We start from the raw sequence: 278,835 nt of genomic DNA, 5'->3' as shown, positions 1-278,835 counted from the left end.
CTTAAAGACAAGTTTATTTATTTTTAGAACACAAAGAAGCTAAATAACCTCCTGAGTGAGTCCAGTTCTCAGTATATGTGGTAAACCCCCTATTTATGCTCATTATCTTCCCTTTTGTTGATCTTTAAAACAAAAGCGCTGAATCTTTGCTTTGCCAAGCCACCCTAACATCTCCTCCTGCAATTATCTTTGTGGGTTTGAGTCATAAGTAGATAAACTTAAACCAAACGGTAATGCCTTCATGAATTTTTATCAACCTTTTTTTTGGGGGGGGGTACAGACCATTTAAAAATGCAATCAAGTCTGAATGAACTACAGATAAATGGATCAGCAACGTAGACAATGAATCAGGAGCGGTTTTCAAGACTAGTGAAGAGAGTCAATCCACCAATCTTTCTATGGTGAAAGTATAAGGAAAGGGTATGGGAATAGGAGGGAAAACCTGGGTTTGGGAACAAGGCCCCAGACCTGGGTTTTAGTCTCCGTTAACCTTTCTGAGTGTCAATTTCCTTGCCTAAAAAAAGGAGGGTAGTGAGGTCTTTTATATGTGTGTAAACCCCCTATGCTATCATAATGACAAGTAAGTGATAGGCATTTTAAAATAGTGGCTAATATTATTAATAAGGAAAAATAGTAAATAACTCAAAGTGCTTTCATAGGGCAACTAGAGCCAATTATTTTAGTTTCAAATCCATATAACCTATGCTTTCTAGGCCATAGCCGCCTGGCAAGGGACAATCAAGGGACAAATGTTCAGCGATAACAGAGGCAGCCTCTATTATGGTTTTCAGTTCCTCACTGAGCCGCTCTCTCCTCTGACAGCATCCCTGAGTGCTCCCGTCGCCTCTTGGCAGCCATGTCCTGCTGTCTCCACATCAACCTGGCCTGCCTGCTGCCACTCATTGTTCCTGTCTGTGGATATGGGCTGTGTTTCCCCCATTTGCTGGGTTCTCTGGTCACTGCCGGCCTCTGTACCCCCACTATTTCTAGCTGCTGACAGTGACAATCTCACGCAGTTTTGCCAGGCTCCCCTATCAGTGATAAGACATCGCAGTTTTTCCAGAGGGCTATCCGCCCTCAGTTTCCACAGTGCTCCTTCTGTTTCAGCTCCATCTTTTAGGTGTTCAGTTCTCTTGCAAGCCCATCCTTTGTGTTCAAAGGATTAAGCAAGGACCCTGTCCCACGTCTCTCCTTGCTCACCATGAACAGGTGTCCCAGGGTACCACCAAAGGCCACCAGTGTCCCAGTTTCAGGGTGAGGCAAGTGTCTGTGTTTTGGGGAAGGAGGACTGCAGCTTCTGAGCATACGGCCTGAGGGTTATGAGGAGACAGGGGACAGGCTTGGGGCCAGTCCCACAGCTGAGGGCATGTGGAGTGCTGAGATTCTCCCAGCAGAGGCCAAAGTTCAGGGCCCCGTGCTTTTTGCTTTCTTTTTTTTTTTTTTTTTCTGGCTCTATGCCTCCCTACTACCCCACGAACTTCTCCAGCATAGTCAGTCTATTGGATATGCTACATATACTTAATACTGCTCTATGAAAGGGAATTTGGGAGTAGAATTTGCAGATGATTAAGGAATTTCACAGGTGGAGTTTCTATCGCTTGGTTTTCTTTGCCCAGGATTAAATTCCAAGATGACACAGCAGTCTCCACCTCTCGTGCTCTCCTGAAGTCCCTCAGATGTTTAAGTGTTAGCAGCCCCTTCCAGATACAACTATTCCGAAAATGCTTTACCTTCCTGGTCTACACTACCTCCACCCACTATTCCTTGTTTAAGCCACTGTTTTTTTAAGTCTCTTTTCCAATATTTGGGAAAATGAGACTCTTTCCTGTTTTTTAGTCCCCGTTCCAAACATTGGTCTCCTGGTTCCAGGTCCCCTGACAGTGGATTACATCCACCACATATGCTAGTCCACTAACACTATTCCAGGCTCAGCTCCACTTTTGTTCCTGATTTGGGCAGAAAGTACAACGATCCTCAAATAGGCACTAGTATGAACCCCTTTCCTGGACTGACTGGGAAGCAGTGCCCCATTCTTCAGCCTCTAAATTGGTGTCCTTTGTCCCGTCCTGGTAATTGGACTCCTCACTAAAGTTCCAGCTCCCGAGTCCATTCCCTTATCTGGCCTGGCTGGGGAAATTAGAAATCTGCCTCGGTCCCTGCTACGGTTACTTCAGAACATACTAGATTCCTACTGGAAATTAACTGGGTCCCACCCAATGCTGGGTCCCTGAGCTCAACAGCCAGGTCTGGCAGGAGTCTTGGACACCCACCTATGGCAGGATTCACCAGGCTGTGCCCTGTGTACCTGCCTCCCCGAGATCTGCACTGAGCCTCAGCATGATTGAAGAACACTCTCATGCTTGCTCTCTGTGCTTTCTGTCACTCTAAGTAATCTCTGAGGTCAGCTGCTATAGCCAAGCGCAAAGCATTTGTATAACCAACCACATGGAAGAGAACAGGGCTACTCCAGCCCCAGCCCCACCTTTTGGAAGCCAGTCAGCTATGTCTCATCAATTAACCCTGTGATGGTCTCCTCTCCTTGCTCAGGCATCATGCCAGTCCCCCCACTGTCTGTATGCTTCCATAAAACTCATCGGCATTTTAAAATTAATTCTTATCAAGTTCTATAGTATGTTAGAAATGTTTGACCTCATATGTTATCGTTCCTAGATTTACATTCATATTTCAGAATATGGAACCCCAGAAAAACTTGCTTTCTGGGATCTGTGACAAAGAATAGACTCAACCCCCAGCCTCATATAGAATTTTAGTGCTGAGGAAGTATGACACTGTGTTGTATTTGCAACTCATATGTGTGTACTCCAGTACCCTTCATGCTATTGTCTTTTCTTTTTTTGTTCTTCATCTTACTGAGCTGCCCTGTGATATATGTCTACATTCATGTTATCCATTTTAGAATATAAACTCTCACAGATGAGGTTTATGTTCAAGATGTATTATTCTGTAAAGTACTTATGACAAATGACATCTGTACTTGGATTTTTTTAAACTATTGCATTTTCATAATAATGATTACCCTAAAATTAAAGTGGGAAGGTATTATAGCCATTTGTGGATCAGTATTGTACTTTATATAAAACTGTAAAGATAATAGCTTTGTAAAATATTATTCAAGTTATTATTGCAGTTATTCTTATATTATTACATTTTCATAAGTATGCCAGTTAAAATAAAAAGTATATTTTCCTTTGCATTATAATTATGCTTTTAACCAGAAATAAGCCACTCTTAGCTTTGCTTCCATTGTTTCCTTTACAATTATTTATTTTCTTTATCTAGAAATAGCTGTGAATTTCTAGAATGATAGTCATGGAATTGTATACCTAAAAGAGACTATGAAACTCTTGTCCATTTCTCTGCCTTTAGACAGAGTTGTTCTTAAACCTATTCAGACAGATAAAGACATACGCAACTGAAAAAAAATAGTGTTCTCTTGATTATAAATATAAGGCATACATTTTTAAAAAGAAGTTCTGTGTCATCCCTTCACTCAATATCAAGTATTTCTGGTTTAACAATATAAATAATGATCAAGGCCAAAATAAAACAAACAAAACTATATTTTCTTTGCTAGTAGTTAGCATAAAAAGCATCAAATGGGGTTTGCTATTATTGTTTTTAACAATGGGTTTTCTGTCCTTTTTCGCCCTAGTTGCTTCTGCCTACAACCATGACATTTAGAAAATAATACCATTAGAATGTGTTCAAAACAACAAAACCAGAATTGTAAAGAAAAAAAAGCCCAAGCCAATACAATGACCATTTCTTACATTTTTCTCCTATAGTTACTAATACATACAGTGATTTTTTTAAAATTATGATCACATACTCAATTTTTTTTTCATGTAACATTACATCATAAATATTTCCAAATTCTGACATGGTGCTGATATTTTTTATTTTAATTAATTTATGTCATTAAGTAAATGTACTATTATTAATTATTTTCTATTATTATATAATGAGAGGGTGTCAAAAAGCAGAGGGTGTCAAAAATGTATATACATTTTAAGAAAGGAAAAATCTGTATTAAAATTGTAATACTCAATATATACTGCTAACGAAAGATGAGTACCAGTCATGCATTTACATTTCTTTTGGCACCCTGGTATGTTTGATTACACAGTTTTCTTGAACTGAAATAGTGTCTTAATCTAAACTTCCAAAAATTAACATTTTCAGGACTTGCTCTCTTATTTCAAATTCTTTCTCCAAATGATCCTCCTAATTTCTCTACCATCAGCCATGCGTGAGTGCTCTAGCTTTGAATGTTTCGGCAATTTTCATTTGCACTAAGTTTGGAATAGGTGTCTTGGATAGAATTAATGTTTTGGGGAACAAATAAAAAGAATAAAACATCAGCTCAGCTGGTGCACACATCAGATTACAAAAAAAAACACACTAATATTAATTTCCGATTATTAGAGAATGACCCAGAATTGTGTATCAGATTATAGGTTACCAGACACATTAAAAGGGCAGTCAGGAAATGAGAACTACTGCTCCTTTTCTGCTAACTACCCCATCTGGACCCCTGCTCTGAGGCCCTTTCATGAGAGTAAGAAGTGAGCATATTAAAGATGATTCTCTTTTCTGAGATGACTGTATTTCTTCCTGGCTGAAAAAAATCTTCAGTGGCTCCAACTGTCCATAAATATACTCCAAATCTCAAGTCCTGCCTCTGAGGCAAGAGAAAGGACATATGGACAGCGAGCAGTACCCTGGATGGAGCACAGACCACAGACTCAGAAGTCCCAGGTTCAAGCCCCACTCCTGTTCTAATACTCAACCTTCTGGTTTGCTTACCTGTGCAGTGAGAATAATAGTATCTACTTTAGATGCTGTTTAGATTAGGTGAGAGCTCATTTGAAAGGGTCCAGAATGAAGAGCCTCCTTAAATGAATTCCTTTCTTTCATTCCTCTTCAGTCTGGGTTCTACCCCACATGCCGTGGATCCTCAGCCCCACCCCCACCCCCATTGCTTTTCCGTGTCTATACCTCTGCTTATTCTAGTTCTCCATCAAATGCTTGCTCCTCACATCTCCAAAATCCTATCTAAGACCCAAGTAGGAAGCCTTTCCAGATTGGTCTCCCCAACTGAAATGAACTTCTCTGGTGCCACCATCTCCCTCTTAGCATTTACCCTACTTTGTTGCATGATAACTGTATATGGGGTATCACTTGTCTTGTGGCAATGGAACCCGGGTCTCAGTGCTCTTTGTAGCCCTAGCACAATGCCTGGCACAAGAGAAATACCTGTTTGTTGTTGGTTTCATTTCATTCTATCCTATTATACTCCATGCTTTTTTCTCTGGCTCTCCCTTCTCTGCCTTTATTCTTTATATTTCATACGCAGTGACATTCCACACTGAACACATCCATCGTGAACAATAGAGATGGAAGGCTATGAACTTCCCCTAACCTCCAAACAGGCACACAAAAATCCCAGTAAGTAAATGAAATGACAGTTTTAAGAAAGGAGGGAAGGGGAGAGGGGAAAACCTAGCCTGTCAGAGAAGCAGCTTTTGCACGTCTAAATCTGTCTGTCTTGGGATATAAGCCAAAGTCAGGGGTCTAAGACTTTTCCAATTCTACTGCATTCCATTTATTATTTATATAGTGCACATTGCTGTAGTCTCGAAGCACTTTAAAATGAAATACAACATACCTCTGGGAGTGAGAAAGGAAATGAGGAACGGGGAAGAGGGGGAGGTGTTGGAACATTGGTTATCATTGTAAGCCTGGTGAGGTCTAAGCTGAGACAAGCGCTCCTCCCCTGTCTGACACAGGTGTGAATAACGTATTGTCCAATGTCGGTGGCATAAATTTACAATGGGAGCTGGAAGCCAACCTTTGCAAAAAGAAAAAAAAAAGCTTCCTTTATCCTTTATCCTTTGCTGGAAAAACACATAGTCCTCAGGGGGGAAGGACTCCCTGCTTCTCTATTATTCATCCGGAAATTCAGAACCTGATCAGACCATAATTGATATCTATGCTCACATAAAAACATCACCCTTCAAGGTATTTTTAATTCCTTGTGGCAACAGAGACTACAAATGCTAAAGCTTCTGGATGCTGCCTGTGTTTTACTCACATAGCTCAGTCTCCTATGGCATTTGGAAAGTCTCAACAGGGAGAAGAAAAGGAAGGGGTCAGGTAGTGTCATCAGAGCACCATGGAGCATCCCATGTTCTGCCATGTGTCCCACAGGCAAAGCCACAGATACATGTACAACAGTGGGGCCAGTGCTTGCTTTTCTTCTAACTGAACTCTTGCACTGTTTCCTGACAATGTGCCCTCCATTAAGGAGATCTGAGGAAGCCTCAGGATGTCTCCTGAAATAGAAAAGTGTCCTAAGGCTTTGACCTCAGACCTCAACATTTCTGATGGCTTTAAATACGGTCTTTAGGCAAACTCAAACTTTATGGGGCGGGGGGTAGGGGGGGAGAGCAGGGGCTTCGATAAGCCTTTTTAGGCATGCAGAGTTGCTTGCGGGAGCCTGGGACCAGGGGAATACATTTAATAGAGATGCCTTAGCCTGGGGTGTTCAATATTCTCTTTAATGATTAAAAATGCTCATTCCAGTGGGAGCAGAGTACATGCTGTAGAGATTATGACGGTTTGAAGCATGTTTTGTAGGAGTGGTGCAGGCAGCGTGGGAGGGGCTAGGCAATAAGACCCTGAAAGACATCAGTTCCAGCAGCAGGAATGCCCAGAGTCTCCGTGATGTAGCCACACAGCTGGAGAAGGACAGAGGCAGGCAGGAGTGGGCAGAGAAGGGGGTGGCCACCGTCCTTTACAAACACGGTTTGGAAAACTTAAGTCTCAAATGGTTTTCCATTATGCGTGAAACATCCCTCTGTAACTGCCTACCCTCCGGTAAAGATTGTTACCGGACAAACCGGTAAAGACACAACAGTTTTCTGTTAGCCCTGCGCTAAGGAAGAACAGGGAAGCATGTGTCTGTATTTTGGGAGGGAAGTGTGGATTGGAGAGAGGTGCTAGCAAAAGAGGCAACTGAGGGAAAGTTTGAGTGTGGTGTGGACAGGGCGACACTGGTGGCCTGGCGGGCTTGTAGGACATGGAAACAGGATCCCTAGCTTCTTGGACTTAGGAGTCAGGGCTGCATTTCCTGTATCCATGTAAGACGGGGGATGGATAGAAATGGGCAGGAAGATCATTTTTATATCAATTTTAAAGAGAGACTTGAGCTAGAATGATGATAAACTGCAGTAAGAACTGCTAAAGTATGAATTCATTTTTAACCGAAGAAAAGAAAGAAAAAAGGAGGGAAAGAAGAAAGGCAGGGAAGGAGGAAGGGAGAAAGGAAGAGGGGAAAAGGAGATCTGCTGGTCTGTCCTGTACCACCTATGGTTTCAATCTGCTGAGAGTGGATCCTGAGGAAGGGAGCAACGTGCTCCATATTTTCCAGGAATGGCTTTAAATGATGGGGAGTGGAGAGGAACCCAGAAACAGAACACACTCCAAGCTTTCGGGAACCACACTAGACTCTTGGAGGTGACAGAAAGATGGGAGCTAGGGGAACTCAAGATTGTGAGGTGCTGGGTCCCGTGCCTAAGGGCCGCCAACCAGTCCCCAGCCATATTTGTGTTCTCCCAGGTGTAATTATGCATTCTTAAATCAACATATTACTCATCCATATCTATTTGTATTTAAAAAGATTTCACATGGCGTAGAAAACATAACCCAGAAGAATGACCAACAAAAACTAGCCGCCATGCAATTTAGTGTGTACTCGGTACTACCATTCAAATCAGTCTTTAAAGAAAGCCGATCCTCACGACAACCTGGTGAGGACAGAGAGCAGCACCCACAGAAGAGAAGGGTGCGGCTCATCTCTAGAAGCTGACGACACAGTTAGTAAGTGGAGGAGGCGAGTTCTAAATCCAAAACTTTTCACCTTTTTCAGTTTGCTTTACCCTGCACAACGGGTTAGTTTCAGTCTGGGTAGATAAATCTTTTATTGTGCACAAGAGTTGTATGTGTGTATGTGGTGGTGGGGGGGTGGTTTCAGGGTCTCCTTAAATCATGGGGTGTGGGAAGCTCTGCTCAGCTCTCGCTCTTTACTGCCATTCAGGAAGGTGGGCCCAGGTCTTCCAATTTTTCAAGAGTAGCTGGACATGAAGTCTACTTTTTAATGTTGGTGCATTTGAAAAGGAAAATAAATCAACACATTGTGCGAATTAAGCACACTGGTAACCACTGTGAGACTTCTGCTTTAAATCTGCGCACCTGGCTCCCTCCCAGGGTTATTTGAGGAGAGTATAAATGTGGTATCCCTGCTGTCTGCACTCCCTTCCTACTCCTCTCTCTCCAACAGACTCTCCTGGTCTGAATATTTGCCCCTGGATTCCTCATCTCTTTGGTCTATTTCCCCTCATCTGGGTCATTTTCACTTTTCTTTTGTGACCCTTGGAAATCAAGTGGTGGCCAGGGAAACTTATTTGTTTGTTTGTTTTTTAGCATCCTGAAGTGGCATCTGCTAGAAAGTACTAGCTGGAGGGCACAGGGCAGGAAATGGAGAGCAAGGAAGGATGGGGAAACGCCATGCATAGCTCCAGGAGAGGAAATGAAAAGGTGGAGCTGATGGCACGCTTGGTAAATATTACATAGTAATGAAATAGAGAGTACTAGGCCGCAAAGAAACTGCAATGAGCACGTCAGTGGTCTACTGTATTTCGGCACACAGCTGGATTCTAGAGCTTAACACATCTCTTCTGACATTGCAGACAGTTTTACTGTGCAGGGAGAAAAACCTGAGTAAGGAACGCAAGGCAAATGTGTTTGTTATTATGGAAACAAGTAAATGGTGGAAGAGGAATGACACAATAAAAGAAAGATATTCTATTTCGATCGTTCTCAATAGATGTTACCTCTCGTGGCAGATAAGATTTCATTAATTAGCAGCAAGAGATTTGGGAAATAACCATAGTGTAAAAGGTCTCTGCTCTGCATTTGGTAATGAAAGTGCTTTTGACTGTTATGCTTTAGTAATTCGGGCAACAATATTTCTTAGCTCCTATTGCGTACAAAGTAGCAGGCACTGTTGGGGGAGGCAGGGAAATGGTGGATGTGGTCTTTTCTTTTGAGCAGCTTATAGTCTAGTGGTATTCGATTTGCAGGAAAGACGAAGCTCCCCTAGCCCACATCAAACCTTAAGCTGTTTTAAGCAATAAAAGAAATCTACGACTAGACACTTCTCCCAGAAAACATAGCACTTTGTATTCATCTGAACATAATTCAAACCACATTTACTACAACTCTGTTACTCTGTTATATGGTCACTTTGTTTTTATGATTCTGTAAGAAAATACAAAGAAAGAATAGCATTTTCTTAGAAGCATCTTTAAGATTTGAAACAATAAAACAATGTTTATATTTATCTAATCTTAAACCTATCTGAGTCTAGGCTGGAGGATTCAATCACTGATCCTTTCTTCTAACTCCCACTCTTTTTCCCCTCCTCCCCCCCCTTCTTTTTGATTAGTACACTCATACGGCCATGCATTTCATACATATTTATTAAAAATACTATCACTTCTCTCTCCCATTCAAATCAGCAGGCCAACACCAAAGTTAGGTACTCACACCTGTCTTCCCACGTCTCAAGCCTGGTGGGATTATCAGTACCCGCAGTCAACAAGTAAAACAGAACAGTCGCAGTGGCACCCAGTAAGAAGAAAGAAATCCAGATGCTGTCAAAATTGAGAGAGGTTTGATTAATGCCACCATTAGCTTTATTTTCACTGCTTCCCAACTAAGTCAACAAAAGCAGTAGAAGGCCAGAGAAATGTGCTGATTCTGAGGGGTCTCTTTTAACAAGCCACAGTTCTGAAAAAAATGTCCAATTTATTTGATGGGTTATCAAAAGAGCACCTTATATCTCTCAAGAAGCTTTAATTCTAGGAGTCAAAAGTAGCCCTCAGTGCCCAGTTCCAGCAAGACTTCTCCAATATCAACTGTACTTTTGTCTCTTCTGTGACAGCTAAACATCAGCCATGTAATACAGTGTATATTTGGGATCCCTATGACATCTGTGGAAGTTGAACCCTATTTTCCAGACAGACACAAAATTCATGTGGCTTTTGACTCATTTTTAAGTAGATCCTGCTCTAATATTAAAAAAAGAAAAGAAATTGAGAGCGGGTGACCAATACTCCCAAAAGAATCACAAAAATTCGAAACGTTCTTAAGAACAAATGCCTTCAAGAAAAAGTTGACTGAAAATCCTACATTGAGATCAAACAAGTGACTGTGTTTAAAATCACTTGGTTGGCATTCCATCCTTTAATCAATCTCTGAGAACCTTGATATCATCTATACATTTCAAGCTTCTTTCTGACATCTTCTCAACAGTTGTCAAAGCTATTTATTATGCTGCTTTCAGGAAATCAATAAAAATGTCTTAGATTTTTTGTGCATAGTGAAAAACAGAAAAACAAAACCCTTAATTGGTTCAGCTGTGCCTTCTTTCTTATTTAAACAAACACACAAAAAATAAGCCAATCTATGTTGAATGCAGAATCCGTTGAAATGTGACAAAACAGTGTCACTTTATTTTTCTTGACAGTGATTTTTCAGAAATCCCTATCATTTTTGTAAATTTACAGTAGTTAGAAAGCTCTTATTGTCTTTCTGTGAACATCAGTGATCGGTAATTATAAGTATAATGAACGAATCTGCTATAACTGTACACAGTTGACATCTATATTTTAAGTAATTCAAATAATATATTTCAACCCAAACGCTTATGTTTTATATTCTGATGTTAAATAAGTGTTCGAACTTTTTATCATTTGGTAAATTATCTCAGTTTTTAAAAATCAGTATACAAAATTTCTTTGACAATATCTTCAAAAGCAAACTGGTAAGCATTTTCCATTCAGGGCCCTTTGTATGTTGAATGTGGGCGTGGGGGATTGTGAAGTGTCCCCTCCCCCTGCTTTTCTCTTCCATGGCCCAGTGGCTGTGGCTCACGTCTGTGTGGCTCTGTGCCAACAGAAATGCCTATGGAAAGGAGAGCCTGTTCCGTGCAGAGGGCTGCCTGCCTTTGTGAAAGACGAGAAGACAAAGCCTAATACAGTGAAACTTCTTTAGAACATTTTCCAGGGAACTGAACATTGTGAATGTTGTACGTGGGAGAACATGCGCTGGGAGAGCAGCACAATGACACGTTTCACTAACACTTGCCAAACATTCCAGCACACCCTGCATAGGAGGCTAATAAACCGGCTTAACCAGGAGATGGCCATAGGCTCAGGAAAGCTTGCCTCCTGCCCCCTTTGTGGTTACACAAAACAGTCAATTACTTCCCTCCGAAACAGAGGCCAGGTCTGTTCTCAAATCCCGTGCTCTGGAGGAAGCATAAGAATATTCCACGGTGACTTGAGCTAGTTCAGGTGCCTTAGAGAAGGGCAAAACAGAACCTTTATAGACTACAAAAATCACTTTCAGAATGAGCAAACATCTCTGAGGGAAGGTAAGCACAGCGGCATGTTAGGTTTCCCCTTCTCTAAATGGTGGGAGTTGGAGCCGGTTTCTTTTACTTCTGTGCTTTTCTCTGTTAAGTGTGATTCTATTGCATGCTGTCATATCATGGTTACCATGTTTGGAACCCTCTCTTCTTGTACATTTACATTTCTTCCAGCTCGTACATCACCTCAGAAACCTGAGGACAAAATGACAGCACCCCAGGGAGCAGGACAGGCCACATTGTGCTTTGATACTGTACTCATCGGGTTCCAGCCTTGTTTTTTTCCTGCTGAGCTTATTTGGTGGATGCAGGAAATTCGACTCGCTGGTTTCTTTGGTTATCTAGGAGCATTTTGGTATTTTTCAGATTACCAAGACTCTGTTGTAAAGTGACTTCATGACAGAAAGGATAAAGAGATCAAGACAGATGGCTGATGGAGGCTGTGTTTCCTACGAAGGGATGATAAGCATTAACAGATAAAAAAAACGTAATCAATCAAGGAATGGGACAAAGCAGGCATGAGAAGAATGCTTTTGAATTTAAAATCTAGTGTAAATTTGCCCGGAACAAAATCAGAGAAATTTAAAATCAGAGGGAATTTTTTAAAAATACACAATTAAGAAAAAAAAGCATTGCTTAATTACATGAGTCAATGGTTTTAGACATTAAAAATATATGTATGTACATGTGTGGTTTTCCTTTCCTGTTAGGATTAAGTAACTTTTAGACTAAATTTATTTAGGAGTTGATCATTCGGTGTGTAAATAAAAACGAACTTTTTATAGCTCTTTTAAAAATAACATTTAAAAATGTACAAGAATGGATGTTTGTTTTAGAAAACCATGAGTAATATTTTTAACTTTTTCAAATGCTAGATTCCAGAATACTAGCCGTCTAACAGAACTGATAGAGTCAGGGTCACTAACCGTGGAATGCTCCAAAAGGACTCACAAAATGCAAGAAGGAAAGAATGAGACAACCAAATATCAACGTCTGGATAATATCCAACTCTCTGTCTCCCAAACCCACCCCACCTGTTTATAATGGGTCAACCTCCCGACAATTGATGGATGGTACAAGAGTCAGTTTTGATACCTAAGAGCCTGAAGCAGCTCTATAAACAACTGAAAGTTTAATAGTCACTATTCCAGCTCTTAAATTACCCCCAGGTCCACAAGCACCGAGGATTTCTCATTGGCTACCAGCGATAGACAGCCTCTAACGAGCCCCCAATGATCCCTACCTCCTCGTGCTCCTGTCCTTGTAGGATGCCCTACCCTTCAGTGTAGACTGGGTTGAGGGACTCATTTCTAGAAAACAGAATTTGGCAGAGGTGATGGGATGTCACAAGAGTAGGTTACATGGTGGCTGTGGCTTCTGTCTCGGGTACTCTCTTACTTGCTCCCTGCGAAGAAAGCCAGATGTTGTGAGCTACCCTATGTTGTGAGAGGCACACAGCACAACCCAATAACCCCCAAGAGCCAAATGCTGCCAGCAACTGTGAGTGAGCTTAGAGTCAGGTCTCCCCCCACTGAATCTTCACATAAGACCTCAGCCCCGGCTGACACATGGACAGAAACTAATGAGAGACCATCAGCTCGGTTGGTAAGCCGTACCCAGATTCCTGACCCACAGAAACCATGAGATAATAAATGTTGTTGTTTTAAGCCACTGAGTTTTGGGGTAATTTGTTCTACAGCAATAGATTAACTAATGTACTATTTTTGTTCACTTCCATCCTTCCATCTTCTTCAGCTCACCTTCTCATTTTCTACTTCCTGCCTTCTTTCTCTCATTCCCCACCTCCACTGTCCTCTTCCTTTTTGTGTGTGTGGAACAATTAAAAACTATCTCTGTTTCTGTTTCACAAGCTCCTTTAGGCCAGGGCTTCTCCATCTTCACCTTAAATAACCTAAAAATAGTAAAGCAAGTTGTCAACCTAAGAGAAACTCTAGTGCTAGCTGCTACAAGAACAATTTTCAGTTTATATTAAGAAACTGTGAGTCATCCAAAATAATGTATCTATGATTTCATCAAACTTAAAAATACTCCAGCTTGGAGCAGCCAGGTGGCTCAGCTGGTTAGAGCAGGAGCTCTGAACAACATGGTTGCCTGTTCAGTTCCCTGATGGGATGGTGGGCTGTGACTCCTGCAACTAAAGATTGAAAACGGCGAATGGACTTGGAGCTCGAAAATTAATATAAGACTCGGTATCATATCATATCATATCATATCATATCATATCATATCATATCATATCATATCATATACCTGGTCTTATATTATAGTAAAATAAGACTGGGTCTTATATTAATTTTTGCTCCAAAAGATGCATTAGAGCTGACTGTCCAGCTAGGTCTCCGGAGAAACAGGGCAGATTGAAGGACAATGACTTGGAGCTGATGGGCCCTCGAGAGGCACACTGGTCCCCAATATTCCCCAATAAAATTTATTTAAAAAAAAATACTCTACCTTAGGTACATTTTATAAAGCTGAAATTAAAAGTCTTGATGTTCCCAATTGCTTAAACTTTTTATAATATTATAACACATTAGTTTCAAATATTTTAGATTTTTTTGGCCTACCATTTTATTTGGATCATTGCTACATGTTAGTGTGAGATGTTCGCACCTGAAATCCTCCGATTTTTCAGGCTTCGGGACCCAGCTGTTACGTCAATACCCTAAAGGAAATGCCTTGTGCCATCCCTTTCCCCCAGATTATGGAAATTCCTCTCTCTTCCAAAATTTTTGGAGGCTTACACTCCTCCCATTTGTTGCCATTCTCTCTGGAGTCACACCCCACCTTCCTGGCCCCTTTGCTGGCTGAGGGGCTCTTCCTCCTGAGTTTTGTTCTGCACTTGGCCCTGCCCTGCTGTCTTCAACTTTCCCCAAATGCCAACAAAACAAAGCTGCCAAAAGGAATGACAGCAAAGCACAAGAGAGCAAACAACTTAAAATTAAAATGAGACATTTCCTGAAATTAGATTGCTTAGTTTCTTGGATAACCACAGCATAGGGAAGTGGTTATGACCCCATCTTCCTCAGGGCTCTGTGCGCCCCTCCCAGTCTACCTAACCCTTCTCTTCCATCTTGCTGTTTTTCCTTCAACGCATTCCCCACCACAACTTTAATTTTCCTTAATACAGGGTGTTTTGCCTTGGTTGGGTTGAAACTTCTCTCAGGTAGGTTGTGTGGTAGTGGGACCTGGCGAGGGGTCTCGACTTCTCCCACCGAGGAGGTTTCGGACCCACTCATGTGTTCTTTCCTAGAGGGTGTCATCCTCCTCAGTTCAAATTGCTCCTAGCCAGTGAAAATAACATTTCAAAATGTTACATTCGAGTTCAGTAAAGAGATTAAGGTAAAAAAAAAATCCTAATAAAATATATAAGAAGTTGTTTTTCCCTTGAATGTTTGCTGAATTTGCTTACAAAAATAAATATTTTCAAGAAGTGGAATTTTTTCGTAAGACTAGACCAAACACCCATATTATAAACCCAGGTATAATCCATTTCAAGTAAAAGGTAAGAGCTCTTTTTATGATTGTTTGTAATTATAAAGCCCTCTTTGAGGGTCAGCTTCCATGTATTCAAATGCTCATTCTACGGCATGGCAAATGATTGGCAAATATGAAGAAGCTCTACCACCTCTCTCCATATCAGGGGCTGGATATTGAAACGAAACATTTCAACATAGAACTGCTGTAAATTATGCTTCGTTTCAGAAAGGTGAAAATAAGATACTGAGCCTCAGACATTGGTTCTAAGGAGAAATTTTAAAAGAACTCGTGCATATCATTCTAGGCGACATTTAATATTCCCCCTAGTGAGTGTACGTATTTAAATTCCATTACGAAAATACATGTCCTCAGAAAAGAAGGGTTGGTTCCTGGGTGTGCACGGGGAAAAATGTTGCTGCTCTGCTTCTCTCCTGCTGGCTAACTGATCCAATGTTTTCACAGGGAGCTGGGAGTTTCTAAAGAAAATAACTTGAAGCGTGTCTGGTGAACTGCATGAGGGATAAGAAAAAGGGCGTTGGGTAGAGGGAGGGTGCTGATGGAAGAAATTTTCCACAGGTAGATTTTTCCAGGCAGGAGAAAGAAGTCGTTAGGAGCGCAGATTAAATACAACCCGATGCACTGGAGGCCACTAAAGACCTGAGGGTTGAAGTAGAAGGGTTTCCAAATCTGAAATACCGGCCGTGACCTCACCCAGTCAGTAGTAGGCTCGACAAATAATCGAAAGAATGGTTACACAAAATGGTGCTGCCCTTCGGGGCCCAAGGATCTCTAAGAGATCCTCTCTTACAGGAAGGGAACTGTCTCCCTTCCTGTAGCGTCATCTGAGTCAGAATGGTGGGACAGGGAATGGAATGGCAGCCAGGAGCCCAGTGGCAGTCGGGGAACAGAGGTTCGCAGAATTTCACTTTGGCCAGTGGCCAACGTGGAGAGGCACTCCACCGGCTTAAGCAAAATGTGTTTGAGCAACAGCCAAGTTAGAACTTCAAAAGCAGCAGCCTAGGGGGCAGCAGAGAAGGAAGTACAGGCACGTGGGGACCTCCCAAGATTCACGCTGGTGGAGGGAAAAGATGAGAAATTCAGAAGAAGACTGATGACAAAGGTGATGATTACGAAGGTGATTACAGAGGTGGTGGGGTATTAAGCTAGGAAAACTCGGGACAGCATGTCACTGTCACAGACCCCCATTTGCATTCACAGGCTGGGAAGTTGCAACAGCATACAGAAAATCATTTCTCTGGTCGATCATTTTTTCATAGGGGAGAATTTCACTCATATTCAAAGTACTATTTTGACAAATGTCTTTGTTGACAAGCAAACTTAGATTACAGCTCTAACAACTCAGAAATAATTAACCAGATTTGGGATTGCACATTCTCTGTCCTGGATGGACAGTAAGACGAAACAATGACACTAAACTCTCTGGAACTCACTGACCTCGTCAATAAATGGGGGAGAATAAGTTTGTGTCATAGCATTATTGTGAAGAGAATGAGAAAACTTTTGGGAATGGGTTTAGCACAATCTCTGGCACATAGTAAGCATCCAATTATATCTGTTCATTGCTCAGTGAAGAAGATTTCACCAGAAAATTAAACTGGTGGCAGAGAAAGACCACATAAACCATTAGAGCAAACTCCAAGCACTTTTGATATCCACAGCACCAAGCCTGAGGAAAAGAGATCACAAATTCTTTTCTAAGGTGCAATAGGGAGAAAAGCACTCTGAAGTGAGGAAAAGAGGGTGGGGTTTCTGTCCTGATTCTCCTTCCTGCTCCCATGCACCTTTAGGCGGCTCCTTAGCTAACCTCTCCCAGATTGCTTGACGGAAAACTGAGGGGCTCAGTTTCACTAATAGCTAAGGTCCCTTTTAACAATAACAATTCACACGTTTGTAAGCTATGACCATTATTTTTGCTGAAACACTTGCTTTAATTATTTGTTGTTCCTTAATGTATAGTATAGCAATTAGGGGATAGCAATCATAATGTTTTGTGGTTTTAATTTCTTTAAATTGTGTTTTTATGGAAAAAGCATACATATGTTAGAATCCCCGGTTAAATTAACTACAACTGTGGGAAGATGGGCTGATGGGATGGGCAGGGAATAGCACCACTGCACTTCTGGTACCAGCTTATCCAAATTCCAGCTAAGTGAGTAAGAGGAAGAATACAGATCCTTTTGTGAGCTGGCCTTGCAAACCCAACTGTAAACAGTAAGATAATGGTGTCACACTGTACATTTACATGAGTTGTGTGTGTTTTCCAAGGGAAGATTGAGGATGGCAGAGGTGCAGGGGAGGAGTGATGAGAGTAACATGACAGCAAATATTTATTGAGTACATACTATGTGTCAGGTACCATGACAAGCATTTTACGTATATTATGTCCTTTGCCCTGTAGGCAGGCACAGTACTTCTCATCGTACAGAAAATCAACTTGCCAGTGTCATACAGAAGAGCTGTTGGGATCTGAAGCCAAGTCTGTGTCTCCATTCCCCCCCGTGTTTTCCAGATTGTTGCCTGAAAACAGGACTATAAGGAAAGGACATAAAAATATTTGGTGTTCAAAGAAATAAAGATTTACTGGTACAGGGGTGGCAAAGCTCCCCAGTTTGCAAAGTGTGCTTAGCAATAGTATATTTGCACATTAGTACTATGTAATTTTAACGAATTCTGACCTATGTTCACCTGGAGATATATACCACTGCTGCATTATAAGAGTTTCCAGTTTGTATTACTTCTACATCCCTAAAATGGGTACAGCTTGATGCTTTCCCAAATGTGAGAACGAGATGTCTTTCCACGGCCACTGCAAGGTCTCCATAGTTGTGCTGCTGAAGTGGTTGTCAGCTCTGAGCAGCTGTTAAATTAGCGAAGCCAGACAATAGCCAAAATGGCATTTGTGCCGAGCAGCAAACCCTGAGCCCCATCAGAGAAGGTTGATTCATGAACAAGAGGGATTCTCTCTAACAGAAATGGATCTGGTGGTCATGGGAGATCATCCTCAATCCCCTATAATGAGTTCGGAACCTGTCACAACCTTTTATGATAATTTGGGTTCAGCTGGAAAACTGGGCTCACCCTGACTCCTCACAACCCCTACTCAGGGGATTTCCCAGATGTGTCTCTTCTCCATTCTTGTCACTTCCTGCCTTAGTTCTGGCCCTTAACTTCATTGTCTTAGACCACTTCAACAACTGCCCCAGGCTTTTCTCCTCAAGCTCCTTCTCCACAGTCAAACATCTTCTATTTAAACCCAAGGCTGGTGAGTCTCTGCCTGTTTAACACCATGCATGGGGTCCTCATTGTCTACAGAATAAAGTCCAAACTCCTTGTATGGCTTTGGGAGCCATCTCGCCCTCTTCTCCATGACCATGACCTCCAGTACTGCCGAACTTCTCCTATTTTCGCTATGCATAGTTCTGTTGGCTGTTTCTTCCCGCTGAGCCTTTTGCTCAAGCTGTCCCTTGCCTCCAAATGCCCTCCAGGCCCACCCCAACCTCCAGCCCCTCATTCCTTGTCGAGATCCTCATAATTCTTTGAGACACAGTTTAGATGGCACTTCTTCCAGGAAACCCTGCCTCACCAACCACATTGGGAGCCCTCCCTCTCCAGGCTGCAGCAGGGACTCCTCTCTGTTCCCATGTCTCTGGAAACAAATTCAGTATTTTTAAAATGCATTACTGTAACCATCATTGGTCTTACTACATTGTATTGCAATTCTCCAGTTGGACTATAAGGCTGGGAAGAAATCTATATACAATTCTCTTATTCATGTATTAATATAAATTTTATTGTATTTTATCTACCCTATGTTTCTTCAATGTATTTGACCCTGGTTTGTAGTTTTTGTTTGTTTTTTTGCCCCTCCGCAGAACATTCTTTGAGAAATATTGACAGTGTTGTTTGAGCCTACCAGCTCATCGGTGACATAAGCCTGTTCTAGGTCTAGTACCTGAACGCGTCTGTTCTGACTTGCTATAGACAGATAAGGAAAAGATATTATTGGATGCCATTGGTAGGAATGCTACAGCTTTATCCATCTGTTCTTGGAGATTGGAATACTGAACTCTGCAGGAAGGAACACTCTTACCTCTTTGTCATAGAGTCCTTAGCAACCACCAGCTTTGGGCCACAGACGAAGAGTCAAGACTCTTTCCGGTACAGATAAACAGGTCTGAGGCAGCAAGTCCAGTGACACAGCTGAGACCTTAGCCATGGCATGTGTAACACATCCAGAGCCAATACCGCCTCTGGTGGGAAAGCGCATGATTTTTACAGGTAAAGAGATTTTCCGTATGCTTTCACAAGGAGACCTGAACTTTCTTTTACTCACCCATATTATGCTCATCTATGATCCTCGCATAATGGATATAAGAAGGAAATAAGCACGTATGTTTATTTTATATGATACCACTACTCTTATTAGGCATACCCAGTCTGGGTATCAACATCTTGTGCCATCCGCAGATTTGTGACACCCCAGATCTCACGATATCTGAGTTCACTTTCACAAAAGAACGTTTTAATATCATAAAGGTTACGTTTTGTGTAAAGGGAACTACCTTGAGGTTAATAAAAGGTATACTTTGATCTAATTTTAATTTTTACTGATTGAACTTTCTTGTACTTTTATAAACTTGACATGTTTGATGGATAAAACTTGAGTAGGATGCAATGTGCGTTAATCCTAGTAAAATTGTTGGCTTCCATTTTGCTCCTTTGACTTGTAAATGATTTGGGTGGTATGTGTGTATAGAATTATAATAAAATGTAATTAAATAGAGTCTGACTAATTGTAATAAGTCTATAAGGAAAAAACTAATTCATCTTGTTTCCTTTATATTTTAAAATAATGAACATATTTTATAAGCATATCCCCTGGCTTATCTGTAAATCAGTCATGAGAAATCTGACCCCAACTATTTGCCACCTATTAACTTGTTTAAGTATACATGTATACAAGTATCAGAATTGTTAACTTGTACCCCATGGGGGAAAAAAAAAAAGCTTTATCCACTGGAGAACAGTGCCTCTTTGCAGTGTCTTTTGCTTTACGTACAGACTACATATTTCCAAAGTTACTTCGGTCAGCTCCTTTTCCCTCACTCCCTTCAGCGGGGTTGTTTCATACGTTTGTAACGCAGTTAGATTCTCTCGTCACAGTCTGAATTTCTTTCTGGAGTCTCCTACATGGTTTCTTTTTTAATTTGAAACACATCAAGGTTTGCTGTTTGTGCTGTAAAGTTTATAAGTTTTGACAAATTCATAAGGCTAATTGTAATTATATCCACTACTATAGTATCATACAGAATAATTCCACCACGTTAAACATCCTCTGCGCTTCATCTCCTTGTTTCCCGCTTTTCTGTCCCTAAGCTCCTCGCGATCATTGATCTTTTCACTGTCTCTATAGTTTTGCCTGAATGTCATAGAACTGGAATCACACATTATGTAGCCTTTTCAGATTGGCTTCTTTCATTCGACAACACGCATTTAAGTTTCCTCCACGTCTTCTCGTGGCTTCATAGATCATTTCTCATTATCACTAATATTCCATTATATGGCTATACCACAATTTGTTTATCTGTTCACCTATTGAAGGACATTGTGGTTGCTTGCAGTTTTTGGCAATTTTGAAGAAAAGCTTCTAAAAACATTCCTGTGCTGACTTTTGTGTGGATATGTTTTCAAATCAATCTGGTAAATCTGAATGTGATTGCTGGGTCATATGTATGGTAAGACTATGTTTAGCTTTGTAAGAAAATGCCAGGCTGTCTTCCAACGCTGCTACACCATTGTGTATTCCCACCAGTAATGAGGGAGGGTCCTTGTTGCTTTGCATCCCTGACCGCATTTGGTAGTGTCTGTTTCTTTTCTTTTTCTTTTCTTTTTTTTCACTTTTAGTCATTCTAATAGGTATGTAGTTACATCTCATTGTTGTCTTAATCCACAATTCCTTAACGAACAATAATCCTATACTCATTTGTCACCTGTATATCTTCTTTGGTGAGATCTTATAATGTCTATTTTCTAATTGGGTTTTTTGTTTTCTTATTGGGTTTGAAGAGTTCTGGGTGTATTTTAGATACAAGTCCTTTATCAGATAAGTGTTTTGCAAATATTTTCTCCCAGTCTGTGACTTGTCTTTTCATTCTCTTGACAGAGTCTTTCATAGAGCAGAAGTTTTTAGTTTTAATAAAGTGCAACTAATCAATTTTTTCTTCCATAAATCATGCTTTTGATGTTGCATCTAAAAACTCAGTACGAAACCCAAGGTCACCTAGATTTTTCTCTTATGTTTTCTTCTAGAAGTTTTATAGTGTTGTGTTTTCATTTAGGCCTATGATCCATTTTGAGGTGAGTTTTGTGTCTCAAACTTTTCATTTCCATCAGGCAATAAATTTCTTTTTTTCCTGAAGCAGTTTTCTGTCACTACAAATGTGTGTCTAAATTGATACTTAAAATTGTTTCTAATTTATGTCAGTGTATTCTTAGTTTCGTGTGTTTACATAGTACAAATTCTTGTTACCTTTGATAGATTTATGGTCTTTCATTATATTGATATATAATAATCATATCATATTATATTGATTATGTTATATAGTAAGCATTTTATTGATGTAGTAATAATACATTGATTTTTTATATATTAATTGTATTCTATTGATATATATAATAAACTTCACATTCTATATTTTATGTTTAATTTCCACATTTTCACTATAATAATAAAGCTACATGAATATTTTTTGCACAAACTATTTTTCTCTTTCTTTTACTTTTTTGGGGTATATTTACAGAGCAGGTGAAAAAAACAGACTTTTATTAATGCCACGAACTTTGGAGGATTGTGTAAACTACTTTGAACAATGTATTTAAAGCCTGCCAATATTTTTTAAATCACTTTTATTTATTTTTAATAGAGAGGTATGGATTAATAGTTTTTGGATGTAACTTTTAAATTTTTATTATGAATATTTTTAAACATATGCCAATAAACTCCTACTTACCTATCAAGCATACTCGACAATTACCAAAATTTTTCCGCATTTGATTTACATCTTTTTTCTTTTTCTTTTGCTGAAATAATTCTAAAGTGAATCCCAGATAGCATATTATCTCACGCCTATATATTTCAATGTGCATCTCTAAAAAATATGAACATATTCTTACATAACCAAATTGCCATTATCACACCTAACAAAATTAACAAATTTCCTTTGGTATCACGTAGTAACTAGTTCACAATAAAATTTCCCTGATTGTCTCTAAAATGTATTTTTAGAGTTGACTGTGAGATAAGGATTCAAACAAGGGCCATACATTGCATTTGGTTGTGTTGTCTGTTTCAGTGCCTTTTAAGCTGGTTTGGTCTTTCTTCTTTTTTTTCCTTGCCATTTACTTATAGCAGAAATTAGCTCAGTTATCCAATAGAAAGGCCCAATGATCTGAATTTGTCTATGGCTTGCTTGTTGTGTCATTGCTGTATCCTTTGTATTTCCTGTATTGAGTTTGGCTCAAGAGCCTTGATTACCATCAGATTCAACGCTTTAGGAAAGCTTGTGTCTTGGATGCTGGTATGGTCAATACAGGATATACTAACTCTTAAGCATATAACATAACAAATTCAATTCCTATAAGCCCATCACTTAGTACCTTTCTAACTTATTCGGTCTCAGACGCCTTTCCTCTCTATTTGGAACTGTTTTTAATGGAAAGCTCATGTTCTTATAAAAACATTGGCAGAAATGGTTATGCACTCTCGTTAGGCAAACAAAAAATTGATTTGATCCATAGCATACATTAAATGTTGTATAGTTGCAATAAAAACAGAAGATACTTTGTTACTATTAATAATGAATGTAAAACAACAAAATATAATGAAAATCATTTAAAAAAAATTGTCTTGAATGCTGATATATACGGAAAAACTAGCCAGATAGTAGGCTAGGAAAATGGCTGAGAAATTTTGTGGCAATTTTGAGGATGATTTCAGAGCATTTTAAGGAGTTTTGTAGGATTTTTATTGATGTCTGATTTAATTTTAAAATTAAAAAAAGTCTTTCCTTTGCTATAAGTGTGACATTACTCATACTTGATAGCTAGAGTTGTTTTAATTTTCATTTCTTTGATTTCTAGTGAGATTGCATTATTCTATGAGACAATTCACAGTGTGTATTAGTATATCTTGACTACTTCACTAATTTGACCACTCATCAAGTTTTATTTTTCTATCAAACTTTAATAGTTTTCCTTTAAAAGTGTATTTTTGATACTACATTTTTTATCAAATAGATTTGAAATACAATTTAACAACTATAAACCAAATCCCTATTGAATACTAAAAATTTGGCCATGCGCTTTGGAGAATACAAGAAGGAACATAAGACCTTTCTTCTAGAAGTTTATAATCTATTGTTCTGGTTAGAACATGATAGGTTATCTTGATATCCTACTTGTTTAATCTAAATATCCATCACAGCGAAGTGTGGCATTGAAAGAAATCATAGATCTAATACTCAAGGCCTTGAGAAAGCACATAAAAGAAGTGGAAAGGAGGAAAATTACCTCATCTTACACTCCACAAGCTTCAGCCATATGTTTTGGCTTGTTTCGTTTGTCCTACTCATTTCTTTTCTTTTTGAATATTGTAATTAGAGCCTCCTACATTATAGATGGATCCTAGGGTTTATTTAATTTGCAATTAATAGAAGGATAGAGATTCTTTTTGAAAAAAATGTTAGTGAGTCCCACTTTAAGACTTTTTGAAAAGTTGATATTTAGCATGTACTCTATTAAGTACATTAATCTAGTGTTCAGCTTGATAACATTTCACATAGTGAACACACCTATGTGTCTACTTTTTAGAGCAAGGTAGTGAACATTTTCATCACCCTAAAAAGTTTCTTTATGTCCTTTCCCAGTCAATCCCCTCCAATTCAACCACTGTTTTGATTTCTATAATCCATATGTTTTTGATAACGGTAAGTTTAATCTGATAGGGTAAATTATTGTTTGTATTTTTTAAAAAGTTTATTTACTGGCTTATTCTTCCACAAAAGTTTTACTATCAATGTGCTAAGTTTTATTATAGTGAGGAAATTTTATAATGTTATTTTTGTGTTACAAAGATCTTACTATAAAAACTAATATCATAAACATAATCATGAAAAGGTTTTAAAAGTATTTTAGAACATGGTTATGTATTTTTAAAATATTTGTTTACATATACATGATATAATTTGTTTACCCAGTTCCAGATCCTATGCTGTTGTTTTAAAGTTACATAATTACGTTTTTTAAAAATACATTTTTACATTCAGATTTTTTTCATGAATTCTCACTTGGTCCAAACCAAAGAGATTTATGGACTACTTAATATGAGATGTTAAATGAAAAAGGCATCATAACAGATAATCTAATTTAACCTATCATTTTACTGAAGTTCAGAGAGCTAAGTCAATTCTTTAAGGTCACACAGTCTTGATCAGAAGAATGTAAGCCTCGGCCTGTTCCCTTTTTATAAGATGTATTTATGTGCATTACCTCCAGGTATCTAACTAAATAAAAATGTTAATGTAATTTAGTCGGCCATCATATATCTACTAGAAAATCCACTCATGTAAATCAGGAATATTGCAGAATTCCATCTTATAAAGGAGTGATCACAACATGGGATTTCTGTTAGGAATACATTAGAACTGGAAATACTCTCTAGAAAATGGCCAAAAACGATATGATGAATGAAACTGTAAGTGGTAGGAGAAGTACATAAATGTGCATGTAATTTTGAAAAGCATTGCTCCATTAGCCTGGGTTTCAGACCCATTTATTCATCTCATTTTTTGCCCTGTGAAATTGTCACACTAATAGTTATGTCTCAAATTCAATTATTTTAAAAATAGAAAATGACTTCACACTGAACTGCCAGTGGTTTCCTATTTGAAGAAAGAATAAAATAGTCCTAACTACAAACTCAGCTGAAGTCTCACCACTACAAGTCATGAAGCAAATATTTTAGATTTTAAAAAACTAAATCATGACAAAAGCTTACATATTTTAATAGTAGTGACACATTTGGTCGGCTAATCTGCATTTTATTCTATAAGCATATAGTGTCATTTGCCTGAATCAAAATTTATCTATAAATGACAGCAGTCCCAAATCAATCCTACCTTAAATTGTTGGTCATCACCAACGTGATATGCAGGAAAACAAACAAACAAACTTGAGTTGCTCCCACCACTTTGAATGCATCTAAACCAAACTCTTAGAAGAGAACTTCTAAGGACACGCTTTATCTTATACTCTAGTTTTTCTGTTTTTGTTTTTTGGAACAATAAACACCTTTATTACATGAACTAAGATGGGAAGGAGAAGGATTTGTTTGCCTTTCCAGGTCTTGATTTAATTTTCCAAAGTTGATACCTTGTAGGTTATATTAATATTGCTTCTTCATATCAGCGAGAATTGCTCAGGATTAAACAAAAAGAGTTTTTTGCTGTTGAAACAGGGTTTGAAAAAATTCTGTCAAAGATTCGTTGATTGTTTACTGTGCAATCTTCTAGGAAACAGAGATAAAACATGAAGATTCTGCTTCAGCAAACATGGGCATCAATCTTGGCTTTTCCTGTCAACCTTTTTTACCTCAGTTTTCTCATCTGTAATTTGGGGGTAATAGTACCTATTTCATAAGGTTTTCTATGATGATTTAATGAAAGTGCCTGCATACAATATGAATTTAATAACTTTTTTTGCAGTTTCTTTTTTTTTAAGGAGTTGTACTATGTTTTTCTTGAGAAGCTGATTATCTGGAGGAGGAAGGTACTGGGAAAGGACACAAAAATCATCCTAAAATCCTAGTTTTTCATAATAAACCAACCAAGCACACTTTATTCCCCAAAGTCTGAAGCCATAAGCAGATTTTCAAAGGGTACAGAGAAGTAATCTAAAATTACCTAAACCAGTGGTTTTTAAATTGTAATGTGCATATTAACCACCCGGGAACCTTGTTAAAATGCAGATGCTGATTCCATTGGTCTGGGGGGGTGGGGAGCCTGAGAATCTGCATTTTCACTAAATTCCCAGGTGATGCTATGCTGTGGTCTTGTGACCACACTTTTGAGTAACAAGGGTCTAAACTCTTCTGGCTGCACCACTTACCTACTGTTGGGACCTTGGACAAGATATTTACCTCTCTGTACCTCAGTTATACCATCTGTAAAACAGCAATAATATTCACTTCAGAGGATTTCTGGGTGTTTCAATTGAGTTAATGTACTCAGAGTACTTAGAACAGTGCCTGGCGCGTGGTAAGCTCCACAGACGTGTTAACCCTTGTCATCTAATATAGATCACTAACAATATAGGAAAAGTGCTGGCCACTGGGCCCAGAAGATGAAGTCATTTGTGACCCTAATAATTAGAACCCACAACACAAAAGATACGTTTTTACCTGCTAACTATTGGCGTTTCGGATTTTCCTATAAACTTGATCTAAATAACACGAAAGAAAACAAGTGCCATTTTAAAAGATATTAAGGTAGAAAGGCAGATTTTGAAATATTACCTATAAACCTCATTAATTTGCATAATCTTGGTTGATAAAATCATATGTCATTCTATAGTCAGGAAGAATAGAATAGAATAGAATAGATAAAATAGAATTTGCGTAGGGAGCCCTGGGTAGAAAGTCTTTCACTACAGATCATGTTTGTTTACCGTGAGGCTGTTTCCCACTCCTTTCCTGCCTCTCCTGTGAGAGGAGGGGTAGCACTCGCTGACCTCCAGCAAGGAAGCATTTACCCTTGACACCTGCTGTGTATCCTCCTAGCCAATTTCACTCACAGCAAGTGATAAAAAATAAAGTGCCTCGCTGTCTTGCTAACCCCAGTTGCCAGCAATTATCTCAGAAAAGGGTGAACCTTTCACAGAGACGATTAAAAGGTCCTTTTGGCCACAGATACCATCTTTTAGAAAAATGCATTCCAGTAAAAGTCTGAGGCAGATAGAAGATTATCCACGTCTTTAAGGATAACGGCACTGAAAGAGACCTCGAATCATTTAGTGGTCAAATCATTTATTTGGGGCAGCACTTTTTTAAAACAAAGGAGATCATTTCGGGAAACTACAGAATTGCAGGAGAGGCAGTCATTTAAAGGAAAGAGGTAAGTAGACTGATTGCTCCTGTTCTGTAATAGGGTTGATGTAGACAGAAATCACAAAGAGACCTACCATCTCATTTCCAAGCACAGTCTGAGCAGGATGGAGTTTCTCTGACAAGGACATAGAACAGCCTTAGGAAATCTGGGGGAGGAAACGGGTGGTTTTGTTTATTTCTAAGCCTCATCCTTGGCAGTCAAGTGAACTGCCCTGGGAATGGAGGTGGCAGCGCCAGAGGGTAGAGCCAGGAACCCTCAGTGGCTGGAATAAAAGCAGCAGCTCCCAAGTTTACTAAACCATAATCGAAACTCACCAATGCATAATTGGGGGAGGCAGGAGCCTACTGAGAAGAAAAGAGACATAGTGTGCCATGAAATGTGAACCAAACCCATTTGGTGGTTCTTTGTCACATCCTACTGTCAGTGATGATAATATCTCCCTGAAGGGGTGTATGAGCTAACCACAGTCCCAAATCTTGGGCACTGATTCTCGAAATTTAATATGCATGAAAATCACTTATGGAGACGTTGGAGAATGCAGGATGCCCAAAATTCTGAGGGAGATTTTCTGGGGCCCTAGGAACTGCAGATTAAGGAGACTCTGATACCAACAGTCCATGTGCCACACGGGAAAACACAGAACTCAGGGCAATAGGAACTGGACTCATTCTGCTCCTGGAAGCTCACACGTGCCCCAAGTCCGTTACTCTGTCAGGTCTAACTTGCCTGTAGTCAGAAGATCAGAAGTCTCAAGCTCACAACCATTGATTTTTAAAAGCAATTTAAAAGTCCACAATTAAAAAAAAAAAAAAGAATAAGAGTATTGTATAATTCAAATTCACATGTGTTATATCATTCTGTAAATGACTGAATAAAACTGAAATATGCTTTTCAGCCCAATGAATTACATGTCACTGATGATAGGATAATTAGACATCAAAGTAGTCAAAACTTATGCAAACAAAGCTATCTGAAGTTAAAGGAAGATTCGTGAATAAACCCTGGCAGCATTTAGGTTAGTTACATTCTTTGTTCATAGCAAGGAAATAATACCTCCCACACATCTTTCTATTAGAGATTTCTAGATTCTCTTAAACTTCAATTTACAAGCTAAGTAGTGATCACCACCCTCTTTCACAAAATAGAAGCAGAAAAAAGTAGCCATGCTAGTCATGTGGGCTAAATAAATTTTTTTTAAAAGTTTGATTTTACAAACCATTTCCTTTTCTGAGGCTTGTGTAGCCACTTAGAATATGAGATCCACCTCTGAGCTACACTTGCTTCCCTATCATCACCCCTCACGGGGTGTGCATGTACCTATGTGTGCACACACATCTTCTAACATGTGGAAATGCCCTGAGGAATGTCAGGTCCTCTTATCTGCAGGGATGCAGAAACAAACAAACAAATAAAAACACACCAAGAAAACCAAACAACCCAAAAACTGTCAGTTCTAGATCTCAGAAATTTTTCTTTTTTTTCTTTTCTTTCCTTTCTTTTCTTTCCTTTCCTTTCTTTGCCTTTTCTTTTCCCCTTATCATTGACCTGGGTGGGCATATACTTACTCAGAAGATAAAGACTGAAATGAGAGTTTGCAGTGAATCCCCAACTCTGTGGTAACTCTAACTCTGCTTCCGAGGGAGGGGAGGTACTGTGCAAGTATTGTCTATGGTGTAGGGGCTGTTTTCTGGGAGGACTGCAATGTAGGAAGTTCTTTACATTAGTCTACACATTGGTCAGGAACCCCACCCACCCCTGTTACGTCAGCACCGCCCTGCTGCCCCTCTCCCAGGGCTCTCTGAGGCATGAGCGGCAGCCAGGAGAAGCGGTCATTCACCGTCAGTGTGGGAGACCAGAGCCTCAGCCTTTGGGATTTGGGGTTTGAGGACCACGTCGCCCTGGCCCATCGCATCTTCATCTGACTTTCTCCGATTGGCAGTCGCAGTGTTAATGGCCTTGGGGGATGACTTTGGAAGAGTGTGATACTGATTTGCAACATCCAGCCCTGAAGTCAGACTGTCTCAAACATTATCTCCAAATTTGGATAAGAGTTTGTCCAGCCATTTTTGTGTGATGATGTAATGAACACAGACAGAAACTATACATGTAAACGTTCACCTCGCCACTGTGAATCACCTAATATAATGACAGAGTGCCTTCACTTAAAATGTTTTGAAGATGAAACATACATTTGGGGCTAAGATTGTGCCCAGGGGATAATTATGTGTTATGCAAAATGTTAGGACCATCTATTAAAACAGAGCTCACAGAGGGTGGGATAGGGTGGCCCCACAGATAAACGGAAAGGGAATGACATCCCACCCCTGCCTGTCCCAAAAGGCAGAGGGTCCCAAGTCAGGGATACTTCAATTTTCTGGCACTCATTTTCTCATATCTCAACTAGACACAATTGGGTAGATAAAATTTTGAGCAAGTAACTCCTACATAAGGCAGCTTCAAAGACATAATGGTTATTCCTGTAGCCCGTTCATCAAAAGGAAATCACAAGTGTTTGGGTCTTCTACTACCTCCTACCTTCACCAAATGACTGGTATAGGCTAATCTCCACGTCTATCCCCCATCCCCTTCTATTCTCTTCTCTTTCATAGTTACAAAAAAGGCTGTGCATAGATAATCACAAACCCTAGTTGGTCTCTGTTTACATTTTTTTTTAAAAAATTGCTACCAAAGGACGTTTAGGGAATCTTGATTAGAGCTTTGAAATTCAGCTCCAACACATTGCCAATTGACTGTCCCTCCACCCCCAACAAGCAGCTCCAACAGGCCAGATGGCTGGCGCGATCTCCTTATACATGTACTCTACCCTCTCTTCTGTTTTAGTTTCTCCTGTTGTCCAGGTTGAGATCTACTTGTTCCAGCCACACCTTCGTTCTGTCTGAAGATGACAGACTATCCCAGTTTACCCAGGATGAGGCGTGTCCTGGGACACAGAATTTTCAGTGTTAAAACCAGAATGACTGGTCACCCTAACTCTGACCTTTAGTTGCTGCCCTGGCTAGGCCATCCTCCACAACCCCAACACATCCAATTTCAGGTGGAGGTGGAGTTCATTATCTGAATTCTGCACAAAGCAGGATGGGGGAAGTGTTCACAGCGTCAGGGCACTAGGCAAGAATTCCCTCATCTATACGCCATTTCTAACTTCCTTCCCTGCAATCAATCAGAGAAAGAAGAAAAGGTCCAAGGCTATTCCACAAATATCACTAGGAAGATATCTACCTACCTCTACTCTGAGGACATCTTGCCCAATTATAAACAGGTGATAATCACTGGCCTATTTACCTCTGTCTGATTTGGGATTCCTCTCGACTAAAGACCACTTGTATCAGACCATCTATTGGGTTGATTGTAAACCCAAGGAGAAAACCCTGAATCTATCTCAGATTGTTTCCAGCAACTCAAGATGGCCTCAAATTTTGCAAGGAGGGTAAGACTAGCATTCTGGGCCATTATACTTGCTTAGGGGCAAAACATAAAAAAAATCTTTTCCTTATTATGTTTTTGACTTTTGTTTGTCCTGTTTAATGATCAGCTGTCCATGTATTCGTCCAGTTTCTACCATTAATTGGTATGTATTGCCTAATATTAGTTAAATAAATAATGTCAGGTACAAATGACAGGCCAGTCTTAACATGTGTTAGCTAGACTGAACCCGCTGCCACAACCTAAATATGGTGAGTTTGTACTGTGTCAACTTAGTTGAGCTGGAACTACATTGTCCAGAATTCCTTTCTCTGCATAGTTTCGGGTTAGTCTGGACCACAAGAGACATTTTGTGTGCAATTTGGAAGGCAGAAGTGAAGCAATAGACAAATTACTTCTATGCTCAGAAGGCTGATATGGGCCACCAGGTGATATTGTAGATCACGCCTTGTGTTGCCGATACGCTGGCTGTCCTTGTTGGTAAGGGGCAGCTCCTAGCCTTCCAAGCCTCCCTCTTTAGCTCATTGACTTCTAGGCCAACTATTTAACCCTGTGACAAAAGCTACCAAGTTTTACTTCAAGTCATCCGAATCATCAAATGTGGAGGCTTGGAGGCCATGAGAGACCAACTTGGGTCCAGTTAATCCTTGTAGGCTCCAGTTGATCCTACAACCATAAAGCCCTCTCTAAGTCTGTCAGGACCATTTCCAAACCACACATGGGACAGAAACGATAGCCAGCATCCTGGATTCACGTGATTCATTCTTATTCTAAACCTACACCTCTCTCTCTGTCTTGCCTCCCTGTATGTCTTGTTGCCCCAAGATTCTCTACCATTTTCAAACCCACGTTGGCATGACCCATTGCCTCTGATCTATTGTTTCAATCTATTACAGTGATTCCCTGAATCACTTTTCTGACCTGGTGGTGGTGATGGACTGTCGTTCCATGGTGGGTATGTCATAGCCAGAGTCTTTCTTATGAAGCTGTGAATTTGGGCAGCTCTGGCTGGGGGACCAAGACTTCGGGACTCACCTTCTTTCTGGTTCCAGCTTCAGAGGATAGGGAGACAGCACAAAGGGTGGCCTAATGCAGAGTGCACTCAAAAATGTTTGTAGAAGGAAGGGGTGAATGATCTGAAGAACTGACAATTATTTGAGAAGTTTGCAATCTAAGGCAAACTTTCCTTTACCATACTATTCATAGGCACTAACTTACGTGTTTGACCAATTAATTATTCTTCTATTCAGAGAGTCATTCTGTGTATCTGTTTATCTCTAAACTAGGTCAATAATTATCTCCGCATAAAAGGACAATGCGGAAGGAACACATCATTGTTCACTGTTTTGCTTACTTCTTTGCCTAGAACAGATGTGTGTTGGTGGAAAGGAGTCCCCAGGAGTACCTACTTCCTCTCTCATCCAGACTTTCTCTAACATTACTTTCTCAATGATTTATGATTTGTTAACTAATAGAGCAACATCCAGAAACAGATTTCAGACAAGCTTCCACCTACTCCCTGCAATCTGTACTCAACTCACCCAGTCCATTCCTGTCCCACCCATCCCTACAGAGCTTTCCAGGGCGCTGGTTACTTTGGTTCATGCTCCTGAGACAGAGATTTACTTTTGAGTAGACATAGAAAAGTGAAGATTTTGCAGATGCCTTGTGGGAAGCAAAGGGAGGGACTCTTATAAGTTCAAAGCGAATGCATTTAACTCCCTCCTTTTCCCAGGTGCCCAGCAGCTGCTCACCCAGTGTCTCCTGGTGGGGGGCAGTCTGCTATAAGAAAATAAGAAATTGAGAGCACAGTAGGATTCCCCATGTTAGCCTTTTAACTGACAAAAGGCGTGAAGTAACTAGGCTGCAACCACATGGGGTTACCAAAGAAAAGGTAGGAAAATAGAACATAAAAGATGAAAGTCTAGAAAGCATCCCTAAGAGAGAAGGAAAAAGAAAAAATATATATATAGCAGAATTAATTCTCTCCACTTTTTTGTTAACTAGACAGTGAGAAACTAGAAAAACTCTTGTCATTTTTAACTTGTTGCATTTTTCCCATTAATAATTAGCACCTGATGGAGCAAAGGTACTGTTAGTTTGCAATTTCTGAACTTTGCAGGATTGAGTGGGCTAAAGAGAGTTCAGCTAATTGGTCCCTGTTTATCGCTTTCATTTCTGCATCTGCTATAAGGAATAGCCAGCGTTGGAAGAGGGTGAAAACCTATCAGGTGTTTTATATGAACCTATGCATGTCGCAGTGGTCTGCTTGATGGACTTGGCAGTGATGGTGGAAATAGGCTTTACATTCCATTTCTCTTATACAGACAGCAGGAAGACTGAACACATTCCCTTCTCCACATTTCACATGTATTTGATTGTCTATATTTCTTAAAATTACAAATTCTAATTTTTCAAACGTGTGTGTGGACCTCATCTATCTGTCCAAGACCTGATCAAGACCCACATTTTCCAAGAATACGTCTCACTCACCATGCCTTCCCTGAATTTCTTTTTCAGTGAAAGGCAGCCCCACCCAGGTTTACTTTAGCTGTTCAGTGTGTAAAACTGCTTTTCTTACCTAGATTACAAGCTCTCTAAGGCTGGACCACGCCTTATCCTTTTGCCATCTCCTCATTCATCAACATACCATTGCACATGTAGTAAGCACTTAATGTAATTTTTAAACAGCTATAATCATTATTCTGTCTACACAAAAGCCTAGGTTTTTATCTTTTGCCAGCATTTTCATATACATTATTTCTATTTCTGTGTAAATTACAATGCAAAGCCTTACAAAAAGCGGAATTTCTTTGTTCCAGTTCTCTCCCTTTCTAATTAACTATTTTGCTTCACTTTGCTTTGTCTAACAAATCTAGAAACTTTTGTGTTACAGTACTTGCAAAGGCATTATTAAGACAGATGCCCAGAAGTCATACCATTGTCCCTGGTTTTGCTTTACAAAAGGGACTAAGTGATACTGAATTAAATTTCATTTCTAAATGCTTTGCTACACTTGAAAAAGAAATTCTTCCTAAATGGAAAATCATGAGCTGTATTTCAAAAATTGAATTATTCCTGTAACAGTGTAACACTACTTCAAAATGTGTTGCTTAGAGGTCTGTACCTGACTGATTCACGAGACATTGGATTTCTCTCTTCCTTGCATAAGGACATTCTTTCTATCACATGCATATCACACATTTATTCATTTATTCCACAAATATGTATCATGCGTCAGTCCCCAGGCATTCCCTGTATATTGGTTGAGGAAGGGAAAAGAGACCAAAGCCAGAACAAATCTGGGACTTTCCAATTCTGCCCTTTTAGAGTCAATTAACACCTAACAATATTGTTAAATTATTTACATTCTTATAGGGCTTGGAAGTCCCCGATCTGATTTTCCCATAATTCAGAAAGTATGTGGTTTTATTACCATCACTCTGAGGACAACACTTGAGAAAAATTAAGTTGCAGTTCATACAGAAAATTTTGGGGATTGTAGAGAAAAGTGGACGATGAAATACCCAACTTATACATTTGAAAAGACAATGTAGGAAAAGGCATTAAATAAAGAATTAGACTACTGGTTGATAGACTGATGGTCATTGTAGCAACGTAGTGTGTGTGTTTGGATGTGTTTTGGGAGGAATAGAACCACCAAGAGTGAGTGCCATGAGGTCACATACGAAAGCATGAATGGTTTAATCTAAGAGAGCTTTTCTAATTTTTTTCTTCTTAAAAAATATGGTAAAATAAGATGATAAATTTAAATTTTTTAAATCATAAAATGGTAGATACTTAAAAAAGACACAGTTCTGTAGCACTAAGTACATTTACACGGTTGTGCAACCATCGCCACTACCCGTCTTCAGAACTTTTCCGTCTTGTAAAATTGAAACTCTGTACCCATTAAATACTATCTCTCTGTTTCCCCATCCCCAGCCCCTGGCAACCGCCACTCTACTTTCTGTCTCTATGAATTTGACTATGTTAGTAATCTCATATAAGGGGAGTCAGACAGTATTTATCTTTTTATGAAAGGCTTATTTCACTTAGCATAATGTCCTCAAGATTCACCCATATTATAGCTTGTGTAGAATTTCCTATCTTCCTAAGGCTGACTAATAATTCATTATATACAGCTTTGGATGAAATTGTACCCCTCACACCCCACCAAATTTATATGTTGAAGCCTCAAATACCCAATGTGACTATTTGGAGACAGGTTCTTTTTGGTGGTAATTCAGGTTAAATAATGTCATAGGGTTGAGCTCTAATCCCATAGAGCTGGTGTCTTATAAGAGGAAAAGCCATGTGAGGACACAGAGAGAAGGGGTTCATCTGCAAACCAAGGAGAGTATGTCGTCTCAGAACCTGACCCTGAAGTCACCTCATCTTGGACTTTCAGCCTATAGAACTGTGAGAAAATTAATTTCTGTTGTTTAAGCCACTTCGTCTGTGGAATTTTGTTATGGCAGCCCTAGCAGACTGACACATCATGTATTTACCACATTTTGTTTATTCATTTTTCCATCAATGCATGCTTGGGTTGCTTTACCTTTTGGCTATTATAAATAATGCTGCTATGAACGTGGGTGTGCAGACACTTGTTCCAGTGCCAGCTTTCACTTCTTTTCGATATATACCCAAAGGCGGAGTTGCTGGATCTTATGGTTATACTGTGTTTAATTTTTTGAGGAATCATCACACCATTTTCTACAGCAGCTGCACCATTTTACATTCCCACCAGCAACACGAAAGAGTTCCGATTTCTCTGTATTTCACTTTTAAAATGTTTAAACGTAATCTTTGGTTATTGTGAAGAACCGGTGACCACTCAGTAATAACTTTAGGTTTGGGACTATTGACCCCCTATTCAAATGTGTAAAGTTAATTTGCTTTTCTGTAAGCAGTAAGGCAATAGTAGACAATATTATATATAGGGGGGATTCAAAATAAGCAGGGTCGTTGGGTGCCATTTTGTATCAGCATCACTTCATAAAAATTATTTCAAAATTCTGCGGTGCTAGGTTAGCCAGGGTTCTTCATGTTAAAAATGACAAAGTTACTTTCCCTTACCCCACACTGCCTTCACTGGTGTCAACTAAAACATACATTCTAATTTTGCCTCTCTGGATGGTCTAAAGGTATCAGATCAGATAGCATTTCAGAGAACACCCCCTGAATTGAATTATGGTATTTGTGATCATGTTATTTACTTTCAGCTCCACATTTTACATAATCATGTAGCCCATAAATGGAGCTTAGGAATATGTTTCTTCACCTAGCCTGTAAACTCTGTCAATACTCTGTGTTAAGTTGATATTTTAAATTTTTTCTTTATAATTATTTTCTGTTTTTATAGTTTTAAGGAGCCACTTGAGGTATAATTTTCATAAACATAAAAATAATTCAAAGAAAATTGCAAAAAAAACCCCACAGTTTTGTACAGTATCCCACAAATTTTTCAGTATAGTATCAATACTCTCCAAATACTTCAACTAACCCATAATCATGATGAAACCTTTTAATTAGCCTATACTATTCTTAAACTGTCTTCTTCTGCACACATCAAAGAATGGAGATAGATATTTCAATTATTTAAGATCTGTTAGGTAGTCTAAATGTTCCTTTGGAATTATTAACAGTGATTGCAGCATTTTCATTTTTCAGACTACTTCAGCTGAAAGACAGACTTAAGTAAAATTGGCAAGTGAAAGTCAATATTTAACTGGTACTTCACTTGGACATTTTATTCTAGTTTCAAGCTTTGGTGTTTAATAATTGATTGAGAAGGGGAGCAGGAGTTAGCTTTGTTTTGTTCTTAGTGATTGGAATAGAGGAAGAGAAAGCTTGCTGTTAGCTTTGCAGAAGGCATAAACCTAGGGGGGCAGGAGGGAGCAAGGGAGAGGGAGAGGGAGAGAGAGGGAGAAAAAGGGTGAGAGAGGGAGAGAGAACCATTTGGATTGCAAAAGATAGTATTTTAGAATTAGAGAGTGAAACTACCAAGATTATAATTTAACAGGAATAAATATGAACCTTGACTTAGTGTTAAAAATCAACAGAACAAGTAAAGGATAGTAAGACATTGTGTAATCGGTTGGGGAAGAAGTTGTGCGCGAGCCCAGAGGTCAGCCTGGCTGCTGACAAAGCTGACATCGTCACTGAGCTCTGTGTTCCATAAACAAGCCAACTCTGCTGACTGGACCACAAGGCATTATTTTTGGTTCTGAGTGACACATTTTAAGGGAGATGTTAATAAACTAAAGAGCATCAAGAGGCAGGATGGTAAAGAGCCTGAGAGTCATGTTACATGATACCAACATGGGCAATGCTTTTGGGGAAAAAAAGAACTTCATTGAATCAGTTTGCACAATATTGGTTATTTAGAACATTTTACTATCTGTATCTTCAACTTGATTTTTTTATGATAAATATTTGCTAAAACTTAAAGATTATGTGTCAAAATTTGTATTGTCTTTTGTCAGATCTGCCCAACATAATCTGAGATCGAAGGGTCATTATCCTGCATCCCCAAACCCTAAATTCTCACCCTGTAATTTATGGAAACTGAATCAGTGAGTCTTTGGAAATGATGGTTGCTAAGTGTGTGCATTTAATTAATATAGCAATGCTACATGTAAAATTTGTTAAAAATATTTCTCAGTTTAAAAAAAAAAAGAGCGCCTGAAAGAAGTGGGGAAGCCTCCTTGACAAAAGCACCCAGTGTCAGCCTTTTTCAGTATCTGACAGGCTGACCAATGAGCGAGGGACGATGAACTAGGATCCAGAATTCAGACTAATGTGTGACTGTTGCAGCAAAGCCGATTTCAGTTCAGCATATGGAAGAATAATTAGACTTGTCCAAAAATAGAATGTGCTTCTGTGGCTGGAATTATTTTGGCAGTTGGGTGAACACCAGCCAAGGTAGGGAACACTACCCAGGGTACAAAGCTGTGCCTGCTGACCGTTACAAGCCACATGAGTCCAAACTCCGCAGAACACACTGCCAATCCTGTGCGTAGTGGAACTGGATTTAGGACTGCATTAATGGGATTTCCAAACAACCAACTGACAACCTAAGTGATTGATATGTCCACTAGGACAACAGGGCATCTATTTATTTCAGCACAGGAATTTTGCCCATGGTCTGTACTGCAGAAGCCAGCAGAAATCACAACAGTAGCATTTAATTACCCATTCTCAGAGACTCTCAACAACAGGTGAAACATGGAAATATTTGAAGATGAAAGTACCTTCCTACCTTCCCATAAGAGTAGCAGCTTGATATCCTTTCTTGATTACAGGAATATGGACGTTACAATTTCAGAAGCCATAACTAGATGCTTTTAAGAATCGAAACGCCACCATGATTAGTCTTGATAAACTAATGAACATATGTCACAAGCTACGTGACACTAATGTTTCTTCCGAAGCAGTAGCAATGGTACAAGGCAGTGGTTCTCAAACTTGATCATGTGTCAAAATCACGCGGAGGGATTGTGAAGACGCGGATTGCTAGGCTCTACCTCCAGAGTTTGTGTTTCAGGCGATAGGAGATGGGGCCTGAGATTTTGCATTTTGAATAAGTTCTCAGGTGATGCTTACACTGGTTGGTCAGAGGAGCACACTTTGAGAACCACTGATATAATGAATGAGTGAATGAACACTGTATAAGAAGCCACGTTATAATGAGCAAGTGTCTATGAGAGTGGTGTGCACGAGCTGGCTTGTACCTGCCGACTGTTAGCAACCCTTTCCAATTCTGTGTTCAGTGACATCAGCTTGGTAGTTTGAAATTGGCCGTGGTGGGAATAGTTATACTACAGAAACTGGCAAATGCTAAAACCATCATTTTTTCCCTCTGAGAGCCAGTTGTTAAATATTTACTAGTAAACCACTGCTATAGACTGACTCGGAGCAAAAAGAAAATATTGGATGATCTAATGTCTAATGCAATATTGCTCAAATTTACTTCACTTGTGGATTTAATGCGTACTTCTTGAATCCTGGCTACATAAGCACAGTGATATTTTTTCAATTATAATGTGTTGAAAGGATTTAATAAGGATGGAGTTCATGAAATAAAGTATACTGTTCGATGAAAGCAGACAATGAAATATGGTTTCATATATTAGTCATTTGCTGTAAGAAATGTTCAACTTTTGATCCATTTCATAAATGTGTATTAAAGTTATAACATGAAAATGCACATAGACCAGTGATTATTAAAAGTATGTATCAGTGTGCTGTACACCTGAAACTAATACAAAACATTTGTTTCAAAAGTATGTATCAGATTTTCATCAGCAATGAATGAATTTTCATTCATTTTGTCATCATCATCACCATCATCATTTAAAATTTACTGCTTAGAATGTGCCAGGCACTGTTCTATGTTCTTTACGTGAATTATCTCATTTAATTCTTATAAAAATCTGTCACTTAGATATTGGTATCTCCACTTTACAAATAAAAACACTGAAACACAGTAATAGGCATATGATACTTATGTATCAATGTGTGTCTGGAATACCAGGCAGCCATATATCAGGTGATCTTCCATGTGATGTACTGGAAATCTCAAATACAGCATTTCTTAAAGACGGTTTACTGAAAACAACCACATTATTATATAGTCACTATCTTCTTAAATATATTTGTAATGATTGTTAGAAGAAAATACTGCTGGCATCAATATTTTCACAAAACAATACTAGAACAACACTGGCATTCCAGGAAAAACCGTGTCAACCTTCAGCTTAGTGGCATTAAGCCATAATAGTTTGACCATCCTAACTCTCCTCTCTTGAGCTACACGTCTCAAGAGGAGACCCCTCAGCCGTTTTCACGGTGGGCGGACACTATTAACGTTTCCCATTCTGATTCCCCAGTTTCTGTTTCCATGAGGCTTACCTACCTACACTAGACATTTTTTTTCTATCTACACATCATTATTAATATCAGTTTATCAGTATATCTCGTTCTATGATTGCACTGACTTAAAAACCTTCTGTGTTTAAGGTTTTTTTGGTGTCTATTTCATCACAACTAGCATCGATCCTGGGGATTTCTACTTGTCACCACTTAGTATTGCCTACATTCATCTTTCATGCTCCATGTTTTGTTCCAAGCCACAATATGACCTAAAATGAGCATTACGTGGAGTGAAAACTCAGAAATTCTCGAGATGTCAGCATGTGCAACATATCCTGTAGGGAGTGTAATCTCACATTAAAAGGAATCCTACTGTGAGCAATTAGCTATAGAAACCTGGGGCTCAGGTTTCAGGGATGAGTTGTTACTCATCAACTTGTTAGTTGAACATTACATTGCAGTGACAGGGCATGGTACACTTAGCCACACGTTAAAGCCACTAGCTTTCCCCCTGCCTAAACACAGGTGTCAAATCAGTTTCCTTTGGATCCACTGAATGGACCCTTGCAGACTGCTTCTGACTCTTCAGCGAGTTATGTGTACCAAAGACTTCGCCCTCTCTAACAAACCTCGCAACAAGTTTTCCCACTTTTAATAAGCCACAGTTAGAATTATCTACCAGCTTAATCATCGCAGAATTTCACAAGTTTCCAAACTCTAGGCTAGCATTGCTCAATAGAAATATAACACAAACCACATATGGAATTCAAAATTTCCTAGTAGCCACATTTCAAAAATTAAAACAGTTGAAAATAACTTTAGAAATATATTTTCTTTAATCCAACATCTCTAAATTATTGTCATGTCAATATCAAAAGTTATTGAAGAATGGTTTGCATTCTTTCTTTTGTACTTAGACTTTAAAATCTAGTATGTGTTTTCAACTTACAGCACATTTCAGTGTGGACTAGCCACTTAGAAGTACTCAGTAGCCACATGTAGCTGGTGACTACTGTATGGAAAGTGCAGCTCGAGACTTGTGAAATCTCAGATTAATATTCTCTTGGAACATCCAATATCCAAACACCCCCATTGATAGGTTTCTAATTAAGTTTCTAGAATGAAGTATCAATTAAACACTCTTGATCTATAGCTTCTATACGAGGTCATTGTTTATAATTAGGATTAATAATAATGAATGAATTATGGTGAAGAACAGCAAGAAGCTTACTGTATATAAATAAAAACAAGTAAAATTATTAAAGTTGCAATATAGTGCAAAAAATAGAACAACCATACTGGCTGCTAGAATTTCAATTATTTATGATCAGGTAGCGTCTACTGAGGCTGGCAATCTAGGAATGCACAAAGTGGCTCCTTGATTATTTTTAATAATTCATGAAGAAAACAAAACAAATACAGAGGCGGTTCAGACAGCCTCCCTTTCCTCTTCACAAAAAAGTAAATAGGCGATAACTCTTAGACAGTGGTTCAGTCTGAATCTCTTTCTAGTGCCCCACATTTTCCTACCTGGTATAAGTTAGAATATCCTTGCCCCCATCAGCAGTCACAGAGCATTCTTATTTTTGGGTTGTAGGTTCTGAGGACTGGGAGTTGAAGCTACAAATCCGGCCGTCTTAGCTGAATGGATAGCATTTCTAGCGGCTGTGTTCTCTTTAGAGAGGAGCACATCTCTGTCTACCTTGAAAATGGGAGGGAGATTTTTAAAGTCTCTTGTGTGGAAGAAAAATCTTTCTTTTTCCGAGTAAAAAGAAATCTGATCCCCATCTTTTTGGCACCATCATACTCCCTGCGTAATATTATTAAACATTTCTCACTACAGTTTCTCAGGGCATGACCTTTAATCATTGGAGGCCTAATGTTGTATAGGATACAATAGCGTTAGCATAAAAGAAGGTATGGGCATGAGGGAAGGTGATGGAAATAACAGAAATGGTTCAAAGTTACATAATATGCTAATAACTCTCATTAGGCGTCTGTTCTGTGCCAGCTTCATGTGCAGACATACCATAAGTATGCTACATACTCTTAATTCTTACCACAATTGTATGAGGCTGTTAGATATTTTATTTTTCAGATAAAGAAACTGAGTCTGAGCAACAGTAAGCATTTTGAAAAGGGTTCCAAGGCTATTATGAAATAGAATTCAGGTGAAGTACAGTCCACTTCTTCTCCACACCATGATGCCTCCCAATAAAGAAAAACAAATGAAAAAGGACATGGTTTGCTGCAAACCAATTGCAAACCACAAGAAATATTGAATGAAAGGGCAGAGTGTGAATTACACAGAGTGATATAAACTTGGTGGGGAGAAATACAACATTTCATCGTTTCCCTGTATAGTAGAGAGAAGAGAGGGAAATTGAAGAAGCAGTGAAAACAGTGGTTTCCTGAAGTGATCGTAAATATGCTTCCACAGAAAGTGAAGTTTTAGAGGAATATTGGAAATTGAAGAAGTAGAAAGGACTGAATGCATAGAAGTGATAAACATGATTAAGAGACTAAAGCAGAAAGAAAAAAGTAATTCGGATAACCATTATATCAGTGGCTTTCAAACTTTTCTGACTGCATCCCACAATAAGAAATACGTTTTATACAGGGATTCAGTAAACTGTGTGTGTGTGTGTGTGTGTGTGTGTGTTTAGTGACATATTTAGTGCTATATATATATTTAGTGATATATATTTAGTGGTAAATATATATATATAGTTATATTTGTATATCACTAAAACAAGTGCAAAGGCCATTCAGTGAAGAAAGAATAGCCCTTTTAACAAATGGTGCTAGAAAAATTGGATATCCATACACACAAAAATTGAACTTTAATCCATATCTCTCATCATACAAAAATTAACTTGAAACGGACCATAGACTGAAATGAAAAAACCGAAAACTATAAAACTTCTAAAAGAAAACATAGGAGAAAATCTTTATGACCTTGGGTTAGGCAAAGATTTTTTAGAGTCAACACGTAGAGTATGATCCATAAAAGAACAAATTTATAAATTGATCTTTATCAAAATTAAAAACTTCTACTCTCCATGAGACACTGTTAAGAGGATAAAAACACAAGAACAGACAAGAAGAAAATATTTGTAAAGTACATATTGGCAAAAGACTTGTACGCAGAACATACTCATATAAATAACTCTCAAAATTCTCAATAAGAAAACAAAGCAATTTAAAAAATGGGGAAAAGATTTCGATGCTTCATCAAAAAAGGTAGGCAGATGGCAAATAAGCACAAGATGCTCAACATTATTGGTCATTAGAGAAGTGCCAATTAAAACCACAATGAGATACCACCATACACCTATTAGAATGGCAAAGGTTACGAAGACCAACTCTACCAAGTATTGGCATGGATGTGGAGAAAGTAGACATTGCCGGTGGCAACGGAAAAGGATACAACCACTTTGAAAAGCAATTTGGCCGTTTCTTAAAAAAGTTGATACACCTGCCCTATGATGCAGCCATTCCACTCCTAGGTATTTACCTCAGAGAAGTGAAAGCATCTGTCCATAGAAATACGTGTACAGAAATGTTCATAGTGGCTTTATTTGTAACAGCCCCAAACTGAAAATAAGCCAGAAGTCCATCAACAGGTAAATGGATAAACAAACTGTTGCATATCCAAACAATAAGAGACTCCTCAGCAATAAAAAGGAATAAACTATTGGCATGTTATAATAAGGGTGATCTCTTATATATACTATATAATGTCATTTATATAAAATTCTAGACAATGTAAATTAATCAAATAGTGACAGAAAGCAGATAAGTGGCTGCCTGGGTATGAGAAAAGGGCAGGGAGAGGAAAAAGAGAGGACCTACAAAGGGGCATGAAGAAACTTTCAGGGGGTGATGGGTATATTCTTTACCCTGATGGTGGTGACAGTTCATGGATAGGATTGCCAGATTTAGCAAGTAAAAATATGGGACTCTTAATTAAATTTGAATTTCACATAAGAATTTTTTTTTAGTGTAAGTATGTACCATGAAATGTTTGGAATATACTTATACTAAAAAAATTATTCACTGTTTATCTGAAACTCAAATTTAACTGAGTTTCCTATATTTATCTGGTCATCTTGTTCATGTATATACACATATGTAAATCTGAAGAAATTATACACTTTCAAAATATACAGTTTACTGTATGTCAGTTATACCTCAATAAAGTTATTGGAAAAAAAGAAGAAATTGAAGTTAACTGAGGAAGGCGAAATGACTTTCCCAAGTCTCAGACAATGGCAGCAAGGCCGAGACCAAAATCCCAGTGACCATTCTCGCCATCCAAGTGCTCTTTCTGTGATACCAAGTTGATTCTCGAAGAAAATATTTGCTCACAGGGATGGAAAACAAATCCCTTAAGCAAGGATATTCACACATGGACTCATCAGGACATTTAAATTAATTTATAATTTATAAATCTCTGCTGTCATGTGGCTTTGTGAGTCTAATATTTCACCCTGTTCACAAATCCATTTTTAAAATCAGAGTGCTGCTGCATAGTGAAATCTATTCTTGGAAGAAATGAGTCGTTTTATTTCAATCCTCTTAATTATCTGGGAGCACAACCAGCACCCTACCTGTATAAGTAGAGAAGGGTAAAGGTGGAATGAAAGATACAAAAATGTAGAGAGTAACTATCTGCTGATTACTGCTTCCTTGCTTTTTACAATGAAGTAGTTCTCAATAACCCAAATAGCAGGTTCACCTGTTTTTCTGACACATACTTTTAGTCATTTTTTTCTTGATTATTATATAATTTACAAAGTTGAGAAATATCCTTTCCTAGTCTAAATTGCCCCAGTCTACACTGATGTCTCTTCCTGCCGTCCAGAAAGACACAATCCTTTCCTGATTTACTGTTTATCCAGGGAATAGAGAAGGAAATTGACATATTTCATCTAGGCTAAAAAGTGTTATTTTAATAAATTACATTTTCACAGGTCTGTAATTGTGATGTGCCTTACCATCAATGCCTACATTTGAAGTAAATTTCTTTTCTCTTTTTAAAGGAAAGCTGGTATGAAGTGAATAGCACATTTTACAACCCGTCCATAGCACCATAGCTCGGGTAGCTGTGTTAGTTATGCTCTTCTTTCCGTGTTGGTTATGTTCTTCTCTGGATTAGGCAGTAACAACCATCATTATTCAGGGCACCAATGGAGCAAGGCATTCCCTCTGAGCTCTTTCCAGTGGGGGTAAAAACAGTGCAATTTTTTACCTGATGTTATTATTTCTGAGCTATCTGTATAATTTAGTATCCCACCCCAGTTTTCTATTTTTCATTTGCACTGGCAGTGTAACTATGTTTGCATCTCCTCACTGGTCACTTATGCAATTCTAAATAAGGAAATCAACGATCACAGGGTCAAAAATGAGATGGGGCCAAATTAACACAGCTAAGTAGAATAAAGCAATATTCTCTACTGGGACCTATTGTGCAAATAAAAAGTGAACTCTCTCTCATGCGATATAGTATATAAATGCATATTTATTTTTGTGGTGATGCTATCAACTCTTGGACTCTAACAGATAGGGAAGCTTCCTATCTAAAATATGCGTGGAGTAGGTATAAGATCACAGGCCAATTTGAGACATACTGGAGATCTGGGGTTGGAAACTGTGGCCCGTGGGTCAAATCTGGCTTGACACAGGGTCTCACGCAGCTGTGGTCTCCACCTTTGTAAATGGTTGAAACAATTAAGAGAAGAATATCTGGTGATACGTGAAATTATATCAAATTCTAATTTCATTGTTCATAAATAAAGTTTCATTGGAACATAGGCACGCAATAGTTTACATATAGTCAGTGGCTCCTTTTGCACTGTCCTGGCAGGCTTGAGGAGCTGTGAGGGCAACGACTGGGCCTGCAAGCCTAAAACATTTACTCTCTGGCCCTTGACAGAAAAAGTTGCCGACTTCTGCTCTGATCAAAGGGTGTGAATAGAGAGGAAAGCCAACAAATGCTCTGTCCTCCTTGCATTTTGTAAAGATGAGTTCTCAAAGAGATACTGGCTTGCCTCTACTCCTTTGTACTGTTTCAGTATAAAGCCATATATCCTCGAGCACAAGAGCATAAACACCACATGAATTATAATTTATAGCACGTGACAAAGAAACACAGGAGAGCCAAGTAGTGACTTTAAATAATTTCGTGTCATCGTGAAAGTAGATTCCGTGTGTGTGGGTGAGAGAGGGTGAGAGAGAGAGAGAGAGAGAGAGAGAGAGAGAGAGAGAGAGAGAGAGAGAGAGAGAGAGATTTCTTTTTATTTCAAAGAGATGTTTCAAACCATAAGGGAAACGTGTGTGAGAAGTGTTGCTCTTTATGCTTTGCAGCAGATAATTCAGGCCAGTATATTCTCCTTCCTTTCTAGAGAGCTTGCGTTTTGTTTGGGTGTCTACTCTGGCCTCACATGACTCAGGATTAAACCCTGTTTCACCCGAGCCAGTCATTGAAATCCCAATGCTCTCACCAGTACTTAGTTTTAGAGAGAGATGAATGACTCAGTCCTTCAAGGGAACGAGAGAGGAATTCACCTGGGGTTTTCTAGGAAAAGCTTCTGCACTGATGAAACACAGACACCCCCTCATGGGCGTACGGGTCTGCACAGGACACCTGAAACTGTGACAGACTCCTGGGGACCTCGAGGGAAGCTTCCCGAAGGATGCAGAGCGCAGAGATGGAAGAAAACTATGTTTCTGAAGACATCATTGACTTACTGAATTCAAGGGCCCTGAATTCCTCCTCCCTCAGAAGATCTTTTTATATGACATAATAATTTTCCTTATTATTTAATCCACTCTGTGACAGATTTCCTGTTACTTGTAGTACTCTGATGGGTTTTTATCAGTTCTATGTAGAACTAATAGGATATTAACATACATGGTTAATATCCTTTGTCATAGGAACGTCTAGAGCCCATCTCCATGAATGATAAAAGAGTTTCTTATATGAAATTGACTACTTCACACATATTTATACTATCAAAATTCCAAGCCAAGAAACCCCCAAACGCTGAAACCTACTTATTATTATGTACTTAGATTTCTCCTTCCAGTGGGATGAACATATGGAGAATCACACGGATGCAAAGTTTTGTCAAGATGAGTGTGTCAGTGTTATTTTCCCAGTAAAAGTCTAGAGATGTTTAAAAAAACGTCTGAGTCTGCCTTCTTTCTCTACACACCAGGAAAAACACAGAATTTTATATTTTTGGATTATGTCAGCAACTTTAAATGACAAAGTAGTTGTTCTTTCAACAAATATTACCAAGCATTTGCTTGCAGTATTGCACTGCTCCAGAATGCTATGGAATTTACAAAGCAAATAGAGCGATAAGACCCACTCTCATGAAACAGCTAGGAAACTTAAGCATGCATATGAAATACAGATCAAATTGTACTTAAAAGTTTCAATGAATAATAATGTCTGTCTTGAGAGTGGACAATGTTTCCTCAAGGAGGTGCACGTGGTGTTATTTAGATTGTATGGTGTGTTAGTCCACTCGGGGTTGCTATAATAAAATACCATAGTCTGGGGACTTATAAAGAGAAATTTATTCCTCAGTTCTGGAGACTGAGAAGTCCAAAATCAAGGGGTCTGGTGAGGGGCAGATTCTGTGTGTGGTGAAAGACAGCTTTCTGGTTCATAGATGACCGTCTCCCCCTATAACGTCACATGGCGGAAGGGTCTCTTTTATAAGGCACTAAACTCATTCACGAGGCCTCCACTTTCGTGACCTAATTATCTCCCAAAGTCTGTACCTCCAAATACCATCCCATTGGACCTGAGGAGTTAACATAGGAACGTGGAGGGAACACAAACATTCAGTCAACTGTATACGAGAAACCAGAAAAACAGAGGCCAACTCATATTAATTTTTGTTTGCACGGAGCCAGTGCTGGGTACAGAGTAGGGTGCCGTCAGTATTAGTAGAACCATTGGCTGAACTATGCATAAGTACCAAATGAATTCTCTAATTATTTGTAACTCTGAATTCCAATTAGTAATTATGCTGTAAATTACCCTACTGACACAATAATCCCATGAGTTTGTTGGAGACAGTTTGAGTTTATTGGAAGCTGCCCCTAATGTTTTCAGATTGTCCACAGGAGGTTTATCGTTTGAAAGAGGAACAGATGTACATAGCAAGGATGTTTTTGCCTGGTGTCTATTTAACTCTTTAAGAAATTTGATAAACAGAATCTTTCAGTTTCTTCAGTGGTTAGACTCCTTGCATAATTGTACCAACTGGATTGAAATGCAGTATTTAGAAATATTCCAGTCCACGAGTCCATTTTGTGGTCACTGTCAGAATTGGGGAGTCCTATTCATTTTAGCAGTTGTAGTCATTACTCTCTGACATCATCTCCTCTCTCCTTGCCCCCACAAGCATCTGTGACATGTGTCCATTAGAGGTCATTTCACAGCTTTATATCCCCACTACCACCACCTTCTGACCTGGGCCACGCCTCAATTCTCCTGACAAGCCCAGCTGTTCTGCACAGCACATCTGCAATGGCCAATTGATGCCCATACTGTCAACAGATTTCCAAATATACTTAGTAAAACACTCCTTTCCATGTTCCACTTGATTCCTTTTGATTTATTTCCTTGCTATGTTTTGTTTCGGTCACTGAGGTGGAGCACTGGCCTCATGAGGCAATATGATCGAATGAAGTAATATTGCTATGCACTCTCACCCTTCTCTCAGCCTCTAGCTATTAAGTATAAAGGCTGTGAAAATGCAGTTGTCCCACTGACCTCATTCTTAAGAGTTGTATCATAAAGTCCAGAATAGGAGAATTTAAGGCAGTTCTGTAAGTTAGATTGCTCTTTAGATATTTAAAGAAGTGCTTGTTTCTCATTCAGTATGACTTTATGTACTTCCAGTCTTATGATGGAATTCTTTATTTAATTCATTCATGCAAAAAACAATTCACTTCAGCATTCAACACATATTTCACGAGGACCTTCTATGATTAAAGGACTGTGCTGGCAACTAAGAGTTTACAAAGATTATATATAATATATAATACATATATATTATATATGTACTATATATATTGGAATATTATATTGGAATATATACAAATTGGAATATTATTCAGCCATGAGAAAGAAGGACACTCTGCCATTTGCGACAATATGGGTGGACCTTGAGGATGGTATGCCACGTGAGATAAGTCAGACAGAGAAAGACAAATGGTGTATGATATCACTTGCATGCAGAACCTAAAAAAGCCATACTTGTAAAAACTGAGAGTAAAACGGTAGTAACTAGGGACTGGAGGGTGGGAAATAGGAGAGATTTTGTTGAAGGGTACAAACTTGCAATGAGTAGTAAATAAGTCTTAAAGATCTAATGCACAGTATAGTGAACACAGACAAAACTAAACTTAAGAAACTTCATATGAATTATCCTGCTACTAAAAAGAAATGATAATTATGTGATAAACTAGAGGTTCTAATTTTCACAACAATGACAATCAAATTACAACATATAAATGCATCAATTCAACGTGTACACCTTACATTTACACAATGTTATATGTCCAACATTTTTCAATTTAAAAAAATTGCTTTAAATTTACAGAGATAAATAAGACACAGCCTTTACCCTCTAGGACCTTACAAATAGAAAAGGTCCAATAAGTATAACACAAAAAAGAAACTGAAGTGAAAAGAAACCCCTGTGAAGGCAGCATATTGAATGTCTAATTTCGAGTTGGAGGATTGAGGGACGTTTTCCAGAAAAGGCAGCACTCACAATAAGTCTTGACAGATAAATTTTGATAATGAGAAAAGGTGATGGAAGCTAAGAATCAATAAGCAGGTTGGGGCAGAAGATGAAGACACAAGCCAGCAATCCTAAGAAATCTGGATGAAAAAATGTTTAGGCCCGAGAGGAAATCATTTCACGGTTTTTAGAAGAGGACATACTTTATCTGAGTTTTAGATCACTCTTGGCAGCTATGTGGAGGATGGATTGGAAAGGAGAAAAACTAGAACCAAGGTTAATTAGGAGGGTAGGTGGCAATCCAGGTGAAACGTAATGAAGGACTGTTTATTTTAATTGCCTGTCTCTTAATTAAAACGTAAGCTCTATGAAGGCAAGGTCTGTGCTTTGTAGACTGCTGGACCCCCAGCACTCAGAACAGTGCCTAAGTTCACTAACAGTTCAGTAACAGTGGCATATAGTTCACTAAGTATTAGTTGAATAAATGAATAAATAAACCAGCGAAAGAATAAATGAATGAATGAATGAAATGAAACAATGCAAGTGCAGAGCAGAGGTCAGGAAAGATGTTTGCCTCCGAGATGAATTCTCTTTTCCTATTGATGCATGCCATAGCCGGGTCCTTTTCGAGTGTTGGCAACAGATGCCGTTTGTTGGAAAACCTCCCAGATTTGCCTGCCTGTGCTCTTTCCAGCGTCTGTGGCATCTGCTCCCTGAGCGCCCACCATCTTCCTATGATCTAGAGCAGAGGCTGGCAAACTATGGCTCTGGATCAAATTGGTCCTGCCACCTGTTTTTGTGGGGGCTTGTGAACAAATAATGGTTTTTACATTTTCAAATGGTTGGGGGGAAAGCAAAAGAAGTCAAATGTTTTGTAAAATACATGAAAACTATATGAAATTACAATTTCAGTGTCCATAAATAAAGTTTTATTGGAGCACAGCCATGCTATGTTTATATATGGTCAGTGGCTGCTTTGGCCTTACAAGGGCAGTTAAGTAGTTGAGACAGAGACTGTAGGGCCTGCAAAGCCAAAAATATTTACTCTCTGGTCCTTTACAGGAATAGTTTGCCAATTTCTGTTCTAGAAGAGCTCTCAGAAAAGGATTTGAAGTTTACTCTCAATCAGGAATAAATTGTTCATCAGTGAAATCTGAAATATATATTTTAAAATGTAATAGGTAAGACAAGGCATCAAATTAAAGCAAAAAAAAAGGGGAAAAGATACTACTAATAGTATTAGCTGTATATCATGTGCCGGGTTGTAAAGACAAACACTTCTTTACATAAAATTATCTCCTTTCCTTCCAACAAAGGTGCAAGACAGGCACCACTTTTCTATAGATGAAGAAGCTAAAATTCAGAGGCTGGATCATTTTTCCCTGGGTCACAAAAGCAACACAAGACAAAGCCAGTATTTAAACCCACACTAGTTTAGCTGCAAAACCACATCCCTACCTGTACTTAACTTTAGAATTTCAGATACAAAGGAGCAACTAATGTTAGGCGCGCACACCGGGGAGCGGGGGAGTGGGCTCTACCTTCTGTCCTTGAAATTGCAGTTCCGGGGCAGGAAGATGGAGAACTGTGGAACCATGAAGCCGGGTGGCTGTTTTACTGGAAGAGCATCATCTCCTTTCCCAGCATAATGCAGCTATTGTGGCAGGAGAGGAGTTAGGGCTGATTGAGCAAGGCTGGGCTGCGCAAGTTAAACGTTACAGCTGCAGAGCATCCCACTAGATTAGGCCCTAGGACATGAATGAGAACGCCAGAACACATGGGCAGGTGAGGCTTTTATGAACCCAGAAGGTACCAGCTTCATTATTGGCAATGAGGGCTGGACTTTTTGGGAAAAAGATGGAAGGGCCAAGAAAAGATGCCATAGGATGAAAACCAAAAGCCAAACAAAACGAGAAACTGTTTTTAACTGTTAAGCAGGGAATCAGATCCAGTGTAGAGTTCGGGTCTCTGGAGGATGAGGTGTGGGAGAGGGAAACATGGGTCATTTAAAGCCAAACACCTGTGACACATTTCTACGTGTTGTTGGTTGGGTAGTGATGTGTGAACCTTTTGGTCAGGTAACACTGGGCTGGCGACAGGAGGTCCGCCGTGAACGGGGCCCCCCTCAGGCGATGGCCTCCAGTGGCCTCTGCTTCACAGGCAGGTGCCTGAGTCAGCTGTGTGGCCTGCACAGGATCTTCCCAGAAATCTCCTCTGCCGTGCGCATTGCATCACTCTATTTCTAAAGCAGGATGAGGAAATGGGGGTTTAGAAAAGTCCAGAGATTTGATGAAACCACGGAGAACACTGATGGGACCCCCGCGCCCCCAACACACACACTTTTGTGTCCTTTCCACCACACTGTCTAAAACTAGGTGCTTTTTTTTTTTTAATTGGGGAACATTGGGGAACAGTGTGTTTTTCCAGGGCCCATCAGCTCAAAGTCAAGTTGTTGTCCTTCAATCTAGTTGTGGAGGGCACAGCTCAGCTCCAAGTCCAGTCGCTGTTTTCAATCTTAGTTGCAGGGGGTGCAGCCCACCAGCCCATGGGGGAATAGAACCAGCAACCTTGTTGTTAAGAGCTCATGCTCTAACCAACTGAGCCATCTGGCCGCCCCCTAAAACTAGGTGTTTTGATTTATCTGTCAAGTGATGGCTCTCTTTAAAAATGTATTGCAGTCCACAGAGTGGAATTACTAAGGTGGTGATGGTAAAATTTTAACCATAACAGAAATCATGACACACAGGACCAATATTTCCCCAAATCTGTTGGTGAGTGCAGGATTCGTATACGTGACCCCGTGACCCAGTGGGGAAAAATGTTCCATGTTTGAATAAGTTTGCCAAATGCTGGGTTACATAATTGTAAACAGGTTTATTTACCATGAGACTTCTCAGAACTTTTAATATGCTTTCTTTCATATGCTGTGTCTTCAATGTAGCAAGCAGTGTTCCCAAATGTATTTGACTAGGAAGCACCCCCCTACCCCACCCCCACCCCCACGTGTCTTCATGGTGCACTCATGGGAACAGCATTTAATGAAACATTTGGAAAAATACTGGGCTAGACATACACTGAAATTCCAGCAAGACTAACACAGTTTTTCTATATGTCATCTTGTTTAGAAGAGGTTGCAAAAATTTCCTTATGACAGGAGTTTTGTAGGTGAGACCTCAATACCTGTCATCTTGGGAGAGAAAACAGATTTTCATGCTCTGGTCATTCTATCCTTTACCAAAATAGTTAAATACCTAAGTGAAAACTGGAAGCGCATAAAACTGAAGCCATAATGTATTCATCTCGGGAAATGAGCCACAGTGAATACTCAACGGGCAGCCATGACAATTGGGAAGCTATGAAAACATCGGCCAAAATCATGTGTCAGAAGGGCGATTTCTCATGTTTTCAACTTTCCTGGGAAGCTTCGATTGCTTTTCTGAGCAAAGACTCAGAAAAGAATGGTCGCCACATTCACCATTCCACCAGAGTAGCTGGTCAAAGCACTTGCCTATCTGTGCTCTCTGCAAATACTGAGCTCCCTGATCCAACAGTAAAATGAAAGGAGCCACAGGGTCAGAAGGGCCCCTGGGGACGTTGTGACCACAGATGGTTTGTGCCTCCAAGGTCTCTGGTCAACTTTTGGTAACAGGAATAAAGTTTCTTGTTTGAGTCCCAAATCTGTCCATACAATCCTGCACCCATTTTGATCCTGGGACTTCTGAATCTCTTCCTGGGCCAGCATCTCATTGTCTATTTTCAGTAACTACCATTCTTCCCCAAAATCTTAGCTCCCCTTTACATCAGGTTGGTGCAAAAGTAATTGCGGTTTTTGCTATTATTTTTAACCTTTGAAACTGCAATGAGTTTTGCACCAATCTAATACTGCCACACCATCAACTTTCAATACCAAGTTTACTTCAGTAATCGGTACCCAGACCTCCTCAGTTTTGCTTGTTTCATCCACTTTCACAATCTATTGATGTCTTCTTGTTCATTGTCTTCCATTCAAAACACCAATATGTATTAAATACCCATGCCTTTGGCATCATCTCTTGTAAGCTGTCCTTCTTACCTGACAGTTGTCTCCATTTTCCAATTGCTTCTGATACATTTGGAGAATTTTCTAATTCTCATTTCAGATTGTATGTATCTAGATAAAACACCCCAACGTCGGAAGGCCCACATCCTGCAAATGTGGCATAAGTGAGGATTTTTAATGTATACAACATGTCTGTATTAAGCTGATTATCAACAAAGCAGTTTAGCGGGGGAAATTAAAGGCCCAACCTGTGAGACAGGCTGTTGAGGAATAAACAGCTTGCCAGCTGTGACCCTGGACAAGTAACCGATCTTTCTGTGCCTCGTTTTCCCCCCCTGCAAACTGGGGAAGATATACTACCTTTCTCATTTGGTTATTATAAGGATTAATTGAATTAGCATATGTAAATGGCTTATAACAGCAACCAGAACATAATAAATGCCACATAATTATTAGCTATTATTATGTCTACCACTAAAAATAACAAAAGCATCTCAGAATAAAGTGTGGAGATTTTTAAAGTGTTTTTTTAATTTCTTTCTAAGGCCCAGATTATAAAAAGGACCACCTACCTAAAGTTCACCTGCACACTTACTATGTTGGAGAAAAGCGTCCGGCATTAGAAAAAACTGGAGATCTTAGATACTTATGGCGGCCTGCTTCAAACAGAAGCTTACCAGCAAAATACAAACACGAGTATGTGGGTGAAATTGGCTGGGGAATACGAGAGTATGATTTTCTGAACAAAACAAGGCTGGAGAGTGGCTTTCACATTAAGGTATTGCTCTTAAATTTATGTTCTTCATAGCATACTGTTTTCTGATTTGAATTCTTTCCGAGGTTGCTTCCGTAGGAAACACCATGCTCTTAGTCTGTCATAGAGAAATAACATTGTGGGGATTTGAGTTTTGCAGAAAAGCAAATGTGTGAATAAATGTACTTGCTACCATCTTTCCTGTGTAGTCCCCTTAATACATGCGAGGAGAGGTGTGAAATAAATGAGGCCGTCGGTAATCCGCAAGCATCGGTGTTTGGCTTGCGGAGGAATTCGGATTCACATGTATGCTGTGCCATTCACACACGTCCCTCTGCCAGCCCGGCCTTATGAGTGGGTGGTGTGATGGAAGAAGGCTGTGCTGGACGCATCGCAAGCGAACACATGAGTCCCGGATCTCTCAGACCCTCTGTGTTGATGATGCATTTGAATCAGGTAGCCCAGAGAATGCATAGGGACCTGGTCTTCTTTCCCCTTGGTATGTGGGTGCCAGCGTGAGCCCAGACAGTCTCCACTGAAACAGGAGATAGCACAGGGGATTTTAGAAGTAATATCTGAGAATCCAGACTTTTTCCCAGGCAGGCCTTTGCATTATCTGAAAATGGAACATGTATCAATTATGCCATAACTGGATTTCCTCAAATGCTCAAGGCAATCTAGTAGTACAGCCTCATAAGGTAAAGGTGAAAAAAGAAAGAACCTTTTTCTGGCCCAACCTGCACAGTAGTACTGGAAAGTGGTCGGGAGCTCAGTCTTTGACGTCAGACAGACCTGGGTTCAAATCCTCACTCTGAGGTTGGTCTGGCTCTGTGACCTTGAGCTGGTGAGTTCACCATCACCGCTCTCCTCGTCTTCCCCATGAGTGTGTAGAGTGCCCACTTCATAGAACCGCTGGATTCCTATCTTCTTCTGCCACCTACTACCTGTGAGTCGCCTTAGGCAAGGACCTTCACCTCTGTGCGTCAGTTTCTTCATTATGAATCTTAGTGTTTACTTTACCCGACTGTTGTAAACATTTAAACAAGTTCATATTTGCAAAGCGCTGGGAACAGTGCCTGGCATATATCAAGCACTCTATGCATTTAATATGATTATTGTTATGTTGTGAGGATTAAGTGTGAGAATACGAGGCAGGCACCAAGCTGGATGTGTCGCATGTGGGCTGACATCCAAACTTCAGCTCTTAGCACCATCGTGGTTGTTCTGCATGTTCTCAGTGCCCGTGAAACGCAGTGAATGCTCAGATTCTTAAACTGAGTCCTGTTCCACTTAGGCAATAAAGATGATCAGAAATTTGGTTAACTATCAAAACTGGCTACCAGCAAAAAGAGTACAGTCCCAGAACAAGGCAGCTGGTTGGAGAGCGTCCAGAGCTTTCCTTGCCTTGTTGCTTGTCTTTGGGCGATGTCCTGCTTTGGTACGCAGCCCTCAATCTGTGTGCCCATCTTGAGTGTGTATAGCTTCTCTTCCTTCTTCGTCTTTAACTTCAGAACACATTTGTCTGCTCGAATGAAGCTCATTCAAGCATTCCTTGGGCTTTGAAGCAAGCTGGAAATCCAAAAGAGACATCAACCACGACTTAGCATTCCGGGAAGGTATTTATTCCATTTCCTTCGTTCGTATTTCACCAGTGGTTTTAAGTCACCGCTCTCCTTGGCAGCGCTGTCTTAACCCCTGTGGGATCAAGTGTCAGCCATACAATGATTCTTTCCCCCAACTCGTGGCACACTCAGGAGTTGGGCTGGTTTGACACAAGCTGTACGGGCCATTGATTCTCACGTGTGCAGTCGCTTGGCCCTGGCATTTTGACAGTAATTGTTTTCAAGGATTTGCCTATCTCAGGTAACAATCTTAAACAATATCTGAAAGGATTCCTTGGACTTAGAACTTCATAATGAGAGCAGAAAGATTCTCTGAGCGTGACTATACACATGAGCAAAGAATCAAATATAATTTTCCCATCAGTTAAGGCCGAGGCTTGGTCATCAAGGCTGCCAGTCTTCCCCTCAGCACCCAAGGCAAATGGCAATATTCTGTTTTGAGTTTTGCCTCAGACTTGGATTCCTTATCAACCCCGTTACTTCCGGTCAATAAGACTTGGTATGAATTGATGTTTGAGCTGACACACACACACACACACACACACACACTCTATGCATTCAAGCAAGCCCCTAGTTACAAATAATACGTGAGCGTCTGTGGCATTAACCCACAACCCTCCTCACTAGAGAGCTGGTCAACTCCCTGGCGTGAGGTCACGTAGGGAAACGTCTAAATCTGTGTCCTGGTCTTTCTCCGGTTCCTTGTCATTAGTGGACCTCTATCACATCCCTCTGCCATCCTTGTCCAGAATAGTTCCAACCAAGGTGGCACGTTGTTTCAGTCTAACTTCAGAGGCTCCTCAGTGTCTCTGACTGTAATTCCTCAGAACTTTCACTTTAAACACAAACCTTCATCTAGTGGATTTTTATAGCCTGAACAGCTGCTTTTCCTAATGTATTGCCCCCCGGTCCTATAGGCTGGCAGCTAAGGAAGCTCAGGCACCTCCAGGAGACTTCGGAAAATGCCAGAGCTAGCTGGTTCCTACCTGGGAATGGTCTCTCCTGTTTCTGGGCAATGGGAGGGGTTCTGCAGATCATCTGGATTTTGGTAGAAAGATAATAACTTCCAGGCTGAGTGACATGTGAAAAATTTTCTCACATTGCAGAGGTCAATAAAAATCACAATATCGAGTTTCTCTTCTGGATCTTTTTTGTGTTTAGCTATTTCCTACTCACTCGTATGTGGGTTACAATGCCATAATAATACATGTGGATATAAGCCAGTAAAGATCACTGCTTTTGTTATTATCTCAGATTTAAGAGCAGTACATTCCTTTTTTTTTTTTTTTTTTAATGGATTTGGTCTCTGCCAAACAATATGTGTTGTTTCTGGAAGAATATGTGGAGACCATTGAAACAATTCCTTTGGTTTCAACGTCATGCTAAACTGAGGACAATTTTGACTGCTTCTTAGCTCGGCATGTCTCCGCTCCCCTGGCTTTTCTTTAATCCAAACCTCAACAGTATCTGCTGGCTTCCTGATGTCCATTTTCCGCTCCTCCACTCTGACCTCATGACCAAATGATTCAAGTCATTTGATTTCCCCCCAGAAACAATGTTATACTGGAATTGATGACTAACTCTTCATAGGTGTGGACCCAAAGACAATATTGCGTCAATTAATCATAAGATATATTACAACCAATATACCATACAGTATAACAACTTGAAAAATCTATAGAAGGTAATAAGGAGAACTGTGGGAACCCATTAATATATTTATATGTGATACAGTATAAGATACAGTATAAGATAATAAAAAGTAAACTCTCCAAGGCTTTAAAACTTCTGCCCCACTTTTAACTGCTGCAAATTCCAGCGTTATGAAATACAGAGGGCTTCTTTGTGACAGTTTTATGGACATTTGAACAGATTTCTGATGAGATGTTGAGTTTCTTGACGGTTGTTGAATAAACCGACCCCAAGTTGGTTGTTCCGTTAGACATTTTTCTCATCGTGATTTATTTAGAGAAAAACAAACATAAAAAGAGCTACACTTGACTTAGTATTTACTATGTGAGGAAGGTACTGCAATTATTTCCATTTTACAAATAAGCAAATGGTGGTATTGACAGGAGAGGTTACTTGTCTGAGGCCCACAGCTAGTAAATGGTGGAGCTGGGATTTCAACCCAGGCCATGAATTTAAGGACTTAGTGGGGAGCAGAGTGTATATGAGACGAAGTGACAGAAAAGGAAGTCAGAACATTAGACTGAAGCCACTGTGCAAAGGGTGTGTTTTTGTTATCACTTTTCTTGAATGCAAGGTCTGGCTGGGGTCAATTCCAATCGCCTTCTCTTATAAAGTAGGTGCCCTTTCTTCGTGGCTCTCTCAATTTTCTCCCAGCGTCCCATTCTGTGTTATTTGCAGCGCAGCATACTTCATTTATCATACTAAAATGAATTACTAGTAGATATCGCCCACTCGTTTGATATAATATGAGGTAGCTTAGTAATAGTTATTTTTGAATTTTTATTTAATAAGCACTGTATAGTGTTTCAAAACATACCAGCAGATAAGAAAAGACAGACAAGACAGGTAGGTACTATCAAACCACACCCTTTCGTGGTCCCAGCCTGGCCCCATGCATTCTTCCAAACTGTCCATCTTCACACCACAGTGCCCAGGAAAAATTTCAACTTCACCTGGAAGAAAGCATTGCCAGTGTGGAGCTGATCAGCATGTAGACCACCAATCACATGTTTCAGAATTTCTGGGTGTCTTTCCCCCAAATTTCTCATTTACTTTTGGGTTCCTTCGGGCAAGTCCCAGTCACCAGTGTTGGGTCTCACACTCTTAATTTCCAGATGTTGTAATCAGTACAGAAGATTTTTAAAAAGACAATAAAGCTTCCTTTTCCAACCACGTTATACAAGCAAAATAGAAAATAGCTTTTCTAAAATTAGGCTCGTCTGTGGATTGTGGCTGTTCCTCCCCAGATGGGAAGTTCTCACTTTATACTTCTTAGTTATTTGCATCCTAATTGTTTGTGGTTTAATATAAAAATAATGCCATTAGCACCTTTTATCCTGAAGTGCTATATAAGTGATGCATTTTCTGATACCACAGGAAGCTTTCAGTGAGGGAGTGCCACATGCTGACCATCTGTGAGGGAGGAGAAACATCGGCTAAAGAGGCCCTCCTTTTTCTTGAAAAAATATATATTAACTCCATTAACCTCCTTGTACACAGATGTTATATTTTCCCCATTTTACAAAACTTGGCTTCATAAGATTCCTCAGATAAATGGAAGGAAGTAATGTCCTTTAAAATTTTTACTTGTTTCTGAACTTAGGGAAATAAATTTTATGTTTGATGCATCCTTTTTCTAATAGACCATGAAAACAACAGGGAGGCATGTATCGCTCCCTGTACTGTGTCCACAGCAGCTGCGTGAAAAATAATGTGTTTGAAATGGAAGCACCTCAGTCTCCAGGGACACGCCACCTCCACATTCTCCTGGGCACCCCAGCCCCAGTGGCCTTGCTCCTCAGCAAAACACAGGGCTTTCTCTCTCTTGTAGAGATGACGTTAAAGATAATTATTGGAGAACTGGAAAAAATACATACTGTGTTTCCCCCAAAATAAGACCTACCCCAAAAAATAAGCCCCAGTTAAGATCTCGGCCAGACGGATGCATTTAGGACATTATGAAGATGTTCCAGAAGAAGATGACATGACTGTAATTGAATAAATGTAGATTGTTGTACATGAAAAAAATAAGACATCCCCTGAAAATAAAACCTAATGGAGCAAAAATGAATATAAGATCTGGTCTTATTTTCGGGGAAACACGATACTAATTTTCACATCTTTTGTTAGGATGTGGAAAAAGAAAGAAAAGGAACTCAGTGTAATTTAGAGTCTAGTGGGTGATCTTATTCCTTAGTTAAGGAGCATTAAAAATATGCCATGGTGGTTAAAAACTTTTGAAGGGCTTGACATAACAAAATCCCTTTACAGCAGTACCTTGATCAGTATTTGGTTGAATATCTGGGAGAAGGTGTGTAGACTAAGGGGTGAGAATCTTGGGGGTCATCTCAAAATTCTGCTTACCACCAGGATCATGATAATACTTTGGAAGATTGTTAAATGGATTAAGTGAGATGTGTGTGCACAGCACCTAGTATAGTCTCTAGTGTAATAAGTCAATAAGTGGGATCTAGTATTATTAATGTCTATATACACTGTATTTTCTTGCCTACATAGATTCTTGAATTGCATTTTTATAAGTACATTAGAAACATGATGGCATATGTTGTTCATTATTTGGATACTCCACAGAAAACAGAGATACTGGGGCATTAACTGGCAACAAACTCATAAAACCCAATGTTTAGTCTACTTGCTGAAAGGAGATGTACATTTTCAAATTATTTAAAACCACTGGAGTTAAAAAAAACAACAACAAAACGACCAGGACATAATTCATACTGGTACTCCAGCCCATATACAATGTGGCAGGAGAAGTATGGGTCTCTCTGCATTGTTCTTTTTCTTTTTTCTTTTTTCTTTTTTTTTGTTTTTTAATAAGAAAATTGCATCACAGGACCCATGCCTTAAACACTGACATTTTTCAGAAAGAATTGTTTTGTTTCTACTCATGCTCTGAATATAAAATGAATACTTCAAATGCTTGAGTCACACAAAGCCCTTTATGCCCCTTGCTCCCTTCAATAGTTCCAGACTAGAATAGGCAACATTATGCAATTTGGTGATCCTGCTACAACAATGAGAACACTTCTCACTGGCTGTGGGAAGAAAGACACCGAAGGGGTTAACAGTAATATTTTGCAAATTGAGGCAAGTAAAGAAAAAAAATCCATTAGCATAAGAAAAGGCAGCCTTAGGGGATTTTCCACTCAAATGTGTGGTACTGAGAGCTCTGTGTTACCAAGGAGAGGATGGAGAAGAGAAACCCTAGTGTCTGTGCGTTCTTAAAGCACATCTCATTGTATTCATTCTATTGGAGAGAAAGACCTCATGGTTATAGGGGTGGAAAGGGGTTCTATCTAGTAAGGAAAGTCAAAATTGGATATGTTAAGAAAAGCATCTGGAGTCACGTACAGCAACAAAGCAAAAGGATTCCTTAGTAATCAATCCCCAAGAGATTTCCTAAGTGTGTCAGGACGAGACTAGAGGGGTTTTGAGATTTCAAGTGAAAGTATTAAGCAATGATTGTATTTGTTAACTAGAAGGGGTGCCAAAGGTCTGCAGTTGATTTAAGTCAAATTGAACAGTTTTTAAACTCATTGAGAAATTGTGTCTAATTCCCAGTATTTGAATGTTGTTAGCAGATATTTCCCTTTTATTAATACCTACATTTTTTGAAAGTTTGCTTAATAGGAAATATCCAATTTTGAGTTATGATTTTTTTGGTAGATGAAAAAATTCAAAATAATTTTAAGAGATTTTCACTGATTTCCTTCATATAAAGAATATACTAATTAGTTGTTATCTGTTTCTACGAATAAGTTTTTGAATCAGTTGTTTTCCTTTACTCTTATGAACAACTACCAATGAAAAATGGCATTTTTGATTCTGAATTTCACTACATTTAACACGACAGTGAGCATGATTGTCCAAATAAATCATGATGGATTTCATTAATGAATTACAATAGAGAAGGGCCAGCTTATTTTAAATAACAAAATTTTTATGATGTTATACACGGATATCTATGGAAGCAATAGTGGGGAGGGAAGAATCTGTCATTTTGTTTCTAAGTCTTTCCAGAGTAAGAAAATGCAATTTGGGGTTATAGAAAATGGGAATGAATATAAAAGAAGATTGCCCATATCCTGGAAAATGTGTCCAGAAGCTGATAATAAAATTATTTATAAGTCAATTGATAAGGTCAATTTTCAGTGAATCAATGTGTCAGAAATCAACTGAAGACACAAAACTACACGGTGATGTTTCCATTATATACAGTTGACTATGTTTCAGATTATCTGTGGAATAGTGGGGCAACCTTACATTAACATCTTGCTTATCTTGTCACTTTCTTTGTTTATTGGTCTGAAGCACTTGATCATGAAAGTCATTCTAAACTAAAACTTGTGGGAAAAGAAAGAAAAAAAGAGAAGTTTTTTTTCTTTTTAAAGTCGTAGGTAATTCCTCTAATGCTGAAATTAGCATAATATGATTTTGCTATTTTTTGTGACTATAGCATCACATATCAATGTAAGCAAAAATGCATTTCAAAACTGAAGGGACATTCTTTTAGTAATCCATATCAGTGTTTCCCAACCCTTGTATAGAAAACTGAGAAATGATCATAGACTGAAACCCTTGTCAGTATGAATCTGACAACCCCATTCTCCATACTTATTCACAAGATGTGGCATCCATTTACTATTTTTGGAAAAGGAGCCAGTATTTATATAGAGGTCACTTACTGAGTGATAACAGATCATTTCAGTGTACATGAGAGGATGTGGTGATGTTTCTTTTCTTAATGTGGGAACTGGTTCTAAGCTGCTAAATATTTTATCAATATTCTGAATTATACTTTCTGAAAGGAGTTATCAGATCTGCACGTTACCGCAGCTATCTATAATCCAGCTCTTTCCTACGTTATAACCACCACATTTTCTAATTCTGTGAAGGTAAAGTGAAAAGACCTAAACTGTTTGAGTCTAAATGGTAAGACGTAGTCTAGAATGCCTCTTTATTTAGACATGGAATCATAAAGCCAGAAAGGAGCTCAGAGGTTACAGACTACACTCTTCTTGCTACCCAACACCTGTCCTTTTACAGAAAAAGGAAAGGACATAGGGTCCTATTTATTGCACTTCTTGTACTTTTTTTCTCTCAGTTTGAGAATCAAAAGACCATCTTCTTTTGACTGAACGTAACATTTCCTGTTTGATTTCCCACCCTGACTTCATTTTGTCTAGAAACATAGACCCTTAGACATGTTGGTGCCTATTTACCTTGGAAGGAGGGTACATTAATTTTCTTCCTTTTACAGTGTAAAGAAATAAATCAAGCTGCTATTGATGAATTAAGCCACAGATACCAAAACCCATGGTAAGCACATATGTATACATTTCTAATTAATTAATTAGTTTTCTTACTAAATTAGTAAAAGGATTAATTTAAAAAAACCTTTTAAGTATATTAGCATCTTACTTCCTTTTATTTCAGGTAGGTTTCTTTGTAAAATTATGAATTTTTATTCCTAATAAACACACAGCATTTTCACTATCTGTAAGAGGAAAAAAGCAAGCATAGAGTAAGCAACTGTCAGAATATAGTGGAGAAAAAGAGAACCAGCCTCTGGCAATTAAGAATAGCAACTGGATGAATAGGATAGCTTTATATAAATAATTCTTTATGTGGAAAAACAACAATCTGATTGTTTTTGGTTGAAAAAAAAGAAAGCTCATTTCATGCTGTTGGCCTTGAAACCATCATAATGGGTAATCTTGGTTAATAAATGTAATCCTACTGAAGTCACTCACACAATAGCTTGAATTCATGAATTCATGCTATTTTAAGGCAGCCTTTAACTTAAATTAAACATGTCTAGCTCAAGGTATGTTAAATTACAGGAAAAGAACATATCTAGGCTTGTCATCTAGATGTAACATATAATTCAGATTCCTAAGAGGGGAAGGATCAATCAGCATTGCTCTTATAAGACTGCAGATTCAATAATGCCTTTGTTATCCTTAGAGGTTTGGAGGTGAGGGTTTCTGGAGGCTATTTCACGTCATTTTTAATTGTTGAAGGATACAGCATTTGCATGTGCAAAATCAATGGATTTTAGCCTCTTTCTGCTACGCCACAACTATATAAACTGCACCCAAAAGAGACGAGCCCTCAACCGCTATGTCAGAAGTCTATTAGTTACTACAACACAATCCCAGGAGAACAAAAGATCACACTGGGTAATTCCTATAACTTATATATAAAGCATACCTTATGTTTATAGCCATAGAGAAATCGTTATACTTTATTGCATGCAAAGCACACGTTTTCATGAAAATACACCACTTCATTTGTTCAGATAACATTGCAGACATCTATCTACAAACGTCCTATCAAATATTTCCAAGCAAAAAACGAAACAAAAAACATTAAAGGCCATTGAAAATCAAAGAAACTTCAACAAGCATCGGTGACATAATTGTGAGAATTTGCTGCCTTTATTTAAATGTAAAAAAAAACTTATTAGAAAGTATCTGAGAAATACTGAAGCTTGGAACATTTCCCTTGGATGAAAGAATGTTGGCTGCATTCATTTCTAGGGAATATGTTACGGATTGTACCAGGTCATGAAGATGCAGGAAAAAACACCTTGCACTTAGGGGGCTGTGGATTCAATTGGAAGACTGGATATATATGAGAAGAAAAATAAACCCAATTCGCATAGGTCGAGTGACAATAATGAAGACAACTATAAATAGAAAAGTTAAATTTTTTTAGTATATTGGCGAGCCGCTGGCCTCATCTCTAGCCTCGCTAGTCAGAAGTCCATAACCTAAATGCGGCCTGCCTCTAGAGCAGGGCTGTCCAAACTGCGGCCCGCGGCCCAACTGCGGCCCGCAATCCATTGTTAATTGGCCCGCAGCAAATTCCAAAAATATATTTAGTTTACTTAAACCAGGTGAGGCAATACGTACTTCACCTCGAGTGAGGGGCCCGGCTGTTTGTGTATTTTTCCACATATGGCCCTTGGTATAAAACGTCGAAAAAAGTTTGGACACCCCTGCCCTAGAGGCTTGAAGCACATCCAACTGCCCAGAAGCCTTCCTTCCCATTCTTAGGCTGGGAAGATGCCCTTGAATAGGATGAAGACTAGTTCAGGCCGAGGTGTGCCCACTCCCTTGCATTTTCTACAAGTAAGTGCGACTGAGGGCCCCTCTTGCCTGGGCAAGATTAGTGCTTAGCCTCCCAATTAATTTTCATGTTCTGTCCTTCTCGGTCAATAGCATTTACTCGATAAATGCAGCACTTCCTGAGGTGGGAAACAGTATGTCATATTAGGTACAGTGCAGCTGGACTGCAGAAAGCAACGGGAGGAGAGCAAGATGAGGGTTAGATTTTTGTAGAACCTGGTGGCTAGGTTAGAGCATTTGGAATTTAATCCAGGAACAAAGAGAATTCATTCAAAGATTTAAAATAGGCTGCAACATGATCCAAATTTTTTTGTAAGCTCAGTCTGGAATGTTGGAGTGGTGTGTGGAGAATGGATTGAAAGGTGACAAGAATAGTGGTAGGAAGATCAGCTAGGAGACGATTTCATTTTTAACAGTCCCATCTTGAGTTTTCAGTGCGCTTTGCAAATGAGCCAAAATAAATTGTGATTCTGGAGGGCTGTGGGAAGGAGGAAGGATTTGACTTAAACTTTCAAAGGAAAGTAGGCTTTAAATAAATGGAAAAAAAGAGGAGACGCTATTTGCTGTAAGGATGGGAAGTAAGAATGTATTCAGCGAGGCAGTGAAGCCGATTTTAACATTATCTTAATTTTACAGGTGAAGAAATTGAATTTCAGAGGCCAAGTTACATGACCAAGGGCACAGAGCTAACATGTCCGTCCGAGTTGACTGATTCCATTGCCCTGGGTTGGGAGCTGGGCTTGGACATTTTTAAAGGGACCACTTTCCAAGTGATTGTGCTGTGCAGGCGGGGATGAGTACCGCCAGTGAGGACTGAGAAAAGATGGGGGCTTGTGCCCACATTAAGGACAAAAAGAATGAGAGCTTCTATAGGGGGAAAGGAGCCGGAAGTCAGGGCCCTTACGACAACAGAAAGCTATTAAAAGTCATTGACTACTTTCAAACAGGAGGGTGTAATACAAGGAAATGGAAATCCAAGAAAACAATAACAGACACATCTTGGAAGTTATGAGTGGCCTTAGAAAAAGCATTCTAGGAAGAGGAGGGTGATTTGAGTCAATACAACCAATGCTCAAGAATTTTTGTCTGTTGACATAGTGGAGGCAGGAGTCCGCTGTGTTTTTGAGATTAGAAATCCAGTAAAGAACAATGACAGGATTTCCTCCATTCTGAGGAATACGTTTTAAAACTTAACTTTCTTGAAATCAGGATATGTTTTATAATAGTTGTTTACAAATGTTGTGTACAAATGTGGTACCTCATTTTTTTCTCCCATGTAAAGCTGTTATTAAGTCAGAGGTGTGTTATACAATTTATTGAACCATAAAGACCAATCAAGATATACTTCAACAAACATGAAATGAAGACCTGCTGTATGCCAAGTGCTGAGAATCTTACAAATTAATAAGCAGAGTCCTTATAGTCAACTAGCTCACAGACTTTCAGGACAGATAGACATAAGTAGAAGATTTCAATACAATGTGCATTGATAAAGAATGATTGCAGTAACCGGGTGTGGGTTACCTTTTTTTTCCTTCTGAATTGAAACATTCTCTTGTTTTAAATATCTTAAGTTTCTCTAGATATGTGTCCTGCTGATTAACTCATTCTCATATAGTCTCCTCTGTTTGCAATTGTTTTCCAATATACACATACCATATTTCTAATTTCAACAAGAAGAATAAAGAACACAAATAGGAAATGGAAGAACAGTTTACGGTCAAATTAAACAGTCATAGCAGAACACACTGCAAACAGTGAATCGACATGGCTTTTTGTTTCGTTTTAAGGAGTGAATTCTCTAGAAGCTACACACCATTACTGAAAATTGTCGGGGAGGGGGCATGGAAGTATCTTGTTTTGTTTTTCTTTTCCTTATATTAAACACAGTGCTTGGCATATATGGGGCATTTGATACACATTAGCGCTCAACACATATTTGCAACTCCTACTTCGTGTGGTCATAACAGCACAAACTGTTATCGTTCAGGCTGGAGAAGCTGGAGGAGTTCAAGTCATGAGGACTTGCTGAGAAAGATAAAATTTCAGCTGGTTTTAGAAAGAACATTTTAGGAAAATCTCTGGCTGCCTACTTGGATAAATGTTTTATCCATGCAAGTGAAAGGGTTGCTGAGATTATAAAATCAACAGAATTATTCACAGGCAAACATCATTCTGTAAAGGAGCTGCTGACATGCCTCTGACCTGATGTCACGACAAAGCTGCCTCTTTGCCAACTGGGGGTTTGAGATATTTCCCACCTATTTGCCAATGTATAGATTTGTCTTAAGAATAATACCCGATGCAACACTTCAAGTTTCTGTCATCTGTCGTTGTCAGTAGATGGGGGGAGGGGTTGTCCAGAAGGCTGTAAACTCCGGGGTAAGGACAATCACACTGGATGTCAACCATGGAAGAGAAGAGCAATGTGAGTTTCAAAGGATCAGAATTCATACAAACTCCCCCGACTTTTCATTTACTCGAGAGTCACAGAAACACAGCTCTTTTCAGAGCATCGGGCTCTCCCAGTCTGCTCTCTCGTTTGCCTTTTCATAATCACAGGATTTGTTAATAAGCACCCATCCTCAAGACATGCACAGCCTGCACAGTTGGAAGAGTGCTGAATCAGGAAAGCTGGTTTCCCTGGGAATTTCTCTTTCCCAAGGAAATCATACATGAGATGCACAAAGGTTTAGCTAAAAGGAAGCCCAACAGGGTTCACAGTAATACAAAGTCAGAAATAACCGAAGAGTCGCCCAAATAGGGGATTGTAAGCAGTTATAAAGCAGTATGAGTACAGTGATTAAGAGCAAGGGCTCTGAGGACAGACTTCCTGAGTTCAAGTCCCAGCTTCTATTAACTGTCATACCTTGGGCAAGTTATTTATGCCTCAGTTTCCCAATCTGTAACATGATCTACTCCACTAGGTTGTTGTATAGATGTGCTGTTACATATATAGCACTTAGAACAGCACTTGGTACATATTAAGTACTCAGTTGTAAATTGTATTACCATATGATTTATGACGCAAAACAGGGCACTTTTGAGAATGAAACAGGAAGATGATTGAAATGGTCTCAAGAACAACAGACTAAGCTTAAACTCTCCTGAACAAATCGGGGCATCCTATTAATAAATGTTATCTATTAGTTAAATAAATGAGGTGTATTGAAATAATATAGCAAAATGCATCTATTAAAAGTCATATTATTAGCTAAAAACAATCAGCATGGAGATTCAATACAGGTTAGAAATTTCATACTATGTAGCTGAATTAATCTCCCAAAAGTAGAACAAAAAGTTCAAGAGCTAGAAAAGAATAATGAGAAAAATATAAAAATTAAAAAAATCAAAATTATATCTAACTAGTAGGAAATCAGAGAAAACAGAAGAAAATCAGTAATACAAGCACGTTTCTCAGAAGGGAATAATATGAATTTCCATATTGAAAGTCTCCATCAAATTAAATTAGAAAAAAAACCACGTCACACATCAAAAACACATCAAAAAAAAAAAAAACCCGCATGTCACTGTGAAACTTCATTCTACTGGCATAAAGAGACAATGCTAAAGGCTTCTAGAGAAAAACTGGGATATTTTTAAAGGATCAGGAATCAGTGAGGTACCATACTTCTTGACAGCAATACCGGACTCTAAAAGACAACGGGGCAAGGAGTTCCATGTCAGACAGAAACTGACTTTCAACCTAGAATTCTATACCCACACAAACAATCAAGTGGGACAGTAGAAATTTTTCAGACATGTATGTGTTCAAAAACATGCACCTCAAAGCCTCATTTCCTGGGAAGCAACTGGAGAATGTTATCTAGCAAGACAAGAGGGATAAACCAAAGAAAGAGAAAGGAATGTGATTCAAGAAACAAGTGACCCAACAAAGGTGACAGGCATAGGGAATTCCCAAGATGGCATTAAAGAGAATGCCATGTGGCCATGCAGGGGCTTAGAGAACTATTAATTTATACAGGAGCAGGACAAATGGGGGATCCAGAGGGAGCCTTTACTATATACCAATTTGGGTTAAGTTCCAGAAGAACCAAATAAGCTAAAAAGTGGCTGCATTTGGAGAAAAGAAAGTGGAGGCAGGGAGCAGGGGGAGGAGGAGCGTTCTTTTCTTTCTTTTTTTATAAGTGCTTTAGCACTATTTACATGTATTATACACATGGACCTAAATTATTTCATTAAAATTGAAAAAATTAGTACATTATGTGCTATGTACAAGGTTTTTTGTTTTGATAAACCTAATAAGTACATTATGTACTATGTACAAGCTTTCTTGTTTTGATAAACCTAATAAGTAATTATAAAATGGGACAAATAACAGTCAACTATAATTTTAGTAGTTAAGGGCTCCGAAGTTGAAAAACTTTCTGTTTGAAACCAAGACTCTTAGTACTAAAGAAATAGTCCTTGACCTGAATAAACAGGGTTTTCTGTTGATGCAGAAAGGAATAAGGTTTGCCTGTATTTGGCATTGGTTAGGTGCGTGCAGAAAACTGCCTGTTTCATTTCATAATGAAATACTACTGCCAAAACCAGTTGTCACACTCTCACAGACTTAATGACAGCCACTATTTAAAATATATTGGTACCTACATACACGATTTTTACTTGGAGTTGTTTTCCTCAAAACATCCACAAACCTTGACAGCTTTCTATTTTTAAGGTTGTAGTTCCTGGCACATTAGAGTGATTTCCGCAAACATTAAGCAGCAAAGTTCTGCAGTGTTTGAGATCATCAGACCCATTCCCACTTTGGGCCTTCAGGACTGTTACTTAAAAACTCACTTCACATTTCCTTTTCCCCAGGGCACAAGGGGTCTCAGGAAGCTGCAGGTGTAGTCAGGTCAGCACAGAGCTCCCATGTCACTGCTGCAATGCCACATAGAGAGCTGGTGCCCATTTATCCATTCAATAAATACCCAGCTGCCAACTATGTGCCAAGCACCATGCTAGGTCTGTGGTTTCAGGAGTGAACAAGACAGATACAAAGCCTGCTTTTTATATCCTATCAGGGGAGGCATGGCAGAAACAGCCTGATGCACGATGGATAATTTCATTGCAGGAGGTACCATAAAGGAGAAATGCAGGGTGCACATAAATGTTTGTTGTTGAATGAATACTGCTCATCTCAGGATGAAACACTCCTAGTGAAAGGGTAAGATGCAATTATTTTAGAAAAGCTATTGTTTTTGAGAGAAAAACTAGTTGAAGAATAGACAGTGCTGGTAATAGGAAGAAGAAAACTTACTGGGTAGGCTATCACTTGTTGCCCAGGTAGGGGAAAGTTCAGTTCATTTCAGAATGTGGTCCTTCACTGCAAATTACTCTCCGTGCGATGTATTAAATGAACTGACTTCTAAAGTGTGTTAGAAACAGGCACTGTCGATCCATTGGCCTATCATTTCTATAATTTCTCAGCATTTCAGACACCAGGACTGTAGCTATTGCAGCCTGTTTCAGGACACCAGGGTAACGGACAGAGCAGATGCTGGACCCAACAAAATGGTTTACGGCAGTGAAATTCAAGCATGGACTGCAAACTGAAAATAAACAGATGAGCTAAAACTTTAGGCTCAGGCAAATAAATAGAGTTCATGCACTGAAAAGAATACCAAAAAAGAAAAAAAAAAGTATTTGGATTATTTTTATTTCACTATTGTCTATTCAATTTTATAAAGCCACAAACATGTAATCGTGGTAATTTCAAACATTATATACCAACATTTATGTAAGTGGTTCACAAAAGATCAATAATATCATTTAGCTTAGATCTGGATTACCAGATAAAACAACAAAATAATAATCATCCATTCCATTTAATGTGTGTTACTTACTATCATTTCTGCTTTTCCTTACTTCTTTTTCTTTTTCTTTTAAGACTGCTGATAATTTCAGGTTTCCATAAGTGGAAGATCCTATAAGCAAGACTTTGGAATAGGACAGAGTTGGGTTAATTCCTTTATCTTATGAAATGTGGACGCTTTCTGAACCTCAGTTTCAAGGGTACAAAGGGGAGCGATAATAGCTACCACATGGGGTTGTCTTGAGAATGAAAAGTCAATGTATGGAAAGTACCAAGCATGGATCTGACACAGAGAAGGTCAAGGGGACAGGGTTTAGGCTGTAGCAGTGAGTCACAGTTGAGAGTATGTCATTACTTACTTTATCTTTAAATGTTGTCTCATACTTATAATATGATTCTCAAAAGCATCCTGTGTTTTTCCTGTATAATTCTAAATCAGTTTTCAATGGTATCACTTGTTCTTTATTCCTTCCAAACTATGGACAAGTGTAGAACTAAGGCACGAAGACACAGTTCCTGCCTCAAAGAGCTTATTATATAGTGGGGGGAAGGGAAAAAACATAAATAGATACTTACACTGGCATGTATTAGGATGCAGTGATATGTTCGGTCAACCAATATTTATAGGTTACCTATTTGTGCCTGGCACTATGCTTGGTGCTGAGTTTAGATAGCTAACAAAGCATAACCACTAAATGCCTGTTACAATACGAAGTATTTTAGAGGGGGCAATGGAAACATATATGTGGGCATCTAAACACTGAAGGTGGATCAGGAAAGCTCCATAATGTCACCCAAGCTCGAAGGACCAGTAGGAGTTAGCTTCTAGAATTCTAAATTTAGATTCCGAGATGCTGTCATTTTAGAGATGGGACTTCATATGTTTGGACAAATTACCGTGGAGAACAATTACCACATACTTGACTTTTCATTTCTAGCCTCTACAGCAATGCATAAAGATAGCAGGGTTTCTACAGAGTGCTGCAGCTTATTTTCTGCCTAGCAGCGTACAGGCTAACTCATTACAATTCAAAGATGAATTACATGGCGGGTGGCAGAACAAATGTTTTCTTCATTGAGCAGAGCTAAGGCCCTCAAGGCAGTTTCTCCCAGAATCGAAGTCACCCTTTGCCGCTGTTCAGGAAGACATGATTCAGGCATCACCTTCTTCAAATCTACTGGGACACCACCCAACCCTATCTCTGGGCTAGACACACATGGTAATGACAGCAAGAAAAGAATAGGAATACAATACTGGTTCTACACCAAGTTTGACATATCTTACCCATAAGATATACCTTATGTCTTACTTCTTATGTGTAAAACAAATACAAAGTGAAAAAAAATACTAACTGTACATCCCATCGATGACTTAACCCACAGAGAGGAATTATTCCAAGGGATTTTAAAGCACAGAAATTTGAGGATAAATCTCTAGTAGGGTATATTCTAAGAACAAAAAGTACCGCAAAAAGCTTGGTGGGAGCATTGGTTGTGTTACTGTCACTCTGCTGTGGGTATATTGTGGGGTAAAGCAAATGGCCAATGAAGTGATTATTCAGTCAGTCCTGTTTTGGCTGAGTACCCAGGATTCTTGGAGTAGGAGGAAGAAAATACAGAGGTTAAGATAAAGGAGCTGAAAAAACTCATCCTTGATTAGAAGATATGTATGTATACATAGGCTTGATTATGTGCGTTTACATATATTTTTTCATAGCTCTATTCTCTATAAAGGTCTAGACATAGGAAACAACTCAGTATCTGTGAGCTCCTCTAGTTACTCAGATTCTACTCTTCAAATACCTTTTCTGCTAAAAGGAGTCAGGGCTTCTTGGAGAAATGGTTGATTCTGGATTTGGAAAAGGAAAATGGAAAACGTGAGCCTAGCACATCCTGCCATACCAAACAAGCAAGCTATCTAAGACTACTACCGTCCTGTCTCAGGGACTTGGGAGCCAGCCTTGATGAGACTCGCACTGGCCAAAAATAGGGCAACTTGCAGAAGAGGGTGGAAACTACAATAGATTAATAGACATCTACCTAAATATACATATGCATAAACATTCCTGAGTTTATAATGTCACTTAAAAATACCACAGCAAACTGGTTACATTGGAGGATTCCAATGAATCAACTTATTACTTTGAAAATGAGTAAGTAAAAGGAAAGAATGAAATATTAATTCTGCCTTTCTGATACAACTATACCACTACAAACCAAATAGATGACGAGGTGACTTTAAAAAAAAAAAAAAATCAAAGTAATCCAGCTAATACAGACAGAAGGAATAAAGGAATTAGGATATCACCATCTTGCAAATTCTAATTAATTAAGGAATCGAGGCACTAATCATCAATGGCTGCCAAAACCAGAAAAAAGAGAAACGATCAGATGTTATGTACCTCTTGATAAAAGAGTACACCACCCCCTGGAAAGTAGTTATGGACTGAATTTTGTCCGCCCCAAATTCCTATGTCGAAGTACTAACCCCCAGTGCCTCAGAAAGTGACTGTATTGAAAGATATGTTCTTCAAAGCAGTAATTATTAGGTTGGTGCAAAAGTAATTGTGGTTTAAAAGGTTAAAAATAATTGCAAACACCGCAGTACTTTCGCACCAACCTAATACACTAAAATGAGGTCATCAGGGTGGGCCCTAATCCAATATGACTGGTGTCCTTTTAAAGAGAGCAGATTTGAACACAGATGCCCACAGAGGAAGGACCTTATGAAGACACAGGGAGAAGATGGCCATCTACAAGCCAAGGAGAGAGATCTGAGAAGAAAGCAACACTGCTGACACTTTGATCTTGAACTCTGGCCTCCAGAATTGTGAGGAAGTACCTTTCTGTTGTGTAAGCCACCCAGTCTGTGGTACGGAGTTATGGCAGCCATAGCAAACTAATACAGCAGTCTTGCACAACAAACCCAACCCAACTTAGATCAAGCCTCGAACTCCAACTGACCATGTATAGGCAATAAAATGGCAACAGGAACTGTTTAATGACAACATGGAGATGTCAGGAAAATGTACCGTGGGAAATTTTATAGGACACATGGAAGCAAAATATTTATGAAACAAAATTTGTGTCTTCAACAAATAGTGAAAAAGAGAAGGATGAGGAGGAAAAAGAGGAGGAGGAGGAGCGGGGAAGAGAAGAAGAAAAGAGGTGAAAGGGAACCTATGAATTAAAAGAAACTTCAAAGACTTATCAACCAGTTGCGAGATGTGGAAACTTATTTGGATTCTGTTTCTACTACACTGCTAAAAACCCATAACATTTATGAGACAATTAGAATAGAATTTTGAAGGTTGAATATTAGGTGAAGTTATCACATTTTTAGGAGAAAAACATGGCATTGTGATTATGTTAAGGAAAAAAAGTTTTTATATGTTTTTAGAGCTTTATCAGAAAGATAGGAAGTCTTGGCAGGGGGCGGATTAGTAAGTAGGATAAAAATGAAATAAGATTGGCTATAAATTGACAATGTTTGAATTCGGGTGATGAGTCCTTGGAGATATTTAAATTATTTTGTCCATTTTTGTGTATATAACATTTCCAAAGTAACAAAAAATAAATTGTATGAACTTTATCCTTAGTTAATGGAGGTCAAGATTTACCATCTGGATAGGTAAACTTGTCCTCAAACTAAATTGAATCAATACTGTTAATGTCTCCCAACTAACCTTCACCAGCACTGCTGCCAAGCAGCTGAAATACATGTAGCTCTCCTTTCTTCCCTTTGTTGTTTTCTGATTCACAAATAAGCAAGTGATGCCCAGGAAGTGCCTGCATGCACAGAAGCCTTGGACTTGGTGTTTCAGGAGCGCCTGAGCTGCTGAAATTGGCACAACTTCTCGGATAGAAGGACTTATACAAAGTCTCCCCTATCTCTGGCAACATCAGGAATTCTATTCAACATTCCTAATAGGTGACCCCAGACAATCTAATACGCTGCATTTCTGGTAAGATTTCGGACAGCTGCCCCTGAGCTTATGTGTACGACAGTCACTTCATATAAATCATTTAATAATACTGAATGAAAGTAAGTACCTCTGTGTATTTCCACATCGTGGACAAACTCTTGGCAACAGGAACTTTTTGGAGTATGTTATGCTGCACAGGAAGACATGTTTGATTTAGATTACATAGCCCCGGTGACTGGAAGCCCAGCTGGCGCCCATTAGGGCAACCGGCAACGTGCTGATGACCTCACTGTGGCAAGGACAGCATTTTTCACGTTCTGGAGCCGGGGAAGACAATCTGGCCAAGTAACAAAAGAAGTGTTCACTTAGGGTAATGTGAGATCGCGCTTGCTTCAATTAATTCTTTACTTCAACGCTGTGGTAGAGTATTTAACGAGCCTTTCAAATAAAAGCAATAAGTCAAACCCCAAATAATCACAAACCGAGGTCTGAAGCATATGGTGTGTGCAATTTTACAGAACTGCACAAGCCTTCCATGCTCTCCTTCCTTCTAGAAGAAAGCCCAACAAAACAGGCAACAGGCTTTTTCTACTTAAAGGCAAAATAGTCTTACAGTTAGTTATCTCTTTCTGTCTTTTAAAAAGAACATTCAAGCAACGTTCTTATGTCTATGGTAGTTACACTGGCAATTTGGGAAGACTTCGCTTATGTTTTCCCAAACACTTCTTTGGGGAGCGATTTCATTTTTATCCTTGAAACAGTAGTGTTTCCTACTAATGTAAATTTCAGTTTTGTTGATACATTTAAATAATCTTATCTACTTCTGCAAAATAGTTTGTGCCTACAGATAATCCAGACCCATTTAATATATTTTACTGAATTGTTAATGACAGAAAACCGATCATTTCTCGCTCTTTTGGGAAGAAGGGAACTACTGAACAAGAATGAAAGATTCAAGCAGATATAAAATTGTATCTTCCACATTTTATCACGAATGATTAACCTGGGAGGTTTATTGCAATCAAACAACCTCTTAGTAGCCATGTCCCTTATATATAGTACATCAGTAACGGAGCAATTGTTTATTCACATACGAATATCTTGGTCCTCTGCCCTGGGACTATCTTATAGACTATTGGCTTTCTGTGTGGTCTCCCAGCAGACTTGAGACACACTGCTCGATCCACCCTGGCTAAGACGCTTGCTGTCGAAAGACGAGATGAACGATACAGGTGCCTCCTAGACCGTTGAGGCCATCAATTACCTCAAATATTGTCCTAATCTTTCAGTTGAACATTACTTGAGACCTTTACCTTAAACAGGTTAAGTTACAACACAGAGGCAGAACCTCAATTTTCCCAGCATCCTGAACACTGAAAATTAAACAAGCAAGCACAACACATGCCCTCTAGATAAATCCCTATAAACTCCTTTGGATAGGAATTACGAAAAATTAGCTTCTTTTGTAAGCCTCTCTTTCCACTCACCAAGAATCTCCTGGGCAAAACTAACCAAGAATTAATTCCATTAGCATTAAAATTTTTCTCTACTGATAATTGCTACATTTAGTCGTGTACTCATCTTGTTGGTCCGAATATGAACTATCAAGATAATTGCATGTTTTACTCATCTCCTGGACAGCTGTTGATTCAGCATCAAGTAAATGTTATCCTACAGGATTAAGATGAAATCTTTTGGAAACAAGACACATCATCATGACATAAGATTCTATCAGGGCAGGGAGGGAAGGAAGATCAATGTGTGAGACGTAAAGTTGGATTTAACTACATGACGATATGGCTAAAACCGACGCGCAGCACCCCAATTTCCTCAGGTCTTCCTTTGTGGCACTAGCCCTTCAAGATATGTTCTCTAGAGAAGGGCCAGGTAATAATTCTTTCTAGTACTTCTCCCTGGCTGTGGGCACTAGAAGCCCGGTCTCTGGTTGTAGAATAAAAGGTAGCAGCAAGGGAGGGGTAGCAGGCAGTATTTTCTTGGGCAGCTGGTGTCTCTGAAGTCATACCACATGTGTGGCTGCCTGTGTCACACTCCATCTATGTAGAAGGTCCATTCAGAAAACAAAAAGTTGATGAAATCATCTTTAAAGCCCTAACTGGGGTTTCAATTCCTTGGCAGGTTCTGACTTTAGGTGTAGACTTCACCATAAATGCAGAAAGATCTTTAAAAAACAGGGGACTTGTTTTCCTCCACATGTTCCAAAGAGAAAATAACAGGGAGAGAAGGGCTGTTCTCTCAGAAAGCACAGATCCTGCCAAATGGTTTCTAAATGTGTTTCTCAAAAATTTCCATGTGCCATCAATGGCTTTTGAGTACTTCCGGAAATGGAAGTACTCAGATGGAAGTACTCATGTTTGAGAAAGCAAACATTGAAAAGAACTGGCTCGCTGAGAAAACAGGTAGTCATGCTTTTAAGTCACAATGTAGATAAGGTGCCACTCGTCGTCAGAAGCTAGAAGTACACAGTTACCTCACTTCACGATGCTGCAAAGAAAATGCTGAAGCTCTACAGAAAGTCAAGTGAATAACTAACTGTTTCTGGGGTACATATCAGGAAACCAGACTGACTCACTGGAACTTACACAGTTAGAAATTTGTTTTCTTTAACTTTGGAATAAAAAAAAAAAAAAAAGAAAAACACCCAGTAATTTTACCACTTATTAGAACTATTTTTAGTCAACCAGAGGGAACCCAGGAGACCTCCAAACAGTAGAAAAAGGTTTGCTCGTGGGCGAGACTGATGCTGGGTGGTCAATCTCCAGAATACTTTGATCGATTTAAGTAAACACATTAATTCAAGCTGGCTGTTTCATCAATTTACTGAGAGTTCATTGAACTGTTTGGTCATAAATCCAAGTGGCTGCCCCAGAGTCTCCCGTGGGCCCAGCTCGAGTCACAAAAAGACGGGAACCCAGAAGACCAAGCAGAGCACCACCCCCGAGCAGGGCCCCTCTTCAGCTGTCCAGAATATTTTCTCTGGCACAAGTGTCAAAATGAAAGTCAAGTTCATCCCATTGGTTTTAGACAGTTATATAAGCAAGGTCCAGCCAGTCATTTCCTAACTCAGTGCTGAAGTCAGTTTTATCTTCTTACCCCATTTCTCTACTGTCCAGGCTGCTAGGAAAATTTTGGTCATTTCCCAAATAACCAACCGTTTTTAAGGAAACTTTAGACATGTTTTATTATAAAAATAATACATGCTCACCATTTTAAAGACTCAAATAGCAAAAGAGTGCAAGTTAAAAATCAATTCCACCTCACTGCAAACCCGCTAACATATACAGTCACAATCTCTCATGCTGGAGATAACTACAAAACATTGTTTTATATCTTTATAGACGCAAGCCAAATGGACTGACCATGTGCTCTATATTCAGGAACTCTGCTAGATACTGGAAAAAGTAGGGAATGGATCCTTCCCTTTACTCACAGAATTACTGAGGGGAAGTGTCAGTATGACACCGCCATGTGTAAAACACATGAACAATGTACTATGGGGGACACCCGAGGTCATGATTGTGGCCCACTGTTGAAGGTTGGGTAGCCATTCAGGAATGCTTTGTAGGAGGAGTAACATGAGTTGCATTTTTTAAGTCTGAGTGGGGAAATCCAAAAGAGAGCTTGGAGGTGAAGCCAGCCACAAGGAAGGAGTTCCAGCCATAAGGAATCGCATAAGCAAAGGCATGAAGAAGTGAAGCTTCATGAGGTGCTGAGGAAATGAGTGGTTGTGTGATGTGGCTAAAGTATCGGATATTGGTGTGGGGCGTATGATGGAAATTGCAGTAAAGGGGCCAGATTGTGTAATGCTTTAAATTCCATACTAAAGACTTTGTGCTTCATTCTATAGGCAACGAACAGTTGTTTTTAAAAATTGTAAGGAAGGAAGTGATATAATCAAACCTATGTATTAAATAGAATACCTGGCATGCAATACGTGTAGAACACTGTTTGCTGAATGGATAGAACAGAGAAAGGAGAAATTGAAGGAAGGAAGACAAGTTAACTGACGTTGCAATAACGGCAATGAAGGGAGACTAACTTAGAGAGGCAGGGATGATGAGACAGTTTAGAGAAAGACACAGTGAGACCTGGCAAGCCACTCTATGTGGAGGGATGGCGGAGATGTAAAAGGCGCTGGCCATTCTGATATATTTCTTGAGTGGCGGGGTATATGGTTATGTCACCGGCTAAAATAGGGAATCCAGGAAGGAGAGGGTATTTGGGGGAAGTGGGGGAGGAAGTGGGGAGATGGGGAGATGAGTGGAGAGGCAGCATCCTATAATGATAATATAAATAGCCAACATTTATTGCATTTTTACTATGCGCCAGACACTGTTTTAAGGGCTTCATAAGTATTACGTCATTTAATCCTCATGAAGATTAGGTATTATAGTGTATTGTCCCCATTTTACAGATGAGGTCATTGCATAAGTTTAGAACCAGACAACTGAGTTCAAATCCCAGCTCTACTGTTTTTTTAACTGACCTTGGATACATGACTTAATTGATTTAACCTCATGTGAAAAGTAGGAAATGATACCTATTATATGGCATTATTATGAAGATGAGAGATAATATGTGTGAAGCAACTAGCATAGTGTCTGGAACCTCATCTAGCTCAATAAATGCTAAAATTATTATTATTATTATAACCTATGAGATATTCTGGCACTCTGTTCACTAAGAAGCTGGAAAGTTATGTTTAGATTTTAGGGCTGAAAGTAAACATTTTAAACATTAGTATGTTGATAGTGGTTGAATGCTTGGATATAAAAGCTCTCTCGGCCTGGTTTGGAGGTGGGTGGTAGTGCATTAAGAGATGCGAACCAAGGGCGGAATTCTAGGGAATACCAATGGTAAAGAAGCAAAAATAAAAAATAAAAAAGATCCTTAAAAAGAAATGTAGATGAAGTGATATGAGAAATAAGAGAGGGTGGTGGTAGCCATGGGAGACTGGTTATAGACAGGAAGGCTGGTTAAATAGGTAAATACTTAAAGAGAATGGGAGCCAGGCTTCCCACTGTAGAAAAGAGTTACTAATATGAAAAGGGAGAAAATGAGAATGGCCCCTCTGATGAATCCTGTGTAACGATGGCTGAGATGGCTGTGTGACAGTGACAGAAACAAGCCGTAGCACCCAGGTCTCGGTTCTAACTACCATTTTCCACTAAAAGGAACTAGAACTAGGGTTCCTTCAAGAAATGGATTATTCCAGAGCTGGGGAAGGGAAAGATGAACCTGGGGCATCTTTTGTGTTAAAAAGTAAGGAAATGCTCAAAGAATGACAGAGACATGTCCAAAGGACACAGAAGCCAGATTGAAAGGGCCCCCAACAACCAAATTTGGGAGAACCTGAGCATGAAAATGAATGGTATACATGGATTACAACCCACAGAATAAAGTAGGAAACCACGAGTCCCTGCTGATATAAATGAATAAATTGAGAGTTAGACGTGAGATAAGATTTTTACATAATTTCAAAGTAGTTTCTCACAAAATACTAACAACAAAAGGGAAAAGTAATCTTACAAAGGAGAGGCCTGGCAGATACCACTGTAATCAAGTGACCGAAGTGAACCTCACCAGAAATGGGACGAGTGACACCATTGCCATTCAGTATTATTCTTGCTCAAAGATGCATAACCTGAATCTAAAGGAACAAAATAAACCCAAAATCAGGGGCATTGACAAATAAATGGCCCATGTTCTTCAAAAGTATCAAGGCTATGTGAAGGTCACGGGAAGACTGAGCAACGGTTCCAAGATGGAAGGAGATGGAAGGAGACGGAAGAGATGACAAAACTAAACGCAATGTGGGACTCGGAACGGGATCCTTCTGCAGAACAGACATTACTGGGATGACTGGCAACAACCTGAATGGTGTCTGAGGATTAGATGATGGATATACAGATGTGCATTTTCCGAGTATCTCTGCTTTTGATGGTTATATTGAGGTTTTGTCCTTGTTTGTAGGAATGACACATTGCAGTATTTGGGGATGATGGATAGCACATCAAGAACGTACCTCGCAATGGTTCAGGGAAAAAAAAGGTTTTCTACTGTGCTTCCACGTTTCTATAAGCTTGAGATGATCTCAGGAGGAGATCATCTCTTTATCTCCTACTATTAACTCTTCCTATTAACTAGTTAATAGTAAGAATGTTATACTAAGAATGTTTGCTTGCTGTATTTGTTTTGGGGTGTGTGCCTGCATGTGTGCACGTGTGCATTTCTGATGTGCTTCCTGATGTGCATTTGTCACTAACAGGGCACCATTATTGATGGCCCACATTCACCTCCAAATAGAGTCCAACCTTCTGCTTCTTGGGTTAGGAGCTCTTTTGATTTTTGTGACTCATTTGTAAGTTCAAAATAGTGTGTGAAATTCCCCATAGTTTACGTAGCTAATATTTCTACATGATCCTTAAAATCATTGAGCTACAATTAATTTTTAACTTTCCATTGCTTCTTCTGGTGAGTTAAGATTCAGGGACATAGGACATTCTGATTTGAAAACATGTTAGCACTGAAATGAAGACTACAGGCAAGGGTATTTCTAAGCTATTCAGTGTAATTACTTCTATAACACATTATTTAAAAAACTGTGACACATTTGCCTGAAACGGTTTTCTTGTGAACCATTTATCAAGCTAATATGAACAAAACAATGCCTGCCCCATCCATTCTAGCCATAAGCTATCTTGCCCTTTATACCGTTTTGAAATTATTCCCAGCTACTACTCTGTACTTATAAATAACAAAACTCAGACAATCCAGACTGTGGCGATGCATTCCTGCGTGCCTGCCATTGGCAGGCGGGGACGAGGAGCCTGCAGAAGCAGGTGAGCGGAGGGGAGGGGGTAGGAAAGTAAATAGCCTTGAAAGCAATTCAGTTCTCATCTTCTCCCTCCCTTTCTCCTTCCTCCATCCGTCCCAGATTAGTTGAGTGTCAACCAGGTGTCAGGCAGGGTAATGGGTACTGGGGGAGCTGAGGATGAATGAGACATACGCTGGGCTGTAGAAGGGGGAGAGAGCCTGCTGTACTAGAACTGTAAGTATATTCTAATAGTTCCGACAAAAGAATTCACATATAATGTGCTGTGTGTGGAAGGAGAAAATTTGCTGTTTGACAGGAACAAGGGGAGTCTTCATAAAAATGCTGACATTTAAAGCCTTGGCTGCAGTTTGTCAGGAAAGGAGGAGGGAGGGCGTTCCAAGCAGAAGGAAAAGTTGCAGCACAAGGCTGAAGGTCTGAAAGTGTGGTTCCTTCAGAGCTCACAGAAGGAGGCTGAGTGCACCATGAAGCGGTGTGTGTGTGTGTGTGTGTGTGTGTGTGTGTGTGTGTGTGTGTGTGTGTGTGTGTCTGAGAGCAGTGACGGGCTGGAGAACAGGCCAGAAAGACCCATGTGGGCAGCCCATTTAAAAAAAGAAAACCGACAAAAAGCAAACAGCAGCAACAAACAACCCTGTGTGCTAAGCTAAGGAGTTTGAACTTTATTCTAAAGGCCACCGGGGTGTCCGGGGCGGGTTTGCTGGGGAGTGATGTGGTCAGCTCCCTCCCCACGCGGGGATTCTGCGATTGCGGGAGTGGGAAGGGATGTCTGACCCTGTGCTGCTCAAAGGTTACCTCCTCCTCTCCTGCCTCCTCTCACAAAAACAGCATGCCTGGCATTTTCTGTTCTTATCTGGATTGGTTTTTCTTCATGGTACTTCCCATCCATTTGATTTGTTTATCTGTTTGTTGTCTGTCTCTACCACTGGCATATAAACTCTGTGATAACTAGGAATTTGTCCCATTATTGCTGTCTCCCGGCCCCTAGTATTGTGTGGTATATAGTACATGTATGTATGTTACTGAAAGAGTGAAGAGCGATGCAGGCCTGCCACAATTCTTGGTCCAAAGAGCTTGGGAACCCGTAACACTCAGATACTAGGAAGGGAACTTTGCAGTGGCCAAAGGGCTCTGAGCCCCCAGCTGGACGATGGTGAGGACAGAAGCCCCAGGAGGCTCTCTAGAGCAACACCTGCCTTCCAAATGACACTGCAAACCCTTATCCTACGGTCCTTTTCGTCTTTTCCCCAGAGCTGGCCCTTTACGATGGGAAGGCAGTACTCAGACAATATTCTAATTTAGGGGTCTTGAAACCCAGACAAGGATGTCACCGGGGAAAAGAGAATGAAGCCTAGTTCTTTCCTCTAAAACGCAATGTCCAAAACCAGAGCCTGGAAGCTGGTGTTCCCTGAATTCCCCTGAGATCTCAAAACGGCAGACCACGTGCTGCCATGTGTGGGTCTCCTGGAGCCTCAGCCTGAACGCCTCACCTTTCAGTCCCCAGCATCGTGCATGCTTTGGCCTGTAGGGCCCGGGGGTGGGGGGGCAGTCATGATATAGGGGTGACTTCATCAGCAGGGTTCTTAGATAAGTGTCCATCTGGGAAGGAAGGTCGTTCCCCATCTCCTGCAGCTGATGCCCAGGGAAGCGGAGTGGACAGTCTGGAAAGTTTTCAGAACACAGGCTGATGGCTCAGGTCATTAGCTTTCCCACGTCGGGGAAGCCACGTGGATAGAAACCACCTTGAATCACAAGCGAAACAGGCAAATGTCAACTATCTAAAAACTGGTGGCCTTGCTTCTCGGTCCTTCTAATTTGAGAACCAACCAATTTGTTCCTATTTCAGGCAACCCAAACCCTGTATTATGGACATGCTAGGAAGGTTCAGTCGTGGTTCCATCGCCTGGCACATGGGTGATTATGAGGACATCAATCAAAGAAATTCCAAAGCGGCCGCCCTCATTAGGCAGAACAAGGCAGCACTTCCGGGAGCTTCCAGGCCACCTAAGCTGCCACCGAAAAAGGAGGAGGTATGATCATTTGCTTTTCTGAATCATCGTAGATAACATCAAGCTCTTTCAACACATAAGTTAGGGACTGCTATTTAACAGTACTACTACTACTACTGTTTGATGACTCTTTGTAACCTGTCAAAACATGTTTGTAATTTATATGGGATTTCCACAGAAATGCCTAGGCTGTGGGTAGGGGGGTATTAGTCCCATTTTATAGCTAAAGAAAATGAGGGGTTGTGGCATTCGGTCTTGACGACTGCTTATAGATCAGATGGTTTAACCAGGAGACAATGGCCATGGCCTTGATTTCCCAGCAAGCTCTCAGCCTGTAAAATGGAGGTCAATCTTTAACCCCTCTGCAAGCCCTTACAGACTGGCTGGCAGAGTGGGACTACGAGTATACCAGTTCAAATGCAAGTTTTTTTTCCCATTACAATCTATGAAATCTTGAGCAAGTTGTGTAATTTCCCTATATGGGGTTTTTATAAGTAGAATGGGGATATGAGTATCTGTCCTGAATACTTTGTCGAGTTATCACGAGAATCAAGTAAAGAATGTATAAGCATATATTCAAATCAATGACTATTTCCTGAGGTCTTCTTGCATAATCCCACAGCTAAATGCACTTTGTAGTCATCCAGTATTTCGAGGATGACAACAAATGTCCACGAGACAAAAGGAAATAGAATAGCTGGAAATAGAATAGAGCCTCCTGGTCCTTACATGAAGACAGTCTCCTTGTTCCACTGAAGAATCTGATCCAACTTCCTAGACTATGGCTTTCCCTTTGTGGCCAGAAATCCAATTCTTTAGCAATTAATTCCATCTTCGGAAACATTCTGTGACGGAGCTGTATAAGTCCTCCTTAGTAGGTCCTGACCCCGGGGTACTTTGTATTGAAAAAGGCAGCAGTTCAGCTGCTAACATTCCTATGTGGTCTGACTGTTGGGCTGGGTCCAAATGAGATGATTTACTGCAGTGTGTGTGGAGGAGGCTTGGATTAGTTCCTTTCCATCCCTGAGCTAATTTTCTGTAGGATTAAAGCGATCATGGGTTTAAATGATCCCGAATGCCTCCTTCTATCATCCACTAGATCCAACTGAAATATTTTTGTGCATTAAAAAAAAAAAACTGTTAAAAGACTTTTCATTTTGAAATGATTTCAAACATGCAGAAGAGTTGCAAGAACAGTAGAAGGTGAACTCCTGATACATTCTTCACTCCAAGCAATCAGTTGTTAATTTGCTTTAATGCTTTCTTTCTCTATGTGTGTGTGTATTATACACACAGGCACACACACACTTTGTTTTTTTCCAAACCTTCTGAGGCTATGTTGCAGACATGATGCTCCTTTACCCCTAAATATTTCAGGGAGTATAACCTAAGAACAAGGAGTTCTCTCACATAGCCACAGTGCAGTTATGATTCAGGACATTTAGAACTGATGCAGTATTATCATCGAATCTATAGCTCATAATCCAATGTGATTAAATGACCCAATGATATTCTTTGTACTGTCTGTGATCCAAGATCGCATCTAGGGTAATGTACGTATATTACATGTAGTCCTCATGTCTCTTTAGCCTCCTTCAATTTGGAACAGTTTCTCACTTGTGGACTTTTAGTAACACTGACACATTTTGAAGAATATAGACCAGTTGTGTAGAATCTCTCTTAATCTGGGTCTACCTGAGGTATCCTCATGAGTAAATTCAGGTTATGAATTGTTGGCAGGAATCCCCGGTAAGTGACGTCATGGCATTCTCAGTGCCGTCCATCAAAGAGGCATCTGACATTGGTTTCACTCACTGTTGGTGACGGTAGTTGATCACTTGGACACAACTCCTCCCTCCCAGAGATAAACAAAACAAAATACTGCATCATTCAAAATCACCTCTTTTTATCAACTAGGCTTTCTTCTAAAATTTCAGAGATGCTTTAGAAACTTGTTCCCCAAGTCCAGTTTTTGCACCACCTCACGTGGTTCTTGTGGATGATACCTCAATAAGTGCTCAAGCCCCCACCCCTTTAATATAAATCCTCTTCAGTGACAATAACTCGAAGCAAGTGTCCTTATCAATTCAAAAGCAAATAATGAATACAATGTGTGTAAAGCCTCCAACATAATGTCTCACACTAGCCACCAAATGAGTGGCTACCACTACTATCCGCATCAGGAATGCCAGTACATTTTCCATTCTTATGCTAGAAGACTGAGAACCAGGCACACTGAAAGAAGCCTCCAAAAAAGGAATTATCTGTTAATAGCATTGGATGATTTGGGAGAAATCCTAAAAGCATAAACCTACACACAATGTCATGTTTTCTCATCAAGACAGACGGTTGACGATGGGAATATTTTATATATTCAGGTGCGTGAGTTTGGATTTTTACCGATAAACGGAAGTTTGGAGCTTAATTGCAATGTTTCTAAAATGCAATTTATGATATTTAACAGTATGTATTATTCTTGTATACATTTACCCAATTGAGCAAATTTCTAAACTGTTTCTTCTACTGTATTTCCCTAAATTTCTTTTTTTTAAATCACAAATTGTCTCCCAAGTTCTATCTTCCAGTACATTTGCTATTTTTCCCTTCTCGATTTTTGGCTAATGTGTTTTTATCCACTTAAATAATACCCACTTAAGTGTTATCAAATATATGTGTACGCAACAGATGCTTTCAACAACATCATCCATTTCTATTTCATTTCTTTGTTTATAAATATTCTCATTGCCCCCGTTCATTCCATACATGGACATAATCTCAGTAATTGATATTCTTTTTCTCACATTGAGTGCAAAAGCAGTAATTCTTAAATTTTAATGTGCGTGTGAATCACCTGGGGATCACGTTCAGACGCAGATTCTGATCCGAAGGTCCAAGACGGGGCTTGAGATTCTGCATTTCTCTCAGCTCCCAAGCAATGCATCTGTTACCAGCCCGGGGACCTTGAGTAGCAAGCGCTAGAGAATGATTTCAAGGATTGCATTTCAAGCTAGGAATAGGAAGGACGTGATGGAACAAGGTGGGGAGGGAGACTAGGAAGAACGGATTGTCAGGGCGAAGATCACCTAGCCCTTTGGGGGAAGTGCGTGTGGCGCAGTGTGGCTGGATAAGAGTGTGCAAAGAGGGGTGTCTGGCAATGAGGATGGGGCAGAGGGACCAGCAGCGCCATCTGAGTGCATGGTGCTAAGGAACTCGGATTTTACTGGATTTTTAAACAGAAATGACAGGATTAAACTTTATTTTGGAGACATTACTTAGATACCACTTGGAAGAAGATTGATTAGAACTGTTTGATATGAAAAGGAGATGAGTTCGGAGGATATTTTGGTAACTCAATTGAGAAATGAGAAGGGACTAAAAGAAGGTGGAGAAAAGGAGAAAAGATGATGCATTCGAGACCCAAAGAAAGTACTAGATTCAACAGCTCTTTGGGTGCTGACTGGATGTGGGGAAAGCCTTCAGTTACCATGGGGAAGGGAGAGTGTGGGTGCTGAACCTCAGACCTTGTAATCGGGGTGAGAGGTGAGGGGAGCCAGGTGGCAGTTCATAGAAAATGAATAGGAAGTGAAGAAGTGAATGCCAAGTAAACCTTTCTCAAATATGCTTAGTTGTCAAAGGAAGGAGAAATTTAGTATAAGGGGGCGGGGGAGAGGAACTTAGGAGAAAAGGTTAATATCGGTGAAAATTTATACATTGAGTAGAAAAAGTCAGTAGATTGAGAACTTGAAAATGAAAGAAAAGGATGATAACTGCTGACTTGAGATGCCAAGAAAGCAGAAGGAAGTGCACAGCTACAGCAATTAACACACAATGTCAGGATTCACTTTATAGGAAGGAGGCTTATTCCTTCCACTGTGAATGGTTACCTCCTTCCTTGCCATTTCAGGTAGTTGTTTATAACTTACATGTTTCCTGTTCTCCAGCTCCTCCTTTACAGCACATATTCCGAGACTCTGACTTGTATCTCCACCCTTAAGGGATATCTGTGAAGTCGGTACTGTTCACTGGGTTCAGTATCTTTGCTTCCCACTCTACTTCCTGTAACTCCGTATGACGAGTTACCCACTCCACTGACCACCCAACTCCACTTTTGAGTGATCAAATACAGCACTGGATGACGATATCTGAAGTACCTTTATGAGTCAGGCTTCTCCAGAGAAATAGAACCACTGGGACAGATAGATACACGGAAAGATCAATTTATTTTAAGGAACTGTGGCTCACGTGACTGTGGAGGGTGGCAAATCCAAAATCTGTGGACTAGGCCGGCAGGCTGGAGACCCAGGCAAAAATGATCGTGGTCGCCCAAGTTCGAAGGCCGTCTAGAGGCAGAATTCCCTCTTCCTTGGGGACCTCAGTTTGTTTTCTCCTAAGTCCTTCAACTGACCAGACGAGGCTCACCTACATTGGGAAGGGCACGCTGCTTAATTCAAAGTGTACTGGATTAAACGTTGATCTCATCTGAACAAATACAACAGCAGCAACATCCGCACTGGTGTTTGACCAAATATCTGGGTATCAGAGTCTAATCAAATTGACACATAAAATGAACTATCACGGTACCCATCGCATCCAGGATTAAATGAAGTAACATACATAAAACGTCTGACAGAACAGTCCAGACACCAGGGATCCAAAAAGCAACGCAGTGTGTTCTGTGCTTAAGTTCTTATCAATAGCACACTTTTAAAGCTGCATGAGGGAATATGGGAAACACTTGAAATTTTCATTGAATCCAAAAAGGATTTTGAAATACCTAATGCGACTTCTCTCTCTAGTATTCAAACAACATAATTCAGTTTGGCATCATATTGCTTCCAAAGTTACACTTAACAGCATATTTTTTCCTGAGACCATGGATATCAATGATCTCATCCGTTTCATAGTAAATATTTTATAATGCCCTTTACTTTCCTAAAATAAAATTCATAAATAATATAACCTACTTACACGCATAATTTATAACAAACCAATACATTGCACTAGACTTACTATTTAAAAAGTAAGTTATATTAATACATTTTTAATACACAGCTGTTGGGGCACCAGTAGGTAAGAAAATATAATGAAGTACGCAGGTGCTTGCGTCTCCGTGGTCTCCGTGAACGCAACAGCTACAGATGGAGACCGACACAGACACTCTGCCTCGATGACTCCAATTCCATTGAGTACCATAGCCGTTGTAGCAATGCCGTTTTCCAAACCATGTCAACTCTTGTTAAAATTCTGAACCTGACAAGGTAAAATCTTCCCTCAGTTTATATACAACAGTTTATATACAACAGTGGCATTCCTGGAAAGTTCAGTATATATTAAAATCATGTGAAAAATACATGTGCATTTATGTAAAGCAGAATTAAATTCTCAGCTTAGATAATTATAGGTTTTTTTTTAAACCCCCACGAATGTCCAGCAGGACATTTCAAAGTCACGTAGGTGGTCACAATTCGTCCTTCCATGGGCTGTCACCCACACTGCAGGGCACTTCTCCGACCATCCGCCACCCGCACCTACCACGGTCCAGGAGCCTCACCAATCATTATGCTAACCAAAAATGTCCCTACGTTTCCAAAACACCTGTGTTGAAAATCACTGACATAATGAAATTGTTTCAGCAACATGAGTTAATAACGGAAATGAAACCTCTAAGTTCTTAAGTCCTAAGATTTAATGTAGCAAACAAATGTTCAAGATAAATTCAAAAGGTTTATTGCACAAAATGCCACAGAAAAACGGATCAAAATAATACATGAACAAGTTTTAAGAAAAATTTTCCATACATTGACATTGACATCTCTTTTAACTGATCAAAAATATAAAGTCCTATCAACTTATCTTAATGGAGCTTCAATTATAACGAATCTCAAAACTTTTTCCTTTTCTAAACACCACTTAAATTTCAGCATTTTGCAATCTTTTGCAAGATATATGGTTCACCAAATTTTGACATTAAAAAATTGACATTCAAAGGGGGCTGTTTGATTTAGGCAAATTATTATATTAAAATATTCCCTCCCTCGAAGCACAATAAAAAAACAAATGGTTCACATTTACCAAGAGAAGCTAAAGACTCTTTTTTAATGGTGAAAGTATGCATGAACAAAATACTTTCAAATGTACATGTGAGTGGAAAAAATCCAGACATTTAAAAGGATTTTGGGGTCACTTTATATTCTTTATTTTTATGTACAATCAACTCTAGTGAAGAACCTAAAAAGCTACAGACTAAATTTTTATAAAATCTCAGAACCTAATCATAAGAGCCTACACCACAGTTTAGTATCATTTCCGCAAGCGGGGATTTTCCTCCCTCCAAAAAAGTTACTTTTGAAAAATATGGTAAGTTTAAAAAGTTGCAATGTGTAAACGGCAGTTCCATGAGATGTGAAAAGATTATAGTTACTTTCATTAAAAAACAGCACACTTCAGAAAAATGGATTGAAGCCTGTACAAAAAGCTATTTAACACTGATAAAAATAAAATACTTTGGAATTATGCACAGGTATGGAAGCTACATTTTACATTTTCATTGTCACGTTTAAACGTACACGGTTATCTTTACATTCATATCACTCGTCAGTCTATGAAAAATAAAACTGCGACATGCTAGGAAGAGGTCCATCACAGTAACATTTACACACTTCTGCTCTGTCATGCCTCACTAGCTTGCTTATTAAAAAAGCAAGATGCTACAAAAGCTACACTCAACAGGGAAGACTTAAAAGTTGAAGACACCCTAAAGGTGGAATCCTGTCAACTGAGGTAGTTTTCTCCATTTATTTTTATTTTTTTTCTCGAGGTGGGCATGGAGCGGGCGGGACCCCTTTCTTGCCTCTTCGACTAAGACAGAATGAAGCCAGTGGGTGGTGTTTGGGTAGCAAGTGGATGGATAGCAACACAATTCCATGAGATTTCTTTCTTTCCCACTTTTGGGAAGAGGTTGAATTTAAGACAAACAAAACTTGAATGCTATTTAAAGGAGGATTCTAGAAGAGCAGCAACGTTCGCCGTCTGTTTTTGCAGGCGATAGATGTGAGGATTAGGTCCTGGCTGCCATCCTGAGCGTCACTGAGACAATCCCCACGTGTGATCCACCTGGAGTTTCTCAAGACATTTTCCGTGAGAGAGTTTTGGAAGAGTAGAGCAAGAGGCAAATTACATTTTCTCAGGCTTTGAGGGGGTTGGACTAAGTGTTTTCTCTATGAAGTTTAGAATCAACCATTTAAAGCTCCATTTCCCCTGATATGGGTCTAATTTTCAACATGCCACTATGTCCACATTAAAACGGAACTGATTTTGTATCTAGTTATTTTCTATGAAACCCTGGAAGGTGGTGAATGAGGGAAAGTGCCCAAAATGTGTAAACAAGGAAACGGGAACTAGAGATGAGGGAATGCTTTAAACTGGTACAGATGGAAATGATGTAACATCAGCTATTACAATTTATTTGCATGTAATGAAAACCAAATGATGAGTGAGCTGAGCCACAGGTAAGATTCATTCTCTTTGTATAACACAACAAGCAATGATGTCATGGAACTAGAGAATTTAAAACACTAGACTCAGATGTTAGGCAAAAGGAAATAGAGAAATCTGAAAAAGAATGGAAAGCTTCAATTTTATGAAAGAAAGACATAAAATAAAAAGTAAAGATCTTCAGAGTTTTAACGCACCCATCTACATTTCACATCCTAAAGAGAGAGAGAGGAGTGAAGGTAGCAGTTCTAATAATAATTCCTAAGAATTATTCCTAAGAAATAATTCACCTGTTTTTCTCCACTGGTACTGCTACCATAGTCTTTCAAACAAAGAATTAACTTGCACTTGGAAAAGAAGAGACAAACTGATGTAACTTGGTGTTTAGGGTTTTAACAAATAGAAAATCTGAAGTCATTCTTACCCCTAGCAGGGAAGTTACTTCATATTCTTAGGTACAAAGGATACATGGGACGATTGGAATTACTTCATAAAAAAGTGAAAGGAAATTGGAGCAGGGTTATCATTGGCTGTACTGAAAATCTTCAAGGTGCTAACAACGTTCTGCTTTACGAGATTAGCTCATCTTTTAATGACCCATTTTTAAAAGTCGTTTCCTTTACCCCGGATGTCAGTACATCATCTGACACGGTCAGAGTCTACGGTCAGTAAACTCAGGAAAGTTTCTTTTATATTAACAGAAAATTAAGCTTTTTTTTTTTAATGGAACTCTGCTAACACATAAACAATTCCTCAAATTCCTCATTTTGGTTTTCTACTATGGGTGAGTTAATTTCTGGAAAGGTGTTTTTGGAAAGTATGTAGGGATCAGAAGGCACAGAGATGATGTAAAAATTTGGACCGTATATGAATTGTTTATAAATGCTCAAACTAATTACTTCCCTTAGTCATCTTGAACTGTTGCAGGTTTCATTTCCGACTAGGACAGCTGTGCCTTTTAAAGTATAAATAGTCATTTGTATTAACTATTATAGGAAAAAGTGGCTTTGGCTGGAAGAATTTAGCAACAGAAACACTCGTGAGCTTACAGAAATCACTTTGGTAAATGGCCTCTCTTAAAGAGGCTGCAGAAAGCTCCGAAGTCTAAGGTTAAACATACGGTATCAGACTGTGTACTTTGCTGCTACAAATTCCATCTTGATGGGATTAAGATGCTACATTGATTCTTGGGTTTATTGCACCAACAATCCATCTCTAACCTACCTGTGGCTGCGTCGGAGACACGGTAAACTCCGAGAAGAGGCGAAAACAGTGGGTCCCTACAGAACTCTCTTCTCAACAGTCAGTCCTCAGACAGTGTAACTCCTACAGCCACCAGAGCTGAGGATGGCACAGTGTGGCTTTCTTTACTTCACCTTTTGTACAAAGCAAACTCTGACCTGGAATCTGCAGTCCTTTTTCTGACTGTCTGTTTGGAATAGCAAAACATGCTTTCTCCAGTGTGGAGAGCTCAGGCTTCAGCTCGGAAGCTTTGCCGTCTGGAATGGTACGCATACCGCTTACTCTCTGCTCCAAAGTCATGCGTCATAATTCGGCCCAAACACACAAGGCGACCTGTACCATCAGCTTAGTGTTCAGTGTAGTGCTTACGCTGCTTCCTGCCAAAAAGGTCGTTCTCTTGGTTGATTCATGGGTAACAAAAGGCCTAGAGCATTCATGGAAAACACAAATGCCGTTATGTCAAGTAAACCTAAGTTCCAAGAAAGCATCCACTTGAAAACAATAAAACAAAACAAAGCAATGGAATGACTATTTCTGTTTGCTTCTGACGTTACAGAGAGCTTATTCCTTTCTCCTTCAGTTGAGAATGTTTTGTTTTTATTTTTTCTTCCAAGGAAGAACTGTCCTGAGCTTTAGCTTATAAGAGTATTTGAGCGACGTAAGGAGAATGCGTACTGGCGATAGCAGTCAACAGAGGCAGGTCATTCGATTCAATCCTGATAATGAAAAAAGAAAAGATTATTACGGTCAAGTGGCATGATTTTACAGTTAAGTATGACTGCTAGGTATTAAGCTTACTAGATCATTGCTTACAACTACTAAAAAAGAAGAAAGGGAAAGATGATGATAAACTTGTTCTTTTCATCTGATCTCCGGGTGGACTGTGCCCTGGGGGCGAAGCGAGCCACATGCGTGCTGTGCAGACCTGTGGACCCAAAGCCCTTCTCACAGCAGGGAGCACCTGATTTTAAGTCCCTCATGTTTCTGTATGCCCTGTAATGTATTATACTTTCATGTTTTCTCCAGTACCTCCTTATTCCTCCTGTCAGCATCCCGAAAGCACATGGTTCTGTACCTCGGTTCAAATTAGTCTTAGGAACATGATAAAGGTGGCAACGTCTTCAAAAACCTTGGGGGTTTGCTCAACAGGTTATATAACTTAGACCCTCACTAGGTATGTGAGCTACACAATTCTGAGAGCAAAGTGACACTAACCAATACAGAATCAAGAGACATCGTGGCATCCAATGGATGCGGCTTTGGCTGCCTCTCTTAAAGCAGAGGCGGATACAACATGGTCACATGCTAAATGCTGCCAAGTGTCCTGAGGAAAAAAAATGAGGACTGCTCCAGTCTATGAAATATGTCTTAATCTTTCACTTGAATTCCAAAAACAAAAAATTAAAAATAAAATTTAAAAAAGGGAGCTGGCACTCCTCCATGGAGTTTTTTCTATCTTTCTCCAGTAAAGCTTCCTGCAGACCTTAATTTCAGGGAGGACAAGAAGTTCTCCTGCACCTTCCTGACTGGCCCGGAGGAGGAGGCTAACGACAGGCTGAATATGATGCCCACTAATGACGGACTAAGAGGGACTAGAGGGGAGAAGGAATAATAACCCTATGGTCCTTCTAACAGTGCTGATAAGGGATACCTGCCGAGTCAGGGACCAGGCGGAAGTCCCAGAAATGGAAGGTACCCATCTGGCCATGGGAAACCTAATGTAGCAAGATGAAAGTCTGAGGCTGGTAAAGAGATCTAAACCCAAACTAACAAAAAACACAACAAAGAGATACTCTTGTAAGTTAACTGCAAAAGCAAATGCCTCAGAAGGGGAAATATTTTAAAAACGAAGTGTGTAAGGGCAACGTATGCCGGGAAATGTGAAGAGCCAAACGGCACAGTAAGTCATCTCCTGTGTGTGAAAGATGAAAAGTCTGACAACAATGCAAAGGCCTGAGTCTTGAAATAATGCTCTGCTTAGCGGGCTTCATTGAGAATTTCAAGGTCGACCACACACACACACACACACACACCATTTTCTTGCCCAAGTTAGGGGACTCGTCATCATAGATACAGGAGACAGGTCCCCATATACACAGTGTCTTTTTGTTCTCTGTTGCACAATTAAGCAGAGAGTAAAATAAAAGTCAGAATTTCTCCAAGAGCAGTTATGGCGAGGCCCCTCAGGAAGACGCTGTGCATTAGTAACGTCTCCTATACAGTAGCACCTCTCCTCTTCTGCGGGGCTTATCACCCAAGGGAGGAAAGCACAGCGACCCCACACACATGCGGCCAGGCCCCTGAAAGCCCAGAATGACCTTTCCCGCCTCCTGCAGGAAGCGAAATATAGGCACAAGCTACTGCTGTGTCTGACTGCTTGTGACTTCGACATCTTACTGAAATGACTAGAAATGGGCAGAGTGGAATTACATTTTTTACTTTCAAGCATAAAATAATCCAGGGAGAAGACTAACAAAGTGCCGCTAGCTGAACATTCTGCATTTGTTTCTGGGCGTGCAACACCGATATCAGACCCAAGGAACATGCGGTCTCCGGGGAGCAGCAGACACGCACACCTGATGGCGCTCAGACACTTCAGTGGGGCAGCAGGGCCTGCAGGTGCACGTGGCACAGGTTACATGCGTCAGTGGGTACAATGGGCACAACGGCCCCATCACAGGGAGAAATGGTGGCACCTCGCAGAACTCACCCCAGGACGACACCTAATTCTTTCACATGGACTCGGGTGTGTCCACGAAGATATTCAGACAGCATCTTACTTTTCAGGTACATCTCCTGTAGTCTATCTTCAAGATGCATGATGCACTGCGAAGCCAAAAACATGCACAATGAGGGCTAGAATTCAAATCTCTGCCAATAGATGCTAAGAGCTAGAATTCTCTTACTCCATTTTGAAGTACACAATTATAATCGCATCTCTTTCAAATACACTTAAAAAAATTACAAGCCATTTCAAACCCTATCACGAAGAGTAGGTATAAGAATAGGTTTTCGTAAAAAAAAAAAAAAAAAAAAAAAAAGTTAATTTTTTCCCATGACTATTAACCTTTTTATATATACTATATTCTAGTCTTTCTAAAAAGCATTTGTTTTGTACATATTGAAATCATTCGAAACGCAATCATGTCCTGCTTTTAAAAAAACTTCACATTAATCCTTTCCCCCCATGTAGTTAAAAATTCTTTATTAATGTAATTTTATGGCTAAATAATTCTCGAGAATGTGAATTTACCATTATTTAGTTAACCACATAGCAATTTGCATTTTTGCTATTATAATTTTGTAAAGAACATCTATATTGTTTTTCCCCCTATATCTCAGATTATTTTGGCACAATATATTCCCAGAAGTAGAATGATGGGAACAAGGTTATTTTCAAATTCGTTTTTCTCCTTTTTCTCTCAAGAGTGTATTTTAACTAGGTCTTTAATAACAATGAAGAAAGGGCAATTGTTTTCAGGACATCTCTACTCTTGGAATCGTGTCCAAATTCATTTTTTAGAGAATAGCAACCATCTGTGTCTTTCACCAGAGGCGAATGCTTTTGCATTTGGCAGGCAGAGCTAGCCAAGCAACTTCAGTAAGATACCTGATGGCTCTGGCAAGGGAAATTCCATCCAATATAATTTTCTTCTAGACCATTACGTCTATTATTTTCAAGGTAAAAAGATTAACAGATGCATTTGAAAATGTTGATCTTGACCATCTGGGCTGATCAATGACATGGAAAAAGTATCCATTAGAGATGCAATCTTTTTAATTTTTCATTGGCTTAAAATCTTAAATGCACTGTGCTGGGTGGATGGAACACAACTGGTAAGTGACTAAGAATAACAAAGCAAGGAGGGTTTCACCAATTCTCATGAAAATGTTGCCCCAAATAAAAGAGTTTAGTGGTGAAAGAATCTCCTGCTAAGTTTCAGTTCCTTATAAATACAAACTTTTTAGGAAGAGTGTTATAAAATATTGAAAAGAACATTCACATTACATTGAATCCTTTATGTTTTAAAAAAGGTAATTTGCAGTGTTTTCATAGTCTCCATGAAAACTGTACATTGCACTGTCAACATAAAGAGAACATTGGTTTATATGGAATATATACTGTTCTTAAAATTGAAGCATCTAGAAATTTTTTTTTTTAAAGACTTGATTATCAAATAGAATTTTGTGGGTTCTTCTTTCCCTTTTCTGGGATTTTATTCCTGAGATAGATTTCTTCCATTTTTAACTTCTGAAATTTTAAATAGCAGCTTTTTCCTTTCATACTGAGGGCTCTAATAGTCATTTAACCATGTATTCCATTCAGCTGACTTTTAAGGAGAATTTTAAACTGCAGATGAAATTTCCTTTGATCTTGGTTTTGTCAGGTTACCTAAGTCATACATATTATTAAGTGGTTTAATATCTGTCCAAATGTAGTAAAAAGAATCAGCTATAGTAATTTATTGCTTGGAAAACTAAGCTGTCAAAAGTAACAAGAGCTATGTATTATAGAATAAAATATAAAAGTCTGGTAAATACTTATAACACTAAGAAACTATAAAATTTCATATATCTTCTTTGACTTACAGAAAAGGAGATTTCGGCCTCTAAATCAGCATGATGCAACTTGCTACTAGAAAGAACAACTGACTATGGATGTTGAACAAGAGTCAGGTTGTAGTAACCCTAAATGATTCTCATGTTACCCCCTTGGGATGTCCTGCAAGAGTATGCTTCAGTTTAAAGTCCAAATAAAGATTTCAGTGAAAAGGTGTTGTCAGTCTTTACAGCCATTAATACTGTTTTTTGAAATGAATGATTAACAATCATACTAGTGGTAGCTGCCTCCTGAATGCTTATAACATCCAACCCCATTCCAAGAGTTTTACATGAATCATCTAATTCTATTTTCGTAACCATATGAGACAGGTTCTATGATTTGCCCCGCTTCACAGATAAGGAAATTGAGACTCTGAGCAGTCACACAATGAGGGAGTGGGAGAACTTGGATCTGACTCCAGGCTACTGGGCCCTAAGGACCAGACGTTGGCCACTACTTCACACTGGCTGTTTAAATTGTGCTTGGTTTAGAAAGCAGGGCCTTAGCCTAATTTTCAGAGGATTCTTATGACATGCCTGTTGAAAAAGTACTATCTTCATTTTACAAATGAGAAAGCGGAAGTTCAGACTCGCGGGTTTGCCCACCATCACACAACCAATCAATGGCAAAGCCTAGACTTCAACTCAGGTAGTCGGTCTCCCTGTCGTGCCACCACTTGGAGGACAACCAGACAGTATTTCAAAGTACCTCCTTCAAGGCCTTCAAAGTCTTGACTCTGAGGAATGTGGTGCCACTGTAGATTCAGTCATAAGAACTCAGGAAAATTAGCACTCCATTGGCAATTAGTGCAGGTAATTAATATTCAGCTTCCTACCATCTTGCTGTTCAATAGCTCTGTATCTTTGTGGAGGCCAGAAGGGAGGCAGCGGTGTTTTGGTTTGGGGTTAGAGTGCAGAGGGGACGAAGGAGCAGAGAAGGGGGAGCTCTTCCATCTAAGGGCACATCCCCAGAGTCGCCTCATCCACGCTTTTCCTAGCTACACGCCCGTAAGCCTCGCTTCCACTACTGAAACCTTTCTCCCTCCCTCTCAACATACTTTCTCTCAATTTTCCTCTGCAAACACGCGCGTACACACATATGAAAAATATTTGTTTTGTATATTATTTCAGTGACCGAGGGAGAGCTGTTGATAATTTTCTAGGTGTTTATAGGTTCTGTTATTTATATTTAGTACAATGTCAGGAAAGTGATTTTAAAATCCCATTTAACAAGGAATAACTGGCAGCATCTTCTATGGGTATGGTACTTCAAAATTTCAAGTGTTTACGCAAACAATATTCTATTTTGTCTGTAACAACTTTGTGAACAAAAAGAACTACAATCCCTTCACAAACTGGCTTGCTTGATATCGATCTAATAAAAGGACAATTACTGAGTGCTCCAAAGGAGAAGATTTAAAATTTCCTTTTATGCTTGATTCCTACTCCCATAACTTACTTCCTTTAACAAATACCTTGTTCAAAAAGATTTATGTCACCGTGTATTACTTGTTTCATGCAAGGGCTATTGTTACTGAAATCTATCCAGTTTGCTGGTTTTATGTTGAATATTACATTCTTACTTACGCTAACATCCAATTATCCTAAAAACAGGACATGTGAACTTGTGATTTTATAATCAAAGTACTGTTAAAAATGTTTTTTTTTAACTCTATTTCTTTGGTGATATGAGAACAAATACTTACAAAATCAGCAGGGAGGTGAAGCTTATAAAGTTGTAAAATGGACTGAAGTAAACTGGACACCTGACTAGACACCAAGACGTCCTGGCCCAGTTTCATGTTGTCCATCACTTTCCTCTGACTTGTGGCCACCTGCACACTCCACTTATCCGTGTCTGCGATAATACAGACAGCTTCAGCTATGGGCTCATCAAGCACCGGATGCTGGAAGAGAAACACAATGGGTCAACTTTTCACACTGCCTCCAAATAAGACTTCACACGTCCAGAATGCTTCTGTTTAGCATTAGATTAACAGTTCAGAAGTTGATGGTAAGATCTATAGAAATTTAGAGCTTTACAGGGACCAAAATAGGAGTGTCATTAAATCATCATTGAAAAATTAATTTGATAGAAACTGCATTTAATCATTATTTTTTTCTTATACCCAGAAGGTATGCTATAAATGTTGTTAAATGTTTATAGGTAAGTGAAAAGATACATGCCTTCCCTACATTCCAGGATATTAAAATTCATTTCCTCTGAAAAGACTTCACTCTCCTTTTAAAACGGAGAGTACCAGAAAAAGTTGTAGTATTCTATTGCCTTTTCTCCAATAACAAGGTTCAAGCAGGATAACTTCATATTCCCTTAAAGTTATATATAGCTTTAACCATTAAGCAACATTTATTTAGTAACTGTGTGCTACATACATAAATTAACTTCAACAACCAAATAATAAACTCTCTAGAATTTATTTTTCTAGAGAATCTGAAAGGTAAAAGTATGGCTACTGATGAACATACTTAAAATACAAAATTCTCAATTATTGAGCAGTTAGGGAGAGAGCAGTTTAACTAGTAAACTGTGCCACAGGGCAAATGGTAAACACTGAAGGAGTAAAGGAATAGGACGTTAAAAAATTAAATGTCTTGAAATTGATCCAAGTATGACTGCTTCACCACCAGCAGCTTTGACGTATACATTTAGTATCCCACACGTGCACAAATCAACATCACAACACGACTGCCTTTCTAAGGCCCAAATTGAAAGAAAGAGAAAGAAGGGGGTGGAGCTAGGGCAGGTACACAGACGGACAGAAACAGACACACCTCATAGCCCATGTACATGAGCACATGTTCCCAACCTTCCCAACCTGGCCATCTGTTGCTTTTGGCTGCTTAGCGTAACTTCCAATGAGTTGATCCTAATTTCCTTTTGGAAATGACCTTTCTTGGCGAAGACTCACCCTCCTTCTATCAAGGTGTGGTAACATGACCCAAGTTAGGCCAATTAGACTCTCCTTTCCCGCGATTTCCCTCTGAGCTGGGGGACAGGAAGTTGGTGCCACCATTTTCCTGCCCAGACAGCAACTACTACAAATACCTTCAGGTGGTTCTTGGTTCCTTGACTTTCAGTGTCCTCGTTTCCTGTCTTTCTGAAGCCTAGTTCTTTGGCCTTATCAATTCTATGAATCCCTAATACCTTTCCAATAAAGTTCCTTCTGCTTAAGTTAACGAGAGTTGGTTTCTGCTGCTTGAGATAAAGAACCCAAGCGGATACACAACCCTGCCTCAGATGACTACCTGAGAATTTTAAGACTTAATGCTAGTAGTGGGAAGGCTGCAATAGAAACCGAAGACGTAAGCTGTTATACTGTCATTTTAACAGGTGACTTGGCTCCCTGTTTAATAAAGAAGTCCAAGGCTTCTAACTCGTGGGCTTCTTTGGAAGTCTATCCAGCTTTGCATTCTTTCTCACAGATGGGAAAGAAGTGACTGAGTGGTAGGTTGAATGAAACCTTAGTGTGGACCAACATTTTTTCTTATACTATATCCAAGAGGAAACTTTCAGGGTTTAGAATATTTTTCTCATTGAAAAGAATAGCAAATTAGGCAAAATCTAATGGTCCAACATTTATTTAAGCTTGTGGTCAAATAATCTTAAACATGAGAAATAAAGAACTTGACAAAGCAGATTCTTGAATTAACAATGCCCAGTTTCCAAGGGATAGTTCTCATTTTTTAGACTCATTAACCAAATAGTACAAAGGTTATCTCACACACATGTAATGACCCCATACTTCCTCTCATCCAAGAGCTTTTGTGGCCCCTCACTCCTACATTTCTGACACACACATATACACACTCTCCAAAATGCAAAGCTAAAACAGGGCCTCAGTGACTTCCCTTTACAAATTCCTGCAAATTCTTACTCAGTCAGTACATGATTAATTCATAGCAAGATGACTATGACTCGCCAGCAATATACCTGGTCCTTATGAACAAAGGAAATGGAAATATAAAAACTAAAAAGATTTGTATTTTGAGCTCAAACCCCTTCAATGCTTTGCATTTATCAGAGATTCACAGTGTGCTGGGTATAGCACAGAATAGATCTATACTATATAGTCCGAGAGTATATATAATCTCTACTGATCATATGCCCACATATATACAATGAGCTGAAGGTATGCCAATCACCTTTCACCTGGATTTCAATCACCTCCCTCTATCAAGGTGTGGTAATAACATGACCCGAGCTAGGCCAATTAGATGCTCCTTCCCCACTTGTTCCTGTGAGCAAGAGGACAGACGTCTGAGAATGGTTGGTGTAAAATCCAGCTTTACAAAAAAAAAAAAAAAAAAAAAAAATTATCTGGAGTAGATAATTCGGGCTCAGTTTCCAATTCAATTCAATTTCCTAAAGGATTTCCCCACCACAGTGGTAGGGAAGGGAAGTAAGTGTGTGTCAATCCAAAGAAAGCACATGGACTATACATTATATGGTACCACCACCACCACCACCACCACCACCAACGCAGAGATATTTGTTTTAAGCAATAAACTGCTGGAATAAGAGCAATGAGGCTTCCTGGGGAGGTGATGGATGGAAGAGTCTCCAAGCATGAGTTACTTCAGAAGGTTGTAGACTCATACATGATTAACAAAAAGGGACAGAGAAGTTGGCGCAATTATTTTAAAAGGAGGAAGTAAATGGGCATGAGAATGTAAAAAAAAAAAAAAACAAATGTGAAAAATGAGCACAAGTCATGTTTAAATCACTGGAGCAAAGAGGCAGATTCTCAGGGGAAACCTGAGGCAAGACTAAAGACAAATGGGTCCCAGGGCTGGGACAAACTGACAGGAATTTGGGAGCCCATTCCTTACATGCGGGCTGAATCTTTTCTCCCGGCACTTTTAGCCCCTAGCACAGGACCTGGCATTTGAAAAATGTTCCTAAATTACGACGAAACAAGTTAAGCACAAGCAAATGACAGCCGATGCATTCCCAAACCAGCAGGTTGACTTACTTTCATGGATGCAGGCTCCAGGAACTGAAAAGAACCAGCTGAACGTTTTCAAAAGACTACCTTACAACTAACAAACAAACAGGAAAAAACTCAAAGAATTACACATTCTTGGGCCACTAAATACCCAACACACAATTTCCTGCATTCGTCCACAGGGCAACCCAACTGTCTCCATCTTACTACAACCCTTTAGTAGCTACTCACTTATTTACTGAAATAGGAACATGTTTTAAAGGCAAATGGAAATAAGGAGAAATGTAAGTAGTCAAGGAAAAGGAAATGAATGCTGGAGAGACATAAAAATCTCATCAGCAACTACTTCAGTTACCATTTCCGGGGCACCGGCTGACTGGCCGCCCTCTCCTAATCTGTTCTGAACTCATACGGGGTCGGAGAGTTGAAGCTTACGTTCTGGCAATTCTGGACATTTCTGATATATATCTTTCCAAAGGAAACACAGCTCCATTAAAAAGCTTATTAGTCAATCTCTAAGCTTTTAGAATTTAAAGAACTCTAAGATCCAGAAGGCTATGTTTGGATTTATCACAGAAACACACCCACACACACCCTGCGCCCAGGTCTTCAATTCAAAATTCCTCTTAGGAAAGGCTCTACTTTTAAGGCACATACAGACTCACAATAAACAAAGGAAACACTGAATTATAGCATACGTTTTCATACTAACTTTTTCTCATTAGCCGTGTCTTAACTGTAGAAGCAATTAATAGTGAGATCTGTCAGGGAGATTTTTTAGGTTCACATTTTATCAAGTTCACATGCACACCGGGTACACGTATGTACACACACACACACACACATATACCAGCAGTAACATACATAGAGTAGTACTTTTGAGAAACTAAGTACTTTGAGAAATGCTATAAAACATAAGACGGAATGACTGAAACACATTAAATGCCTGATCCATCCTTCTGCTATTCTTAAGAGTTTGGGCATGGGGACTAGAAAAACAGAACTAGGCAGGCGAGGCTTGGCTGCATCTGGAAATTGACGCATGAATCAAAGGGGTCTGGCCTCCTAGGGATCTTCAGGGACACATATAAATGACTATCAGCTTGGCAAGTGAGATTCCTTAGTAAAATCTTTCTTCCTAACACTAAACACCCCCCCTTTTAACAAAAAAGGGCTTTGTTATTTTGATTAAATATCATTAGGAAAACAAATAAGCCCAGGGCACATATTTACTTTTTTAAAAGTTCTCCTCCCAACCATTATTGGTTTCACATTAAACAGGACCTCTGACATTTGAGTTCTGAACAAAAATCTGCAGGAAATGTTAACATTACAGTCATTTCAACTTAAAATGATTTTGTTTGGTTAGTTGAAAACTTCACAAACCTTACAGACACATATATCAGTTTTCCTTCTCTCTCTCAAGCTGAAGAGAATCAATTTTAAAAGCAAGTTTCTTGCCCACCGAGCTTGTTGAATTCTCTTATCAGAATGTGTCTGCAGTATGTTTGTACTTCCTTCATAATCCTAGACTTCCAAAAGCGCTGCCTTATCGCCACCCTCCCGAGTGCCCACAGCCCGCTGAGCACCCATCCATAACCCAGGCAGCACCTCAGAGCCACCAGCCCTCAACGGTCCCTAATGTCTTCCTGCCATCTCTTCTGGATGGCTGCCAGCAGTTTCCACGCCTCCCTCAGAAACCTAATTGGGCAACTCAGTAACTTCGGACAGAGCCTGGAGATGAAAGAACACTGGCGGTCAATAAAACGCTGTCGGCAAGTGTTAGGCTTAATGGGAATCTCCATCGGAGGAATGAAGTAGTGGCAACACGCCATTATCGTTTTCCGCCTTGTTCTACTCTGAGAGTTAGAAACATCATTTATTTAGCTCTACAGTGTCAATATCCAATTTATCCAAACTACTTTCCTGTAAAGATTTCTCAAGACAAATTAACAAATGAAAATATTTGTATTACAGATCTTTAAAGGTTTCTCAAGTATTCTTTGGCTATTATATCTCGTGGAATCAACAGAATAAGTAGTTAATTTCTAGCCTGAGGATTTGTGGGTCTGTTTCCTGGGAGTGTTAGCTATCTAGGTCATCCCAATTTCGAGGTTCTAGATCAGATCTGAGTACAACAAATATGCTGCTTTGACTTATATACACATGACTTCTGCTTAACTTAAACTCAGAACAAGAAATTTCTACAAGGTTTGGGTAATCAGAAGAGCTGCGGTTCTGACATTTCAGCAAAAGGCAATGACGAGACAACAAACGGCAAAGGCTCTGAAGTCGGACAGGATTGTGTGTGAATACTACCTCTGTCGCTTACTAGCTGTGGGACTTCAGCACCTTATTAATCTGGGCCTCGGTTTCTATACCTGTATAATGTGACAGTACTTAATTCACGGAGTTTCTATGAGGTTTAATTCACAGAGGCTTTCTGTGAGGCACCTGTGCACGAACCACATAGCACGATGCCTGACACTTACTGGGTATGTTCCCTTTACTTTCTTACACCGCCCTCTCTGTATTAATCTTGCCCACTAAACTTTCAAACTCCCTAACACACCACATTATCGTTTTGCTCACCAACTCAAAAACCTACTCCAGCGCATATGACCCAAGCACTTAAGTCCAAACGTTTCTTTGGCCATACTTAAAGCTCTTCACAGTCTGGGCCCAACTTCAGCCATACACATTCACCTCCCAGGGCTCTCAAAGAACCCCATCTGCCAAGCAGGGGGGACCCCCGCCTCTTACCTCAGGCTGAATCTGGAATGTTTTCCTTGCCATCTTCTAAAATTTCCAACACATTTTGGTGTTTCATCACATTGTCTTAACTTGTTCTTGATTTCACATCCGTTTGTCTACTCAGTGATTTCGTAAGTAACTCAAGGAGAGAAATCACATTTTATGTTTCTTCTTTAGCCACGGAAGTGAGCATAATGAAATGCTAGGCATATGCTAAATATCTAATGCACGCTGGCTCCATTGAAAAAGGCTCTATTCAGATTTCTTTATTTTTGTTTTCAATTCAGTTCTATTAGGTCATCCACACAATTATTAATATACTTATTTTCCACATACCACATTTAAATGACTAACATTTCATGTAATTGCCTATTTTTAACTTAAGAGTAGGAAAATGCCATTCTCACATACGTATGCATATATGCTTCCTGTTAACTATCCTTTTGTTCATCATGCCTTTTCCTGTGAGGTGGCCAGGAACACAGCCCTGCTCTACAGATAGGAACACTGAGGACAAACCATGCTGGCACTTATTAAGTATCCTGGCATGTCACAAGCAGAAGCTAGGAACTCATTCAAGCTTTTAGCTGGATAAGTCTGCCAAGACCTCTCCTTTGAAATCCTAACTTTGCCTTGGTATAAATTTAGATCAGAAGGTTAGATCACAAGACGTGTGAATGATGGTCTCAACTTAATGTCAATAGGAGAAAACACAGTTGTCTCTATTATGACTTTGCTAAGAAACTTCTCCATCCTTACGCTGCTGGCACTGCCCAATACATGCTCTAAAGTAACCCTGTGTCAGTCCTCAAAGATGACCAGCCCACTGGTATGTTATGCAAAACTCGTGTGCAGGACAGATGCCTGTACTTATAACCAGCTCTACAATCTGCACATTAGTTAGAACAGTGCAGATTTAACTACGAGGGACAAGCCACTGGGCAGCCTCTTTCAAACACAAAGTGAGCAGGTGATTAAGGATTCAGGTAATTCACTGGATGTACCTCCCTGTATTTTTTCTCCGAAATACTCTGGATAATAAAAAATAAAATTCTTTGGCATCATTTGAGCATCGGTTTGTTAATCATTCTATATGAGACAATGCTGATAAGCTTAATATCTTCTCTTTCTGGCCTCCACGTCTCTTACTCGCTCTGCCATATTTTTTTTAATGTATTTTTGTCTCTGAGCTACATTCAAAGAGATAGTTTCGAATGTGACCCCCATTTCACAAACTTTTAATTCTCTCCAGCTGTATTTAATCTGCTCTGCTCTTTAGCCAATCCCATGAGTTTTAGTTTCAATAACCACATTTTTCAATTTTAGAAGCTCTTTTTTAGTTCTTTTACAGATCTAAATGATCATTTATCACATTATCCCACCTTTTTTCTAATGTTCCAAATCCTTCTTTTTACCACTGTAACCCTTTTAAACAGTTACTCATATTTCAGATTTTTCTAGGAGTGTTAATTCTCCTGTTTGCATTTGCTCACTCTACCTTATCATAGTTTCCTTATACGTGGTTTGTACTTTCTCAACATGAGACCCTCTTGTCGTCGTCGTTTGTTTCATGTGCTCTTGGAAACAATCAATGCCAGTCACTAAAGGCTTAAGAACTATAACTGGAATAAGGTGGGGAAGAGGAAAAGAAGCTACATGTGACTTATAAGCCCGTGGCTGTGAAAGGGTCCAGGGTGCTTCTTCTGCCAGAGTCCTAGAGGTTTTGGTGCTTCTAGTTTTCCCATTTATTTCTCCATGGGGATTCCCAAGTCACTCAGGTGGAATAAATCTGAACCCCAAACATAGTCATAGCACAGGCCTGGGATTTTGACTTCTCATGGGTGACTTTATTTTTCCCCACTCAAGTTTCCAACTTGTTTCTCTGCTGCTTCACTGTTTCAGGCTGGAGTTTTCTGGTACCTTTATTCACGGAAGGATAACTCTTGGAAGCCATAGGCTGTAGGTAAGGGGATCCTGAGTGGATCTAAGGAACCCAGCACTGAATTCCTAGGACCTGTACCCTGACTGAAATGCCAGAGGGCCACAGTTGCATCAGCCCAAACTTACTGTTCTGGCTTTCATTTCTCTCTGTTTCTGGCATGACTATATTTCCAATTTTTTTTCATGCACGAGCATTAGAGCAAGGGGCTAATATTTTGTCCATAATTTTTACAGTTTTAGAGAAGAGGATACCATCTGCATCCATACATGTTGCTGAAATCATTCCACGTCGTATCTTCACTGTGGCTGTAAATACAATCCCTAGCACATACAAGGTACTTAGTAAATAAATTTCTAAGGCATGACTGCTCCTCCTCCTGACCAAAAGCCAGTTCCAGCCTCCCTGCCCCCCGTTGGCCAAACAAGTTGGCCAGATCACCTGAAACGCCACCATGAGAAATTTCTAGTGTATCAAGCAGACTGTTAACATATGAAAATACCAGACAGTATTTATTGATGTTCCAAAAACTCTGTAAGCATTTGTTTATTGTAAGTTTTTTTTTCCTATTGGAAACAGGTTCAAAGTCAGTCACTAAAAGCTTAAAAGTTGTAAAAAAGTGGAGAAGAAGAAAAAAATAACTCATTTTGGACTATGAAACATTGCTGAGGAATCCTGGTAGATACATCAAGGTGGGGACCCTGGGAAGCCCAGAGACAGCATGAGGACACAGGGACCCGGGGGCAGAGGCAGGGAGGTGGTCTGGGGAGCTGGGGGCCCCAAGGAGACATCTGACCCCCGTGTATTGGTGCCTGTGGCTGTGATCACCAGGCTCGCTGGTCTGACACCCAAGTTCAGCCTGTGGCCTTGGGGACACAGTGTGCAACCTTGGGGATGGCTTAACCATCAGGTGATCACTTGCTGAGGAAAGAAACAGTTTCAAGTAGGAGAAAGGTGTTCAAGGTAAAAAAGGGTCATCAGAATAAAGTTACGTGAGGATGTGCATAACTCCAAAATAAAATTAGAGAAGGTTGATAGATTTTTTTGTAGAGAATGGCATAGATGCCCAAATACTTTGTACACAGCGGGAACAAAATTGGGGAAACATCAAAATTAGCCATGTGTCTAACAGTTACAAAATGCAAGAGAAATGAAGCCTGAGAGACCTGTAACAAGTTTTTTATTCTCCTTTAGGTAAAGAAAATGAATACAAAGAGCCACAGGCATCATGTCTAAAACACGTTACTCTTTCCCTTTATTTTTTAAAGAAAGACGATCTGCCATTTCTGTTTACTTCAGAAGACACACTGATCGTCATAGTTTACTGCAGAGTAATACACACTTGTTCTCTGGGGAAGAGTCAACTAACATCACTGAGCACTTTGGATGTGCCAGGTACCAGCTGAGGTGCTGGGGAAATGAAAGAAAAGCAGTCCCCCCTGCTCCCAGGTGGTGGCAGCCCTAGTGGGAGAAGGACGTGCAAAACAGAAAGAGAACAAGCATCCAGTGCAACATGCTAAGGAGCCTGGAGGTGAGCGCAGTCGAGTTCTACTTGGGGGGGGTGCCTGGGATGGTTTCAAAGGAGAGGCAATATTTGAACTGGATCTTCAAAAATGAACAGAGGTTTGTTCAATGTGCCTCCGTCAGCAAATGTGCACAGGGAAAGAGGTGCGAAGAAAGGTGGACAACTAAAGAGGGGCAAACAGTGCAACTGGTACATAAAAGGAGATGCAGGCACGCACGCACGCGCGCGCGTGTGTTTGAAAGACGTAAATGGGGCAATTCCACCTAAGGAGTTTATATTATACTCTCTCTAAAGAAAGGGAAACTTTTAGAGCAGAAGAATACATGACTGTATTTATGTTTTAGAAAAAGCCCCCTTGTGGCACTATGCAACATGACTGTGAGGGGTGGAAAACTGGACACAGGGATTATTAGTTGGGAAGATTACGGGGAACTTAAATAAGATTGCAGCCACAGCGAGAAGGGGAGAGAATCACAACGATTTCAGACTGGAGTCGGCCACACCCGGAGATCAGTATTTTTTCCACATATTTTAAAATCACAATTCACAATAAGCAATACCATCATAATTCAGTATGCATGCTTCCACACGTCCATGAATACATGTGCTACACACACACACAGATTTCACTCAACAGTACAATAGTGCTACAGGCCCACAGCTGGGTGGTCAGGCTCGCTTCCCTACACAGGGAAATGAAAGCAACAAGAGGTGTTCTAAAAGAGCGGATTTGTCCTCACAGATGCTTCTTTCGCCACACTATTGATTTTAAGGTTGTTGTTGACCTGCGGCGCTGAACACTCTCTGTGTTACTTAAGCGATGATTTATCACTTGATGTGCCTTACTGTTCTTTTGTAGCCTTCCTGGTTGATTACACTGCTTGGCTTAATTAGGCATTCATGAGCATATATCACAGCCAGGCTTTCAGCAAAGCTCCTTATCTGTGCTACTGATTTCCACATGGTATTTCTGGAGTCAATCTGCTGTTCCTCTTAAAATTAAATGAAAGAGGCTGCCATATCCAACTGTTACTTCATTTCATAAATTATTCTGCAAAATGCCTGAAGCCCTGGAACACAGTCTTTTTTTAAAAAAACATTAAAAAGTGATGTTAATTTTAGGACTGATGACCGTACCCTGCAGAGTTAGAACCGCCCGGCCTGCCCCTTGTAATAAATACCACAGGCAAAGGAAAAGGGGACGATTTCAGCCCTGAACAGACATGTGCTTGGGTTCTGTTCTGCCATCTCCAACAGGAGTTTCCCGGGAAACTCATCTACCAAGCACTTTATCATATATTATTTTAATAGCTAACATTTGTTGGGCATTTAGTAATGTGCCAGGCACTGTGCTAAACACTTGATATGCATTATCTCACAGAGTCTTCAAACCAGACCTATAAATACTGTTCATTTTATACAAGATGAAACTGACACTCAGAAAATCAAAGGAACTTGCCTAAGGCCACGAAGCCACTAAGGGGTGAGCCATGATTCAAACTCAGGTTTGTCTGTCTTCAGAAGCCAAACTCTTAACCACTGGGTTATATTTCATCTTTTCCTCTAAGTACATTTCTCTGAGGCTTAGCGATGCCAATTGATTTACTTGAGTATCAGCAAATGAGTATCAATGCTAAGCCAGTGCTCCGCCACCACCCTCCACTGACCCATAATTTCACACTCCTGACACTGCCCAGTCAGCAGTATTCACGGGCAAACACACAGAGGAAAGAACAGAGAAAAAGCTACTTGAGGTCACAGGTACACAGCGAAGCTGGCGCTCTCTCTTACTTTACCATTGAAAGTCAGAAGGAAAACAGAGGAAAGAATGCACATTTAGATGTGGCAGGAAAAAAATGAAACTAAATATTACTTTAGCCTAATTTAAGGCAGCTGTGTAATCTATATGTTAGGAGGCAGAGAAACAGTTCAAATGACAGAAAAGAGGGAGTATATGGATTAAACAAGAACACATGTTTAAACATTTAAAGACCACATCTTAACATGCGAAAGCCAGTAATAAAAATGGAAATACATGAGATGAAGTTAATACATGTTTCTTTCATAAGAGACTAGAATAAGGAAATGTATAAAGAGAAATCCTTAGTATGGAAGGTCCAGGAAGCAATCCCTCAGTGAGGGAAGAAGTCCCACAAATAGGTCCACTGTGGTTATAGAAGTGCACATTTACGTAAGACAGATTGTATCATCTAGAAAATAGATCAATAACTTAAGTCAATTGCTTTTAAACAGTTATCAAAAATCCTTCTCTACATACAATTAGGAATAGCAAAGCCCAATGAAGCATGAACACGAACAAGTATTAACATCCCCAAAATAGGTTTTTGAAAGCAACTTATGATAAAGCAATTCATCCAAATCTTCTCTTCCTCAAAAAGCTATTATTTCTGCTCTAACTCTGGCCTTCTACTTGTTCTTGGATCTTTGCTTCTTTCGCTGGCAATCTACTCAAGAATTTAAATAATTACTAGCCTTTATGGAGCAGTAAATTCAATGCAATGTTAAAAAAAAATTTATTTTTCAATATTTGTAAATGGCCTTTTTAAAAAATTATTATTTATTTAAACACTCCCATAGACCAGAGTCCCAGTCTGACAGGCAGTTGAAATGCAACACTACTTCAAAAGCAAAATTCATTATGATGAATGTGCCAAGTGAAATTAGAAATCCACCAATGTTAATTGGATACATTCTAAATGTATTAAAGTTCTGAAGATATTTTTATGAACCCTTCATAATTCCCTATTAACACCCATGCATGGCTGCACTTGGATGTACCCACAATTTGACACAATATAGGTTATTATGCTTAATACCTTTCGATCTCTCAGGGTGATTGCATAGTCTAAAGAGAAAAGCTACAGTATGAAAACACTCCTTTTAAAAGGAAAGGAAAAATCTTTAAAGAGTATAAACAGAGGAAACATCATTGTTTTTTCAAGTATATAAGAATTACAGAGCTAGATGGTCACCATGAAAACCTCACCCACAAAATTCGGAACTTGTCAGCCTATGGGAAAATATAAAAAATGTCACAAATGGTTTTGCAGATAAATTCAAGGAGAGCTATTAGTCAATCGATTACATTTCCACAGTGGTCAGTGAGCAAGTCTGGGCCATTTAGGCAACACCCCCAAGTTGGTAGGATTTATGGCACTGAAGACAACCCTGTTAGTTCACACGTGACCTCCTGGAACCTCTGTCAGAAGCAGAACACCGGGCTTCACGGAAGAAGGCTCAACAAGCAATACCAATGATCTCACAAATCAAACCACCAGCAGAGCAGAGAGAAAAACCCCCAGGTTTTGCATCTATGGATATAAACATAAGGTGCTGACAGAAAAGGAAAGCAGGGCCTCTAATTTCCTGTCTTAATGCTACAGATGGCCACAGACGTACGCGAGTCTCTAAAGTCATGGAAGCTTCAAACATGGTTTCAGACAACCTAGAAAGAGAGTATCATACATCCAGGGCATTGTTCTTATTCGAAGGTCACTGATGGCTAGACCTCCGAAATGATAAGTACGCAGTGTTCACGACAACTATGAAAATAAAATGTTATGACATTCCTGATAGAGACAAGAGCAATTTCACAGCTTCATTCCAGGAATACCTTGGTGAGGGCTGGTGTCCGACCACACAGTAGGGCCAGGTGAGGAATGCTTGGGACTAATGCGGCCACTGGGCTGGCTTTCCAGCTTCAGAGCACCTCCCCTCGACTCTTCTCCCTCCCCACCCAGGGGGGCCTCATAGGCTGTCTGCATCACTACTGAGCTTTTCTTCCCATTTCAGATAAATCTTCAGCCTGTTTAGCCTGAGTCTGATATATGTTTAGTCTTCACAGAGGAGATGCTCAAGGCCAAAGATAACATGCAATGCCTGTTTCACCTCCCAGAAAAACACTCGATGGGTGAGGAGGTAGACAACAAACCCAGTTTCAATTTTCTTAATGCCATGAGGACTTTCCCTATTGCACAAGATGCAATATGTTTCCAAAGCAAAACATCTATTTTTGCACATCTGTCCAATAGCAGCTCAATTAAAAACAGGCCCATCAGACTGACAGAGTTGCCTTAACTGCTCAGTTCCTGTCACGCTGCAGATAGCAGAAAAGCACTTAGCGGCAGCCACAGGGCAATTTTCCAGTAAGACTTGTTAATCTTTATACAGTCATCCTCATGCAGCCATCAAAGTGAACATAATGACAAATCAGTTAGAATAAATTACTTTTAGGAACTTGTAAAAGATCAGATAAAAAGCGAACCACATGTGACATCTCTCCGATCGTCCCTGTGATGCCATGTAAGTGCCACCATCTGTGCTGTTTGTTTGTTTGCCCGGCCCACGTGCTCGCTCCCACCCACGCCCAGACCCACTCTTTGCCCTTCTCGGTCCTGCGCAGGCCCCAGGAGGTTGACCTCTGTGGGCTGCAGCACTGCATGTGCATCAGCGAGACCCCTGCTCTCTGGCTTCCAGCGGGGCCCAGTGGTGGGGGACAGAGACATCAGGGGGCTAGCCCCCAGCCTCCTCAGTGATCTGGCAGCTATTCCAGCTGCGGCTCTGCACAGCTCTGCTGTTGTGCTCACTCCCCTCACTCCTTCAGGCCCAGTGTGCTCACAGCTTCCAGCCTCCGCTAATCCCTGGGTGCTTCACCAGCCCTTGTCGGTTCCTGCAATCCTGCCCACGTCTCTGTAAACAATCCCTTCACCGCACTCTCTTCAGTGTAAAACAGTCTAAACACCTGTCGCCGGCCAGGATCCTGGTGACACGCTGTCAGCAGCTGGAGGCTCCAAGCTGGGATCACTTACCCGGACTGTGTGGACCAGGTCAGCCGGCAGACACTGCTTCAGCCTCTCATCACTGCTGGTCCCATGAAGCACCAGGTCAGGCATGTATGTGGGGCAGTAACCTGCCAGAAGGGAGCGGCCAAAGTTTCTGACATTCGGGTTGCTGATGATCTGAGACCTAAAACAATATCGATCTGTTAGAATACACAATCAAAAATGGGCTTCCCTTTCTGTGTCACCCTTCGAACAAAAACCCCAATGACACAGGTAAGAAAAAGAGATTCTGGGTGGTCCATTTCACCAAAGCTCTGGTAAGCAGATCATTGGTGTGGGAAAAGGGAGGGAGTTGGAAGAGGAGCAGGAGTTGTTGTCTGAAATGGAAGGGGAGGAAAAAATAGTATTTTAATGGCTGGTTACAAGTTTTGTACCTCATATGGAACATCCTCCAGGCAGTCTGTGTGAAGAGAGTGAAGAAAGAAAAAGTCTACTGGGTGGGGGGGCCCGCACTTGCCAAAACCGTCGCTTTAGGAACTGACACATCTGCGTGGGGTGGCACCCACGCCAGTGCAACAGGACAGAAGACGTCTCTAGTTTCTGCTTCCAGTCATCACAGACCAGATAATCGACCTGACGGCGCGCTAAGGAAGGTGTTGCTTCCCAGTTGCTCTTCCCGCTGCTCCGACCGCAGGAGAGGAGCCGCCCCGCCAGCATAACCCACCGCCTCCAAGGCGACGCATCTGTGCCCGCCACCAGCTTCCATCCAGATGACAGAAAATTAACCTCCCTGCTCCCACTACCCCCGTAGCTTCCCCCCAAATGTCACACAAGTTGCAAAGGCACCCAGTCGCCTCCCTGCTCAGAAAGCCCAGATGCACTCAGCCAGTGGTTGGCCTTGGAGAAAAGGCAGGCTGGAAACCGTCTGTATCGGTTTGGTAACACTTCTAATACTCGAGGAGGAAAAAAGCAAACAAAACCGTTGTGTGTGAAATAGCCAACAGCAGCTGACATGATCGTGCTGTGAGGCGAGGAAAACAGTATTTGAACCTGCTTAGTTCCCTCTGCTTCCCAGCCTGCTAGTATTACCTTGGCAGAGGCAGCTCCACTTCCAAGGACCCGTCAGGCAGGTCGCCGCTATGACCTAGATTCAGCGGGGCTGAGGCGCATGCTTCGTCGTCACTGTCCCCAAGAGCGCTGTCAGAACTTTCATTTCTGGGAATGTCTCCTTCAGTCCTGAAGTTGTCCTTCCGGTCGGCGTCCCCACAGGGGACATCTGCAGAGACTGAGACACCAGAGTCCTGCTGTACACACCTGCCCGGGGCAGGTTCCAGCAAAGGTCCTTCCTCTGCCTCCAGCGCTCTCTGTCCAGTCCCTGCCGCACAGGCGTTAGGTACAAGCAAGTCGGCAGCTTGGCCGAGCTGCCCGGCAGCACCTGCTGCTTCCTGGGTTTTGATGCCTCTGTCCTTAGCGTAACCCCTGTCAAATTCACCCTCACCCCCCTCTGATGCTGGATTCTGAGGCCGGCATACATTCTTTTGGCAGCCAGGTGGGAAGGAGCACCTAGAAACCTGCTGGTCCTGGGCCCTGTCAGCGGCCACTCTGGGCTCAGCTGAGGGACAACCACCTAACTCTGGATATTGTCTGCAGGCCGTCAGCCGCTCCTCCATTTTCCGGCTGCGACTTTCAAAGTCCGACTCTGGAGACGCGGAGCTTCCAATCTGGAAAGTGACCTTCTCCTGGGAACGTCTGTCAGGGCAAGGCCAGGCTGCTGACCGGTCAGGCAGCTTCCTAGGCACCTCCCCTTTCAGCTCCTCGCTGGCCTTCAGTCCTGCCCCCAAACTGTCACAGCTGGCGAGCCTGGAACAGCCACCTCGGGGTAGCTCTTTTTGACATTCTTCCTCCCCACAAAATGCGTCTTGAGGTTTCCACGCGCTGTTCAGTGCTGGCTCCTGGTGTCCCAGGCTGCAGGCCACAGAACTCTTGCTTCCTTCTTTGTCAGATTTGGAACACGGGTCTCTACTATCAGCGCCCTCGCGGGTCCCAGCCGACCCCTCGGGCCCGGGGCTCCTTTCCTCAGCCAGCATGGGTGGGAGGAGAGCAGGCTCACTTCTCACGGTGACTACCACGTACTCGGACTCCTCCACCTCTCCCCTCTCCAAGGCTGTCGTGATGCTGCTCCCATTTAACACCTGGTCACCTTCTCCGTGGTTCCCACTCCAGGTTAGCTGGTTCTCTTGCAGCTCAGAGCAACGGAGAAAGTAGGTCAGGACATACAGAATGCGCTGGACCAAATCCTTCTGCTTCCCCACAACCACGGTGCGAGTGAGCCTCACGGGCGAGCCGATGGCTCCATAGAGGTCGCCTACAGAGCAAAGTGGACACAAAGACAAGGTCGTCTGCGGTGAGCAGGGCTTGGATGTGTCAGCCTTCACAAGAGAAAAACAGGTGACTTATATTCGCAAACTAGAATCACTTCACACACCTGATTGAAGCAAAGAGGTAATTCCTGATAATAACTGTTTTAGTTTTGCCCCTATACCGTGTTTCCCCGAAAAGAAGACCTAGCCAGACAATCAGCTCTAACATGTCTTTTGGAGCAAAAATTAATATAAGACCCGGTCTTATTTTGCTATAAGACCAGGTACAATATAATATAATATAATAATATTAATTCTTGCTCCAAAAGACTCATTAGAGCTTATTGTCTGGCTAGGTCTTATTTTCGGGGAAACATGGTAGTGGAAAGTCTTCCTGGAAAGGCCTGGCACAGGCTTTGGTGCACTGCTCTCGGCGCAGGGTACAGCACTGGTGTACACTCCCCTCGCTGTGCTGCTTAGGTCTTCCCACGAAGCTCACTGGCTGGCCAACTACTCCTTCCCCACAAGAAAAGCTAAAGCCAGAGACCTGAATATGTGATCAAATCAAATATTGTATCTTGGCAACTAGAATGATGCGACTTTTTTAGAAGCACCCCTGGACAATAGGCCTTGGGGTGAGATCCACATTCAGGGATCTCTGAACCAAAGTACAATGAATCAGTTCAAAATACTTAATGAAATGGCTCAGAATTATCTACACACACACACACACACACACACACACACACACACACACACACAAAGTAGAACCAATTTGATTAACAAGAAGAAAATCACTTAGTCATGAATAATATGATTCTGAATATGAATAAATCTGAATGGTTCTACTACTTTACATGAAAATTCTACTGGAAAAAATATGTCACATAAGTTATATCCTGACAAGTTGATTAAAAACTGGCTAATGAACCATGAACGTTTGGCTTAAAGGTGGAAGATGAAGGGCAAATGTGTCAACAAACCCATCAGTACAAGCTTTTCATGAAACGTATTGGTCAAGTGCCTAACTATTAAAATTACTGCATTTGATGACCTTACTATTACATTTGATCAGTTATATATTTGATACTTTCATAATGACAATTACAACAAAAAGCCAACATTTATAGATTGTGCAGGCACAGTGCTAAGTGTTTTACATGGATTTATCTCGTTTACATCTCTGCATAACCAACCCTGAGTTAGAAACCATTACGGAAATAAACAAAATGTTAGAATAAATCAAAACTTGAAAAGACACTAACTAAAAGAGATGCGTGGTAACAGTTGTAAATAAGCACTCAGGAAGTTAGAACCCATCTGAGGACTGCATCTAGAGAAAGGAGGGAAGGCATGAATAAGGGTACGTAGTGGATAAAACTAATGAAACTGACAGAGGAAGACTAAGGAAAAAGTTATGGGAGCCCCCAGGAAGTCCCTCCTCTGGAGTGTTCCCCAGTGTGAGGCGACTGCACCTGAGAACATTTAAAGCACAGGACAGAGATGATAGTAAACAATCCTCTCTATAAACAGACTGGATTACAAGCTAATAGGGCTTTATCTTCGAGGCTTCTGCAACTAAGAAATCATCCAAGAATTCAAAAGAATAAGTCAGACTTGTAGTCTGATGCTAGGACAAGTAGTTCTGTTTGAGAAAACTTTCTTGACTAAGAACTTGTCATTGCTCCTTCCCTACATCTGCCCATTGCTGCAGGGTGTTACAGTTATGTCAGGAATTCATGGGACACTTTTGTTAAATCGGTCTCAAAGTTATTGAGTTGATGCAAGAGCAACTGCAGTTTAAAAGGTTAAAAATAATTGCAGAAACCGCAATTACTTTTGCACCAACCTAATAATAAAGAAGATAAGCAGTACATATCTGAAATCTAGCATAAAGAAACCAAAGAAGAAAAGGCCGGTCAGAATGACAATGTTATTTTTGAGCAATGCATTTTGGTATTGTACATTTTAATAACTAAGGCATACAAGGAAAAAGTAAGACAAAGGGAGGCTATTAAAATACAATCTATAATAATTTAAACTATAAGGTAACGAGAGCAGTGTGTGTGGAAACAATGCCTTTACGGTCCAACTTCTTAAAATAATAATAATGCATCATTAAAATAATAAACCTGTAATATTACAGATTAACTGTAGGAAAATTTTTGAGTCCCAAATTGATAAAGTGACTAATTTTAGAGTAGATGCTTTTGTTCTCATGAGTGTAACTTTATAAAGTGAAGGCAGGTTGCACAACAATGTGAACAGACTTAACCATGACTAAACTGCACACTTAGAAATGGTTAAGGTGATAAATGTTATGTTATGTGCTTTTTTTAAACCACAATTTAAAATAAAATACAAACTTAAATGTAAGAAAAAGAGAAAAAATAGGAGACAGAAAAAACAAGGGTGGTGGTGGTGGTAAAAAGAGAAAGGCTGGAGACAGAGCACGTGGAAGCAGGAAGGGGTGAAGAGACGTCAGGGTGAGAGGAGAGCTCAGGGGAAGGAAACCAGCAGGGAGACACAGAATGGACACTAGAGACGGGAGACAAGAGTGAGCAGAGAACAGAAAGAGGGGACCACAGAAGGAAGAGGGGAAGAACAGACAGAAGGATAAAGAGAGGAACGAAGAAAGCGATGGGAGCAGAGGTGCAAAACTACGGTAGAGAATCAGCGAGAAGCACAGAGTGGGAAGGAGAGGTGAGGCAAGCAGAGAGAGGCAAACAGGAAGCGGGAAAGAAAGAAGATATTGGGGAACAGTGAAAAGATGGAACAGAAACTAGAAAAAGGAGAGAGTAAGAAAGGGGGGCTAGAGAATGAGGTGAGAAGCTGAGAGAATTCAGGATCATCGTAAAGAGGGGATGGTAAAGTGAGAGAGTGAGAGAGGTGGGGGCTATGGAGATGGCGAAACAAAGGCAGACAGAGGGAGAAACAGATAAAATTAACAAGGAGAGAAACTAAGTGTCTTAAAGGACCACTTACTCATTGATTACATTCTAATAACTGTGTGTATGCTGTGAAACCCCCTTCAACACTCTTGTCCTAATCCTACACATTGGAATTCACTGTACGTTTATTATCATTTAGTTCAAACTACTTGTAATGTCTCTTGTGAAGTACTGTTTGGCTTGTGGGTTATTTAAATGTGGTTGTTTAATTTCTTAGCAGATGGGAATTTTCTCCTTATCATCTAGTTTATTGACTTGTAGTCTAATTCCACTGTATTCTGAAAAACACAATTTAAATTTTTGGAGGAAAAAAATGAAATTTCAGGCTCTTTTACTTGTATTAATTTAAACCGGTGATCCTAAACTTTTGTTTTTTTGAGGTGAAAAACTACTTTTCATATCCATAAATCCTTGAGGTCGTTAGGGTCAAAAAGAAACCCATATGTAACTCCTTCAATCAGTGATGAAAGACAGTGGCTTTCAAACTTCATATATCCATCCCAAGAAAGAAAGAAAATTTAGATTGCAACCTCACACTCCCTCTGAAACAAACATTTTACAAAACATGTATGTGTTACTTTGATATTGTCTATTCTATTGTACCTTCTAAATGCCTTTTTTGACCCACTAAACATGGTTTCTCGAACCCACTAATGCGTGGTTATCCACACTTTGGAAAACCCATATGTAGACAACACGTGTTGGGTAGAGGTGGGGATGGCTCAACTCCTGAAAGCAAGCCCAGGAGAGTGTGAAAGGGCTTGCTGCTTGCACCTTCTCTTCTTTCTCTGGGATGCCGAGAAACCACGCCGAAGCGGGCACAGAAGTGGTACTTGTGCTGGCAAGCTCTCGGATATGCCTTTGAGGTAATTGAAGATAGAATCTTTTCTATTACTCAGGAACCTGGATTAAAATGACATCTGCATCAGGGCATATTCCTAGCAATTTATATTTTCCTGTTTACTGTGACTTGGTAAGTAGTTCATGAAAATATAATAGTAACTGGAAAACAGTGTCTTCCCCTGTCAAATTATTGAAGCCCTTCCATCTCTTGTAATAGTGGGAACTCACCGCTTACACTCGGCTTTACAAAGTTCTCACAGCGCTCTGCGCCAGGCCTCAGCCCCTCCTCACGCCACTCTTGTCAACAGCAGGCACGGCTGGGTTTTTTGGGGGAGGGGAGGTGGGGGACTCAATGATACACGATCTCCTTTGAAAAGGGACTGTCCACCCACAGGAAGGGACTTTGCCTTGTTACGCTCAATACAGGGAATTAATGGCTCTCAATTAGTTAAATTTCAATGAGAAGCATGTCTAATTATAAATACATTTATCTAATTAAACGCACAGTGCTCAACTAGCATTGTTTTTAAGTGAGTGACCTGGCAGCATGAAATACCACGTTTTCTTAATATGCAGCCCTCTTACCTTCACCACTTAATGATCTACCTTTCTTCGAGACTACTATTCCATAACAAGAACAGTAACGCTCTGTCCTCTCCAGGAAGAAGCGATGACCCAGAGTGAGCTGGGTACTCCGAGTTCTTTTCTGAGCTTAGTACTGATGGATTGGACTAAGTCCATGTTAACGTCCCTAAATTCTTTATTAAGTCATTTAACATGCACCTATTATCCCCCTGACAGTGAGAGAGGTGTTCTCTTTCTTACACATCTCACGACCCTGGGCACAAGGGCAAGACACCTTTATTATCTATAAAATAAGGGCAATTGTAAGAGGCTTTGCAATGAAAATCTAATTAATAACATGTAAAAAGCACTTAAAACAGTGCTTGGCTCACAGTGACGGCTTTCACTACTGTTATTATAACATGCTGTTTTCTAAGATTAGTGTGATTTTCCCCAGTCTGTGATTCTTTTTCTGGAAAATGCCATTTGAACACTTCCTCAAGTATGCCTTCCTTGAAAAGCCCCTCTATCACCCTCACTCTATCTCTCGGTGCCCCTCCAATGTTGATATTCTCATTAGCTGCATCCGTAACAAAGGTGCTTTATGCAGAACTAATTCAATTCCCACAGCAACCCTGAACTATTTTCACCCCATTATACAGAAGAAGAAACTGAGGCACAGAGAGATTAAATCATGTGCCCACGGAGACTAGATCTGATCGAGGCTGCCTGGCTCTGCTGCCCACGCTCTTAGCCTCCACACTAGACAGTCTCTCTCCTATATCCTTTCTGCACACCCCCGTCAAAGGAGTAATCAGGGTATCCTGACATTTGAATACAAATCTGCCTCCTCATGAAGCAGATGGCTTTCTGAGGCTAAAGAGCGCACATTATTCAACTCCATATCCCTGGCATGTAACACAGGGTCAGGGACAGAGCGAGTGTGCACATTTCCGTCTGTTACTTTAAACATTTCATAAGTGAGAGGTCCTAGTGTATACCTCTCCTCCACATGAACCCAAATACACAAAATCGATCTCTTCAGTTCCAAACTCTGTACTCAACTATGCCAGAGCACTAGAGTCCTATACTGACACCTACACAGCTTTGAGGAAATAAATGCCATCCAACTAACCGCAAGGAAGCAGTGTAGTTAGAGAAAGATAAGATTTCTGACTTAAGCTAAAATGAAAAAGGTCATGAAATTCTAGAGTGTTCCTTTCTTTTTTGTCTGGTTTTTCTCCAATCCAGTCCATCTTCTAGGGCAGTGGTTCTCAGCCAGAGGACACTCAGCAGTGCCTGGAGAAATTGTGTTTGTCACAACGTCAGAGGAGAGTTTGCACTGGCAGCTAGTGAACGGAGGCCAGTGAGGCTGCTAACATCCTGCCATGCACAGCACTGCTCCCTCCGCCCAACGAAGCATGACCTGATCCAGAGTCGAGAATGTCGAGGCTAAGAACCCCTGCCCCAGGGTGAACGGCTGCATGGGGTGGAAGGACGGATTACTTCTGCAGCGTTAAAAGGGGGAGGACAAAGCTGCCGGCAGGAGAAGAACAGGAAGGTGGTGGTGGCCTTACAATTAGAATCCATGGGCCAATCTCCTCTGCCCTACATTACCGGGTTGGATAGCTAATATCAACTGGAAATTCCAGCCTTTTTCCTATTCCATCCCACATAGTCTCTGAACAGTCAACACAGGTACTCACCCAGCTGTGCCCAGAGAGGATTGTACGGATGTGTTTTGGCCAGCGTGTTCACTGACTGAGAGGTACGTTTCTCTGCGAAGGCTCTAATGGGAGGGTGATCGACAGGCATGACTGTCGGTACCCAGGCCAGGTGGTAGGTTAACACTGCAGTCAGTAAGGCAGCAAAAAACCTGAGAGAAATGGGAGAAAACACAACCAGATAAGTCAACGCAGCAAGAGGCATGCCGTAGACAGAACATACACTAGCTGCAGAATTTGCGTACCAGGCTCTGCAGAGTCAAAACTTACTGGTTTTTGTTGATCTGTTCTATCAGAAGTGTAAATTCCTTGAGAAAGCGCTGGCAGAGCTGGGTTTTTTCCAAAGTGCTGGACATCATGGTGAGCCATACGGGTTCCGCTATCCTTGGAACAGAATATAAGTTCCAGATAGTCCCTCTAGGGAAAAGAGGAGGGACACACCAAACTGTCACAAACACTGTTCTGGATAATCTTTATATAAAGGAGTAAGACGGTAATAATCCGGATCTATGTTGGGCTCAAGGGATTCAAGCAGAATATAAAACAGGGGCCAGCAAACTGACCCACAGGCCAAATCCAAATGCCACCTTTTTTGTAAATAAAGTTTTACTGGAACACAGCCATGCTCGTTTGCTTACACATTATCTGTTGCTGCTTTTTCACAATGGTAAAATCGAGTAGCTAGGACAGAGACGCTTTACGGAAAAGGTATACCAACACTTGATACACAATATTCATTTCCGAAACAATTTTCACAATGCCTCTGTCAGAATTTATGCCCACTTTTATGGTAAATAAATAAAGGAAGAGATGAAGTATATGCTATACTGAAAATGTGAAGGGGCAACACAATTCTCCTAATTTCTGGTCAGTCATTATTTATTCAAAGTACTCTAATTCATTTTAGATTAAAAAATACATAAATGGCTCTTCTTCACTATATATATATATATGTGTGTGTGTGTGTGTATATATATATATATGTATATACACACACACACACATATATATGTTGAGTTTTTATATGGACTAACAGAATCAATTCGTAATATTGTAAGCTATTAGAGAAATGGACTAGTCTCGTTCTATCACTTTACAGATTAAGAAAATGAAGCCTAGAGAAATTGTGTTACTTGTGTAGGGCATACAAATACTGAATGACAAGGTCAGGATGAGAATGCCGGTCTCCCGACGCCTGGTGCCAAGGGCTCTACTCCAAGCTCTACGACTCACAAGTGTTCTTGCAAAGAGTACACTAACTTAGCTTGGGATCTCCACTGCTATTTCTGAATTTAAAACACATCCACTCTTCCAAATGAAGACAGATGGACTTGACTTTCCAGCGGTATGCATGAAATAATTGAGACACAGCAGAATTTCACCTTGGTGACAAACAGAGCATTTGCTGAGTTAGGTAGCAATGGCGAGTATGGTCACATGCAACTGGGAGCCACTGACTACAGCTAAGGTCTTCAAGCGCTAACACTCTGTCACCATTTCTGGAGGGCTGGGCTGCTGAAGTAAGAACAAGACCTCTCTATGTACACAGAGAGTGAGGCCTTCTGCTTCTGTACCTTCGGATTCCTGACCTCTGAGAAATTGGTGCTAAAATGGTGCGACAATCCCAGATCAGCCGGTGAAAGAGAATCCCACTGCTACCCAAAGCAGGTTACCTTTCCACCCAGACATTAGGGGCAAGAACGCTAGAAATCTGGTGTCCACAATACAAAGATCAGCAGTTAGAAACTAACAATGAAGGCACACTAGGGTGAGCATATACTGTCCGGGCCAGGGCACTTATGGGAGGACGCTGAGCATAAACCAGGACTGTCCTGGCAAATGGGAAGGTATATCTCTCCGACAGATATACTCTCTCCATCTATGCTCTGGACAAGTATCCTTGAACTTGTTTCCACATCTTTAGACTGGGGGCAATAGTGCTTTCTCTCAGGGCTTTTGTGAGGATGATACGAAATAATGAACAGGCTTATAAGAGACACCTGAATATTAGTTTTCTCCATTCACCCTGTCAAAAACAATCGCATCAAGGACCATCTATCTGCCATGCACTAGTGAGGACTACTCAGTACCGGGTGACTTAAGTTCTTCCTTCTTTGGTTTTAGTTTCCATCTTGAAGGAAGGAGTTGCCCCCTAATTCTTCCAAGTCATGGTCTCTATATGTCCTGAGATTCAAGGCTGCCACCGCTACTGCTGCTCATAAATTTCCCCCATTGCATCTGACAAACGTTGTGAATGTACCTGAATTCTCCCAGAGCTTCCATCAGACGGCTGACATAAAACTGGACACGGAGATTTGATTCTGCTATCTTCCTACAGGAGATCATGGCCTTCATTGAAGAGAAATGAGCCAAATTACTCTCTGAGAAGAAAGTGCTTTATAATTATCTACTGGGCTTTATTACTAAAAGACAATATTGTAATCAAAACATTCAAGGTGGGAATGACTAAAGCCACCAGGAAGCAGTAAGTCCCTTTCCTAAGCGATGCAGGATCTGATACCTGGTATCTATGTGCCCAAGGACCCACCACAGCTGCAGATGATTTACGTTCTCTAGGAACGTGATCTGATGCCTAGATGGAGCGATTCTACCATCCTTAAAGCCCCACGATCACATCTCTATGTGACACCGGATTACCTTCGGATTACCTTTTCGATTGCGCTCTTCAGTCTGTTCATGTGTGACTCAAACAGGGGAAAATGGGAAAAAAAGAAGTCCTGGAAATCCCTCTGGGCTTCTTCTTTCTCACACAGGGAGAAGATGATGCTTATGGCGATTTTCTTTCTCCGGACTAGGGCAGGATTAGAACTGCAGGTTTCTTCAGCCAAGCTGAACGTCTCATCAGTGGATCTAGACGAAAAGTAAGTTTAGAGAGCTGCATCAGTGCATCACACTGCAGATAAACTACTGCTGGGAGTGGGGGTGGGGGGACGACATGCAGAGAGGCAATCCAAAACACTGGGAGTCGACGCTAGGAAGACTTTCTCTACCTCTAGTTCTTTCTCTTCTATAATTCTCTGTCATGAAAAATAAAAATATCAGCTTGTTACACAGTATTATCCTAACCTGAAAAGAAACAAATGAAAACTGAAAGTAATTTCAAATGTCCCCTTGTTATATTCTTTGTCCCTTTCCCTTGGACTATTTTGCATCAGATTGGTGGTCTTTAGGAAGGGGTGTGAAACATCTGTTCACTTAAAACGTGGGCCCTTTGTTCTGGTTGATAGACACCATTAGAACGCGGGAAGAGAAAGGATGCTGTGTGGTATTCCACTTCACCGAGGGCATGTTTGGACGCTTACTGATAGCTGACGTTCACTTTCCCAAGGCTATTGCCATCAGATGCAGTGATTCCTATAAATGCTCAGATTATGTCCTGTGACTGACAAGCTCTCTGGGAAATACCTGTAGCAGAAAGCCCCACCTCTCTTCCGGAATAGTCAAATTCTCAAAACACTTAAGATTCTTTCAAGAGAGTGCTTCTATGATAAGAGAATCATGACACCAATAAATTCTCAATACATATTCAATTCGTTTTCACAGGTAAACCTCACAAACATGGCCCGACCATGTCTCTTATTTAACTATTCTGAAACACCAGCATAACTTAACCACATAGCTATAAACAGCAAGAGTGAAAACTAAAGAATTGTTTTTCTTCTACAAAGAAATCAAAGCAAAGGACATAATATTGCAAACGACAGTGCCTAGCCTGGCACATGCTAGTTATGCAATAAGCTTTCTCTTTCTCATGCACTCTACCATTTAGTCTCACATATCTCCTCCAAATACGAGAGGATACGACTTCCTCCATTTTCTGTACTACAAATTACAACATGACAATCACTTATGCTTGGCAGAATTTCAGGCATTTGGCCTCCTACTCTTGGTCTTAAATTTCTTATTTAGTGCTCTACTCACCGTCTATAATGGGTCTGTGATTTCAAACATATCCACATTTTAAAAAATATACATACATCAAAAGTTTTATGGTCAGGAAAGCTACTTTATTTTTGAGGGAAAGGAGACAGATGTCTTGTTCTAACCTCAGAGAGATATGTTCTTGTTTCTCTTGACTTCAAGCGAGATTCTGGAGATGTGGGTGTGGTTGATAAATCAGGAAAAGGCTCTCACTAACAGACATGCCACTGGAAAGACACGATCTCCAGGTGTTCTTGTAAATGCTCTGCATTAATAACCATCAACCGTTTTCTCTGAGAAATTCCTAGGTCCTAATCTTCTGCTCGGCAGAAAACAATTCTTGAGGCTCTCTTAGAATTTTCCTTCATTTCATACAGTGCTCCCTCCTCTTTTCCCAAGTACCTGTACTATAACTTTGTTTTCCTGCACCAGTTCATTTCTATCTTGTATAGGAAATTCTGAGCTTATCTGATACCAATACCTGTCTTGCAACCCTTTCTTGTTATCGCCTCTTTCCCTTCTTTTCCAAAAAGTAAAACAACCATATAGGTCCATTCATCTTTGGCCAATGTGGCCTTTAATTTGAAATCAACCTGCAATAAAAAACTGAGCCCTACACAGATTTATGCATCATCTTCATCTCTACCCTTACAAACAACAATCGACTCCACTTTGACACAGCAGAGAGTGCCACCTACTGAATTTCTGAAAAACTTCCACAGCCAAAATAGTATGGGTAGCTCTTACTTCTCTATATCTCTGTACTGAATTGTAACACAACTGAGCTTTATCCTGTAATCTTGGGTCAATCATGCAAACTGTAATAAATCAGGTCATGTGGTACTGTAATCATACTTTTAAAATTATTACACAATGAAAGGAGGTTTCAGAGGTTTTTAAAAAGGCAAGTATAAACCCAAATACTTCATCTTATCTTTACCCTTAGGTCACCTACAGGTAAGGTACCATAGACTGTTTTGCAAAAATAGGAACTGAGTCAGAGTGATTAATCAACTTGCTTCAGGAACAGAAAACATCCCAGTGACAATACTGGAGTTAGAACTCAGGGTTTCTGTCTTGTAAACCAGCCTCATTTCTTGGCTCCTGGAAGTGACCTGGGACTCGGTCCCTATGAGTCATCCATGGGCTGGTGTTCATGCCATCAAAAGCATTGTGCCAGCTGGAGCACGGAGGGGAAGTAGGTGGGAACAAACACATCAGCTAACAGGCCTTCAAGTAGAGGAAAGACCACCCATCCACTTAATTTTTCTCCTTATTAAAAATCAAATAGAATTTTGTTGACACTGATGAATAGGCATTTACATCCATTATGAGTCCTTCAAGATCATAAACAAAGTGAAAACTATGAGTATTGCAGTACATCTCAATGACCTATGCTGGATATCAGGACTGCTTAATCTAACTGTGTATGCCAGCTTTGAACTTAAGTGTAATCTATCAATACACTGAAACACATGAAATCGCCATTTCAGAGAACACTCCATTGGCAACTTGATATGGTTGGTTCAATTTAATAATTCAGTTTGAAAGCTTTTCTGGGCCCCTGTACCTTGCTCCTTTCGGGTTTCAATAGCCTCATGTAGGGATGAAATCTCTGCAGCTTCTCTCCCACTACAGGCAGTACGTCTGTCCCAGCTAAGTGCCCGAGCCTGACTCCCTGTCCAGGGTCACCACCAAAGCTCACCACCTGGCACAGCGGGGAACCCTGTGGCATGGGTGCCAGTGTGGAACATTAACATTGCAAATAAAATCCTGTTAAGGACTGTGCCCATCTTCCCTGATTACCTTTAACTCTTAGGAAGAAAGATTTTTTGACCACTTTGAATTTTCTCTCAAAGCCAAAGGAAATCATATTTTTGGTACCCACTGTTCTCCTGTCTAGCATAAGGCACTAATTTCTCAACGCACACACCTGCCAAAAGGCAGAGATCGACTGCAACAACCTTTAAATGAAGGGGTCTTCGCTGGCACAGGGATTAATTCAAAATGTCCTCTGCACTTCCACTCTCAGGATGAAACCGTGCTGGATCCAGGGCCAGCTCACACAGAGCCCTGCTCTCAGCAGGGTCCCAGGTTTGGTTTAATGTTCTGGGGTTATGCTCTTGAATTCTTAATAATTTTGTCTTTGAAACTGTAAGTGAAGTCTGACAGGACAATGAAGCAGTGTGTGAGCAGTCAAGATACCAGGCAGCAGAGTGCAGGGTGGGCTCAGGCTCGAGAGCACACAACCCAGACACTGAACAACTGGCCTGGCAGTCAGGCACGCACCCACATGTCTGAGCCAGCCAGGGAGCCACAAGGCCCAGACTGGTGGGTGTGACAGTGGCAGAAACAGCAGCAGCAGCGGTCATGGCCCTGGGAGAGAGGAAGGGCTTGGGCAGGGCCGTGACCCATGGTGGGAGGACAGCTTGTCCATCTATCATCACAGCCCACCCCTGTGGAGTCTGCACAAATATTTACCTCTCCGACCTGAGCCCCAGCACAGTAAATAATCACAAAGGGAGAGCCTACACTGGACACCGCAATAAAGCATAACAGGGAGTTACTGAAATTCTTCAAAGAATTTATAATCTCTGGTTTTAAAAACTCCAACAACATTGTAAATCAACTCATGAAGATATTTCCTGTTTCTTGTAAAAGCTCCGTAAGTTACAAGAAATGTCAGGAAACATTAAAATAACCTTGTATAAATTTACATTTAAAATTAAATTCAGACTTACACTAAATGGATTTATGTGAAGACTTAAATCTTTTTTAGAAAAACTGTTCCTCAAGAATCATCTAGATATACTAAGATTTACATTTTGAAAATTTATCAGAACTGTACCTCAATGTTGTCTTAACCTACAAAGCCCCAGTAACAGTTGCAACAGTAGAAAGATCTTTCTCAAAAGTAAACAAAATATCAAAACTATTTGCCACCTTGCATTTGTCAGGAGCTAGTAAAGCTGCTTTCAGTTACATCGATTGATGCATAAATCTGGATGACCTACACGGATGAATTTACAGAGAAGCCAGAAAAATCTTAAGATGATATAACAGGTATCACATTCACTATTATATTGCATAAAATCATGACAACAAAGTATTACTTTTTGCAATTTATAAATTTGTTATTATTCATGTACCACTATTATTCCTATTACGTTTTGTAAGTAAAGTATTCTTTACATTTCACATTTAGTACCCATTTAATAACGCTCTTTCCTGCTTTTTGAACAAGGGGCCCTGCATTTTCATTTTTGAGCCTACGATACTTATTTTAGGTATATGTTCACTAGCAATTCATCAGTTGCCAATGCCAGATCTCAATTCAAATTAGAGTTTTGGAACAATTTCGAAGGACTGGGTTGGGGAATGCTATTCAACTTTGGATTCAAACCTGAAGGGATGGAAAAGCATTTTTAGTAAAGGGAAGATATCTAACGGGGAAGGCTTCTAAGGTCCATCTATTTCTTCCAATCACAGAAGCCACTGCAATGACAGTGAGCATGGCAGGACACCTTCTCGTGACAGCTGCAGTAATTACAATAACAGTAATTAAGTCATATCGGCCTATATTTTATTTATCGTATCTCATCCTGACTTGACTTGCTATTATCTCATTTAACTCTGCCAACAATGCTGTGAAGCTAGCACTAGTACAACTATAGCACTAGTACAACTATATTGCTGATGAGGAAGCGAGGCTTCGAATCCAGGTTTTTTGTCACATTCACCTAGTGAGTGGCAGAGCCAGGACTTGTCCCCACACCAAATCCCAAGCTCTTAACCATTCCACTGGAAGTTCACCAACCAAACAGCGGTTGCTCAGTGACGCAGCAGTATTTTTTCTCTTATCTAGCTCCCTAGGGTTGTGAGAGCACAGTAGAAGACGGGCAAGCAACCTGACATGTGCTACACACACACCTTGACCTTTCGTTTCTCAGTGTGTCCTTTCAGTACCATCTCTTCCATGGAGGGCTCCCCAATTCCCCCCATGACCACCAGAAAGCATTCTCTCCCTTCTCTGAGTCCCGAGGCACTCTGTGCCTTTCCACAGTACTTATCAGCTAGCATCTTTATATCATTATGTATCTGTAAACTACTTAGTTGCAGGCAGGTGACTGGATCATCTTTATACCTGCACAGATCCCTATACATGGTGATTACTAGTCAATTTACTGAATCAGCCTACATGAATTTTTATAGGTACAACCTATCTTAATTCCCTTCAAGTTTTTTGCGTGTAGGAAAAATGGCTGGATGCTACTAATGTAACATCATCATAAGCCAAAAACGTACGCACAAATGAATTTTAGATCTAAAAACCAACTGAAATTAAGGAAGAAAACACCTCACTGCCGTCTCATTTATAATCTGATTCATGACGGTTTAGTTTAAGAATTTAAGTTTTACAAAGAGAGCATGTCACAATCCTTGAGTTCATGTATTTTCAAAGACCATACTGGGTCACTGTAAGCCAAGGAAGAGATTTATTTCACCCTTCTAACTTGCGGGAGCTACATCTGGAAGAGAGCCTGTTAAAAGAGAACGCTCACTACTCCTTTTAAATTAACACCAATCTAGCTCATTCATGGCACAACTATCCAAATATTTCCCAGTGTCTTCCAAACCAGAATTTCCCCCCCACACACAGTTTTTATTTATTGTTTCCAGAAAACTTCTAACTTGTAAATTTTCAGGCTGTTCTGAAGCGAATCAAAACGCTTCAGCGGCCGTTTTCCCTTGATAATAGGTGAGTACAGTCCTGCCAGTCTCATGGCGCTGCCGACACAAGTACCTTTTTCAGCAAGAGGAAACTTGCAGCTCACCTCCTAGGAATGATGCCATTCTCCAAACTTGTGGTCTGACTTCGAAGCCAGCGGCGCTGGTAACTGCTGGAAGAAGATGTAGAGGAGCTTGGAGATGGGAAAGGAGTGATCAAAAGGCTGCTTAGCGAAGCTGTGGGGAAGAAAATGTCAAAGTAAATTGAGTACTCCTGCCAAGCAACCTGGATTGTCAGGTCCTACCAGTCACTTCCAGCAGGGGGAGACTATAACTCTTCTCTTACTACCATATGACCTCTGCACAGCAAAGAAAACAGTCTTTAAAAAGGAAAACAAATGAAAAGAAACAGGGATTACAGGCAACGCAAGTGCATCAATTATCGTGCCCCATATTACAAATGCAAAATAATTATTACTCACTCACTCAGAGTGTAGATTGCAGGTATCTGGTAAAATGGCCCATATAACACAACTGTGTGTATTGCTACCTGGAAACAATGCCATACACACGAAGTTTACTTACACCCATTGCCTCCTCTCGACTACTTCATCACTCTATATTTTGAGGTGAAATCTAGGCACGTAAGTAGTTGCTTCACATAATATCCTCTTTCCTGCTGCCCATCTCCAAATACACAATACTTATCCCTCCTTCCCTGCAGACCTCCTGCCACTCCCTTTGCTATGAAAGAGCAACCTCTAGTCTTCAATTTACGTTTTCTGCTTGGATTACTTATTTGCCTCCAAGCCTCTCTGCTTCCTCCTGCTACATAACATTGGATGCCTGCACTTGGGCTTGTAGTAAATGTGAGCTGACATGCCAGCCCAGACTTCTCTAACAGGCAGGAAGGAACTGGTCCCTCTTAGGTAGGCAAAGGGTTTCTTTTCAAATCCCAGCTGCTTGGCAGACGTCTGCTTGGTTTGGAAGAATGGAAAAAGGAGGCAAGACTTTTTCTCCTTTTACTTCCTTAGGGCTACGGAATTAGATACTGAAATGTCATTCAGTCTAGTGGAAAAGGACATGGGGTGTTACAGATAGATGACTGGTCAACATTTTCACAAGCAAATCACAGGGCCAAGGAAACGGACTTCAGTAAACACGGTGTACTACGCTCAGGATATCACTTGGTAAAGCAGTTTCTCCAAGTGAACTATTATATTTTTATTTACACTTTTACGGCCGATGTAAATAACCTGACTCTGACTTGAGTTCTTAAATACTACAAGAGTCACTTGGCTATCAGCCAATGATCAATAACCAAATGCTGAGTGTCTACGATGTACCAGGTGTTGTGCGAAGCAGCTGGGGTACGGTGGCGGACAAGACACACACACACATCTGCCTTCATGGAGCTTCATGTCCACCAGAACATCAAGAACTTCCCAGGCTAACGCCTAACGACTCAAGCTTCTTCCCACAGCAAAGGTCTATGGGATGCTTTTCTCAAGTCAATATTCACCGAAAATTTGTTTGGTAGATCTTAATCATCTTTGTATGCCGGGTGCCCAGGATACTACCCTGAACACAACAGACAATAAACACCTACTGAATGCACGGCACTTCTTCACTTAAGTGTCCCCCAGACGTGGCTGACCCCAGCAGGTAGCCTCTGCTCTGACCTGGTTTTAACCTTGAGGCTTGACTTAAACCTCCAAAATCAAATCCACATTTCAAATAACAGTGAGGGGGTAATTTTACTGAGAATTTTGAAAGAAGATAAAAGAGAGGTTTTCCTCAAAATTACTTAATAAAAAAAAAATCCCAAACATTCCTGCCTCATCCCCCAAGTTCTTAGAGTCCACTATAAGATCCAAAAGATCCTTGTTCCCTGTTCCCAAATCTTTAGGGTCCCGTCTCTCTCTCTCTGTCTTCAGCTGAGCAAGTCAACTTCTTTTTGGCATGTGGAGGACACAGTTGAGGGGATGTATTTGTATTATAAACATTTTTTTCTCCTCATCACAGAAGCAAGATAGAGCTGACTCTGAGGTCCAATTTATTCTGGAAATTATATGGCTGTATAATTCAGTTTAATAAACTAAGAGCCTAGGCTCCTTGTTCAAATCCCTGCTCTGTCACTCACCATCTGTGATACTTGTGTAGTTTACTTAACCAATTAACTTTCTCATCTGTAAAATGGAGACAATAAAGTAGCACACGTCAGTATTTTTCACGAGAGCTGAGATCTGCTAGTGGGTTATGAATTATTTAATGGATCGAAACCAACATATAAAAAACTAAGAAAACAAAAATGAGTACAGTGCAGTGTTAATATTGAGGAAACTTTTGTTTATTAAAGAGGTCTGCTACTGGACATAAAATGCATTAGCATCTGTGCAGACAAAAGAAAGTCTGAAAAAAACTGATCTATTTCCTAAGGTTCCTGTGAAGATTAAACAAATCAATACATGCAAAACGCTTGGCCCAGTGCACCATACAATAAATTTAAGTTTCCACTCTGATAATTTTTGGAAAATGTGGGCTAAGTAAGACATTTCAGAGTACTAAAAGGTTTCTAATTCTGATTAGTTAAGTATGAAAAGAACCTAGGACTTGTAATTAAGACATGAAAAGGAAAGGCAAAAATTTAAAATAACAAAAAAGGGAAGAGATTATTCCTTTTCTCCTCATTATAAAATGCTGAGTATTAATTTTTACGGCATACAAATGAAATATTAAGCTAAGGTGCTGGCTTAGTGCTACCTAGCATTTCCTCATCAAAAATATTTTAATACTATTTAATCAGACTTTTATGGAAAAGTACTGTGGCATATATTCGTAAATCAGACACTCTAGAAAACAATACAGTTACAACTCTCCAATGCAAGACCAGGCCTAATTTCAGCCCACAACCTTTTTCCATTTTCATGAAGAAAGGCTAGATTCACATTTAGTGCATTGGACTGCCGGCTCGGCTCGTGGTGGGAAAGGCCGTGAGAGCGGCATGATGTGACTGACACTAGACCTCTGTGTACCCCACTCACCCTGTATGAAAATAGAGCTGCATGGGCTCTGCCCAGTTGATTCACCCTCCCTTTGCTCCCCAGTTATGCCCCCAATTAGCTCTGGGATCTGGGTAAACAAATTCTCCAACTGGTACCTCAGTTACAAAATGTGAGACTTTGAGGTAAAGTAGTCACAGGCTGAGTTTCCGCTTAAAAGTGTTATGTCTAATGCTCCTTAATATTTTTAGTATCAGTTTTCTTTTTAGAATCCTTCTATAATTTGAACAAAAAAGTGAATACATATATGGATTGCAAAGACTTTTGCCGTTTTGTGAGCTAATAAGAAAACTAAAATTAGCCCAAATCCCATCACTAGGAGATTACTGTTAACATTTTGTACCAGGTTAACTCCTAATTTAAAATGTGTATTTTCACCTCCACCCTCATGCCTGAGGAAAACTCTTCAATTAGCATCCATTTATTCCTGTAGAATATACCATTCTGGGGAGTGAGGCTGGGAACCTAAAACTTGAAATATGAGAAGTCTAAAGAAATACGAGAAGTCTAAAGAAATGAAGAAATTGAGTTCTGCCCAAGCTACAATACAGACTGCCAAGTTCACATATATAAAAGACAAGGCAAAACCCAAGGTCAAGATCTGACAGTAAGGATACAAGGCAGCTCATTACTTACATCTGGGCAGTTTATCACTTATACAGATTGGAAAAGCAGACCTGGCCTAAGGGGCCAGTCCCCAGTGATCCTTGCCCACATGCCAACAGGGTCAGATGCCTGCAACCCAAGTTGGGGGAGCCCCTGTCGCTGGGGAGCCAGTTCTAGACTTCAGCTAAGCAGTTTTATATTCTGCAGCTCTCGTCTGAGCAGGCAGGGTAGAAAGCTCCATGTCATCAGAACCCAGGAGGTGATGAGAAACTGCCTTGTGACAACTTCCCAGGACAGACAGAGAAGTGAGCGGCAGATGACCTCCTGTCCTGGCAGCTCCTTGGAGGCCTCACATTCTCTCGTGTTCCCCGAGGAGCACGAGTTGTACCGCTAAGGCTCTGACAGGCAGTAGTTCAAGCATTTGCCTATATGGATACATACAAGGTCAACAGGGTGCCATAGCCTTTCCCCTACACAGACCACAAACAAAAAACAGTACACTCCTTGACTCCTACCCCACGCTACATAGCACTGTGTCAGTTAAATCAAGGAAGGGTTCAAATACAAACGGGATGGCATTTTACATCATTCAAAGGTGACCCATGTGGTAATAGGGTCTGACTCCAGTTTTTGAGATTTGACTGCTGATGGCTTTTAGCTTCACCCACCCCCCTCCCTTTTCTGCTCCGTATCTGGGCAAGCTGATGAGAAAGCCTTGGTGCGCCCTCCTTGCGGCCAGTGGGAAGTTCACACCACGTGCCGGACCCCTCACCCTGGCTCTACCCTCAAAAACCAAGATAGTCTCCTTTCCCTCTCTCCCAAATCATCTTCTAACCAGCGTGGGCAGCCCACTGCTCTCATCAGAAAGCTTCATTATATGGGGAATAAACCTTTTCATATCCTTTCGGTGTATGTGTAATATTACCAGTCTTGACATCCAAACCCGATCTTGAGCGTGGGGTCTATCCTGTACCTGCATAGTGGCCAAAACACGTCCTATTTACAATCTATGATGTGCGTTCTTGCCCTGATGGTTCCTTTTAAAACACTCAAGTAAAAATGTCTGAAAGTACATATTGGAACTTGTCTTCATGCCGATCTTCTGCTTATTTTACTACTGTTAAGAACAGAGGAAACACAGTTTTACAGAGAATGATTTGGACGTTTTGATAAGAAAGAGAATCTAAACCCGAGTGAAGGCCACAGATTCACAAAGGCTCAAGGACTCTGGTCTCAGTCCCGACCCTCTGAACCTTACTCCACTCGTGCACCCCAGATTTCTAAATTTTAGCTTCTGCTCCAATCCCTCTCTTTAAAGCCAGATTCCTCTTTCTAAATTACAGCTGACTACTCATAGCTGGAGAACTTATATATACTTCTATTAAAGAATTACCTCAACATCTGTCTCCCCAGACTGGCTGCCTGCTTTCCCTTTACTGGTTGATGCCATCGTCCTCCACCTGTTTTCCCAAGTTAGACTCTGGAGAGTCGCCCTTGGCTCCTCCCTCCTGCCCATGTCCCATCAGTCACTGAGCCCGGCCAGTACTGCCTCCTAGTAAAGCTGAATTTATCCCTCTTCTTTCCCAAGACTTTACTTGAAAATTCCTAATGGCAACCCCTAACAGACCCTCTTAAAAATAATTTATCTTTTTGGTTGATATATACACAGAGGACCCATGCAAAATACTCAAAAGAGAACACCACGAGAATGCATATTCCCTCCATACCTGTCCCAGCCTGTATCCCTTCTGCAGACAGCCTATGAATATACTTATCTATCTTTCTATGTAGAGGGAGATCTCGGCTATATCTTTCTTTGAAACATAAATGACAGTTCCCTGTAACACACTGTTGATACACCTTTGTTTTTTTCCTTAAAATATGTGTGTATCTAAGAGAATTTTTCTATTTCAAGGCATGCCAAGCTTCCTCAATCCTTTAACTGCCACGTGGTATTCCTTGACTGGGAAGTACGCAATTTATCCAGTCCCTAGAGGTGAACATTTGGGTTGCTTCCGATCTTTTGTTAAACAACAATATGTCATCTTGTCTCCTACTTATACCTCTCATCTTCCACAATGACACTAGAAAAATAGTTCTCAAACTTGTTATGAGTAAAAGCCTATGAATATGAATATTAAATTTTGAATAAAGTGTGTATATATATGTGTATATATATATTTCTCAGTTATGTTCCTTAATACATTCCAAAAATTCAGGGAGTAAGGCAAAGACCTTTGAGTAAACTGCTAATATTACAATGCAAATAACATTTTGAACTGATTATTTAGTTTGTTTCTTTACTGAAGAAACTTCATTAAAAAATAGTTTTTCTAACTAGTTAAGTCTTTTTATTGCTCTATTTCTTATTGTGTGTGTGTGTGTGTATGTGTGTGTCTATGTGTTACAAACTATGCAAAGAGCCATTACAGTACTTATAATGAGGAGTAAAATGCATTAAGAATAGATCAGAATTAAGATTTTCTTTCCTTTGTTATTACAAAAAGCTACTGAATAACTCAGAAAAAATGTTGTATATTTTTCTAAGACACTATTCCAAAAAGTGAAGAGGGAAAAAAACAATAGACTATTTTTCAAAATTTTATGCTAAATCAGATAATCATTTTACACTAGTTTTATACACACACACACATGCGCGCATGCGCGAGAAACTCCAAAAGTTTGGGGAAATTGTACTGAAATAAAATTAATGGGAAAAATCTATTGCCCAGTTTCCCTAGCCCCTTCACCCTTGGTAAACTAGAAAGTATCACCGTTAATCTACTTTAGCAATGAATATATGGGTCTATTTTCTTCTGTAACAGAGTTTATGAAACACCGCATGCATCTAAAATATAGAGCCAATCAAGTTATGTCCCTTAGCTGCCCCACTAACAAGATTAAATCCAATTCCTTAGCATGGCACTGGCGCCATTCAAAATCAGCCTTTCCTAACCACCGTAACCCTTCTGACATTGCCTCACATTTCTAACCCGACTGATGTTCCAGTCCTGCCACTGTTCAAACATTCTAACAGTCTACTCTCAAGGATCTACACCCTTGCACAAACTATTTTCAGAAATGCTCTTTTGCTAAACTCTGATGCAATTCTTTTCTACCTACAAGGTGTCATTCAAATATCACTTCTTCTACAAGGCCATCATTCTGGCTTCCCAGGCAAAGGTACTTACTCCTCTTCTTTGCTCCTACAGTATTTTTTGGGGTACTACTTATCACACTGGTTTTAACTCTTGGTTTACATGTAACTCTTCCCAAGGGCACGTGCTATACTTTCGTCTTCTTCAAAAATACCCCAAATTCTGGTAGAGCCCAACAACACAGGGGGCTAGAAAGTCATTATTCAATAAATACATGTGGCTTGATGGCTGGCTAATCAGGAAGCAGTACCACCCTTCTAAATCCTTCCCTCAATTTCAACTGTATCAAATTGGTCATCCTGTGGAAACCACCAAAATAATTTAGTTCTGTAACAATTCTTAAACCCCATTAAGAATTCAAAACCATGTGGCTCTTTTTAGCCCCAGAGAACACTATGCACAGAACAAGTCTGCTGCTGAACATGAAATAAGCTCCTCCATCCATTCCTTCCTTTGAAGGCTGCCTGCAGAATGGAATGCTTACAGAAGGGGCTGATGGCAGAGGACGGAGCATCAGGTTTCCTTTTGATGGAGAATTGCAAAATCTCCTTTAAAATTCCTTGTTTTTTTTTATTCTGGAACAGGTTTCTCTCTATAAACAATGATTTTAAAAACAAACAAAGCTTTTCTAAAATTACTTCTTTACTGGACTAATGGGAAAAAAAAAGAACCTTAAATTATTCTTCAGACCAAATTTGTGATAATCAGAATTTCTGGGAGCACTCATGAAGCCAGTTTCAAGATGACCTGGTGTCAGCTGTGATTTCAGAGATTCTACTGGCCTGGTATATATAACTACCAAAATCCTCCCATCTCGAAAGATGCTGACCTAAGTAACTTTGGAAAAGAGTGGACGTGTGTAAGATTAAAGGGAAAAGGAATTACACTGTACTCCAGTTAATGAAGTCATTTCCTATAGGGGTACAGGTTAAGAATTCTGAAAAGTGATGTATGTGTGTGTGTGTGTGTGTGTGTGTGTGTGTGTGTATATATGTATATATATATAAAAATAATTAAATGTTTAGCAAATAGTGAGAGCCAGGCTTCTCATGGCTGGAGTGAGAATTTACAGATAAGCAAGGGGACGAAGGTAGAATGATCCATGTGGTAATGGGTTATGAATAATGGAGATATCAGTACAAACTCATGTTTAACTTAATATACAGATGTTACATATAGAAATATTTATATGTATAAATACAGTAAGCATAAACTCATATTTTTTGCTGGTCAGTTGAGAGGTTATAAGAAATGACACTCCAGTAGCAACAAGCACTTGTAGTATTCAGAATTTGGAATTTAATACCTTTCTCCAGTGAAAGGGCAAGACCTCATGCAGAAATGGCTGATTCGGGGTGGGGGTGAGGGACGCTAAGAAACATACAAAACAAGTCTGGAGCATCTGGTAATCTCAGAAAGTAAGGAAGTGTTCAAACACACACACACACACACACACACACGCACAGATGTGGATATGTTAAAGAAACATAGAAGTCAATTGAAAGAGCTCCATGGCTTCCATGGCCAAAGGTGGAACAGTTTGAGCAACTAAATAAAAGTAGTACTGGGTTACAACCCAAAGTATAAAATATATATATCTATGAATACATATTGATATAAATGACTGACTGAATGAATGAATGCACAAGGTAGAAGAGACAAATCCTCCAAGCAGAAAAATTCCGAATAGTTTAAGTAAACCAAAATGACTCCACTATTTTTATTTAACTATAAATAAAATGCTGCATACTTTACATTATGGGACATATGTAAACCAAACAGGGATTCAGTACCAAATTACATTTAATAACTTGGGAGCAAAGTTGTACCAAGTAGGGAGACAGCTCTGGTCTCCCTTGAAGGACTCCTTCAAGCTGTTTCTACAGGAAAGAGCTGGAAACAGGAAAGAGTGAAAGGTCAGAAGGAAAGGCCCAGAGGCCTGGATCCAGCCCTGGCACATCCGAGCCCTGACTGACTGGCCTGCTTGGTGAAGGCGGCATGTATCACTGGTGAAACCGGCAGGGTGCCCCTAGTCTCCCGTGGAAGACAGAGGCTGTGTGTACGTGTTCATCAGGCGAAGCCCCACTCCTCTCCAAGTCCGCAGATTCCAGATCATTAGTTCACTGCCTTTCCTTCACAGCACAGAATCTACCTCAAACAGGAATCACAAATCAAAAATCTATGGCAGAATCATGTACTAAAGCAGAAACCAAAAGATGCTAAAAACAGTATTAGAAAAGCTCAAGTCTTAAAATTAGGAGAGAAGGGGTACCTGAGATAAAATCTAGAATGGCGTGACTCTAGGACAGAAGAAAGGGTGACTAAGTCAACTGGCAGGCCCTTCCTTAGTCATGGACAGACTGACTTCCACAGACGCTTTCCTTCCTGATTTTACACTCAACACCCAGCAAGCAAACCACCAAGTACAATTGGTTCAACGAAGCTTTCCTCTAAAAAGAAATTTCTCCAAATACATTAGTCTCATTTGGGTTTAGGTATCAGAGAAAAAACTAGTCCGTCTGTGTTGTACAATTACTCCTAGATACTGTACGTCACATTTGTAGAGATTTAGACATATGACGCTATTTTAGAACATGGAGAAGGAACCTGAGGCCTGTATTACATTCTCCCAATTACCTCACTATTATGGACAGTTCACTCTATTAGCCAAACCAATTCAAAGGAAGTACACATACCTGATCGAGCGATGCCACTGTCCCTGTCTTCGTTTTGTCCTCTGCTTGGCATGTCAACTGGAGTGCTATGTGCTAAGAAAAGGCAAAAGGAGACCATGTTATTGGGCTCTTCAAACAAGGTGTTGCATAAAAAAAAAATGACTGCAATAATTTTTACATTTCAAGTAGGCTACTACTACTGATGATTCACATAAGTTTATAGAGATTAAGTAGAAATCAAATTGAAATACATAAAAAGATGATGGTGAGAGTAAGAAGAATACAGAATCAAGTAACTATCTGCCTTGATTACCCTACTGTACATGTAAACTTTTGTGAGTGATGTTCATCTCTAAAAAACCAAAATCAACTATTCATGCAATTGATACAATGTGCAAACATTTTCAGGAAGGTAACTCTAGCCATTTTCCTCATTATTAGTAGAATTTAAATAGCACTGTATTTTCAAAATGCTTTATAATCAGTTTCAGTAATAGCTAGAGGCACCTCAGTGAAGAGAAATACTTGAAAATCATTTCATAAATTTAAAAAATGCTTCTGTTTATATAACCCTCTCTTGGCAGATAGAAAACACTTATATTTATTTTCAAATATTTCTTCCTCCACTTCTTTTCCATACACACCCATACAGAGTATTACTGTAGTTACTTAGAAAAACTCATGTCCTGGCATGAATCTGAGACAAAGCTCTAAAGTATTACAGACTTCTAGGAATGTTTCAGATTGATCTCAACTGGATACTTACTGCTAGAGGGGAGATGACATGCTGCTATAGTAAACTGGAAGCCCGGGGCCCTGCCTGACTATTATACTTGCCAGCTATTTTTTGAATCACGTTTATTCTCACAATTTTAAAGGGAGTATATAAACATGTTATCCTCACTCTAAGCAGGTGGGAGGGTGTCAGTTTCATTAGGGTGTCAGTCAGCCATGGTGCTTAGCATATTTCAGACCACAAAGAACAGAAAACCATTTGCCAGAAACACAGCCGTTAATGTTAGTAATGAAGGTTTCCACACTTGTTAATTGTGCCAGACTACAACAGACATTCAAGAGCCTTAGTCAGCAAGGCTGATTACATCCCAGACTTGACCTACCCAGAGAGACCAAAATGATTATACCTGTAAAGAACCTAGAAACTGTATTTAAACTACTTAAATGCGAGAGAGCGAGAGTGAAATCGAGAGAAAGAGAGAGAGAGAGAGAGAGAGAGAGGTGTTTTCCATGCTCTTATTAGAGTGATTTTGAAGAAACTCTGTGCAGATAAGGATGCAGGTGAATAAGTTGATATAAGATACCATGGCAAAGGGAAAAGGTCATAGCAGCAGAAGCGGCCTAGGAAAATCAGAAAACATAATCCTCTTAGAAACACTAAGGGCTCATTTCAGTCCAAAATCAGCTTACCCTGGGGTATTATCAAAGACATTTACAATGCAGGTTCACTGGTGGAATTTTCAAAACACCATGAACTAGGCTGCCTTTGACACTAATATCTCAAGAGCCCTTTGGATTTCTAGAGAGGCACCAAAGAGGCTTTTTTTTAAAGAACCTGCACAGGAGTTATTAATGTGTGTGGGTCGCACTGTACTCAGCATTCCACACAAACCTGCAAAGAAAGAAGCACTCCGGGTGAGCCGGAGAGGTCCTCCTTCTGCCACCCCCTGTAGCAGCTTGCTGCTGCACGCCTGCAGCAGACCTGGGGATAGAAACACATAGAGGAGGGCAAAGTACACACACAAAATGAACACAGATTAAAGATAACGCAAACACATACACACACACGCACACACGCAGACACCACAACGAGCTCAAATAAAGCAAAACACACGCCCACAACAGTGGTATTCACAAAGAAAGAACCCATTCATGTGGCTGATTTTACCTAGGTTACTTCCGGTACGACAAGGACCCAAATTATTCTGATTTGTGTTCAGTTTTCCTGAATTGGGATCTTGGTTGATGTATTCAAAGCTGTCTTGCAAGCTAAATCAGAGAGGGGAAGGAAGGGAGAGAGAGGAGAAAAATGTGAAGAGATGAATAAAGCTGTTTTCTAATGGACACTCTCAAATATAGAAAAATTATCATTGCTCAGACTTTTCTTTATAAATGAATAAAGTTTCACATCTACCAAAGGGAATTAAACTTTAGGGGAATTTGCTGGAGGAAAATACAAGAAAAGCTTTTTGAGGAGGTTCACGCTGTAAAACGAATCAATGCGTTCCTAACAGTTTTACGTTACATAATGGGACACCAACCTCTGTAAATTTTGATTCAGTGACTGACACCTAAGACATTACTATTCATTTCTAAATTTTGCTTTTGTGACTGACAGCCAAGATGTCACTATTCATTTCAGAGATAATTTTACATAAACCTTGAAAATGAAATTAATATGAACTCTTAGTTAACATCTATGAACGACTTAGCAACTTTTTTCAGGAGGAGGATATAATAAAAATTGATAGGATTCCTATAGGAGTCTGAGTTTAAAATATCTAAAGTTAGAATTACTCATCATCACAAATGTGAGGGAAGCAGATTTTAATAATGTATTGCATTTATTAACAAGTAAAATAAATATCAAGATTTTGAGAACAATGCAGAATGAGGCCAAAATGATTTCCGGTGAAATCTGAACTCAATATTCTATTACAAGGAGTTAGTTTAGTATATAAATGTTCAGGTAATATCAAGAGTCTAAAAAAGAATCTCTCACAATAAACGTCACTTCCCCTACTGGCTTAAGTCATAACAGTCCAATGTTAAATGCTCGAACAAGTAAACTCATTATTTTGTTGAAGAGTAAGCAGACTTAACGGCACCCAAATTCACAAATATATGTAATATATGTTTAATTTCTCAAGATTGTAAAAAATAACAGCCTTCATTTGACCCCTAAGAATGCCCCTTTATTACAAACCTTTTTTTTCAAATTACTAAGTATAACAAAGGTTTTGTTATTCTATTCAAAAAAGAAAGAAATATATGAAATATTACTGCTTGCAAAGTTCAAAATATATGAACAAATGTACCAGAATGGGAGTTAAATTAGACATTTCAGCATTCTTTGTCTCCACAAGTATAAAATTAGAGGAAGAAAAAAACTCGAGAGTGAAAACCAAGATACTGCAAGGCCTAAGTACCAACCATGCAGATGGGCAAAACTGACAGCTGAAGAGATGGCAAGCCCAGGCAGCCCATCTTGCCACACAGGTCCTCAGCAGCCTGGAAAAACTCACTATCTACTTCTTTCCTTTAGAAAGAAATAAATGAACACACTAACAAATTTTCAAGTTTTTTTTTACAGGATAAAATAATATTGGTAAATACCATAAACTCATTCATATGGTCCCTCCTTTTTTCCCTTCTCTTTTCATTTTGTAAGGAATGAAAACTTGGTGATGGCGTTTAGGAACACAGTGGGTAACAAATGGAGACCCAAAAGAGGCAGGGAAACAGTCATTTGAGTTTAAAGCTACCTGATAAAGTCACAGGCCTTTTCATACTCACTCTGTGTAGGAAAATCGCTGCTTTTAAGATCGCTTTGTTAATGTGAACTCATCCTGCTTCCCATTTCAAACGAATTACAGCCCTCACAGAATTACTCTACCCAGAAATAGTCACTAAAAAAATGGGGGGGGGTGCAAAATCCCACACTTACTTATTTGTACTCCCACAGAAGCTGCCCATTCTAGCAGAGAAGACCTTACTGATCATCAGTTGTGGAGGAGAACTGGCGGGGGAAAAAGAGGGAGAAATGCACTTTTGAAGTAAGCAGTCAGTATCACCATTCCACTTCTCACAACTAGTAGAAAAAGAAGGCCAAACTCACCGTATATAGTGTATCTTTAAGGTGGAACCTTTGTAACTCATTGCAACTGAGCCAAACATCATTTCCCCTAGCATGTTGACATCAGAAGCTGGTCTTGTGTACTACCACACGTGGAAAGAAACCGAAAGCAGAGTTAGCATGTGGGACAATAATGAGGGGCAACGCAACAGGAAATAACGTTTATTAACCCCTGGGTCTCTCCTTAGTTAGTGGGTAATTAAAACAATTTCACAAAGCAACAATGGATCGATCATTTTACCATCTTAATCTATAATGGTGATGGCCTACTTTTCCCCAAATTATTACTAACATTCACCGTTCCTTCTTTATACACAGTATCTTTAAACAGAATCCAAGTGTTTTATCAGAGTTCGTTTTTAATCTTGTTACGAGATACACATGTTTTCATTATCTCCATTTATAAACTCTAAATAGAAAGACTAAGTTATGAAAGAAATGGGGTAACTCTTCTCTTGGTACAAAGAACACATCATGAAAAGAAATATATATGGTTCAGTATTATTAAACCACATGATGAACAGTGTTGAACAAAAGTGCCACTTGGTGGAGGCAGGGTTTTGTGAGGGTCCAAAAGATAACTGATGGTCTGGTACCTCTGAAGTTTTGCCAAAGTATTTTTTAAATATTTGACCCCTCTATCTCCTGACCAGTCTTTCTTGTTCCTTTCATCATCCAAAGGGTGGCCTAAGCTGCTGCCGCTTTCCTCGCTCACAGTTGCTTGTTAACCTGCAGCCTCTTCTATTCCAACTGCTCTAATGATGACCTCCGTCTACCTGTCCAATGCAAAGGACACTTCCCAGTTTGCTTTCTTAAACGTCTCTCACGGTATCTGATGCTCTGAACAACTGTCCTTTTGGAGCTCTTCTTTCCCAGGTCATCCTTTGAACAGGGCTGGTCCTCAGAGGGCCGCCCTCCTCAGTGTCTGCATTCTCAACTATTCTTGGAATTTCAATGATTCTTTACACAGAAATAACTCCCACATCTTTGTCTCTGGGCCGAGACCTCTTCTAGAATCCTATATCCAAGGCATCCATTCATATATCGTAACATTTGGATCTTATGAACAGATGATATGTGAAAGGATGCATTGGATATGGGATTCTAAGCACCTATTCTAAGCATTGGTGACAAGTGACGGACAGGATAAATATAATTGCAGCACCGGTTGACCAAAACAAAACCACCGTCTCTCTGTGACCCAGCTCACCAGCCAGATTCTCTAATACCCTTTCCATTCAAGCAAAAACATGGGAATCATCCTTAACACTCTCTTTTCAATCTTTTGTTAACTCCAAATACACACATACATACATATATACACACAAGCACACACACACACACACACACACACACACACACACACACCCCACCCACCCCCATCTATACATGTTTGCAGAGCAGGAAAGAAACATGAATCCATCAACCTTGTTTAACTAGGCTCCTCTCTGGTTACAGCTCTCACTAACCTCCTCTCACTACGCGCAGACCGAAACCAACTGGCTTTCACATTCTTTATTAATAACTTCCACTCACCACTTCCATTTTATATTCTGGTTTTTCATGGGGTGTATGGTCTACTTACCAACCGTGATTCTCAACTAGCTGAAAATTTCACTCTATACTTTTTTAACCACCAATTGCTTTGAGACCCAGGAGCACTGTGAAAGAAGGGCAAACTCAAACACATGGCAAAAATTTGACCACGAAGTTAACAAAGTTCTATAGACCTATGGCTGCTGGTAATTTTCCTGTCTTTGCTTTTCCAGCAACATGATAGACAGACTTTTACATGGGTCCAAAAGGAAAAAAAAAAAAAGATATGTCCTCCACTAGCTAATACCTTTCTGTTACTCAATATTTATGAAACATTTCTTTTCTTTAGTTAGTCAGTATTTCTCAACAACCTAATCCCTACCCTCTACACACACACAACACACACACACACACACACACACACACACACACACACAGACAGCATAAAAATGCTACCAGCCCTCTATCCTTCACATTCAAGTTAGGTCTTGCCACTTATTTCTTCTCCTATACAAGGTTTTCTTCCTTCTACTGGCAAGTGCTATTTTCTTAGGATGCCCACATACATTCCTAGAATCCTTATAACAGTTCCTTATAGAGTTCTTATAACAAAACTGAAAAATACCTGTTTATTAATCTGCTTCTGACAACAAAGGAAGCAAAACAAGAGAGTTTACCTCATTTGTACTATTTCTTCCTCATTCGGTATACCTTATATTGGATCACCTCTGTTCGATTACAGTTTGTATCAAGAGATAAAAACCACTATGTGAAAACAGCATTGACGTGAAACATTTCAGAGCACATTTGGTAATACCGGTTCTCATATTCCTGCAGTAGAGCCCCGCAGCAGACATTATTAACTGTGGAGAAATCATAGTAAATGACGTCAGCTCCCTGCGCACCCCACACTTCCGTGGGTGGCTTACCTGGTACTTGGGAAGCTGCTCCTTAGCATGTTGTAAAGAACCCCCAGGAGAACCATGGGAAGAGCTGCTGCCACTGCTGCCACCGCTGCCGCTTCCTTGACAGCACTTGGCTGACATTTTAATAGGGACATCATCTGTTTTCTGGTTAAGAGACACAGGCAACGTAAAGTATTGCTAAGCATACCAGGCTTTCTCCACATATTCCTCACTGGGAATTCCTGTGTTAAAACATTCTGTTATACTGTGCCTAGGTCGCATAGAAAACCAGAAGCTTCTATTTTTGAGGACAAAAATGTGGTTCCTGAGAGTTTGCAACGTTTGGGAGGAGAAGGGTTTTGGACAGAGGGTAATGGGTTACGTGTTAAGACTTCATTTTCCTTAAATAATGCATTATTCACAATTCGATTCATATTTTTAAAACATCAATGAGCTCTGATCTCTTGTTTTCATTACTAGAGGATTTTCAGTACTATATAGAGTCATACTATATAAAATCGATGAGAATGACATGGCTTTAAATTTAAACTTTTACCAAGCAAATAGAAATAAGAAAGCAAAACTATGAACTTGAAAAGACTGGGCTTGCGTTTTTAATGACACACCTCTTTTAGGACTCCTTTAAAGGTAACAGGAAAGAAAATCATGAGGTTAAGTTTGTGAAAGATGAAGCTAAAACTCTGAGTTATACAGCACGTGATGGAAATTCAGTCTTTAAAGGTTAGGGGTAATAGAAGATTATCTACTGTATATTCCCTAAACAGAGTTCACTGCTAGTTTTTATGACATAAAGGCAGACAGGTACACCTTTGTTAATTTTTCCCTTCCGCCTACACCAAACATTACCCCATACAGAAATAAACATCCTGTGCCATCTATGGTACCTTGGTGCTATTCCAAGTCTTACTTGCTTTTTTGTGTGCAGATTTGCTTGGAAAAACATGAATGCAACTGCAGCTTATCTAATCTCCAATGTGACAGTCACACTGGTAGTCTAATGCAAATGGCTGCAGTCATGTGCTGGACACAAACTCATGACATCTTGTGCTTGCCAAAGGGGTCGGGGACTGAAAATGGGACGAGTGTAAGGACATCACAAACCGTGCTGGTACCTAACAGTCGCTGCCGCAGTGATGGCATTCAAACGGGGCTTGGTTATTCCCGAGCATCTGGCACTCCCTCAACACCCTCTTCAGATCTAGCTGTTACTTAATACCACTTAAGCGAGAAACACAGCCCCTCAGAGGGCCTACAGCGACACACAGTCCACACCTGCCTCAGAGACTGTTAGCCCCTCCGGCTGGGGCACCACATTCTCGGCGGCCTATAATTGGAGATAGCACCTGGTACAGAGAAGAGAGCCCCAAGTGGACGGACTCCTTCTGGAGGCTTGGGCATGTTACAAACCTTCCTGGACCTACATGCCATTTTGATTCAATGAGTGCTGCCAAGAAACGTTTGTGTTCCTCACTGCTCCGCTATATTGAAGATTCCAGTTGCTGTTTGAAAACCGGTGAGAATTTTTTCCCTCCACCTGTTACCATCATTAGCCCTACTGATGGAGTGTGGGTGTGCAACTAAACCATCTGTGCAAGGCCTTCAGGGAAGGAAATGATGTGGGCAATCACGGGAACCATGTCCTGTCCAAACAAAGGGTCAAGCGCTGGCTCACCTAAACTTTGATACAAACCCACCATCAAAGCCTACAGGTGAATCACCTGAGAGATTTCAAGGCCTCCCCAGCCGCCCCCCGCACACACCCCGACCTGCCCAACAAGCCCAACAACTACCACAATGATTAGCTACCTGGCAGCCTTCCACTTTAAAGCACTATGGAATCCACCCAGCCAAACTGCCTGGAAGCAAACACTTCCTTCCTGCAGAAACGATCCTTATCAAAAGCAGGAAAACAGCCCCTTGGCCCTGATGAGACAAAGACTATGACAGAAATGATTCGTTTACTTAGCTACACATTCTGTAAACTGCCAGAATTTGGTCAGTATAGTTAGCAAGTTATTGAACATGAAAAGAATGAATACAAATGGATTTATTTAATTTGCACACCACTGAATAACTACTGAAAAGAGAATGAAAGGTCTCAAGGCGACATCTGGAAGTAGCCTGGACTGCTGTCTAGAGACTCAGGGAAGACACATAACTTGACCCATTGTGGCTCCAAGGTGTCAGGAGCTGCTCCGTCCTCACTTTACCATCTCCAGACCCCCTCACCCCACCCCCGCACCGCAGCCCACAACACCTCCACCACCCTGCCTTCCGCTAAGCGAAGGAAATAAATAAAAGCTTCCGTGGTCAGACAGGTTTCAGAAGTGCTCGCTTTTGAAGATGACAATTCATGCTAGCATACTGAAGCCCTGCAGTGAGGACAGCTAGCTCATTTTGTTTAACCCAGTGCTCTGTAGTACCATCTATGAGACACACTAGACAGAATGATCTATTAACTTCCCTTCAAGCTAACACTTGAGGATTTTCAGAGTTCTCAGATTTCCCATTACATGGCACCTATTTGGCATCAAAATCCTACTAGATTGCAACTCACCAGCAAATTCACCTCTAGTGATATTTACAGTAAACTGTGCAGCAGCTGTCATGATTACTTGCTAACAGTTTCACTTGTGTATATTAATAAGAATACAAATGCAGCCGGGGTGGGAGAGTGTACAAGTGACGATTACGGATTAATAAATGATTGATCAGACAGGCGGTTTAAAAGCACAAACAAACAAGATGAAAGCAAATCCGGATTTCATACCTGAGCTGCCGCCTCTTCAATCTTGTGAACAGCTTTAGAATCAAACAAGACTTGTCTGCCTCTCCTTTCACAATCCTGGTAAACTATCAGGCGAATCTCATTCAGGTCAAACTCCGAACATGCCCAACTGTGGATTAGAAAGGGAGAAAGAAGTCAGGCTGCACTTGGAATAATCCTGGAGGAGATGTGTCCCAGGCGGGCGTCTGTGTGCCGCTTCAGAAGGCCACACGTGCCACACAGGTAGGGAGCCTTTCAGACCGGGGCACACAGCCTTGTCTCTGGACTCCAACGGGCCACACACATGGTGCCAGTGTCCATGACAAAGGTTGGGAAGATGGCTTCAAATAATAAATCACTGGAGATTAGCTTCTTCTTCCAAAACCACTTTGGACAGGGATGATAGCCAGAAATCAAAAGGACATGTGAAGAGAGCGACATTTGGATGCCTGGGTTCTGGGGACAGGACATCTGAGGACCAGGAGCGGTCAAGCTTCCGGGGCATTGGGCAGGGAACCATTTGGGGCCAGTCAGTGGAGCCTTTTCTTTTCCTCTCCCTGCCACCCCCCCCCCCCCGCCCACGCTCAGGTTAAATTGAGAGGAATTACGTATCCGAAAATTTAGTATTGTTTTCCTCTATTACGGCTGGCTCTGATACAGAAGTTATAAAAACCAACTATGTCACTGAACAGCATCTGAACTGCTGAAACAGAAATAAAGGAAGTATACCAAAAGCTACTGAGACAAAACTGCTCTAAACATAGGTTTGCTCCTGAGTAATACATGAAATCAGAATGCGAGAGCTAGAGAAAGGGTAGGCATTGAAAACGCGCTGCGTTGGGCATATCCCGTTATTAGGCTGTTAATCCGTGCAACACACATCTGAGCGCCTCCGTGCCAGGCACTGCGGTAGATGCCTGAGATCCAGCAGTTAATGAACTAAACAGACCTGGTCCCCGCAGGCCTCGTGGAGGACCAAGCTTAGTGGGGAACGCTGGTGGGCTGAGAATCATATACAAATGCATAATACAGACGTCATGAGTGCAAAAAGGAAAAGTAAAGGATATGATAAGAATCTCACATTTTCATAGGTAATGGGTGGGGCAGAGGGGCATGGAAGTGCCTAAGGATTTAAGAAAGTGGCATTTAAATAGAACTTGAAGAAGTAAGAGTTAAAGAGATAAAGTGTGGAATGAAGAACACAGTAGAAGAGGGAGGGACATGGTAAGATCTAAGATTGATGTGTTAGAGAAAGAAAAAAAAAAAAAAACAGGAAAAACCAAAAACCAGCCCGAGGGAGAAAGAGAGCTCCAGGTAGGCTGGGAGGCAGGCAGGGGCAAGCATCCTCCCTAAGTGCAGTGAGAAGCCAAGGTAAACACAGGGTGATAAACCCAAGTCTACACTTTTTTAAAAGTCCAATCTGGCTGCTCTGAAGAACACAGGGGTGGGACAGATTAAGACTAGAAAGAGGAAGGCCAAATGGAGTTTCTTCTGAGTTCAGGCCCTCCATACTGAAGGCCAGACTGACAGCAAAGGAAGGGGACCAGTACTGGAGGGGTGTGCGGACGCAGACTGGGAACTGCTTAGAGAAGGCTGGAAGAGGACGTCCCGAAAGGTGGAGGATGGGCAATTCCACAGACAGACTTACAAAAGCAAACTGTAAAACTAAGACATCGTCTAGCTGGAGTGAAGTCAGACCCATCTGGGTTCAAATCCAAACTCTCTGAGCTTCCATGTCTTCATCAGCGTAATGAGAATTAATGCCCGCCCCACAAAACTGCTGTAGGAATTAAATGAAATACGTCAAGTGCTTCACACAGAGGCTGGCGCACAGTTAACTGCTCCCAAATGGTAATAATTACTTAAGAGAACTGTTAATGTTATGATTTTTTTAAAACATTGCTACAGTGTGTGGTACCCAGTTACAAATTGTGCGTTACTGGTCCTTTCCATTCTCAGGCAGTGGTAGTTAATACTGAATGTGTTCTTTCAGGGTACCAGATTCACCACTTTCTTAAATCTAAGCACCAAAAAACACGTCTGGTTGGACCTGCTTTTTTTAACAACCTGTGTTCCAAGTCACCAGGCCCAGCAAATCTTCCTCCTCATTTTGATAAGAACCTGGCAAGTTGACTTTGGAAATCATCTTTCTGCTACTCTCAGTCTAGAGCTAGGCCATGTTGCAGGCCTGGCCCATCAGATGTGACCGTGTGACCCCAGCTGGGCCGTGAGAGCCAGTCCCACACTTAGTTGCTCGGCTGGTAAATGCTAACCTGGAGTTGCTGGTGCCTATTTTTGGCCATTATGAGGTGACAGCATTTCTGAAAATGAAGTCAACAAGGAGGAAAGCGGAGGTAAGCCATGGAATGAGACCAATTCCTGTTTGTAATTGAAGCCAGCTGCTGCTGAGCGAACACTGTTCCTGGAGTTAGTTTTCTGTCACTTACAACCAAAACGTACGGACGACTGTGCCCTACAGCACTACATTTTAAAATTATACAAGGTCACTAAAAACACCCTCTGAAATTATTAAAACAGAATACACAGGATGAAATTATTAAAAATGAAAAACCAACAAAGATCTACGTGCCTTATTTTTTTCTTATTCAATCTATTTTGCCCCAACAATTACATTTTGCCAAAATAGCATTATAATTTACAGAGCAAGCTGTTCAATCCTTATTTTTGACTCAAATTATCAAACTGAGGATAACCTGTCTAGAAGAGCTAAAATTTAATAATGATTACAGCACTGTATTAAATGTTTCATGTTATTTTTCAATTTTAAAGAGATAGAAATAAAAGATATGGGAAGGGAAAAGTATATATAAGTCAGAGTGTCCCAAGTTTTTACCCAAATACTTTAAAAAATACTTTATAAAATATGAGGAAAACTCTAATCTCTTTCTTCCATATAAATGTCTTTGGTTTAACACCTAATTATAATTTTACCATCACTAATATTAGTAGAGGAAATTACAGTTGAGTAACTTGGTAAAGGAAATACAGGCAGGACAGAAGATTAAATGAGCGCTTCAGAATGAGAGAGGCCTGGGATGAAATCTCAGCTCCGCCTCCCACTGCTGTTACAGCCTAGAGAGTTCCCCCAGCCATCACTGCAGGGCACCCTGTGAAGATGACAGTAGATGCGCTAGGAAACTCGCCCAGAACACTGCCAGCTCTTTTCCCTACTACCCTCCACACACAGGGCTTGAGGTATTCATAATCACATGGCACATATATTCTCTTCATGTTCACATTCACCTTAACATTCTGTGGAGCTTCTAGGAGCACCAACCATGGTTCCTGGTGGTTTATTCTAGGCCACTCTGCATGATTCAGAGAGGTATGAAAAATAGGCCTGAAGCTTTTGCCTTAAAGTATCTGACTATTTTCTTCCAGGCATTTCTTCTAATGAAATGAAGAACTACTTCATTTCTTTGCTTTTGTTGAAAGCAAGGAAAGAAAGATCATGGTCCCTGGCATCAAGGGGTCCCTGGCATCTACTTGATGGTCACAGCTGTACGACCTGAGGCACAAGATTTGTCTACCTTTTTTCACTGTAAAATTTAAACAAAATTACTTATATGGATCGTTTTAGGCTTTGACATTCTCTGATGGTAAGATCTGGTGGTTGGAACTAAAATCAGGTCTTATTACATCCAGAGCAGGAAGCAAGTGACCAAAGTCTACATTACTTACCTGAAAGGTGACAAGCAATAGTTCAAATGATTTTAAGTACAGAAAACAGAATTTTCTTTAAAATATATATAACCATGTATTGAGGTTGACTTGTGCCCCCCAAAATGATACATTCAATTACTAATTCCTGTTATCTGTGAACATGACCTTGTTTGGAAACAGGGCCTTTGCAGGTGTAATCAAGTTGAGATGAGGTCATACTAGATTAGGATCAGCCCTAATGCAATGACTGGTGTCCTCGAAAGAAAGATCTGGATAGACCCACGAGGGAAGATGGCCATGTGATGACAGAGACTGGAATTGGGCGTCTACAAGCCAAGGAAAGCCAAGGAATGCTGGCACTCAGGGGGATACGAAGACTAAGAAACATCTAAGTCCCTTTTCTCAAGGAATTTAAAATCTAGAAGAGACAATCATGTAGGTAACTACAGGAAAACAAGAGGGCAAGGCAGAATACAGAGGGCAAGAGAGGCAACAGGAACAATTCCTGGAGAAGCAATATCCGAATGAATGAGGTGATCAAGGACAGCAAGGATGAGACGTTATGGGAACAGGGCAGAGAGTTAACTGCAGGCCAGGGCACAGTACACGCACAAGGAGTGAGGTGACAAACGGTCAAAGTCCTCAGTAGTTGGCACATGTCTACTGCAGAAGAATTCTGTACGAAATAAGGCTGGCAAGAGAGTCCGTAGGGCTACTCGTGGAGGACCTTGACTGCTATGCCGAGGAATATGTCTGTCCCACAAGCACTGGTGTGCCATTGCAACTTTCTAAGAAAGGGAATGACATGATCGGACCTGTGTTTCAGGAGGGAACCATATTCAGGGCACTTGGAGAGGTGGTACTGACTTGCATCCCAGGGTTTCAAGGAGTCATGGCTAATAAGGACGAGAGTAGTATCGGTGTGATTTGTTGCAGGGTGATTTGCTACGTCCTCCAAGACCAGTGCTAGTGTTGGTACTTGATTCTTCCCTTACACTTGTATAGGAATCAGGCTAGAAGCAGGCTCAAGTACGCCCATGTCGAAGCATGATCAATGAAAGAAGGCAACTTCAAAAATGTTTTCTCTCTTGCTAACTATCACACAGGAAACATCCCCATCTACAGTCAAAATTAAGGTCACGTAAAGAGTCAAGAGCAGTCTTATGATCCAAGAATGTGAATGTTTAAAGAGTCAGGTATGATAGGGAACTTGCAATGGTCCAAGAAATGGTAAATGAAACAAAATAAAACTAACAATAATGACCACAACAAAAACTGGCAGATACTACTCATTTAACAAGCAGCTCCGGCATGCCTGCTGTCTGCCAGGCATTCCTCCAGGCGCTGGAATAAAACAGTGAACAAAGCATAACTCCTGCTCCTATGAAACTCACTGTATTTACGTGTATGTTGGTATTTTCCAGCCACTTTCAAATCCTGTTCTATGTTCTTTTTTCTGCCAACTCCCACTTCTCTTCTTATCTTTCTCAAAAAAAGTTTCTAAATAGAAATAGAAACTCTCTCACAAGGTTTGCTCAAGAACAACGAGCAGGCCTAATAACTATTACATGCAAATAAAGGAAGACGAGGAGTGGAGGAACAGACAGGATTATGACTGAGATGCCAATCAGCATTCACCCGGTCTGCATAAATGTACATTAGCTCCCACCCTGTAACAAGTTATTCATTTTAGGAAAAAAAAATATGTAAATAGGTGGCAATAAGAGATTTGAAAAAAAAAATTTTTTTTTTGGCTAGGTTAGGAAGATGGCTTACAGGAAAACTAATTTGCAAATTAGTTGACTTTCCTTTCTTCCCCTATTTTGTACTGACACAGCCCTCACAGTACAAATGGCATAGTTTAGTTTCAGAGGAACTACATAAAAATCCGCCACTGAATTGTTGTCCTGTGGTCAAGAGTATAGTCAAAAAGTGCTTAAGGATTCCAATTCTCATTAGAAACTTTAATACATAATGCTAACCTAAAGATATCATTTCTAAATGATTCCAAAATAAAATAAAAATAAGAATGATCCCAATTTAATGTATCCCTCTGTTAGTTTATCAAAAAAAATTGATATTCAATGTTGCTGTCTTCCAGAAAGCAGGGGATATGTAAATCCTTTACTCCTTTTGTAAAAGAAATGTGTGGAAAGGAAGAATCAATCCCTATGGTCCGCAGCAAGGCATGGAAAGAGCAGTGCAACATGAACTCAAAGCACATTCCTGCGTTCCCTCCTTCCACACACCGGCAACACCTGGCTTGACCCAGGGACCATGACAGATCCCAGGAATAGGAATGAACTAGAGCCAGTTCCCACCTCAAAATGCTTACAGTCGGACATGGGAAAGCCAACCCATAAGCAAATAAGTAAACTATACTGTTACGGTTACTGAGATATAAACGTCTACATGGCTTACGAGGAACTTAAAGGATAAAGAGGTCAAGTCCACACAGTGGGGGTGAAGGGCGAGCGCAAGTCACAGAGGACGTGACGCTTGGGCCATGGATGAGTGCTCTCCAGGGGAAACACTGCTTCTAACTCTGTCTCTGCCACTTGCAACCCAGATGGCTTTGGGACAGCACTTACTCCGGGGCTCAGCTTTCCCAAAATGTATCAGCCTGATCTATCTCACAAGGTTGTTGGAAAATACAGAGAATAAGTATGAAAGTACTTTTAAAACTGTAAAGCATAACTCAAAGATAAGTTCAGATATGCAATCCTTTAACTGAGATCCTTGAGGCCAGATGTTTCAGAATTCAGATTTTTTTAGATTTTAGAAAGACGCTTATAACACATATTATATGATGCCTCCTCCAGGGTCTGAGGTGTAGTCAAACCCTCAAATCAAACAAATTAGTATCTCATCAGCTCAAGTTATAAATATTTCTGCTAAGTGGATTAGACAGGGACTATAAATAGCCTCATATCAGTTTAGGTCAGTTCCAAAAATATTTTTTATACAGTTCAGGATTTTGGAATTGTAGGATAAGAGACTGTTGACCAATGAAATGCCTACTAAGATCGAGACTGAAATAAGTAACACTCAGGTCCCCCACATTTTCCCGAATGTAACCGATCCCTAACAAAGATGACTATGAAGTTTATGTATAAGCAGGTTGTTGGTACCTCAGAACTTATTTCTCCTCCACAGAAACAATGCTATAAATGGTTGCGAGAGTCACATGCTCAAACCACATAAGTTTTTCTATAATGTGTTCACACAGCAATGACAAAACATTGAGTCACAATGCAGCCTGAGGTTCGGCTGCTATGAACTGAGTGATCTGAAGTACTGAAGAGGAAAAGATGGAATCCCTTCCTTTGGAGTTAAGGGTCATGTCCGGTAAAGCTCTGAAATTGGTCACATTTGTGTGTGGCACTCACAGCACCCCCCCCTGTGCCCCACTGCCCTGAGGCCACCACAGCGTCGAGGGAGCAGCAGAGCCCCCCACTAAACGTCTTGGTCCAATGTTTCTTCCTCTATAAAACGATAGGTTGGGACTAAAATTACTCCTCAAGGTCTTCATTCTTCCAACCCTAACACACCACAATCCCAGATTATCTATTAGGCGTGCACAGTATAATTCCGATTAGACCATCTCAACCAGGTACTGAGAGGAAAGCAATCGTAATGAATTCATGTGCATTACTGCACGCCGTCCCTTTAACCTTCCAGATGTATTCTATACTTTGATCAGCATGCTTCCTCATAGAAACACGTCTCCAACTGCTAGAACCTTCAAAAGATGCTAACACAATTTCAAGAGAAAAGTGCAAATTCTTTTGAATCAAGAGGGACATTGAGTGGGCAGGTCCCTGTGCCAACCAAGATTCTGCCCCGGCTACCTTTCCTAGATTTTGTTGTTGTTATTAAGTTTCTCTCATTTCTCCCCTGTAAAAACCATAGAATCTCTAAATATGGCTCACATTTTCCAAAATGGTTCCTTTAATTCTGAAAAGACTACTAGTCATTCTTTTTAACTAGAAACTACTTTTACTTAAAAAAAAAAAAAAGCTTTGCTGTTCATCTCCATGTATGCATGAATACAGCATTCATTAAGCTAAGTCTTTCATAGTGTTGTCAGCATAACCCAAACAGTCAACATTCTTTGCTGTATTTCAGGATTACTGAATTGTATAATGGCTCCGCTGAAAGCTAACAAGCATCAACATGATTCCATATCTTTTCCTGAAGGGTAAGGTTTCCACATCCCCTCACCCAGGGAAGGTATGTACTAATAACAGACAGATGAATTCATTTCAAACTAAATATTTAAGACATTGCCTTATATATCAATTCTAGATCCATTTAAATTATATACAAATAAGATAATCATTCTATTTTCCTAGAGGTTTCCAGAGGTCAAAAGCATGATTCTCTCCATAAGGTCTTTTGTTTGCAAAATGGGAAAGCCAAAGTACACAGAAACTGTACCTATTTGGGTTGTAAAACATTATCTCTAAAAGAGGCAAGCACGTGGGGAAGCGGTAGGGCAGAAGTGGAGCCAAAAAAACGAAAATAAAAAAATAAAAAAAAGAGTGAGAAAGAGAAATGGGCACAAATACACACACATTGTTTGACCCAGCAATTCTGCTTGTAGGAATTACTCCTACAAGTCCACTTGCATAAGTCCAAAATGATTATGAACAAAGGTATTCGCTGCAGCACTGCTTGGAATAGCAAAGGACTGGAAACAACTGTCAACACGGAATGTTTAAATTATGGTGCACCCATACAATGGAGTAGTCACAATTTTAACTGGAAAAAAGAAATACAAAACACTGTGTTAGAATGCTACCATACGTATTTTTTCAAAAAGGAAAAACTCTGGATTTCAGTATATATGCATAAAGTATCTCTAGAAAGACACAGTATGATGAACTGGTAAGACTGGTTGTGTCTGGAGTAGAGTACTAGGTTTTCAGGAAGAGAAGTGAGCAGACTTTGTTGCATATTCTTTACAGAGCACAGAGAAAGGCTTTCGCTACATACTTAATACTCTTTGGTCAAAACAGAAGAGTGAGGAAGAGTGCAGACTCTGGAGCCAGGCAGCCTGGGTTCAAGCCCTTGCTCTGCCTCTTTTCCTAGCTATGTGACTTGGGCAAGTTACCTAAACTCTTTGTTCCTTAGTATCCTCGCCTGGAAAACTGGGGTAATTGTCGCTACCTCTGAAGTGTTTTAAGGATTAAATGTATGTAAAGTACATAACACAGAGCCAGGCACACAGTAAGAGTGCTAGAAGTACTCTCTAAGATTGTGTGTGTTTTGAATATTTAACCATATGATTGTCCTATCTCTCATTAAAAAACTAAAATATTTAAAAATATGTCATAAAGTTTAAATTAAAAAAATAAAAATAATGTAACAGAAACATAACAGGAATGCTCCCCCCCCCGCCTTTTTTTTAATCCATAAAGATTCCCTTATTGCCTTAAAACAAACAACCTTAATTACTGTTTGCTTTCAGAGGCTTCTTGGTAGCTGAAGCACGAGGCAGTGGGTGAACTCCTACAGGGAAACCACCTTAATGAATTCAAGGAATTCAGATTCAATTTCAAATATGTAGTTTGGCTTTAGACAATGACATTTATTGAGCTTTCTTCCCAGCGTGTATATACCACATTTTCCTGTCCTTCTTCATTCCCTGCCTCACCCAAAGACAGGACCAAGTTTCTAAAAAAGTAATCCCTCTTATTTATTAGACCCATATATGGCTTTGGGTTTGTTATTGCTGTGCTAGTCCTGTATCAAAGTGACTTCCATCTATTAAGTAACTGCCTTTTTTCACTGCATCATCTCATAGAGACTAGTGACACTAGCTCCAGAAGGTCTGATGTGTAGATGTAGGAAGGGGCAGACGGTGATCACAGCTGCACGGCACACACACAAATAACGGCCTAACAGTTCAGAGTTTGCCAACACTTTCACAGGATTCACCTGGGCTGACCTTACATGTCCTATGAGAGCCTGTATTACATAATCTGTTTCACACAGAAGTGCGGAGGCTTTAACAAGGTTATAAGCAGTAAGTGGCAAAGCCGGGACTACAAACCATTGTCTCCTGACTCCAAATTCTGTGTGCTTCCAACTGCGCTACAATGTCACTTTAACATCAGGGGCAAATAAGTGAGGGTCACATCCTCCATACTCCAGGACCTCCCTCTGCGCTTCCTTCTGAGGTGTAAAAATAATTCTGGTGATATAATGTTAAGACTGAAAAGCAGAACACCGAATTATAAATACAGTATGACCTCAATTGGGTAAAAAAGAAAAAGATATCAAGAGCTATTTAAAAAGCTCACCAAAAAATTAGCAGCTCATATCACAAAGGATCAACATCCCTAACACATATAGAACAATCAGAAATCAATAAAGGAAAAGGCTTGCGAGGCAATGGAAAAGTGGACAATGGATTCAGATAGCTCACAGGAAAAAAAAAATAGAGACGGTCTTTAAACATGAAAAGTTGCTAAATTCACTCTTATAAAGAGAAAAACAATTTAAAATCATACACCTACTAGATTGGCAAAAATTCAAAAGTTAGACATCCCATACAAGAGAAATACAGGGAGAGGCACAAAATAGTAAGATTACATATGGATGGTTAAGTTATAGGTATCAGAATTATAAGTATTTTTAACTTTGAGCCCACTCGTCCCACTTCTGGAACTAAACAGATTTAAAAAAAACATGTGACTGAGGCTTGTTTGATAAGAGCAAACGATCAGAAACAACTGGAGAGGACAGCGGTGGGGCAAATTCAATCACATATGCTATATCCACACGACACAATACCAAGCACTCTTGGAGAGAAAGCAGGAGCTTGAGTGTAAGACCCCTAAGATTACACTGGGAAGTCCAAGCAGCAAAGAGCAAAGTATAGAGCGTGCTGCCTTTTGTGTAAGAAGGAAGAACAACACACATTTCTATTTGCTTATTGATGCACAAAAGAAATATACAAGGGATCTTTAAGAAACTACTACAAGTGATTACCTAAAGGGGATGGGAAAGAATGAAGAGGTGGGAGCAGTATGTTTCAAATACATATTTTATTGTTGACCTGAGTGGATATATCGTATCTGAAGATATATAGATAAAATACTTTTCAAAAGGTTAATAAAAGAGCCCTCGTAATCATGTCCTACAAAAGCCATTAGAGTTGGGGGCCTCCTTGCCTTTGCTTCCGATTTCCCGCAAGTACAGACACAATCTTCGTGAGTGTTCACACTCCTGACTGCCGTGCACCCCCACGTGATCCTCCCCAGGGGAAGAAGAATGAGTTCTGATTGGTCAGTTTCCCTGTATTTGTGGGCATCTCGCTGCCTACAGAGCACACACACTGATCTGACCCTAACTCCCCAACATCACGCTTTATAGGGGTGAGACCCTATTGTGATCAGGCCTGTGGGCCTAGGCTGCTATGCAGGGTGGGCGAGCTGGTTTAATTTTGAGGTTATCAGGCAGCCCCTTGTTATTACACACGTTAGCCATTCTCCAAATACAGGTTTTTTGGTTTCCATCTACCTGACCAATTTCTATCTCTCAATTTTCAAATCCCACTGGGGAAGAAAAATGGGTCTCCTTCAAATTTCCTACAAGGAAAATTCCCACCCAAGAAGACTGTCAGAAATTTGAACAAAAATAGGGTTGTTCGCTACATTGTAACTGGAAACCTAAATATCCATTAGCAGAACACACCCTAATTTTCGAAGCCATTTTCGAAAATACTACAAAGTCACTAAAAATTGTCCTCAAAAACATTTTAATGACATGGGGAAAACATTATGAAAAAGCGGATTATACAGCTTGATATACAGCCTGATTCAGTTAATACAATGCAGCTTACATCCATGTATCAAAAAGGACTACAAGGAAATCAACAAAAGTGTCAATAGTAGTAAAATTTTCTGATAGCATTTTAGGTAATTTGGGTTTTCATTTTTATACTTGCTTGTATTTTCCAAATATTTTGTAATAAAATTGTATCATCTTGATAATCATAAAAAATATTTAAGAAAATCTGAAAAGTTAATTTAGTAATGATAGAAAAAGATGGAGGCATTTAAAAAGGGGAAAATAGCTAGCATGACATGAATGCAGCCATGCTCTGAAAACTCACCTCCTGTTAAGATATTTTTTAAGTATTTCATATACCAGCAATTAACAAGTGGAATTTAAAATTAAAAGCAATACCATTTCTATTAGCACCCCTCCAAAAAATATTTATGGAATAAATCTAACAAAATATGTACAAGATCTATATGAAGAAAACTACAAAACTCTGATAAAAGAAATCAAAGAACTGAATAAATGGAAATATTCCATGTTCATGGATAGGAAGATGCAAGCTGTCAGTTCTTCCCAACTTGATCTATAGATTCAATGCAATTCCAATCAAAAGCCCAGTAAGTTATTTTGCGGATATCAACACATTGATTCTAAAGTGTATATGGAGAGCCAAAGGATCCAACTTCAAGACTTACTATAAAGTTACAGTAATCAACAGTGTGGTATTGCTGAAAGAATAGACAGATCAACAGAAAAGAAAGAGAGCCAGATTCATATAAATATAGTCAACTGACCGTCTGTCAACAAATGGTGCTGCAACAAGTAGACATCCACATGAAAAAAAAAAGGAATCTCAACACAGACCTTAAATCTTTCACAAAGACTTAATACAAAATGGATCACACTCTTAAATGTAGATCAGTGGTCACCTGGGGATAGGGAGAGATGAATAAGCACACAGGAAAATTTTAAGGCAGTGAAACTACTCCGTGTGATATTATACTGGTGGACACACGCCACTACACATTTGCCAAAACTCACAGAATGTACACCACCAAGAGTGAACCGTAATGTAAACTCCGGTTTTGGGTGATAATGGTCTGTCCATGCAGGTTCAACACTTGTAACAAATGTCCCACTCTGGTGGGGATGTTGACAGCAGGGGAGGCTGTGGGTGTGTGGGACAGGACGTACACAGGAGCCCTGTATTTTCTGCTCACTTGTGCTGTGGACCTAAAAGTGCTCTAAAAAATAAAGTCTATTTAAAAGGAAACATATTTCAGTTGTCAAAGGAACTTTTAAAATATAGGAACTTTTAGTAATAGGCACTAGTTCTAAAGTTGGCGATAGGATTTTTCTCTGAAGATCATTTTGGTCAGCTATAGTCTGCTTGAGAATTCCCTGTGAAGATGAAAACCAAGCACACATGACCAGAGCTTTGGATGTAGCCATCAAAAGTCTGGGTCTCTGTTCAGCAGACTTACAGGCCATCTCCCGTCAGTCCTCACTGCTCTACAGAACGAGCCCAGTCCTCTCACGTGATCTTGTTCTTCCCAGCAGAGGAACAAGTTCTCTTTTAGTTCACACTAAGGTATCAGTTACTGCCTAGAGAGAACAAAGCTTCAATACAGAAAAATGAGGTTCCGATAACAGGAATTTCTGTTATCAAGCAAGGGCCAATGGGAGAGCTACATGGGGGCAGGCAACCTCCACGCCCCTCTGTCACCCTGGGATAGCCCTCTCTACCAGCACACCTCAGCCCCATTCACACCCCCACAAAGGACCATTTATTCTCGGAATCCAAATCATCTCTGTCTTTAGCCAACATTTTTCTTTTTAGGGTGTGAAGGAGAACACAGTCCGTCACCCAAAAATATGCCTCTATGAGATATTATTTTATGCTGGTTATTTTTAAGAAACGAAAGACTCAGAAAAAAACTTTGGCCTTCTTCCTGTCTGCCCTAAAGAACTGAGACAGAGGACCTGCTCCTGGAAGGGAGTTATCACCTTAGATAACTATATTTTAGTGTGAACTAGGTGTGACAGACAGGGAGGAACCAAGCAAAGCTCATGCGACCAAACTCCTCTGTCCCATTGTTTCAAGATTTGCTTTTCTTCTCCCTGTGCATTGCCTTACTTCCCCCAATTCTGAATGATACACCTCATTTTCCCTCAATGTCTGGAATTTTTGTGCTTATGTGAATTCCCCATGCGCACATATTAAAATGTGATTTTCTCCTGTTAAACTGCTGTGTGTCATTTGAATTATTTGACCAGCTAGCATTTAGAAGGGTCGAAGGAAAAGTCTTTGTCCTCCCCTACAGGTGCATACCAAGCATGTTCCTTTAGGATCTCTGTACTTGCTCTTCTCTCTGTTGAGAACACACTTTCTCAAATATTCACATGGCTTGCTCCCTCATCTGGAAAAAGATTACTACTGTTAAAGAGAAAAACACAGGCTCAACATGGGGTCACTTGTGCTAAAGCCGATGACACCGAACCTAGAACAACTGACCTAAATGCAGTTTCAACCCTCTCCTGGAATATAACCTTAACTGTTCAGTCTGGAATTCCCTGGTAAGTACCAATGAGCAACGAGGTCATCTGTCACATGGGCCCTCTCCCCCTCTCCCCAGAGGAAGCTGAGGCAATCAGTCTGACTGACAAGACACACCTCCCCCACCAATGGGGGAGTTCTTCTGCTACTAACTTTCGTGTCCTGCCCAACTTCTGCCTATGTAAAAGCCTTCCATATTGCATAGCCTTTCGGGTTCCTCTCTGGTTGCTAGCTGGGATGCTGCCTGATTCACGAATCCCTTAATAAAGCCAATTAGATCCTCAAATTTACTTAACTGAATTTAACACCACTGAGATGGTTTTGACTCCTTTGATTACCCAAGGTCTTCACATTTTCTAACCTCTTTCGGTCTTATTAGTCACTGACAGACAATTATAATACTAGAGCTATAAGAGACCTCAGATACCACTTATCTGGAGGTTCCCAGACTTGACTCATCATTAGAATTATCCCAGAAGCTATTTGTGTTTGTTTATATTTGTAATCAACAAAGCTTCACAGGCTCTACTTCCAGGAATTTGGTCCAATGGATGTGAAGTGAAGCTTGAGAACCTACATTTTTAAAAATACCTCACATATTTAGGGATCACTGACCCAATCCACCACTGCATTATTATTATTTTTCTTTTTAGAAGAGAAAATAGAAACAGAGAGATGGGTAACATTTCCAAGTACACTGTGAGTTCAAGACATAGATGAAACCTCAGATCATGACAGGAAGATACAGATGAACCCCAAATGAAGGTACTTCTACAGTATCTGTTACGTCTAGGTTCCTACTTGTGAGATTTGAACTAAGAAAAAAAAATTTAGTAAGTAGAAAAGCTAACCTAGTTCTACTAAGTTCTTCTTTCTTTTATGGCCTTTGGGCATGCTAAGACAAAATGAAAGGAAATGGGCATAGTGAGAAAAAAGACAGGATTTTAATCCACATCTGTTCTGTAACAAGACCTGAAAGTTTTAAAACAAAAACAAAAACAAAAAACTTTCTAATCTGATAAGGATGAAACCCTTCAAGATATAAACATTGATGGATGGATGGATGGATGGATGGATGCCTGATACCCAACATCCTATATAAAACTAGGATCCCATAAAAGGGGAAGAGAATTGCCAGGAACCCTGGTGTTTCTAGAGCCCACAGGCTGGATTCCCTTTGGTGAGTTTTGATTGGCAGTTTAATTATAATCTTAGACGGGTCACAGTTTATTAGTGCTCTCACCAATTCTCACCAGGGCTTGCTACATCATTGTTCAGCAGTTAGTCAGCTTCTGTTACTATAACAACAAAAGGCTAAGTCTAAGCCATAGTCTGACTCACAAGAGGACTCGTAACAGGAGAACCAGGAACCGTGGACCAGCTCAGTGAGTGTTCCCAGGGAGCAGACAGCTGAGCGGGAACTCGAGGGCAAGGGGCTTTAGATGCTGCTCAGTGACTGGCCCGGAGTAGGAGTCACCTTGTCTGCTATCTGGAGCACTGTCATTCTGGACACAATGATGGTGACTAATAGCAGGGGCTTTCCGCCGTATGTCATCAATTCTTACCAAAATAAGGCCCAGACAAAAGTTTGTCAGTTGTCAGCTTCTAGGAAGCAAGTTCACACTCCCTTCAAAACCCCTGTACTAAGACTGCTCTGATTCACTCCCAAGGAGAAAGGTGGCCTCAGACGGAGAAGATAAAGGTTCTTTAAATCTAAATCAGACATGACTTTGCAGCCATACTAAGATACCACTTTCTTTCATTCACTCACTCATTCTCAAATTACACCTCAAAATCCCAACCAACAACTGGTGGTAATAAACTCTTTTAACTAGTCAAAGAAAATTCCTCAAGGCATCTAAAATCAGTGAAAAGGGAAGGAATGCAGAAAGGGCAGAACTTGTGACAACAATACCCAACGCATGGGAAAGAGCCACACCCAGCCACACACAGCCTCCCTGGGAAGCCTGTCCTGAAACGCAGGACCATCAGCTGACCAGGGTTTGTTTTTTGCTCTCTGCCCACTTCATTCAACCTGTCCAATAGCTACATTTTCTCAGTATCAAAACAGAATGTTTTTCACACAGTGTTTCTAAGTGAAGAACACAATGAGAAACACTCTTCCCACTCCTACAACCTGCATTAGACTTTCTTTTAATAGCCTTTTACTAAAATCTTTAGAATTCTGTGGTCTGTTGCCTTAGCACCTCTCTAAATCTTATATTTCCTAGTCAGTAATCCCAAGTACTATAAATAAAGACTGGTAGTAAAATCATGGCCAGCTTGTCTCTGTGAAGTGCTTCAGCAGGGAAAAAACACACCGTGGTTTCTGTACTTATTTTCTTGTGAAGCAACGACTGCAGACACCCTACAGCTCTATTTTAGTAGAATTAGTTCATCCAAATTGTAGGTAAATCAGATATCTACATTCATTAATTCTCGCGCTCCTTCCACCCTGGGGATTCTAATGCAGTCCAAAGAATCTCTTCCAAATTTCAAGATATGAAACTTAAAGCACAATTGACTCTGAAGTGCTTTGTTTCAGTTCCTCTTCAGTGTGCAAACGGTATACTTTTTAAGACAAGGTTATGTTAAATTTCTCTTGCCATTAGAGAAACAATGATTCAGATCAGCTTGGAAAATACTCCCACATTCCTCATATAAACAGCCCTGTGTACTCACCTAATTTGCTGGCAAAGTTTGAAAAATCAAGTTACTAGCGCCTTTGCTATACCCAGCATCATATTTCAGAGTTACGAGATTTGAATTGAGTTTTAGCAACAAAGTTTTTATAGACAAGCCATTTAAGATGCCTCATCACATTCTGTAGGGTTTTGTAATTTTGTGAAATAAATTGAACCCCAACACTGTCATTTATAGAGCTTAAAGAAAACGGAAGTGAAGATACAGAGGACAAACTTCCACACTGCAAAGTTTCATTTCACATGAAGCATAACAGGAGGATTAAAATGTTTCTTTCTGCACTGAACTGTGTCAGGTTTACACTGCAGCCAACTGTTAGGTATCCAACACATCTCCACTGTTATTTGTGGAGTCTTTCTCTTTTCAACTTTGAATAAATGGAAAGTTATAAGGAGAGAGAGAGAGAAAAAAAAAAACTACAGTTGATCCTTGAACCCCCCGCCAGTACAGTCGAAAATCTGCATCTAACTTAAGTCAGCCCTCCACATATGTGGATTCCCAACCGTGAATTGAAAATCTACTCAGCGCTCTCAGCTAAGGAGACCATCTAAAACTATTGATCTAAGATACCCAAGAGCAAAGAGGGAGCTGAGTGAGGTCATACCTAACCGACTGCCACTGGACTTGGACGGACGTGGACACATAACTCGTGAGCACTCCGCAGCTCACGAGTGCAAGCTCCTCTCAATTCACTCTGCCCTCGAGAGACTGGTCCACGTCCTAAAGAAATTCAGGAAACTACACAACACTGCAAATCATGAATAAGGTTTCAAGATTGTAGGAAGGGGAAGAGAAAGTGGATGAGGTCTACCAAGAGAACTGGTCCAAATAGAGATGAATTCCAATTAATTGACAAGCATATGCCATCACTGTACAGAATTCTTAAAAAAAAAAAAAAAATCTCAGCATCAGAGATGTAAATCTAAAGAAGTTAAAATAAGGAAAGGAGATAGTAAATATGAACATGCTTTGTTAATTTTAGTGTTGTTTCATAAAAGATGATTAAAATCCACCAAAGAAGAGCAATTTCATGGGGAGTGAGAAGCAGAAGTACATACCAAAAGCTGTACAAGTTTTTTAAAAAATTGGTGTGGCCCTGCATATTATTTTTTGCGGCTGCTACCTCTCCCCTCAAGTACCTATTTGAGGTCTAAAATTGGGTACAGAGGGCCTGATGCTACATCTTGGAATCTCAGAGGAGGAAAGGAGTTTTAAAATAGTGTGAACCAACTACATAGGTTAACAGTTGAGAGACACAGAAACCCTTGGTAACTACTCATGGTTACCAGGCTCAGAGCTGGGTATTTAGATCAGGAGCAGGATCAAGATTCAAATAGTGCCATTCCATTACTCTTTCCCTCTTGTCAGCAGTCCTTTCTTGATAAGAAACAGAGAAAAACAGACAGTATGAAAGTGAAATTCTTACCTGGATGCTCAACTGTATTTTTCTAATTTACCACATCATTCATTACCTCTTCCTCTACAAATATACCTCTTTAATTGAGCGGAGAGCATGTGACCCAACACCCATAAAATGATTTCCACACTTCTCCCTAACTCTCCAATCCACTGGGCTCTTATACTGAAATGGACATTTTATTACATTTCTACTAAAGAAAGAAAAGACTTTTATATGACAGAAACTATATCCTGATTGTTTTTCATCTGCCAAGAAATATATTTATGGGATAAGGAATTTATGAGGCACACTAATTTTGAGAAAACATCTATAAGGAAAAACAGAACATTTAAGTGGATTTAGAAACTTACTTTTGTACTAATTACAAAAATCAGAGCTTAACCTTTGGTTCTCCTTACTATCTACAAAGGATTTTGGAATGAAATGTAATTCTCAGGATTTTTCCTTTTCATTGACATGCAATAAAATTCTTTACAAAGAATATTTAAGAGCTACTACTAATAAAACTAATGGATTCTCCCAAAACGAATGCAATAATCAACCTAAAAGAACACATCAAGTATGTTATCCTTTATAGATCAGCTCCATTATTACAATTAGTTCATCAAAACACGGTCTTTCCCGTGAAAAGGATTTTCTAGAAGAGGAAGACCGGGCTCTCCCTCACCACCAGCCTTCCACCAGAAAAGCGCACCCACCCACCCACCGTTCAAACTAAGCGAGAACCCCCAATCTGGTGCTCATGTACCAATGGCAGTGGTACGTCAGGACTGCAACTCTTTCCTGATGACCACTGCAAATAGCATAGAGTTCAAGCTGCAACACAGGAACAAGGTGGTAACTATTTCTTGCAAGCTAGCTCCAGGCAGAGGTAATGAAAAGTTAAGAAGAAAGCAGGGGGGTGGTAGAAGTGAAACAGTCACAAAAATATACCCATGCCCGTATTTTTTCTACAAAGAAACGGACGTGTGTTTGCACACTCACCAACCCCTCCAGGTCTCCTACTTAGAGTACTCAATGTCATCTGCTTGGTACACAGTGAATTAAATAAAAATGTTGCTTAGATTTTGAAATAGAACTAAAGTTTCAAACCTGTTGTGGAGCTCCGTGTGATCAGTGCCCCTTCCTACCCGGGCACATTTTCGAAGCTTTGTGCATAAATTTGACCTGTAAGTCCTTCCGGCACCAGAAGCAGCATCACTCACACAACCGGCTGGATCCTGCCGGCCCCCGCGCTGGCTTGTGCTCTTCGCTGTGCCGCCACACATCTCCCGAGCCCTTTAACCGTTTAACCGGTCCAGGTTCTCCTGACTATCAACATGGACTTGGGCACCAATGTTGAAAATCCTTTGTTGACTGAGGGATATTCTGCACGGAGCAGCTGCCTCAAATGATCACTGCATTCCCTGTACAGTAGGTGAGACAAGCTACTCGGCAGCAGCCTATGAATTTCCTCTTTCAAAAGTATTATTTTTTTTAAAGAAAAAAAAAAGGAACATTCATTTGTTACGTAAATTAAGCTCGCAATGACTTAGGAAGTCAGATGCATCCATCACATTATAAAACCTGTTCTCAGCAAACCCATTATTAACAGACAAGTCCAATTGCCACTTCCTACTTTTGTTCCTAAGCTTGTACTCCTGTTAGCAAAAGAAGAAGCAGTGAGCAGGTTGAGCAGCTTGGCTTGACTCACTCCATCTGAGCGCCTCTGTTGGAGATTACCCGGTAGTCAAACCACTGGTCACAAGACCTATTCCTATGGCTCTGGGCAAAGGCAGTGACTTGCCTTTAGCTGCAAGGTTGTTCTGACATTGGCCACACCACCCTCTTAATGGCCCTCATGTGAGCAAGTGTCAGCTGACAGGTCTTACTCTGCAACCTTGCAAAATTCTGCCCATGGCAAATGGGAGAGCTGTTTACCCACAACAGACAGATGTAGGGCTCAGCATATAGGAGGTGACATGGGGGGAGAGAGAGTGGAGACGCATCCTTGCTTTGATACCAAACATATATATTAAACTAATATACATAGAGAGATAAATTCATAAGAAAAACAGTAATAAGTGAGAAGCTATAAACCCTCAAAACTCTTACACTGAATTCCTAACTCCTGGGCACATTCAAGCCGAGAATGCCCTGAACTACCAGAACCCAAAAACAAAAGCAGTTCAATTTTGACTTCTGACATTAACATACTTCATCTGTAAAATGAGAATAATGTTACAGAATATGATTTTTCCACGGTATTGTGAGTTTACGGAAAAAATATCTTTTCTTTTAGAAGAAATAAAAAGCATAGGTCCCCTGTACAAAGGATTGTCCCAATTCCTTTTCTTCTTCCTCCTCATGCTCGAATTTGGCTGAAGAAAATCTTAACAGATCCCTAAAGTCTGATGAAGCCTTGGCTGAGTCTTCAGTTTCACAAGGTTTCATATGTACGTATCTTTATAGGTGGCCGCCATTTATTTCACAAGTGTGAGAAAATCCCATGATAGCATAGCAGAGGTCTCCATTACCTTAAGACTTTACCATATATGTGACCTTTAAGTTCCTCTATAACAAACCCAAAAAAGATTTGAAATATATCCTCCTGAGACATAAGGATCACAACACACCTACAACAGTGACTAACTTAGATAGACTTCTCTGTGGCACAAGTTAAATGGACAGTGGCGGGATAAAACCAGGTTAGGAGACAATGAGTTCATTTTTCCATGAAGGGGAACACATTTTAAACTGAGAGCTTAACTGCACGGCCACAGTGCAATCACGAGTTCTCCTTTCCCCTCTCCTGAACTGTCTTTAAAATCACTTTCTCTTTTTGAAAGAGAATCCGAAGGTCTATGCGAGCGCTCGGACTTTTCCATTCGGGCACAGGCGCTCAGTGAGCGGGCCGACAGTGAAGCCTCTCCCCGTCACCAGGTGCTCTGAACCCGTCCCAGGGGGCCCCAGACACGCGTCTCCAAGTCATCTAGGGTTTTCCTCGTCCACGATCAGAGGAGAAATGAAAGCAGAGCTCAGCGCTGACAGGGTCGGATCTTTATAAATGCCAAAGTTACTGAATTTTATACAAATATGTAGAGGAAACAAACACTGGGGGAACACATCCCACTTTTGTGTATAAAAATAAATTTTAATTTTAAAACTCCAAACTCTAAAAGATATTATTCCAGGACTTGATGAGAGGATATGAAACCCTCTTTTGAAATATGTATTCTGTATACATTTATGGAATAGCCGCAAATCTGTTCGATGATTCTGATATTTTACATTTTTTCCAAAGACTTCAAATACTGCTATAAAAATGAAATTTTATCCCCTATCCAGATGATGAAAACATTTTAAATGACCAGAATAGTAAGAGGTGAAAATGACAACATGGTTACAAAGGACATCTAGATGAAACAAGGATAAAGATGCACTGGGAGAAAAGTCTCTGAAACAGAGAGTGAGTGGCACAGGAATCTCTAACCCTCTTCTGTGCGCTTCTCCATTCAGGCAGCCGTCTTTAACTAAACACTCACTATGTGCCAGTCCGTTTCTCCCTACACTCAGTAGGCACACCTTGCAGCTACCATTTCCTTGGCAGAGAGCCTAAAACTTGAGCGTGGTTATAAACACAAATCGCTGGGCCTACTCCCAGGGTTTCAGATTCAGCACTTCTGGGATGGAGTCTGAGCACTGACACGTCTAACAAGTTCCCAGGGTGCTGCTGCTGCCGGCCTGGGAACCATACGTTTGAGAACTACTTCCTCAGTCATAATTCCATCTTCCCCACGAAGCCTCCTGTGGCTGGAAGATCTTTTTCTCTCTTGAATTCCTCTATAATTTTTTTTAAACCACACTTTTAACACTTAACACATAACTGTTTTGTAATAGAGTAGTGTACATGTCTTATGATCCTAACTGGATGATAAATTCTTTGAGTATAAAAACTGGCTCTTGACGTTCAGCTTTGTACCCACACACGTCTTACACCCAGACACCCCACAGATGACATTTGGATTGGTCTGATGCCACTGAATATGTACATTAAAACTATGGTATGAATGTACTGCCACCAACAGTGAGCTGCTTTGCGCATGGACTCTGCTCAGGAGGGTGTCTGTGCTCAAACACACACACACTTCCTCTTTCCCTCATTTACTGTGAGGGGGAGCAGAGTTGGCCACCCCAACGTATGCCTTTTGGGGATACTGGTTATTTTAAGCTGGTTATTTTTAAGAAATAAAAGACTCAAGAAGAGCCTTTTACCTCTCCCTTACCTGCTTAAAGGAAATCAGATAGAAAACTCTGTTTAAAGGAAGGGAGCTATCACCTTCACATAGTATGAACCGTGTGGCACACGGGAGGAAGCCTAGCAAAGTCTAGTGACTCCCCTCCGCGTCCTGCTCTTTCTGGGTGGCTGGGAAGAATTTGTTGACTGAATGTTTGCTCCTTCTCATCTACCTGTGAACTGCCTGCCTTCCCTTTGAAGTCCAAACCACCACCTCCCTCCCCACCCCCCTACTTTCTCCTTAGCTGAAGATGGTATATAAGTCTCAACTCTGCTTTATCCTCAGGTCCCATATTTTCATGGAACCCTCATATGTACATACATAATAAACTTGGTTATTTTCTTCTGTTGATCTGTGTCATGTCAATTTGATTATTGGACCAACCAAGAGAACTAGAAATAGAAAAGAGGGGACATTTTCCCCTCCCTCACAACTATATTGTAAGATACTCCTGTGTTAACTCCAATCAATGTGACTCGTGTTATCTAAACAGAAAGGACTTGAAGACTTTTAAAAAGTGAAAATGCCATTTCCCCTGTTTTTCCCCTTAATAACCCAAAATTCCACAGTTCAAAATCTGGTAAGATGTAATCAAGTAGAGTACATCAAAACCACAACCACTGCATACTACATAGCTCCAACTTTTTTATATTTATACTAAAAGCTTTAAATTTTCTTCAGTAAATGAAAAAAACAAGTAATTCTGAGATATTAGAACAGCTCATGGAGTAACTAAGAAAAAGGTATATTTAGATCTTTGGTGCCCCAAATTCTGTTCTCTATGTCAATCCAATCTCCCTTTCATTCAGTCTTCTTTCCCAAAATGTAATCGTACTCTTACTTAGGTACTCATACTATTACTCATTAGCATGGGGGGATATACCCTGCTCTTATATATTAAATAATATACATATTAAAATGTATCATCGGCCCTGTAAATAAACCTTCTCATGGCAAAGCTATTTCCTTCACACAGCTCAGCCATGTTTACACATTTAGAAAAGTATCTGCAACCCCTGACTGGACTCCCACACTCCACCTGCAGTTCAGCATGCTGACTGGCACTGTTGCTTCTTCTACAGATACCTTCACAATACAGGTGAACTTCGTCCAGTGTTGGAAATGAGGACCCGAGAAGTGCCGAAGTGGCATAAATCCATGTATGTAAGAAAGGGAGACTTTTTAAACTGCATTTGTACTGCTTCCAACCTCAGCCCAGGTACTGAGTGGTCCTACAGAAGAGTGCTAAGTTTCTGAGTCAAGAAATAGCGTATCATTTAGACCATACAAGACAAATACCTGGGAACCAGTCCAGCCTCCTTTGCCCACGGCCAAAATCTCTAATCAACCAGAACACTGTTTCCTGTGGTGCCCAGACTCCTTCCAAATCCTTCCATTGCAGCGTTCCAGGGACCCACCTCCAATGCGAGATATTTGGCATCTGAGGAAAAAATCCATTCCCATGACTGATTTAGAGTTGGGAGAATTAAAGTCAGGAAAATTTTAAGGTAAGTATTCATGAAATTCTGCATTTACTTGACTTCGCACTCTTCAGGTGATGAAAAACAGTGATCGCTGTATGTAAGGAAAAATTAACTCAAAGACGACGACTGAAAGAGATAGGTCTGAAGACACGAAGAACCTAACATGGTTCCCCAAACAGTCCAGTCTAATTATTCTTATCTAATGACTCTTTCTATAAAAAGTGTGTCTCTGCTTATTCACATTACCTTAATGGGAGAAAAGGAAGAATAGAAGGAAGGGAGGCAGCGGTGGGTCATGCTGTGCAGCCACCACAACAGCCCCTCCTCTTACTGGGGGTGCAGTAGCGCCCCCATCATGGGGGGTAAATTCTAAGACCCCCAGTGGATGCCTGTAGCTGTGGGTAGTTCCAAACCCTATACATATGCTACGCTTATTCCTATGCATACATACCTGTGATAACGTGGTATTTATAAATCAGGCACAGGAAGGGATTAACAGTAACTAAAAATACAACAGAACAATTATAGTAATGTACTGTAATAAAAGTTATATGAATGTGGTCTCTCTTAAAACATCTTCTTACTGTACTCACCCTTCTGCTTGTGACGAGGTGACGTGCTCCAATGCCTACAGGATGAGATGAAGTGAGGTGAGTGCCTCACGTGAGTGACGTGGCATTAAGCCACTACTGACCGTCTGACGAAACGTCAGTAAGAGGATCACTGAGCCATGACGATGTCATGTCTTCCATCCACAAATTTAATGCCTTTTTCCACCTGAACTAAGCATTTATCACCCACTGTGGCTGTAACTTTTGCAGTCTGAGGTGCGACAGCAAAACTAGCACAAATTTCTTTTTCCTTCTTCACAATTTCACATTAGATTCATTCCTACTGTCGATCTTAGCAACCTCAGCACATGAGTTTTTTTCTTTGCTTATTAAGTTGAGAACTTTCACCTTTTCACTTAACAGAAGCACTTTACGGCTTCTCTGTGGCATACTCAAATTGCCAGCGTGATCACTCCTCCCGCACTTTGGGGCCACTGTTAAGTAAATTACGAGTTACTTGGACACAAGCACAGCAATACGATGACAGTTGATCTGATAACTGAGACGACTACTAAGTAACTAACGGTTGGGGAGCGTCTATAGCATGGAGATGCCGGACAAAGTGACGATTCACATCCTAGGTAGGGCAGAGCGGAATTTTCATCACGCTCCTCAGAACAGAGCACAATTTAAACTTATGTATTGTTTATTTCTGGAATTTTTCATTTAATATATTTGGACTGCTGTTGACTGCGGGTAATTGAAACCACGGAAAGCAAGACTGTGGGTAGTAGGGGTGACTACTGTAATTCCCTCTCTTCCATAATGCTTTTTCCATACACCCATGAGCAATGGATCACAAGCCTTTCTGCCAATGGTTTTCAAAGCGTCATCCCCAGAAGGAGGCACAAAAAAGCATCCTTATGGGATGCTGGTAAACTACTGTTTCTTGATCTGGGCGCTGGTGCTGTAATGCACAGCAAGCAGAATAGGTATACTTTTCTGTCAATATATTTTAGTTTAATACAAAGTTTAAAAAAAGGCGCAATTGGACGAAGGTAAGGGAATGAGAAAGGTTTCTTGAAGCGATGTGATTTAGAACAAGGGTTTTTGGAGACAGATCCAGGTTTAGTATCAAATCTGTCAACACTCGACTGTTTTCAGAAACATGATCATGAATAGCTCCAAGTACCTAAGCAGCGGCCCAGCCTTATACTAGCAGTCCAGTGTGCAATCAGAAAATACCATACCTGCCCTAATGCCATCTAAACTTATCTGACAAGCTCAGCACCCAGGAAATTTGGCAATATGTACAAACTCAGGCATACAAAGTAGATAATTACTAGCTAGATTTATCAAGTGCTTATTCTACATGCCAGGCATTGTTCTAATAGTGTTTCATTTAATCACAGGAGTCGGTAGCACTAACATGTTCTTTTAACAGAGAAGAATGGAGCACAGAGAGGTTAAGGAACTAGTGCAAATAATGTAGCCTATCAGCAGCAGAGGCAGGCTTTACGTCCAGGCAGCTGTGCTCATGGCTGATCCACAACACCCGTCCTCGTCTATTCTGCCGGGAGGTGCCCATCAGAGGTTAAGGAGGAGGCAGTTGGATGTCACTGACTGATAAATTGTATCAATTCCTTTCTCCTACATCTTGAGCCCCACACCACTTACAATGCTTATTCTCATTCAGTCCTGGCTGAGGACAAGGCCCCGGTCACGTGTACCATGGGCGACTAAGACACCTTGCCATGAACCCTGCCCCACTCTCTGGTAAACAAGCCCTGTGCAGGAGCCAGGCACAGCGGCACCCCACAGGATGTCTGCTCTGCCCTCCTTGCTTGACCCTGCCCAGTCCAGCGCTGCAGCTGCGGGACAAACTCCTACGTAGACTGATTTTTTGATCGCAGAGTGATTTTTTTGATCCGTACAAAGCTAGCTGAATGTACAATAAAATGTACAAAATTGTACAAAATGTACAATAAAATCAACCAGTGTTACTGCTTTGACTTAAAATGAGGAACGCCTGGGAGATAATTTAGCTTTCAGATTCAGATAAAAGTTACATGAAAATTCAGGATAATCTGTAGTTCCTAATTATAATCCAGATTACTTTCCATTCCCATACGTCCATACTTTGAAGAGGACCACAGAATTTAGCACCTAGCACAGAAAGGGCACTCAGTAATTGAAAGAATGAACGAATCAGTGGCATGTCTTCATGAAATCTGTGAATCACAGAAAGCAATTCTTATAAAGTTAAATAAAAAGAACAGGAACGTAATTTGGTGGTTACCAGAGTGTAAGGGGGTTGGGGGGGGGGATGAGGGTGAGGGGGATCAAATGTATGGTGATGGAAGGGGAGCTGACTCTGGGTGGTGAACACACAGTGTGACTTATGGATGATGTGATACAGAATTGCACACCTGAAATCTATGTAATTATACTAACAATTGTCACCCCAATAAATTAAAAATAAATTAAAAAAAAATAAATAAATTAAAATAAATAAATAAATAAAAAGAACAGGATACAAAATTGTATATGCACTTTGATAACAAGTGTGCTTTTTAAAACCTCAGTGTAGAAAAAAGAACTCAGAAGAAACATCAGAATGTCTGGGTAGGGAGACTAAGAATACTTTTCCTTTTATTCTTCTCTGTTTTCCATTTTTTAAGAATATGTATGTATTATTTACAAACAATGGGTAAAACCATTTTTTAAAATTCTTGTAGCCAAATCAGTAATGATCATTTGATTTCTTTACTGTATAACAATTCTGCAGGCTTTATTGTAAGGGAATTGTCAGAGTCAAAACAATTTCAGACAGCTGAAAGGAAAAGCAAAGCACTCACCCTGTCAGAGTGCAATTCTACTCACACTGCTTTTCCTTCAACGGAATTGCTATAATTAGTATTTATGTAAGCCAGCAAAAGCATATAGCTGAAGCTACATTCTCTTTTAAAATAGCTAACTAAAAACAAAACTCCCCAATTTCCCTTTATTTGGAGACTTAGTTTAGTATCTAGCAGCAATAAATATACCTAACAATGAGGGGATTTTTAAGCCACACACTTTACACTTTTATTGGGAAAGTGCTATTCCAAGCGTATCTAACCAAGTACCAACATGCTGACAACAAAGATAAAGAAAAGAAAGATGAGACTCCAGGAGATCCCTAACCTCATAAGTGAAACAGTGGTCCTGATAAGGAGAGTTACAATAAAACTGTGGCTATAACTATTTCATATCTAACCTTTAACACGAAAAAAAGGTTGGCAGGCCAGGTCTGCTAAGTCAAGGTTGTAAGGCTCTGCAGTGTAACAACTCTCCACCCATAAGAAGAGGTGCTGCTTATCTTTTTTCTCAGTAAAATGATTCACCGTTTCTGGAATCAGCTAGATAACCAGCAATGTGGATAAAAATTTTCTCTTTTTTAAGGTCCAATATCAGTCCTCATTCTACAATCCTTTTCCCGTATGTTTGATTTTTACAACCCATGCCCAAATTGCACTGCAATTAATAACAACCACATCGTTATTTTCAAGACGTCCAAAAGTTAGACACATATTAGCGACAAAATATTATACTACTTTTAAAGTTGAACTCTGATTTCAAACCAGGCTGTCACTAGCACTTGGACCTTAGTGAAAGTGTCAGCAGTCCAGATCTGCTGGAGACGCTGGAAGCTGAGCTACTGGGTTGGGGCCATCACCTTGGGAATCATTCGCAGTTCTCTCATTTTCTACACAGCATGTGACCAGGCCACACGAAGTAAAGCAGAGGTTGCTTTGAAGAGCTGTTACAGAAATTCCTGTAGGACACACTTGTTCTCTTACACCTATTTGACCATAAATGGCTCTGCGGTATTGCCAGTTTTCGGTGCGCCTCTTTTCCTCATCAAAACTGTCACTATTCTCACCAAACTGTATAATTCATAAGGAGCATGTTTCAAAAATGAGTTAGGGGAGAACTCTCAGCTATCTCCATCTCCCTTCTGTTTGGATGTACATAATCAAACTTTCCGTTGCTGCCGTGGAACAGATGCAGCCTGGATTACTCAGTGCGCAGCAGAGTTGTACAGGCAAAATCACAACCTAAGACGCCGTCGGTATTCACACACCGGAGCTCGCATGCCCCGGCCACATGGACGCTTTCGCTCCCTTAGCTGAACACTGAGACCCTCTGCAGTAAGCCGTCTCGTTGCTGTGCACGTTCTCATACGCCTCGTTCCACTCAGGTAAAGTACACCCGTCCCACACCAGACTCGTCTCTGAGTCCTCCTGGAGAAAAGTTTTGTTGTCAAAAGGCCTTTCTCTCCCTCTCTCTCTCTCTCTCTCTCACATGTATAACAGTTTTAAAAACATTTGTAAGCATTTATCATTTTTTTTAACATTTATAACATGGGGCTACAACTATTTATCTCACAGAGGAATAAATAATTAAAACTACTGTAAATGGCATCACACAAACAATAACTATTATTACTGTAATTATTATAGCCATTGTGATAACTTTGGAACTACTGGGAGTTATTTATTAATCCATGCTGTAATTAAATAAGCCACCAGATGGGACTGAACAAAATGAAAAGCATTTGACACTTTCCTACAATTTATAAAGGTATCTCACTGGTTTTGCAGAATAATTTACAAACCTGCCTTTAAAACACGCTGTCTAAAGACTTAGGACTCCATTCATTCACCCTTTCAAATATTTGACGCGCCAGGCCCTGCTCAGGATGCTGACGATGCAGAGAGACATGGAATGCGTGCACTGAGCATCTCGGGGCAGATGCGGTGCCGGTGCGCTGGGCTGTCAGTGTTGGGGGGGTGGGCACGGGAGGGGCCAGGGAGTCTCCTACTAGAAGTACTCAGAGTACTAAGACACTTTCTTCACTCACCACTGGTGATATGACAGCTGGAGAAAGGGAAGAACTTTTATCTGGAATGCGTGGCAGCCCAGGCACCCTCTGGACCCTGCCCAGGGAAACATGACGGCTCCCACCCTAGTGCAAGCCCTGCCTTTCACCAGGACTCTGGCAGCAGCCCGCTCACCAGTACCCCATTCATTGTTGGCCTACTGCACATCCACGCAATGGAACAGTCAGTGCACACAGCAGAACAAAGGTATGAGAGCTTTGCAAGTAAATCTGTGCAGAGCTTGGGATAGAGGTAGGTCAGTGATACCAGAAGACGCTTCTCTCCTGTCCTCCTTCAGTTTTGGTTTGACAGACACCAGTAGTGACACAACCCTCATTTCGCTAAAATGAAAACCTTCTCCTATAATATGTTTAACACTGGCCAATTAAGTAAGAAAGACTCTTAAAGTGCTTTAAGAGGTTTAAGAGCTACAAAGACAAAGAAAGCTGCTTGGGAGTGGACAGAAATCAATTTCTGAGAAGAGAAAGCTGGAAATGAGAGGCTGGGAAAAGGATATTCAGCTCTGAATCAGCAGGCTGTCATTTCTCTGAGTCAGTTCCTCATGACAAGGCTGAGAACTAGGAACTCCTGAGATGCCGGCAAGCACAGGAGCAGTGCCGTCAGCAGTGTCACACGGGGAAAAGAACCCTGGCCTAACGGCCAGCCTCCATCTGCGCTGGCCCAGTCCCTCACTAGCCACACGCCTCTGGGGAACGATGCTCTGTCTCTTTTAGCCTCAGTTTCCTCAGCTGCAAACACATGGGTGATCATGATACTCCACCCATCTTGGAAGGGTGTCAAAACTGTTAAATGTGAGCCTGTGGAAGTCCCTCTGAAAAACTGCACAGGTCTAGACAAATGTGATGTGGCTTTTTAAAAATATGCATCCAAAAGTACTCACTGTGCTATTTGAGTTGCTAAGTTCATAGTTGACTGTACTGTATTTACACAATATGAAGCCAAGATAAATAACTTTGGCCACAGTCACATCTGGCAAATAATGATTTTATCCAAAAAAGTCAGTCGCCTCCCTAACCCCCACACCAAACCACGGCCAGTTCTCTGGAAGCTCCAGGCAATTAAGCTCTCTAAAACAAACTCATTGCGAAGTCCCTTGCAAACAACAAACTCGAGAACAAACTGGTACAACAGCTAGAAAATTATATCTATGAAATAGTTAGCTTTCACATTAACATAAGGCATTCTTTCTTCTACAGATAAATTCCTTTTCCACCTCCTATAGCTTCAATCACACCAATGTCCCTTCTTAAAATATCCTTCATCTAACTCTCCACGTCAAATCCTCTTTAAGTTCTTTCAGGATCCAAACCCAGGGCCATCTAACCTGTAAAAACCTCCCACAGTGACGCTTTTCTGAAGTTATTTCAACATCTATAATGGGAAGACAGAAGGGACAATGCCTGTGAAGGGTTCTCTATTTGTTTCTTACAGCTCAGAATCTTCCCAACAGCCATGGCTCAACTTTTCCCCTTGGCTATACCTTACCTTAGAACGACAGTCCCTACGTCTTGCACCCTGGGACAGTCATAGTACAGGAAAGGATGGCTGCAAGCCACACACAATTCCCATATACGAACACCGTGGAAGTGGTGTTGATTCACAGTAAACGTGAACCTGCATTTTTTAAATAAATGAGCAGATGTGAATGCTTGAGCTACAGTATAAGGTGTTACTCTCTCCTCACACCTCATCACAGACATCAGAGTGTCAGAATGTCCCTTACAAACTTAAAAACCAGATGATGGACTTCTCGAGGACATGGACACCGCCATCTTTCATTTCTTTATGCTTCGCTTGTGCCGTTGAGCTGACAGTGGAGAAAGAGAAGGCACCTAGTAAATGGTTCCTAACTTGGAACTAACCTCTTTTCTCTCATTATTTACGCAGGCTGTCTCTAGCTCGCAAATAGCTGTCCACCTAAGTCCCTGTCACTCACAGGGACAACAAAACCTCATTATACCTTGGCTCAAGGTGACATAGATTCAAATGCTCCTTTGAAAAATAATTACATATTTAAAAATCTGACCGTTCGATTAGTCCAAAACACAAGCTAATGCTAACCTGGATATCAATTCTTAAAGGGATTCAGTTATATTTCATCCAGTAGAACTGTCATGAATGTTGGACTTTATTTACTACAGAAGGATTTCTAAAGAAAAAGAATATTCTTCTTAGGGAGAAGTTTTCTCCTCAGAAAGCATTTTTAGTATTCATAACAGTATTACTTTTGTTTACAAGTGCTCCATTCAGGGACACTAGCAACTTTAATGGCACGACAAATACAAGTGGACCCAGCAGTTTGGTCTTTAGTGCCACCTGATAGTCATTTTCAAATTATTCCCTGGAAATTCAAAGGAAGCAATGAAAAATCGTCTAACAGAAAATACTGTGAGCTACACATATATGTTAAAATTTTCTAGTACTTAAATTTAAAAAAAGCAAAACAGGTGAAATCAATTGTAATGATTAACACAACAAATACAAAACCTTATTTCAACATATGATCAATATAAAAAATTATTAAATATTTTCATTCATTTTTTTCACGCTGTCTTTAAAATCCAGTGTGAATTTTACAGAAAACACCCCCCTCCATTCAGACTGCTCCCATTTCAAGCTCTCACCAGCCACTGGGCTAGTGGCTGCCAAACTGGGGAGCACAGCCCCAGGAAACTCTGAAGAAGAATTACAGGGGTAGTGGATGAGTATGATTTGCCTCTCCTCCATTTCCAAACCCCATCACCACGACCAACAAGAAAAGATGGAAAACCTAATCCTGCAGCACGTGGGAAAGTTTGGAAGCCTCGAATCAGACTGTCCAGAGGTGTGAGTGAAACCTTAAAGAGAGTCAAGAGGAAGCTGGCTAACTCCCCAACCCCCACGCAAACAGAACTGAGAGGAATCATTACCTCTATTTATCAAACCATATGTATACACGTTCGCCAGTCCAAATGCCATAATGAAAATCACATGACAAGGGAACTGAGAATTGAAGAACTACGAGCATGAAGAGATAACAAAGAAAATTCTGGAAGTATAACATCTAGCTCTCTGGAGAGGAAAAAGCATCTCATGACAATTAGTCAACATTAGGGTGCAACTCTTGACAACATTCACTGCTCTCCTCCCCTCCTCTCCCTAAATCAAATCTAATCGATAAACAATCTTGTTGATACTTCCTCCATGCCCTTCCCATGGTACAAAGGGGGTCGGGCTTATATACCAAAAAAGTACATTGTGTTCTGTGCAGTGAAGAACTTCACCACTCATTTGATAGTTTGCTTTATGCCTTTTATACCTACTTTACACCCGGACTTTTAAGACTTCTGGACATGTTGGGGCTCCTGGACTCTGGAAAGATGCACGTAGCTGCACTCAGTGGGCGATGAAGTGGTATTCGTTAGCTCGCTGGGCGCTTTGAGCTGTCACTGTACTGGCCCTCGGGGCCCCATGTTCCTGTGAATGGCTGATCCAACAACCAATGTGTTGTTGGCTCTTCTTTCACAGCCTTCATTTCTACCCCCACCCACTTCTCCGTATGACTGACTACAGCCTCCTACCCTTACAGCTACCGTATTCCCTCCTAGCCTGCCCTCTGCCTTTACATAGTCTTCCAGTGTCTTCCTGTATCAAACCCATTCTGGCTTCACCGCTTTATCTTTCGAGTCCTACAGAGTGAGTCACTGCTTTGATTCCCCAGCCATCAGTCCTTCAGTTGGCACAGCCCTTAAAACTCACTCTCAGATCAGCTGCCCATTCTCCTTCTCCACCTAAGGCTGCTGAGTGCTGCACAGCACTTCCACGGTACGACTGAGCCTCGTTCTTCACAGTACTCATGTTCTATGAAGTCTTGTGAAAACTGATTTAGTGAGTAATGGACCACTGCTTTTAGGGGAAATACAGGAGTAGGTTCCTGCAAGCCTCTGGCCACAACAATTTCATTAACTGATGAAGACTTACCCATGTTTTATGTGTGTTTCTGCTTAAGGACTCTTTATTTAATATATACATTGACTGTTGCATCAAAACACTGAAATCACAGCCAACAGCACTGTAACTCTTGCCTGAGCAAAGCTTATCTAATACATATTTCTTCGTAAGGCACATCATAGCATTCTTGCCTTAGGAACACTAGACTTTCGGCACTATACGTGGGGGCCATTTTAAACAGCAAAATCACCAACACAAAGCATAAAAATGTAAAACAAACAAACCCACCTCAACACCAAAGACTGTGAAAAGGAAAATGTTTACAGTAAAAGAGCACATGTAATAAGGCAGAGTGTTGCCTTGTTTGACCTAAGCAGGGAACGTGCACATCCAGGGACTTCAATATTTTGCCCATCTGCCCATGTCCCTGAATGACCATAAAAGCGTCACAAGCATTGACCTTGGGGTTATAAACAAATTTTAGTGAGGAGGCTAATTCACAAACATGGAATCCACAAATAATGAGGACGGACTGTACTTAGTCCCTGATGGTATTCTGTAATCATTTCCTCTACTGAATATTAGCCCCCTGAAAGCACATCATGGGTCAGTCCTCTGTTCCCACAAACTATCCCAGTGCTTGGCATATAGAAGGCGCTCAACCAATGTTTGTTAACCCACATTTACCTTTGCCTCCTTCTATGGGCAAAAGTCCTGCTTCTTCTAGTCTAAGAAAAACACTAGATACACCCTGATCTCTGGGTCTCATTGTCTCTCACCTGCTCAGGGACAGGGCTCCATCAGCTGCCCCACCACCTCCACCTTTTACCTACTTTCAACCCTTCTATATGTGGCACGTAATGCACTCAGGATTACTGATTTATATAACCCTCATTTTTCATTCTACACAATGCAGAGAATGTGTGGGAAATGAAACACACAGAGTCATTACTGGCGGTCCACACTGACAGTCGGGGCAGGGAGGCAATGCCCCGTAAGCCTACGAAAAATCATGACATTCCAAAAGAGGATTTCCTGCACTTGAACAGTGGCTGGTTGTAACTTGTAAAATTCCTAGTATCACAAACATACCAACATGAAAACTTCTAAGGGTTCTCAACGCAGAAGAAACATATAAAGCCTGGAGTATCTGTGGACACTAAAAATAAAAATGATGTTATAGAAGGGCTGGAAGCAATACTGCCTGAGAGTATTTAGGGAGAAACCACAAATTCTATCAGAAAACTATACCTTCTTCTCATTTATTGCTGTCCCCTCCTCCACCCACCTCTCACCCTCAACCCTGTCCATTCCATTGGGTTAGGTTTTCAGAAAACCAGTAAACAAATTCTAATCATGATAAACTGATCTTTATTTTTAGAAAAATCACCTGCAGATAAAATAGAAAGACAACAAGAATAAAAACATTATGAGCTCAAATATGAAAACCACTTAAATACATATACTTAGTATCTAATTCTCCAAATGGAACGATAGATACTTAAATGAAAACTTAGAGACCTTAGTCATTTAACAAATGTTTACTGAGCTCTTCTGTAAGTCCTCCTTAGCTCTACCTTTTGGTGTGCTGTTAGCCCCTATTATACATATTATGGCAAAACAATATGGACTAAACCTTCAGGAACGGAACTGCTCAAGGGAAGGGAAGTATCCTATTCAGATGCTAAATAGATTTTTTTTTTTTTAGAAGGGTGCAGCTCACGGTGGCCCACGTGGGGATCGAACCAGCAACCTCAGTATTATCAGCACCACACTCTAACCAGCTGAGCTAACCAGCCACCCCTCATTAGATGTTTTTGAATGAAGATTTATTGTAAGGGGTCCTATAAGTTTATCCGTAAATGTATTTTACAGTTCAGACTACATGTCAGAAACATTATAAAGGGTGGTCAGAGTACTGGGCCATCCTACAAAAACCAGGTTAACCTATAATATAGCCGTTGTTCTAATAAATAAATGAAGTAACTGTACTTTATAACACAGTAACACCTTTAACATCTTAACTATGAGAAAATACTTTGCAAGTAGTAAGAGCCTGCTCTTTTACACAGACGCACGTGCACGCGCACACACAGCCCAATCCCGCTCTTTTAGAGGCTCTGAGGGTACGGGAGAATGGCAGGAGACTGCTCAAAAACCAAGAGGATGAGGAGTAGTTGCTGAAGGAAGGTACAGCTTAAAGAAGAGTAACCTGAAGTAGCTGCGACACCATGAACCCCTCCTGGTCTGGGAAACTGAGTGAGTGGTTCAATGAGGCACCACAACTTCCTGCAGAAACACACTGCTCCAATTTTGTCTGTCTCCACAAAGAAATAAAGGACCAACGACAGGTATGACTGGAGATCAGCAAAGGTCTGGGAAGCCAGGGCAGAGGTGACAGTGGTCCTGTTCTTTATTGACAGATGATGGCAACACCGCGAGAAGCACTGATCAATGCACGAAATTAACTTCCCAGTCGAAGCCACGGTAGAAATGCCCTGAAATGTTTCATAAATTTCCCCGGATACCAATCACAATCAAAGGTCACACCCAGTAGAAGAAAACATAACAAAACGGTTAATTGCTTACTTATCTAACATGCCTGAGCACCTTAGTATGAGCCTAGCGCAGCACTTGGGTCTCACTCTCTTACCTAGTAGGAACTCTAATTTCAATGTGTAGATATGAAATCTGAGATGGAAAGTAATTTCCCCAAAATTACACAGCTAGTAAGAAAAGGCAGGGTTCAAATCCAATATGCGCACACACACACATCCACTCTTAACTGCTATGCATCCTGCTTTGCTTTCTCTGGAAAGAAAAACAAGGCTACATAAACAAACCATAAATACTGCACATATATCCAATGACAGTGTATGGAAAGTGCTTAGAACAGCGTCTATACATGGTCACTGCCCACTAAATTGTATTCTTATCATTATTCTATCAGGGCAGATTAGATGTAGGAAGACAGGAGCAAGCTCAAGAAATGGCACTTGTTTTTCAACAGTTTGAGTTAGTCTTTGCTTTTCCCTACTGTCCCCTGAAAATCAGATAGATTCTATAGCAATTAGTTGCTAGGCTCACTCTTTGGTCCTCCAATCCTGTAATGGCTTTAAGCAAAGGACTCACAGCAGCACAACACACCCCTGCCTCCTTCCCTGCCCCTCCCCTTAACGAAGGCCGTGTTTTCACCGTGAACATCCCCACCACTTGAGTAACTGCCAGGATTAAGCCAGATCACCACCACTCTTAGAGCAGAAAAGAAATTCTCCTCACTTTCAACCAGAAGGTATTCTCCTCTTGCATAAGCTTTTCCTTTTACATTGTTTTTGTTCTTGACTAACAATAGACCACATAAGGGGGAAAAGTCAAGTGGCTTGTACTGCTACATGACCACCACAGCACACCTGATTGCCAACAAAAGCTGGATGCCGGGAAACCCTGTGAATGTGTGTTGAGAGAGCTGGGGCAGGGAGGCCAGGGCAGGTACTAGGTTAAGTCCAGGTTGTGGTCAGCTATGACTGCTGATCTCTGGAGCCTTTTTTGGGAGGCCTGCCCATAGGTGCAGCCTCTTCTACACGAAGCACTAATACGTTACAACGCCAAAGGCTTCCACACAGAAACCTAGGCTAAACCAGGAGATGGTCTTTTCTATCTTCCTCTCCTAAAATCAGCACCATCAAAAGCCCCAAACAAAAGCTTCACTGCAGGAAAGGACAGCTGAGGTCAAAGACATTCAGCTTACAAAGTGAGCTAACGGGTCCTTTGCTTATTCATTTATTCAAACACTTCCCAAGTACCTGTATGCATGCCCCGTGCTCCATCCCAAAGGGAACAACACAGACATGGCTCAGCCATCCCTGTCCTCACCGAGACCTGGTCGAGTCATGCAGAGGTAATGCCAAACGGGCGGGATAGGGTGCTTAGTGCAAAGACGAGGAGGAGAAAGAGCAGAGCTACCTAGTGCACTGGGGGGTGGGGGCGCTATCAGCACGGGCTTCCCGCTCTCAGAGCACTTACTATGTACCGGGCACTGTTGTAACTTTCCAAGAACAAACCCATTGAAATCTCATAACCACACCAGGAGGCCGGAACTATTATTCCCAATGTGCCAAGAAGACGACAGCAGACCTGCTAGCACAGAGCAGCTCTAGATCACACAGACCGCACAGCGGTGAAGCGATGGCGCTGGGATGGCAACCTGAGGCCGGCTCCAGAGCCCACGCCCACTCCTAACCACCATGCTAGGTGGGAGTCAGGATGTTAGGTGGAAGGGAGACGGTGAGTTCCAGGCAAAGAAATCTTTATAAAGGGAAAGCTCAAAATTGTTTGAGGAACTGAGAAAAGTTCACTTTGACTCGTGTATGGAGTGTTAGGGGAAGAGCGAAGAGAAATGAGACATGGCAAACCATGTGAAGGAGTCTAGAGTTGATTTTTACGTACACTTCTGAGCAGGGCAATGTCAGAAAAGGGTACCAATTGAATGAAAATAACACAAAGGTTCAACAGCACACGAAAGAATGCAGATTTATGAGCATTAAAAACCAAAAAATGCATTTTAGCTATGAATTCATAATAGCTTCTAACAAGGGCAAAACAAGGGAACTTGCCATACCCACTGGACTAAAAACTGGCTGAGGCCCAATGCAGGAATCAAGAGGTCTGTGTTCCAGAGCTGGCCCTACCCATACGGAAAACTCTCTGTGACCTTGGCCAGTGAGCCTGTTTCCTAGTCCATAACATACATATAACTGCTTTGGAAAATAAAAGCCATGTAAGCGCAAGTTATTACAGCTAAGTCCCTTATCCATTACGCTTTCTCTGAAATACTGGTCTTTAGCACACAACAGCCTATTTAACCCAATGCGCACCCTTCTCTCACCATTATTTATAGAAAAGGAAACCACGGGGGAAAACTGGCTTGTGTCACGTGTAACTCGTAACTTCAGCCTCCTAAACCTCCAGCATGGATCGTTTCTGCTTTGAAACTGTCACCGCTACATTTCACAGGCTAAACAACTCTTTCTTTGTCTTTGCTAAGGAAAAGAAACGATTCAATTAAGAGAGCCTCTGGCTAACTGCAGTCATGGGGGGCGGGGGCAGGGAATATTCCTAACTTTCTCATCAACAGCTAAGTATAAGATCCAATCCCTGATGTGCCACCTCCTAGACTACAGGGAGATGGCAGCAGCCACCTGGAGTCTCTGGAGCTTCTGTCTCAGATGTAAAATTCGAATCACAGGCTTGGGGACTAAAAGAAATCTTAGGCCCTCGAGAGACAAGATTCAGAAAGTAATCTCTCCTCCGTGTGTTTCCTATCCTCTCTCTGCCCACTAAGAAATTCGCTCATCTAAGTCAATCAAGTGGCAAAGTAAAGGTAGCGAGAGCATCATTAAGAGGAAATCAAAGAGTCACAGGGAGAAGGAAACCCCAGGAGGTCAAAATCGCAATACCTTTAACTCTGGTTAATTTGTCACTACTTTTTTAGGGGAAAAAAAAAAGAATCTCACAGAATAAAGGTTGCAGAGAGTGACGACTGGAATAAAAACCACTGTCAATTCTCAACACCATTTGAGGACAGCCACAACTTATGAGTGAAATAAACATTTTCAAGGCCTTGTTGGTTCACTTAATTAAAAAAATTGACATGCATAAAGCTCAAATGGGAGGAACTAACTTCTGATAGTCCCTTGAAGCTGTAAGAGTATATGATTTATGTACTAATAAACTTACTAGTAAATTTAGGATGTATTTTTAAACTACGGCCACGAGAAACCAGAACAAGCATTCCTTTTTCATCTGAATCTCATCTGCCAAACATGTTTTACTATGTGAACTGTATTAACCCACAGGTACCTGGTCGCTTGTTTTTATGAGGCTAAAAGAGCATGAAGCCGGGAGAATATTTATCTTGGACAGAGAACTGGATTAGGACCAGAAAACAAAAGTAGGAATAAACAACCATTTCTATCGAAGGAGAAGTATAAATAGAATGGTCTTTCAGTGATGGGTGTGAAGATTGAACTTAACATTTTCATAACTGATCTGAGTGACAGACTGGCCGAAGTTAGGGCCATATTTACAAATGCCATCTTTCCCGGAAAATAAGACCTAACCAGAAAATAAGCCCTAGCATGATTTTTCAGGATGACATCCCCTGAACATAAGCCCTAACGCGTCTTTTGGAGCAAAACTTAATATAAGACCTGGCCTTATTTTGGGGGAAACACAGTGGTACTAAGCATTTTTACAGGGAAAATACCCAACTAGAGGGAAAACACAGTAAGATCTTTCAGGGTTCTTTGAACAGATAGGTGGCAAATGAGTTTGTTTGGGCAAAGGCATGGTCACTTTAGGGAAAGAGGGTTGTTCAAGCTATTCTTACGACAGACCAAAACTCCAAAACAAGTATATTCTTATTAGAATACGTCACACATTTCTTGGTGGGGAACCTCAGAAATCAAAAGTGGAACTTGCATAAAAAAATAAAATGATCTATAGACAAAAGTCTCCTGAGGACATAACTGTAGCTGAAAAGAAAGTACAAAAAGGGATCGACATAGAGGCATGAGCAGGATTAAAACATTAGTTAAATTCTGAAATACAAACACTGGGAGATGTTCTTAAAGATACAAAGAGGCAAATTTGTGCAAAACATTTAAAGGAACTTTATATAATGGCTGATAATTTGTATTCCTCTAAACAGCGGTACTAGTTGAAAATAAACAAGTTCAAATAAATATATTTGAACATTTTCTAGCTCCTCTTAATGTAGTCAGTGCTGTACTATACACTACAGAGACATAGGAGGTCTGACAATTAAGTTTGCGAACTCATCCTAAAAAATGTGCTACATACCTCATTGCTGAGTATCACTACGGTCACCTTCAAAGCACTCCCCTTGGGAAGTTATGCACCGACACCAGTGCCTAGTCCACCCTTCAAAGCAACTTTGGAACTCTTACTGGAATGGCCATCCGAGCTGTCATTGTATTACACTTGATGTCCTGAATGTCATCAAAATGTCTTCCTTTCAATATTTCCTTTATCTTCAGGTAAAGAAAGAAGTCACTGGTGGCCAGATCAGGTGAGTAGGGAGGGTGTTCGACTACAGTTATTTGTTTACTGGCTAAAAACTCCCTCACAGACAGGGCCATGTGAGCTGGTGCATTGTCGTGATGCAAGAGCCATGAATTGTTGGCAAAAAGTTCAGGTCGTCTGACTTTTACACGCAGCCTTTTCAGCACTTCCGAATAGTACACTTGGTTAACTGTTTGTCCAGTTGGTACAAATTCATAATGAGTAATCCCTTTGATATCAAAAAAGGTTACTGTGTTTCCCCGAAAATGAGACCTAGCCAGACCACCAGCTCTAATGCATCTTTTGGAGCAAAAATTAATATAAGATCCAGTCTTATATTAAAATAAGAAAAATCTTATTTAAAATCTTATTTTAATATAAGACCGGGTCTTATATAATATGATATAATATAACACCGGGTACCAGGTCTTATATAAGATCGTGTTTTATATTAATTTTTGCTCCAAAAGATGCATTAGAGCTGATGGTCCAGCTAGGTCTTATTTTCGGGGGAAACACGGTAGCAACATTGTTGCAAGAAGTTTGTAAACTTGATTGTCAGACCTCTACATATACAGTTTCTTGCACTCAGCATATAACCTGGTAGTGTTTGGATAATAAGGAAAACAGCTAGTAAAATGTTGCGCCCGAAAAGGAAGAACACTAAGTTAGGGGGTTCAGGAGGCAGGCCCATTTGGGGCACTCAGCAAAGACAAATCAGAGGTGGCACGTGAACTGAGTTTGGAAAAAAAAACAGAATTCTGACAAAAGTAATTTTGGGTAAGAGAACAGAAAAAATCTTAGGAGCAAAATATGGCTTTCCCGGGCCCTCTGGCAAACACTGGCTTCACATCTCCCCTGACAACCACTGCCTCTTGAACATCACTGCATGGAGTGCCCATCCCCACTGCATCTCAGATTCAGGATGTGCGAAAGCAAACATATATATTCCCTTTTGAAAGTCATTTCTCCTTAAAGCTGTGTTATTTCCATAAATTATGATATAATTCTCCCAGGTTTCTCAGGCTCAAAAACCTTTAAGTTATTTCATATATTACTACTTTTTAAAAATTACTTATGCATTTTGTTAACAATTGCTTCTCCTTCACTTTCACACCCCCGTGTCATTTTTTCCTCTGAAATATGCCTCATGTACATTCCTCCATGCATACCAGTTCAGTCCCCAAGGAAACGACATTCAGAGAAAGCAATGGAAGATATCTAAACACTTAATTACTTGCTAAGCTTTGATGCCAAAACTCAGCCTCCAATCCTAGTAAGCTAGCCTGGACCAGGCTCTGGACTGGATGGGACCAGGTGGGGAATTCCAGCTGTGAGGATTTTAGGCCACCCAGAGCCTAAACCCATGTAGGTCAAATGACCTCTTCCTCGGCCCCACTAAGGCCGCACAGGAATTAATCTGATGGATTGTCACTGAGAATGTCAGCCCGCAAAAATAAATAAATAAATAAGAAAAGAAAAAAGAAAAATGAAGTCTGCTTGCCCCAATGCTTAGGGCAGAGTTGGTCAAGGTCCCACATCCCAGTATTTCTAGGATGGGGGAGAAATGGGGAGTCTTCTGAACAGAGGGGGGATAACTGATAGATTAACAATACTTTGGGATTTGTTTTGAAAAAGAGGAGAGACCCTGCCATCTTCTCCTGGAGAATAACTGCCCCTCCCCCACTAACGTATATGGGGCACTCCAGGCCCAGTGCCTCGCACATAAAGGTCTCTAACCTGAAGGGAGAGAGCTCAACAGGTCTAACGCGTCCTGGCAATACTTTAACCCCTGGGAAGTTACCTGCCATATGATCTGCTGACTGGACCACAACAATTCTGACAATGACGTGCTAATTTTACCAATCACTCTGAAAAGAACATTCCTCTTAAACAGCTACTTAGCATGCTACAGGGTCAAGGCAATCTCCAAACAACTCCCGTTGCTGCCACTGTGCTAAACACAATATTGACTTTAAGCGTCCGAGCTGTAAAACCCAATATTCACTGGAGTAACCTGAAGAGCAGCACAGTTCAGCAATCAGCTCTAAGAGCAAAGTCCAATACAAACCTGGGTTTGAAGGGAGGAAGACTGGAAGAAGGGAGACGCAATGATGAAAAAACTGGCTTTGTACTTAATGGAATTAGACTGCTTTTCCCCAGCTTTATTTGGAGCAAGCAGGAGTTGCGTACTTCCCTTGGCACATTATCTAAACTAGCACCCCCATGAATTAGGGGCAGTACTTAGCACTTCAGCAAGATAAGATTACTGGACAGCTGGAACTTTCCCCGTTTTCTGGCTTCTGAAACAAATGCCTTTCTCATCCCACCCCCACCTGCCTTTTCTGTTTGTAAAAATCTATTGTGAGTAACTGAATTACTCAGTCTTTAAACACAAACTCCTCTCGTTGGCATAAGTATGGAATATTAGGAGACAGCCACAACTGGCTCTTTAAATGTTTGGGAAATTAATCAATACGAGAAGCAGAACTGTTGGGAAATTACTTACAAAACAGGAGCTCCTGAGATAGAATAAGAGCTTCTGGGGGTATGGGGAAATGAACTGGCAGAGCACGAGGATTTTTAGGACAGTGAAAATACTCGGTATGATATTGTAATGATGGATATACACTGTTTCCCTGATAATAAGACCTAGCCGGACAATCAGCTCTAATGTGTCTTTTGGAGCAAAAATTAATATAAGACAGGGTCTCATATAAGATCCGGTTTTACATTATATCATATAAGACCTGGTCTTCTAGTAAAATAAGACCGAGTCTTATATTAATTTTTGCTCCAAAACACACATTAGAGCTGATTGTCCGGCTAGGTCTTATTTTCGGCGAAACATGGTAGGTCATCATACATTTGTCCAAACCCAAAGAATGTACAACACCAACAGTGACCTCTCAGGTAAACTATGGACTTTGGGTGAGTATTGTGTCAGTGTAGGTTCGTCCTTGGTAACAAATGTACCACCTCGGTGAGTGATGCTGATAATGAATGAGGGTGGCTGTGGGGTGCGGGGCAGAGGATTATGGAAATCTCGGTAGCTTCCTCTCAGTTTTCTTGTAAACCTAAAACTTCTCTAAACAAATAAAGTCTTCATTTTTAAAGAGAGGAAGAGACAGACAGAGACAAAGAGAGAAAGACAGAGATAGGGATGAAGATATATAGATAGATCTGATAGGTTTACCAAGTATGGATTTTGCCACAGGCTGGGAGCGAAACCATGAAGGTGGGAGCATGATGTCTCTGGGTTGTATCACTTTTGTTTGTTTCCCTTTGGAGATAAGAGAGGTCTAGGATTGGGGCAGAGAGGAAAGACTACAGAACAGAAATAGGTTCTGCTTGCTGATATTATAGATGGTAACACAGCACTAACTTGGATCCCAGCCCCCAAATTTAAGTTAAGGTACCGGTGCTGAGCAAGCTGCTTCAGCAATCCACCACTCCAAACTGCAGTGGCTCCCCGATGCCGTGCCTTCAGAGAGGGGGCCCACCTTGGGAGGGAGACAAGCTGCCTGCCACGGCCCTGCAATCCTGAGATGGGATTCACTTAGGGAAGTAGCTGCAGGAAGAGACAGATAATACTGAAGGCTCTGAGAGTTATAAGAGCTGCTATTATCAAATGCATAATAGGTGCCAAGCACTGTGTAGTAGGTACGACTGACATACATTATCTCTAGTCTTCAGAACAACCTTACAAAAAAAACAATTTGACATCCATTTTACAGGTGAAAAATCTCAGAATGGATAATGTGCCATACGTCGCAAGTGCAAGAGCCAGGTTTGAAGTCAAGAATACAAATCCATAACAAAGTCCCCGCTCTTCCTCTTAACCCTCAAAGTATAGATTGAAGACTCCCCTCACCTGCACCCCCTCCCATCTACTCTTTGGAGTCACTGAGATTTTAAACTTAAAATAATGCTTGCAAGGCTCAGCCAATCTGGTCGCAGTGGATCTTGCCTCACAGGAGCTCTCTTATTTCACAGAGCTGGTCCATTCATTAATCCAGGAACAATCTAAGGCAAAAAGTCTTCCTGCTCCCTCCCTCTCTGAATGGTATCCATCAAGTCTGTCTCCTCAGTAAAGCCTCCCCTAACCAGCCAGACTAAATAGCCCTTACTTCTTCCTTTCATCTCCACCTGACTTTAGAGACGTGTCCTGAACTGCTGTTTTGTACTACCAATTACTTTTTAAAACTTAACATCTATTATTTGCACAATTAAACAGGAAGTTTCCTAGAAATAGTATTTAGACTTTATACTTCCTTATAAACTGCACAGAATTTTAACCTCTTAGGTACGTACAGATGATGTATCAGGAAAGAACTCACTGACCCGGGTTTGCATCCCCGGCATCACTAGTTAACCACTCGGTAATCTCCAGCAGGCCTCAAGTTTTCATCTATCAATTACTGTAACCTTTCAAATTAGCTAACGTCTACCCTCAAAGGATAACAAGGGACATGAGTGAGATGAGTAAGTAGAAGGAACTCAGCACAGTGCCCAACACATGATAGTTTCATTTTCCACAAATATTTCTGGGGTTTCTTTTAAAATTCTTGAAAGGTAGCTACAGACATCTTAAAAGATTTCAGAGAAACCATTTACATACATATGCTATAATATATCCACTAATTAACAAAGTTTACAATATTAAAGTACATCTTTAAAACCATAAATGGCTATTTGCATTATAAAACCAATTTTTCTCCTAATTTTATTATTTGCCCACACAATTTTATAATAAAGGATTTTTTTTAAAAGGATATTTACCTGCAAGCATGCTATCACATCATATCAGTTGTCGTATTTTTGTTTTCCTTTGTAGTCCTTGGTCATACGTGTACATATTTTGCTATATAGTCATTTTGTATGCACCAATTTTGTTTTTTTTTCATTTAACACATCAAACCTTTGATTGTAGTGACATTTTAAGTATTGATATGTTCATTATAATTGGTTGATAATTACATATAATTAATATATTCATTATAGTAAATTACGCTTAATTTAATTATATGTCAATGCATTAAATATAAAATTTGGTTATATTAATACAATCCTCATAATCATTTCACCATTATATAACATCCCATGAAGCAAACATCACATTTTAGCCACTTTCCTATTGTTAGACAACTGTTAGGATTCTTTTTAGATTTTTATCATTATAATGATAATATCTAAAGGACATCTCCATGCATGAAATTTTATTTGTTTTTTTAAACAACTTTATGCAGAAAACTTTTTTTGTTTAAATCACTGCGGTCAAAAAAGTACAAGCACGTTTATGTCTAGAAAGCGCTGCCATACTGAATTGCTCAAGAGCTTCAAACAATTGGCACAGACGGTGGACTACACAAGTGACTGAAAACTACCAACAGGGCACTGGGGACTGAGTTTCACCAACCCCCCCCCCCAGTCTTGTTTCGTTAGGGTACTTTAAATCATCGCCACTCAACAGCCACTATGCTGTTGGCAGGAATATAAATAGGTACAGCCTCTCTGAGGAGCAATTTGGCAGAAACTCCATCGTGGGTCCTTATACTAGAAATATACTTGAGCTTATGCAGAGGGGTCTTCTGAGCTGGAATTTCACTATCTCTAACAAAAAAATCCTGAAAACAATCTAAATATCCATCAATGGGGGACTGATTAAAATTAGTATGATTGGTTGTACATAAAAATTATCTGGGGAGGGTTTCAGAAAGACAGACATGTAGGCCCCAAGCCAGACCAATTAAATCAGGATCTGAGAGCGCGGTCTGGGTATTTAAATCTCTCCAGGTAACTGTAATGTCCAGGCACACTTGAGAACCTCTGGGTTAAATAAAGTATTGTACATGGATTTATTCAATGGAATGCTAGGCAACTACTAGCGAAATGCTGAACAGTGTGCACAGCAACTACCATTTTCTGTGACATGAAAGAGATTATTTTTTTTCTTGTATTTTTATGGAGTATTTCTGTTAGGATATGAAAGAAACTGGCATAAAGGTCGACTTTGGGGAGAATAAGGGTATGAAGCAAGAGGCTTATATTTCAATGTATGTAATTTTAGATTGGTTGATTTTTTTAATCAGGTGCATTTAAAAATGAATAATCTTGAACAAAATAAAATCATAATTTAATTTGTAAACAATTTTTCAGGAACACACAGCACTGAGCAATGTGCAGTATCCCAGAACAGGCACCAGTGTTCACAGAGCTCCAGGGAGCCCTGCACATTTGGAAAGAACCAAGTGGCTGCCAAGGGTCAGTCTCCCCACTTTGGGCAGAGACAGTAGCTCCCTACTACCACCTTCTGCCCTAGCAACTAACTTACTCAATGTACCATTCTAAAGTAAACAGTCATTGCCTGATATGCTTGGGGAGAATGTTTACTCATGGTTTGCTTCCTCACACAGTGTAGGCCATCATTAATGGTGTGTTAGTCTGGGCTATACTCTTCTTAAAGGGCAGGTCAGATGTATAAACCCATTTTTAAGTCAGTTTTTTCAAATGGAAAAATCATACATGGAAAGCAGAGATGAGTCCACCTGTTTTCTAAAGCACTTACTTCATGTAACATGCAAACAGTCTCTACAGGGTTCAGAACACCAATACTGCTTTTATAATTGAGCATGCTATATCCTAAATTTGAAAGAACCAATTGGCTAATTTCATTCTATAATATATTTCAGTTTTTCCAAGCCACACAAAAATTCAAATAGATCCTAAAAGTATAGAACAGTGTTTCACATTTATCAATACACAGCTAATAATTTCAGAGGTTTGCAGATATTTAAGTTAAATACTTTTTCAGTAGGTCATATTTAATAGCTGTGGGATTTTAAAACTGGATCTCAGATATATTAGTAAAGTGTCGTTTTTAGTTTCGGGTTTTGTGTGGGGTTTTTTTTGTTGTTGTTTGTTTGTTTTGAAGGGGACAGGTCCTTTGGAGTATTTATCCTCTGAATCTGATACCAGAAAAACAACTCATTAATATTAATAGAAAGAAGGAAGTTGAGTTGTCTATAACAGATTCCCTTTAAAAAAAATATCACAATGCACACCAGAAACATCAAGAAAGGTAGTTCCCTACTATAAAACATTAATATTTCAAGAGATCAGATTCTGGAATACCAGAGAATCTTTAAGGATCATCAGTTTGTAAAACTCTTACATTCATTCATTTAACAGGTATTTATTATAGGCAACTTCGTGCCAAGTATTGCATTAAGCACTACAGATACAAAGGCAGGGCTAGGATTTAGAACTCGCGTGTCTGCGCTCTAACCGTAAGATGTACATTTCCTCGCTTCATTCAATTACTTTCAAATGTATGCTTTAAAGTGGCAAATTTTAAAAATATTTCCACTGTTTCTCAATCATATTTGATTAAAGACCTTGAGTAAATGAGGATGGTTAAATAAGAGCTAAATTTTTTCCCTATCACCCCAAACTTTTCAAGTGTAAGATAGAAAAAAGAAAATGTCCAATTTTCTGGATCCACCAGGGAGAGAGAGTTGACAGTATGAAGTATTTATAGGTGCGTTAAAAGCAGAACTGATTAGGCTGTTGATTTTGTTGCTTCTTCCTAACACATCCTAAATCAACACCTGTTTCATCTCTCGAGGAATGTGCAGGTTAACATCTAACTGGTCCTCAACTTGTGAAGGAATAGAGTTGCCATGACAACGGAATAAAAACTTTAGTGAAGAGAATTTATCCAACAAAATGCAAAAATCCACTCAATTCCGTTTAACTGATATATAGTATATTTGTACTTATAAGCAAATTCTAGGTTTTTGTTTGTAAAACTGTCAAAGCAAATATTAATGTGTTCTGTGAAAATATTTCATGAATGAAATATTAAAACACACACACATACCTTTTTGGCAGAATAGGCCACAAATAAATAAATTTAAACAAGTAACTGACCATTAAACCTTGGCAATGCTGCATGTAGCATCACAGGGTCTTTAGTATACCTAAATCAAAGAAAAGCAGATACTTTTTTTTTGTTTAAGTTTCAGGTGTACAAAACAATCTAATAGTTAGACATTTACACCCCTCACAAAGTGATAATCCTCCTCCCCAAACAGAGACGTCCAAAGTTGGTTGTATTTCTTAAGTTGTGTTAAATTGTCATGTAAATTCATGTACATGTTCAATTTCTGCTGATATCCACGTACACAATATAACCTAGGGTACATTCAAGTAAGTAGACCATCAATTTTCCCAGAAAAATATTTCTATCAAAAATACACAGAATTAAGGTTGTCGACATATGCTGCATAAATTATTAATGTCCAACATGTAACTATCCTTTCTGGGAACTAGACTGAGGGCCTCACCAGATACGTAGGTTCTCAGTCTGTCCCCCACAGCTTTTGGGGGATGAATTTCCCCTGCCCCAATGACCACTCTCACTTAGACAGCCCTCATGAATTGGTGATCATTTTCAATTAGATATCAGGGGACAATCAAACACCAACGACCATTTATTGAAAGATGTAGTATATCAAATAAAGAAATGCTCTTATTTATGATTAAAAAGTTTTAGATGAAAATCATCTTCAGAAAGAAGTACATGTATCTCTTTATACCACTACGCTGAGCATTTATTCTAGAGCACAATCTACAAATTAAGCAAGATTCAGGGACATATAACTAGAAAAAATATTCTTAATATGTAAAGGAATGGAAGGCATACAGTTAAAGGGAGAGGAATATGATAACCAGGGCTCCAGACTCCAGCTAATACTAAAATCTGATGTAACATACAGAGCATTAATGGCTGCATTTATTGCACTTAATATAGTGTATTATTTTGGCACTAACAGAAAATGCAATAAGAAAAAAAATATGTAGTATGATGTGTGAGAAGGCACATTGTCCTTTTCCAGAAGTCCATTATGAAGGCAGCTGGACAGATTCTGGCTGAACACAAGTGGGATGCCAGCCCATCTCCTTCCATCGCCATCCCACCCTCCCCTTCAAGCCCTGGTTACAAAAGTGCCTGTGTGGCCCTGAGAAGTGAGTCATGGATGTTCCATTTGCAGATGGGGTGGAGTTGAGGGAAATCACTATTTCATGCCCAGTTAGCTGGAAAAGTCCATCCTGTTTTTCCTCTTTAGCGTAATAATCATTTTTCACAAACCTGAGATAAAGAACGTTTGGAAAGTAGGATCTCACCTAGTATTTCAGGACTGTTATACACAAAGGAAAAGACTGACTTGTACAGCCAAGGACATGATCTCATAGTGCAAGCCTAACAATTCACACCAGGCAAGGGACTTGTACAATCAGGATAAAACACTTGTTCCTTTTCACCCACACCAAGAAAAACAATGGCTGGAGAAATAAGCACAGGACCAGTTCCCAAATCAGATTCACCCACCAGGAGTTCACACTGACAGCTGAAGACTTTCCTGAGTTGTAAAGACAATCTTTTACAACTTCCTTTGCCAAGGAAACACAACAGCAAAGTGGTTTCCTTAAACTGACCTCACAAGCAAGCCATGAGACACACAACCTAAAGCCACAACAAAAGCCAATGCTCTCTTTAGATCTACACCCTGTGCAACACAAGGCCACATGCCTGGACCATCTCTCAAGACCCCCTATGAAGTCAAATGACAATGTGTAAAATGACCAATTCATACTTCAAAACGTAAAGTTGTAACACATTATCTTAGCTTTAAACACATCGAATCCAAACCCCTTAACTTATCCAAGTTTTCCCCAAATCTAAAAGGTGGTGTCGCTTTTCTCTAAACACATTTGAAATAAATCTTAATTAGATCTTTCTCCATCACCAGCTCGAGACCTGGTGAGGGTGAAGACCACAGGGCTCTGAGGCTCAGGAGAAGCAGCGACCGGCCCAACTAATAAACATTTTGCTCATGTATATTGCCTACAATGATCAACATCACCAATTAAATTGGCCTCCTGAGGTTTATCATGAACTTGGTTTTAAGTACATTAAAATTCATAGCATATTACTTTTAATAACAGGAAATACCAGTTATTTTACCAAAGAGGGAAAATTCTACAGTTTTTATATCAGGTTTCTCCACAAATATTATGCTTACTCCCTCCCTCACAGTGTAAAATACCCCAAAGACTATTTAACATTTGAAATAATTTAAATAAAAAAAGTAACAAATTCATTAGAGCAAAATCCAAAATACCAACAAAAAAACAAAACACACAAGAGTGAAAAAAACTTCCACCTGCCCTTTGACAACCACTGTTAATGCTGGTGTAGTGTTCCTAACCCTCCACACATGCATAAACAATTACACACTTCGAGTTTTAAAATATTGCTCACATCAGTTTATATCTCGTTTTTACTTTTTCTGAGAAAAATGCATTGAGAATGCATTTCTGTGTGTGCATATATACACATATGTGTGTGTATGTATATGTGCATTGGTATATGTGTATATGAGGTGTGATCACAAAATACGGTGAATGTTTAAGTTAAAAAAAAGTATTATAGTTAAAGACACATTGCCATTAATCCCCCTCAAAATGCTTTTCCCTCGCTTCAAACATACTTATGTATGCCACTGTCCTTCCTACTTTCTGAAGCAGTTCTAGAAGGCCTCTTTCGTGAGTGTCTTTAGTTGGGCTGTCCTGGCTGCCTCGATGTCCTGAATTGATTCCAAACGTTTACCTTTCATGGACATTTTGACTTTGGGGAAGAGCCAGAGGTCACACAGGGCCACATCATGGTCACTACAGCATCCCCATAAACTAATTTTAACATTTTGTGTGTTTCTTTAGCACTTTTTTGCAGCTTGAAACAAAATTTCATGGGTTGTACGTGATCCATGATTTACGGGACACTTTAAAACACACCTTCTCTCAACCGTAGCTCACACCCGACTGTCTGCACTGAACAAGTTGAAACTTGTCACACACTGTTACTAATGTTCAACAGGCCACTTCCTGTATTGAAAATCCCTGCCTTTCTGTTGGATGGCACTCGGCAGCAGCATTCACTGTATTTTTTATCACACTTCATATATATGTATATTTATATATACGTACATATACATTTATACATAAAATATACATTTACATATATATATAAAACTATATATAAAATAATGATTTGACTGCTGCAGAGTATCATCCATTATACGGCTATACCTTTTTGTTTTTATTTTAACAAATTTCCCCTTTGGCTAAATAAGACTGTATTCTTGATAAGAAAAACTTGCAAATAATTCTACATACAAATACACCAGACTCCTAAGAATATTTCTGAACTCCCGGTGACCTCCATCCACGTCTGAGTTACTGCCTGCTAAATGTCTTTAACACTCCTCTGAAAACTTGGGGTCTCTGTTTCATCGACAACATCAAGGTAAAAACATAAGTAAATAAATGCATATCACTTCACTTCTATCTCAAGTCTCCCACCTACAGAAAGAAAACGGTCTCTGAAAAATGGTTCAATTCTAGTAAAGCCTCAATATGAATACTGAATTCCATGATTTAAAAGGCTCTTGGTAATACTTAAATCATTTTGTATTGCATTTTATTCTTTTCCAAGATTTCCACACTCATATTACCTCCTCACCACAACCCTATTACATAGGTGCTGTTACTTTACAAATGACTAAACAGAGGACGAGAGAAATGAAGAGACGTGTTTGCTCGCACGTGATGCGTGAGGCCACACTACATCAATGGTCTCCTCAATTTGTCTCCCAAGTGCTTTTAACAGAACACACTGCATTAGATGGAACAATCGCTTTTGTACCTCTGCCAAAAATATCTCATAAACCCCCATGGTATATGGCTCGTTTCAGAACAAGGAGATATGATGTAATGAGTGTGCCAGTAAAACCAAAACAACAGGCAAGGAAACTTCCAGGAAGACTTTTAGAAAGTAGTAAAAAGAAATCAAAACTGCTATTTATGTGTCACGTATCTTATGTTATAGACATTAAAAATATGAGCCTAGTGCAACTAAACTGTAGTTTTTCCAGAATATTCTCTACCCTACCTTAGAAAAATCTCATTAGAAATGCTTGTATCCTGGGAGCTGGAAGCGCTTGTGTGTAATTTTCCTCTGTGGGAGGGAAGAGTAAGTCCTGGTCCTGGCCTCAGTCGCAGCAAGGATGAGAACTGTGAATTCTTAATGCTGTACCTAATGTAAAGGTTTACTTTTTCGGTGTTTGAATTATCTTCTTGTTATACTTTCCAATGTGCTATTTGCTGTTTATTCATCTTGGTTTAAAACCTGTTTTCCTTTAGATTGTAAACTCCAGTAGGTGGGAACAAGGGTGTCCTACCTTGAATTGTACAACTGGAGCACAAAGCCACAAGCACACGGGCATCAGATGCTATTTGATAATGACGATAAGTGGATTAGATCATATTTATACTAACCTGGTAACAGATTACTTAAAGTTGTTCTAACAGAGCAATGTGGATTGGCACTAACTAGGCCATTCAGGACTGCAGAGGAGGAGGAGAGGGGTCTACTCTTTCCATCATTTACACAGCCAGCTGCCAAGCAGCTGAAATGCTTTCCTTTACTCCTCGTATCCCAGGTGATATATATGCTTACTCACCTCATCTAACTGATCCAAAATAAAGCATTTGATAACTCACAATCTTTTTGACCTCCCTGTTGCATATACATTTCAGGTGGAAACAAGTCTACTAATTTACCAGAGACATTGAAAAAGAAAAACAACAAAAGAAACACCTTAAAATAAAACTTCAAACTTGAACCAAACATGCATTTCACTGGGCATATCTTGGCTTTTAAAAATTTCTAAATGAACATGCTGACTTTAAATCCAAGGTAACCAAGAACCCAACTCTACTTCTAACTTGAGCTACTAAACAAATTATTTTTGTTCTAATTTATCTTTGTGGAACAAAGAGTTATTCAAATACATTTTTATGTATATCACTTAATTAAAAGTGAAAACATTCTGAAGACCAGCAAATAAGAGAATTCTCTCAAATTTCAAGACCATGATGCAATTTTATAATTTTACATAGAGCTTACAATTCACAAATGCCATAATTACATAGTGTTCCTAACTACTTCTCCCAAACATGTAAATTCAATCTCTTTTGATTCCTTTTCTGTTTTCCTAGCAACCTCTCTCCTGAAAGCTATGAAAAGGGCTCTTTGTCAAGATCCTAAAAGAAATACACTTAAGAAGGAATCTTGACTGTGATGATTCTCTCTTTAGATGGAATGCCAGAAAACATGAAGATCTGAACGTGATCTGTGATAGAAGCTAGTTATATTGGACAACACAGTTCTCTAATCAGCGATAGTATGTGAAACCTGGAGGAATGAGAGAACAGTAAGAAACCCGGGACAGTGACTAGGCCGTGCCCAAGAGTGAACGGAGGAACATCTCGGGCAAAACTTGATGAAGGGCAGAACGCCAGAGATGTGGAGAAAAGTTTAAAATAACTAGTCCAAGTTCATCACAGAAAGAACATATAAAAGGCTTCTATAAACTCTGAAAGACATATATGTATATATTATATACACACGTGTGCGCGTGCGCGCGCGCACACACACACACACACATATATATACACTAAACACCACATTAATATGTACCTAAAGTTGGATCTTATTTTCACTTAGATTTCTCCCCAAAATATATGGCAATATATGCTACAAAACTGCCTAAAAAGTCCAGCTGAATCTGAATCTTTAGGGCACCCTTCATTCTCAAGATCTACAAGTTACATCCTGTATTTAAATGGCACTGAAGGATACAAATTCAAATTCATATTAGGAATACTAGATTTTTAATCTAAGGATTTTACCTTGACTTCTCAAAATCTACTCAACGACAAAGTGGGCTCCCAAGGGCAGTTAATGATCTGTATGAGGCACCCACTTCTCCAAAAAGCATGTACTAGCTCCTATTTGGTAAAATCTGGATAAGACAAAAACAAGGTCATTATTTTGTAAGGCAAGAAGGGGAAATTTTCCAGGAGGCTTTCCCCAGGAGGGCTACCCAGCATCTAAGAGTTAAGTGAGGGGAAGACGGCAGGAGGAAAGACTGCTTGGGTGTCCCTGTTGATCTGGTGTGCCCTGGCTGATTTGTCCCCATCTTCCTGGGTCTTTACTGACGGAGCTACTTTACTTCTTTTTCCATGGGGACCCTTAGCAGGGACAAAGTTGATAGGCCATCATCACGTTAAGATGTTCAACTGAGGTCTTCAATTCTCCCAAAAACATTTACCTCAAAAACTTGTGGAAAATCCTAATCAGGTCAATTATAAAAAACAACAACAAAAAAACAACCCCAAAAAACCAGTCCTTGGCACAATTTTATGTTCTTCATCAGACACCAATGGAAAGTCAGAACACTATACTGAAAATGCTCCCACCAGGCGGGAATCAATTTCCCTAATATGGGCAGGCCCTAAATATAGCCACAGTTTTTTTTTGTTCAAAATACACTGAATTAAATTTGTGGATAGAGGAAATAGTGGTGGGCAACTGGGCAGAGAGCACAGGAAACAATGACAATGTAACTCAACCATCTCCACTAGCATTAAAATGGCTTTAAATGCCCTTGACAAATGGCTGCCAAAGCAGACACCTGTAACACACATGCCCTTTTCTCTGCAGGCTTTGTTCCCTTGATCAAGTCTGGGTTACTGGGAGGGAAGAGAAGAAATTACACACCCTGGGTCTGAAGTAATTCTACCATTCTGAGAAGCAACACAGCCAGCCAGCATCACTTTTACTCAAAGCTACAGAAGGAATAGAATTCTGTACTACAATTATGAAGATTCAGTTAGCCTAAAGGAAATAGGAGAAGTTCACTAAGGTAGTTTAACGTCCTTATAATTCACCTTCCAAACATCACGTACACACAGGCCGCCCCGCAAATATAGAATATTGGTTTTTAAGGTTCACATAAATGCAGTGAGGGGCTGTGTGTGTTTTAAATGAATGGATTCGTGAAAGGCAAAATCTAGAACATAAAACTTAGTCCAAAATTTGTTCAAAGTTTCACTTGAAACTTTAAAAAGGTTTACTATACTGGGTCTATACCTGTTTTATACTAAACTGCTTTTGCAAGACACTGGCCAAAAAGCACCTAGCAGAGTTAGAGGTGGAAGTAGATGCTCAATAAAAAAATTTGCTGGAAAAAAAAAGTTAAAGGTAAATAAACTTAACCTGTGTGCTGAAAGGCAGTATACGTAATTTTAAGGCATCTTTTAAAAGTTAGCCCCCGATAGCAAAAGAGCAAAGAGATTTTAAAGACTGGATTCTGTGTTCAGACTGCTTGGGTCAAAATGCAGGCTCTGCCACGTACAGCTGTGGATCTTGGGCAAACTGTTTAACTCTCTTTAAGTTTTCTCACCTGTAAAATGGGGAACGTAATACCGACTTCCCAGGGCTGTTAGTGAAATAAACGAGAAATCGACATAAGTCATTTAAGATCTTAAACGCTCCATAAAGGCTAGTAGGTATGATTATTCAGAGGTGTGTGTTCGGAGTTCGGGTCTATTAAATCTATGCATCAGCTTTGTTAAACTGAAATCTCAGCCATTTCGTAAAAATCATTTTACTCCCCCTTTGCACACATCATGCGGCATCAACCTTTCAAATGCTGTGGAAATTACATACTTTCATTCATCCGTTTGCGAGCTTCTCATGTAGAGCAAGAAGGAAGGAAGATGCCTTTCTCGTTGACTGTTGCTCCTTCACAACTTCAAAATACTGTCACGTACACAATAGGTTGGAGCTGCCCTCAAAATGACAGCTACAGCTTTGCAGCGCCCGCAGAGGCGCCCAGGCGGCTCTGCTGGGAAGGGGTTCACCCCTAATTCCCAGCGAATCCCCCATCTCCATAGCCAAGGAAGCGTATGCCCGAGAACCCCAAGGAACAACTCTTTGAAACAAGGAAGGAACCCAGAGCAGTCCGGAAAGACAGACGGAGGGAGAGAGAAAAGGAAGGAGCCTCCGGGTCACGGAGGTTTCGGGGCCACACTCGGATCCGGCGCGTCCACGATGCCAAGCCCCAGGACCGGGTGCCGGCGATGGGCTACGATGTCCCGGGCGGCCCACTCCCCTCCTTCCCTGCCCTTCCCCGGCGGGCACCGCAGCCAACTCGGGTCCCGCGCCAGACTCGTCCCTCGGCGCCCCCTCACCTAAAGGCGGGTCCTTCCTTGGGAGCCCTGCCCTGGGCAAACGCCGACGCGGAGCTGCCGCCGTTGCCGCTGCCCTTTTTGTTGAAGAGCTTCTGGAGCAGGGTCGGGGCCATGATGCTGCCGCCGCCGCTGCAGCTCCGGCCGTGGCGCTCGGGGGGCCGGCGGCTCAGCGCGCAGCCGGGGGCGACGGCCGCGGCGGCGGGGCCATCGCGGCGGCGGCGGCGGCACGGCCGCTCAGCCTTGCGGGAGCGCGGGCTGCGGCTGAGGAACTGCTGGGCGCCGGGGCCGCCGGCGGCCGGTCATATGACGGAGCCGGCCCGCCGCCGCCACTGCCTCGCGCGCTGACAGTTATCTCCTGCGGGAGGAGCCCGCAGCCCCACGGCGGCGGCCGCGGCGGCGGCGGCGGAGGCGGCGGCGCGGGAGGAGCGCGGCTACCCCAGCGGCGGCCATTGGCCCGGCGGCTGCCCGCCCCGGGCTCACGTAACCCGGGCGGGAGGCGCGGCCCGGATCGGGCGGCCCCGTGCTCCTGGCACGCGGCGGGCGGGGGAGGATGAAGCTCTTAAAGGGACCGGAGGGGCGGGGGCGGGCGTCGAGCGGCCGGGGTGGGCTGCTCCAGGGGCGCAGTTCCCGAGGTGGCTTCGTACTTTGGAAACAAGGAGAGCGCAGCTGGGCCGATCTTTGTTCTTTTGAGACAAAGCCCCTGAACTTGAGTCCTCGCTTTGTGCAGGTGCAACGGCTCCTGGATAGAAAGCGTGTGTTGGGGGAAAGGGTTTAGAACACGAGGTTGCTGTTTCACTGGACTATTTGAATCTCACAACACCCAAGGTGTTGGCGTGTTTTTACCAGATTGCATTAGATTTCTCCGGGGTTTTTTTAACTTTTTATTCGAATCTTTTGCTCTGTTCGACATCTTAGGCCACCATACCATAGTTACACAAAAAGTTGCACGTGAAAGTGAACCCATGGAATTCACTACATAGATTTAGAAATTTAAGCTATTTTATAACAAGGGAACGCGTTCCCAGTGCAGACTTAACAATCAAGGCACATAATAACAACCTGTTATCAATGGTAGATATTATTAGATTTGGGGTAGGGAGAAGTTATTGTATTTGAGTATATTTGAGTTCACTTTTATTCCCAGTCCCATCCAATCGCCATGAGAACTTCAACCTCGGGCAGAACTGTCCAAACAGCCTGTGATGGTCACGACCTTACCAGACTCAAAAGCAGCTTCTTAGTCTACGTTACAACCTTAGCTCTCCAGCTTTTCTGATTATGGATAATAGAGATAAAGTTCGTAAGATTCCGGACCCTGCCTCTCCTGGCTCCTTCTTCATGAGCAGTGAACAGTTTCCCATCTGGATTCTCTTAGACTTGTTCAGGGGAGAGCTCGTGGGACTCAAAGAGGCAAGTGTATTCCATAGGTATAAGTAATCAAAAACATCTCTTCTGGGCTCATTTTAATTTGCATTATCAATTTTGACTGTGTGGGTTTCCGGCTATGGAAACCTGTGAGTGATGATGTGCTGAAATTTCACAAAGGTAAGGGAGAGACGATAGAAATTGAAACTCACTTTTTTCCTTCAGATTTTTACTGTTAAAATAGTGGGTTAAGTACTCATGCTGGTGAGCAATCATCCTTGTACACGATGGAGTGTACACAGAACTCTGATTTGCAACTTGGTTGTTTCTGTTTACTGGAAGTGTCTACCTCACAGGGCTGCCAGTATTGGTCAGTATCCTGTAAAGATGCGATTGGCCTCATCTGTTGACTTGATTAAGACACAGTCCCAGGTTGTATTATGGTCCAGCAACATGCCACCCTCCCGTACCCCATCCTTGGAGTATACAAATAAAATCAATGTCCTTTATTTTTCAAATGAAGATCTGCATATTTTTGATGTGCCTAGCAGCTTTTGTAACTGCACACTGAGAGGATTTTGGCACGGTGTCCCTTGTCCCTCACCTCCAAGGGCTGTTTCAGTTCCGGTTCAGTCCAACTGTGCAGGATCATCCAAAAGAGGCAATCGAAAAAGACAGCCTGCCCCAGCCATCATCCTCAATTTTGGTCCTGACTGGGCAACAATAAAAGGAGAAATTATTTGAAATGATTAAGAACAGACTTCAGTTAGGGGAGAAAAAAGGAGCTCAAAGGGTCCCCCTCTCCCCCTTTTTTCCCTTTGCTTCCTCTCAACACCACATTCTTTCTCATCCTGGTTCTAGCCACACACACCTCTCATTTGGGATTTTAAAGGTGTACAAAAATCCTAACTAGCAAGGTCCTGGGAGACGGCTCTAGACAGCTCTCCAATCCCTTTCTCATCATTTCTTTACTTGGTGGTTCAAGGCCTCTTCAAACCCACATTTTTGCCTGTCATCCATTGGTTACTGCCTCATCTCTTAGGCTTGTCAGAGTCCCAAGTCTCCAGCACTGGTTGCGTGTGTGGTTCATCTCGCAGTGCCATCCACCTCATTCACCTCATCCCACTCACTATGTCTCAGAAAAAAATCAGCTGGCTGCTCCTGTATGCAGCTGTCAAGAGGGGAAGGGGATAAACCAATATCCTGAATTCCTTGAGATGACAAAGGAACTCTAAGATGAGAGAGGGGGAATTGTAAAAGGGCTGACTTATCCTATTCCATCCTGAGTCCTGGTGACAGCTCTCTCCAATTAATGAGTGTGTGTTCTGTCAGTTACGTTAGGAGTTTTGCTTCTGCCATTTGACTGCCATGGATACTGCAGCCTATCTAATATCTGTTACCCCCTTCTTCCTAACAGAACCTCAGTTTTGTTCCAGTGTCCATCCCTCACTTAGGCCAAGGTCCCTCAGGGTAAACTGACATTATCCCCAATCTGAGTCTTAATGACCTAAGCATAATCCCATTCCTTTTGCAAGGTATTAGTTCAGGAATGAGCATGTGAGGTGATTCTAGCCAAGGAGGCAAGAGGGAAAGGAGCTGAAGGAGGAGTGATACTGAGGAAAGTTGCCTCACTTAGTAGAGACCTATAAAGAGAGATGTGGGGGTTGGGTGTGTTGTTTTTTTTTTTCCTTCCTTTGGAGGTCGTATGTCTACATGTGATGCTACAACTATCTTGCTACTTACTAGCCTGAGCATGAAATCAGGGCTGCAGATGGCAGAGCAAGAGAGGTGGAAGCAAGCTGTGTCCTAGATAACATTATTGAGCCACCACCCCTTTACCTTAAACTGACCTTCCCCGACTCGATGAGATGATATTTCTATTATCTGAAGCCAAAAGCAGTCTATAAGAGAGGGTCTTGTTTTCTGTCCTTGATGGCTTGTATGTGAGATAAGCCCTGCCTGTTTAACCCTCAGTATACCACGGAGAACAGTCATGACCAATGGACCTGCTCTATGGTTTCATATTTTTAAGTCATTTTGCAAATCATTTACAAGAAGCAAGAATAAAGAAATAGTGAAAATAATTTTTAATAAATTTTAGCAAATATTTACATGTAGCAAACTCAATTTTTTTGTTCTATATTTTCCTACATTTGAAGGAAAATAACCCTAATACGTCATATCCTTAGAATACAACTTTTGACCAATCAAATATACAAACCAGGAACACAATCATCCTATAAACACTGACCCAGATTTCACATACATCTCTAATGGTTCTAGCTTATTATCATTTTTGTTTCTCCTTGCACTTGAATCAACAAAAAGCAAAACTTCTGAAAACTTTGATGGCCTGTAATTTTGTTGAAGAGGAGATAAGCCATCTTCTCTACTTAGCCACAAAACAATTTCATTTTTAGATTTATAAACACTAATTAGAATTAGCAATTCAAACACATTGTACACCTTAAACTTACACAATATTAAATGTCAATTATATCTCAAAAAATCTGGGGGCGGGGGGGATTAGCAATTCAGTGAAGTTTTCATTTCGACCTTATGCATTTCCTTCCAGTCCGCTTTGTATATACATTGCCTTTAGCCTTTGTTGACTTACAAGATATAGCAAGTACATTTGATACAAAACATCCTAAGAAATGGCAGAATATATCACACATTTTTTTTTTTTTAAGGAGGGCACAGCTCACAGTGGCCCGTGCAAGGATGGAATGGGCAACCTTGGTGTTATGAGCACCACACTCTATCTAACCAACTGAACTAACTGGTCACCCCCACACATCTTTGTAGGATAGTTCACATTCTTGTTGCAAAATATTGAATAATTAAGTCATTCTTGTTGAATGGCTAACTGGTTAAGAATGCCACATTTCCTTGTTATTTTTAGATATATATTGTTGAATCATTGATTCCTGAGTTTGAGAAAATTTATCCAGGATATCATCATCTAATGACTCATCGTCTGCAGTTTCACTTGTATGATAAATTTCATTGTCATCATTAATATCTGGAGTGCTTCTGTCTGTCTTTGCATTTATCTTCTGATGTTTCTATTACTTTTGAAGTGTTTTCCTCTATTAATTTTTTTCTTTGCCATTATGGGAAGAAAATGAAATTTCTGAATTCCCATCAGTAATTAATGAAAGCTTTAAAAAAAAAAAACTACATGACGATAATGTCTCCAGATTCTTTTATAACTTCTTAAAAGATGATACAGTGCCTTGGCTAATACAATAAGGTAACAGAAGGATGATGTAATAGTGATGATTTATTTTACTGTTGAAATCAGCATTCCAGGCAATTCTGAATTCTTTTGTTTTCTTATTATTTTTGTCTTTTCTAGCATAGTTGGGAATAGTTTTTGAGTAATGTTGAAATAATTCCTAGGATGATAACATGGCAAAATGCTTAAAGCTAGAGGAAATTGTGACCACTAAGCTCATTAATTATGAAAGGTTCCAATGGGCCCATGTGGGAATTGTAAGATAGAATGAGTTTTATTGCATGTTTTTTTAACGTGCATGTACTTTTTGTTCTTTGAAAAAAATGAAAGTCCAAGAAAGAATAAAAGTCATGAAACATCTACCTTTATAAATAGTTAGAGCTTCTAAAACTCAAAATCTAAAACTGGATCCAATGGCTTCTGATGGTACAAGGGTTAATCTACTATGACTTCATTCTCTGATATGTCACCCTAACTCAATCCACTTGATCATCTCACCATAGTAATCAGTGACCTCCATGGTGTTGAAATCAAGGGATTATTTTTCTGTCTTTGCAATCAATACAATTGACCACTTCCTCCTTTTTGAAAGCCTCCTTCTTTGGTTACAACAGGGGTGTCCAAACTTTTTTCAACGTTTTTTACCAAGGGCCATATGCGGTAAAATACACAAACAGCCGGGCCACTCACTCAAGGTGAAGTACGTATTGCCTCACCTGGTTTATTTAAGTAAACTAAATATATTTTTGGAATTTGCTGCGGGCCAATTAAAAATGGATTGCGGGCCGCAGTTGGCCCGCGGGCTGCGGTTTGGACACCCCTGCCTTACAAAGACCTCTTCTAGTTTTAACAACTTACTAGGTACTCCTTCAGTCTCCTCTAGAGGTTCTTCCTCTCCCCAGCCTTTAAAATATGAATTTCCTTAGGATCTCTCTTCTCCTTGCTCCTCTACTCTTCTCATCCATACTCTCCCACTCCCTAGACAAACCCGTCCATTCCTGTGACTTTAAATGCCATCTACATGTTGATGACACTAGGCCTTTACCTCTGAACCTGATCTCTCTTCTAGATTTTTATAACCAGCTATCTGATGTGTCCAGTTGGATATCTTACAGGCATCCCACAATGAATTCTTGATCTTTGCTTGTTCCAAATCCTGCTTGTCATCTTCCCCAACTCAGTAAAAAATGTCTCCCTCTACACATTCGTTTAAAACAAAAACAAACCTAGGAAGCATTCTGGACCTTTGCTTCCTATCATCATTCAAAATATTTCTTACATCCATTTATCTCCCTACCCATTGCTACCACCTTAGTCCAGGCCACCATTGTCTCCTGCCTGGATTTCTGCAATAGTCGTAATTGGTTACTTTCTTGCCCCATATTCAATCTACTCCATGTGCAGCTGCCACTGGAATCATTTTTAAATGTAAATTGCTTCATGTCACTTCCTTGATTAAAACTGTTTAGTGGCTTCCCGTTGTACTTAGTAAAATCCAGAACTCCTAGCATGGCTTACAAAGTTCTGTATGATTGGATCCCTCGCTCCCTCTCCAAACTCATCTCATCTCATCCTCCCACTCACTTGCTATCCTCCAATCACGCTAGTGTGCTTTCATTTCTTCTATCTGGACTCCAATGCCAGGAATATTCCCACCCCACTCTACAACTCTTTGTCTGATTGACTCCTACTTATCTTTCAGTTTTCAATTTAATGTCACTTACACATTGACTGCCTGACTCTTTCAATTTCCATTCTTAATTAAGGATCCTACCTCCCTCCAGTGTTTGTTATAGCACCATTTTCTATTCTTTTAAAGCACTTGTTATAATTCATAATTAACCAAAAAATAAATACATAACACCTTGGTCTCCTACTGGACATATACACTCCTTTAGGTGAGGGCCTATGTCTGTCTTGTTGATTGATATGCCTGGCACGTGGTACCCTCTTCCATGTGTATTTATTGAGTGAATAAGTCAATGAATAAATGAAGTTCACAGTCCCTACTGCATGCAAACTCTAAACCTCACAAAATAATTCTCTGTAGTAATCGCTAGATAAGGAAGACTTCCCGAACTTTTCCCACTTATTTACTTTGGGAGAAAGAAGAGGTCACTGATAGCCGGTTATAAGTCCCTGTTAGGAAACTGATCCTGCATGGGGCTCAGACTTTTGTTCCTAAGTTCCTGGCTTATGCTCGAAACCCTTTTGCCTGAGCATCACCCAGCTAGTTCTGCAATCCTGCTCTAGGTATGAATTTTGTCTTTCTGAATCATCTCACATTTAATAGTGCCATCTGCTTTTTCTCTCAACCCCTTACACCAAATCCCCTTCCTGAGACAGCATACTGTATAAGTTAGGATGCCTCTTGCTGCAAGTGAGAAAAGCTCCAACCCAAATTGGCTTAATAAACAGGTATTTTCCCTCATAAAACAGAAGATCCAAAGGTAGGACAAGGTCCAAGCATTATATGTCCGATCTGATTCTACTTCTCTTGGTTTCTCCTGGCTCTGCTTTCCTCTATGTGTGGGATTCTTCAGGTTGGTAGCAAGATGGTCTCCACAGGTCCTGGGGATTATGTGCAGATGCAACAATGTCCAACAGACGAGGGGGGTGGTCTGATTTGCTCAGAAGCTCTGCAGCTTTTAATCGCTGGCAAGCAAAATATGGTGCTACCATGATTGCCTCTGACCAATGAAAATATTCCCTGAATCACGGGGGGGAGGGGTCATCACAAGAACAAAAGTGAAGCTCTCACACACAGAAGAGGGGAGTGGGGCAAAAAACTGTTGGGCAAACAACCAAGAAAATCTGCCACATACACTTTAATTTATAAATTATAAAACGCCAACAGCTATATTTTCTGTAAGTGTTTTTTCAAGAACCCACTGTACCATGACTCTGGATTCTATCTTAAACTGGGATGTGACAGTGGATTATAGATTTTTGTATCTCCAACCCTATGCATGGATTCTCTGAGACAGTAAGTACTGGATACATGTGGGTTTTTTTGTTTGTTTGATTTTTTTTAACAAATTAATGTAAAAATATTGATATGATACTGTTCCTTCTCATTTTAAAAAATTGCCCATAAGACACTTCCTTCTTCCAAACTTTTAAAAATAGTTGCCTTTCAGGTTATGATTCAGGAAATAGTTTACCTATTTATTAATGCCTCTGAGGTGTGTAACTTTGGTCTAGTCACTCAATAAAAGCTTGTTCAATTAATGTTCATATTTCAGACTCTATGGACTTTTTTTCACCTTCATAGGTAAGCTATTGGGATAGATACAAAAACTCTCCCACACGCTCATTCATACTCAGACAGTAGTGATTCACTGTGCATAAAACTTAGAAAATGCAGAGAAGTACAAAGATGAATATAATAATGTGTCCATTCTGCAACCTGGGTAGAGAGAAGTAGCTACAGTTAACATGTTTGTGACCTTTCTTTCTTCCTCCCTTTTTCTTTCTTTTTTATTCATTTGTTTGTTTGACAGGGATTTTTATTTTGGGGTCTGATGAACCCCTAGGTCAACAGTTCAACAAACATCATAGCTTGTTGTTCTTAAATCATTAATTCTACATCAATTCAGCGTTCACACATTTAGTCAGTAGTGATCCAGTATTCCAATACCACGGTGTTCTAGCCAGTGACCCTTAAGTATTTGTTGCACAAGAATTACTTTGGTATTTGGAATTGTGATTTGTCTACAAGAATTCCTGATCCTGCCCCCCACTCCTCCAAAGCCCACTAAAATGACAGCAAAGGAATGAAAAAGGCATTAACCTACAAGAAACAAAGTTAAAGAGAGGGTGAGACTTCTCTCCCCCTGGTTAGAGATTTCAACAAGTGTCTGGCCAAGGACAAGTGTTTGGAAGATGGAATGTAGATAAAGGAATAGTAAGTAATTGGGCAAAGAGGAAGCGTTCAAAACCCAGGAATGAAGATTAAGACCCATTCTCCTCAAAGACTCTTTAAAGCTTCAACAATTGGGCGGTGCCAGCACTGACAGGCAGGGCAAGTGCTGGCTCAAAATAGGAGCAATTGGTGAAAGTCTTCAGGTGAAATAGTTAGACTCCAGGTTCCTTTCTGCACTCACCCTGCCCAGCCCGGCAACTATTGGTCAGTGGACGAAAAGAAGGGGTCGAATGAATGCTTGGCTCCCATAGAAACAGAATGGCCTCTGAGGAAAGCTCTGCAGACACCTGCAATGTCTGGGGAGAGCCCAGGAAAAAGCTGGTTCGTTACTAGGGCATCTACTCGTGAATTGCCCAAGGCAGGACCCCGCACAGAGAATGTCTAACAAAACATTAAATGTTTCGAGTCTCATTCTTAAATATGAAGGGCAATCCAAGAATCACTAAACATTGGATGAACTCCTACACGGTAAGGAAAATATACCAAGAAGTGAAAGGCATGTGGAGGGAACAGAGACAATGCAAGGAGAAAGGAACTTCAACAACCTAGAACTGAAAAATAGCTACATACTAAATAGCTAAATACTAAAGAAGCTGTAGCTATAAAACAAAAACGAGAAGCAAAAAAAATGGAAAACACAACAAGAAAGAGCTCCTGAAAATTAAATGTAGGGTGATATAAATTAAATATTCCAAAAAAAACCCTGAAGGATAAAGTTGGGAAAGATGGAAAATAGAAGAGGAATGATGAAAACATTAGAGAATCCATGTGGTGACTTACTGTTAGGACTCTCAGGAAAGGAGATCAGAGAACACAGAGAGGAGACAATCATGAAAGAAATAATAGAAGTGAAATGTCTAGAACTGCAGGACAGGATAGGACCACCTAATCCTATACATTAAAAACAACAACAACAACAACAAACCACTTCAAGACATATCATTGTTAAATTTCAGAACATCTTGAATAAGGACAAAAAATTCCCACACCTTTTAGAAGGAAAAAGCTGATCACAAAAAATGCAGGACTCAGAAAAGCATTAAAGTTGTTAGTAGCCATTCTTGATGGCAGAAGACAATGAACACTATCGTGAAAGCTCTGAGAGAGAATCATTTTCAGCCTAGAATCCTTTACCAAACTAAACGATAACTCAAGTAATGTAGAACATACACATTTGCAGATATACGAGGTCTCAAACATTATACCTCCATTCTTTCTTAGGAAGCTGGAAGCTGTCCTTTAGCTAAACAGGAGACTAAAACAAGAAAATGGAAGAGATAGGAGAGAAAATTCTGCAAAGAAAAGAAGCAAGGAAAGTGGTAATGGGGCAGGGAGGGATGTCCCAGGACTTCTAGAAAACAGCCAGGCCAGAGAAGAGGAGAAGGAAGAAGTCTCCAGCTGCAGCTCAGAAAAATGGAAGACAAATGTTTGAGCATAAAGAATACATTATTCATAAGCATATGGTGCCAGACATTGGGACATTGGAGAAAAATTAACAATCGGTAGATGGAAAACCAAACAAACGATACAATGAGGCAATTATTAACCTCAGAGGAAAAGAAAGCTTGGACAGGAAAAGAGGTGTGGCTGCGATGCAGTACTTGGCTCGGCGAACAATATTTGTACGGTCTCAGTAAGTAACACTGACTATTGATTTAACAAAAAATTACATGTAACTGTACTAGGGGATGGAAGAGTAAAGTAGAGTTGAGGTAGGGAAGCAATATGCTAGTATTTATTCACAATGGCAGGAAGTCAATAGACAAGGACGAATGAAGGCAAATCAAGAAATAGCGATATAAGCGCATCATTTTTAAAGATATGGAAGAAAATATCAGTGAAACCAGCTAGAGAAGTTGAGGGTGGTAACCTGTAGGGCTAGGACGGAGTGTGGGGAAGGGGGTAAGAAACTGCTAGTTTTTAATTATAAACCTTTTAGTACTATTTTACTTTTTAAAACAATATGTATGTGTCTATGTGGGTTTTCCTCTGATAATAAAGTTTACCTTCAAATAGTCTCACCTGTGGACATTGTTAAAAGTCTTATTTCTGGGCCTGATCCTGTGAGATTGCAATCCAGTAAGCCTGCAGTGGGACTCAGGAATCTTAACTTTTCACTAGAACTTCCAGAAATTTGGGTGCTGATAGCTCATGGATGATACTTTGAGAAACATCACTCAGATGCCCTGAAATTAAACACAAAGTATTATAAGAGTGGGCATTTACTTGGAAGAAAGTGAATAATTTTCAGATTCTCTTTGATGCCCCAAACCCAAAGAAGTTTAAAAACTGTTATCTTATGTCTGCCTCCCTTCCTGCCTTCCTCCCTTCCTTCCAAGAATAACTGAGATTACATTAACTATTACATTTAAGGTCAAAAGCAGAGCCAGTGAGTTTTGTAGTGGGTTAAACACTTTGGAAAACCCCTTAATACTATAGACTAGGCAGGTATTTGTTAGAAGGCAGGCCAAATCTGCAGTCCATTGCTTAGTATATTACCAAGGTGAATACCCGTGCATTACTACCACGATGTATCAATATAAACACAATGGCTTGAAAAAGTTTATGTGAATCCATTGGCATCTACCGGTGATGCTGACCTAGCCTATGGTTAAATTTTATTCAGTTAAAAAAACCCCAAAACCCTCTTATGTGGTCATTCAGCAATACCTTTAATAGTGGAAGCGTTGTCACCGAAACAGTGCTAGCTAGGGTCCAGCTAGAAAATTTAATGCAGGTATTTTGACAGTCTCGTACTTTTATTCAACATTTCAGTAACTTTATGGGGCAAGCCAGCCTTTCTCACTTATTTAACCTTTCGACTTTTTAAAAATTGTGCTTATAAAACATAAGAGGAGTTCATGAGTTGTGATTTGATTAAACTAGACAGCAAAATGCGATTTCAGATTAATGGTTGGAAGAAATTAAATTTTGATTCATGTTTTTCTTTAAACCTTATGCGTTAAGAAGTTAGAAAAATTACCTTTTATTTTAGTGACTGTAAAAAGTATAAAACATTTTAAAAGATGTATCAGATAGACCAGTAGCTAACAAGTTAATATTTGTTGAATGAATACTAATATATAGATAACATGGCGATTATTAGTTATTTAAGCTGAATGTGAACCAATTTGCATATACCAAGTCATTTCTGATATTCTTAGGCTTGGCACACCATGTCTTAAAAATAATAGCAAGTCCATTCATAGCACTTACTATGGCCCAGAACTTGTTCTAAGACATTTTCTTCCTATTATCTCACTTACCCCTGGCAATAATGCTATGAAGGGAGTGATGTTATTATTCCCATTTTACAGATGAGAAAACTGATACACAAAGTTAACTAACTACACAGCTAATAAACAGTTGAGCAGTGATCTGAAGCTATCAGTCTGGCACCAGAATCTGTCCTCTTAACTACTATGCTAGACTCTCACAAGGCAAATTACTTCAGAAGAACAAGCACATAAACAATTACATCAATATACATGGTAATTTCTCATATAAAGATTTAAAAAGATGCATTTTTGAAGAAAAATATCACTGACAAAAAAATTGTTTTTCGCAGAATGGCTATCAACCAACATCATATGGAAAGTTTACGTTTCAGGGAACATATTTTCTGAAATGATGGCCTCAATAATGGTTTAAAATTTCCATTTCTGTTGTTCCTTTTTGCCTATGGTTCCTTCTCTCAGCACTGTCTGAATTTACTTGCCTCCCCTGAGTTTCTTCTCTTTCAAAACTTATTGGTAGTAAAAAGACACCTTCGTGTGACCCTCAGGCTACCAAATTACTTACTTAACAAAGACTGCTTCCTCTTTCTTCAGCCCCAATTAAATGCTTATTCATTATAATTTTTCCCTTCCAAGTTATATTTTCAAAATCACTGTGTTCTTTCATCAGATATGACTGGTGTCCAGCATGTAAAAAACTTCCTATCAGAAGTTAGCATTAACTTCCAACTGTTTTTTAATGGACTTTCTATTCTCTTGTATTTGTTTTTTTTTTTCCAGTCAATTATCACACTAATTATTATAGATTTAAATGGTATTTTTATATGTGTTAGAGGGCAAGTCCCTTACTTTTATTGTCTCAAAACATTTTTTTGGCTCATATTTATCTTTCCTGATAGTTTGTATTGATCAACTTATCAAGTTTTAAAATTTGGGGTTGGGATATTTATTGAAATACGCTGAAGTTAGATTAATTTGGGCATATTTGCTACTGTTCCAATACTGAGTTTTCTCATCCAGGAACTCAGCAAGTCTCTCCATTTATGCAAACTTTCATTTCCCACAATAACGTTTCACAGTTTTCTTTTCATGGGTTTCACATGTTCCTTTCCGAATTTAAGATGAAAACATATGTTTTGACCACTTTAAATGCATTCTTTCTTTCCTTTTCCTCCCCAACCCCCTTCTTTCTTTCTTTCCTTTCTCTTTCCATCCCAAATAGGCTGTAAACTCTCTCAGGATTGGGAATGAATTGCCCTTATTCCTCCTAAGTGTCTAAAATAAAGCTATACTAGAATGGTTGCTAAGGAAAGAAATACTTGTACAATAAATAAATGAGTGAAAGGCTTGATTCATAAACTAGAAATGCAACAGGAAGAATCTGGAGGATATGCTAGAAAAAGATTCAAAAGAATTATAATTCCTTAAAAATGGATGATAAATTATGGCTTAGTTATACCATAGGGCAGATTTGACAAGCTGTTTTTTTTTTTTTTTTTTTTTTTTAACGATAACCTGGATATCAGACGAATTCTCCCAGTGCAGATTCACGCATAGGTCCAGAGGAGATAAATATATGCTTCTGATTTGCTCAGACAATGAGAAAAATGCCAATGTTTTCCTACTTGCGAGGGTTCCTGAAACACTATTTTCATTGAAAATCAAGGATGATTGAAACTTTTCTTTTAGAAAGGACGTCTGCTGCCTAAATGTCACAGATTTAATTGGTCTTTTAAATAAGAAACAAGTTAAACTCAAAGACTAACTCCTATTAGTACAGAGGGTGGAGTCCTCTGGACACTTTGTCTACCACTTCATCCCTTCATATTCCATCTCTTGGCTAGAAAAATGTCATCGTTGCGGACTGCCCCCATCCTTCTTCCCCGACCTCCCACCTCTGTAGACAGGGACAAGATCAACAGACATTGTTGTGGAGCCTCTACACTGTGTGTGTGTGTGTGTGTGTGTGTGAAACGGGGGGCAGGGAGAGGCACATTTTCGAGGCACTAGAGAGGTTGTAGCAGCAGAGGACAGACCCTCTCTGTTCTGGAGTCAGAGCCTGAAAGTGGAGGAAGACTGCTTAGGGAACAGGAATTCATGCTGACAGGAATCTTCCCCCTCAGTGAGACTCCTGTTACAGCCTCATGAACAGAGCCTGGGGTGTGTGGGCAAAGGACTCATCTTGCTGCTGCTTGTCCTACAGGCTTCCCCATGGTGTGGTCCCCAAGTGAGGCTGGGGAGAAGCCACTAAAAACATCGGAAGCCTGAGGAGAGCCCCGGCCTTCCTCGAGAGGGAAAGTCCTTTACAAATGACAGCTGTGCTTCTTACTCTGTGCTGAAATTCAGACCACGCTTTCCCCACCTCTGTGCGCAGTAAGTAGCAGGAGCAAAGAGGTGACCTCAGAATTCCTGGAAAGACCCTTTCCGCCTCCCCCACCACACTCACAGCCTTGCCAATATAATCTACCCTGAAACCATCAGTATAATCACATTATCCTTTTATCCCTGTTTATACCAACACCACAAGAAGCCAGGGGACTCCCGAGTCCCCTGGACGCTCCATCTCATTTATTCCAACCCCATAGGGCTCTGTGATCTCCTTCTCTTCCCTTCTTTCACCCCCTCTCTACTCCCCAAACGCTTCCCCTGCACACACCATAATGTCAAGTCTGCCAGCAGCAACAGAATCCCTACAGATGCTCAACCTGCTCTAGGAAGGTCCCTGTCACCTTCTTGCTGGAGCTGGAATCTGAATCTCCCCAAGGAGATTCCCACTTTCCCTGCAGCTCTCTCTAGTGGTGGCGGTATCTCTGCCACATCCTGTAGGATATTCGGGCCTGGAGATGGAGAGCGGGTTCTCCTTGTTCCTCATCACCTCCATCAAACTGCTCCCCCTCCCCCAGCTTTGACTGTCTGTCAGGAGATTTGCCACCTAGTACCCCTCACTGTCATTTGCCCGCATTTCTTAGAGATTCTAGCAGTTGGCTCTCGGTCACTCTCTCCAACAGCACTCCCTATCATAATTCTAAGTAATTTCGAGATCCACTTGGGTCCGCCTTCAGGTAACCTGGCCTCAGCTCTTTGACCTCTTCTCTTCCTGTGATTTTGCCTTGCACCCTGTATCAGTCACTCACGTGAAATCACACCCTAGACCATGACATTATCTGTATCAATAACTCCTTCAAATTCGCAATGTCAAGCATGCCTCTGGCCCCACCTCTACTCCCGCTAGTACCCCGACTCCAACAGTCCTTTCAGTCCTGGCACCTATAGCCCCTTGACTCTACCCCCTTTTGGTTACGCCTCATCCTCGGGTCCTCTCATTCCTGGTTACTTAGCATAAATCCCTCGGTCCGTTATTTGAAGTACTCCCTTGCAGGGAGCTCTCATTGTCTCTAACATCCATCCTCCTTTTCACAAAATGACAGAATTGCAGCCAAACACGTTGTGGACCATACACTACATTTCCAGGGCTTCCGTACATGTAACTGTAGCCATAGGACTACATTTTTGCTAATGGAATATAAGCCTAAGTAATGTGTGGCACCTGCAGGCTCGGCCCTTAAAACCAGAGCGATGCTTTCTCCTCACGTTTTCTTCCCCCTCCTGATGACCGGTAATAGATGTGCCTGCTATCCAGTTTCTATGATTTAGGTGAGAAGAAAGCCCCAGGTTTTCTCTTGAAACGAGAAGCGAAACAGAAGGTCCCTTTAGTCCCTAAATGATCATTTGAAGCTGAGACCCAATAATCTGGAATGGTCACTTCTGCCTGTTGCTTAAAATGGAAATAAAGTCCGCTTTACATCATAGAACTAATGTTGGGTTGCTTTGTTACCGCCATCTAGCTCTACTTTGTATGATACAACTCGCAACTCCTTGGCGCTCTCTCACTTCCTAATTCTCACCTAGCAAAACCACAACCCTGGTAAACTCACCTCTCTCTGTCTCCAGCACTCATTCATGGAATGTGGCCAGAGGAAAAGCCTTGCTCATCAGGCTCACTTTCAGGGCTGCCTGGCAATCACACCCTCGCTCCCCATACACTCCCTCTCCCACCCTCGGAGACAAACTATTCTATGCCTTTCTCACTCAAACCGCCAGCATTTTGCCCCCATCCTCACTCTTACCTGATGACCCTTCATTCTGTTTCATTGAGGAAATTGAAGGTTTCAGAAGAGAATTTCAACAAGTTCTTATCTCATCTCCTTATCTTCTCACATCTGTGACCCCCTTTTTTGTCTTGCTTCGCTTCCTATTACTATGGGTAAACAGCCGTACTCCCATTTCAGGTTTGCCCTCGATCTCATCCCTGCTTGTTTATTCAAAGACTTTGCTCCAACGATTCTCCCTTCTCTGCATTGTCAAATTCTCTCTCTACTCCATCTTTCCCAGAATATACAAATATGCCTTTATTTCTGCCACCTTGAAAATGTTTAAAAACGCTTTCAAGCTGCCTTCCCTTCCAGCTGTCCCTTCATCTCTGTTCCTGTTTACAGCAAATAGCCTAAAAGATATCTCTGTATTTCTTGAAACAAGCTTTTGTCTTATGTAAAAAATTTTGAAAAATTTCAAGCAGACACAAAAGTAGAGACAGAGCACAATGAATCTCCATATATCATTACCCAATTTCAACAATGACAAACTTTTTAAATGGGGGTGATCACTTCCTAAGGTAACAGTTACAAACATTTTGTCAATCGTATTTCACTGACCCTTTCCCCCCTAAATCTTCTGGAGTATTTTAAGGCAAATCCCAGACATATCATTTCACTTGAAAATACTCCAGTATACATCTCTAACAGAAAATGACTGTAAAAAATGACAAATACAATATTCTACCCAACACATCTAAATACATAACCTAGATTCCTAGATTAGCTCTAAAACATCTTTTTGTTATAGATTTGCTCAAATCAGGCTCTAAACACATTGTATTTGGCTGGTACATCCTTTAAGTCTTTTTTCATCTCTAACAGTTTCCCTCCCCATTTTTCTCATGCCATTTATGTGTGGTTGTTGCTTTAAGGTGATTTTTTTGAAGTTCCTGCATTCTGGATTTGGCTGCTTGCATGCTCAAGGTTTGCTCTAGCATGTTCCTCTCTCCTATAGTGCCTGTAAATTGGTAGTTCTATCTTGAGGCTTGATTCTCTGCTTTCTTAAATCCATTCGAGTCATGAACTCACCCTACTCCAGCTGGAAAACTGTGTGTTCTCAAGTTCATCAATGCTAAATCTAATGGCCCATTCTCAGCCCGCTTCTTCCTCACTCGTATTTGATCACTTCATCCTTCGTGGTGCATTTGCTTTATTTAAGGGCTTCTAGGATACGACGCTCTTGTGGTTTTACTTTCACCTTACTGGTTGGCTCCTTCTTGGTCCCTTTTGTTGGTTCCCCTTTATCACTCCTGCCTCTAAATGATGGAGTGCTATAGGATAATTTCTTGGTTCTCTTCTCTATCTGCACTAATTCCACTGGTGATCTCATCCAGTTCACAGACTTTATAATTACCATCTCATACGTGCTGACTTCCTAATTTGTAGCTTCTGCCTGGATCTCTCTCAAGAAATCCAAATTCACATAACCAACTGTCTATTTGATGTATCCATTTGAGGGTCTAACAAGCATCTCAATTTGATCATGTCCATAATGTTGACACCTGACGTCTTTCCAAATCTGCACCTCGGTTAGACCCTCAATCGATGACAACTCCATCTTTCCAGCTTTTCAGGTTAAAGAAAAAAAAGTCTTACAATCATTCTAGACTCTTTCTTTCTCCCACCCCAAGTAAAATGTATCAGCAAATCCAGGTGACTCTGCCTTCAAAATATACCATGATCTGGTCACTGAGCACCACCTCGACAGTTGTTACCTTGATTCAATCTACTGTCATCTCTGGCCTCACACCAAAGCCTCCTCACTGCTCTCTGACCCACTCCTTTGGTCTTAGCACAGCAGATAAAGTGATCTTTTAAAAATGTAGGTCACGTCAGATCACTCCTCTGCTCAAAATATCCCAGTGATTCCCCAGTTTACCTGATAGTCAAAGCTGAAGCCCTACGATGACCTCCACGTCCTGCCCCCCCAATACTTTTCTGACATATCTCCCAATATTCTCCCCCCTCACTTATTCCACTCTGGTCACACTGACCCTCTTGCTGGTTCCATCACATGCCTGTGCTCTTTCCACTCCCCTTAGCACCTGCTGTTCTGCCTGAGACATTCTTCCCACTGTATCCGCACGGCTCACTGCCCCTCCTTCAGGTCTTGCCTTTTTTCAGTGACTCCTTTCCTGATCACCCTCTTTAAAATTACATTCCCCTTGAAGTGGAATTGATGGGTCAAAGTGTAAAAGCATGTATTTTCGATAAAAATCTAAAAATTACCAAATTATTTTCACCAAGAACATATGAATATACAATTTTTCCCCCATAGCCCAGCAAATTGAGGCTAAGAATAACTTGAATTTTTGACACAGTATATTTTTAATGTGCATGTCTTTTCTTTTGAGGAAGTCTGAACATCAGTTTAGAGCCATTTGTATTTCCATTTCTGAAAACTGTAAGTACACATCCTTTGTCCACTTTTCTAAAGAGGTGGGTCTTTTTCTTATATATTTGTAGGAACTCTTTCTTCATTATGGAAATGAGTACTTGGTCTGTGATATGCATTGGAATAAAAATTTCCCTGTTTGTCATTTGTCTGATTTTATTTTTGGTGATTTTTTCTGTAAAGAATTTTTAAAATTTGGAAGTCTGATTCATCAGTATTTTCTTTTATGGATTCTGACTATTGTGTCACGCTATGGAAGGCCTCTCTCACCTGAGGTAATTTTTTTAACTCACACTTTCTTTTTTGTTAACATTTAAATCTTTTATCCATCTGAAATTCATTTTGGTACACGATGTGAGACATACTCCCAGCTTTATCGTTTTTCCAGATGGCCCCCCATTTGTCCCAATGCCACTTATTGAATGCTCCACGTTTTCTCCATTCACATGAAGCGCCACCCTGGAGATTCTCAGGCAGACAGGAATGGTGTGAGCTTAGGTTGAGGTAACAGGGTTTTCTTGTGAAACCTCTCCTGACTGGCAGAGACCTCAAACATGCCAATGAGAGCTGCAAACGAGTCAAACCTGTAACATGCTGAAAGCCCACACCCAGTAAATGCATATATAATGCCTTCAAATTGTAGCTTGAAATGCTGTGAGCACATGATTCTCATGTGGTTAGTTCCTCCACCCCACGCACATTCTCTCCAATAATGTCAAAGGTGGCAGGGAACAGCCATGTGGTTTTCGGTTGTTTGTTTTGTAGACTTAGTCCATCGACATGTGAGGAAGACCAGAGCTGAATTTCACATATCTTTTGAATTATGGAGAAGAAAAGTGCCTTTGTAATCCTCATGTTATCTTTTAGGTTTCTTTAGATTTCGAGCACATTATTGTGACCTCTGCATTCCAGGCATAGTGTAGTTTTATTTCAATTAGTATAAGTTCATCCCGTGGAGCTCAATTAGCTGGCAAACCATGCCAATGGGTGTGGATTATGAGCCAAAGCTTTGGTGATGGGATGAAACTTTTCAGAACTGGTGATGTCATATGGGACCATTAAAGCTGGTTCACCTGGCACTACCTACTAGGATGCTTTTTAAAGTAGGACACACATCTGTTGTTCAGTGAAATTATATTAATGCTGACACTAAGATACTGCAAAATCTGGTATATGTTTTTAATTAAGTTCTGAATTGTTAAAAATAATTATAAGAAATATAATTTCACTTTTAAGTCTATTTGGCTGTGTTCCTTAATGGAAATACTGTATGACATAATGGTTAGGGGTTTTATTCAAAATGCAGACAGGGTTGAGTTTAATCTGGATTCTTCCACCTTTTATCTGAGTAACTTTGAGCAAGTTAATCTAACTTCTATAAGCCTTAACTTCCTCATATATAAAATGACAATGATAGCACTTATGGTTACAGGGATTAATAAAAAAAAGTCCATTTAAAGCATAAGTAAGGCATTTCCCCCTATCCGATTGGCAAAGATCAAAAAGTTTAACAATAAATTTGGTGGTGAGCGTATGGTGGAGACAGTGTAAATTCATACAACCACCACATAAAACAGCTTGGCAATATCTACCAAAATTACAAATGCACATACAAGTATATACCTTTGACTGGCAATTCCTCTAGCTGGAATTTATTGAACAGATGTACTTGTAAATGAACAAACTGATAACTGTACACAGATATTTATTGTAGTACTGCCATAATAAGAAAATACTGGAAACAACCTAAATTTCCAGGTATAATGGGCTGGTTTGATGGACTCATGCAATCAAACACCATGCTGTAGCAAAAACAAGGAAACATTTATGTTATCAAATGGGATATTACCAAGATACATTATTAATCAGAAAAAGCCAAGTGTAGAACAGTTTGTAAAAAGGGGGATGGAGAGTACATAACACATATACATATTTGCTTGTATAATCACAGAAATGCTCAAAAAAACAAACAAAGAAACAAAAAAAACCACTCAAGAAAATGGTAACTGATTTCCTCAAAAGCTGCAACTGCCTGGCGGAAATATTCTAAGAATTTCCTAAGTGGCCAGAAAACTTTTTACTATATATCCTTTTTGTCTTTGTATTATACTCTGTGAATGTGTAACTTATTTTTCCAAAATAAATCCATATTAAGCTTACAGAGCACTCATGACACCTAGTAAGCATGCAATACATATTAGTGCTTATTTAAAATTTCAACTTAACGATAACGGATTATTTTTCACTAAAATAAAGATATCCAGAGAATTTTTTAAATTAGCTGTTTAAAAATCTAATTACTACGAATTTTATAACATATAAGTAATTTTAAACAATAAAATTGTTCTTACTATAAATTATAAAGGCATTTCTTTTGGCCCATGAACACCTACAATCTGGGTCCGTTACCATTTACGTTTCTCATAAAGTATTAAAACATCTCATAATTAAAAAAATCTACTTAGGCAAACAACATGACTAGAAGGAAAACTTTTCCATATACACATGAAAATTTCTCATGAGTTAGCCTGTGAGTAATTGGAGTTTTTGGTAGATAACAGGTGTCATTTAAGTTTCTCTCAAACATGACTAGATTTTGAAGAAGGAATGAAAATACTGAACGTACTTCAGAATTATTTATTTATTTATAGCTGAGCTTTGCTTGTAGTTCTGAGTTTTGAGTAAATTTGGATGAACTGAAAATAAATGGGGAATTCTTTTTCTATTTGTCATATATATTCAGACTATCAAGCTGTACAAGCATTTTTCTCAGCAAACTGTGCATCTAGGTTTCTCACTCTTATCAGATACTCTACTATTAACATTCCATCTTGTTCTCCCCCAGACTTTGGTAATGACAGCTTCTCCTCTTTCTCTGGTTTTTCATTTTAATTTCTTAGACATAAACAGTTTTTAGGCCATCTGTGTGTGTGTGTGTCTGTGTGTGTGTGTATACACACACACACAGACACACACAGCATGGCCTAAAAACTGTTATATGTGTATGTATATATATAGATGACATTAACATGTGTTGTTCTAGACTCTAATCTCTTAGTTTAGTCAAGTAGTCTCTGGAATGTTTTTTTTTTGTATTTTAAAAGTTTTTTATTGTGAAATATGAGAAACATATTAAAAATGTGTAAAACATATAGTTAAACAAATAGTTAATAATGTAAGCACCTATATTGCCACCACCCAGTTCAAAAAATATGATATTGCCATCATCCAGAAGTACTCTGCACGTGACATTCTGGTAATAAATTTCTTTAGCTTCTTCTTTTCTGGGAAGCTCTTTATCTCTCTGTCAATTTTAAATGATAGCCTGGCTGGATAAAGCAATCTAGGTTGTAGGCCTTTGTTTTCCATCACTTTGAGCACCTCCTTCCACTCCCTCCTGGCCTGCAATGTTTCTGTAGAAAAGTCATTTGATAGTCTTATGTGAGTTCCCTTGTATGAAACCTGCTGTCTTTTTCTTGCTGCTTTTAGGATTCTCTCTTTGTCTTTAACCTTTGCCATTTTAACTATGTGTCTTGGTGTGGACCTGTGGGTTTATCCTGGTTGGAACTGCACTTTCTGGGCTTGTATGTCGGTTTTCTTCACCAGGTTAGGGAAGTTTTCAGACATTATTACTTCAAATATGTTCTTGATCCCTTGCTCCCTCTCTTCACCTCCTGGTATTCCTATGATGCGCACATTGTTGTGTCTGGTGTTATCCCAGAGGACTCTTAAACCATCTTCATTGTTTTTAATTCTTTTTTCTTTTTGTTCCATTTGGGTGATCTCTGCTAACTTGTCTTCTAAGTCGCTGACTCGATGATCCTCTGCCTCATTTAACTTGCTGGTAATTCCTTCAAGTGTGTTCTTTATTTCAGTAATTGTATTCTTTAGTTCTAACTGGTTGTTCATTATGATTTCTACATCCCTCTTTATGTCGTCTCTAAGCTCCTTAAACATTCTTATCATCAGTGTTCTGAACTCTGTCTCTGATAGGTTGGTTACCTCTATTTCATGTGGTTCCAATTCTGGAGGTTTCTTCTGTTGTTTTATTTGGGACATGTTTCTTTGTTTCCCCATTCTGGCTGACTCTGTGTTTGCTTTGATGTATTTATTAGGTAGATCTCCTAGGGTTCTTGGTTTTGCTGGGTTATCTTATTTGTAGTATGTGTCCTTTATATTTGACTTGCACCACTTCCCTATTCTCCTGTGCGTGTGCTCCAAAGGTGACTCTTGTGTTGTGTATATTGTCCTGTTAAAGCTGAGCTTTAATTGCTTTTGGCTTCTCAGTAGGTGAGATTGACTCCTAGGCTGACTAGTTGTGAGACTTGGCTCTGCCCACAGTGGATGCTGTGTGAGGGCTGACCGCTCAAATGAGGCTTGGCCCCTATGGGCTCTTGTGCCTGTAGAGAATTCCCTCTGGGTGTGTCACTTGTAGGTCAAACCCGGTAGTACTCTGGTTTGGTCTGGAGTTGGCCTCAGGGTGTGTTGAATCTCTTGAGTTGGGCCCTTCAAGTAATCCTCGTAGGAGTCTCTTAGCTGTTCTGTGTGATGAGCAGAGTCCTTTGCTGGGTTGTAGACGTTCAGTTTCGTCTCTGGAATTTAAGAAGACTTCGATCAAACAGCATCTCCGTGTAAAACTGTTAGAGATCTCCAAAGTCGGATCTCTCCCCTTTTTTCCCCACAGTGTCTTGAGTCTACTTCCAGATTTATACATATATCACAATGCAAATGGTGAACTCCTTAAAAACAGCAACTCTATCTTTCATCCTTATAACTATGTGCCAGGCCTGGCATGTATTAGGTACTCAGCAGTATCTACTGAATAAGCTCTTCCCAGCAGATGTTATACTACTAATACAAGTACTTCAGCAAATAGTATCGTTGTATTATATGTGAAGAGTTCATTAAATATAAAAGTAAATCAAATGAAGAGTCCATAGAGTCCATATCTGGCATGACTCAAGAATCTGAATACAGAGGAATTCTGTATTCAAATTCCAATTTAATTGTGTAATCAATCATTGCAATCTAAATTCCCCATTTTTAAGCTTAAAAGATTTGTTATTTTTTTATGACCTGGACACACAGCTAGCCTCCTTCAAACAGCATGGTCCAATGATTACTTTTAAGGGAATGTTCAAGAAACAACTGAATCTGTTGGCTAATTTTTCTGAAAAGCAACAACTCACATCACTAGTGACAAAAACAAAATTATTATTGGCAGATGTTCCCAAACATCCGGGTAGACTAATAGAGTGGTACTTTTTGTGACCTCGGGGGCATATTTTACGGCCTGCAATAAAAGCAAGAACAGCTCTGACAACTTGGCTGTGGGGTACGTTCTTTAGCCTAAGCCAGTTTCCTCCTCTGAAATGGGATCAAAACACCAGCCTCACATTTTTATAGCAAGGTTGACTTTTTTGGATGATACTTTGCAGTACAGATTTCTGGGGCTCTCAACAGAATCCCAGGATTTAAATAGATCCATTGTTACAATTTGAGAAAAAGTCATAACCCTCTCTGAAACCTTCCTTCCTAGCAAGGTGAGATATTCCATTCTGTGGGCAAAAATACACACTCAAATTTCTTTACTGCCTCCTGGTGTGGTATCTAGGGCAATTAAATTAATCTTCAATCAAACGGCACTGAAATCCTTCATTCACATTGTCACTAGTGATCCCAATGATGTAGCTACAATACAGACCTAAAAGCTTAGTTGACAACATGTAAAGTCAGCAGGAATTGCATAAGGAACATAATAACCATTAAGTCCCGTGGCTTCACTAAACATATCCATCCTTCAAATTTGAATTCTAGAAATCTAGACACCTAGATAGACACCATTCTGGCCACATGTAAATATTCATATATTTATTTTTGAGGGTTATTACAAGAAAAGATCTTGGGGAGTAATACATTCTGCGGTTTTGGAATTATCAGGAATGCCGTCCATCATGCTATTTAATGTCTTTCTTATAAACCAGGGGAAAACCTAGAGCTAGGAGACCCATTAGTGACCATTTCATTTAAGTGCAAAAGCTCCTCAACAGGAGGGAGGTGGATTTGAGAGGCTTCAGTGGAGGACAATTGACAGATTGTGACAATGAACATTACTGAGTACTTACTGCGTGCCAGATGCTTTCTGCAGAGTGAGACCTTAAATATTTCTAGTCCATGGTTCCTTCAAAAAAAATACAGAGAGTTAGAGGAGGATGTAATTTGAGTGTGGGGACTTGTAGATGAGAGTTAAGTTTTGGACATATCAACTTTGGTGGGATGTGACATAGGAAAGACGAGTGCTAAAACGTTTATGTGCCAACTCACCTTTTTGACCTTCAAACTGTCGCCACCAGTGATCAGTATTTATCTAGAATAGTTGACACTGACAATAGGATACAGAAGATACTTACAAGATATATGAAAGCATCTGGCACATAGTAGTTATTCAGTAATGTTAGTTCTTTTACTTTTAATTCCTACAAATCTTTCTGCCAAAGGAACTGGATTTTGCCATGAAAATAAATTATTTTTCCCCAGAGACATTTACATGTTTATAGGAACTCTATATTGTACTTACCATTTTCAGTAAGTTTAAGGACATTAAAATAACGTTAAGATTATTGGGAATAAACGTGAAAACTATGAATTTAAGACGCTAATTATCCCAAATTATTCCCTTATAGATATAATACCATTGATTAACATTGCTGTGTAACCCTTCTGTCGGTCACCAGGGTTTGCTACATACATATCTGTTAGTTTCTTTTGCTTTCAATCTCTGTCCCATATTAGGGAAATTCATGGAGATGCCAGAAGATTGGCACCAACTCTCTAACCTCCAAACAAAGTGATGAGGAGAAAATTTTATTATGATTTTCATTTTCAATGGAAAGATTCTTTATTTACCTTGGTTCACATTCTATAGATATAGACTATCTTACAAAAGATATAGAAGCCTAATCCATGTTATGATGCCAGATCAAAGCCATGTATGGATAAGACAAATCCAGGGTTAATGTAATGAGCTCATAGGTCCTCTATATACCAACGTACTTTCTTACACAATATTTAAACCTTATAGTTTTAAAGATAGATTGTCAAGTTCTAGCTTTTTAATAGTGAAATGGCTTTGGAATCATATCAGGCACCTTCTATACCTCTCCAGCATTTATTTATCTGGTAAGTAAAATAGGGTAATAAGATTACCTATGTCACAGTTACTTTGAGGATTAAATAACATAAAGTATATAAAGCACTTAGCACAGAGCTTGGCACGTAGCAATTATCAATAAGTGCTTGTGGTTTTTGTTTGTGATGGTCATAATACCTATTTAAGGAAGCCCTTTTAGATTAATGCAAATGTTTTTCTTCGGAGGAAAGGAATACTAAGGATTTAAAAAACGTTTTTGTTGGTTCAAATCATTGTATTTTATTCTATCAGATAAATACACCTTTTGCAACTAAACAGTTAAAATTAATCTTATGAGGACTGCTCAGAAAAGGAACACACATACATCCTCTTACCTGGCGTTAGTGTAAACTGATAATCAGTATATTTTGTCCTATCACTTCCAACGCCTAGAAGAATCTTGTCATAGTGGGAATGTTCAGGCACAAAGTCCACTGCGCCATTTCCATCTGTGAGATGACTTCTGCTTGTGGCAGACTCTACTGTCCCCTGGTGGCCTCTGCTGTCTCCCAGAGGTTCAATGTTCTAGATTAACAAACCTACAATTATCCTTAGGTAGTCTTAAATTTAGCAGGCAGAGCCTGAGAGTGGCTTTTCCATTCTTACGTGTTTGAGTTTTATTTTTTTCTGCCACTGGAAAGCTATGCTCTTACAAAAGATGTTCTGTGCAAATCTCTTGCTATGCTAGGTGTCTTTTTTGTTCTTGAAAAGCCAAGCCTTTTGCAACACCAAAGCTAGGAGTGTCTCCTTTCTTCCTCTCTCTTTTTTTGCAGTCATATCTTTCTCTTAAAGCAATGAACACAGAATGCTTAGGTGCTTTTTGGGGTTGAGTGATGGGCAAACAGATTGAGAGAAGAGAATATTGGGTGGGGGAGGCAACCTGTTAATATTATTCCACCACACTTACGAGGAACAGACAAAAATCACAACAACGGGGCTCTCAGAGCAAATATTCCTTCCTCTATCCAGATGAAAATTGTGTCCTTAGTCCTAAGAAATAGTGCAGGGTCTTGGCTCTGTTCTTTGCTACCCACAGGCAAGACTTCAGAACTCAGAAGCTTTGTTTTAAGTAAGCAGACTGACAATGGGATAGGTTGTCTTCTAGGAGAAGGATTTATCTTTTCACCAAAAATCAGTTCTAGAGCGGTTTTGAAAGGTATGATTGTGTTATTCGGGTTGGTTCTAGGAATTTGACAGTTTATATAAAGCTGTTACATTACTGTGAAAAATCTAGACATAGTGAGAGTAACATTTAGTCTTTGACACCTAGAAACCTGTATAACAGGAAGAATCATGTTATATTTTCTGAGAATGCAGAGGCACCTTTCCAGTTTTTAACTTTCATTTTGAAATATGTTGATAGTAGTAACTATTATAATAAAGTATTAGCTATTTATGAACAACAATTGCTTATACTTATGTAGTACTTACTATGTCAGATACTAAAACATCTAAATAATTCTTCATTTAATCCTTAAAAAACATTAAGATACATATAATATCCTAATTTACAGATGAGGTGACTGAGGCACAAAAAAGCTACGTAACTTGTCCAAAGTCACAAGCTGGTATCTTTTAGAGATTGAATTTGAAACTCAGAAGTCTTATGGCAGAGTGGAAGTGCTTAACTATGCTGCCTAATTAATTATAATGATATTCATCACGGTAATATGGTTAGGAGGTTATGATATAAAAGTGGAATTCTTGGAATAATAACCTACAGGTTGATTTTTAAGCTAGTAGATTAGAATAAAAAATTTAATGTGAATTTATCATTTGATATTTGTGAGACAAAGTGTAAGTTACCAGTTTGCAGCCTGGAAATGAGATTGGGATAGAGAAAGATTGATTTTGACTCGTATTTATCAAGAGATACAGAAGTTATGTGCTGAGCTGTCATAGATCTGCAGGGAAACACAACAAATAAACACCAAAGAATCGAAGGACATCAAGTCATAAGAGATTAACATACATTAATTTTAATGTTGGACTTTGAAAGGATAACCATGAAGAGCTGATAATCTTCTCAAATAATAAATAAAAAAGAAAATGAAATTTCTTGTTAACAGTCTCATAAATATATTCTCAAGGCCATTAGCATTCTGTATAACTCATTCATTCATTCAAAAATATTTATTGAGCACCTACTATGTGCCAGACAGAAGTGCTGGGATAGAGCAATGAAAAAAAACAAAATTCTTGCCCTTATGGAGTTTAATTCTTACGGGAGGAGAGATGAAGTAAATAACTGAATAAACGATTAGACTATCGCAAAGTGCTAAGAGATTTTTCTTCAAAATCAGGCTTTCTCAAGAGGTGAGACTTAAAATAGGTTAAATATTTACACAAATTCCAGAAGGGAAAAGTGGACTACAATAATGCAGTTTTATCCGGAATCAAAACTGTGCTTTCTTCAGGTCTCTCAGCTTCAGCTGCCAGAGCCTTTGGCATAACCTCTACCACGAATACTGTTAAGGGCAAGATCAAATTATGACAGTAATGGCAACAAGTGATTAGCTACCAGCAAGCTGTCAAACACTGTGCTAAGCGATTTACTTCTTTAAAGCTTAAAACGACCTTCCGAGGTAAGCATTTGCATTCCCATTTTCCAGACAAGCAACTTGAGGTTCAGAGAAGCAGTCAAATACCAGTTAGTCGCCGACCTGAGGCTGGAACGGGATGACTGTCTCCAAAGCCCTTCTACACAACGATGGTAGGAAAAGCGAAGAAGCACAAGCGACAAGAGTGAAAACAACTGAGGCTGCAACTTCAGGGAATGAGAAAAGAGGGGAAACCTGCAGAGAACTTACGACCGAGCATGCGGGAACCGGCGCGTGGAAACGCAGAGAGGGAGGAGGCGGTGCCGGAAGTCGGGCTGCGGCTCACGGACCTTACGCCGGAAGTGGCTCTTCAGCGCCCCCTCCAGGTCTTCGCTCAAAGAGCCACTCTCGGGTTTCAGGTGCTGGGCAGCCACGAGGTGCTCTGAGTCCGCTTCCAAACGCGTCTGCTAGTCACCATGTCGCATCCGTCACCCCAAGCTAAGCCCTCCAACCCCAATAACCCTCGGGTCTTCTTTGACGTGGACATCGGAGGCGAGCGAGGTGAGCAGTCTGATATTCGCGGAGTGACCCCGACGAGGCTGGGCTTCCCCAGATTTGGGGGACTCCAGGGGTGGGGTGGGGTGCGCGGTTCGGGCCGGGGCTGCTCTGGGGCGCGGAGGGGATGGCTGCTCAGACTGGACCGCTGAGAGAAACCCGGGCATTCAGGGTTGGGTCGAGCCAATGTCCTTGTCCATTGCCATCAATCGTGCGGAAGTTTCTGGAAATTTCTGGTTCGGGGATTGTGGTGGCCTTTAGGTTTGTCTCTCCTGATTTGGTTGCACCTGCCCGCCACCTTGCACCATTAGGTTGGCATAAAATAATTATTCAATGTTTGCAGTGGGACATTCAGAAAACCCGTGGGATATGCGTCAGTTGGGCTCCAGTCACGCCGTGTCTTTTGCCATGCGACCTAGATGAGCAGTTGTTAGGTTATTTATAAATTAAAGCGACTTTTGCCTGTTGCTTTTTCCTTGTTATTGATTCTCTTAATTTAGAGGTCCATTCAGATTGGTGAACGTTTTTGGCATTGGGGAAAATGAGTTCAATGTAGCAATGTGGTTGCCTAGGCTACGTTAGCAGCTTAGAAGCTTCTAAAATCGTGTGGAATATTAGCATATTGCTTTGTAACTGAATTGCTCTTGTTCTGAATACGTTAGAATTGATGGCCAGGCAGTGTATATACAAACGGACACATCAAGATTCAGAGACCCCTGTGGATCGTATGACGACAGAGAGAGAGACAACACATACACGTTTTGAAACTAGTGCCAGGTTTATTTTTACCTGCCTTAGGAGTTAATCTAGAATGGGAACTTGTCCAGCTTTTGCTTCAGAATCTGCAACCAGGCAGGTTCCGCAGAGCACAAAGGCTACAGCTATACGTAAAACTCGACTCACCTGACCACTTAAAGGATTTTTAATGTTCTCCTATTGGTTTTTTGGTGATTGATAATTCTGAGTACCTGTCCAAAAAATTACTCAGAATTTAAAACCATTTGTACTTCACGGTGTCCCTTATATGCTAATTTTCTGGTTACTGTATCTATGATCCCTTGTAAGATGTTGAAAAATACTTGTTTCAAATTCATCTATATACATGATGCTTAACATTAGACTAAATCTGACTATTAGGAAAAAAGACAAAAAAAGAACGTGGGAAAAAGAGAACTTAGTTACCATACTTTATCCTTTTATCATTTGCTTATTTTGTTTTGCATACTGACATTATTTCATTGTTTTTTCTTTTAGTTGGTCGAATTGTTTTAGAATTGTTTGCAGATATTGTACCCAAAACTGCCGAAAATTTTCGTGCATTGTGTACAGGAGAAAAAGGCATTGGACCCACCACTGGGAAACCTCTCCATTTCAAAGGGTGCCCATTCCATCGAAGTATGTGCCAATTTTCTGATTCTTCTTATCATCAAATCCTGTTCGATAGGAGTTTGGAAAGAAAACACTATGAGGGTGAAGGTTAAAAATTACTGTTAGTTTCCAACAGGACGCTTTGACATCTGAGGCAATAGCTCAGTTTCATAAAGGTTGGGCTATGAAAGACAGAATTAATTATAGGAGGGTACTAAGGTTTATTTATAGAGAAATGGACTAAACTAACTTCACCAATCTTCTAAACTCTTCAGTGATTAGATTGAGAGAAAAGGGTGTGGCCATGATACATAAGCACATATTAGATAGCTTGATGGCCTGGTGACAAAAAAGTTAGACGTACTTCTTGGGCAAGATTTCTTGGAAAGGCTGCAGCTGGATGATAAAGGAAAAAGATACAGGCAGAGTCTGGAGGAATCCATGTGCTTCCTTACACTCTTGCCCTCCCATGAAAGGTCACATTCTTCCCCCAGCAAAGAAAATGCAGCGACATGTATACAATGCTCCTGCCCAGGAAAGCCCCCTGGAGACTCAGCACCCAGGTTTTTATAGGGGCTGATCATGCAGGCCTTCTGCCCAACATGTACCAAAATTCCAGACTCCCCAAAGGAAAGCAGGTGTGCGGCATAAAGCAGATGATCTGTATAAGCAGTCTAGGCGTAGTAAACCACCTTGATGATTTAGGGCATGGTTCAAGTGCCGAGCGCCCAGACTCCAGTCAGTGGCCACCCTTGCAAGCAGACCTTTCCATGGACAGCTACGTTAACAATTTTCTGCATACACTTCATTAGCATATTTTGGTATTTCATTAAACATGAAAATAAATCAACACTTAAAATATCTTTAAATCAGTGTTAATTTCTTAATCAAGTTTTTAAAAGGTAACTATTCATATGATTATAGCTTGTTTAGTAAACAAGTATTTGCAGCCAAATAAAAGGCTGCAGCCAATTGAAAAATTCAGTGTCTTGGCGACCTGATGTGATATGTAATTAAAAGATGACATTTCAGACTGCTTATCACACTTTGTAATCATACTTTTGTTTAGTGATTACTTAATGGTTCCCTCAGTAGACTAGGCTCCGTGAATTCAGGAACTGTATCTTCTCATCATTTTGTTCTCAGCGTCTAGTAGTTGAGTAGGCATTCAAATACTTGTGTACTAAACAAGCTATAATCATATGAATAGTTACCTTTTAAAAACTTGATTAAGAAATTAACACTGATTTAAAGATATTTTAAGTGTTGATTTATTTTCATGTTTAATGAAATACCAAAATATGCTATGAAGTGTATGCAGAAAATTGTTAACGTAGCTGTCCATGGCAAGGTCTGCTTGCAAGGGTGGCCACTGACTGGAGTCTGGGAGCTCGGCACTTGAACCATTCCCTAAATCATCAAGGTGGTTTACTATGCCTAGACTGTCTATACAGAGCATCTGCTTTATGCCGCACACCTGCTTTCCTTTGGGGAGTCTGGAATTTTGGTACATGTTGGGCAGAAGGCCTGCATGATCAGCCCCTATAAAAACCTGGGTGCTGAGTCTCCAGGGGGCTTTCCTGGGCAGGAGCATTGTATACATGTCGCTGCATTTTCTTTGCTGGGGGAAGAATGTGACCTTTCATGGGAGGGCAAGAATGTAAGGAAGCACATGGATTCCTCCAGACTCTGCCTGTATCTTTTTCCTTTATCATCCAGCTGTAGCTGACTGTGTCACTGTAATACAACCAAATGCTGAGTCCTTTTGAGTCATAGGGAATCTCTGAACATGGGGCTGGTCTTGGGAACTCTGGACACCAAGTGATTTTATTTGCTGAAGTACTTCCATTACTGTATAACAAATCTACTGGGAATAATTGGTCTTTATTCAGTAGACATTATTGAGTGGCTAATATGAGCCCTGCAATGCACATCTTAACATGGGTAAAAAACAGAGTTGCTGTACTTAAGGAGTTAACTGTTTGCCGAAAGAGACAGATCATTGCGATATATGTTATAAAATGGAGGTAGAGTACAGTTACCGAGGGAGAAAAATTAGGGGATCCAACTTTGGGGTGCCAATGACAATTTTATTGGGGAGGTGCCATTTGAACGAGTTAGATGAGAGTAGTGGGGTGTCAGGCAGTAAAAGCTGTTTGGACTCAGATTGTGAAAAGTCTTTAAAGAGTAAAGTGGTGGGGAAAGACAGAGTGACATGGCTAGCGTCATGTTTTAGGAAGTTGTCTTTATTACATATTCGTTAGTTAACATTGCTGAAGCCATCCAAATCCTAGTTTCTCATAGCTATTTTCCTTTTTTGTAGTTATTAAGAAATTTATGATTCAGGGTGGAGACTTCTCAAATCATAATGGGACAGGTGGAGAAAGTATTTATGGTGAAAAATTTGAAGATGAAAAGTTCTATTACAAGGTAAAGTAGACAAAAATGCATGTTTATTATGGTATTAATAGTAAAGGGTGTTGTGTGTTGATACCAATAAATGTCTCAAGTAAGTGTACTTAGATTCTTTTTTTGTAAAAGGTATATTTGTAAATGTGCATCTTTGAGATGGACAAACTTCATTCAGTAATGATTTTATTTGGCAAAAATACTATAGTTATATTAGTGTGGTCCAGGTTTACATACTTCAGTAATGCCAATGAGTTTTTAAGTGTGGCCATCATACGGCAAAATTGTTTCCAGGAAAAATGTTCTCATGTTGGAAGGATAGTAACTTGTGCATCTTTATGCTTGAATTTGAAGAGCAACAAAACCATTGCTAATACCCAGGAAGTCAGGGGATTTGCAAACTAGAGGATATGGCTAGTGTCCAAGCTCCTAAAGGACAGTAGTGCTGCCTGTGCCTTCTTACCTTCATTGTCCCAGGATGTAATCAGGATGTATTATATCATTCAAGTTATGAGAATGGACACGTAAGTACAAAATAAAGTGGTATCTTTGGAAATGAGGAATATGAGCAAGGTAAGCAGGATAACTTGGAAAGAAAATGTCATCAGTCTTTTAAACAGTATTAACTAACTGCAACTACGTGTGTTTAGAATTGTCACTGGCACCAAAGGGTTTATAAAAATGAAAGGCCTTGATGACAAGGAATTTATAGCCTTACCAGGAAGACAAGATTAAAACATATGGAACAACTGGAGAATACTATAATATGCAAATAAATGCTACATTGACTGAGACTTTACATACTATAGGAGAGAGGTATGATTTGTCTGGTCCAAATTATCAGGGAAGACATTGAGGAGGAATGGGTACTTAAGTTGGGCAAAGTGGGCCTTACGAGGTGGCTGAGATTTGGTTAGACAGAAACTAAAATGCAGATGCCAGTTTGAAGGAGGGATGTGAGTGAGGAAAGACACAGGCAATAGGAGGCTGAGGAAATAAAAAGCTAATATTCTATTTAATACCGTGGGAAAAGGACCAAACTTTTGCAAAGGAAAGAGGGAAGCTACCAGAAGGATGAAAACTAAGATTATGTGATGACAGTGTTGATCAAAAGAAAGGAGGCCTATTGAAAGGACACGTAGTTCTCGCCTTCTACAAACCTGGTGGCCTTGAAAGCTGAATTAGATTTAGATTGGAGGGGAAAAGGGATTTTAGGTGGAAAGACTAAGTTGAGAGTTGCAGTGCTTGGCCCAACAAAGAATAAATTTAGAAAGCCTGAAGATAAAGTGGAAAGATGAAGAAATTGGGTTTCACAGAGCCTTTGAACAGATTGATGCCACAGTAGAAATTTGATTTCAGTGTGTACGCATGCAGTAGTTTCTTTTGGGAATCCCTGAAGAAGTGATTCACCTGGGATGAAAGCCATAGTATTTGGATTCGAGATTGGGAAAGGACCTAATTTAATGTCTGGTCTAAAATGAATAACCCATCACTGTTCTCAGTTTATTGATGGGTAAAGGAAGAATCATAATGTAGGCCCATTAAAGTGGGAAGACTGTTCAGTGCTTCTCAGAAAAAAGAGCATGCATCACAAAGAGGGGCAAAGTACAATTATTAGATCTCCTTAATGCAGCATCTCCATCTTAAAGATGAAGTAGACGCCTTTTCCTAATATGGCCGATTTAGAATACCCTCCTCCCTCTGCTGTTGTTTCTGTTAACTTTATTTTGGTTTCGTAAGCTTTTCTTAAAAGTTTAAAAAAATGGTTAAATACCCCACATTTTGTGAATTAAAGGCTGCAATTTATACAAAGTAAAATTACACTATACTGTTTGATCTAAATGGTATTACAGTCCACCACAGTTTTATATGGTCAGTACCATCAATAAAAGAACAGTCTGGACTAGTACTTTTAACCCGGTTTTCTTTTAACGATTTTTCTACAGCATGACAAGGAGGGTGTACTGAGCATGGCAAATGCAGGCTGCAATACGAATGGTTCTCAGTTCTTTATCACCACAGTTCCAGCTCCCCATCTGGATGGGAAGCATGTGGTATTTGGCCAAGTAATTAAAGGAATGGGTGTGGCAAGAATTCTGGAAAATGTAGAAGTGAAAGGTGAAAAACCAGTCAAAGTAAGTAAAGTTACAATGAAGTACATTTATCATCTTAGTTGCTATCTTAAAGAAATGTAAGTAAAAGGATCAGATGATTATTAGCTGGAAGAATGTTAAGATGACTTTTGGTCTAGAAGCCTGGATCTGCCACTTTCTTTTAAACTATTTCCTACAAGGAAAAGATTAGGGCATTTAAAGGGAGATTTTTATTATTTCAACTTCAATTTGGTGATTTCAGTCTTCCTATACTTGAAAAACTTTGAGTCATAGTGTACACGAGTACACAATAGAAAGAGGACAGGAAACGAAGAATCCTGTTTAGACTCTGCCATTTAATTGGTGGTTCTGTCTTGATCTTATTTAACTTTTCTTGGCCTGTTTCCTCATACTCTATAATTTACTTCAGGCTCTTATGTTCTAAGTGCCTGTCAGTCAACATGCGCATACTACTACCTACCCAGTCGGCAGGGTTTTGAGTGGGAACTGGAAACTCCAATACCGGCAGGAGAGAGGCTGTCACTAGTGTATGAAGGAAACAGTAGTAAATTGAAAGTGATGCCCCACCTAAAGAAAATTTATGTAGAGAATGATAACATTTTCAACTTATTTTGTATACACTGAGCTGCTGAATTATCAATAAAATACTTTTACAAAATAGTGATGTTGTATTACTTAGAATGTACCGGAAGTGCCAAAAAACTTATACACATGACTTGTATTTATCTCTTGTTATCGGTATATATTGAGTATTACAATGTTAATACAGTTTTTTCCTTTCCTAAAATGTGTATACATTATTTTGGCACCTTCTGTATATAAAGGCCATTCTTGTAATTAGAGCAGATAGATGAGCCTCCTAACATCAGTCTGTCATTTCAAAAGGGACTTGGACGATGTAACACACGACTTGCTGCTGTATAGCTTTTAAACCCAGAACTTTTTTTTTATATAATTAATATGGTAGTGCACTTCTACAATTTAGGATTATTTTTACAGTTGTGCGTTATTGCAGAATGCGGAGAATTGAAGGAAGGTGATGATTGGGGAATATTCCCAAAAGATGGTTCTGGTGACAGTTACCCAGATTTCCCAGAGGATGCAGATATAGATTTAAAAGATGTGAGTACTTTCAGATCAATCAAGCTTTCATTACTTAAATTATTAAAAATATTTGGTACTAAAATTTTGAGATTTTTGTGTCAATCTGTCTCAATGATAGAATCGAGTACTAAACCACATTACTTAATAAAATTCAACGTATTTGTATTCTTTTATACAGGTAGATAAAATATTATTAATAACAGAAGACTTAAAAAACATTGGAAATACTGTTTTCAAATCCCAGAATTGGGAGATGGCCATTAAAAAATATACAAAAGTTTTAAGGTAATAAAATATTTTTAATAAATTACTTTTAAGAACTTGCATGTTAAATTATAAACAAATTCAAAAGTTGTTTATTGTATTTTTGGCAAATACTTGCAGAGTAACCAGGTATGTTGAAATAGTTGCATTTTTGTTGCCTCCACCCTATTTTGAAAAATTTCAGAATACAGAAAAGTTGAAAGAATAGTACATCAGTACTACTCATGTACATTAACCTTCGTTCACTAGTTTTTAACTTTTGCTGTATTTGTTTTTATAGAATCATTTTGAAAGGATGTTACAGATACCCTGACACTTTACCCCTAAATATTTTGGCAAGTATTTCCTAAGAAACGAGGACATTCTTCCACATAACTTCAGTGCCATTAAAATCTTCCCAAAATAGCGTTCATACATTATCTACTATGTAATCCATATTCAAATTTCCCCATTTGTTTCTTTTTTTCTTTTTACTTCAGAGTCTGTTGCATCATTTGGTCTTACGTCTCTACGGTAGTTTCATCTTGAATAGTCCCTACTTTCCATTTTTTTCAGTTATTTGCATTTTGTGAAGTCTAAGTAGGTCATCTTATAGAATCACATCTGTATTTGTTTGACTGCTTCTTCAAGATTAGGTTTAGGTTACATATTTTGGGAAGAGGACTTAAGTAAGTGATGTATATTTTCTACGAAAATCACATATTGAAGGCACGTGTCAGTTTGGCCTATTTTGAGTTTTGGCACTTGAGTTTTGGTTAAAGTGGTGTCAGCCAGGTGTCTCTGTCTGTTATAAAAGTGCCTTTTCCCCTTTGTATATAATAAGTACTCTGTGAGGTGGTACTGTGAGATGTGTGCATATTCCAGTTTCTGGAATATCCATTGGTTTTACATCATTGAAGATCCTTGCCTGAATCAGTTAATACATTGATGTTTGCAGAACTGTGATTTTCTAATTTTATCACTCATTCTACAGTTACTAGTTGGCATTCTACTGTTTGAAAGAGCCTCCCTTTTCTTACGCTTTTTTTAGTATCAGTATAGACTTGTGTTGTTGGTTTTTTCCCCTAAATCAACTTATTGTACTATTAACATCGTTCTTTTTGATGCTCAAAGGGTTCCACAATTTTCCAGCGAGCCCCCTTTTCTACATACTTTTCACATGTTCCTCTTAGCCTGTGATAACTTGGCTTGTTTCCTGGCACAAGATGTTCAAGGCTTGTCTTAACTAACCTTGTTTCCAGAACTGGTATTAGCAGTTTCTCCAAAATGCCCCGATATTTTTCAGTGAGGATAGATAGATAGGCTTTAGAAAACAAATTCCAGGGGCCAGGTATACTCATTGTTTCTGAGCCCTTTTCAATGTATAGAGCTAGGAATTATATTAAATTACAGTTCAAAACAAGCATTACAGGGTTCTTCACCTTTCCCCATTCTGTTCCTTCTCTCACAATGGGAAGGTTGATCCTAAACATAATTACATTGGAAAGTACATAAGAGACCTGGTATTTAAAAATAGAAAGTGTTAATAGTGCATAATTATCTTTCGATTTGGGGATTATTCTTAAATAGGCCTGTTTGAACACTCTGGGAAAAAAGTTGAAACAAATAATAAAGAAAAAAAAGTATTTAATGAAAGGATTGTGATCATTGAGAACATTAATATTAGTATTTGATGAGCTTTTTATATCAAATGACAACATTTTTTGACATAGTTGAAGCAGAGTAAGTCTTACGTTGCATTACTTGCTACTTTTATAAATGTGTTCTCCAGATATGTGGAAGGATCAAAGGCTGTTATTGAGAAAGCAGATACATCAAAGCTGCAACCTATAGCTTTAAGCTGCATGCTGAATATTGGTGCTTGTAAACTGAAGATGTCAGATTGGCAGGGAGCAATCGACAGTTGTTTGGAGGTAAGTCTGTTTGATATTGAACTTTTTGAAAGGATTCGATTGACTTATCAACTTAAACAAAAGCAATATTATTAATATATACAAGAATATGTCTTACTGCATAGGACCTAATGAGACTCGATGAAACATAATTTGTAAATCATTTTATCTTTAAATATTTTGGACCGTCAGTTCTTGCTCTCAATTCAATTATTTAGCTTATGTTACTTAATATCTGTGAAGATAACCTTTCCTTTTTTCCTCAAAGCACATGTATCATCAGCTCACTTATTCATTTAACGTACTGAACACCTATTATGTGCTAGGCATTAGAAGACAAAGCCAGGAATGATTAAGAATGTGGGTTGTGGAGTCAGTCAGGCATGTTTTTTTTATTAGACCTTTGTCACTAACTGTGATCTTGAATAAGTTCCTAATTCAAGAGTGTCTTAATTTCTTTGTATGTTAAGTGGAAATAATACTTCATGGGATTGCCATAAGGATTACATGACACATGTGAAGCATTTAGCAGTGTGGGGTACCTGTTAAGCACCCACCAGTCTAGATATTCTCAGAAAAACCCATACCCTCAAGGAACTTTTTATTTGGCTCTCTTTATGCAGACATCCAGAAATACTATTACAGCTAAAAAGGTGGCAGCATTACCTTTCTTAAATAGAGCAATTAGTGACTTTCTCCCTATTGTATAGTTTGTTTGAAAAGTTTTCCATACTAAACCATGTATTTTAGAAAGACCACCTCTAGTGATTTTTGTTTATTGCCCATTGAGCTATGTATATCACTGGTCAGCTATGCCTAGAGCAAGTCGAAATAAAATGAGATCCTAATTTGGTAGGGTAGGTGGAATAAGGGGTAAGACTATATTTAGAAGGCAGGATACAACACAGGGAAAATGTTACCAATGGAAAAGATTGGTCTTCACTCTGCATCTCTTTTTGACCTTTGTGAGGCAGATAGTACACCCTTTTCAGTAAAATCTGAGAATTGAACTTTAAAAGATGTTAAGTAAACAAAGTATAGTATTTTTAAAACATTTATTTCTGATGAGAGACCTATTAAAAGTTATTCATGCTCCTAAAAAAAAAATACCATAGATTTCAAGTAAAAGAGTGTACACAAGTTTTAATTCAAAGTGGCTTTCTATTAGAAGTTAGGGCCTAATAAGGAAATAGAAACCACAGAGTAATTTGAACAGAGAAAGTTTAAAATAAAAGTATGGGGGGATTGGAATAATGAGGGATTGGCTAGTAAAGAAAATTCTAATGTTATACATGTAAAATATAGAAGCAGCTGCTCCTCCTAGGCTGGGATGGAGGATGGTATCCCCTAGGAAGAGGCAACTCTGGGGGCCCCTGGACTGAGACTCCCTCAGACCTCATTGGAGAGGGGGTGGCTGTGATTCATTGGGTGCAGAGACGTTCACTGGGTACCATACTTGTGGGACTCACTGAAGTGTTTGGGGATGCTGCCTGCAGGGAGTTGGCTGTGTGGTGTTGACTAAGCTCAATGCAGCAACCTAATGAGAGGAACACACTGGAAGAGAAACAGCTTTCTCTTCCATGTCCATGTAGCGCCCTCTGCTGACAAAACTTAACACTGTGCCAGCTGGCAGATTTACAGGGTCCAGCTCCATTATCACAGAGCTGTTAAGGGTTGATTTGGAGCTCACAGGCAATACAATTGAAATGTAGCAGATATATTTAATATTTAGATAAAAATACTAATTTTATAATTTTTGTAGGCTCTTGAAATAGACCCATCAAATACCAAAGCACTATACCGTCGAGCTCAAGGATGGCAAGGATTAAAAGAATACAATGAAGCATTGGTAAAATTTTTTATAAATTTCAGTTTTTTAAGACAGATAACCACCGTTATAAATCATACACCTAATATTTAAAAAAAATTTTTTTCCAATTAAAGGTTGATCTTAAGAAAGCTCAGGAGATAGCACCAGAAGATAAAGGTAAGTTGGCAGTTTCTGTAATGAAAATTCATTTTGTCCTTCAAGAATTTATCCTCATGAACCATTGTACCCTTTGCCATTTAGTATTACAGAATGCCTGTCAGTGAACATAGTGCAGTGAACAAGTCAAGATCCCTGTCCCCAGAGAGCTTCCATTCTAGTCTCTCTCCAGAACTGATTTTCACATATCTGAACACTATTTGTTCTACCATATCACTTGAAATTCTGGTTCCTGTTACTTTAATTCCAGTTGAAAGTGCAACACTAAGCGTATTTATGGTGAATTCAATGTTTGGGACCATTCCTTAAGCTGAATGCGGCCTTAAGTTTTCTATCTAATAGATGTGTGTTTTAGGAAAGCTTTGGGAAGCTGTGACAAAAATAAGCTTGTCTTTCAAATAAACCAACTACAAATAGAGATACTAGAGTTATATATTAAAATAGACCTTTGGTCTCTTAATTGCTAAAGTAAAACAAGGGAGGCACTTAACTGCCCTCTCTAATGGAGAGTGTGTAATTCAATTCAAATTCTCTCAATTGAGTCTTCTAAAATTATGCTTCATGATTTTTGTGTTTGTGTGATTGTTTTTTCAGAGTAAAATATTCTGTTAATAGGGTTCAGTTACTTTATGGAAGAGTTGTTTCATCAAGGGGGAGTTAACTATCATACTAAAAACATCAGTTTGTTGGTCAACCTAATTTTTGGAGTATTTTGAGAAGTAACTCATATTACATATTTATTTTGCAGCTATCCAGGCAGAATTGCTGAAAGTCAAACAAAAGATAAAGGCACAGAAAGATAAAGAGAAGGCAGCGTATGCAAAAATGTTTGCTTAATAAGGATTTCAATTTTGCTTAAATGTTACACACTGATTGTATGAAGGCAATAAGAAAATTAAAGGGGTTTTGTCTGTTATATATAATCCCTAATGTGTATCCTCTGATATTTCAGTTCCCCCTTGTTTACAGTTTAGGAATTCTGATATAGGTTCTCTCTTAATAAAAGTGTTATAAAATACAATGAAGTTGATTTGTTTTTCATGGCTATCTGCATTACTCTAAGAATGGTACCCAACATATTTTTAAACTCCTAAAGACACATCTTGTTGAATAAATAGATGAACGCTTAAGTTTGTATACTGTTTCCCTCAATTCTTTGACGCAGCTCTGTGTAACATGGTTGGCTTGCGCTTGGTCAGCAAACTAAAGGGCCAGAAAGTCAATGTTAGGCTCTGTGGACCATCCCAGGCTGCCACAAACTATGCATTCCTGCAGCTGTCGCCAGACAGTGTGTAAACCGACGGGTACAGCACGGCTGTGTTCCAATAAAATGGTAAGTGGTGGGCTGGATGCCAAGCTCTAGTCTAGAATATACATTTATTTTCATACTTGCAGTCTTGGATTTGACAAGTCAAATGTATTTTAAAGGCCAATAGTGTATTTTGCTATTGATACTGAATTTTTGAAGAACTGAAGAGGTAAGTGGATACTACATCATTTATAAAGTTTTATTTAAGATAAATATTAATTTTTTATGGGACAATTTAGGTACAGTATAAAATTTCTATTTCCCGGGTAATTATTTTATGAACATTCAGATTAGGAACATGATGTAAGATATTTTGACACTTGTTAACTTCTAAATATTTTAAAATTAGCTTACCATACATTTTAAAGAAAGTGGTTATCAAACTTGCCTGCAAATAAAATCAGTTGCAGTTTACATTCCATTGTAAGCAGGTCCTCCACCACCTTCGGGTACCACCCAGTTAATATTCTGACTTGGATCTTTAATATCACATGTTTTACAGTGCACACAGTTCTGAGCATTTATCTGTAACCGAAATCCATCACCTTGTTCCAAAGGTACAAATTCATAAACTCCTGTAGGGAGAAATCAATAATATTATGAAGTACCTAACTTTAACTTTTAAAATTAAAAAAAAAAAAACACATGAAGTTTTGGAAACTAGCTACAGAAACCTTGAAGGTTTGTTTTCTGAACGTTTACCCATAGAGAATATTACAAAGATCTTGTGTGCTATTGCTGCTAGTATAAATTAAATATAGATAAAAGCAAAAGGTACAGCAGTATTTGAGTTATTAGACTTACTAACAGGAGAACTCAATGTTTAGCAGTTTGGGGGGGGGGGGGGGGGGGGGGGGGGGGGGGGGGGGGTGTGTGTGTGTGTGTGTGTGTGTGTGTGTGTGTGTGTGTGTGTGTGTGTGTGTGTGTGTGTGTGTGTGTGTGTGTGTGTGTGTGTGTGTGTGTGTGTGTGTGTGTGTGTGTGTGTGTGTGTGTGTGTGTGTGTGTGTGTGTGTGTGTGTGTGTGTGTGTGTGTGTGTGTGTGTGTGTGTGTGTGTGTACGTGCTATAGCTGAAAAGACAAATTAGGTCTAGTCCTTCACATCAGAGTTTATAACTCAGTGTGGTGACAGAAATTAAGAAACAAAGTCAAAAGACAAGAGTCTCTGCCCTTGAAGAACTTACATTTTAGTCCCTTTCCAGAATGTACTAGTTTTTACGTATCTGAATACTATTCTCATTTGAGACTGTTACTATTTTATAATTCTAGTTGGAAACTCAGCACTAGAAGTTACAGTATTCATGATGAATTTAAAGTTTGGGACCATTTCCTTGAGCTCAATGTGGCTATAGTACTTTAACATCTGTATACATATGTGTTTGTGAGCAGCCATGATGATTTTTTAAAAGTCATGTAAACATGGAAAGAGGTGTTTTTGTTTGATGTTCCAAAATCCTTATCTTGGTCTGAAGGTAGACACACAAAAGCTTTTTCTTTTGAGAAATGTCGTATGAATTGGGCTTAACAAAAAAATTCCTATTTTAACATTGCTGATTAGACTGAGAACCATAAAAATAATGGTTTCTAAAGGAAGCTGGATGTAGGAGTCATTTACAATTTCTAAGCAATGGAAGAAGTTTCTCAATGGAAGCATGTTTCTAACGTGTTTAAAGCAAATTCCTGTATTTTAGGTATGGGTGGAAATCTCATCACTGACCTGCGGGGCAGAAACGCTGCTCGGGCCCATCGTATATTGACAAATTTCTATTTACAGGTATACTGTCGTCCTTCAAAGTTAAATGTGCGGGCTGGTCATGTTCATGATTAGTGCCACTCAGAGCCACAGATGACAAAAGGTCAAAACTGATCTGTCCATCAGGTTTGGGATACTCGATAGGTGTGCAGTCCTTGGCTGCCTTGAGCTGATCAGAGTCAGAACCTGCAGAAGTTGTCAGGAAGATTAATAAAAATACAACACTAATTTAAAAGTACTTTTAAAAACATACTAATGAAATAAGACTACCCCCCTCATAACAATACACTGTTCTCTTAAAGATACTGAATTAGCGATTTCTTTAATAACATAAGTTTTAAAACAAAGTAAAAAAAAAAAGTTCCCTTTCTCCACTACTTAATGGATCCCATTGAGTTTTTAATGATTATAACATCCATACTCTCAAAATATGTTGGAATTACCTTTATGTTTTAGAGTCCATGGCTCCATTCCTCTAAATATCCAGTAAAAGATTCCAGTGTAGATCATCCCTCCATAAACCCCCAGGATTCCATGGCAGGATGGTCTTATGTTTCTAACACTATACAGCTCTTTCCACACCCATGATTTCTTCACATTGTCCTCATACTCAGTTACATGGAGTCCTTTTAGTAAAAACATGAAATGTTAAGTGAAATTGTCTCAAGGAGTATAAAATACTTTATCAAGCAAGGTATTTTGCTACTAAAATATCTGATGAATGAACCTTAAGTGATTCTAAAAAACAAGTGGTCATATGCCTGATTGCCATGCCCACTAAGCAATGGTGCTGCTTGATCCTGTAGTTTGCAAAGGTTTCAGATGGAAATACACTAGTATTTGTGAGGTATCTTCGCACGTATATGTTCCATATATGTAACGTAATACAGTACTGTCCAGCTTGAAATCTCTTCTAAGTAGCTGGGATACCACTGGTACTATCCTACTTTTGATGTGAATAAAACAGAATTTGCTGTAAAAATCTATAGTGTAGGTCATGTAGTTTTCTTTACACAGCATACATCTTAATGCTTTGTGTAAAGGGACAGATACAATGTATGTATATAATTAAAATATACATATAAAACACCTCCATATTTTTCCTTGTATTTATTTTTATTTTCTATCTATATACTGACTATATGTTAAAATAACTTCTTTTTAAAACTCTCAATGAAGAACCTGACAATTTTCTCTATGTGAATAGGAAGTTCTTACCTATCGTCTTTGATTGGAGATTTTCATTAATTAGTTGATTAAAAATAGATTCTGCTGCCAAAGCTCCACTTTTCATTGCTGTGTGGGTACCTTTGATCTTGGGAACATTCATGAAACCAGGGCTACAACCAATTAGCAAACCACCAGGAAAGGTGAGTTTTGGTATAGACTGAGGAAAGAAACATTTAAAGTGCATTTGTTAGCTCAAATTAAACAAGGAAAACCACTTGAAATTACAGCCTCTTCCAGTCTAAAGCTCTAGGGAAAAATTCTTTTCTAAATACAAGAAAATGAATATACTGAAGGAAAAAATTAGAGCAAAGGCAATTGTTTCCCCTCCCCTAATAAGGATTAGAACTATTTGCTATTTTTCTATGAAGACTTTTTCCTTCTCCCCATGACTAACCTACAAGAGAAAGGCACATTAAGACCAGAAGATTAACATAGTTAAATGTTTTTGTTTATACTTAGCATGTCATAGTTAAAAATATTCTCTAAACCTGAATTGCTATTATCTAAATTGTGATCAGCTGTTACATGCATTCTGGGTAACACGTAAGTTACAAAGGATGTTATCTTTAGATAACGCTTTTTATTTTACTTTGGTATCTAGGGATGGAAACCTAGGTTTTAATCATGGCATCACCACAACCTACTACCTTAAATAACATACTGTGATTAAGAATAAGCTGAATGTCCAAAATAAATTTTAAGACAGTTGTTTGGGCCTCAATATACGTTTCTGATGGAAAAAAGCCAATAAAAGCCTATATATGCCCCAAAATGTAGCACTAAATTATAGAGTGTTTACATGGGAAAATGTACTCCGATCTATAGTTTGAAGAGGAAAGAAAGCCAATGCAGAGTTGTTCTTTCCTCCTCCTGTATTTTTTCTTCTCTAAGCACTTCCTACATTAAGTGACGGTCTTTGCTGAGAAAGCAGTGGGGGGTAAAAGTTTGGCTGAAGGTGCTGAAAGGGACTTGGGAGAGGAAGTTAACAGCAAAACTACTGCCATCAGCTACAAGAGACACCATGAGGCATCTATGGGCACAGCTACCTTCAATTAGAGAATTCTAAGTGTGGGGGGGATAGAGGTGGTGAGGAGCAGAATGGGGAGGTGCGGGGTTGGGGGGGAAAGGAATGCTGGTAAAAGAAGGATCGGGGTCCCATCCATTCACAGTTCATGTGGGGAATGAATTTATGACGAGTTCTCAGACCAAATTCAAGATCAGAACAACCTAGATAAAAGCATCGTATCAGGATTGCAGAGTAGCTGACAGAGGGAAAGGACTTTCTGGACTGCTACTAGCTGAGAACAGAGAGAATGGTTAGGAACTTGTATGACACTGCTTTTCTTAAATAATCGCGTGGCCCTGCTAACACTAAGAATGATTCAAGAACCGGAAGACAGGATGTGGATTGTCAGTGAAAGTTCTTCCAAATTGGTGCTTAAGTCCTAAGAATAAAAATTTGTAGCCCAAAGAAAAGGTGTGTTCTTAAGTGCTGGGAGGATCCTACCCTGTGTGGGCAGTGCTTACTGGCACTGGGCATTTTGTTAAGGAACTAGGGATCAAGGGAAAGGTGCACTGAAAAATGGTGTATTCTGGGACATGCATCAAACTAGGGCTACAAATAATTAGAGACCCACCAGGAAAGGTGAATTTTTGGTATAGACTGGAGAGAGAGGGAGAGGGAGAAGGGGAGGGGGAGGGGGAGGGAGGGAGGGAGGGAGGGAGGGAGGGAGGGAGGGAGGGAGGGAGGGAGGGAGAGAGATGCAATTTAATTATTTGTTGCAAACAAATTACTACCCTAGAAACAAAAACAACTTCATGAGAACTAATTCCACAGCAAATGAATTTAAGATTCTAGAGATTATTTATAATTTAGCTATGATTTTACTTGACTTTATGAATTATTGTTACAGTAATAAAGTATTTAGAACATCATTTTAAAGGTTCAATCAACTTCCCGCCCTCCCAATTTTCTATTATGATACCGTTAGAACAAATTAATTTTTTTAAATGATACCCAATTTCTAAAACAGTTCTAGATTCCTTGAATATTAGAGACAGAAGGGATTGTCTTTATTGTACAGCTGATCCCTTAAGGCCAGAGAAATTAAGCAACTTGCTCCAAATAATCTGGTATGAGTTTTAGGGCTGATTTTTAAGATCATCTTACCTGTCTAATACTATTTCCACACCAGTACTAACAGCGTTTATCATAGTTAGCTACGTAGGTTTTATTTCATTGTTCATTAGTACATATTTAATACATTAATTGTAATTGATAAAGTTCATTTTGAATATATACTAAAATTGGACAGTTAAGGGCAAAAGCCTAACAGAGTCCACCTCAAAGGCATGGGTGTCACTAGGTAGTGGGATGAATTAATTACCTTTGCTGAAAACTACGTTTGTCTCTGAGTTTCCGGCCAGTGAAGGAATAAAGGGAAATATCTTAGATCACAGTTTTAACTTTCTGATTAAAAACAAACTAAAAAAAAAACACCTGTGAATTTATGTCTAGAAATCAATGTATTTTTAAAACTAAATTCATGGTGTGCTTTATTTGACTATGATGTGACAGTTTATAAACACTAGGTGCTTTGCCTAATTATTTTTTTTTCCTATGAGGTAATTTTCTATTCTTTATTTAAATTTGTAACATTATATTTTCAATGTTGAATTGATAATACAGAAATAAGGAATACAGAAGTTGGGCGAGTTACCTGTAAGCCACCTTCATTGAGAGCTCTGGCTCCATATGCGATCCTTTTTCCACCTTCCAACGTTGGCTGAATGCTGGGATGGTGTTTCCATCTCTGGAACTCTCTAAATGGGCTCAGGTATGGATTTTTATAATCTAGACCAACCTTAAAATTTTTATATTTAAATTTGTTATATTTATACAATTAGAAATTTTTATTTCAAATTTTATCAAGCTAAAATGTGAGCAGCATTTTTCAAAAAATGTACATTAACTTTCTTGTACTCAAAGTACATGAAAAAATTTAAATAAATAACTAAATAAAATCTGTTTGGAAAAGAAGGACTCAAGGAAAAGATACCATGTGTTTATAATCAGCAGAACTTTAAAAATTTGGAACATTTTAACAAATTCTTGTGCTCTGAAAATCAAAGTCCAAATTAAAAAAAAGTATATGTAGGTGTCTCACGTATTTCTACAAAAGGAACCATAATTATTTATTATTCATTTATTAATACCAACTCTAGAAATAAATAAGCTACATGCAGTATGACTGAGGCAAAAATGAAGAAACAGGATGTAATCACACTTAGGAAAAAAGAGGACAAAAAATATTGAAGGTTACGTTTTATAAGGTATTACCAAAATGCTGAAATTAATAACCAAGCCTTTTTGCTTTGAAAAGATTAAGTCACTAGAACACCCATGCAAAGGCGATGCATTGAACACTTGGTTAGGTGTCAAAACACACCAATAAGGCATAAATTTAACAATGGTTCACAGCAGAGTTAATCGTTACACTGAACTATATAACTGCCACCAATTCCAAGGTGCAGAAACTCTTATGTAATTTTTGCATTCCCTATATTGTTCAAAATGTAATTGACTACAAAGATGTAAGTGGCCAAAAAGGGAGAAAATGCCCATGTTTTAAAAAAGTCATAGGTTCAAACCCAGTGCTGATTTCATTTGCAGTGGCAGCACTCCATAATGGAAATGGGCTTTGAAATCAGACAGGTTTCGATGTGAATCTTACCTCTGTCATTTAAGGTGTATTTGGGAAGGTTATATAACTTAAATTTGGGCTTCAGTTTTCCCATCAGTAAAATAAGGATATACCCACTTCACAGGATGTTTGTGAAACTTAAGAATTCTCAGTGAAGCATCTAGCACAGCGCCTGGCATGTAGTAAGTAGCTCGTATTACGAAAGCTATGTGTGTTTAAGCCATAAGCATTTTACATATTGAGAAAATGAGAAAGTAAGCTTTAGAAAAGCATTTTACAATTCTCCGGATTCAAAACCCTCATTCTGTAACACTGGTGATTCAGTGACTCTAACAGCAGAACTTCCGATAATGGGCATCTAACTTACCACAAAACCAAGAGCTACCAGGGGTTCACCTTCATTTAAATGATACAGGAAAGAGCCTCCGTAAGTGTGTTTGTCCAAGGGCCACCCAACCGTGTGATCTACTCTCCCAGGTTTCCACTTCTTTTCGTCAATAATCCATAGCTTTAAGAAGAAAAATAGTTTTAGTATTATTTAAATTTTTTATGTCACCACAATGTATAAAACTTGCCAAGTTTAGGTCTTACTTATGAAAATTACAAGTGAAAAACTGTAACAAGAGAAACACAAAAAAAGTACTTCAAATATCAAAGAAAATTATACTAAACTGCAGCACGATGAATCAAGAGTAAGGAAACAGGTCAGAAAAGTTATTGAGACATTAATTAGATTCTCAAATGGGTAAGACTCCTGTGATTATAGGAAACACCACTGACGAGAAGAGGGAAACTTCTGGGGTGTTGGTCAGGCTCTATGTCTTGATCTTGGTAGAGGTTACACGAGCATGTTCACCTTATAAAAATTAACTGAACTGTACACTTAAGATCTGTTACTTTCAAGTACACAGGTTATTCTTCAATATAATATTTTACTCTCACCTGCACTTTCCCCTCCTCAATTGAAGTAAATTGTTTATCCTATTTTCAGAATAGTAAGTTTTAAATTTTAAACAATTTCCATCTGAAGTATTGTCTAAAATCAGATATGTGCAATCTACCAAAATAATTAAGTCCTTATTCACAATTTAATGAATCTAGTTATATACAGAATTTGAAACTTTCTGAGCTTTACCCTAAAAATAAATTTAAACAAAAGGATTATAACGAAACTTTTACACTCTAATAAACCTAAGATTTGGAAAAATATACTAGAGAATGGATAAACTGAGAAAATATACAACACTTAATCTAACTAAATTTTAGGTTATAGATCAATATACTATGGCTGAGTGTATGTTTCATAAACTAAATTATCTTCATACTACAATTTTGAATAAACAATTCTTGTAGGATGTGGTCATCCTAAAAACAGCATATGACTAACAGGTCAAATCCTATAAGGGCAGACGACATTACAATGAAAAAGAAATCAATGTTACAAACATTTCCAAGTTCCAGACTTGAAAAAAGCAACATTTCAAGCGACATTTGAAAAAACAATTACATGCAGATACAATTTGCATAGTAATGGAATTTGATTAGTAATATTTTCTCCCCTTGAAAAATATCCCAAATATTTTCAGTCATAACGAACGTTTCAAGTCAATAAAAAATATAACTGTAAAATTAAATCAACATTATAATTACATAATATAATAGAAGTGAACTGAAGCTCCATCTTTTGAAATTAACATTACAAAAAAACCCAGGATACCTCCTTCAGTCCAATTCCGTAAGTTTGGGGTTGACAACTGGCCCTCAAATCAAACTTCTTATATAGTTGCTTGGCTAGATGTCCATGGCAACCCTCTGCAAAAATTGTAACTTTGGCATGTAGTTCTAGTCCTCTCTCAAATGTTGTCTAAAAAAATAAAAACATGTTAAATTGCACCATTTGACAATTTAAAAAATATTCACATACTGGTCAGCTTTGAATTGAACTATGATTCAGGTATAGAAGAGTACAGATATTATATCAGAAATAAAACTAAGTACTGTTTGTAAGTAGAATCTAATTTAAATTTTGTAATAAAGCTTGTCTGTTACATTTTTCTTTTTTACTTCGAAAGTACTTAATTGAATGGTTAAGTTTGTACAAATTTAAAAAGCAAATAAAGCATGCTCATGCTGAAAAATTCTCTACAAATAAATATAAAGTGAAAAATGAAAGGCCATTTCCCCACTGTACCTGGTTTTTCCAGTCCCATCATTTGAAGCACAAAACACTATTAATAGCTTTCTTGTATATCATGCCAGAAAATGTCCATTAATATAAAACTATACAGAGTTTCTTTATATCCTTCTAACACAAACAGGACCATACTAAACATACTCTTCAGCTACTTTCCTTTTTCACTTTAGTTTTACTTGTTCTCTATTGCTGAATATATATTGTAAAACTGAAATGTTTTTTCCAAAGGGGAAAAAAAAGCTACAGTTAAAGTCTTACCTCTCTCTTTTGTTCTCTATATTTTGCACTTATGTCTGGCACATGGCAGGTACTCAATAAAGTTACTGAATAAAGAAATATAGAATAATCAGGAAAGTCTCATGAAATGTATCTTTCCCGATATTTCTCTATTCACGTATTTGCATATATGTGTGCATATAGACACATTCATACAAACAAATAATTTATACTGACAAATGGTTTTGTAACTATTTTCATATTATAAAATGATTTGCCTACGGCAATATACACCAAAAATCATTCATTTTTAATGCCTAAATAGATTCCCCTAAGTTTTCAACCAATTCTCAACAGTTGGACATTTAGGTTGTTCCAATGTTTCACTATATTATAAGCATTGTTCAAGCTGAATATCCTTGGTGCCAAATATTTGCAGTCCAAATGGTGAGAATTATTTCATTATTAATCTACTATCTTTGGTTACTAGAGAGTTTGAACATCTTTCACGGTTACTGGTAACTTCTATTTTTTCTTGTGTGGTGCTTATACCTGTCATATATATGTATACATGTATATTGCACAGACATCCCACGTGTAACTTTACTCAGTACTTTATTTTCTTGTCTCCGTCCTCTCTCATCTATAAACTATATTAACAACCTATTTGTATGGTTTTATCAAAATATATATTCACACACATATGTAAATATACATATACACTTAAACTTTTTTGGGTCCTGGTTTATTTTATGAACATAGGATCATATAATACAAACTTTTCTGTATCTTACCTTTCTCACTTAATAATACTTCATGGGAATCTTTTCAAGTGACTGTATAGCTCAAATCTTTCTCTTTATTGGCTGGGTAGTAGTTCACGTGGAAATACCATAGGTTAATCAGCTATTCTAATGGGTCATGGCCATTCACTGTTTCCATTTTATTTGCAACAATAAATAATGTTATAAAATACACCCGTGTGCGTGTGTGTGTATATCTCCTTACAATATTGATGCTTTTATTCCCTGTAACATAGATTCCCAGGAGTGGCACTGTTAGATTAAAGGGCACATCTATTTTTATTTTACCAGATATTACCAGATTGTCTTCTAACAAGCCTAAAACAGTATTTCCACCAGCAGTACATAAGAAGACACTTTTCCCTATAGTCCAGCTAGTGACTTTTACATTTTTTTTACATTTCTTTTACATTTTTGTTAAGTGTAGTGATAACTCACTGCTATTTTAATTTGCATTTCCCTGATGACTGTTTTCAGCATCCCTTTTTCTTTCAAGAAATATTATTTTTTTTATAAGAAATAGTAAATGAACACCTATAATGTGCTAGGTTCTATGATAGGCACTGGGACCACAGAGACAAATAAAAAAAGGCACACCCCTTTTCATCAGGCTCGTCAGAGGCAAACATTAAATAAATATCTGAGTATATAATTACAAATTGTGATTAAGTGCTATGAAAGAAAGCACCAGGTGTTATGAAAGAACAGAAGGGAAACTATTCTGAAAGTGTGAATAGGGAAGGCCTTTTGGAAGAAATGACATATAAGCTATGGGCTCTGAAGAAAAGGTATATAAGAATCTTTCCGTATGATTTGTGATCATCTGGATTTGCTGTTCTGTAAATTTTTCAATATTTTAGATTTTGCTCATTTTTCTACTGTTATCTTTTTTCTTATCAACGTATAAATGCTTTGATATTATGTCAAATTTCCCCCCAATATACTGTTTATCCACAGACTTTATAGTATTTTTTTAAATTTATTGGGGTGACAATTGTTAGTAAAATTACATAGATTTCAGATGTATAATTCTGTATTACATCATTTATAAATCCCATTATGTGTTCACCACCCAGAGTCAGTTCTCCTTCCATCACCAAATATTTGATCCCCCTTACCCTCTGGTAACCACTAAACTATTGTCTGTGTCTATGAGTTTTTGTTTCTCGTTTGTCTTGTACTTTTGTTGTTTTTGGTTTATATACCACATATCAGTGAAATCATATGGTTCTCTGCTTTTTCTGTCTGACTTATTTCGCTTAGCATTATACTCTCAAGATCCATCCATGTTGTCACAAATGTTCCTGTATCATCTTTTCTTATCGCCGAATAGTATTCCATTGTGTATATATACCACAACTTCTTTACCCAGTCATCTATCGAAGGGCATGTTGGTTGTTTCCATGTCTTGGCCACGGTAAACAAAGCTGCAATGAACATTGGAGCACATGTGTCTTTACGTGTAGATGTTTTCAGATTTTTGGGGTAGGTACCCAGGAGAGGGATTGCTGAGTCATATGGTAATTCTATTCGTAATTTTTTGAGGAACCTCCACACTGCCTTCCATAACAGCTGCACCAGTCTGCATTCCCACCAACAGTGTATGAGGGTTCCTTTTTCTCCACAGCCTCTCCAACACTTGTTACTGTTTGTCTTGTTGATGATAGCCATTTTGACTGGGGTGAGGTGGTATCTCATTGTGGTTTTTATTTGCATTTCTCTGATGATTAGTGATGTTGAGCATTTTTTCATATGTCTATTTGCCATTTGTATGTCCTCTTTGGAGAAATGTCTCTTCAGATCCTCTGCCCATTTTTCAATTGGGTTGTTTGTTTTTTTGTTGTTGAGTTTCATGAGTTCCTTGTATATTTTGGATATTAGCCCCTTATTGGAGGCACTGTTTGCAAAAATCTTCTCCCATTCAGTTGGTTGCCTCTTTATTTTGTCGATGGTTTCTTTTGCTGTGCAGAAGCTTTTAAGTTTCATATAGTTCCATTCGTTTATTTTAGCTTTTACTTCCCTTGCCTTTGGAGTCAAATTCATAAAATGCTCTTGGAACCCAAGGTCCATAAGTTTAGTACTTATGTTTTCTTCTATGCAGTTTATTGTGTCAGGTCTTATGCTTAAGTCTTTGATCCATTTTGAATTAATTTTGGTACATGGTGACAGACAGCAGTCCGGTTTCATTCTTTTGCATGTGGCTATCTAATTCTCCCAGCACCATTTATTGAAGAGGCTGTCTTTTCTCCATTGTATGTTTTCAGCTTCTTTGTCAAAAATTACCTGTCCATATTTATGTGGTTTTATTTCTGGGTTCTCAATTCTATTCCATTGGTCTATGTATCTGTTTTTCTGCCAATACCATGCTGTTTTGATTATTGTAGCCCTGTAGTACAAGCTAAAGTCAGGGAGTGTGATACCTCCAGTATTGTTCTTTTTTCTTACGGTTGCTTTGGCTATTCGGGGTCTTTTGTGGTTCCAAACAAATCTGATGATTTTTTGTTCTATTTCTTTAAAAAATGCCATTGGGATTTTGATTGGGATTGCATTAAATCTGTATATTGCTTTGGGTAATATGGCCATTTTAACTATGTTGATTCTTCCAATCCATGAGCACGGAATACCTTTCCATTTCTTTGTGTCTTCTTCAATTTCTTTTAAAAACGTCTTACAATTTTCAGCATATAGGTCTTTCACATCCTTGCTTAAGTTTATTCCTAGGTATTTTATTCTTTTTGCTGCAATTGCAAAAGGAATTGTTTTTGTATTTCTTTTCTGAGATTTCATTGTTAGTATATAGGAATGCAATGGATTTTGTACGTTGATTTTGTAGCCACAACTTTACTGTATTCGTTGATTGTTTCTAATAGCTTTCTGGTGGAGTCTTTAGGGTTTTCTATATATAGCATCATGTCATCTGCAAAGAGTGACGATTTAACTTCTTCATTCCCAATTTGGATGCCTTTTATTTCTTTCTGTTGCCTGATTGCTCTGGCAAGGACTTCCAACACTATGTTGAAAAGCAGAGGTGATAGAGGACAGCCCTATCGTGTTCCTGAATGTAGAGCAAAGGGCTTCAGTTTTTCATTAATTATGAGATTAATCCATTAATCTCATAATCCATTAATTATGAGATTAGCTGAGGGTTTGTCATATATGGCCTTTATTATGTTAAGGTATTTTCCTTCTATACCTATTTTATTGTTTTAATCATAAATGGATGTTGTATCTTCTGAAATGCTTTTTCTGCATCAATTGATATAATCAATATGGTATTTTTTTGATATCCAGAAGTGTTTAATTTTTGTATAGTTAAAAAAAGGTCAGTCTCTTATAGGTTTTTAATTTCTTATCTCTATGGGATGGCTTATCCTCCCCCTCGCTTGTAATTGTAATCTACATTTCTTTCTGATTTTTCTTATTGTTTTAAGAAATCATCAAAATTTTTAAAAAATAAAGGTCCAACTCTATTTGCTTCCAGATAGACGTACAATTTTCGCAGCACCAATTATAAAACAATTTAGTTTTAATGAACTAAAATATCGCTTAGCATATTTCTGCTTCCTTTTTGAGGCAACATGCCCCTTAGTGTTCAAGGGACAGGTCCTGGAGCCACACTGCCTATATTCAAGTCCCAGCCTGAATACTTAACAGCTGTCTGACCTTGGGTAAGTGACTTAAGCTCTGAAACTCAAAAATGTCCAAGTCAGAATCTTTACAATAAGATGCCTATCAGACATGGGAGTAGTGCTACTGAATAAGGAGGAGGACAGATGACTGTGGGAGTTAGAAGAGGTATTTAAAACCTTGGGACTGGATGAAGTCACTACGGAGAAAATGTAGACCGAGGACTCAACACGGAGCCCGAGAGCCTCAATATTTATTTAGAGGACAGGAAGAAGAGGAAAAACAGGCAAGGCCACAGGAGGAGGGGCCAGTGAAACACACGGAAAACCAGAAGCGGTGGTGTGATGTGAGGAGCGAGTGAATACAGGTTGCAACAAGGAAGAAGCTACTCGGTTGTGTCAGCGCCGCCTCGTAGGAGGTCAAGTAAGAGAAGACAGAGAACTAACTGCTGAGGTGACAAGATGGAGTATCTGGGACTCTGACAAGAGCTGTTTCAGTGAAACGGCCGGAAAGAAAGCTTAACCATGCGGGGTGAAACAGAGAATGGAACAACAGAGTAAAGCAAATCCTTGGTTCTTCCCACTCCAAACCTGTGGTACTAAAATAATTATTTTAAACATGGATATTTTAGAGCTCAAATTATTAAAACTCTACTGTACTCATCTATGTTTTTACATCTACATAAATACAATAAATAAAATATAAATAATTTTATAAATACAAAGCACCGAGCACAAAAATATATTTGAACAAATATGAGAATACACAAGAAATGAAACATCAGAATGACAAAATTTGCATGCTTCAATTTTGTTGTAATATTAAATATAAACATTTTAAATAATAATCACATTATGACAGTATAAAAACAATCATAACATACAAAAGAATATGAGAAAAATGGTATTATTTCATCATTACGAAAAGCAGCATGAGATAATCGTTTATAAACCTGGCTACGCATCAGAATCCCCGAGGGGTTGTTAGAAAACAGCTTCTTGGGCCCTAAGTCACAAGACTTCACAAGATTCTGACGTAGCCAGTCAACCCGATAGAAGGAACAATGACACGGGTAACGCTGGAGAGCTTTTTCACTTGTTCTCTAAGCAAAATGCTAGTGAGAAGCAGGAAGATTTGCGGGAGGAGACTCTAGACTAGATTCTCAATTCTGTTCAAGAATGGCAGAGAGAAGGAGAAACTACGAATTAACAAATGTTTTCTGAAGACCTAACATTAACTGGCACCGTGCTAGGCATTGGAACAACCCTCTATGACCTCTGTCCTCAGGGAGCCTATTAATCTAGTTGAGAGACTAGGACAATAAACAACTAAAAATTAATAGATTATTAAGATGTTAATTTGTGTTTTGTTCTTGTTGTTAGAGGAAAGCAAGGCATTTTTTCCTTGTTCTTTTCAAGGAATCTTACAGACTGTGAGATCTATATACCTGCAGTTTTTATTTTGCAAATTTAAAAATACAAGTTGTGAAAACCTGAAAACCACCCAGGCTTATATTTGAATGAGAGGACGACAATCAGTGTTATATGTACCAAAAGATATTGAAATCAAGCCAAAGATTATCAGTATTACTGATAGTAATGCAAATGATTCTCATTCATAGAAATGAAAACCGTGGAAGTAGCAATGCAGCTAATGACCATATATATGTATGTTTTTTGAATTCTCCTTGAACTATTTGTAACATCTTAACCGATTGAGTGAAATAAAACTTTTGACACACGTTTGTTTTGTATTTTTGAGTTACGTTTTTACCTTTTAAAAAATTCTTAAACATGTTATATTTACTTGCCTAAATGATGTTGACTTCAAAGATGCTTCCATATTTTTAATAGAGAAAAATTCCACATTAATAATATTTTACTATATACTTAACATGCAGTATATATATATGTATATATATAGCAAGACTAAATTACTGAGTTTAAATTGATTCTTTTTGTGTCAGTTTGTTACGCACATAACTACGAGAACATTTACCTTTGGTGCACCATCCTTTTGTATTCCTACATCATTAGTGGCAATTCCTTTTACGCTACCATCTTCATGAAAAAGGACCTAAAATGAAAACATTTCATTAACACCTTAGGATTCATAACTACTTTGAAAAGAAACAATAAACAGCCTTATATTTTTTTTTAGAAAGTGAACACGTTCTCTGGATTATAGAAATATAGACTTTAAAGTGTTCAGGCAAAGAAACATGTTTTTAATAAATTCCCTTCTAGAGTATGAAAGAACACAGCTCAAATAGTTGGAAATGAAAGAAATGCCATAACCTTGATTAGGAAGAAAATGGGGAAGCCACTTAGAGATCACTAAAAACCCAGTAAGATTAAACCGACAGCCCTTTGAAGAGTTCAGATACCAAAAAAGTGTACAGAACCTGAATTCAGGGCCTATAACAAATGAAGAGCGTCAGGGTGAGTGGAAAGAGAAGAACAGTGTTGGGAAAGCCTCTGTCCCAAATGACCTGAGATCCAAAAAATAAAAAAAGTCAAAATAAAGAAAATGAAACAACAAAACAGAGAGGCTGACAATGGCCCAAAGGTGATTAAAGTTTATTTCTAGAGCAAGAAGGAAGGGGGAAAACTGGTCAAAAGAATAATTCTGAAGATGAGAAGTAATAGTCTGTAACCTTTCCTTGGTTTCTGTTTCCTCTCTGAACGAAAATGCCCTTTGGATAGGAAAGTACAAAATGTACAATAGAATCACACAACAGAAAGCACAGGAGTGGAAAGGTAAAATAAGGATTAGCAGCCATGGATATGAAAAAAAATGATATAAACGTTTTACTTGATACCTTGAAAATGAATCAAGAGTAGCATGTGGCTATGAACTTTAACTGAAGTCTGGCCCAGCTTACCAAAAAACTACTGATGATGACCTGATAACCTTTACGGAACTGAGGCTAATAGGAGAGGTACAAGAGACTATGAGTTTGAGTGTGCGTGTGTGCGCGCGCAGTCAAGGCATTTTAACTAGGAGAAGTGTAAAACCCACACTTGGGTCAAAAAAACCAATGCGTACGCATGGGCTGGGAAAACAGAAATCAGTGGTAGCAAGTATAATACAGGGGCCTGGGTGTTTTATTTGACTTATACACTGTAAGGGTAAAACAAAATAAAATATATATTTTTAAATTTTCCCTGGCGCCAAAATAAGAGAACTCCCCTTCCCATCAAGACTGTTTTAGCATTTTCTTTAGAAAATTTAACAGTAAATTCTTTATCTGAGATATATGGGAATCTTTTTAAAAGCTAAATAAACCTCCTGTCAGATCTACATCTCAGAATGTGTTTCCTAGGGGCCTCGGAGACATGCTTGAAATGTGAACATCAAGGAGGATGGCATCCTGTCTCTGTGGGAGTCTGGGCTACATGCCGGGGTCCAAGTTGTAACTTCCTGCTTGTCAAAAGATACAAGAAGTTTTATTTTTCCTTTTGAAACAGACAATATGTATGTAATAGGTTGGATCTGCCTGGTTATGTAAAAGGGTGAGATTTCCGTCTTGGCAATCTCCCTAGCAGGCTGCCGGTGACATGCATTGCAATCTTGGTTTAATGTTCATTCAATAATAAAACTGTCTTTATTCTATTTTATAATTTGTAGAGGTGATTTTTCTGGGTTGGCAGGAGATTTTATTTGTAATAATTTCTTCAATAATACTTAGTGAAAATCAACAGTATGATATGGTTGCCAAAGGAGTTATTTTGAGGGAATTAATGGAAGAACCGTTTCTAGAATGAAGAACGTAACAGCCCTGGTCTACACTAGGCTCGAAGTATTCATTCTGGGTGCCACCTTATACAGGGGATAAAAAGGGAATGCATTCTGAGGAGGGCAATGAGAATAATGAACTCAAACTACACAACATGAAAGTTGAAAGAATTGAGATTATTTAACCTGGGGAAGAAGAGAAAGCAAGGAATACTTATAACTGGAAAGTTGTCCTTGAAAGAGGGCATAGATTTGTCCTATATATTATAAAAGAGTAAATAAATTTCTATTAAATATAAGAAAGAGTATTACCAATAATCCAACCATCAGACAGAGAACTAACTTTTCCTCCCTGATGGAATTCAACCGTGAGTTTGACAATCACTTGATGTGGGCACAATATGAGGAAATCAAGTACTTCTTCGGATTAGATCCTTCTAAGATTCTAATTTTAATTTTTTAAGATTCCTTCTAATCTTGCAATTCTAAAATCCTGTGGCTTTTCTAAAATATTTATTTCTTAACTTCTGTACCATTCTCAGTTTATACTCAAAAGAAAAAGAGATTACTTCCTATGAATATTAAAAACAAAACAAAACTATACAAACCTCGGCAGCAGCATAACCAGGGTATACTTCAACGCCGAGGGCTTCTGCTTGCTCCCCCATCCAGCTCACTAAATGTCCCAAGCGCACAATGTAATTGCCATGGTTGTTCATTGGAAGACCTACAAATATATGCTTCAGTATAAATCTGACTTTTCATTGATAAAACATCTCAAAAACATACTTAATTTACAAATTCTAATCAATGTATAATTTCTGCATAAATATATTCATATTATCATATAGTCACAATTTCAGTTTATTTTTTATAATTTTGGTCTAGAGTTCTAATTAAATGAAAAACAGCTTTAAATTAAAAATTCCTATTGGCTTACAAGGCTATCTCAATCCTTCTAGATTGGGAGACAAAAGAACTGGGTTCTAGTCCTGCCTTCGCACAAGCTAGCTGTATAATTCTGGATAAGTCCTCCAAATCTCTGGGCCTCAGCTTTCTCATCTGTAAAAGGAAGGGATTTCACCTGATGAACTGTAGTTTCTCCCAGCTGTGGAATTCTATGAATCTATGAATATTTATCATATCTTACCTGGAAGAATTGGCACAGGAATTCTGTATTTCTCTGTTAAAATTCCAAATCTGTCTTCTGTTACAGGAGTGTTAAGTGGAGCCTAGAAAAGAAAACAGGAAAGAAAAGGAAGTTTTTAGGTAGTTCATATTTGGAAGGGTAAATACAAATAACAATAAAACTGTATCAAAAAGTAAAAGGAACCACCCTCCTCATTTTTCTTTCATCACTTTCTTTAGAAAACTTGGACTGTAAATCCTTTGTCTCTTTGAGATGTATGAGAATCTTTTAAAAACCTAACTAGCCAGTTTCCCAACCCAGGAATGTCTTTCTTGGGGACCTTGGAGACATCTCTGAAATGTGAACATCAAGGAGGATGGCTTCCTGTCTCCGTGGGAGTTTAGCCTAGGTGCTTGCTCCAAGTTGTAACTTCCTGCTTGATGAAAACGTAAGACAAGTTTCGTTTTTCCTTTGAATAAAGACCGTTAACATGCATGTGATGGATTGTATCTGTCTAGCTATATAGGGTTTTGATGTGAAGAACTTTTAGAATTGATATTATGTCAATAATCATTCAATGATACCTATTTCTGATATAATATTGAAAAAAGAAAGTTAACTGGGCATAATTAAAATATTTCTAATTTAAAGGAGCTTGACATTTTAGAAAGAACAGTAGAGATGAATATTTTGGAATTTAACTTACTCAAATGGAAAACATACAGAAATATTTACCATATTTTTTTTAACTTTACAAAGTATATTCACTGATACTAAATATTCTAACCTTAAAGGTAGGATAGATATAAACCATCTTACATAAGAAAAAACTGAGATACATAGAGTGTAAGATTTTAACCAAGGTCATACCAATTATGAGAACAGTAAAACTAGCATTTGTACTAGTAGTGCCATTTCTGCTTAGGTTATGGGAGGCCAAATTGACTTATTTCTTCAGAAAATTAGATTAGATTATCCTCTTTGGCTTTAAATACTACAATGTCCCAGGAAATTTATGTAACACTTCCTTAAGAACAACGATAGTAAACACCTATGGAAAAAGTTAGGAAATAGCCACAAAATCAAAATGCTGTGTTCTATTTGGTACAAATGTTCAAAGATCTTCTCAAGATAATGCCTTCTCATAAACCTCCAGTACGTAAATACAACACGTAGAAGGCATTATATAAAAATGAGTTACTATCTTAAAATTCTAACTATATTTGATACGATTCAATCTCTTTTTGCCCTTTTTAAATGAAAAAAAGATCAGTAATCATCCTCTAAAAGATAGAATTATATGAAACGGGTTTCCCATATTCCAGTAATTTGGAACTAGAGATACAATCAAGATTGGACTTGGTATAAAAAACAGTTTTTCATACTCCCTTCTCCTTCCAGTCTGGGAACAGTTCTTCAAAAGCACGCGGGTCGAGGCAAGCCCCTGAGAGAGTGTGAGCTCCTATCTGAGCAGCCTTCTCCACCAGACACACACGGATGTCCTTTCCATGGTCAGCAGCCAGCTGCTTCAGACGAACAGCGGCAGAGAGCCCTGCGGGGCCTGCACCCACTATCACTACATCCGCTTCTTCTGCAAACCTCTCCATGCTCACTCCTGGGAGGAACACAATAGTTTAAAAAACTCCTTTAAAGTCCGGGATGAGTAAGATGTGGTAAAATCACAGGCTGGTTTACAAATACTTCCACTGTGCTTCAGAGCGTCATTTATAGAAATTGCCCCTCTACTTTGCATGAGAATTATATTAAGTATATTACTGTACTCGTGGCTGTTCTCTTAGGTTCTGTTCAGGGCATATCTTATTTTAGTTTCCATAAACCAACTTTTGGCTTCAGATTATTATAAACTGAGCAAATGTTTGCTTTCCCAAATGTTAATATGTAACACATTTCGTAAACCTGTATTAGATGATTTTATACTTTCATGAAAAATGTATTTCCCTCTACAAAATGATACAAAGTATCTAGAAAGTCTCAACAATTGTACAAAAATTATTTACCTTCCCATCGCTTGTCCTTATCCCGGGGATAAATAGTATAATGGGTAGTAATTCGAGGCACAGCAGAAGTTGAAGACCATCTTGTAGCACGCAGAGGTAGATAATTTTTCTTAATTTTTAAGGCATGAAAGCACTGATACGCTGCACAAAAATTATGAACATTATTATTCTTTCAATTAGTTTTCCTCAGGAGTAGACTGAAAAAAATACTTCAAAAAAAATCTAAGATAGGGGATCAGAATTGGTTTCTGGTTAGTTTTCTATTAATTAGCCCCCAAACCGTAAACAAATCACTTAACCTCTCTTGATTTGTTTCCTCATCCAAAAAAGTAAAGGGTCACTAGATGATTTCTAATGTACCTTCCTGATTTGAAATTGTATGATTCCATGTGTGATGCCTTATATTTGGAAACTTGTTTATATTCTGACCACATCAAAACTGCAGACATTAAGTGAACAGTCAGATCTATCGCTGTAGAGCCGTTAGTTGTGATATGAATGGAAATAGATTGTACATTTTCCTAAATGAACAATTCAGTTAGTTTTTCTCATAAAGCAATGTTTTCAAATTACAACATTTTTGCAGGATCTAATAAACTAATTTATTCAATTTAGCTCATGTCAAGCTTAAGCTATAAATAGGATGACCATATAATTTCTCATCCAAACCGGATACTTCTGAGAATAATAAGAGGCAGTGTTAATGATTATGTGGGCACAATGTGGGCAAAATGAGTTTTATGGTCAGTTTCTGTTTAAATTAAGTTGACTCTCCCATATGGCAATATCTTCCTTTAAGTTAGCAAATAGAATGTTATGGAAATAAACAGAAGGTTGCACAGATTTATTGGCAAGGTTCATTCAGCCTCTGTTGGCCTTAACCCTTCAACTCGATCTCCTCCCTCCCTTTACCTGGAACAGACATCCTACATATCAAACCTCACAGAAAGAAGCAATTAGGTGGGAACTTTCTCAGTTCCTTGGCAACGACCTCTAATGTAATCTGTATTTGTGTTCATCCATTTCCTCATTCTCTCCAGTTGTAATAGATGTCTTTTCTCCTCACTTAATCTGTTCACTTGGATGAGGAGGCTTCTCTCTCTCATCTACCGAGGGACATTCCTCTGTCTGATACTCTCCCCTTCCTCCATATCTTCAATTTTTGACTCCCTTCTCTGGTATTCTCTTCGATAATCCTTCTCATCATAAAAATATATATATATATATATATATATATATGAGAAACTCCTCCCTTGGGACTAGCCCTGACAGACATAAAAACTCATATTTGGAGCTATAATAATTAAAAGTCTGTTATTGGAGAAGAAATAGAATAAACAAAGGAACAGAATAAAGAGTTCAGAAATGGAATAACGTAAGGATTTGGTATATGATAAAAATGCAATTTCAAATCAGGGAGAAGAGATAGTTATTTATTAAGTGGTACAGTCATAAGTAGACAGTCATTTGGGAAAAAAAGCGTACTTCTCTCCCTATATCAAAATGAATTCCATTTGGTCAATGATTTTAACAGAGAAAGTCAAAGTATAAAAGATATGGTGATATGTCCACAAATTATTCTCCCGCTTTTGAGAGAGTGGGCTGGACTAAGAGGCTAACTTTCAGCAAGCAGAGCATGGAAAGAGAAAACTATTACCTTTACAGTGGAGAAACATGGCAAACACTTTAATCAAGTGGTCAAGCTTAACACTACTGCCAAGGAGACTTATCGGTATCACCACTCCCTGACATGATGTGACGAGAAGGGCTCTTCCCCTCCGTGGGATACGTCCCCAAGTCTATATCCTCAGTCTAATCATGAGAAATCAGCCAACAAACTCAAATGCAGGGACATTGCACAAAATGCCTGGCCAGTCCACAGCCAAGTGTCAAGGTCATGAGAGACAAGAAAAGACAGAGGAACTGTCACACTGAAGGAGACTAAGGAGAAATGACAACTAGCAATGTGGTGCCCTGGGATGGATCCTGAAACAGAAAAAAATAATCTGAATAAAGTCTGTAGTTTAGTTAATACTATCGCATCGATGTTAATTTCTTAGTTTTGATAATGATACTACAGCTATGTAAGAAATTAATCTGGGTGAAGGCGATATGGCAACTCTGTGCTATCTTTGCAACTCTTCTGTAAGTCTAAAGTTATTTCAAAATAAAAAGTTAAAAAATAAAGATCATGGTGATACAAAAGTAACTCAAAAAGGATCAAAGACTTAAATGTAAGAGCTGAAAGCATAACTTTTTTTTTTAAAAAAAAGAGTGTGAATCTGTGTGATCTGGGAAAAATGGTTTCTTAGCTATGACACCAGAAACAGCAGCAATAAAAGAGAAAACAGATAAGCTGTACTTTGTCAAAATTAAAGCCTTTTGTGTTTCAAAGGATACGATACCATCAAGAAAGTGAAAAGAGAAGCCATGGAATGGGAGAATATATTTGCAAATCATACGTCTGAAAATAAATTTGTACCTAGCATATATAAAGAACTTATTTCTAATAATAAAAAAAGACAAATAACCCAAATAAAATCAGGTAAAGGAGCTAAACAGACATTTCTCCAAAGAAGATAATACAAATGGCCAATAAGCACATGAAAAGATGCTAGGCATCATTAACCATCAGGGAAACACAAATTAAAACCACAGTGAGATACCACTTTCCATCCACTAGGATGGCTAGAATCAATAAGGCAAATAATAACAAGTGGTGATGAGCATATGGGCAGTTGGAACCCTCATGTACCGCTGGTGGGAATGGTAAATGGTGCAGCCACTTTGGAAAACAGTCTGGCAGTTCTTCAAAATGTTAAAGATAAAGAGTTTCCACGATTCACTCCTAGGTATATACTTAAGATAAAAATATATGTCCACACAAAAACTTGTATACAAATAAATGTCCGTAGCTGCATTATTCATAACAGTCAAAAAGTGGAAACCCAAATGTCCATTAGTGAATTAATCAATGAAAAGTGATATATCCATACAATGAAATAGCACTCAGCAATAAAATAGTCATATATGCTACAACATAGATGATCCTTAAAAACCTAAGTGAAAGAAGCCAACCATAAAAAACACACATATTACATGATTTTATGTATATGAAACATCCAGAACAAACTAATCTATAGCGACAGAAAATAGACTAGTTGTTGCCTAGGGCTGGAGGGGTTGGGGAGTGACTCATGGGTATGGGGTTTCTTTCCGGGGTGATGAAAATGTTCTAAAATAGACTGGGGTGATGGTTGCAAAACTCTGTGAATATACTAAAAACCACTGAATTGTACACTTTACCTGGTGTAAAAGGTATGGTATGTAACTTAAATCTCAATAAAACTGTTATTTAAAAAGGCATTTAGTCACACACACAAACGGTTATGGGGAAAACACTGGTAATTTTTTTTTTTAGAATCTTGGATTTGGAAAGGTTTTTTCTAAGTATGGTAAAAGTCTCAAAAATCATTTGATTAAAAATTTTAAACAACTATGAACAATAAAAGATGTAAACATAAATTGCTTAGTTTTCTGTATTCCCCAGTACATAGCATAGTCCTATAGTATTTTTCTTTTCCTTGTTGTATGCTAAATCCCAGTGTTAGCCTATATATAGGTATAAATATTTGGTGACTGAATATTATATAGTCCTTTCTATACTTTCCTTCATTATAGTACTCACTTATGATTCACCGTGGTATTATAAAATACGCTAGTGCTTTTTTAGTGTCATTCTCTGTGAAAAGGCAAGCCAGAGTTATAAAACAGAAGCATTGAAAGGCCAACATGAGGGAATAAAAAGATAAGCCAGACTGGGAGAAAACATCACAAAACACAAAGCTGATAAACAGCTGGTATCCAAAATATACAAAGAACTCATAAAACTCAAGTAAAAAATAAACTCAATTTAAAAAATGGGCAAAAGATCTGGACAGATACCTAACCAAAGAAATACAGATATACAGGTGGAAAATAAGCATATGAAAAGATACTGAACATCTTATATTATTAGGGAATAGCAAATCAGAGATACCACCATACACCTATTAGAATGGTCAAAATTCAAAACACAGACAACGCCAAATGCTGACGAGAATGGGGAGTAAGAGACTCCCAAGTATTGCTGGCAGGAACGCAAAATAGTACAGCTACTCTGGCAGACAGTTTGGCAGTGTCTTATAAAGCTAAACATGCTCTTACATATGATCCAGCAATTGCTCTACTTGGTATTTACCCAAATGAGTGGAAAATTAATCCACCCAAAAACCTGCTGTCAAACAAGATGAATAAGCTCTGGAAATCTGCTACACAACATTGGACTTATGGTCAATAATAAGGTATTATATCCATTTAAAAAAATTTCAAGAGGGTATATCTCATGTTAAGTGTTCATATTATAATAAAAGATAGAAAATATAGGATTAAAAAAAACTTCATGTGAATGTTTACAGCAGCTTTATCCATAATTGTCAAAACTTGGAAGATGGCCTTCAACAGATGAATGGATAAAAAGGCTGTGGTGCATCCATACAATGGAATATTCTTTATTACTAAAAAGACACGAGCTAGTTGCCAGGAAAAGATATGGAGGAAACTTAAATTCATATTGAAAGAAGCCAATCTGAAAAGGCTACATACTATACTATATGATTCCAACTATATGACTTTCTGGAACAGGCAAAATTATAGAGACAGTAAAAAGATCAGTGGTTGCCAGAGGTTCAGGAAGAGAGAGGAAGGGATGAATAAATCAAACATAGGAATTTGTGGGCCGTGAAACAATTCTGTATGACAATGTAATTAATGGTAGATACATGTCTTTATACATTTGTCAAAACCCATAGACTGTACAACACATCCAGTGAACTCTAATATAAACTATTATTAATAATAATGCATCAATATGGACTCACCAGTTGTAACAAATGTTCATTATATATTTATATTTTTATTAAAATATTTTAAGATGTATGATGCATTGTAGTTTTAGTGTATAGAAGTTATCATTTGCTTCTGAAAACGGATGATTTGGTATCAGACAAATCTGTAATTCTATTGCTTATACAGCTAGTGTTTTTTTTGAGAATATTTGGAACTGAGTAGTCTGATTTCCTCTAGGGGGTAAAAAAAAAAAAAGTCACGACCTTTAATCTTTTCTGAAAACAAATCTGACATTTCACTTTAAAGATCTGAACACTTAACACACCTTGGCTGAATTTTGGTAGAGAAGTGAGGTCAAAGTCCATTGAACTTATCACATCACCAAATCAAAGTCGCACTGACAGCACATTTATGTCTATCTCATCCTTGCCAGTAGTACTAACAGTAAGCTATGAAAATGGCAATGATTTAAGCATCCAAGTAAAATGGAAATGGTAATTTTGGTGGAATTTTGTTAGCACTTGGCCCAAGAATGGCTTCAATTAAATTAGGCAGTAGGGCAGATGGCATCTGACTACTCTGATAGTGCAAAAACAAACAAACAAACAAACAAACAAACAAACAAAGGCATTTCTATACATTAGTAATACATGCACAAGTTAACAGGAACTTCAAACAAAATTCTATTTATTTAATATATGGTGAACAAATCTGACAAAATTCTACTTTAATGAAATTTACATAATGATATCCTTAAATTTGCCATATATATATATATATATACTTGTTTATTCCATAACCAAAAATTAAAGATAAAAAATAAAGCCATTTGTGAGAGAATTCAACTGTAGTGAACTTTTTCTTCACCCTGTAGTGAATTTTTTTTCGAATTTAAGAGCTTTGTTTTGTTTTCAAGTAAAACAAAACACCATCTAACTGCATCATTCTTTTTTTTTTAAATGAAAGGAGAGTTAATGTGGTATTTTCACAAGTCATCGTGATGGCTCTAGGTGCACCCATAACATGATTAAGCCCGTAGAGTTAATTTTAGACAATGTAGAAAAATCTCTGGCTCCAGATATAATCTGGTGACTGGGGAAGCATATGAATGTTAATTATGATGTGACAGATCAGACTTCAAATTCTTAAGAACCGGCTAGCATGGCTGTAAAGGCCATGCAACTCAGGTCAGGACCACGGAGAAAAACCGTGCAAAGATTATTTTATCCGTTTCTAACAATGTAACAGACAATACCTGAGCGCTGGGATAAGTGTCAGGACCAGGATTTGGCACCATTCAGCTCAGGAGTCCACCCGGAGGCCGTGTTGATTAACTTTCCTCCGCTCATGACCTTTAGCCTAGTTGTCAATTTTTTCCCTTTAGGACAACGAATCCCATGGGAAGGAATCTAGGGTCCACCACCAGGCGCAGACAATATGACCTTTGTCCTAGTTTAGCATGAGAAAGCCGACGAAATGAGAGATGAAAGGAGAAAGGTGTCCACAGCCCCCAGGTGTGACCCTGTCCGTTTCTCCCTAATCACTCGACCTTCCTCCACTTATCCCTCCCCGAAGTTCCCGCTCACCCGGGCAGGACAGCTTGGCTAGCGGCACCAACATGTTCACTGTAACCAGGACTCCCGGTCGGACACAGCTGAAAGAAGACAGCCTGTGGCTCGCCCCGGGCGCGGGACCTCTATGCCTCCGGGGGCACCATCACCCGCCAGGAAGCACCAACCCTTCTGCTGAAGTTTACCTCCCAGTTCACCCTACCACTTTGACTCACAGCGTGACCGCCTCTTTCTCGCTCTGCGTCGGCGCCGCGCATGACGCAATGACCAGCAGAAGCTTCCGGGTCATGTACCCGAAGAGGAAAAGGAAAGGGATTCCAAGTTCCAGAGCGGCCCGCGGCTTCAGGTTGCGGATTCGTCTCCGCCTCCGTCTCGCCCAGACGTGCTGAAGACGACAGAGTAGGGTGGGAAGAACCCTCAAATCCCATAGTACAACGCGCACGACCGGAAAACAGTGAGAGACGGAGTGACACGTACGGCATCCTGGGAGTTGTAGTCTTCTGCTGAAGTGCCTTCTAAGCAAGGCACGGAGCTTTGCGCAGGAGCAGTGAGCTGCCCAAGGTAAATTGACCGACATTTGATTGGCTGTCCCGGAAAAATGAACCGTTTTAGGGGCATTGGGCAGACATCCACAAGGAGACGGGGCGGGACTTCGGGTGGGAGGAGGCAGGGCCTCTGGGCTTTGGGCGCCAGCGGTTGAAAGGCAGTTGGTGTCGGTTCGGCAGCTAAGTTCGGATTCCACCGTCCCTGCCCTTCTCCATGGCCGACCCTGAGGAGGTGCAGGTTTCTTCGCAGCCCCCGCCGCCTTCCCTCTCTCCCTCGTATTCAGATGCCTCTGCAGCGTCTTCCCCTGGTGTCCCAGTACGTTTAGACTGGCCAGTTCCGAGCAGGAGCATCGGCCCAACGGTGGACCTGCTGGAGGAAGTGGAGCTGCAGATCGGAGACGTGAGTATCGCCCGACAGGTCCCGGGCCCGCGTCCCCACTCGGTGCTTGTTGGCAGACAGACTGCGGTGGGGCCGGGGAGGGACGGACAAGGTGTCCGCACACCCGACCTGGCGCGTCTGGCGCTTCTCTCCCCTGAGTGTGTGGGCTGGGGAGTGGGGTGGGGGAAGCCTGCGCCCGGAGGCCCCGTCCGGCGGGATTCTGCCTTTATATTTAGTGTTGCGGAATTAGGGGTTATGCCTCTACCCGCCCCATCCCTCACTGTTTTCTTTTTGCCTCGCCTTCTGGTTTCAATCAGCGGCTGTAACCCGAGACCACTCAGAGCGGTCTCTACAGAGCGGACTTGTGCTGGCTCTGTCTGCCCTCTCATCCTTCGCCCTTGCTGTCTGGGGGTGCTTCAAATCAGGCTGTGATTTCTCTCGGTGGGACGTAAAAGCTTGCGGTTCTAGTTGGTCACCTGCCCAGAGCCAGTCTCAGGCCTATTGCCAGTTTCAGGCCTGTTTTGGCGCTGCATCCAGTTTGGAGGGGTTGGTCGCTGCCCCTGTAGCCCAGATTGGTTTCATTAACCGTGTAGTCACATATCCCTTCCTATGGTGGTTAGAACGCCTGGTCTGGTTGCTTTCTGTTAAATCTAGGAGTCCCAGAAACTGGCGCGCACGCGCGCGTACACACACTCATCTGCAACGCTAACACACACACCACCGGAGGGGGTCACAGTATTTAAGGTCTCTTGAGTAGGTCAAGTGATACGCCGTAGGGTGTAATCTTCCTGGGAGAACTTTGTGGAATAGACCCCTCCTGTGCAAAGTGGAAACTCAGGAAAGAGCTCGATTATGTCATGGCTCAACAAGTATTCGTTTTTTTTTTTTTTTAAGATGAATAAAGTGCTGATACAGCTTCTAATTTTGCTGAACAACACAAGACTGGTCTCAAGTGAATATGTAGAATGGAGTGCTGATGTGTTACCTAGGAACAATTATTTTTATATCGTAGGTGAAGAAAACATTTAACTAAGAAGTGAGTTTTCCATCAAGAGTTGGATATTTTCTGCATGTGTTTTGATTTTGTTGTTATTTGTCAGCTCAGAGTATCTGTTCTTTGGTCTGTACATTTTCATGGTCCAAAGTATTCACAGGTAGAAATAGTGAACAATGCCCTTGTTACCCAAATATCAAGAGTTGTTTCTGATGAAGCCTTTCAGATACTTCTGGTACTTAGTCTCAAGGGGTCCAAGTCATCTTGTTGAACTAAATGAGACTCCAGTGTATTTTCAATTTAAAACAAAAAGCAAAAACCTGACTTGTCATGTTTCATACATAAAGGATATCTTTCAAGCAGACATATTTCCTCAAAGCTTACTTCATATTAAAGAATTTCTTGGGTACCCTGAAAGGGCTGGTGTTTTAGTTTGAAGATTTTTTACTTTTAAAGAAAATAACTTGGACATTGGATTTGAGGTTTTAAGCTATTTTTAGACTAATAAAATGAGAATTTAAAAAATAGACTTCTATTGTTTGACTTTTTTTTTTTTTTTAAATTTCAGGCAGCATTTTCGTTAACCAAACTTCTTGAAGCCACATCTGCTGTATCAGCTCAAGTGGAAGAGCTTGCCTTCAAATGTACAGAAAATGCACGTTTCCTTAAAACATGGCGGGACCTCTTGAAAGAAGGCTATGATTCTTTGAAGACTGACAACTGATTAGGCTGTGTAATAACTCATACTTCATTTATATTTGCACATGTACCATATGTATAGTAGGATAATCTCCAGTAGTTCTGTATACTCAAAATGAAATTTTTCTTGGTTTTCTTCACTTTTGTGAAAGTAGAACACTGATGTTATTTTTGAGGCTGGCGGGTATTTATCTTAATACTTTCTGTCCTCTAAACTTTCATAGAGTCTTTTACGAAAGTTAATTTCATCAGTAGATATAATACCACAGTGTTACTACCAGTAGCAAACTTGGTAAACCATGATTCTATTTGATCTGCAGGAAGATACCAAGAATGGCAGAGTTTGAAGTTAAGCTTCATTTTACAGACCAAGAAAGGGAACTTTAAGGTTAGTAATGTCAGATCCAGCTCCATTAGGCTAAGTTCCCTGGAACCAATCATTGTATCTTACTTACTTCCATATCCCCAGCTCCTAGAACGGTATCACACAACAGTCACTAAGCGTTTGTTGAGTAAAAGAGGTAACAACAATTAAAATCTGTTATTTTTCCCCATTTTTAGCATGAAGGTTATAATTGTTTCTCTAAAAAAATATTTGAATCAGAACCTCGTTGACTTGAAGGAAAATGTTCCCTTTTTTTTTACAGGGATTTGAACTTTAACTGATGACAGCTTTTAAAAATTTAAACATTTTTTGCCCTCTTATGAGGCTTTTTAAAACAAGCTTTTACTTCAGAAAATGAAAGCATGTCTGGAAAGAATGCATATTTTTTCCTTATTTATTTCTAAGGTTAACTGCTTCTACAGATAATATTTCTTGCATTTGATGTTGTTGTATTTTTGATTGCTGTCTTTAAAGTGCTTTATCACTATTATAGTTCTGTACTATTACTTTTGGAGTTTTGTAAGTAATAACTCTAAATTCTAAATGTAGTAATTCTAAAGAGGTTACTTTGTTTTTAATGTATCAGATTTAAATGATGTGATTTTTTTCATGTTATTTGACCTCATTGACAGTGTTCTCTTTTACTTGTCCTGTAGGAAATTGTTGCTTGTTTTTTTTTTTTTGGTGGCTTATGTTACTGTCACCGATTAAGCCAACTAATTCTCTACTGTATAACTTTAGACATTTTTGATGTGGCATCTTAATTCTTTGTAGATATGGAGGTTGTGTACAGACTTGTATTCTAAGGCTCCACAATTGGGCTATGAAAGGGGACAAATGGATGGGTAAAGAATAATTTCGTTTAGCATATTAGCTCATAGTTCTTGATTAATTTTTTTTGTAAGTTAAAGATAACGCATATAGTAGGTTCCTGTAACAAAGAGATGTGTATTTTGACATTAGAAAAATATTTTTATATGTTTTTAAAAATGTACAGTTTTTTAAATGTACAAAAATAAACTCTTGTTAAAAGCAAATTTTATTTCTATTTCTTCGGGTTTAGATATTCTTCTATCCTATTATTTAATATTAGTAATAAGACTTACTAAATAATCTTATAAAATAATTTAAATGTATTTTCATTTTTGTAAGCTTTTTAAAAATTATAGTCTAAGTAGAGAATTGAGTATTATAAGCAGAATTATAGCTTTCTGTTTTCTGATTTTTTTGAATACTTTTTTAATTAGTGTCAGGTATATAAAACAACATAATGATTAGACATTTACACCCCTCACAAAGTGATAACTCCAAGTCTACTAATTTCTGATTTTTCTAGAAAGTGTACCATATTCCTCATGTAGAAAACTTACTGGAATCGTTCCAAGTACGAGCAGAAAGGACTCAAAGCAATCCATATTTTTAATAGAATTAAATTTCAGGTAATTTATTTTTAAAAGAAATCTATACAATTATATACTTAATAAATATGTTTTCGATTCCAGTATTTTCATGTTTCAAACATTTTTGGTGTATTTAAAACTACTTGAAAATATTTTATTCCTGTTTAAAGGTTTCAAATTATGAAAGCAAAAAAATTCCTATAGCTCAGTTAGAGACCAGAAGAATAGCTAAAATGTTAGTATCTTACGATCTGGTTGCCCAGGCAATCAGAAGGTAAATCCATCTCTTGATGACAACTACTTTATCTTTAGAGTAAAACATGTACGTATAGACCTTTCCTTCTGAAGTTAAGTTCCCGAATGTGTGCATTCTAGCTCTTTTTTCTTTTTCCTTTTAACTGCTTTATTGAGATATTTTAATAATGCACATACCATAATTCACCCATCTAAAGTGTATAATTCAATGGCTTTTAGTATAATCGCATAGTTGTTTATCACAATCAATTTCAGAACTTTTATGTTTTTTTGCCCAAGATACTTTCCACTTCTCAGGCATTACTATTCCAACCCTCCCACACACAGTAAACTTTCTGTCCCTGAATTTGCTTATTCTAGTATTGTCCTTTTGTGTCTAGCTTATTTCACATTCATCACATTGTAGCACTTGTCAGACCTTCATTCTTTTTCATGTCTAAATAATATTCCATTGTATGCATATGCCACATTTTATTTATTTGTCCATCAGTTGACGGTACTTGGGTTGTTTCCATCTTCTGGCTACTGTGAATAATGCTGCAATGAGCATGTGCATACAAGTACCGCTTTGAGTCCTGTTTTCATGTCTTTTGGGTTTATAGCCAGGACTGAAATTGCTGGATTATATGGTAATTCTATAAAGTTTTTGAGGAACCACCAAACTTTTCTACAGTGGCTACACCATTTCACATTAAAACCAGCAACGTGGAAGGGGTTTCAATCTCCATGTCCTTGTCAACACATTATTTATTTTTTCATTACAGCCCTGTTAAGGTGGTATGAAGTGTTACTGTGATTTTAATTTGCATTTTCCTAATGATTAGTGATGTTAGGCATCTTTTCACGGGCTTATTGGCCATTTGTGTATCTTGGGAGAAATGTCTGATCAAGTACTTTGCCCATTTTTTAATTGAGTTGCTTGTCTTTTTGTTGAGTCATAGGAGTTCTTTAAATATTTTGGTTATTAAATCCTCACATATGTGATTTCCAAATATTTTCTTTCATTCTGTAGTTTGTCTTCACTTTTTCGATAATGTGCTTTGATGCACAAAAGTTTTTAATTTAGATGAATTCCAATTTATTCTTTTCTTTTTGTTGCTCATGCTTTTGTTGTTATATCTAAGAATCCATTGCCAAATCCAAGGTCTTGAAGATTTACCCAGGTTTTCTTCCATGACTTTTATGTCTTATATTTAGGTTGTTGATTCATGTTGAATTAATTTTTGACTATGATGTAAGGTAGGAGTCCTACTTCATTCTTTTACACGTGAATATCCACTTGTCCCAGGATCATTTGTTGAAAAGATTGTTCTTTCTTAATTTGATTATCTTGGCATCTTTGTTGAAAATCAATTGACTGTAAATGTGTTTTATTTCTGGACTCTCAAATTCTATTCCATAGATGGAAATGTCTATCCTCATCCTAGCTTTCTGATTCAACCCTTTGCAATACTTCTCCTCTTTTTCC

General features: G+C 39.6%; 5 protein-coding genes and 1 long non-coding RNA gene across 13 annotated transcripts; 3 read left to right on the top strand and 3 right to left on the bottom strand.

Annotated features, from left to right (window-relative positions):
* Positions 1–81,256: 81,256 nt before the first annotated feature.
* Positions 81,257–96,660, top strand: C18H4orf45 (chromosome 18 C4orf45 homolog). Its single transcript, XM_033134320.1, has 3 exons — positions 81,257–81,375; positions 83,003–83,186; positions 96,494–96,660. The coding sequence occupies exons 1-3, from the start codon at positions 81,323–81,325 to the stop codon at positions 96,539–96,541; spliced, it is 285 nt and encodes a 94-aa protein (XP_032990211.1). The 5' UTR covers positions 81,257–81,322; the 3' UTR covers positions 96,542–96,660.
* On the bottom strand, positions 92,502–204,982 carry FNIP2 (folliculin interacting protein 2). Of its 5 annotated transcripts, none has more exons than XM_033134315.1 (18): positions 204,797–204,982; positions 148,207–148,333; positions 145,440–145,580; positions 142,957–143,057; positions 142,786–142,857; positions 141,007–141,107; positions 140,731–140,820; positions 139,125–139,196; positions 129,710–129,839; positions 123,602–123,803; positions 123,193–123,281; positions 121,203–121,349; positions 120,915–121,084; positions 113,580–114,855; positions 112,518–112,674; positions 98,210–98,410; positions 94,612–94,727; positions 92,502–92,617 (listed from the first exon to the last, which is right to left on the bottom strand). In XM_033134315.1, the coding sequence occupies exons 1-18, from the start codon at positions 204,907–204,909 to the stop codon at positions 92,539–92,541; spliced, it is 3,384 nt and encodes a 1,127-aa protein (XP_032990206.1). In that variant the 5' UTR covers positions 204,910–204,982; the 3' UTR covers positions 92,502–92,538. The 5 variants fall into 5 exon arrangements, with proteins under 5 accessions (XP_032990206.1, XP_032990205.1, XP_032990208.1 ...); XM_033134314.1 differs by lacking the exon at positions 204,797–204,982 and adding an exon at positions 167,454–167,646; XM_033134317.1 differs by lacking the exon at positions 140,731–140,820.
* A 22,482-nt stretch (positions 204,983–227,464) lies between these two features.
* LOC117037556 (uncharacterized) lies at positions 227,465–233,165 on the bottom strand. Of its 3 annotated transcripts, none has more exons than XR_004425548.1 (5): positions 233,112–233,165; positions 230,637–232,205; positions 229,437–229,479; positions 229,238–229,293; positions 227,465–227,704 (listed from the first exon to the last, which is right to left on the bottom strand). It is a non-coding gene; the product is annotated as an uncharacterized LOC117037556 (long non-coding RNA). The 3 variants fall into 3 exon arrangements; XR_004425546.1 differs by lacking the exon at positions 233,112–233,165 and adding an exon at positions 232,950–233,101; XR_004425545.1 differs by lacking the exon at positions 233,112–233,165 and having other exon boundaries at positions 230,637–233,101.
* Positions 233,166–233,215: 50 nt separating this feature from the next.
* On the top strand, positions 233,216–245,894 carry PPID (peptidylprolyl isomerase D). Its single transcript, XM_033133668.1, has 10 exons — positions 233,216–233,402; positions 234,651–234,791; positions 237,088–237,194; positions 239,120–239,308; positions 240,287–240,409; positions 240,570–240,676; positions 242,427–242,568; positions 244,310–244,396; positions 244,492–244,534; positions 245,283–245,894. Exons 1-10 carry the CDS (start codon positions 233,318–233,320, stop codon positions 245,369–245,371), a joined length of 1,113 nt encoding a protein of 370 aa, XP_032989559.1. The 5' UTR covers positions 233,216–233,317; the 3' UTR covers positions 245,372–245,894.
* A 134-nt stretch (positions 245,895–246,028) lies between these two features.
* Positions 246,029–273,056, bottom strand: ETFDH (electron transfer flavoprotein dehydrogenase). Of its 2 annotated transcripts, none has more exons than XM_033133667.1 (13): positions 272,926–273,056; positions 266,253–266,393; positions 265,620–265,849; positions 264,256–264,337; positions 263,714–263,832; positions 261,366–261,443; positions 254,245–254,391; positions 252,895–253,035; positions 251,544–251,687; positions 248,812–248,980; positions 248,037–248,219; positions 247,558–247,779; positions 246,029–246,418 (listed from the first exon to the last, which is right to left on the bottom strand). In XM_033133667.1, exons 3-13 carry the CDS (start codon positions 265,839–265,841, stop codon positions 246,255–246,257), a joined length of 1,671 nt encoding a protein of 556 aa, XP_032989558.1. In that variant the 5' UTR covers positions 265,842–265,849; positions 266,253–266,393; positions 272,926–273,056; the 3' UTR covers positions 246,029–246,254. The 2 variants fall into 2 exon arrangements, with proteins under 2 accessions (XP_032989558.1, XP_032989557.1); XM_033133666.1 differs by having other exon boundaries at positions 246,066–246,418; positions 272,726–273,033.
* Positions 273,057–273,205: 149 nt separating this feature from the next.
* On the top strand, positions 273,206–276,681 carry C18H4orf46 (chromosome 18 C4orf46 homolog). The gene is made up of 2 exons (XM_033133669.1): positions 273,206–273,655; positions 275,197–276,681. Exons 1-2 carry the CDS (start codon positions 273,470–273,472, stop codon positions 275,350–275,352), a joined length of 342 nt encoding a protein of 113 aa, XP_032989560.1. The 5' UTR covers positions 273,206–273,469; the 3' UTR covers positions 275,353–276,681.
* Positions 276,682–278,835: the final 2,154 nt, after the last annotated feature.

The sequence above is a fragment of the Rhinolophus ferrumequinum genome, chromosome 18 (genome assembly GCF_004115265.2).
Source record: "Rhinolophus ferrumequinum isolate MPI-CBG mRhiFer1 chromosome 18, mRhiFer1_v1.p, whole genome shotgun sequence".
In the NCBI taxonomy this organism is placed as follows: Eukaryota; Metazoa; Chordata; class Mammalia; order Chiroptera; family Rhinolophidae; genus Rhinolophus; species Rhinolophus ferrumequinum.
This window is presented reverse-complemented; position numbering and strand designations above follow the sequence as displayed.

What these genes read in the sequence shown, in the direction of transcription:
- ETFDH (XM_033133666.1), bottom strand. Translation starts at nt 272,759, where the DNA reads ATGTTGGTGCCGCTAGCCAAGCTGTCCTGCCCGG. An exon ending in CAGACTGGAAGGAGAAGGGA is followed by an intron (nt 264,338 to 265,619) that starts GTATGAAAAACT and finishes TTTCTTTTCTAG; the next exon opens with GCTCCACTTAACACTCCTGT. An exon ending in ATGGACTCTAAAACATAAAG is followed by an intron (nt 247,780 to 248,036) that starts GTAATTCCAACA and finishes CAACTTCTGCAG; the next exon opens with GTTCTGACTCTGATCAGCTC.
- PPID (XM_033133668.1), top strand. Translation starts at nt 233,318, where the DNA reads ATGTCGCATCCGTCACCCCAAGCTAAGCCCTCCAACCCCAATAACCCT. An exon ending in GGACATCGGAGGCGAGCGAG is followed by an intron (nt 233,403 to 234,650) that starts GTGAGCAGTCTG and finishes TTTTTCTTTTAG; the next exon opens with TTGGTCGAATTGTTTTAGAA. An exon ending in AAGAATACAATGAAGCATTG is followed by an intron (nt 244,397 to 244,491) that starts GTAAAATTTTTT and finishes TTCCAATTAAAG; the next exon opens with GTTGATCTTAAGAAAGCTCA.
- C18H4orf45 (XM_033134320.1), top strand. Translation starts at nt 81,323, where the DNA reads ATGAGACATACGCTGGGCTGTAGAAGGGGGAGAGAGCCTGCTGTACTA. An exon ending in GAGCCTGCTGTACTAGAACT is followed by an intron (nt 81,376 to 83,002) that starts GTAAGTATATTC and finishes TTCCTATTTCAG; the next exon opens with GCAACCCAAACCCTGTATTA. An exon ending in TGCCACCGAAAAAGGAGGAG is followed by an intron (nt 83,187 to 96,493) that starts GTATGATCATTT and finishes TTTGACTTACAG; the next exon opens with AAAAGGAGATTTCGGCCTCT.
- C18H4orf46 (XM_033133669.1), top strand. Translation starts at nt 273,470, where the DNA reads ATGGCCGACCCTGAGGAGGTGCAGGTTTCTTCGCAGCCCCCGCCGCCT. An exon ending in TGGAGCTGCAGATCGGAGAC is followed by an intron (nt 273,656 to 275,196) that starts GTGAGTATCGCC and finishes TTTAAATTTCAG; the next exon opens with GCAGCATTTTCGTTAACCAA.
- FNIP2 (XM_033134314.1), bottom strand. Translation starts at nt 167,629, where the DNA reads ATGTGTGGCGGCACAGCGAAGAGCACAAGCCAGCGCGGGGGCCGGCAG. An exon ending in GAACAGATCAACAAAAACCA is followed by an intron (nt 121,085 to 121,202) that starts GTAAGTTTTGAC and finishes CATTTCTCTCAG; the next exon opens with GTTTTTTGCTGCCTTACTGA. An exon ending in GTGGAGCTGCCTCTGCCAAG is followed by an intron (nt 112,675 to 113,579) that starts GTAATACTAGCA and finishes ATATTGTTTTAG; the next exon opens with GTCTCAGATCATCAGCAACC.